The sequence below is a fragment of the Globicephala melas genome, chromosome 10 (genome assembly GCF_963455315.2).
Source record: "Globicephala melas chromosome 10, mGloMel1.2, whole genome shotgun sequence".
Classification (NCBI taxonomy): Eukaryota; Metazoa; Chordata; class Mammalia; order Artiodactyla; family Delphinidae; genus Globicephala; species Globicephala melas.
The window spans coordinates 78,395,557-78,683,914 of record NC_083323.1 but is presented as its reverse complement, the minus strand read 5'-3'; the positions used below and the strand labels follow the sequence as shown (position 1 = coordinate 78,683,914).

Here is a 288,358-nt window from a genome sequence, read left to right as displayed (position 1 = left end):
GAAAATTACCACGTATTTGTATTAAATTTTTTTAAAAAATTGATAGTCTCCCAGTGATATTTTGTTCATAATTATTTTATCAGACTGTCTCCAATTTAGTGCATTGGCAATGTCTTTAGACTTCGACAGGACTCAGGAATAACATGTCTTTTTATTAACCTCAAAACCATTGAACTACAAACAGTCTTCTGATCCATGGTCATCTCTCGTCTTTTGACAGAGTGGCTCTTCCATTTAGGGTGGATCTTTTTTGAATTAATTTTCAGTGAAGGACAGGCAACATTAACTATGAGTCTTCTTGGTTGGAGCAAATGACATACCAAAAAAAAGAGAGATATTATTAATTTTATATAGAAACACCACACTTTTATTAAGTCATCCACTCTTTTGGCAAAGAAAGAAGAATCCAATTTAACTACTGGCCATCAACAGATGGAAAAGTTGCTACAGTAAAACCAACAAACATCAGTCATAGCAAGTAACCAAGATTAGCAATTTAGCTCTCTGAGAAAGTTAATGAAATAAATTACTGGCCATCATATATTTTAGTGCCCAATGCTCAGACTTCTTGTTTCCTATCTAGAATAGTGTCCTTCATTTATTATTTTCCATGATATCTCTAAAATATAATAACAGCAACAACTCAAACACAAAATGTCAAAAGTGAGCTATTCCCCCCAAATCATATACATACCATTTGGTGATGGTACTAGAAGGGATTTAGGAAATTTTCAGTTTTTTCAGGTCAGTGATTTTTCAAGGCACAGAATTACTCCATTTGTTAATTTATGCTACAAATTTATTCTATATTTTACAAATAGAATAAAAACTAAACAAATAGATTAAAAATGAAGTGCCTATAATGTGAAAGTTGTCGTGGAGGGTACTACAAAGATAGCTAATTGTTACTCTCTGAGATAAAGTACCTTATGATTTAATAGAGCTGTTAACAAAATATCTGCCATCCTAGGTAACATATGTTTAGTGACACAGAGAGATGAACAAAGAAGGGAGTATTTGAAAATGGCACTGACCAATGAGCAAGATTTCAGTGGATAGTGAGGGCTTTCTGGGTAGGACATACTCTGAGCAATCATGTAGAAGTAAGAAAGTATAAAGCATATTTTGAGACTAGCAAGGAAGTCACCTTGGTTTCTATAGGAGAGTAATGAAAGATGAGCTAGGAACGTGTATTGGTTGGTAGCTATTCTCCTGAACAAAGAAGCAAAGAATCCAATTCAACTACTGGCTACCAGAGGAATAGAAAACGTGTAAACTGCTGTGATGGGTTACATATAAGGATTAGTCCTGGACAAAACTCCTGATGAAATTTGTCTTTGGTTCCCACACTCTACCCCCTTCAGTGTTCTAAAGCTTTCCTTTAATCCTCTTTAAAATCTACTTGTAGCCCCTCGTTTCATGGGTAATTGCAAAATTCTGGTTAACCTCTTCAACTGTTACTGCAGAGATTTTACATATGTAATTTAAGAGTTATTAAGAATGAAACAGAGGGCTTCCCTGGTGGCGCAGTGGTTGAGAGTCCGCCTCCCGATGCAGGGGACACGGGTTCGTGTCCCGGTCCGGGAAGATCCCACATGACGCGGAGCGGCTGGACCCGTGAGCCATGGCCGCTGAGCCTGCGCATCCGGAGCCTGTGCTCCACAACGGGAGAGGCCACGACAGTGAGAGGCCTGCGTACTGCAAAAAAAAAAAAAAAGAGTTATTAAGAATGAAACAGAGAATTCAAGCATAAATCAGTGGATGAAGAAGAATTAGGGAGGGTATTAATAAGCCTTCCCAAATTCCTAAATTCAGTTACCACGTGTAGGGTTAAGGTTTGCTCTATTACCTGGGACCTTAAGCTTTCAGGTAGAATTTTTCTTTCACATCTATGTAAATCTTCCTGCGAGTAAAATTATAGCTGTGTAGAAGATGAAAAACCTCATTAAGGAAGAAGTTCTCAAGTACCTGGATCAGAAGGGACTGGGAGGAAGGCACACCACAGAAAATCATAAAGATGCAATTCCTATTGCTACAGCTCCCTCCCTTAACCCCTCTCTTATGTCTGGATTAATTTAAGGCTTGGAGAGGAGTCTCAGTTTTCATCAAAATATACAGTAATCAAAGCCTCACACATTCTAAGTTATCCAGACTAGCTTAGGAATATCCACTTCAGAAGGAAGCACATTTATAATCATCATTCGTAAGTAATATTGGGAGAGGGACAAACAATTATTGAGCACCTTCTATGTACATATATTTTGCTATTAATTTTACATATATTATCTCATCATTTTCATATAACTTTGAGAAATAGCTTTTCTAACCTTCACCAGACTTTCTCACACCTCTTCTAATGAAGAATCTGAGAGTCAGTAAGTTAAGTGACTTGTCCTTACTCTTTTAGGAAGAGGCAGAAGCAAGATTCAAACTATGTGATGCTTAAGTTTTTTCACTACCATCATGTCTCCTTCATAACTTTAAGTCTTTTGTTGCTTTAATTCTTTACATGTATTTAATTACAAGGTAGTAGAAAATTTAAAACTATGTAAATCATAAGATCTTTAAAAAAGAAAATGAAGATGGAATATCATGTAAACTCAGTTTCCAAACTTCAGTTCTTCTTGTTCCAAGTTTCTTACACAAAACCAACATTCTAGTTGCTTTATTTTCCAACAGAATTGATAGTGACAATTAGTTCCTGATATTTCAGGTCACAAATGGTTCATTAATCAATTCAATAAAATTTGGGGACACGTGCCATGGAAATCTGTCTTTGAGAGTGAAATTTGTGATTCATAGAACTTATTTTAGAGCTTAATTTTGAGATGGGGAGACAGCTCCTGAGAGTTTTGCTGAATAGTTACAGGTCCCAGAGTTACTTCATGATGTGACTAGGTTATAACAAGTTTCTTGACACCTGTAGTCATACTGTTTTCATTATTCCATAATTTTGGGTCTTCTACTTGCTGGCTGTGTACTTTGGCTATTTAACTTCTTAAACTATTTTTTCCCCTTCTGTCAAAGGGGATGATAGTAATAATATCTTTTGTGGATGTATTGTAAGAGCTGTTCCTTTTCCCTCTCCAAAACAACTTGTGATTTTGATTGGGGAGTCACCCTCTCCACATAGCTTTAGTAGCAGCCCCTCTCTCAGAAGTGTATCCTTAATAGTCTAAATCAAGCTTAGGAAACCATCCCTTTGTCACTAGTTGATATGGTGTGAACATAGGATATAATTCTGACTATTGATCCTCCAGAGGACATCTGCTGAGGGAATAAATCTGCTAGTAAAATCTTATTACAACTTAAGAATATATTACCAAAAAGGTGAAGGAAGAAAATTACAGGACAATATACTTTCTTAATATAGACACAAAATTTCTTTTCCTTTTTTTTAACATCTTTATTGGAGTATAATTGTTTTACAATGGTGTGTTGGTTTCTGCTGTATAACAAAGTGAATCAGCTGTACATATACATATATCCCCATATATCCTCCCTCTTGCCTCTCCCACCCTCCCTATCCCACCCCTCTAGGTGGTCACAAAGCACCGAGCTGATCTCCCTGTGCTATGCGGCTGCTTCCCACTAGCTATCTATTTTACATTTAGACACAAAATTTCTTAACAAACTATTTCACAAGTAAATCCAGTAATATATAAAAGGAATAACACATCAGGTCCTAGCGGGGTTTATCCCACAAATGCAACATTGGTTGAATCTCTGAAAATCAATCAGTGGAGTTCACCATATTAACACAATAAAGGAGTAAAATCATCAATTCAATAGTTGCAGAAAAATTAGCTAGCGAGTTCAGCAGCTACTCATGAAAAAAGCTCTCAGCAAACAAGTGTTAAAAAGAAGCTCCTCTGGTTTCCCTGGTGGCGCAGCGGTTGAGAGTTCGCCTACTAATGCAGGGAACATGGGGTCGTGCCCCGGTCTGGGAAGATCCCACATGCCGCGGAGCGGCTGGGCCCGTGAGCCATGTCCGCTGAGCCTGCGCGTCCGGAGCCTGTGCTCCCCAATGGGAGAGGCCACAACAGTGAGGGGCCCGCGTATCACAAAAAAAAAAAAAGAAAAGAAACTCCTCAATCTAATGAAGGACAAGTACAAAAACTGTACAACTAACATTACACATAATCGTAAAGTTAATTCTTTACCCCTAAGATCAGGATGTCCACTTCCATCATCACTCACTATTTTTTGAAATGTAATTCTAAAATTGTAATAGAAGAATAAGAGATATCAGGCATGTAGACTGGAAAAGAAGAAACAAAACTGATGTTATTTTCAGACATCATTGGGCATACAGAAAATCCTAAGGAACCTACAAAATAATTTCTACAACTAGTAAATGGCTTTAGAAAGGTCATAGAATAGGGACTTCCCCCAGTGGTTAAGAATCTGCTTTCCAATGCAGGGGAGGCAGGTTCGATCCCTGGTCGGGGAACTAAGATTCCCACATGCCGCAGAGCAACTAAGCCCACACACCACAACTACTGAGCACACAAGCCACAACTAGAGAGCCCACGTGCCACAACTAGAGAGAAGCCCATGCTCCCCAACAAAGAACCCTGCACCCCGCAGTGAAAGATCCCACATACTGCAGTGAAGATCCCGCACACTGCAACTAAGACCAAGTGCAGCCATAAATAAATAAATATTAATTTTAAAAAATAGAAAGGTCATAGAACAAAGATTAAATTATAAAAATCCATTTTAGCCGCCACCATCTCCAGCATTCGCCGCCATGAAGCTGAGCGACAGCGTGCTGCGGAACTTCCATGTCACCAAGGTGTTCCGCGAGAACTCGGACAAGATTAACTGCTTTGACTTCAGCCCCAACAGCGAGACGGTCATCTCGAGCAGCGACGACGACTCCATCGTGCTCTGTGACTGCCAGGAGGGCAAACCAAAGAGAACCCTGTACAGTAAGAAATATGGCGTGGACCTCATCAGATACTCTCATGCAGCAAACACAGTTGTTTACAGCCCTAACAAAACAGACGATACTATCAGTTACCTGTCCTTGCATGACAACAAATACATCAGATACTTTCCTGGACATAGCAAAAGGGTGGTGGCCTTGTCCATGTCACCTGTGGATGACACTTTCATTTCTGGGTCTCTACATAAGACCATTCGGCTCTGGGATCTCCAGTCTCCTAACTGCCAGGGTCTCAGGCATCTACAGGGCAAGCCAGTTTGTTCTTTTGATCCAGAAGGATTAATTTTTACTGCATGTGTCAATTCTGAAATGGTCAAACTTTATGATCTTTGCTCTTCCCATAAGGGGCCATTTGTGACATTTAAGACGCAGTATGATCGGACTTGCGAGTGGACAGGAGTTAAGTTCAGCAATGATGGCAAACTCATCCTCATCTCCACCAATGGCAGCTTCATCCATTTGATCGATGCAGTCAAACGAGTGGTGATGCATACGTTTGGGGGTTATGCCAGCAGCAAAGCCGTCACACTGAAGGCCTCGATTACTCCAGACTCGCAGTTTATTATGATTGGTACAGAGGATGGTAAGATTCATGTCTGGAATGGAGACAGTGGTATAAAAGTAGCTGTGTTGGATGGCAAACACACAGGCCCCATCACCTGTTTGCAGGTCAACCCCAAGTTCATGACTTTTGCCAGTGCTTGTTCCAACATGGCCTTCTGGTTGCCCACCATCGATGACTGACCTTCACGGTGCTTGGCTGTTTTCTGTACAGTGAGGGTGGCCGATAGGAAAAAAACTCAGAGGGAACTAAGATAATAGTGAGATTGGATCATTTGACTGGGCTGGAGAGCATCCTTCCACATGGCCTTCCCAAGGATGTGCTGCACATTTGCTCAAAAGAAAAAATTACTTTGCCAAGCTTCTTCAAAAGGACTCTTGGGGCTTCCCTGGTGGCGCAGTGGTTGAGAGTCCGCCTGCCGATGCAGGGGACACAGGTTCGTGCCCCGGTCCGGGAAGATCCCACATGCCGCGGAGCAGCTGGGCCCATGAGCCATGGCCGCTGAGCCTGCGCGTCCGGAGCCTGTGCTCCGCAACGGGAGAGGCCACAGCAGTAAGAGGCCCGCATACCGCAAAAAAAAAAAAAAAAAAAAAAAAGGACTCTTGATGTGGCAGATTCAATCGGGACTCAGATTTTCCAGCTGTCACTGCACCGAGCTCCTCCAGAGGAGTGACCAGAGGAGTGACTAGGGTATAGTGGGGCCCTCAAGACACCTTCAATTTTGAATGTATTTGCTGCTGAGGAGTCGATGAAGTTAATTCTGCACATCCCTTCTCCCACCCACATAAATGCATAGGAAGCCGCAGTTCTGGTTTTGAGATGCTAGGGCAGCTCAGTGCCCCTTTCCCTCACCCTGCATGTCTTGTTACTGGGTCTCCCTGTGTCATTGTGGCATTATCCACAACCATCATGTTACTTAGGTGCCAAACATTTACAGAAATGTCTCCATATATCTTAGGATCAGAAAGGGACAGATAACAGAAGGACCTTGCTTTCCAGGAAGGCTTGCAAGTTAGTCATGTGAGGGTGGGTGATCTGGGTGTGCCTCAGGCTCTGGGTGTTGGGTTGGAAAAAGGGCCAAGAGTCTGAAAGGGAGGGAGGAAGGGTAGCAGGTGAGTTCCTAGGGCTGGGAGGTTTAACAGCAGCTTGATGTCGTGCCCTGTCATCAAAACAAACCCACAGTCCTCTGGGTGCCTGCCAAGTTTGGTTGTACACAAAAGCAAGGTGGACAACTATTTTGGTATATGACCTACATCACGCTTTCCTGTAGGCCAGTATTGTGGAGTGAGTCTATACTGGTGCCTTCCCTGTCCACCACAAGTTGTGTACATAGTCACCAGATAATATCATCCCTTCCCCAGCTCCCAACCAAGGGCTGGCTCTAGGCTTGTGTTATATGTTATATTTAGCCTTTTTATATATGACTTGGGATTTCTGTTGTTCGTATTTTAGCACAGTGTGTGTACACCTTCATTTAAATATATCATGTATGTGCATACATATATACATATGTGTGTGCATACATACATACATGTATGTATGCATGTGTGTGTGTGTATATATATATTTTTTTAAGTATCAGAGTTCAGCTGAAGGAGATAGAGTCCTCTGCCCCAGGAGAAAGACTGCATCCTTGCTAATAGTGTTTGCCACAAGTGTTAGTCTTCCTTATTACCTTTTTCCCTTTGGGAGACTGAACAAAAGCAAAGCTTTTGAGTGTTTGCTGTCCCCAAGGCAGCTAAGTGAAGGTCTTGGAATGACTCCCTTGTGTTCCTCAAGCCACACTTTGGGGTCTTCTCTGCAGTATTAGCTCCCTTTTTGCCCAATGATGCTCTGTCTGCGCCTGTATGTGTGTGACAGTCATTTTTGCATGCCTTTTGTGTCTGGCTCCCAGCATTTGGGGACAGGATGCTGGAACCAGAGCATTTTCAGCTTGTCTGAGGCTTCTTTGCCAATTATAGGTCACTCCTGTTTAGCTGGTATGTCTGCTTTCTTACTTCTTTTCCTTGCCTTCTCTTAGGAGAGGGAGGATTCCTGATTGGGGTTGAGATGAGCTGCAGGTAGCTCATTGCCTTTTCCCCTGAATGGCCTTCTAAGAGCAGGACAAATGGCATGTTTTTTCACTAAGTTCCCAAATGTCTAAGCGAGTAACACATTCCCTGCAGATCCAGAAACAGGCTCAACAAGGTTATGTTTGACTTGCCCAAGAGTACCTAGCTGCTCGTGGGGAAAGCAAGCCATTACTGCCTCTGTTCAGCAGCAGGAATAGGCTGTGAATTGCTAGCAATTACTGCTTTGTTTTGCTCTTTTAGCAATTACTTTTTGGCTTGTTCCTTAACCTTAAAAATGAGGGGCATACATCTTTCCCAGACATAGGCTAGAATCTGCAGCTTCTGAGGTGCCACACACTGTATAGCTCTACATTCTCAGAGTGGAGAGACTTTTAGAAACCAAGTGATCTGAGCTATTACTGCCCACCCCTGGCTTTCCAGGGTAGAAAATTCATGGTAGGAATAACTGTTCAGAGAAAGTATTTGGAACTGTAGGTTAACAAGAAAGCCTGCATAATTAACATCTGTACCCAGAGCAGCCACCACGCGTGACTTGTCTATCGGCAGGAAAATGATTTGTATTGAGTTCCTGTGTGTCCAAGCTGAGGCACCATGTCCTTTTAAATTATGCACTGCACCACTTCTATTTATGGGGACCTGTGGCTGCAGAGCTGGTTCCTGAGTTGGGAAGGAGAGGGAAAGATGCAGCTGGAAGTGACCGAAGATGATGTGGTAGTGGGAAAAGGCAGAATTAAGGGAGAAAATAGTCTGTGGGTCAGAGAAGCTGAGGAACACCAGGGCTGCAAGGACACCCTCAGTGGGAGCCAGAGGCGCCTAAGCTCTCCTGGGGGTGGGGGGCGCACCACGCTCTCAAGAGTCAGGGCCAAAGCCTCTGATGTATATGCGACAGTGACACTGCACTGCTCAACCACCAGCCAGTGGGGTATTTGTTTTTTTTTCTTAAGAAAAGACCCATTGCAATCATAATTAATGCTTATTAAGAAAAATATGGGAATTTTAAAAAGAATCAGTTTGCCACCCAAATGTTACCACTGCTAATCTTTTGGTGTTTAGTGCTCCTCTAGACATTTCTGTGCATAGATTTTTGGTGTGTTTACATAGTTCTTATTCTACTGTATATACAATTTTATGTCCTTTTTGTAATTAACATATAAATGTTTTTTCCATGTTATCTGTCTTAAACAGAAAGAAATAAATAAAATAAAAATCAATTTTATTTTTTATATGTCAAGATAAAATAATTGAAAATGAAAGTAGCATATCATTTTCAGTAACATCAAATGACAGAAAGCCTTTAGAAATAAATTTAACAAAAGGCGTGCAGAATGTTATCACTGAAAATAACACAATATTGCTGAAAGAATAAAAAGAAGACCAAAATAAATGGAGAGATATCATGTTCATAGATTAGAATACTCAGTATCATAAAGATATTAATTCTCTTCAAGTTAATCTATAGAGTCAACACAATCCCAGTCAGGGTTTTCGTAGACATTTAAAAGCTGGTTATAAAATATACATGGCACTGCAATGGACCTGGAATATTCAAAGAAAGCCTGAAAAAGAACAAAATTATAGGGTATACATTATCTGATTTCAAGACTTACTACAATGTGCAGTAATAAAAACGGTATGGTATTGGCCAAACTATAAAGAGATAGATCAACAAAATAAAATAGAATGCTCCAAACTAAACCCACATTTACGTAGACATTCAATTTTCCACAAAGGTGCCAAAGAAATTCGATGGAGCAAAGTGTGGATTTTTAACAAATAGTGCTGGAACTACTGATTCCATATGCAGGAAAGAAGTCTTGACTGCTTTCTCATACCACACCCAAAATTAATTAGAATTTAAAAGGAAAACAGGAGAACATATTTATTACTTTCTTTTAAGCAATGGTTTCTCAGAAAGAACACAGAAAGCAGTGACTCAATAATGTAAGATAGATAACTTAGATTTTACCAAAATGTAAAACTGATATACAACAAAAGATGCCACTACAAAAATGAGTAGGCTAGCCTAGAGAAAATATTCACAAGGTTGGCATTTAGAATATAAAGAAACCATACAACTTTATAGTAAAAGGACAAGCAGTCCAATTTTAAAAATGGGAAAAACGTTTGAACAGACACTATACTAATAATGTATGTGAATGACCAACTAGCACATATCAAAAGTGCTTGACATTATTAGTCAGGAAAGAAATGTAAATTAAAGTCACAATGAATAGAGCTACCAGAAGAGCCAAAATTAAAAAGACTGACAATATTAAGTGTTGGTGAAGACATGGAGCAACTGAAATTTTCTTACACTCTTACATTGCTGTACGATTACTTTGGAAAAAAAGAGGTCTGAAAGTTTAGTATAAAACTAAAGACACAGCTATCTGTGACCCCAAAAATTTTACTTTCAGATGTTACTAGAGATAGCAAAGACTAATCTGTAAAAAGACTTGTATAAGAATATTTATAGGGGCTTTCCTGGTGGCGCAGTGGTTGAGAGTCCACCTCCCGATGCAGGGGACACGGGTTTGTGCCCCGGTCCAGGAGGATCCCACATGCCGCAGAGCAGCTGCGCCTGTGAGCCATGGCCACTGAGCCTGCGCATACGGAGCCTGTGCTCCGCAACGGGAGAGGCCGCAGCGGTGAGAGGCCCGCGTACCGCAAAAAAAAAAAAAAAAAAAAAAACACGAATATTTATAGCAGCTCTATTCATCTTAGCCAGAAATTGGAAATAGACCAGGTGTCCATCAGTAGGAGAATAAATCAACAAAATGTGACTTATTTATACAATAGAGTGTAACTCAAAAATAAAAAAGGAATGAACTATTGATACATACAATAACAGCTGAATCTCAAAAAACATTATATTGAATAAAAGAAACCTTACATGAGAATGCATATTGTATGATTCCATTCTAATGAAATCATAGAACAGTCAAAACTACTGTTGTGGGAAAAAAATATTGTGGAAAATAATCAGAACTGTTGTAAACGGGACAGAGGTGGAAATTAACTGGTAAGAGACATGAGAGAAGCTTCTAGGGTGAGGGTAAAGTTCTACATCTTGATAGAGGTTTGGGTTACATAGATATATTTATTTGTCCAAACTTATCAAACAGTCATGTAAAATTTGCAAATTTCCTTGTTTGTAAATTATGTCATGAAAGAAAAAGTACTGTAAACAAATGCTTAACTTTAGTTAAAGTAAGCATGCTAAAGTATTTAGGGAGAAATATATGCGTGTCTGCTATTTACTTTGAAATGCATCAAAAACTAAGATTAATTGATAGATGAAGAGTAGAATAAATAGATGGATGAACATGCAGTAAAGATACTGTGATGCTGATTGTAGAATCTATGAGTGGGGGTGGCATCCCATGAGTCTAACCTGAACATAAACCAGAATCAGAAATGTTCGATCAACTTATTACCAAAATCTTTCTTTAATGGAAAATCTTTCAAGTCTGTGCAACCCAGGAAATGCCTGTCATTGCTTATCCTGTCAGAATCTCCATTTGCAGTGGTATCTGATGAGAAAGCTATGATCCCTGTCAGTGCACCAGTGAGAGCGTTTCCCCAGGACTTTTCTAATAAACAGGGCTTCTGGCTCATTACTGAATGATGGCTGAAGACAGAACCATCTGGAAAGCAGAGTACAGAATGATCTCTATTTTTCCAAGATTCAAAGGAAGGTGGAACATTTCTGAATGAAACCATGGATGTTATTCATAAAATCTGGGCCACATGAGGTTAGAGGCATATTGATTTCCAGTCGAAGGATGAATTGGCCTTTCAGGAAAATGACCACAGATTAAGATGATGAAGAACAGATGCCACTATCTGAAGCTTCAGTTAGAAAACCTTAAATGGGCTTAACTGGCAGGACAGCCATAACAACTGTGTCTTGCCGCACATTGACGGAAAGATGACAAATGTTTTAATGTGGTGAAGATGAATCCTGGGTCTAGCTGCTTCTGAATGAATGATCCAGCCAGTTTGAAAAGGTTTGAAGAAATAAAACTTGCCAATACTTAGCAAGTTCCAGAAAAGCCTGCGATTTGAGCAATTCCATGCTGGAATTAGGTATGAGAACAAAAATTATTTTTTTTAATGTTTTCTTAGAAGAGTTACTTAAAGAGAATTCCATACCTAGTAAAGCTTAGAGAAAATGTAGTCATTTGAAAACCTAGTTTTGTTTTGTTTTCCTTCTCCTTGCTAAAATCAAATACATGCTATACATTCCCTCTGAAGTTAGCAGCCTCTTTGTTTTCTTTCTTTTTTTGTTTTTTGAATTTTATTTTATTTATTTTTTAATATAGCAGGTTCTTATTAGTTATCTGTTTTATACATATTAGTGTATATATGTCAATCCTAATCTCCCAATTTATCCCACCACCACCATCCCCTGCCACTTTTCCCCCTTGGTGTCCATATGTTTGTTCTCTATATCTGTGTCTCTATTTCTGACTTGCAAACTGGTTCATCTGTACCATTCTTCTAGATTCCACATATAAATACGTTAATATATGATATTTGTTCTTCTCTTTTCTGACTTACTTCACTCTGTATGACAGTCTCTACATCCATCCATGTCTCTACAAATGACCCAATTTCTTTCCTCTTTATGGCTGAGTAATATTCCATTGTATATATGTACCACATCTTCTTTATCCATTCGTCTGTTGATGGGCATTTAGGTTGCTTCCATTACCTGACTACTGTAAATAGTGCTGCAATGAATATTGGGGTGTGTGTCTTTTTGAATTATGGTTTTCTCTGGATATATGCCCAGTAGTGGGATTGCTGCATCATATATAATTCTATTTTTAGTTTTCTAAGGAAGCTCCATACTGTTCTCCATAGTGTCTGTATCAATTTACGTTCCCACCAACAGTGCAAGAGGGCTCCATTTTCTCCACACCCTCTTCAGCATTTGTTGTTTGTAGATTTTCTGATTATGCCCATTCTAACCGGTGTGAGGTGATGCCTCATTGTAGTTTTGATTTGCATTTCTTTAATAATCAGTGATGTTGAGCAGCTTTTCATGTGCTTCTTGGCCATCTGTATGTCTTCTTTGGAGAAATGTCTAAGTCTTCTGCCCATTTTTTGATTTTTTTTTGTTTTTTTAATATTGAGTTACATAAGCTGTTTATACATTGTGGAGATTAGTCCTTTGTCTGTTGATTCATTTGTAAATATTTTTTCCCATTCTGAGAGTTGTCTTTTCGTCTTCTTTGTAGTTTCCTTTGCTGTGCAAAAGCTTTTAAGTTTCATTAGCTCCCATTTGTTTATTTTTGTTTTTATTTCCATTTCTCTAGGAGGCGGGTCAAAAAAGATCTTACTGTGATTTATTTCAAAGAATGTTCTCCTATTTTTTCTCTTAAGAGTTTTATAGTATCCAGTCTTATATTTAGGTCTTTAATCCATTTTGAGTTCATTTTTGTGTATCGTGTTAGGGAGTGTTCTAATTTCATTCTTTTACATGTAGCTGTCCAGTTTTCCCGGCACCACTTATTGAAGAGACTGTCTTTTCTCCACTGTATATCCTTGCCTCGTTTGTCATAGATTAGTTGACCATAGGTGCGTGGGTGTATCTCTGGGGTTTCTATCCTGTTCCATTGATCTATGTTTCTGTTTTTGAGGCAGTACCATATTGTCTTGATTATTGTAGCTTTGTAGTATAGTCTGAAGTCAGGGAGTCTGATTCCTCCACCTCTGTTTTTTTCCCTCAACTGCTTTGGCTATTCAGGGTTGTTTGTGTCTTCATACAGACTTTAAGACTTCTTCTTCTAGTTCTGTAAAAAATGTCACTGATAATTTGATAAGGGTTACACTGAATCTGTAGATTGCTTTGGGTACTATAGTCATTTTCACAATAATGATTCTTCCAATCCAAGAACATGGTATATCTCTCCATCTGTTTGTGTCACCTTTGATTTCTTTCATCAGGGTCTTATAGTTTTCTAAGTACAGTTCTTTTACAACCTTAGGTAGGTTTATTCCTAGGTATTTTATTCTTGTTGTTGCAATGGTGAATGGGAGTGTTTCCTTAATTTATCTTTCTGATATTTCAGATGCAAGGATTGCAAGCATTTCTGTGCATTGATTTTGTATCCTGCAACTTTACCAAATTCATTGATTAGCTCTAGTAGTTTTCTGGTGGCATCTTTAGGATTCTCTCTATATAGTATCATGTCATCTGCAAACAGTGACAGTATTACTTCTTTTCCAGTTTGTATTCCTTTTATTTCTTTTTCTTCTCTGATTGTCAGGACTTCCCAAACTATGTTAAATAACAGTGGTGAGAGTGGGCATCCTTGTCTTGTTCCTGATCTTAGAGGAAATGTTTTCAGTTTTTCACCATTGAGAATTATGTTTGCTGTGGGTTTGTCATATATGGCCTTTATTATGTTGAGGTAGGTTCCATCTATGCCTATTTTCTGGAGAGTTTTTACTATAAATTGGTGTTGAATTTTGTCAAAAGCTTTTTCTGCATCTATTGAGATGGTCATATGGTTTTTATTCTTCAGTTTGTTAATATGGTGTATCATATTGATTGATTTGCGTATATTGAAGAATCCTTGCATTCCTGGGATAAATCCCGCTTGATCATGGTATATGATCCTTTTAATGTGTTGCTGGATTCTGTTTGCTAGTATTTTGTTGAGGAATTTTGCATCTATATTCATCATTGATATTGGTCTGTAATTTTCTTTTTTTGTAGTATTTCTTTCTGGTTTTGTTTTCAGGGTGACAGTGGCCTTGTAGAATGAATTTGGGAGTGTTCCTTCCTCTGCAATTTTCTGAGAGTTTGAGAAAGATGGGTGTTAGCTCTTTTCTAAATGTTTGATAGAATTCACCTGTGAAGCCATCTGGTCCTAGACCTCTGTTTGTTGGAAAATTTTTAATCACAGTTTCAATTTCATTACTTGTGATTGGTCTGTTCATATTTTCCTTTTCATCCTGGTTCAGTCTTCGACGGTTATACCTTTCTAAGAATTTTTTCCATTTCTTTCAGGTTGTCCATTTTATTGGCATCGAGTTGCTTGTAGTAGTCTCTTATGATCCTTTGTATTTCTGCAGTGTCAGTTGTAGCTTATCCTTTTTCATTTCTAATTTTATTGAATGAGTCCTCTCCATCTTTTTCTTGATGAGTCTGGCTAATGGTTTATCAATTTTGTTTATCTTCTCAAAGAATCAACTTTTAGTTTTATTGATCTTTGCTATTGTTTTCTTTGTTTCTATTTCATTTATTTCTGCTCTGTTCTTTATAATTTCTTTCCTTCTGCTAACTTTGGGTTTTGTTTGTTCTTCTTTCTCTACTTCCTTTAGGTGTAACGTTAAATTGTTTATTTGAGATTTTTCTTGTTTCTTGAGGTAGGCTTTTATAGCTATAAACTTCCCTCTTAGAACTGCTTTTGATGAATCCCATAGGTTTTGGATCATCGTGTTTTCATTGTCATTTGTCTCTAAGTATTTTTTGATTTCCTCTTTGATTTCTTCAGTGATCTCTCGGTTATTTAGTAACGTATTGTTTAGCCTCCATGTGTTTGTGTTTTTTACGGGTTTTTTCCCTATAATTGATATCTAATCTCATAGTGTTGTGGTCAGAAAAGATGTTTGATATGATTTCAGTTTTCTTAAATTTACTGAAGTGTGATTTGTGACCCAAGATGTGATCTATCCTGCAGAATATTCCATGTGCACTTGAAAAGAAAGTGTAGTCTGCTGTTTTCAGATGGAATGTCCTATAAATATCAATTATATCTATCTGGTCTATTGTGTCATTTAAAGCTTGTGTTTCCGTACTAATTTTCTGTCTGAATGATCTGTCCATTGGTGTAAGTGAGGTGTTAAAGTCCCCCACTATTATTGTGTCACTGTCGATTTCCTCTTTTATAGCTGTTAACAGTTGCTTTATGTATTGAGGTGCTTCTAAGTTAGGTGCATATATATTTATAATTGTTATATCTTCTTCTCGGATTGATCCCTTAATATTTGTGAAGTGTCCTTCTTTCTCTTTTGTAACATTCTTTATGTTAAAGTATATTTTATCTGATATGAGTATTTCTACTCCAGCTTTCTTTTGATTTCAATTTACATGAAATATCTTTTTCCATCCCCTCACTTTCAGTCTGTATGTGTCCCTAGGTCTGAAGTGGGTCTCTTGTAGACAGCATATATATGGGTCTTGTTTTTGTATCCATTCAGCAAGCCTATATCTTTTGGTTGGAGCATTTAATCCATTCACATTTAAGGTAATTATCGATATGTTTGTTCCTATTACCATTTTCTTAATTGTTTTGGGTTTGTTTTTGTATATCTTTTACTTCTCTTGTGTTTCCCACTTAGAGAAGTTCCTTTAGCATTTATTGTAATGCTGGTTTGGTGGTGCTGAATTCTCTTAGCTTTTGTTTGTCTGTAAAGCTTTTGATTTCTCCATCGAATCTGAATGAGATCCCTGCTGGGTAGAGTAATCTTGGCTGTAGGTTCTCCCCTTTCATCACTTTAAATATATTGTGCTACTCCCTTCTGACTTGTAGAGCTGCTGAGAAATCAGCTGTTAATGTTATGGGAGTTCCCTTGTATGTTATTTTCATTTTCCCTTGTTGCTTTTAATAATTTTTCTTTGTCTTTAATTTATGTCAGTTTGATTACTATGTGTCTCCTCATGTGTTTCTCCTTGGGTTTCTCCTGCCTGGGACTCTCTGTGCTTCCTGGACTTGGGTGGCTATTTCCTTTCCCACGTTAGGGAAATTTTCAACTATAATCTCTTCAAATATTTTCTCGGGTCCTTTCTCTCTCTCTTCTCCTTCTGGAACCACTGGAATGTGAATGTTGTTGTGTTTAATGTTGTCCCAGAAGTCTCTTAGGCTGTCTTCATTTCTTTTCTTTCTTTTTTCTGTTCTGCAGCAGTGAATTCCACCATCCTGTCTTCCAGGTCACTTATCCATTCTTCTGCCTCAGTTATTCTGCTATTGATTCATTCTAGTGTATTTTTCATTTCATGTATTGTATTGTTTATCTCTCTTTGTTTTTTCTTTGATTCTTCTAGATGTACTTTAATTCTTGTAGGTATTTGTTCAACATTTCTTGCATCTTTGCCTCCATTCTTTTTCTGAGATCCTGGATTGTCTTCACTATCATTATTCTGAATTCTTTTTCTGGATGGTTGCCTATCTCCACTTTATTTATTTGTTTTTCTGGGGTTTTATTTTGTTCCTTCATCTGGTGCATAGTCCTCTGCCTTTTCATTTTGTCTATCTTTCTGTGAATGTGGTTTTCATTCCACAGTCTGCAGGATTGTAATTCTTCTTGCTTCTGCTATCTTCCCTCTGGTGGATGAGGCTATCCCCTGTTGATGATTGTTCAGCAGTTAGTTGTGATTCCAGTGCTCTCACAAGAGGGAGTGAGCACATGTCCTTCTACTTCTCCATCTTGAGCCATTCTCTTGTTTTCTTTCTTTAATAAAGAGAAAAACATTATCGATAACTGCAGTCTCAAAATAATCTCTAGAGATTATCCAATATGTTTCTATTTCCAGGCATTAGTGCATTTGTTTCATTTCAAAACCAAAATAAGTAATACTGGTGATAATTAGTCGTCTTATAAATGAGTAACAACTGTGAATAATCCAGTCTTAATAAGTAGAAAATTAACTGAACTTATTATTATAATTATTTAGATGGAGATTTTCTATTTTCATGACAAAGATTTAGAAACTTTGTCTTCTAAATTAACACAAGAATATGAGAGATCATTTTTGAGAGTGTTTGTATTATTCCTAGCTCTGAAGACTTACATAACTCATAGCATGTAGGGCCTCTATAAAGAGAAAGGTCATTCAAAACTTAAAGGACAATGCCTAGTTAGTTTCAGCATATTTATATCTTCCTGACCTGCATATGTGTACACTTAAAGCCAGGAAGGAAGCAGATTGTACAGGAAGGAAAAAGCTTGGGCTTGGCATCAGACACTCACTAGCTGTTTGATCTTTGGCAATTGACCTAATTTTACTGAGCCTCAGTTTCCTTGAATGCAAAGTAGAGATCCAAACACCTATCATGTCTATATATTGGGAAGACTGGGTGGCATAAAGTCTGTAAAAACAAAACTACAGAGAACCCACACAGGCAAGCATTCCGGGAGAAACAATTTTCTGAAGTTGATATAATCCACGCTCACATCTCTGAAATAGTAACTGACTCAAACCATCTATTTTCAGGGTTACATGTGTGCTCTAGGTCCAATGAGAAAATGGCTGACGTGTTTGCACCTCATCTCACCACTTGAAATGTGGTATTAACTCCCACTGGACTGTGAATCAAAATCACATTGCCCAGTGGCTGCATAACGTGTTTTAGATAAAAATTTAGAAGAATTATGGATATTAGAGCATTATTTGCTTCTGCAGTGCTGTGCATTACCCCACCAAATACTGTTAGCTTTATTTCTTCCTTATTCTCAATGATACAATATTTTTTTAAATCATCTCCTACATGGAAATCGAACTGTGAGTTTGTTCTTTGTTGTCGACATGTGTTCTCTCCTCATATAGATGTCTTAAAATTCTAACACAAGGTATGTGGGCTGCACTACTTGCCCTTTCCAATCTCACATATGGCAGAACCTGTTGCCTCTCCTGGGAATAAAGCTTGGTCTGAATTCAAACCAATGATATACTATTTTTAAATCTATAATTGACATTCATAAAATTTAAAATCAGAGACACTGGATTTGAAGTTTCCAAAAGCTTCCGTCTTCTTCACATGAAGACATTTTCCCCAACATATGTGATAGAAACTGAATCTCATACTTCCTCTTAACAATTTTACCAGATTATCAGAGCTCTTCATTCCCAATGCAACACATGTTGACCAATAACTGAGTCTCACCAAATGCTCGCTAAGTGGGTCTACCCCTTCCTGCACTCACATGCTATATATGTACCAAGACACAGTTGTGTTTGTTCCCAAACCTTTACTTGCGAGTTAAATTTATTATTATTATTTCACAATTTAATTAAATATTACAAAAGCCTATGAATCATGAGTAAGAAAATAAAGTTGCTGTTTCTATGAAAGTTGAGTTGAATGCTTTGGAAAGACTCAATTAATAGAAATGACAATACAAATCAAAGTAATTAGGGGGAGGCAGAAAAATATAACCAAATTAGAGGGGAAAAGTAATAAAAATCTAAAATTCAGCACTTAGAATACTTTTACCTTTTAAAGTTGTTTCTTCACAGAAAAAAAAAAAAACTTGGACATTGACACTGGTGTAAAATTGGTGTAGTTAATGGAAGAGAAGCAATAATGAACTTCAAACAGTGGACACATACTCAAAGAAAACGTTCCAAATCCACAAAAGGAAAAAAAAACTGTATATGAAGATCCATTTATATGTTTTAAGTTAACATAAACTGCATAAGTTAGGTGCGAAATTTTCCAATTTAACCCACTTTATCAATTAATTAATCAATTGCAGTTCTAATATACTTAATTTTAAAAGCTTCTGTTGAGTTGGAATATTCTTCATTGAATTTTTGTACAACAACAAATCAATCTTATTTGTTGTATTCTTTTAGCAGTAAACCCAAAACAAGAGATCTTAAATTTGAAAATAAGTTAAATAGGAATTAAGAAGTTAACAGCTAATTAACAACAAAGTTTTGTTTTTTTTTTAATTGGCTGTCTTCATTGATTTCTCACAAATGGGAAGTCCCCTGTGCTCCAGGTGCCCCTTCTCCCAATGGATGGTTGTCTCTCTCCTTTAGCCATCCAAGATGCCTTCATGACTTAGATAACCATACATCCTGGTTACAGAGGACAGTCCTGGTTTAAGCCTGTTGTCCTGACATAATTATTAAAAGCACTGCAATTCACTTCCAGTGGTATCCCCACTTGGATGATAAGTTATATGAGCTCCATATTCCTATGGTTTCTCATACCACCTTGGTCTCTGAATGTTTTACTTTTTCATCTTCTCTTCCTCCTTTTATCTCATTACACTCTGCCTTGAGGAAAAAAATATATATATGTATATATAGTTGCTCAGACATTTATTTTTGGCTTAGAGAAGTAGATCTTATTCAAAATTTGCAAAAAGTGGAACTTATTTGGAAGGAAATATAGATATATCACAAAACGCAAATATCAGATAGCATTTTCATTCCAAACTGGGACCATTAACACAAGACCCCAAGAAGGCAAGGCAGTCTGCATCTCTCTGTCTCTCTCTGTCCCTGACTACATGGTCTCTCATCTCATCTTCTCTTTGCATGGATTTTCAGTCTCCTTTTTCCCTGCTGACCAGCCTTTTCTGCTTTACTTTCACTGAACCCAAACATGGTCATCCTAGCCCAAACTTTATATCACCTGCCAGTTCAAGTACTCAACAGAGACAGTCTCAGCTGACTTGGACATAATTGAAATTATCAAGAAAAAATCAATCAGGTAAGCCCAAGCACTTAGATTAGTTCCCTGGTATCAGGCTTACAATTGTTTCAGCAAACTGTGTGGGTAGGTGTGGGAGAAGTTCCAAGGTAGCTGGGACCATGTGACACAGATTCTCTGACAAGGCGATATGGGCGGGGGAAAATAATAGACATTTTTAATGTTTCTCTTCAGACTCTGAAAGTAACTCAATGGCTAATGTCACAAATCAATCTAAATCTATGCACATGTACTAATGGCTGATCGTTATCCTAAAATAAGGTAAATATACTTTCTAAAATTTTTATTTAATTATTTTTGTCTGTGTTGGGTCTTTGTTGCTGCACACGGGCTTTCTCTAGCTGCGGCGAGTGGGGGCTACTCTTTGCTGCAGTGCACAGCCTTCTCATTGCGGTGGTTTCTCTTGTTGCAGAGCATGGACTCTAGGCTCGTGGGCTCTAGAGCTCAGGCTCAGTAGTTGTGGCACAAGGGCTTAGTCGCTCTGTGGCATGTGGGATCTTCCCAGACCAAGGCTTGAACCCATGTACCCTGCATTGGCAGGAGGATTCTTAACCACTGTGCCACCAGGGAAGCCCACGTAAATATAATTTTAAAAGAAGGTCAAAAACATAATGTATAATGAAAATCTCTGGTTATGTTGAAAGCCAGCGATAAAGATATCTACGACAGGAGAATCATTTAAGACCCTATTAATAAAAGAAAACAGCACAAATAAATGTAGATGAATGATAGCAACTGCTACACTCCTCCTTCTTAGCCTTCAATTGACCCCTAAAAAACACAGGTTGTCAAATATTTGCCTATGAGTAGAATAGCTCACTACAGATTTAGTGAGAAAATAAGTTCACAAATAAGACAATATGTTTCTCTTACTGTAACCCCAAACTAGTTTCAAACAAAGGGAAAAGGGTCTTGGCTTTTATTTAAAATAGTTTGGGGAGAGTGAGCCTATCACTTTAAATCTGAGATTCATTTTCCTAATCTGTAATTTACACAGTTGAATTATTTAATGATAACTTGCTGGAAGTTGTCAGTACTTTGCTGTCTCAGATATTATTTGTGTTTTATTCAATGTTCCCTCTAAATGCTTTAAGAAATGAGCAGATAACCACTTTACATAAGTAGCATCAGAAAGAAATAAAAGGTAGAAGACCTGGACTTTCCTTTTAAGGAGTTTACAGTTGAAATGAAAAGATATAGTTAAAAGCTTTTAGCTAAGTAAATTTTTATCTCCTCTCATCAAATGTACCCATACTCTTTCCTATTAAAATTCATCAAGCAACCATGATGGTACTAGGAAAGTAGTGAAATGCCAAGATATGGAAAAGATAAAAGTGCTTGGTAACTGCTTTTTGGGAAAAACATTGTTTCAATCTCAGTATCATCACAATAATATTTTTATTATTAATTAATAAACTTTATGAGAAATTTTAGCTTCACAGCAAAATTGAGAGGAAAGTATGGAGTTCCCATATATCCTCTTGCCTCCACAGATGCACAACCTCCCCCATTATTGACATCCTACATCACAGTGGTGCATTTGTTACAATCCATGAACCTACATTGACACAGCGTTACCACCTAAAGTCCATAGTTTACATTAGTGTCCACTCTTGGTGTTGTATATTCTTTGGGTTTTGACAAGTGTATAATGGCATGTACCCACCACTGTAGTATCATACATAGTAGTTTCACTCTCCTAAAAATCCTCTGTACTGTACCTACTCATCCCTCCCTCTGTCAATCACTGATTTTTTTTAGTCTCTATAGCTTTGTCTTTTCCAGAATGTCATGTAGTTGGAATCACACAGTATGTAGCCTTTACAGATTGGCTAGTTTTACTTAGTAATATGCACTTAAATTTCCTCCTATTCTTTTCATGGCTTGATAGCTCATTTCTTTTTAGCACCAAATAATATTCCAGTGTCTACTAGTAATATTTACTACAGTTTATCCATTAACCTACTGAAGGACATCTTAGTTGCTTCCAAATTTTGGCAATTATGAATTATGAATAAAGAATCTATAAACATTGTTGTGCAGGTTTTTATGTGGATGTAAGTTTTCAGCTCCTTTGGATAAATACCAAGGGGTGCAATTGCTGAATTGCATGGTAAGAGTAGGTTTAGTTTTGTAAGAAAATGCCTGTCTTCTAAAGTGGCTGAATCATTTTGCATTCCCACCAGCAATGAATGAGAATCCCTATTGTTCCATATCTTTGTTAGTATTTGGTGGTATCAGTATTCTGAATTTTGGTCAGTTTAATAGGTGTATAGTGGCATCTCATTGTTTTAATTTGCTTTTCCCTGATGATATATGATGTTGAACATCTTTTTATATGCTTACATGCCAACTGTATATGTTCTTAGTGAGATGGTTCAGATCTTTTGTCTATTTTTTACTTGAGTTGTTCATTTTCTTATTGCTGAATTATGAGTTCTTTATATATTTTGGATAACAGTCCTTTATCAGATGTCTTTTGCAAATATTTCCTCCCAGTCTGTGACTTGTCTTCTCATTCTCTTGACATTGTCTTTCACAGAGAAGAAGTTTTTAAATTTTAATAAAGCCCAGCTTATTAACTATTTCTTTCATGGTTTTTGCTGTCATATTTAAAAAGTCATTGCCATATGCAAGGTCATCTAGGTTTTCTCCTTTTATCTTCTAGGAGTTTTATAATTTTGCACATTACATTTAGTCCTATGGTACATTTTGAGTTAATTTTATTAAAGGATGCAAGGTCTATATCTAGATTCATTTTTTCTTTTGTAAATATTTAGGTTGTACAACATGATTTTTTAAATGTATACAACCTGATGATTTAATATGTGTATATATTGTGAAATGATTACCACAATCCAATTAGCTAATGTATGCATCACCTCACATTGTTATCTTTCTTTTTTGGTGGTGAGAACACTTAAGATCTACTCTTTTAGCAAATTTCAAATATACAATACAGTTGGCCCTTGAACTATGAGGGAGTTAGGGACGTCAACACCTACACAGTCTAAAATCCACGTGTAACTTTATAGTCAACCCTTTGTACCATGGTTTTGCATCTGCAGATTTAACCAACCTTGTATGTGTAGTACTGTAGTAGGTATTTATTGAAAATAATCCATGTATAATTGGACCTGCGCAGTTCAAACCCGTGTTTTTCAAGGGTCAACTGTATTATAAACTACAATCATCATGATGTATATTAGGTCCTCAAAACTTATTCATATTTTAATTGAAATTTGAACCCTTCAACCAACATCTCCCCAGTTCCTCAACCAACCTCTGGCAACCACCACTCTGATGCTATGATTCATTCTCTGATTCTATGAGCTCATTGTTTTAAATTCCACATGTAAGTGATATCATACAGTATTTATCTTTTTGTGTTTCGCTTATTTCACTTAGCATAATGTCCTCCAGGTTGTCACAAATGTCAGAATCTCTTTTTTTATGGTTGAATTACATATTTATATAAATATATAGATAGATAGATACAGGTATAGATTACATTTTCTTTATTCACCTATCGATAGACACTTAGGTTGTTCCATATCTTGGCTATTGTCAATAATGTTGCAATGAACATGGGAATACAGATATCTTAGAGATGCTAATTTCATTTCTTTTGGATATATACCTGGAAGTTAAATTGCTGGATCATATGGTAGTTCTACCTTTAATCTTTTGAGGAAACTCCATACTGCTTTCCATAATGGCTGTACCAATTCACATTTCCACTAACAATGTACAAGAGTTCCCTTTACACTACACCCTCACCAACACTTGTCTTTTTGATAAGAGTTGTCCTAACAGGTATGAGATGATATTTTATTTTGAGTTTCCTGATGATCAGTGATGTTGAGCATCTTTTTATGTACCTTTTGGCCATTTGTATGTCTTCTTTCAAAAAATGTCTATTCAGGTCCTTTGCCCATTATTTAATTGGGATGATCTTTTTGCTCTTGAGTTGCATGAGTTTCTTATATAAAATGGATGTTAACCTCTTATCAGATATATGGTTTGTGAATAATTTTCTCCCACTCAATAGGTTGCCCTTTCATTTTGCTTACTTTTCCTTTGTTGTGCAGAGTTTTTAGTTTGATGTAGTCCCACTTGTTGATTTTTAGTTTTGTTGCCTATGCTTTTGGTATCATATTCAAAATATCATTCCCAGATTGATGTCAAGGAGCTTGTTCTCTATTTTTTTCTAAGAGATTAATGGATTCAGGTCTTAGATATAACTCTTTAATCAATTTGAGTTAGTTTTTGAGTATGATGTAAGATTTTAAAAGTCCAATTTCATTTTTTTTGAATGTGAATATCTAGTTTTCCCAATACCATTTATTGAAGAAACTATCTTAATGCCATTGTGCATTCTTGGTGTCCTTGCAAAAGATTAGTTGCTCATATATGTGTGGGTTTATTTCTGGGCTCTCTATTCTGTTCTACTGGTCTATATGTCTGTTATTATTCCAGTACCATACTGTTTTGATTATTATAGCTTTGTAATATAGTTTAAAGTCAGATTGCTGCCCTAGCTTTGTACTTCTTTCTCAACTTTGTTTTGACTATTCGTGTCTTTTGTGGTTCCATTCAAAATTTTAGGATTTTTTTCTATTTCTATAAAGAGTGCCATTGAAATATTGATAGGGATTTTATTGAATCTGTAGATCACTTTGGGTATTATGGATATTCTAACAATATCAATTCTTCCAATCCAACAGCATGAAATGGCTTTCCATTTGTTTGTTTCTACTTCAGTTTTTTTCATCAATGTCTCATTGTTTTCAGCATACATATCTTTCACCTCCTTGGTTAAATTTATTCCTAAGTATCTTATTCTTTTTGATACTATTGTAAATGAGATTTAAAAAAATTTTTTTTGGAATAGCTTATTGCTAGTGTATAGAAATGCAAATAATTTTTTGCAGGCTTATTTTTTATCTTGAAACTACTGAATTTGTTTATTCTAAATATTGTTCTAACAATTTTTGGTGGAGTCTTCAGGGTTTTCTCTATATAAGATCATGTTATCTATAGACACAGTTTAACTTCTTCCTTTCCAATTTGGATGCCTTTTATTTCCTTTCTTGTGTAATTTCTCTAGCTAGGACTTCCAGTATTATGTTGAATAGAAGTAGTGGGAGTGGGCACTCTAGTCTTTTTCCTGATCTTAGAGTAAAACCTTTCGGCTTTTCACTGTTCAACATGTTACTAGCTGTGACTTGTCATATGTGGCATTTATTATGTTGAGGTATGTTCCTTCTATAACTAAATTTTAATTGTTTTTGATCATGAAAAAATGTTGAATTTATCAAATGTTTTTTCTTCTATTAAGAAGATGCTATTTTATCTTTTATTATGTTAATGTGGTGTATCACATTGTTTTATTTGCATATGTTGAAACATCCCTGCCTCCCAGAAATAAATCCCACTTAATTATTGTGTATGATCCTTTTAATGTACTATTGAATTAAGTTCAATAGTACTATATTGAGGATTTTCCCATCAACATTCATCTGGAATATTGACCTGTAATTTTCATTTTTTTGTAGTGTCCTTAACTGTCTTTGGTATGAGGATCATGCTGGCTGCATAAAATAAGCTTGGAAGGATTCCCTCCTCTTCAGTGTTTTGGAAGAGTTTGAGAAAGATTGGTGTTAATTCTTTAAATATTTGGTAGAATTCACCAGTGGAGCCAGGTGGTCCTGGGCTTTTCTTTGTTGGGAGGCATTAATTGTTTCTTTAATCTCCATACTCATTGTTGGTCTGTTCAGATTTTCTATTTCTTTATGATTCAGTCTTTTTAGGTTGTATGTTTTTAGGAATCTATCCATTTCTGCTAGGTTATCCAATTTGTTGGCATAAAATTGTTCATATTTTATCTTTCTGTGGTATCAGTTGTCTACTCTTTCACTTATAAGTTTATATATTTTTATCCTCCTTCCTTTTTCTTAGTTTAGGTAAATGTTTGTCAGTTTTGTTTATCTTTTCAAAAAACCAACTCTTAGTTTCATTAATCTTTTCTGTTGTATTTCTATTCTCTATTTATTTATGCTCTAATATTTATTTCCTTCTTCCTGCTAACTTTGGACCTAGTTTGTTCTTCTTTCTCCCTGATAATGTTAGGTTAAAAGAGTATAAAGATAAGTTATTTATTTGAGGCCTTTCTTTTTCTTCTTGTAGGCATTTCTAGCTATAAACTTCCCACTGCTTTTGCTGCATCCCATAAGTTTTGGTGTATTGTGTTTCTATTTACATTTTTCTCAAGATACTTTTTGATTTCCTCTTTGACCCATTGGTTGTTCACAAGTGTGTTGTTTGACTTCACATATTTGTTAAATTTTCCACTTTCCTACTGTAATTGATCTCTAGTTTTATACTATTATGCCAGGAAAAGATACTTGATACAAATTCAATATTCTTAAGTTTGTTACTACTAGTTTTGTGATTCAGCACATAAGCTACTCTGGAGAATATTCCATGTACCCTTAAGAAGAATGTGATTCTGCTGCTGTTGGATGGAATGTTTTGTGTATGTCTGTTAGATAAATTTGGTCTATAATGTTATTCAAGTCTACTGTTTCCCTATTGATTTTCTCTCCAGATGATTTATCCATTGATGAAAGTGGGATATCAAAATCCCCTACTATTATGGTATTGTTGTCTATTTCTCTCTTTTTTTTGTTAGTATTTTCTTTATTTAGGTGCCTCAATATTGGATGCATATATATTTACAACTGTTATATACTCTTGATGAATTGACCCATTTTATCTTTATGTAGTGACCTTCTTTGTCTCTGACAATGGATTCTGACTGAAAGTTTATTTGTCTGATATCAATATAATCACCTCTGTTCTCTTCTGATTATCATTTAAGTGGGATATCTTTTTCCACCCCTTCACTTGTAGCCTATATAAATCCTTAAAGCCAAAGTGAGTCTCTTGTAGGTAACGTATAGTTGGATCTTGTTTTTTATTCATTCAGCCACTCTATCCTTGAGTAGAGAATTTAATTCATATACATTTAAAGTAATATTTGATAGATAAAGATTTACAGTTGCCATCTTTTTTATGGTTTTCTGGCTATTCTATAGTTTCTTTGTTCCTGTCTTTCTCTCTTGCAGTCTTCCTTTGTAATTTGTTGTCTTTTTTGTGACAGTGTGCTTTGATTCCTTGCTCTTTATCTTTTGCATATCTACTAGAGTTTCTTCTTTGTGGTTATTATTAAGTTTTTATAAAACATCTTATAGTTGTCTACTTTAGGCAACTTAACTTTACTCTCATACCAAAACTCTACACTTTTACTTCTTCCTCACTTCCACACTTAATGCTATTGATGCATGCTTTATATCTTTTAAAATTGTATACCTATTAACAAATTATTTTACCCATGGTTGTTTTTTAATATTTTTGTCTTCTAACTTTCATACTAGAGATAAAAGTGATTTATGAACCACCATTATATTATTAAGAGTATTATGAATTTGACTAGATATTTACGTTTATCAGTGAGTTTTATACTTTCACATGTTTCGTGTTGTTACTTAGTATCCTTTTATTTCATCTTGAAGATTTCTTTTTAGCATTTCTTGTAAGGCAGGTCTAGTGGTGATGTACTCCCTCAGCGTTTGTTTGTTGAAAATAGATTTACCTTTTTTATATGTGTATGTCCAGTTGTTCCAGCACCATTTGTAGAAATGACTATCTTTGTTCCATTGTATTGCCTTTGCTGCATTGTGAAAGATTGTTGACTCTATTTATGTGAGTCTATTACTGGGCTCTCTATTCTGTTCCATTGATATATTTGTCTATCCTTTCATCAATACCACACTACCTTGATTACTGTAGCTTCATAGTCTTGAAGTTGGATAATGTCAGTCCTCCAACTTTGTTCTTCTCCAATACTGAGTTAACTATTTTGGGTCTTTTGCCTCTCTATATACTCTTTGCAATCAGTTTTTTTAAATACCCACAGTACTTCGCTATTATTTTTCTTGAAATTGCATTTTATCTGTAGATAGAGTTGGAAAGAACTGACATCTTGACAATACTGAGTCTTCCTAATTATGAACATGGAATATCTCTCCACTTAGCTCTTCTTTTGTATCTTTTATCAGAGTTGTATGGTTTTTCTCATATAGATCTTGCACATATTTTATTATGTTAATATTTAAGTGTTTTATTCTTGGTGGTAATGTAATTTTAAATTCCACTTGTTCATTGCTGATACAATAATATTTTAAAGACTTTTTTTTAATGGCACTTAATAAATTCACTGATATTTGGGCTGTAGCACCAGAAAACACAGCAGACTGCCCTTGCTTTAGGTGCAAGTATGTCCAATAAATACGGTCTTATTCTATAGATTTCTTTGCAGAATAAGTTTTCAAAGCTCTAAAGATGAATTTATGAGATATTTTGACATGAATTATGATATCTGTCAATGATCATATGATCACCATGAGTAAAGAATTGTATCAATCAATAGCTGACAAATTTGGAAATGATTAAAAAGTGTTTCCAATTACAAAGAAATTGTTTTATATGGTAAATATAATGGATCTGAGAAAGACTGAAGTAGAGTACAAAGTTTTACAGAATTTCAGGGCAAGTGGTATCTAACTTATTTCACCTATACATCATATAAATATATGATATTTATATATTTTACACTCTTTGCCATTATCCAAAACAATTTCTATTAATTATAATGCTTTAAAAAAGCTTATAAACATGAAATTTTAATTTTTCAGTGTGTATAATATTCAGTTCCTATGGGTAAGCCAGCTTATTTCTCATACCATTCTCTCCATAACAAGAGCACTAGTTAGCAGAGGGTAATAGAATCTTAAAAAACTATCCAACATTTCCGGTTTAAATGATTTTTACCAATCCAACCTCTACCTGGCCAAGCAAACCATATGTTAAGGGAAGAAAATTTTAAAACACAAAATTTTAGTACAGGTTATATTTATAATGCTACATGAACAATCGATACTCCTGACACATTACAAGTGGAGAATTTTCTCCAGTCAGTGGTAGTGAGTGGGTAAGCAAAAGGATGAATTTAGTCCCCACATTTTTCCACATTTATTCTTCCAGAATCCATTTCTAGACAATCTATATGTCACTATCATTGTGCAAACAAATTGTTTACACATGTACATAAATTGATTCATAGCATCTACTAATTTTACATGCCCATGTAAAATCCTGTAAATATGTCCAGAATGATGTACAGAGGCACAGCACTGAGAGCCAGAAGAGAACTTAGAGGTTACAAGGTCCAACAGGTTATGTGTATAGCTGAGGAAATGGAAGCCAAATAATATTTAGAGGCTTGCCCAGTATCACCTAGTCTGAGAATATGTTTATTTTCCAAATATCTTAAAATACAATTAAAATATCATTAAATGAAAAGAACAGTTAGATAAGAGATGTTGAGAAAATTAGCATTTCTGTTTATGTTCTCACATAGTACATGGTTTCACTCCTATGGACCTTTGCCCAAGCAGATCCTTCTAAAATTCCTTCCAAACCTGGTAATTTTCTTTCAAAATCATATTCAGGTTAACATCCCTCTAATGGTTTCTTGGACTCCACCCCTGAACTATTAGCCATTACTTTGTTACCTCTATTCTTGGTACTTACATTACCTTATATAACACATCAGCTAGAGCTCTTACTCCAGCCACTGTTGTTGTGACTACTTCTATAAGTCATGGACTAGCTTTGTGCAATTGCAAACTTACTTCATGCCTTTGCTGTGTACATTTTGCTTCTTGTCCTGAGGTTTCTTTGACACAGGCATGGGTCACCTCTGGGTATCCACTCAGTACTCATGCACATCAACTTATGGAAGTTAACACACATGTGACTATCCTTTGACCAACTGGAGAAGAACACCAAAGAATGCATTCTTGCCATTTTATACCCTGGAAAGCCAGTTTAAGATGCATTTCTAAAGGCTCTTCAGATGGACCTGCAGGATTGAACACCTGCAGTCATTCATAGGATAACTGACTTGATAATGCACCTCCCACTCTACATTGCCTTCATCCTTTTCCTGTTTACTCCCATTATTTCTCACTATTGCTGTCTGTGATCGCTTCCCAATTATACTACCTGCGTGCAAGCCATTTTCTCAATAGGAAATTGCAACAACCCAATAAAGACTGGACTATGATCTCAAATATTTCAGGAGTGGAGATTTGTGATACCACATCCATCCAACTAAAAATATAGCAGAGAGTAAGGGAAATGTGGACTAGATAGAGGAAGAAAAAAATTATGATGGTAATCTTTGGCCTGGTAACCAGATACAGAGTCAGGAACTGCTGCAAGTATTCATATTTTGTGCTTATTGATTATTTTTCTCCCCTTTTCCTTACACTTTGTATGAATGAGAAGTTGTGGTAATGTTGAATATTACAGTTATGACTGAATGGCATCATTCCACCACTATATTGTAGTTGGTGGAACTTTGTGTCTCTTCGGTGTTTGTGATGATAGTTTCTTCATCCAAAAAGGGCAAAAATGTATGCTACATGGCAAAACGAGGGAAGGCACCAGCCTCTGACCATTTAACCACTCATACGCAGTCTCCACCTTTGTTGCCCTTCTTGTGTCAAGGAGAATGACCCCTATGAATTACATCACTAAATCTCCCCTCATGACTGGCTTTTGGTAGGATCTTGCCAAGGGGAGAAACAGCAGATGGTTAGAAGGCAAAGAAGAGAAATTTTGTGGTATTTATTCCCTGATCTCTCCCTGCCTGGCACCATTATATCCACTGGCAAGTTGTGTCCTTCTCAATCACAGCTCCCAACAGGCTCTGGTCACACTATTTCTTCCTCACGTCTTAAGGAATAATGGCTTCTTATTGTTGCTCATCTGTATGCCGTACCATGCCTTGTTTGCCCTGTCCAGTCTGCCTGCCTATTAAAGTCTTTCATTTGAGACAACTGAATTAATTCTCGTTATTGCCAGTTCCCTGGCTGATGAACATCCACTAGCTCCCACACACATGCACACGCACATACACACAGATGCCACGACACAGAACACTCTCATTCAAGGAAAATGACTCATCTATAATGTATGGTAACCACCTGTCCTGTCCACCCATGTCCCTAGTGTGCCTTTTCCCCTATCTCTTTATATTAAGGTCCCATACCCCCAGGTTACATAATTTCTATTCATGGCAGGACACAAGAGTTAGCATGACAAAATTGAAGTATTAATTTATAAATAATTTAAAGATGCTTATTTCATGACATATTATAGAAAAAGAAAAGAGACAGTGTCTTCATGTGCCAGCTACAGTTGCCATTATTCATCTCCAAGACTAAATCTCATATGATTATGGTGTTTAACATAATGTGGTAAAGGCACAGATTCACAAGCCACCTCTTTATCTTATTTTTATTCCTGATATCAACATATTCTTCTTGAAATCTCAAGAAGAACTGTGGGGAAAATCTTTTCACCATCATTCACATGACCTCCATCTAAAGAGGGTAAAGATATTTTTTCTTGTTCCCGTTCCATGGTTGAATGACTGACTGTTTGCAAAATGAGCTCAGTGTTTTAAAATCTATGGTGGACAACTGTCATTTATTTTATGATATGTGAAATAGGCACCAAAAATTGATACTCTCACCCCAACTTTGAACTGAGAGCTACTTAGGCAATGAAAAAAATTCTACCTGAAACAGGAAGACAGCTCATGGGCCCACGGTGCAGAGGTCCTGGTGGCAGCATCCTGCATCCAGTGACGGCAGGGTTGAAACAAGCTGAAGTGTCTTGTGCACAGTGGACGTTGCTGCAGCTTCTTCTGTGACATGGTTTGGGGTATTTTTCCAGATCACATAACCACTAAGCATGGTTCTCTGTTTCTCCAAGGAATTTATAAATTATCCAATATCCTTTTATTAATTTTCTTTTTTTAAATTCTTCTGGACCTCAAGTGAAACAAAAAGTGATTCAGTTATAATCCTATGCTGTCATCATATAAAACCACTCTCCTGTTTTATTACATTGTTGTATTTTTTGATTCTTTCATTCTCCCCACTACCATCACTAAATAAACCTACTCTAATGTCCTTGGTATATGTGCAGGGAGATATATATACACATATATATTTCAAAAGTTATACCATTGTTTTGGGCATTATTTTTTTTTAACTTACATAAGTGATGCTAAGCTGAGTGTCATTCTGTTGGGATTTTTTATTAATTATCTCTGATATCTATGAAGCTCTATCTATATTTTTATATATGCCTGTAATCGTGGCCTCAGCCACACCGTAATACATAATAGTCTTTTTAAATTTTATTTATCCCTTCCCCTATGATGGAAAATTAGGTTGCCTCCAATTCCCACTACCATAAACAGTGTTTCAAAAAACAACCTGATGCATATTCCTTGGTGGACAGATGTATTTGTTTCTCTGAAATTTATGCTATAAGAGGATTAATGGATCATAGGAAACACACATAATGGCTACATCAGTCTTTGGTCCCATCAGTGCACATGGCTTCCTATTTCTCTATGTTCTTACCAGCACTTGGTACCATCCTACTTTTTTACTTTTTACAATCTGGTTGTAAAGTGCTGTTGATTTCCCTGGTTATAAATTGTTTACTTGTTATATTTGTTAGCCATTTGAGTTTCTTCTGGGAATAGTTTATTCATATCCTGTGCCCATTTTTCTTTTTGGTTCTTTACCTTATTCTTATTTATAAGAATTCCTTCTAGACATTAATTCTCTGCCAATTTTAGACATTGTAATTATCTTCTCCAAATATGACAACCGTCCTTTACCAAAATAGAATATTTTTCTGCTTAAATTACCCAGTCAAAATCTGTTTCTATTGCTTACAAATAAGAATTTCGATTAAAACTGAGTTTATAATGATATCTTTAATTTCTTTGATGATCAAAGAAAGCTATTTCCAAGAATTCTTATTCTGATTGATGAATAACATAATGTTTATGTAGACTTATGTAAAATATTCTCTACCTTTCCCTATGTTTCCCATAAGAAAAATCCATAATTGCCTGCCAAATACTCCACATCCTCTACAAAATTGTTTCAAAATAGCAGCACAGGGGAGAACTTCAAGATGGCAGAGGAGTAAGACGTGGAGATCACCTTCCTCCCCACAAATACATCTACATGTGGAACAGCTCCTACAGGACACCTACTGAACACTGGCAGAAGACCTCAGACTTCCCAAATGGCAAGAAACTCTCCACATACCTGGGTGGGGCAAAAGAAAAAAGAATAGGCAGAGACAAAAGAATAGGGGACGGGACCTGCACCAGTGGGAGGGAGCTGTGAAGGAGGAAAGGTTTCCACAAACTGGTGGAGATAGGGGGGTGGGGGCGGGGGAGCTTCAGAGCTGCGGAGGAGAGTGTAGCCACAGGGGTGCAGAGGGCAAAGCTGAGAGATTCCCGCATGGAGGATCGGTACCGACCGGCACTCACCAGCCCGAGAGGCTTGTCTGCTCACCCGCTTGGGCAGGCGGGGACTGGGAGCTGAGGCTCGGGCTTTGGAGGTCAGATCCCAGGGAGAGGACTGGGGTTGGCGGCATGAACACAGCCTGAAGGGGGCTAGTGCGCCACAGGTGGCCAGGAGGGAGTCCGGGAAAAAGTCTGGACCTGCCAAAGAGGCAAGAGACCATTGCTTCGGGTGCGCGAGGAAAGGGAATTCAGAGCACCACCTAAATGAGCTCCAGAGATGGGCGTGAGCCGCGGCTAACTGCGTGGACCCCAGAGACGGGCATGAGACGCTAAGGCTGCTGCTGCCGCCACCAAGAAGGCTGTGTGCGAGCACAGGTCACTACCCACACCTCCCTTCCGGGGAGCCTGTGCAGCCCGCCACTGCCAGGATCCCATGATCAGGATACAACTTCCCCGGGAGAACTCACGGCGCACCTCAGGCTGGTGCAACGTCACGCTGGGCTCTGCCGCCGAAGGCTCGCCCCGCATCCGTACCCCTCCCTCCCCACGGCCTGAGTGAGCCAGAGCCCTCGAATCAGCGGCTCCTTTAACCCCGTCCTGGCTGAGCGAAGAACAGACGCCCTCAGGCAACCTACATGCAGACGCAGGTCCAAATCCAAAGCTGAACCCCATGAGCTGTGAGAACAAAGAAGGGAAAGGGAAATCTCTCCCAGCAGCCTCGGGAGCAGCAGATTAAATCTCCACAATCAACTTGATGTAACCTGCCTTCGTTGTACTTGAATAGACAATGAATCATCGCAAAACTGAGGCAGTGGACTTTGGGAGTAACTGTAGACTTGGGGTTTGCTGTATGCGACTGACTGATTTCTGGTTTTATGTTTATCTTAGTTTAGTATTTAGAGTTATCATCATTGGTAGATTTGTTTATTGATTTGGTTGCTCTCTTCCATTTTTTTATATATAGATTTTTTTTCCTTTTTCTCTTTTTGTGGGTGTGTACGTGTATGCTTCTTTGTGTGATTTTGTCTGTATAGCTTTACTTTTTCCATTCGTCCTAGGGGTCACTCTGTCCATTTTTTTTAAATACAGTTTTTATTGCTTGTTATCATTGCTGGATTTGTTTTTGGTTTGGTTGCTCTCTTCTTTCTTTCTTTTTTATTACTTTTAAATTTTTTTATTTTTAGTAATTTTTGTATTTTAATAACATAATTTCTTTTTATTTATTTTCTTTCTTTCTTTCTTTTTTTCTCACTTTTCTTCTGAGCCGTGTGGCTGACAGGGTCTTGGTGCTCCGGCCAGCTGTCAGGCCTGTGCCTCTGAGGTGGGAGAGCCAAGTTCAGGACATTGGTCCACCAGAGACCTCCCAGCTCCATGTAATATCAAATAGTGAAAGTCCTCCCAGAGATCTCCACCTCAACATTAAGACCCAACTCCACTCAACAACCAGCAAGCTCCAATGCTGGACACCCCATGCCAACAACTACCAAGACATGAACACAACCCCACCCATTAACAGAGAGGCTGCCTAAAATCATAATAAGGTCACAGACACCCCAAAACACACCACCAGACGTGGTCCTGCCCACCAGAAAGACAAGAGCAAGCCTCAGCCACCAGAACACAGGCAAGAGTCCCCTCCACCTGGAAGCCTACACAACCCACTGAACCAACCATACCCACTGGGGGCAGATGCTGAAAACAACAGGAATTACAAACCTGCAGCCTGCAAAAAGGAGACCCCAAACACAGTAAGCTAAGCAAAATGAGAAGACAGAGAAACACACAACACATGAAGGAGCAAGGTAAAAAACCACCATACCAAAAAAATGAAGAGGAAATAGGCAGTCTACCTGTAAAAGAATTCAGAGTAATGATAGTAAAGATGATCCAAAATCATGGATATAGAATGCAGAAAATACAAGAAACATTTAACAAGGACCTAGAAGAACTAAAGAGCAAACAAACAATGAACAACACAATAAATGAAAATAAAAATTCTCTAGAAGGAATCAATAGCAGAATAACTGAGGCAGAAGAACAGATAAGTGACCAAGAAGAAAAAATAATGGAAATAACTGCTGCAGAGCAGAATAAAAAAAAGACAAAAAGAATTGAGGACAGTCTTAGAGACCTCTAGGACAACATTAAATGCACCAACATTCGAATTATAGGGGTCCCAGAAGAAGAAGAGAAAAAGAAAGGGACTGAGAAAATATTTGAAGAGATTATAGTTGAAAACTTCCTTAATACGGGAAAGGAAATAATCAAGTCCAGGAAGCACAGAGTCCCACACAGGATACATCCAAGGAGAAACATACCAAGACACATATTAATCAAACTATGAAAAATTAAATACAAAGAAAAAAATTAAAAGCAGCAAGGGAAAACAATAAAAAACATACAAGGAAATCCCCATAAGGTAAATGGCTGATCTTTCAGCAAAAACTCTGCAAGCCAGAAGGGAGTGGCAGGAGATATTCAAAGTGATGAAGGGGAAAAACCTAAAACCAAGATTACTCTACCCAGCAAGAATCATATTAAGATTCAATGGAGAAATTAAAACCCTAACAGACAAGCAAAAGCTAAGAGAATTCAACACCACCAAAACAGCTTTACAACAAATGCTAAAGGAACTTCGCTAGGCAGGAAACACAAGAGAAGGAAAAGACTATAAGAACAAACCCAAAACAATTAAGAAAATGGGAATAGGAACATACATATTGATAATTTCCTTAAATGTAAATGGATTAAATGCTCCCACCAAAGGACATAGACTGGTTGAATGGACACAAAAACAAGACCCGTATATATGCTGTCTACAAGGGACCTACTTCAGACCTAGGGTCACATACAGACTGAAAGTGAGGGAATGGAAAAAGATATTCCATGCAAATGGAAAACAAAAGAAAGCTGGAGGAGCAATTCTCATATCACACAAAATAGACTTTAAAATAAAGACTATTACAAGAGGCAAAGAAGGACACTACATAATGATCAAGGGATCAACCCAAGAAGAAGATATAATAATTGTAAATATTTATGCACCCAACATAGGAGCACCTCAATACATAAGGCAAATGCTAACAGCCATAAAATGGGAAATCAACAGTAACACAATCATAGTAGGGGACTTCAACACCCCACTTCCACTATTGGACCAATCATCCATAATGAAAATAAATAAGGAAACACAAGCCTTAAATGATACATTAAACAGGATGGACTTAAATGATATTTATAGGACATTCCATCCAAAAACAACAGGATACACTGTTTTCTCAAGTGCTCATGGAACATTCTCCAGGATAGATCAAATCTTGGGTCACAAATCAAGCCTTGGTAAATTTAAGAAAATTGAAATCATATCAAATCTCTATTCCGACCACAATGCTATGAGACTAGATATCAATTACAGGAAAAAAAATCTATTAAAAATACAAACACATGGAGGCTAAACAATACACTACATAATAAACAAGAGATCACTGAAGAAATCATAGCAAAATCAAAAAAATGACTAGAAACAAATGACAATGAAAAGAAGACAATCCAAAACCTATGGGAGGCAGCAAAAAAAGTTCTAAGAGGGAAGTTTATAGCAGTACAATCCTACCTGAAGAAACCAGAAACATCTCAAATGAACAACCTAAGCTTACACTTAAAGCAATTAGAGAAAGAAAAACAAAAAAAAACCCAAAGTTAGCAGAAGGAAACAAATCATAAAGATCAGATCAGAAATAAATGAAAAAGAAATTAAGGAAACAGTAGCAAAGATCAATAAAATGAAAAGCTGGTTCTTTGAGAAGATAAACAACATTGGTAAACCATTAGCCAGACTCATCAAGAAAAAAAGGGAGAAGATTCAAATCAATAGATTTAGAAATGAAAAAGGAGAAGCAACAAGTGACACTGTAGAAATACAAAGGACCATGAGAGATTACTACAAGCAACTCTATGCCAATAAAGTGGACAACCTGGAAGAAATGGACAAGTTCTTAGAAAAGCACAACCTTCTGAGACTGAACCAGGAAGAAATAGAAAATATAAACAGAAAAATCACAAGCACTGAAATTGAAAATGTGATTAAAAATCCTCCAACAAACAAAACCCCAGGACCAGATGGCTTCACAGTCGAATTCTATCAAACATTTAGAGAAGAGCTAACACGTATCCTTCTCAGCTCTTCCAAAATATAGCAGAGGGAGGAACACTCCCATACTCTTTCTATGTGGCCACTATCATCTGATACCACAACCAGACAAAGATGTCACAAAGAAAGAAAACTACAGGCCAATATCACTGATGAACATAGATGCAAAAATCCTAGCAAACAGAATCCAACAGCACATTAAAAGGATCATACACCACGATCAAGTGGAGTTTATCCCAGAAATGCAAGGATTCTTCAATATACACAAATCAATCAATGTGATGAACCATATTAACAAAATTGAAAGAGAAAAGACATATGATCATCTCAATAGATGTAGAAAAAGCTTTTGACAAAACTCAACACCCGTTTATGATAAAAACCCTCCAGAAAGCAGGCATAGAGGGAACTTACCTCAACATAATAAAGGCTATATATGACAAACCACAGCCAACATCGTCTTGAATGGTGAAAAACTGAAACCATTTCTTCTAAGATCAGGAACAAGACAAGGTTGTCCACTCTCACCATTATTATTCAACATAGTTTTGGAAGTATTAGCCACAGCAATCAGAGAAGAAAAAGAAATAAAAGGAATCTAAATTGGAAAAGAAGAAGTAAAGTTGTCACTGTTTGCAGATGACATGACACTATACATAGAGAATCCTAAAAATGGTGCCAGAACACTGCTAGAACTAATCAACGAACTTGGTAAAGTAGCAGGATACAAATTAATGCACAGAAATCTCTTTCATTCCTATACACTAATGATGAAAAATCTGAAAGAGAAATTAAGGAAACACTTCCATTTACCACTGCAAAAAAAAGAATAAAATACCTAGGAATAAACCTACCTAAGGAGACAAAAGACCTATATGCAGAAAACTATAAGACACTGATGAAAGGCATTAAAGGTGATACAAACAGATGGAGAGATATACAATGTTCTTGGATTGGAAGAATCAATATTTTGAAAATGACTATACTACCCAAAGCAATCTACAGATTCAATGTAATCCCTATCAAACTACCAATGGCATTTTTCACAGAACTAGAACAAGAAATTTCACAATTTGTATGGAAACACAAAAGAACCTGAATAGTCAAACCAATCTTGAGAAAGAAAAATGGAGCCGGAGGAATCAGGCTCCTGGACTTCTGACTATACTACAAAGCTACAGTAATCAAGACAGTATGGTACTGGCACAAAAACAGAAATATAGATCAATTAAACAGGATAGAAAGCCCAGGGATAAATCCACGCACATATGGTGACATTATTTTTGATAAAGGAAGCAAGAACATACAATGGAGAAAAGACAGCCTGTTCAATAAGTGATGCTGGGAAAACTGGATAGCTACATGTAAAAGAATGAAATTAGAACACTCCCTAACATCATACACAAAGTAAACTCAGAATGGATTAAAGAACTAAATGTAAGGTCAGACACTATAAAACTCTTAGGGGAAAACATAGGCAGCACACTCTATGACATAAATCACAGCAAGATCCTTTTTGACCCACCTCCTAGAGTAATGGAAATAAAAACAAAAATAAACAAATGGGAGCTAATGAAACTTAAAAGCTTTTGGACAGCAAAGGAAACCATTAATGAGAGGAAAAGACAACCCTCCGAATGGGAGAAAATATTTGCAAGTGAAGCAGCTGACAAAGGATTAATCTCCAAAATTTACAAGCAGCTCATGCACCTCAATATCAAAAAAACAAACCACCCAATCCAAAACTGGGCAGAAGACCTAAATAGACATTTCTCCAAAGAAGATATACAGATTGCCAACAAACACATGAAAGGATGCTCAACATCACTAATCATTAGAGAAATGCAAATCAAAACTACAATGAGGTATCGCCTCACACCAGTCAGAATGGCCATCATCAAAAAATCTACAAACAATAAATGCTGGAGAGGGTGTGGAGAAAAGGGAACCCTCTTGCACTGTTGGTGAGAATGTAAATTGATACAGTCACTGTCAAGAACAGTATGGAGTTTGCTTAAAAATCTAAAAATAGAACTACATACGACCCAGCAATCCCACTACTGGGCATATACCATGAGAAAACCATAATTGAAAAGAGTCATGTACTGCAATGTTCATTGCAGCTCTATTTTCAATAGCCTGGACATGGAAGCAACCTAAGTGTCCATCGACAGATGAATGGATAAGAAGGTGTGGCACATATATTCAATGGAATATTACTCAGCCATAAAAATAAATGAAATTGAGTTATTTGTAGTGATGTGGATGGACTTGGAGACTGTCATACAGAGTGAAGTAAGTCAGAAAGAGAAAAATAAATACCATTTGCTAACCTATATATATGGAATCTAAAAAAAAAAAAATGGTTCTGAAGAACCTAGGGGCAGGACAAGAATAAAGATGCAGACGTAGAGAATTGACTTGGGGACACGGGGAGGGGGAAGGGTAAGCTGGGTCAAAGTGAGGGAGTGGCATGGACTTATATATACTACCAAATGCAAAATAGCTAGTGGGAAGCAGCTGCATAACACAGGGAGATCAGCTCGGTGCTTTGTGACCACCTAGAGGGGTGGGATAGGGAGGTTAGGAGGGAGACGCAAGAGGGAGGAGATATGGGGATATATGTATATGTACAGCTGATTCACTTTGTTATAAAGCAGAAACTAACACACCATTATAAAGCAATTATACTCCAATAAAGATGTTAAAAAGAAATAGCAGCACATTGTATGGGACTCTTTCTATTTCTCTAGATTCTGATGGTTCCACATTTATTCTAGGTAACTGCAATTTACATAAATTATTTCCTTGACTATTATTATCGATTGAAGAAGAAAACAATCAACTAATAATATCCTTAGGGGGCATATTGGTGGACTACCACTTGAGACTGTTATTTAAATGAAAAAATATTATTTTAAAGTGTATCATTTCTCCAGAGCCAGCTCTAAGAATAGTTCGTATCTCAGAGTGCAGTAAGTCAGAAAGAGAAAAACAAATATCGTATATTAACGCATGTACGTCGAACCTAGAAAAATATTACAGAATAACCGGTTTGCAGGGCAGAAGTTGAGACACAGATATAGAGAACCAATGTTTTCCCAAGGTGGGAAAGCTGTGGGGGGGTGGGGATTGTGGTGTGATGAATTGGGCGATTGGGATTTACATGTACACACTGATGTGTATAAAATTGATGACTAATAAGAACCTGTTGTATAAAAAAATAAATAAAACAAAAAATTTTTAAAAAAAGAATAGTATCTATCACAAATTTAGGAATAGGAATTTGCAGAGATCAGTGGTAGTTCAGCCAGGGTGCTGGCAATAAAGAGGTGCATAGTCTGTAGATCAGTATAAAACAGTTATAAAATGGATTAATTTGGCCTATTGTCATATGCTAGTAATTCTAATCAAGGTCAGTGATATAATACCTTTGCTCATCAAAAAAAAAAGATCACTCACACAATCCATCTCTTTGGCCACTACTGTGACAGAGGCTTTTAGAACATCTGTAAACATGTTCTAACAGCAGCATCCTTATGTCAACACCAACATGAGCAAATGGAAAATTCTCTTCAATCACAAGCCTCCTTTTGGAGAAGGTGTGCAGGGGGAGACATTTACTTTGCTAGAGGCAAACTAAAGCTCAAAAATAAAGGCAAGGAGAACAGAATTCACAGCGTGAAGTTAAATTTTTTCATTTATTGAAACACCTACATGGGTGAATTTAAGCATGAATACACACACACACACACACACAAGAATTGTAATTTGCATCAGGTATGAATCAGTCTACAAGGTCAGGTGTTCATTCGTGTATCAAAAACTGTCGTAACACCTGCTATGCCTTGGGCACTGTTCTGTTCTGGAGGCTTGGATTATAACAGTATGCAGGAGAGAAATGTGTGAAAAGCAGACGCTCCCACTTCTTTAATTATTGAGCCTCTTAAATCCAACATAAACAGTCCTATCTGGCAGAGATATCGATTTCCAATGACAGAACTGGGTACACCTATACTGAGGAAGGCAATGTTTTCCTTTATTGCCTACAAACTACTACCTAGTAAACTTCCTGGAAACATCAAGGGTCCATTACCAAGCAGAGCAGAGTTCAGTTCTGTTCTCTTCCATCTGAGGGCCTATCAGGAAAACAGAGGAACCACATTATCTTTCAGCAGCCGCTTCCTTGGTAAACCCAAGAGGGACTTCAGTTTCAGTACTCTTGTAAGGATTCAGATCATTTTTTAAATCTTTTATGGGGAGAGAAGGAGGCAGAGAAAACAGTTGCAAGTGAAGAAAGGCAGTGGTGACTTCTTCCAGATACACATAGAGGCACACATGATTTGCACTGAGGGAAGAACAGAGGAACAGAGAATGTTGCTGGTACAATAGGCTCATGTCCTATTCATGGTAATTGAGACAACATTGCAAGGCCATTTGTCACTTAAAAGATTAATTCTTTTTTTTTTTTTTTTTTTGCGGTACGCGGGCCTCTCACTGTTGTGGCTTCTCGCGTTGCGGAGCACAGGCTCCGGACGCGCAGGCTCAGCGGCCATGGCTCACAGGCCCAGCCGCTCCGCGGCATGTGGGATCCTCCCGGACCAGGGCATGAACCCGTGTCCCCCGCATCGGCAGGCGGACTCTCAACCACTGCGCCACCAGGGAATCCCAAAAGATTAATTCTTGATACATTTATTAATAAAGTATTGATACCAACCAGTGTTCTTGGCCTTCCCCAATCAATAGAAATTGATAAGAGGCCAGTCAAGAAATTTGGGCAAATCTTTGTTGGGGTTCCTGCTCCTGCAGGAAGGAGCAAAAACAAGTAATAGGTTCCCTTGTTCGCTCCCCAGGGCAGGGGAGGGGGGGCTGGTTCCTTATATGGGGTGGGGGTAGGGATGTGTCCAGGAGTCAGGCCGGAGGGGTGGCTTAGGTGTTTTGCCCAGCCCTTTGGTGGTGTTCAGTGCAGAGGGCATGCAGAGTTTTTGCTCCCAACACCCTGTTTTTGCTCCTGGCTCTTTGGAAGTGGCAGTTGGTTTTTTTGTTTTTTTTTTTTTAATTTTAGTATCTTCTTGTCCAGAATTTGTCCCCAGCTGCACATGCACACAGTTATGTTTAGTCCCTCATAATTTCTTTGTATTTTGTTTTTTGAGGAGACGTTTGTCCAGGTACAAGCACTGCAGCATAGGGTCCCATGTCCCAGCCTGTCTCAGTATTCCCATTATGACATATAAAGAATGCAATGTACCTTAACTGAACATTTAATGTTGGCTATTGAATTTTTTCCCCCAAAGCCAGAAAGACTTTCTCATAGCTTGATTCAGTTGAGATATCAAAGGACATGGTTTTGAATTGCTCCAAAGAAAAAACAGATGCAAAATAAGAAAATCATGCGAGCTATTGATGACAAACTATGCAAAGGTGATCTCTGTTAGCAGTTCAGTGCTTCCTTTCCCAGGGATGAAAAGCTCTGCAAAAAAGGTGTCCTTGTGATTAAAAATGACACTGATTGGGACACTCAGAAAGGCTTCTCTCCAAATTCTGCCGTGTTATGATTCTTTCAAATTGTGAGATAACTTGGATAATTCTGGACCACACAGGATCCAAACATGAGTGCTATGTTATACTCGACAATATTGTTACTATTCCACTCTTTCAGATGCCTTGGGGTGATTTAAGTTATACTCACTGAAATACATGCAAATAACAGAGTAGTGTAAACCACCAATGATCACCCAAAACATGGATCAAATTCAGAACCATTAAAGAAAAATAGAGGAGAATAAGGAGTGTGTTCCCCTATTTGTCAGGGGCAGTGATTGCCATACTTATATGTAAAAATCAGTGGCAAGTCACCATTTACCAGAGGTGACATGATCCTATGCCTTTCCACCATATTAAAAAAGCCAGAGTTTCTCTACTTATTCATTAAAAAAATATTTTGTTGTAGATTTGAAGCACACCCATACTCAGTAAGAAGTAGAGGACTGACAAGAAGGGGAAATTCTGTACACATATTGGAAATACAGCTAAAGAGTTCTTCAGTAAGTATCTCTTCTGTGATCCATTTCAAACAAAATATCATGATCCTTTGTGACATCAAGATTTCAGGAAAGCTGAATAAGCCATCAGAGAATATAAATCTTTTATGAGGCCTGTGATGGTTAATTTTTTATGTCAACTTAACTGGGTCATGAGATGCCCAGATATTTGGTCAAACCTTATTCTGGATGTGTCTCTGAGAGTGTTCTGGATGAGATTAACATTTAAGTTGGTAGACTGAGTACAGTAGATTGCTCTTCCTAACATGGGTGGACCTCTTCCAATCAGCTGAAGCGTGAATGGAACAAAAAGGCTGGTCCTTCTCTGAGTAAAGAGAATTTCTCCTGCCTGACTGGCTTTGAATTGGAACATCGACTGTTTCCTGCCTTCAGACTTGAACTAAAGCATCAGCTCTTCCTGGGTCCCAAGCCTCCTGGCCTTTGGACTAGAACTGCACCATCAGCTATCCTGGTTCTCAGGCCTTTAGACTAGAATTGGAACTCACCATAGCTGCTCCTACATCTCCAGCTTGCCAATTCACCTTGAAGATCTTGAGACATTTTAGGCTCCATAAGTGTGTGAGCTGTTCCTCATAATAAATAAATGAATGCATACATACATAAGTAAACAAACACACACACACACACGTACACATAAATATATATCCTACTGGTTCTGTTTCTCTGAGAACCCGGACTAATGCAATGCCCAAGGTTATTTTTCTTCATGAAATATAGTACATGAATTAACTTTACCCTTCCTACTTTCCTTCCATTCTTTCTCCAAACAAGAATACATATATTTAGGTTGGTTGTTTGGCCTGAGGAGACCCAAGACTGGAGCTTACCCTGCTCTTTGGTGGGGCTAATGGCGGACTCTGGGAGGGCTCACGCCAAGGAGTACTTCCCAGAACTTCTGCTGCCAGTGTCCTTGTCCTCACGGTGAGCCACAGCCACCCCCAGTCTCTGCAGGAGACCCTCCAACACTAGCAGGTAACTTAGGATGTGTTCTGAGGAAGGGGAACACTCTGGCTCCCTCTGGAGGAGCAGCTCTCAACCTTCTCTTCATAACCCATGTGACAGATGACACTCACCGGCAGGACACACTCTCAAAGATGGAGCCAGATGGGAAGATGCTCCATATTCCATTCTTCTATTCCAAGACCTGGACAATTGAGGAAATAAGCAGTTCTGTGATGTCAGGACCTGTGTGTAACCTTGCAGAAGGCAACCAGGAGAGTCAGCAAGTGGTTAAGAATACGCCTGCCGGGCTTCCCTGGTGGCGCAGTGGTTGAGAGCCCGCCTGCCGATGCAGGGGACACAGGTTCGTGCCCCGGTCCGGGAAGATCCCACATGCCGTGGAGCGGCTGGGCCCGTGAGCCATGGCCGCTGAGCCTGCGCGTCCAGAGCCTGTGCTCCACAACGGCAGAGGCCACGACAGTGAGAGGCCCGCGTACCGCAAAAAAAAAAAAAAGAAAAAAGAATACGTCTGCCAATGTAGGGGACATGGGTTCGAGCCCTGGTCCAGGAAGATTCCACATGCCATGGAGCAACTAAGCCCGTGAGCCACAACTACTGAAGCCCGCGTGCCTAGAGCCCGTGCTCTGCAACAAGAGAAGCCACCGCAATGAGAAGCCTGTCCACCGCAAAGAAGAGTAGCTGCCGCTAGCCGCAACTAGAGAAAGCTCGCACGCAGCAACAAAGACCCAATGCAGCCAAAAATTAAAAATAAATAATTAAATAAAATAAATAAATTTAACAAAATATATTTTTGTTATATTTACATTTATCCCCAAAACATTTACATTTATCATTACATTTACATTTAACATTACATTTATATTTACATTTATCCCCCAAACATTCACTGATTAGTTAATTGGATTTCTAATGGCTACTTTATCTTTTATGAATTTTCTGTATGCACTTGGATATACTTCTCGGTTTTCTAATCTATTTCATTAATCTACTCATATATCCGCATCACTCTCTTTTTAAAATTTGTGGGTTTTTAAAACTGTAAGACTACTCTCTTTTAATTATTGAAATTTTATGAGTTTTAATGTAAGATGTCTCCCTTCTTCCTTTTATTGTTCCTTTTCCAACTTTTGTTGTTGTTGTTATTCTTTTCTAAATTGATGTATAATTTATATATAGTGACATGCATAGATCTTAAATGCTCAGCCTGATGAGTCTTAAAGATTTTATACAGCCATGCCCATTTCAACATACAATGTTGTGTTTTGATTTATTTACTTTATTTTGTTTTAGGAAGTGATATCCTTCTGTTGTTGAATTTTCATATCCAAGCATAAAGTATGATTTTCCATGTGACCAAATCACTTTTTGTGTCCTTACATGGAAGGTCACCCACTGAGCATCTGTGCTGTTTTGGTGGTGTAAGATAAATTTCCATTAAGTCACTAAGAATTTGGAGGTTACTTGTTACAGCAGTTAGCCTATACTAACCAATACAGTTAGACTTCATGTCAGGTGTGGTTTGTACTTTACTGTCTTATTGAGCCTGGGTTATATTTGGCTACAAGATCCTGGCACAGTGAAGACTATTAATATTCATGTGTACTCTTAGTTAGCATCAGTGAATTTCCATAAAGCACCACTAGGTGTCCTCTACTGATAATTTTCACTGAGCTGCTGCAGGACAGACTGAAACTGTTTTTCCCGGTCCATGCATTCCTTTAGCTGTGCTGGCTGAACTCATCAAAATTTGGACCAGGACTCCACCCTCCTGCCGTCATTGCTAAAACACAGACAGATTCATTGGAAAAATGAGAACTGTTTGTTCCTTATTTCGAAAAACATTGTTAAATAGATCATTCTTCTCAGGAACACAAGTGTAGCCTTTATCACATTACAAAGATTAACCCAGCACCAGAGACTGGTTGATGATTCATCTGAGAGCTGTTTAAAGACAGATTTGGAAGAGACAGTTTATTCTCTATACCTCCCTCATCTCCCATCTCTATTCTCTAGCACCATAACACAGCAGGAAAATGGTCCAAACAACATCAAGGCCAGCCTTGAAGAAGAGAAGTAATTACCAAGTGGAAACCTCTTGGAAAGGAGTGGCTAAGTCACATCTCTTGACGTTTATGTATATGCTTGGAGGGAGACATTGGAACTGGTTGAAAATCATCTCAAATGGCTATTGGTTAAGCCACACTATTTTGCCTGGCTTCAATATTCCTATTTGGATAAGAAGAGAATAAGTATTAATTAAGACAAGGAGACCAGATCAAAGGCTGTTGAGGTAGAATAGATAAGAATCGATGGTCTCTGGAACTCAGACAGTGGTCATGGGCACCGAGAAAGGGAGATGGATTCGAAAGGTATAAAAGAAATAAAACGTACAAAATTTGGCAGCCATTTCATGTTTGGGGTGAAAGAGAGGGAGATGTCTAGAAGATCCAGAGTTCCAGAGTCAAGGCAACTGGACATGATGGTGCCTCTTCCTGAGGTAGGAAAAACTGAAGAAGGAAAAGAATTGTGGTACAATGAATATGTTTTCACTTTTTAACATGTTAAGTTTGATGTATATGATGGAGGTCCAAGTGAAAATATCAAATAGACTAAAATCATTCTGAAGAAGATTTTTCGTTAAAGAAGAAAGAGTAGCAGCAGCATTTTTACTCTTCTCTACTCCCTCAGACCCCACCAAAAACAAACAAAAAAAATTAGAGGGAAAATAATCTATCTTCAATGAAACATGGAAAAGGATACAACCACAAGCCACAAACAGGGGGGCAAATCTGCCAAATACTTGATGTCTAGACTAAGATGAGAGAAGAGAGCCCAGAAAACCAAACCCTGCTTCCTAGTATCTAGACCAGGATAACTAATTTCATGTCACCAACACCCTAAAAACTCCTTTGATAGCATGTTGAGCTCTATGGGTATAAGGAATGTTAAAAAACAAAAAATAAAATTAAAAAAAGAAACAACAGGCCCAAAATGGAGTCACTTGTGCTAAACCCCATGAGAGTGAAATGAAGACTTAATACCTAACTATTTGCAGTTTCAGCCTTCCCCAGGAGTGGAATTTTAAACCAGTCTGCCAGGAATTTCCTGGTCAACATTAGTTGATGAGACCTGTGACTTGAGGAAAGGTGACCTTGCCTAAAACAATTTTTTCATTTGCTAATAACCTCCTTGTCACACCCTGTTTCTGCTTATAGAAACCTCCCATTTTGTGTAGCTCCTCAGAGCACATGTCTACCTGCTAGATGGAATGCTGCCTGAGTCATGAATCACTAAATAAAGACAAGTAGATTTCAGTTTACTCAACTGAATTTTGTTTTTTAACAGGAGTCCATAAGAAAGGAGATATATCCTTACAGAGATCCAGGAGGACATCTCAGAATGCAGGGAAGTTGCAGTAGGACAAATCATGCTGACCCACCATGTGCGTGCTGTGAGGGGTGAGGGAAGGGGAGATGTGTGTGTGTGTGGGGGGGTGTTCTGTGTGTGAAAGAACAGAAAAGAAGGGGAGGGGAGAGGATGGGAAGGGAGGGAAGGGAAAAGATTCACAATATACTGTTATAGCTAAGGGGGACCTCTGGAGGTGAAGTGGGGTGAAAGAGGAAGAGGAAACTGTTATAACCACACTGCAACAGAGCTTGTGGCTTAAAAGAATTTGATGAAATCCTCAACCACTCCTAACTGCAGTATTTATTATTTTAATAATTAAATAATTAATTATAAGTGGCTGGCTTCCATTTGAAGATGGGTGAGAAGGCAGCATGGGCTAATACACAAAAACTTTGCCAGAGAGAGAGAGAGAGAGAAGCGGGAGGCACATAAGCAAAAGACAAATAAAAAGCATACTCCACCCAAAGGAAATAGAAGAATTACCCAAGAAACTAGATAAAGAGTAGTTCTCCACATGCTATAGAAACACTGTGATCTTTGTTTAGAAAAGACAACATGAATGAGATAGTATTTGTCATAGATATTTGCTGGGTTTTCTTCCTGGCATCTACTTCCCCTTCTTTTAATAATAGTATCCACCTAGCCCTCATGCAACCAAAGTGCTTTGAAAGAAAAATGACCCCACCTTCAAATCTAGGGATAATAGTTCAGCCGTAGTGATTGGTTCAGGAATGGACCTGTGACCTAAATTGGTCAACTCACAATGAAGCTATTATTTATGTGCAACATTTAAGTTTTAAAAAAGCTTTTTACTGTTTTATTTCCATGTGAATATAAAATAAAGTTCTGAAAGCTACTGGTAGCCATCTTATTACCATAAGGGGAGCTGTTGCCTAAGGTTGGAGCCAACACGAACAAAGCTGATCTGGGGAGCTGAGAGAGAGAGGGAAAGAGGGAAAGAAAGAAATTCTGTCCTGAGCATGTAGTTTTAATCCTGGATAATCTCATTCCCTGGTCTCTTCAAGATCCAACCAATTTTTTTGTTATAATTTAAGCCATTCGAATCAGTTATTATTACCTGTTTAGAAACATTTCTAATTGAAGCACAGGAGATCAAGAAAAGATCATTAATAGTAATAGATAACATTTATTGATTGCTTGTTTTGTGCCAGGCACAATACTAAGCATTTTATGTGAAGTATCTTATATAAACATCAGAGCAGGCCTACACAATAGGTACTATTATTATCTCCACTTTATAAATGAGATAACTGAGTGACCCAGATGAGATAAATAATGTTCTCAAAGTCACAGAGTTAGTGGCAAATTGAGGAATAAGTTAAACCAAGTGAATCTAACTCCAAAGCTATACTTAAATAGCAGTTAGAGTTTCTTCTGCAAAAGATCATTTAGACAATGTAAGAACATAAATTAAGTAGATATAAAGTGGAGCACAGTAAACTATGTAAGTCTTTTTCTGTTCCATTTCTTTGTTCTGCCTCTTCTTGAAGAGTACTAATATGGAAGTTGGGTCTCCTTATCATCCTCCATATTTATCATGTTTTTTATAAAAATGTTTATATTCTTGTTCTTTTCCAATTAATTTTGTGAGGTTTCTTCTTTCAGTAGGTTTATTAAAATTTTGGTTGCTCTGTAATGTTTTCTGTTTATCTCTTCCTTTTCTTTCTTTTCATCTCTTGTTTTTATTTACAGATGACATGATCACCCATGTACAAAAATGCTAAGAAACCTATTAGAATTAATAAGTGAGTTTACTAAAGTCAAGGGGGATACAAAGTTCATATGCATAAATCGATTGTTTTTCTATATACTGGAAATCAACATTTGGAAATTGAAATTTGAAAAGCAATATCATTTGCAACATCATCAAACAATATAAAATAGAAATAAATTAAAGAAAATACCGTTGAACCTTGAACAACATGTGTTTGAACTGTGTGGATCCACTTATACACGGACTTTAAATAAATAAGTACTACAGTACTACATGATCCATGGTTGGTTGAATCCATGGAGGCAGAACTGAGGATATGGAGGGCCAACTGTTAAGTTATACATGGATTTTCTACTGTGGGGAGTGAGGGCAGGGGAAGCATCCCTAACCCCGCATTGTTCAAGGGTCAATTGTATGCATAAGACTTGTATACTGAAGACTAGAATTGCTGACAGGAATTAAAGAAACCTTTAAAAATGTAAAGATATGCTATATACATGGATTAGAAGATTCAATAATGTAAATAAATCAGTTCTTCCTAAATTAGTCTATAGATGTAACAGAATTCCAAACAAAATTTCCAAGGGCCTTTTTATTGAAATTACCCAACAAAATTGGAAGACTTACATGAATTAACTTTAATATTTACTATAAAGCTACAGTAAATAGCACAGTGATATCCTGCCATAGAGATATAAATCATGCAACACAACAGAGAGTCCATAAATAAAACCACGTGTATATAATAAATGGATTTTCAACAAAAGCATCAAGGAATTCAATGAGGAAAAGAATAATCTTTTCAACAGATTAAGAATGATTGATATACATATATAATCAAATGAACCTCAACCCTAACCTTGCACCAAAACACAAAAATCAATTTGAATTAGATCACACAACTTATGTAAGAACTAGTACTATAAAACTTCTAGAAGAAAACACAGGGGAAAAAAGTCTTTATGAACTTGGAATAAGTCAGATCACCACTCTTGAAATGGATTTCTTAAATAAACCATACACACACACACACACACACACACACACACAAATTTTTTTAAAGTTGACTAAATAGACATTTCTCCAAAGAAGATATACAGATTGCCAACAAACATATGAAAGAATGCTCAACATCACTAATTATTAGAGAAATGCAAATCAAAACTACAATGAGATATCACTTCACATCAGTCAGAATGGCCATCATCAAAAAATCTACAAATAATAAATACTGGAGAGGATGTGGAGAAAAGGGAACCTTCTTGCACTGTTGGTGGGAATGTAATTTGATACAGCCACTATGGAGAACAGTATGGAGGTTCCTTAAAAAACTAAAAATAGAACTACCATACGACCCAGCAATCCCACTACTAGGCATGTACCCTGAGAAAACCATAATTGAAAAAGAGTCATGTACCACAATGTTCATTGAAGCTCTATTTACAATAGCCAGGATATGGAAGCAACCTAAGTGACAATTGACAGATGAATGGATAAAGAAGATGTGGCACATATACACAATGGAATATTACTCAGCCATATAAAGAAACGAAATTTAGTTATTTGTAGTGAGGTGGATGGACCTAGAGTCTGTCATACAGAGTGAAGTAAGTCAGAAAGAGAAAAACAAATACCATAAGCTAACACATTTATATGGAATCTAAAAAAAATAAAAGGTTCCGAAGAACCTAGGGGCAGGACAGGAATAAAGACGCAGATGTAGAGAATGGACTTGAGGACACAGGGAGGGAGAAGGGTAAGCTGGGGTGAAGTGAAAGAGTGACATGTACTTATATATACTACCAAATGTAAAATAGACAGCTAGTGGGAAGCAGCCGCATAGCACAGGGTGATCAGCTCAAAGTTTTGTGATCACCTAGAGGGGTAGGATAGGAAGGGTGGGAGGGAGATGCAAGAGGGAGGAGATATGGGGATATATGTATATGTACAGCTGATTCACTTTGTTATAAAGCAGAAACTAACACACCATTATAAAGCAATTATACTCCAATAAAGATGTTAAAAAAATTGATAAAATGTACTTTATTTAAATTAAAATGTGTGTCCTTCAAATAATATTACAAAAATGTAGAGACAGCCCCAGGTTTGGAGAAAATACTGCAATTCATTTATATGAAAATGGACTAGTATACAGAAAATATAAAAAACCCTTATTTCTCAATAATAAGAAGACAAACAAATTAAGTTTTGATAGGCAAATATTTTAAAAGACACTTCAGCAAAGACATAGAGACATAGCAGATAAGTACCTGTGAAAAAACTCAACATCATTTTTAGGGAAATTCAAATTAAAACCACAAAGAGATATCACTATATATCCACCAAAATGTCAAAAATAAATAGATTGATAACACCAAGCGTTGGCAAGAATGATAAAGACACTTTAAAAAACCACTTGGAACCTTTCTAAAGTGTATACATGCAACTCCAATAAATCACAGAAATTTATACCTAAATATTTACCCAGAGGAAAAAAAATGGACATGTCCACAAAATGTACATGGCAACATGGAGAACAAAAATTGGAAATAACCCAATGTCAATCAACTAGTAAATGGATAAGCAAACTATGGTATATTCATAAAATAAAACTCCACAATAAAAAGAAATGTACTACTATATGCACAATAACATGGGTGAGTGAATAGCAAAAGCCTGATTCTCAATGAAAGAAGCCAGACATAAAAGACTGTTTACTGTATGATTCCACTTATATGAAGTGGTAAAAAGCAAATCTAGAGTGACAGAAAACTGATCGCTGATTGCCAGGGACCTGGAATGAGGGAGGGAGGCTTACTACAAAAGGGCATAAGAAAACTTTTGGGGGCAAAAGAAATGTTATATATATCGTGATTAGTTGTAGTTGTCATTACACAGCTGTATTTGTTAAAATTCATCAAATTTGACATTAAAAATCACAGGATTTTATTGTAATTAAATTATAAGTAATAAGGCTGATTTTTTTAATTGAAAAGACTCTCATCTGTATATCATAAACATTAAACATGTAAAATTGCTAATTATTTTAAATGACTTTTGGAATCTCCAAACAAAGGGAATCTTTTGTTAAAAAAAAAAGTCATATGAGAGTGGAGAGCAAGTTGATGGAGTAGGAGGATGCTGAGCTCAGCACCCCCATGAACACATCAAAAATACAATTACAAGTGGAGCAACTCTCACTGAAAACAACCTGGAGACCAGCAGAAAACCTCTTCTACAACCAAGGCTGTAAAGAAAGATCCACACAGAGACTGATAGGAAAGGAAGAGAAGTGATCTGGTAAGGATCTGCACCCCTAGCATGGGACACAGAAGAAGAGGGGGATTTCATGGGCTCAGCAATCTTCCCAGGGGAGTGAGGCATTTGAACCACATATGGGGCACACTGGCCCTGGGTTCTGACCTGGGAATAAGTACATACCTATCAATAATCACTTTAAATGTCAATAGACTAAATGTTCCAATCGAAAGACACAGGGTAGCTGAATGGATAAAAAATAAGACCTATTTTTCTGCTGCCTACAAGAGACTTACTTCAGAGATAGAGACACACAGAGACTAAAAGAGAAATGATGGAAAAAGGCATTCCATGCAAATGACAACAAGAAAGCAGGGGTAGCAATACTCAGAAAAATATTATAAAATAAAATCTATAACAAAAGATAAAGAAGCACATTATATAATGATAAAGAGATAAATATAGGAAGAAGATATAACATTTATAAATATATACACCCCTAAAATAAGATCACCTACATTTGTTAAGCAAATATTAACAGACAAAATGGGAGAAATTGATGATAATAAAATAATAGCAGGCAACGTTAATACCCCACTTACATGAAAGGACAAATCACCCAGAGAGAAAATCAATGAGGAAAGAGTGGTCTTAAATGGCACATTAGACCTGTTGAATTTAACAGAGACCTACAAGACATTCCATTCAAAAACAGCAGAGAAAAAAACACATTCACAAAAAGATAGACAAGATGAAAAGGGAGAGGGCTATGTACCAGATGAAGGAGCAAGATAAAACCCCAGAAAAACAACTAAACGAAATGGAGCTAAGCAATCTTTTAGAAAAAGAATTCAGAATAATGATAGTGAAGATGATCCAGGACCTCGGAAAAAGCATGGAGGCAAAGATCGAGAAGATGCAAGAAATGTTTAACAAAGATCTAGAAGAATTAAAGAGCAAAAAAACAGAGATGAACAATACAATAACTGAAAAGAAAAATACACTAGAAGGAATCAATAGCAGAATAACTGAGGCAGAAGAATGGATAAGTGACCTGGAAGACAGAATAGTGGAATTCACTGTTGCAGAACAGAAAAAAGAATGAAAAGTAATGAAGACAGCCTAAGAGACCTCTGGGACAACATTAAACGCAACAACATTTGCATTATAGGGGTCCCAAAGAAGAGAGAGAGAAAGGACCTGAGAAAATTTTTGAAGAGGTTATAGTCAAAAACTTCCATAACATGGGAAAGGAAAGAGTCACCCAAGTCCAGGAAGTGCAGAGAGTCCCAAACAAGATAAACCCAAGGAGAAACATGCCTAGATACGTAGTAACCAAATTGGCAAAAATTAAAGACAAAGAAAAATTATTGAAAGCACGAAGGGAAAAATAACAAATAACATACAAGGGAACTGCCATAAGGTTAACAGCTGATTTCTCAGCAGAAACTCTACAAGCCAGAAGGGAGTGGCAGGACATATTTAAAGTGATGAAAGGGAAGAACCTACAACTAAGATTACTCTACCCAGCAAGGATCTCATTCAGATTTGATGGATAAATCAAAAGCTTTACAGACAAGCAAAAGCTAACAGAATTCAACACCACCAAACCAGTTGTAAAACAAATGCTATAGGAACTTTTCTAAGAGGGAAACACATGAGGAAAAAAGAACCTACAAAAACAAACCCAAAACAATTAAGAAAATGGTAATAGTAACAAACATATTGAAAATAACCATAATTGTGAATGGATTAAATGTTCCAAGCAAAAGACACAGGCTTGCTGAATGGTTACAAAAACAAGACCAATTTATATGTTGTCTAGAAGAGAACCACTTCAGACCTAGGGACATATACAGACTGAAAGTGAGTAGATGGAAAAAGATATTCCATGCAAATGGAAATCAAAAGAAAGATGGAGTACAAATACTCATATCCAATAAAATAGACTTTAAAATAAAGAATGTTACAAGAGACAAGGAAGAACACTACATAATGATCAAGGGATCAATCCAAGATGAATGTATAACAATTATAAACACATATGCACCCAACATAGGAGCACCTCAATACATAAGGCAACTGCTAACAGCTCTGAAAGAGGAAATCAACAGTAACACAACAATAGTGGGGGACTTTAACACCTCACTTACACCAATGGACAGATCATCCAAACAGAAAGTTAATAAGGAAACACAAGCTATAAATGACACAATAGACCAGGTAGATTTAATTGATATTTATAAGACATTCCATCCAAAAACAGCAGATTACACTTTCTTCTCAAGTGCGCATGGAACATTCTCCAGGATAGATCACACCTTGGGTCTCAAATCAAGCCTCAGTAAATACAAGAAAATTGAAATCATATCAAGCATCTTTTCTGACCACAATGCTATGACATTAGAAATCAATTATGGGGGGAAAAAAAACATAAAAACAAAAACACATGGAGGCTAAACAATACGTTAATAAGTAACTAAGAGATAACTGAAGAAATCAAAGAGGAAATCAGAAAAGACCTGGAGAAAAATGACAATGAAAACACGATGATCCAAAACCTATGGGATGCAGCAAAAGCAGTTCTAAGAGGGAAGTTTATAGCTATACAAGCCTAACTCAAGAAACAAGAAACATCTCAAACAATCTAACCTTACACTTAAAGGAACTAGAGAAAGAAGAACAAAAAAAATCCCAAAGTTAGCAGAAGGAAAGAAATCATAAAGATCAGAGCAGAAATAAATGAAATAGAAACAAGGAAAACAATAGCAAAGGTCAATAAAACTAAAAGGTGGTTCTTGGAGAAGATAAACAAAATTGATAAACAATTAGCCAGATTCATCAAGAAAAAGAGGGAAAGGACTCAAATCAATAAAATAAGAAATGAAAACGGAGAAGTTACAACAGACACGGCAGAAACACAAAGCATCCTAAGAGACTACTACAAGCAACTCTATGCCAAGAAAATGGACAACCTGGAAGAAATGGACAAATTCTTAGAAAGGTATAACCTTCCAAGACTGAACCAGGAAGAAACGGAAAATATGAACAGACCAATCACAAGTAATAAAATTGAAACTGTGATTAAAAATCTTCCAACAAACAAAAGTCCAGGACCAGATGGCTTCACAGGTGAATTCTATCAAACATTTAGAGAAGAGCTCACAGCCATCCTTCTCAAACTCTTCCAAAAGATTGCAGAGGAAGGAAAACTCCCAAATTCATTCTATGAGGCCACCATCACCCTGATACCAAAACCAGACAAAGATACTACAAAAAAAAAAAAAAATTACAAACCAATATCACTGATGAATTGATGAATATAGATGCAAAAATCCTCAACAAAATACTAGCAAACAGAATCCAACAACACATTAAAAGGATCATACACCATGATCAAGTGGGATTTATCCCAGAGATGCAAGGATTCTTCAATATATGGTAATAAACCAATGTGATGCACCATATTAACAAATTGAAGAATAAAAACCATATGATCATCTCAATAGATGCCAAAAAAGCTTTTGACAAAATTCAACACCCATTTATAGTAAAAACTCTCCAGAAGGTAGACATAGAGGGAACCTACTTCAACATAATAAAAGCCATATATGACAAACCCACAGCAAACATCCTTCTCAATGGTGAAAAACTGAAAGCATTTCCTCTAAGATCAGGAACAAGACAAGGATGTCCACTCTCACCACTATTATTCAACATAGTTTTGGAAGTCCTAGCTATGGCAATCAGAGAAGAAAAAGAAATAAAAGGAATACAAACTGGAAAAGAAGTAAAACTGTCACTGTTTGCAGATGACATGATACTATACATAGAGAACCCTAAAGATGCCACCAGAAAACTACTAGAGCTAATCAATGAATTTGGTAAAGTTGCAGGTTACAAAATTAATGCAGGAAATCTCTTGCATTCCTATACACTAATGATGAAAAATCTGAAAGAGAAATTAAGGAAACACTCCCATTTACCAGAGCAACAAAAAGAATAAAATAACTAGGAATAAACCTACCTAGGGAGACAAAAAACCTATATGCAGAAAGCTATGAGAAACTGATGAAAGAAATTAAAGATGATACCAACAGATGGAGAGATATACCATGTTCTTGGATTGAAAGAATCAATATTTTGAAAATGACTATACTACCCAAAGCAATCTACAGATTTAATGCAATCTCCATCAGATTACCAATGGTATTTTTTACAGAACTAGAAAAAAAATAGTAAAATTTGTATGAAGACACAAAAGACCCCAAATAGCCAACGCAGTCTTGAGGGAAAACAAACGGAGCTGGAAGAATCAGACTTCCTGACTTCAGACTATACTACAAAGCTACAGTAATCAAGAAAATATGGTACTGCCTCAAAAACAGAAATATAGATAAATGGAACAGGATAGAAAGCCCAGAGATAAACCCATGCACCTATGGACAACTAATCTATGACAAAGGTGGCAAGGATATACAGTGGAGAAAAGACAGTCTCTTCAATAAGTGGTGCTGGGAAAACTGGACAGCTACATGTAAAAGAATGAAATTAGAACACTTCCTAACACCATACACAAATATAAACTCAAAATGGATTAGAGACCTAAATGTAAGACTGGGCACTATAAAACTCTTAGAGGAAAACATAGGAAGAACACTCTTTGACATAAATCACAGCAAGATCTTTTTTGATCCAACTCCTAGAGTAATAGAAATAAAAACAAAAAGAAACAAATGAGACCTAATGAAACTTAAAATCTTTTGCACAGCTAAGGAAACCATAAACAAGACCAAAAGACAACCCTCAGAATGGGAGAAAATATTTGCAGATGAATCATCGGACAAAGGATTAATCTCCAAAATGTAAAAACAGATCATGCAGCTCAATATTAAAGAAACAAACAACCCAATCCAAAAATGGGCAGAAGACCTAAATAGACATTTCTGCAAAGAAGACATACAGATGGCCATGAAGCACATGAAAAGCTGCTGAACATCACTAATTATTAGAGGAATGCAAATCAAAACTACAGTGATGTATCACCTCACACCAGTTAGAATGGGCATCATCAGACAATCTATAAACAACAAATGCTGGAGAGGGTGTGGAGAAAAGGGAACCCTCCTGCACTGTTAGTGGGAATGTAAATTGATACAGCCACTATGGAGAACAGTATGGAGGTTCTTTAAAGAACTAAAAATAGAATTACCATATGACCCAGCATTCCCACTACTAGGTATATACCCAGAGAAAAACATAACTCAAAAAGACACATGCACCCCAATGTTCATTGCAGCACTATTTGCAATAGCCAGGTCATGGAAGCAACCTAAATGCCCATCGACAGATGAATGGATAAAGAAGTCGTGGGACATATATACAATGGAATATTACCCAGCCATAAAAAGGAATGAAATTGGGTCATTTGTAGAGATGTGGATGCATCTAGGGACTGTCATACAGAGTGTAGTAAGTCAGAAAGAGAAAAACAAATATCGTATATTAACATATATATGTGGGCCTAGAAAAATGATACAGATGAACTGGTTTGCAGGGCAGAAACTGAGACACAGATGTAGAGGACAAATGTATGGACACCAAGGGGGGAAAGTAGCAGTTGGGGGTGGTGGTGGGATGAATTGGGAGATTGGGATTTACATGTATACACTGATTTGTATAAAAGGGATGACTAATAAGAAAAAATAATAAATAAATGAAAATTTAAAAAACAAAAACAAAACAGCTGAATATGCATTATTTTCAGGAACTTTCTCCAGGATAGATCATATACTAGGCCATAAAACAAGTCTCAACTTTTTTAAGAGTATAGAAATTATATCAAGCTTTATTTCTGACCACAACAATAAGAAACTAGAAATTAATTAAGGAAGAAAACTGGGAAAAACACAAACACATGGATAGTAAACAACATGCTACTAAAAACATTGTTTGATTTCAACAAAGAAATCAAACAAAATATCTTGAGACAAAAAAATTTAAAAACAACAACACACATTCCAAAATCTATGGAATGCAGCAAAAGCAGTTATAAGAGAAAAGTTTACAGAGATACAGGCCTACCTCAGCAGAAACGAAAATCCTTAAATAAACACCCTAACTCGTCATCTAAAGGAATTAGAAAAAGAAGAATAAACAAAGCCCAAAGTCATCAGAAGGAAGGAAATAATAAAGATCAGAGCAGAAATAAATAGAAACTAAAAACAATAGAAAATATCAATGAAACCAAGAGCTGTTTTTTTAAAAAAATAAATAAAATTGATAAGTTTTAACTGGGCTCATTAAGAAAAAAGAGAAAGGGTGCAAATAAATAAGAATGAAAGAGGAGAAATTACAACTGATGTCACAGAGATACAAAAATCATAAGAGAATGCAATGAACAATAATATGCCAATGAATTGGACAACCTAGAAGAAATAGATAAATTTCTAAACATACAATCTTCCAGGCTGAATCAGGAAGAAACTGATAATCTGAATTGACCAAATACTAGTATTAAAATTTAATCAGTAATCAAAAAACTTCCAACAAACAAATGTTCAGAACCAGACAGCTCCACAGGGAAATTTTACCAAACATACAAAGAAGAGTTAATACCTATCCTTTGCAAACTATTCCAAAAAATTGAAGAGGAGGGAACACGCCCAAATTCATTCTACAAAGCCACCATTACCCTAATACAAAAATCAGACAAAGAAACTACCAAAAAAAAAAAAATATATATATATATATATATATATATATAGAATTACAGGCCAGTGTCTCCAGTGAACATAAATGCAAAAATCCTCAACAAAATACTAGCAAACCAAATTCAACAATATGTAAAAAGAATCATACACCATGATCAAGTGGGATTTATTCCAGGCATGCAAGGATAGTTCAGTATCCACAAATGAATCAATGTGATACACCACATAAAAAAATGAAGGATAAATATCACATGATCATCCCAATGGATGCAGATTAAACATTTGACAAAATTCAACAACAGTTCATGATAAAAACTCCTATCAAAGTTGGCATAGAGGGAGCATATCTCAACATAATAAAGTCCATTCATGACAAACTCACACCAACATCATAGCCAATGGTGAAAATATGAAAACTTTTCCTCTAAAATTAGGAACAAGACAATGATGCCCATATTATTCAACATAGTATTGGAAGTCCTAGCTACAGCAATCAGACAAGAAAAAGAAATAAAAGACATCCAAATTGAAAAGAAAGATGTAAAACTGTCACTATTTGCAGATGATAGAAAGACCTAAAGTTTCCACCAAAAAGCTATTAGAACTAATAAATGAATTCAATACAGTTTCAAGATACAAGATTAATGTACAAAAATATTTTGCTTTTCTATACACTGATAAAGAACTATCAAAAAGAGAAAGCAAGAAAACAATCCTGTTTAAAATCACATCAAAAAGAATAAAATATCTAGGAATAAATTTAACTAAGACCCCAACTCTGAGAACTATAAAATTTTGATGAAGGAAATGAAGATGATACAGCAAAATTGATAGATGTCTCATGCTCTTGGATTGAAAAATTAATATTGTTAAAATGTTCATACCACACAAAACAGTCTACAGACTTAATGCAATTACTGTCATGATGCCCATGACATTTTTCACAGAGCTAGAACAAATAATCCTAAAATTTATGTGGAGCCACAAAAGACCCTGAAGAGCCAAAGCAATCTTGAGATAAAAGAAAAAAGCTGGAGGTATCATGCTCCTTGACTTCAGATTATGCTATAAGTCTACTGTAATCAAAACAGTATAGTACTGGCACAAAAAAAACAGATATATAGATCAATGGAACAGAATAGAGAGCCCAGAAACAAACCCATGCACATATGGTCAATTAATTTATGACAAAAGAAGCAAAAGGAGAAAAGATAGTCTCTTCAACAAGTTGTGCTAGGAAAACTGGACAGCTATACATAAAAGAATGAAATTAGTACATTTTCTCACACCATACACAGAAATAAACTTAAACTGGATTAAAGACCTAAATGTAATACTGAAAACCATAAAACATAAGCATAACACTCTTTGACATAAGTCTTAGCAATAATTTTCAGATCTGTCTACTCAGACAAGGGAAATAAAAATGAAAATAAACAATGAGACTTAATTAAATTTAAAAGCTTTAGCACAGCAAAAAAAAATCAACACAAAGAAAAGGCAACCTACTGAATGGGAGAATATATTTGCAAATGATATGTCTAATAAGGGATTTATATCCAAAATATGTAAACAGCTCATTCAACTCAATATCAAAAAGAAAAAGAAAAAAACAGACAACCTAATTTTCCAATGGGCAGAAGACCTGAAAAGAAATTTTTCCAAAGAAGATACACAAATAACCAAAGGCACAATAAAAGCGGCTCAACATCACCAATCATCAGGGAAATGCAAATCAAAATCACAATGAGATAGCACTTCATACCTGTCTGAATGGCTCATAAATAATAATGATGGACCACAAATAAAAATTTGACAAAGATGTGAAGAAAAGGGACCTCTCGTACACTGTTGGTGGGAATGTAAATTGGTGCAGATACTATGGAAAACATTATGGAGGTTCCTCAAAAAACCTAAAAATAGAACTAGTATATAATCCAGCAATTCCACTCCTGGGTATATATCTGGAGAAAATGAAAAAGCTAATTTGAAAAGATACATGCACCTCAATGTTCATAGTGGCATCATTTACAAAAGCCAAGATGTGAAGCAACCTAAGAGTCCATCAACAAATGAATGTATAAAGAAGCTGTGAGATATATAATGGAATATTACTCAAGCATAAAAATGAATGAAATTTTACCATTTGAAACAACATGGATAGACCTGTAGGGTATCATGCTTAGTGAAATGTCAGACAGAGAAAGACAAATACTGTATATTGTCACTTATATGTGGAATCTAAAATATAAAACAAACAAATGTATGTGATAACACAGAAACAGACCCACAGATACAGAGAACAAACTGGTGGTTACCAGTGGAAAGAGGGGTGGCAGAGGGGCAAGATAGAGGTGGGGAATTGAGACGCACAATCTACTATGTATAAAATGAATAAGACACTTTCAAAAAGTAAAAAGATAACAGGCATTGATGAGAATGTGGAGAAAAGGGAACTCTTGTGTGCTGTTCATGGGAATGTAAATTTATACAGCCATCGTGGAAAATAGTGTTGAAGTCACTCAAGACATAACTATGACTGCCATATGATCCAGTAATCCCACTTCTGGGAAAATCTGAAGGAAATAGAATCATTATCTCCATGATATATCTCCACCTCCATGTTTATTGCAGAATTATTCACAACAGCCAAGATATGGAAAAAACCTAAGTGTCCATCAATGGATGGATAAAGAAAATGTGATACGCACACACTTACACACACACTGGGATATTATTCAGCTTTTTAAAAGGAGGAAATCCTGCCATTTGCAACAATATAGATGGCCCTGAATGATATTATGCTAAGTGAACTATGTTAGACACAGAGCAACAAATATCACATTATCTCATTTATATGTGGAATCTTAAAAAAAATAAACAGTCAAATTTTAAGTTACACAGAGTAGAATGGTGGTTACCAGAGGCTCAGAGGTGGGAGAAAAGGGGAGATACTAAAGTCAAACTTTCAGTTATAAGACTGAATACTTTTCTGAGGCCTATTATACAACATGGTGACTATAGTTAATGATAATGTATTATTAACTTGAAATTCGCTAAGAGAATAGATCTCAAAAGTTCTCACCACAAAAAAAGGTAATTATGTGTGGTGGTAAATATGTTAATTGGCTTGATTGTGGTAATCATTCACAAGGTACACATATTTGAAAATAATACATTGTGTTCCTTAAACATACATAATTTTTATTCGTCAATCATACCTCAATAGAGCTGGAGAAAAATCAGCGAAAGGCTCATGAATCAAGTTATTTCATAACAGAACTTGTTGCCACAAGAAGGAAAACTCACGTGGTGCTTACAAATAATGTCAGCATGTAAAATTATAGTGAGTAAAATGCTTGGATAAGATACAATGTGAGGGGCTTCCCTGGTGGCACAGTGGTTGAGAGTCCACCTGCCAATGCAGGGGACTCAGATGCGATCCCTGGGCCGGGAGGATCCCACATGCCACGGAGCAATGGAGCCCATGCGCCACAGCTGCTGAGGCCCATGCGCCTCCGCAATGGGAGACCCGCGCACCGCAACTAGGACCCAACACAGCCAAGATGAATAAATAAATAAATTTATTTTGGGGCTTCCCTGGTGGCGCAGCGGTTGAGAGTCCGCCTGCCGATGCAGGGGATACGGGTTCGTGCCCCGGTCTGGGAAGATCCCACATGCCGCGGAGCGGCTAGGCCCATGAGGCATGGCCGCTGAGCCTGCGCGTCCGGAGCCTGTTGCTCCGCAACGGGAGAGGCCACAACAGTGAGAGGCCTGCGTACCGCAGGAAAAAAAAAAAAAAAAAAAAAAATTTAAAAAAAGATACAATGTGAGAAATTGAAAACGTTCATTTCTCCAATAGTATGGTGAGCCAACCTACTGATAACTTGTCACATGAATCTCAAGAGGTCTTGTGTAACAAACTGAAGAACAACAGCTTCACTATCCAATTTGATATGAACAGACAATAAAAGTCATGGTATATAGCATTTGTAAAAAATATTACATGCTGGTGAAATTCAAGAAATTATGTCTGCTGCAAAAGCTGCCCAAAACAAGCAAAGCCCAGGATATATTTAATGTTTTGTCATCAAACCTAGGAAAAAAATGTCTGTGCTGGCATTTGTAGAATTAATTATGTGCATGAAAGGTTTCACCTCTCGTAAAAAATGTGAAAATTTTGTCTTTGTCACAACATATGTCTTTCTCCACAGAGGGATTTTAGTGTCAAAAATTCTTGGAAATGAAATGAAAAACTATACAGATAATGCTAAATGGTTAGCTTTATTAAACAAAGACCACTTTGCTCAAGAAAAGACTGGTGTGAAAATCTAGACTAAGAGCACATAAATCTCCTGCTACACACAGAAATCTGGTGGATTAATTTATGAAGCATTCTTAGCAAGTTGTTTGAGTTGGAAGATAAATTCAGAAGTAATTTCTAGAAACTACTAGTATAGATTTTGCTGCATGACTGATAGATGAAGAATAGCTGAAGAAACTAGGCACACTGGAAAACATTTTTATCATGACAACCAGTTGAACAAGTCCCTGCAAAGCCCGGAGAAAATGTTTTAACTTCCCATGACACAATCCCTGGACAAAAAAAATCCCTCAATCTTTGGGAAAATCATGTTGCAAAATGAAATCTTTAAATGATTCCACTGCTGCTTGGACTTGAGAGTGAGAAAGTATATCAAGTTTCCAGTATTGTTGGAAACCAGCCAGAAGAACTGCAGATTAGAAGAGAATGAAATTTTCAATCCCTTTTCTCTGAATCTTCTGCTAAGCCTGAAAACGTGACTTTGACAGAAGAAAGAACTTTATGAGCTACACTTAAAGTGAGATTTACTAATCTGCTCCTAGATATGTTCTGAATTTCTGTGTAAGGAGAGTATCACACAAGTCATAGGAAAGCAATAAACACTCTGCTGCATTTCTTAATTTCTTAACATGTATGATCAAGACTCTTCTTGTTTAATCAAGCATTAGAACAAGAACAGAAATCTCATTTCAGTTAAAAATGAAATGCGTGTGCATGCTTAACTCAAGTGTAACCAAAAATTATTTGTGTAGCAAAAATCAAGGTTAGGTTTCACAATAAAGAGGAGAATTTCATTATTCACTTTTCATGTCAAAAATAGCATCTTTACACATTTCTATAAAAAGATCAAAGTGCTTGTATAATCATTTTGAAACACCTACATCTATGAGCCTGATCATGTAGGAAACTGTCTTTCAAAGTAAAAGCAGTATAAAATTGTGTCTTGTGTTATATTTTCACTCAGGTAGCTTCAGTTTATGGCTTTAGTAGTTTTACTGTTCAACATTGTCAATAAATTTTAATGTTGTAAATAGTATTAGTTAAAATAAATTAGTAACCACTATTTAAAAGAAATCTAACAAAACCATCTTTATAAAATTGAAACTGTATTTTGGCTTAAGGTAGTAATTTACCAGAAATTTACTATATTTGCCTTGTGAATTTTTAAATTTATAAAAATCAAAGAAAGATTAATTGTGGAAAAGTAAGCAAAGTTTAGTTTTCTAGTTCTTTTTCAAGAATGTTAGGGGGAAATGTCATCTTTTTGTTTTAGATACAAAAAAAACCCTTTTACATTTACCATCTACTACATATACCACATACCATACCTCATTAGCATATTGCAGGGTAAAAATGTGTTATAAGATCTACTTGGTAGGTAAAAAAATCAAGAAGAAAAAAAACGTGGTTTTCACCATCTATACTACTGACTTACATTAAAGATGACATTCTTTGTGGGGAGGGGAAAGTCACACAATAAAAGTAAGCTAATTCGTTGGCCAGAAGAAACAGATCATGACAAAAATACCGTTCTTTACTCATTAGAGCATTAACAATGATAACTGGTTTCTTATGTCTACAACTTACTGATCACATTAATGGACCATGAACTATAAATACAAATTTTATGCAGGAGTTCCTGAGATCTGATCACTACTGCAAGGATTCCTCAAGGGTAAAAAGATTAAGAAAGTCTCCCCTAGAATTATCCATTGAGAAGCCTCAAAGTATCCATAAATTTTCTGGAATGGAATGCAACATTTTACAATTATTATGATTCTATGATAATTTCTAGAAATTTTGTATTTTTGCTACTGTAAAAGTAATATTTCCTTTCATTGTATTCTCTAATTTGTTATTGGTATTATATAGGAAAATTATAGTTTTTTGTGTATTTTTTTAAATCCAAATTTCCCAGAAAGCTCTTAACTTTTGCTATTAGCTTCAGTTGCTTACTATGGATGTTTTAGACCTAAAATAATTTAATCTGCAAACAATGCTAATAAACAATAACAACGATAGTAAGGTAGTAAGTAGGTATCATTTAAGGTTGCCCAACATTCCAATCTTCTTAACTAAGGTATGTACATTGGTTTTGTTTTGTTTTGTTTTTTACACATAATGCTGTTGGACACAATACATTACAGTACAGTATAAATATAACTTTTAGATGCACTGGAAAACCAAAAAACTTGTGACACTCACTTTATTGCAATATTTGCTTTATTGTGGTGGTCTGGAACTGAACTCACAAAATCTCTGAGGTATGCCTGTACATTATTATTAACTAAAGCCCATAGTTTACATTAGGTTTCACTCTTAGTATTGTGCATTCATTGGATTTTGAATGGCATGTATCCACAATTACAGTATCCTAGAGTTTCACTGCCCTGAGTATCCTCTGTGCTCTACCTATTCATCCCTCCCTCCCCTTATCCTCTGGCAGCCACTGAACTTTTTACTGTCTCCAGTGTTTTGCCTTTTCCGGAATGTCATGTAGTTGGAATTATACAGTATGGAACCTTTTCAGATTGGCTTCTTTCACTTAGCAGTATGCAATTAAGTTTCCTTTACATCCTTCTGTGACCTGATAGCTCATTTCTTTTTAGCACTGAATAATATTCCATTGTATGGCTATAGCAGTTTATACATATATTCACCTATTGAAGGACAACTGGATTGTTTGAGTTTTGGCAATTGTGAAAGAAGTTGCTATAAACATCCTTAGGCAGGTTTTTGTGTGGTCGTATGTTTTCAGTTCATTTGGGTAAATACCAAGGAGCATGACTGTATGATAAGAGTGGTTCGGTTTTGTAAGAAACTGCTAAACTGTTTTCCAAGGTGGCTGTACCATTTTGCATGCCTACCAGCAGTGAGTGAGAGTTCGTTTTGCTCCACATCTTCACCAGCATTTGGTGTTGTCAGCGTTTTGGATTTTGGACATTCTAATAGGTGTGTAGTTAGTATCTCATTGCTGTTTTACTTTGCAATTCCTTAATGACATATGGTATTGATCATCTTTTCATATTCTATTTGCCATCTGTATTTCTTCTTTGGTGAGGTACTGGTTCTTGGCCCATTTTTACTTGGGTTGTCTATTTTCTTATTGTTGTATTTTAAGAGTTCTTTGAATACTTTACATAAAAGTTTATTATCAAACATAATAATTATTATTTTCAGACTTTTGTCTTTTGCAAAAGTGTTCTCCCTGTCTGTGGGCTTTCTTCTCATTCTCCAAACAGTGCCTTTTGCAAAGCGGTAGCTTTTCTTTTTAATGAAGCCCAACTTACCATTTTTTTAAATAGATTGTGCGCTTCCAGTGTTGTATCTAAAAAGTCACAGCCAAACCAAGTTCACCCTGACTTTCTTCTATGTTACCATCTATGAGCTTTATAATTTTGCTTTCAATACTTCAGTTTTTAAAGTAATATTTCCTGCTTGGTTTGTCCTAACATCTGAAAATTTCCAGCAAAAAATGTATTCTGACCTGGTTTTCTGGCTATTTTTTACTTTCTTTCATGGATTTAGATTGTCTCAGTTTATGAGTCTGTAAAAAATGAGTATTTTTCATTGCAACTATTTTCTTTGTGTTAATTGCTTGCATGTAAAATATACTGCAGAGGGCTTCCCTGGTGGCACAGTGGTTGAGAGTCCGCCTGCCGATGCAGGGGACACGGGTTTGTGCCCCAGTCTGGGAGGATCCCACATGCCACGGAGCGGCTGGGCCCGTGAGCCATGGCCGCTGAGCCTGCACGTCCAGAGCCTGTGCTCTGCAACGGGAGAGGCCACAACAGTGAGAGGCCCGCATACCGCAAAAAATAAAAAATAATAAATAAATAAATAAAAATAGACTGCAGAGGAACTGCAGAATTACAGAGAACTATGATCTTTATAATAATAATGAAGTGCTTCCTGGGAAAACTTGGCCTATAATTTTAGTCATCTTTAGCACAACTAAAGGACTGGCTCAACCAAGGAGTCTGTACTTGTCCAGGTTCCCTTTTCAAGGCTAGCACAGACTAGATTTGGGCAAGAAAATGTGAGAGCAGGGAAGGCAGAGGGGAAGCCACAGCAAGAAAAGGCTTCTGAGTCCAAGCATTTCATAGGCTGGTGCCCAAGGCAGTCATTAAAGAGTTAAGTTAGGGCTCTGTGGAAATATGGGTGATTATTTTCCTTTGATGTTATTTTAAATTCTCAATAATACTTTTTATATTTTGAAACATTTGTAAATAATTCAAGTTTAAATTCAGAAAAATAAAATTAGAAAATTTAAATACATGAAAAATAAGAAAATTAAAAAGGTAAAAAATAAATTGAATAAAATGAACTCCTCAAGGCCATACTTATCTCCATTATCATCAGACAGACAAGGAAAGATACTGTGAAATTTGATGAAACCAGACAGAAAGAACTTAGATTTTGTTAAACATCTCTGGGCAGTGAAGCCTTTCCAGTGTTGATAGACTCTGTAGTTACTGATGATATCAAATATTTCTCATCATCAGTGAATGCACTACAGAAATACTGATGCCATTCTTTGATTTTTTTTTTCTATATCTAACTTAACACAAGGCCATGCCAACTATATAACTTTGCACCCTGAAAACTGGGATGCCTGTGAATAAGGCTAGGATTTTGTCTTTTGCAGAAAACATCTAAATTCCCTTTACTCTTCTATTCTGTTGGAGTTTTTCCCTGCATCCTTGCTTTGAATAAAAATATATATTTATGGTTTTAGGTTGGCAAAAGTGGTTGGATTGTCTGGATATATCATTGATATTCTTCACCACCTTACCTCTTTTTCATTTTTCTTTTTATTAAGTGATGATTATAACTAACATTTATACAGTACTATATAATACTAGACACTGTGCTATGCAATTTGCATTGATTATCTTGTTTAATTTTCATAGTAACTGATAAGAGATCTTTATTGTTATCCCCACTTTACACATGAAGAAAATGAGACTTGGAGACAAATAACTTGCCTGGGGTCGCATAGCAGTGGGTCAGACCAGGCCACCTGACTCCAGAGCCCTGCCCTACCCTTCCTCCTTGCAATGTTTTCTTAGGAGTATAACAAAACTGAAACTCAGTGACTTTTTCTAAGATCTCCAGATGATTCCAGATCTCCAACTAGTTTCTTGCTTTCAGACTTGATCCTCTCAAATTGATCCCATACACAGCTACCACTGTGGTTTATCAAAAATGAAACCTACTCATGTTATTTCCTGCCTCAAACCCTTCAAAGCGTCCACATCCTCCTGTAAAACAAAATCTAGGTCCCTTAGCACAATATCCAGGAGCCTCTGCATGAGCAGGTCTCTGCTTCATAACTTCCGTACCGCCTTCCCACATTGACATTGCAGCAACAAGAACGGTTTGTGATTTCTCACACACACTCCATAATCTCTTATCTAGTTTCTGAAGCACACAACTGCATGGGCAGTTCTTCCTCCATGCTACACTAAAGCCTTGTTGCATCAGGGAAACACCTATCCATCTCCAAAAATCCTTCCCATACCAAACACTCCTCTGAACCCCACACACCTCACTGGGGGATGCGTCCTCCTCTGCACTAGTAGAATGTCCCCTAGAATCTTATTTATGTTGCTGCAGTAGAGTCATAATACAGGAGTCAGCCTTTCCCTTTAGACTACAGGTTCATTGAAGACAGAATAAACCTCATTCCCTTTTATTCATATATAAATATTATATAATGAAAAAATGAAACTGATGATGGAAGGTGAAAGAGTGATCCAGTGGTTAGTCCTGGCCCTTAAATAATTCTCCATTATCATTTACTGGTTCAGGTACTTTTGAATGGAGTCATTACTACTAAGAAAACTCAGGAGTGGAGAGAGGGAAGCCCATTAGCTTTGCTTCATACCTGAGCCTAGTCTGAGTCTTGCAGCTCCTGGGAGCTCACCAAGTCTCTTTTGTGTTTTCAGCTCCTGAGCAGTTTTGCTATAGATGGGACAGAGCCTAAAAGGAGTGGCATGAAGTATGTTAAAGCTGAGTGTTCTGCCTCAAAATAGGACCAGAGGTGCTGAGTCAGTGTTAGTGAAACTCCCCAGTTGCATCATGGCTTCTTTAGAAAACTTTTAACTGAAAATACCCATGTTTTATTTCACATCATGCCTTTGCACATAACTGCCAAGCCATAAACGGTAATACAGCAGGCTTCCTGTTCCGATTCAAAGCAGTCTAGTGAAGAACAAAGATGTCATGTTTTGTAAGATACAGAGTTATTTTTCTCCCCCCAATTATTTTTAGCATGAAGCGTGATCTCATGCCACTCTCTCCTTTTTTGCAAACCTAACAGTGCTCATTTGTTTCTTGATCTTACAAGTCACTTGCTTTAGGGTGTCATTTTTCTCGGAAGACTGCCCGTAATAGAACTGTCTTGGTAACTTCAAAATAAAGCCTAAGAAAATGATTTTAAAAGATAAAGCCCTGCTATTGTAAGTTCTTTGTAAGTGTTGATGCTAAATCATGCTATTGACATTAACCCAGCTGACTTTAATTTCAATTCATTCATTCAACAAGCAAGTATTGAGTCCTACATTTATAATATTACTTTAAAATACGTTGAAAGGCTTGTTGTCAAGGATCTTGCTAAATAATCTCCTAAGTTTGTGGACATGAATAACGCCTGATTTATGTTGAATGAAGAGAATTCTTAGAACTGAAGTGTTTGCTCATCTTCCTTTCCATCAATAAGGGGAAAAAAAAATCAACCCTCTAGAGAGGAAAACAAAAATCAGAGAACACAATATAATACAGCTAGAAAGGGAAATAAGGACCAAACTAACTTAGCCGTCCTCAAGATACTGAAATCTGGAACCCAGGTCTTCACAGAGCTCATGCCAAAGATCTCATAGCAAGAGAAGGCCAGGCTGTTTAGTAAGCGTTTTCATTATTTTGTCACAGTGAAATCCCAAATGTAAAATGTAGTCATAGATAACATCAGTGGAAGAAGGTATTTAAAAGCTTGATTTTTAAATAAATAGATTTTAAACTAATTACTCTGTTAGATTACCATCTCTCTCATCTCCTGTTTGTGAAATAAGAAAAGTTGTTACACCATTTTCCAAGAGAACAAGTATGTCACAGCCATGGATATAGAAATACAGTTTTGCTCGCATTTATACACACACATACACACACAGAGAGACACAATTTCAGGTTAAGATACTACTACCATTCTCCTCTGTCATCAATTTTGAAGTTTTTCCTAAATGTAATTTACTTCGATTAATTTTTCAATTGTTTCAGCTGTAAAGCGAGGATAATAATAGTGCCTACTTCCTAGGGTGGTCGTGTGAATTGAACAAACATATATATAAAAAGCACTTACAGTGATGTGGTGCATAGTAGGCGTTATTTAAGAGTTAGCTATTATTATTCATCCAAAAGCTATGTTATTTTTAGAAGTCAGACATTTCCTTGAATTTATGTCCACAATTCAGGTGGCATGAAAGCAAGAGCTATAAGAAACCAAACCGACCTTACCAGTCACAAATAGGAGTACGAGTAGTACAAAAAACTCATCTCCATAAAAAGATGATTATGCCAGAAGAGTTAGAGTTGTCTAGGTTGAATTTTAAATGTGTGTGAGGAACAGTCTTAGTTATTTTTGGAAGTGGCAAAAATCTCTTTGTGTTGCTTTGAAAATGAATGTGTGTACTATGAAGATGGTATTCTAAAGCATAAGAGACCTAGATTCAATTAAGCTAACTGGAGGCCTACAGAGGAATTGGAGGTTGGGGAATAGACCAAGAGATGACGGAGTATAGAACAAGGGAAAGGGAGAGGAACTGGACATAATTAGCTAGGCAGAGATGTGTAGAGGTGGTACCATAGGATGGAAATAGAAAATTATCAAAAAGGAGAAAAAAGAGGTAGGTGACAGAAAACTGAGGGGTGGAAGAAGGTCAGAACCTGCGGACAACAGGTAGAATGAAGACATGGAGAATGTGAGATAGTGGTCTGAACTTACACAGGCTAAGAACAGGCTGAGAGCAGGGCCTACCTTAGAAGCACAGGAGAGGGGAGAGCAAGAGAAATTGCTTATATCATAGTATCTGAGCTGCCCCAGCACCCCCAGTGGGGTCACTGAGTGCTTTTCAACATGGTGAAATTGCCTGAACTATATGAAATTTTAACATGTTAGGTTCTCTTAATAGTACCTGTTTCATACCACAATACCCACACACAAAATAACAAAATGTGATTGTGCATCAAAATCCTGGTTGCATCCTGTTTCATGGAAGCTGGCAGAAACAGAGCCTAGCAGTGTGCCCAGGACAGAAAGGGGCTGCTGTCATACAAGCGGAAGTCTCAGGCTGAACCACTGCAGGTAAGAAGGAGAAGCAAGCAGTCCTGGTGAGGGGACAAGGGCAGAGCCAGTATCCTGACAGCAGCGCCAAGCTTAGCAACAGAGAGATGGTGGAGATGGCCATGAAGCAAATGTTCACAGAATTTATCTCAGGGTGGTTGGGGTTTCCTTTGTCGAAATGTATTTGCTAAGTTTTTCAAATGAGAATATTTGACTTTGGTGATTAAAAAAAGAGTTTCTCAAGAGCAATGAAAAAAATAACCAAAATGAAAGCTGCTGGATGCTGCTCCCTGGGCAGCCCTGTATTTCGGCTCACACACTGTAGCTGCTGCCCCCATGTGCCTTCAAAGTGGCCTCCGTCATCTGACAACCTTCTTCAGGGTCTTGCCAGCTCAGGGTGAGGAGAACTGTCCCCACCGGGCAGCGACACCATCTTACTCTTAGACCATCAGCTCCATTATGGCACAAAAATTTTCTGGGGTAAAATTTTGAGGACACAGACCTTGAGATGTGTCTGCAAGCCCCCATCATCTGTAGAACCTTTAAGCTGTTGCCCCTCTGAACAGATACACTGAGCAAAATTGTTTAATGGGAAATACATGAGATCCGGAGGTGGGCAGTTTGGAAGCTGGCTCCATCAATTATTAGCTGCATATTAGTTAATCACTGTGTGTTTCATTTCCCAAATTACTGAATGAGAGTAAGAATCCTACCCTATGCATTGTAAGGATTAGGGTGAAATTTCAAAGTGCTTAGTACAGTGTACGATACATATAAGGTGTTCAACATTAAAAAATAGTTGTTATTATTGTTAAATTGGGGAGGTAATCCAACATAGACAAGTGTTTATGCACTTAAGGAACATATCAATTAGCTGGGAGGCAGACAAGTAAGCTAACAATTACACGTAGTGTAGAAAATGCTCTAACAGAGGTATGTTCTAGGAGCACATCAGATTGCGGGGGGACAGGTTTCCTAAATGAAGTGTTGCTTGAGCTGAATCTTGATGGGAAACAGTGTCTACAACAGGGCCAGGCCTAGGGTGATACAGCGAGGCACTTGCCTCAGGCACAAAATTTAAAGGGGGCCAAAATACTCAATAACTAATAGAAATTATATATATATATATATATTTTTTTTTTTTTTTTTTTTTTTTGCGGTACACAGACCTCTCACTGCTGTGGCCTCTCCCATTGCGGAGCACAGGCTCTGGATGTGCAGGCTCAGCGGCCATGGCTCACGGGCTTAGCCACTCCATGGCATGTGGGATCCTCCCGGACCGGGGCACGAACCCATGTCCCCTGCATCAGCAGGCTGACTGTCCACCACTGCGCCACCAGGGAAGCCCAGAGATAATATTTTAATGCAATGCTTTAAAAAGTTGAATTGGCAAACTGCAGCCTGCAGCTTGCCTGCTTATTTGTATAAAGTATTATTGGAACAGGGGCTGCCATTTGGGTGAGGTGAGTAAGGCAGGGTCGTGGAAATGCAGGATCAATTCCTGTCTTTATTTCAAGTTTGAATATTTTGTTTATTGTGGATTTCTTTAGCTATTGCATTAATGTATTATTGATCTTGATCACTGCATTTATTGTCACCTCCTTAGATTTTGTGCCTGAGATGAGTGCCTTACCCTCTGATGAGAAGATATCAAGATGAAGGAGACCCAGCAGTTAAAGGACACATTCCAGGAAGAGAAAAAGCATTTGTGAAGGCCCTAAGGGCAGGCATGGAAGGCTATCCTCACAGCAAATGGCTCCACGGGGCTGGCACAAAGAGGACAGGAGGAAGAACAGTAGGAGAAGTGTCCAGAAAAGCCATGTAAGGCCAGACCTTGAAGAACTGTTATGTACAAGCCTAAAATAATTAAAATTCTAGAGATGCATCAACCATTTTCATTAGCAATGTTTTCCTCAAACATTTTTGTTTGAGGAAAAGTAACTCTTGGAAGAGCCAAGACAGAGGTATTTAAGAGGCTACTGTAATCACAGGCTAGAAAGTATGGTGACATGAACTATGAAGAAGACAGTGGGAGTAGAGCAGGAGGGCCTGGATTGGCAGACATTTAGAAGATGGAGGGAATGCTGAATAAACATTGAAAATAATTAACCTAAAGGTTTCTCTCCCTGCTCTGCTAGAAACATGGTGATGCTATTCGCCTAGATCGGTCATACAGGAGGAAGAGTAGGTCTGGGGGAAGATGATGAGGTTAGTGTGGACCCAGGAAATTTGGAGTTTGGGTAGAGGTATACATGGAAGTATCATCACAGGATTGTTACAATCAGGAGGAGAGAGTCCAAAAATCCATTGGAACGATAGAGACTATGTGACCAGGCACCAAACTCAGTCCTTTGTTTTGGAGGAGCCAGCTGGGCAACGCAATCAACATGAGGCTGTGGAGATCTGCATCGTACAGGAGTGTGTGAACCTCTGAGCATCCTCCATGCCCAGCGCTCCCCTCAGAGAAAAACTCATCGGTGAGTCATTGTAAAGTTGCAAAGCCTGTCACTCTAGTCATGACTGAAGGAACCAGGAATTGGTGCCCAGGTCAAAAGCAGCTATGGATTCTAGTGAAGGAGGTCAACTAGCAGAGAAGTGATTTGGTCCCAAAGTCCACTCTTTGTGTGGGAAGGTGATAAAATGCCCTTAGTCCGGGCTTCCCTGGTGGTGCAGTGGTTGAGAGTCTGCCTGCCGTTGCAGAGGACACGGGTTCGTGCCCCGGTCTGGGAAGATCCCACATTCCGCAGAGCGGCTGGGCCCGTTAGCCTTGGCCGCTGAGCCTGGGTGTCTGGAGCCTGTGCTCCGCAACGGGAGAGGCCACAACAGTGAGAGGCCCGCATATCGCAAAAAAAAAAAAAAAAAAAAAAAAAAATGCCCTTAGTCCAAAAGCAGCAGGGATTCATGGATGCCTGTTCTGAGGTAACAATAAGGTGACTGAATCACTTGGGGAGCTGTTGTATCTTGTTTAACAATGAGCTGTTGACAGTTCTCCCTCATACCTGCTGTCAGTTCCGTCTGGCCTCGGAATCCCTGGGATTCAGCCCAAACCTGCAGCAGCTAAGATGGGTTTTTTTGCTTTCTCACTATTTGGTAATCCCTACAAGGCCCTGCCATTTCATATAACGTGAGCAGGTCTTTTCCATACAACCTAAAAGGCTATAGGTGAGGTAAGGCCCGTTTCACTAGGGGAGCCAGAAGACCAAAGCCTGAGGGCAAGGTGTCAGAAACCAGAAGCACAGAGCCAAGGAGGTTAGAACATAGACACATCCCAGGAACAAAACTGAATCATGAGCCAGCACAGGAATCAGAGCCTGCAGACTGACAATGGGGAGCCTAACAATGAGCCCCAACAAAATTCATTCAACAGTGACCTGGACAAATCACTTCTCTGTGCCTCATTTTCCTAATCTGCAAAATGGGGGTAACCTTGGTACCTTTGGCATGAGGTTGTGATGAGGACTAAATGAATTAAATGTGTGATGTCCTTACAACCAGGAAGATAGTAAACATTATGTAGATGGCTGTTAAAAATAAACTATTTACTTTTTAAAAAATTGACTGGTATCAGCCCATTTCTCCCTTCTTAGACGTTTTGTAGCTTATGATACATATCACAACTAAAGTTAACCAATTGCCAGATATACACAAGACCAGCAAATTGCCCGATTAAGCTTGGGGTTAAGTTTTCTCAGTTTGGTTTATTTAACAATTTTACTCAGGACTGCTAGGACATACATTCCCCACTGAATCTGTGGGAATGAGCAGTTGTGTCTACACTGGATATTTAGGGTTTTTTTAGTTTTTTTTGATTTTTTTTTTTTGTGGTACGCCGGCCTCTCACTGTTGTGGCCTCTCCCGTTGCGGAGCACAGGCTGCGGACGCGAAGGCTCAGCGGACATGGCTCACGGGCCCAGCCGCTCCACGGCATGTGGGATCATCCCGGAACGGGGCATGAACCCGTGTTCCCTGCATCGGCAGGTGGACTCTCAACCACTGCGCCACCAGGGAAGCCCGATATTTAGTTTTTAAGGTTACTTGTAGGGAGAAAAATATCATCCTGCTCTGGTGTAGTCCCTAATAAGATCACCAATCAACAGTAAAAGAACATCTTTCAAAGTGAAGAAACAACTATTAACAAAATCAGTTGCTGTGTATGTCCTTTATTTACATAGGCTAATTTTCTATTTGATAATAAGCATCAGCTTTGATTTTTTTTCTATAAGATATGCAATTTCTGATCCTAAAGGAATTCTTCTAATTGATATATATGCAATTTATTTTATACAATTTTCAATTGACCAGAAAGAAAAGAAAGAGAAATTTTCATTGAGAAGCTACTGTGGTTTATGTACTATGCTCTTCACTTTTATATACATTTTTCTCATTAAATTCTCATTGCAAGCTTATAAGTTTAGCAATATCATCCCCACTTAACATGTAAATAGAGAGAATGAGAGCAAGGGGGAAGACAAAAGCAAGCAAGTAAGAGAGAAGGAGAAAGAGAGAAACTAGAAATGTTTACTTCTCTTATAATATTGAATCCAGAAGATCATATTACATTGTAAATACTTTTTTGCCCACATTTTCATAAATGATGAATTCTACATTAACAATGAAATAATTGAGATAATGCAGTGCTTTGTTTTGAATTTTAAATTTCTTTTGATTTCAAGCCCTTGTCTGTTTTTTTTGGTTTGTTTATTTTTTTCTTTTGGCTACACCACATGGTTTGTGGGATTTTTTTGTTCTCCAACCAGGAATTGAACAGGGACCCTCAGCAGTGAGAGCTCAGAGTGCTAACCCCATTGGACTGCCAGGGAATTCCCAAGGCCCTTGTCTTCTAAGAACCTCCCAGAGAATATTCACTCTGCTTACCCCTGGTAAATGCCTGATTTGTGATGTCTTTCCTTCCCACTAGACTCCCCAACAATGAGAGTACAGGACTGCCAAAGAGCAAAGATTTAGTGCTGCGTTTTAACATGACTTAACTCTAACAATTTGGAGCCTGTTGATTTAAGGTTTGATGGAGAGTCTTTCTGGGACATGTGTCTTCTTGTTTAAAAACACTCAGAACTTTTGACAATGCCACTGTTCTGTTACAACCAGAAATCTCACTGAAGCAACAAAAAGAGGAAAAGGAAAAGTTATCTAATTTCTAACATTTTTCTTTAACTTCCCAGATTTAGTTGAGCGTTATCCTTGCTTTTTAAGGATCTAAGTTTATCAATTGAGAGGAGTGTCTCTTTTACCCAGTAAGCTCCGTGAAAAAAGCTTCAAAACTTCTTTGTTCAATGAAGCAAACATGGTGATCAGAAATATCATTAAAATTATTATCCTGTCAACTCATCTTTCTTCTATATTTATTCTTTAGTGTAGCCTTCTAAAAGCACTAACAAAATACAAGAATAGCCACTGCAGAAAATTATCAACTGATAAATTACATTAGTTAAGGGATTTTTTGTTTGTTTTGTTTTTGAAATAAAAGTAAATGAAGTCTACTTAACTTGAGCAAAATAATAATTATAAATAACTTTATGGGAATACTGAAATATTTATCAGAATCCAGAAAAGAGTAAAAAGGTCTTGGAAAGTACAGGAATTTAGGAAGCTCTGGGTACCCAGTAGCAGAAATTCATGGATTTTCTAGAATGCAGTCTAGAGTTACTGAGCTTCGAGAAACTTTCAGAGCCTGTGTCTTTTCAGTCAACAATTCCAAATTCCTGGAAGGGAAAATCTGATTGATCTAGCTAAGGTCAGGTGATCACCCTTGGATCTGCTCTCTAGAGGGTTCCACATATCACACACATGCACACACACACACACAAATGTGTGCAAGGATGTTTCTGTCATGGGGGACCCAACACTCATTAGTGGTAACCAAACAACCACTCTCATGATTAATACCAATCATGTCCCAGGAAACGCTGTCTCTCTTGCCATTTATCTTAAAAACACAACATGACTGCATCTGAATGCCATGAATGTTTGGGGTTGTGCCATTGCTAATGTCAGAGATGGAGGCTGCTTTGGAGCATGAGGAGGACTGGAGTGGCAGAAGCACATAGGTAACAGAAAGGGTAAAATAATTAACCTGAAATCCTGCTTCTCAGATACTATGAATTCAATGAACTCTTGTATGATAAAGTGCTTTTTCCTAGTAGTGCTGAAAGTCAAGTGTCTTGTTTCTCTTTGCGTTCCAATCTGATTCCAAATTAGTGCAGTATTTGAAACAGTTGCTTTTCAGGGCTCAGGACCGTTTTGCCACAGTAAACAATTCATATTACTCTTTAACTTGTATATATGTAGATCTCAATGTAATACTATGAAACATGTTACCAGCTTGATTTTTTTTTTCTTACATTGGCAACTAGAGGAAGCCCGAACACTAGAATTGAAAACAATTTTATTTGTATAAAAATTCTTGATATGATGTTTTAGATTTTTTCAAAACAAGTTAATTTTTATTTAAAACTTTGATATTCAATAATTTAATTTGTAGTTTGACGTTTGGTGTTAATAGATCACTTAAATGTTTTAGTAAACAACATTAAAAATACTTTTATTATTTTCAAACTTTGCATTTAATTTAATCCCCATTTTTTAAAAATGCAAACTTTATCCCTTTTAAATATAATTTCACTTGATTCTTTAATCAATTTTCATCTAAAATCATAATACAAATTGTGCTATTGTCTTGGTATTAATATTATAATTTGCGATTTCTTTAAATGCAGACAAAAAATCATTTCTGAGAATAAATAAGAAATAATTTGTGAATTATGTACATTTTTATTACTCACCCTAGCACTGTCAGCCCATCAAATGTACATTCACGTATATGCAATAATTATATTGAGTCATCTTGATACTTTGGCAACTTTTAGTCATAAAAGTCCTGGCTTTACACACATGTCATTTGAAGCTATATTTGTCAAGATAGAAGGTTAGAAGATATATAACAATGTGTTAGTTTGATTTGTGATTTAAATATCTAGACTGTAGAAGTTAGTCAATATTCAGTCAAACTCCATTTGACTCTTGCAACAGGTCTCTTAATATTAGAGGCAGAGTAGCATTTATGATTTCCTCTTTATAACCTCTCTCTTCTCATTACTTGTTTTCCTCTGTTACTCTCTGATTCTCTAATTACAGAACTGGCTATAAGCCTTGCTAGCAGATTCAGACAAACCATAAGAACAAGATAAAACCCCACAGAATCATGATTCAATATTGGGAGAGACCTGCCCTACTGGTCTCCATGTGTGGTCATGGAGTTGATTTAAAGTTGCACAAAGTACCATGTACATAATTATTTGTTCTTTGAGGTACAGTAATTTTCACACTCTTTTGTCCCATGACATGAAGGCAAATTCCTTCAGTGACCCCATAACCATCTGATTTTAGCTACTATTACAAAGTTTTTCTCCTAGAATCTAAAGCAATTCCTTTATCTGAGGAGGATAAAATAAAAGATGAGCCACCAATCTTCTCACTTCAAGATTCTGCAGTTACACTTTTTTTTGTTCATCCCCAGAGCGCATGACTTTCCACACCTATCTTTGATTTCACTTTACACTTGACAACTAAACATACTCATCTTCTTCATACCTGCTGCCAGTCCCCCAGCATTCTCTTTTTCAATCAAGAAACAATTACTTTTCAAGCAGTTTTACATTCACAGAAAAATTAAGTGGGAAGTACAGAGATTTCCCATCTACCCCCGGCCCTCACGGATGCACAACCTACCCCACTATCAACATCCTGCATCAGAGTGGTACATTTGTTACAATCAATGGACCTACAATGACGCATCATTATCACCCAAAGTCTATAGTTCACATTAGGGTCCACTCTTGGTGTTTTATATTCTATGGGTTTGGCCAAGTGTATAATGACATGTGTCTACCACTGTAATATCACACATAGTAGCTTCACTCTCCTAAAAATCTTCTGCGCTCATCCCTTTCTCCTACACAATGCTTAGGAACCACTGAACTTTTTACTATCTTCACAGATTTACCTTTTCCAGAATGTCATATAGTTGGAATCATATAGTGTATGTAACCTTTTCAAATTGGCTTCTTTCATGAAGTAATATTTATTTGGGTTTCTTCTGTGTCTTTCCCTGGCTTGGTATCTCATTTGTTTTTATCACAAAATAGTATTCATTGGCTGATGGGGTGTACAAGTTTATCTATTCACCTATTGAAGAACATCTTGGTTGCCTCCAGGTTTTAGCAATTATGAATAAAGCTGCTATAAACATTCATGTTCAGTTTTTGTATGGATATAAGTTTTCAGCTCCTTTGGGTAAATACCAAGGAGCATGATTCCTGGATTGCATGGTAAGAGGGTATTTAGTTTTGTAAGAAACTACCAAACTGTCTTCCAAACTGGCTGTGCCATCTCTTCAGCAATTAATTAGTGTTTCTATTGATCCATATCTTCACCAGCATTCGGTATTGTTAGTATTTTGGATTTTGGCCATTCTAATTGGTGTACAATGGTATTACATTGTTTTATTTGGGAATTCCCTAAAGACGTATGATGTTGAGTATATTTTTATATGCTTACTTGCTATTTGCATATGTGCTTTGGTGAGGTGGCTGTTTAGGTCTTTGGCTCTTTTTTTCTTAATATAAATTTATTTATTTATTTTTATTTTTGGCTGCATTGGGTCTTCGTTGCTGTGTGCAGGCTTCTCAACGCGGTGGCTTCTCTTGTTGCGGAGCACGGGCTCTAGGCGCACGGGCTTCAGTAGTTGTGGCTCGCGGGCTCTAGAGCGCAGGCTCAGTAGTTGTGGCACACGGGCTTAGTTGCTCCATGGCATGTGGGATTTTCCCGGACCAGGGCTCGAACCTATGTCCCCTGAATTGGCAGGCGGATTCTTAACCACTGAGCCACCAGGGGAACCCCTTTGGCTCATTTTTTAACTGGGTTGTTCATTATGTTACTGTTGAGTTTTAAGTGTTCTTTGTATATTTTGGAGAACAGTCCTTTACCAGATGTGTCTTTTACAAATATTTCTCCCAGTCTATGGCTTGACTCCTCATTCTCTTGACATTATCTTTTGCAAAGCAGAAGTTTAATTTTAATGAAGTCCAGCTTATCAATTATTTCTTTAATGGATTGTGCCTTTGGTGTTGTACCTAAAAAGTCATTGCCAAACCTAAGGTCATCTAGGTTTTTCTCCTATTTATCTTCTAGGAGTTTTATAGTTCTGAATTTTACATTAAGGTCTACAATCCATTTTGAGTTAATTTGTTTGAAGTGAATAATATTTTTGTCTAGATTCTTTTTTTTAATGTCCAGTTGTTCCAGCAACATTTGTTAAAAAGATTACCTTTGCTCCATTTCCTCTGCTCCTTTGTCAAAGATCAGTTGATTACACTCTGTGTTTATGTGGGTCTATTTCTGGGCTCTCCATTCTGCTCCATTGATCTATCTGTTCATTATTTCACCAATATCACACTGTCTTGATTACTGTGGCATCACAGTCTGTTTTGAAGTTGGATAGTGTCAATCCTCCAACTTTGTTCTTCTCAGTATTGAGTTGGCTTTGGAATTAGTTTGTCAATATCCACAAAAATACTTTGCTGAAATTTTGGTTGAGATTTTGTTGAATATACAGTCAAGTTGGAAAACACTGACTTGTTGACAATATTGAGTTATCATAATCATGAACATAGAATCTCTCTCCATTTATTTAGTTCTTCTTTAACATCTTTCATCAGTTTTGTAGATCATATAGATCTCATACAGATCTTATACATATTTTATTGAATTTATACCTAACTAAGTATTTAATTGGGGAAGGGGGATGCTAATATAAATGGGAAAGTGTTTTTAATTTCAAATTCCACTTGTTCATTGATGCTATGTAAAAAAGGGTTTCACTTTTGCATATTAACCTTGTATCCTGCAACCCTGATCATTTATTTGTTCCAGGAATTTTTTGTTGATTCTTTTGGATTTTCTACCTAGACAATTATGTGTTCTACAAAGACAGTTTTATTTCTTCCTTTTCAATGTGTATACCTTTTATTTCCTTTTCTTGTCTTGTTTCATTAGCTAGGACTTCCAGTACAATGTTAACAGTGGTGAGAGAGGACATCCTTGCCTCTGTTTCTGATCTGGGAGGGAAAGCTTTGAGTTTTTCACCATTAAGTATAATGTTAACTGTAGGTTGTTTGTAGATGTTCTTTTATCAAGTTGAGGAGGTGTCCCTATATACAGTTTGCTGAGTTTTTTTTTAATCATGAATAGATGTTGAATTTTGTCAAATGATTTTTCTGTATCTATTGATATGACCATATGATTTTTCTTCTTTAGCCTGTTGGTGTGATAGAGTACATTAATTGATTTCTGCATGTTGAACCAGCCTTTCACACCTGGGATAAATCATACTTGGTTGTATATTGTTGGATTCAACTTGTTAATATTTTATTGAGGATTTTTGCATCTACATTCATGAGGGATATTGGTCTGTGGGGTTGTCTCTTTTTCTTCTTCTTATTCTACTTCTTCTTCTTCATGTCTTTGCCTTGGTTTTTGGTTGTAGGGTAATGCTGGCCTCAGAAAATGATTAAGGAAGTATGCTCTCTACTTTTATCTCCTGGAAGACATTCTAGAGAATTGGTATAATTTCTCCCTTAAATATTTGGTACAATTCACCTGTGAACACATCTAAGCCTGGTGATTTCTGTTTTGGAAGGTCATTAATTATTGATTCCATATCTAATATGCCTTTAGATATAGGCATATTCAGATTGCCTATTTTTCTTTGTGAGTTTTGGCTGATTGTGTCTTTCAAGGAACTGGTCCATTTTATCTAGGTTATCAAATTTGTGAGCATAGAGATGTTCATAATATCTTTTTATTATCCTTTTTATGTCCATGAGACCTGCTGTGATGTCCATTTTTTATTTCCAATATTAGTAATTTTTGCCTTCTCTCTTTATTCTTAGTTAACCTGGCTAAAATTTTATCAATTTTATTAATCTTTTCAAAGATTCTTAAAATTTTTCCTATTGATTTTCTGTTTGCAATTTCATTGATTTATGCTTATTTCCTATTATTACTTTTCTCTACTTAATCTGAATTAAATTTACCCTCTTTTTCTAGTTTCCTAAGGGAGAAGCTTAATTCATTTTAGAGCTTTCTTATATTCTAAAAATAGTATTCAATGTTATAAAACCTTCCCTAAGCACTACTTTTGCTGCATCCCACAAATTTTGATAAGTTTTCATTTTCATTTAGTAAAAAAAAAAATTAGTATCTCTTGAAATTTCTTCTTTGACTTACGTGCTATTTAGAAGTGGGTTGTTTAATCTCCAAGTATTTTGAGATTTCTCAGATATCTTTCTATTATTGATTTCTACTTTAATTCCACTGCTGTATGAGAGCAGAAATTGTATGGTTTCTATTCTTTTACATTTGTTAATTATGTTTTATGTCCAAAAATGTGGTCCATCTTGGTGAATGCTACATGTGAGCTTAAGAAGAATATGTATTCTGCTGTTGTTGAATGAAGTAGCATGTAGATGTCAATTACTGATTTTCTGCCTACTGTATCTGTCCATATCTGATACAGGGATCTTACAGTCTCCAACTGTAACAGAGTATTGATCTATTTCTCCATGTAGTACTACCAGGATTCACCTCAAGTGTTTTGACACTCTGTTGTTAGATTACTATGTCTTCTTAGAAGATTGACCCTAAGAGTTAAAGATTATTATGCCTTCTTCAGATATCGTTCTCTTTACCTTTAACTAATGCCCCTCTTTACCCCTAATAACTTCCCTTGCTCTGAGGTCTGATTAGTCTGAAATTAATATAGATAATTCTATTTTCTTTTGTTTAGTGTTAGCATGGTATATCTTTCTCCATCCCTTTACTTTTCATCTCTATGTGTCTCTATATTCAAAGTGTCTAAATCCAGTACACAACATGTAGTTGGATCTTGTTTTTTTGATCCACTCTGACAATATTTTAATTAGGTATTTATACCATTGACATTTAAGGGGACTCTTGATATGGCTGGTTTAATATCTCCTATGTTTGTGACTGTTTTTTATTTGTTACCCTTCTTTTTTGTTCCTATTTTTAGCTTTGGCAATTTCTCTGACTTTCATGGGGTTTTTTTGCTTTTTTTAAAACATCTTTATTGGGGTATAATTGCTTTACAATGGTGTGTTAGTTTCTGCGGTATAACAAATTGAATCAGCTATACATATACATATATCCCCATATCTCCCCCCTGTTGTGTCTCCCTCTCACCCTCCCTATCCCACCCCTCTAGGTGGTCACAAAGCACCAAGCTGATATCCCTGTGCTATGCGGCTGCTTCCCACTAGCTATCTATTTTATATTTGGTAGTGTATATATGTCCATGCCACTCTTTCATTATGTCCCACCTTACCCTTCCTCCCCACAGTGTCCTCAAGTCCATTCTCCACATCTATATCTTAATTCCTGTCCTGCTCCTAGAGTCCTCAAAAACTTTCTTTTTTTTTTTTTTAGATTCCATATATATGTGTTAGCATACAGTATTTGTTTTTCTCTTTCTGACTTACTTCACTCGTCTGACAGACTCTAGGTACATCCACCTCACTACAAATAACTCAATTTCGTTTCTTTTTATGGCTATGTAACATTCCATTGTATATATGTGCCACATCATCTTTATCCATTCATCTGTCGATAGACACTTATGTTGTTTCCATGTCCTGGCTATTGTAAATAGAGCTGCAATGAACACTGTGCTACATAACTCTATTTCAATTATGGTTTTCACAGGATATATGCCCAGTAATGGGATTGCTGGGTCGTATGGTAGCTATATTTTTAGTTTCTTAAGGAACCTCCATACTGTTCTCCATAGCGGCTGTATTAGTTTAGTTTCCCACCAACAGTGCAAGAGGGTTCCCTTTTCTCCACTTCCTCTCCAGCATTTATTGTTTCTAGATTTTTTTTTTTTTTTTTTTGCAGTACGCGGGCCTCTCACTGTTGTGGCCTCTTCCGTTGTGGAGCACAGGCTAAGGATGCACAGGCTCAGCAGCCATGGCTCACGGGCCCAGTCACTCCGCGGCATATGGGATCTTCCCGGACCAGGGCACGAACCCGTATCCCCTGCATCGGCAGGCAGACTCTCAACCACTGTGCCACCAGGGAAGCCCCATCATTGTAGTTTTGATTTGCATTTCTCTAATGATGAGTGATGTTGAACATTCTTTCATGTGTCTGTTGGCTATCTCTATGTCTTTTGTGGAGAAATGTCTATTTAGGTCTTCTGCCCATTTTTGCTTTGGGTTTTTTGGTCTTTCAATATTGAGCTGCATAAGCTGCTTCTACATTTTGGAGATCAGTCCTTTGTCGGTTGCTTCATTTGCAAATATTTTCTCCCATTCAGAGGGTTGTCTTTTCATCTTGTTTATGGTTTCATTTGCTGTTCAAAAGCTTTTAAGTTTCATTAGGTCTCATTTGTTTATTTTTGTTTTTATTTCCATTACTCTAGGAGGTCGGTCAAAAAGGATCTTGCTGTGATGTGATTTATGTCATAGAGTGTTCTGCCTATGTTTTCCTCTAAGAGTTTTATAGTGTCTGGCCTTACATTTAAGTCTTTAATCCATTTTGAGTTTATTTTTGTGTATGGTCTTACAGAGTGTTCTAATTTCATTCTTTTACATGTAGCTGTCCAGTTTTCCCAGCACCACTTATTGAACAGGCTGTCTTTTCTCCATTGTATATTCTTGCCTATTTTATCAAAAATAAGGTGACCGTATGTGTGTGGGTTTACCTCTGGGCTTTCTATCCTGTTCCATTGATCTATATTTCTGTTTTTGTGCCAGTACCATACTGTCTTGATTACTGAGGCTTTGTAGTATAGTCTGAGGTCTGGGAGCCTGATTCCTCCAGCTCCATTTTTTTTTCTCAAGATTGCTGTGGCTATTTGGGGTCTTTTGTGTCTCCATACAAATTTTAAGATTTTTTTTGTTCTAGTTCTGTAAAAAATGCCATTGGTAATTTGAAAGGGATTTCATTGAAACTGTTGATTGCTTTGGATAGTATAGTCATTTTCACAATATTGATTCTTCCAATTCAAGAACATGGTATGTCTCTCCATCTATTAGTATCTTTAATTTCTTTCATCAGTGTCTTATAGTTTTCTGCATACAGGTCTTTTGTCTCCTTAGGTAGGTTTATTCCTAGGTATTTTATTCTTTTTGTTGCAATGGTAAATGGGAGTGTTTCCTTAATTTCTCTTTCAGATTTTCATCATGAGTGTATAGGAATGCAAAAGATTGCTGTGCATTAATTTTGTATCCTGTTACTTTACCAAATTCATTGATTAGCTCTAGTAGTTTTCTGGTAGCATCTTTAGGATTCTCTATATATAGTATCATGTCATCTGCAAACAGTAACAGCTTTACTTCTTCTTTTCTGATTTGGATTCCTTTCATTTCTTTTTCTTCTCTGATTCCTGTGTCTAAAACTTCCAAACGATATTGAACAATAGTGGTGAGAGTGGGCAACCTTGTCTTGTTCCTGATCTTAGAGGAGATGTTTTCAGTTTTTCACCATTGAGAACCATGTTGGCTATGGGGTTGTCATATATGGCCTTTATTATGTTGAGGTAAGTTCCCTCTATGCCTACTTTCTGGAAGGTTTTTTTACACATATTGATGATGAATTTTGTCAAAAGCTTTTTCTGCATCTATTGAGATATCATGTGTTTTCTCTCCTTCAAGGTGTTAATATGGTGTATCACATTGGTTGATTTGCGTATATGGAAGAATGCTTGCATTCCTGGGATAAATCCCACTTGATCATGTTGTATGATTCTGTTAATGTGCTGTTGGATTCTGTTTGCTAGTATTTTGTTTAGGATTTTTGCATCTGTATTCATCAGTGACATTGGCCTGTAGTTTTCTTTCTTTGTGACATTGTGTCTGGTTGTGGTATCAGGTTGATAGTGGCCTCGTAGAATGAGTTTGGGAGTGTTCCTCCCTCTGCTATATTTTGGAAGAGCTGAGAAGGATACGTGTTAGCTCTTCTCTACATGTTTGATAGAATTTGCTTGTGAAGCCATCAGGTCCTGGGCTTTTGTTTGTTGGAAGATTGTTTATCAGAGTCTCAATTTCAGTGCTTGTGATTTTTCTGTTTATATTTTCCATTTCTTCCTGGCTCAGTCTCAGAAGGTTGTGCTTTTCTAAGAATTTGTCCATTTCTTCCAGGTTGTCCATTTTATTGGCATATAGTTGCTTGCAGTAATCTCTTATGGTCCTTCGTATTTTTGCAGTGTCACTTGTTACTTCTCCTTTTTCATTTCTAATTCTATTGATTTGAATCTTCTCCCGTTTTTTTCTTGATGAGTCCGGCTAATGGTTTATCAATTTTGTTTGTCTTCTCAAAGAACCAGCTTTTAGTTTTATTGATCTTTGCCATTGTTTTCTTCATTTCTTTTTCATTTATTTCTGATCTGATCTTTATGATTTCTTTCCTTCTGCTAACTTTGGGGTTGTTTCATTCTTCTTTCTCTAATTGATTTAGGTGTAAAGTTAGGTTGTTTATTTGAGATGTTTCTTGTTTATTGAGGTAAAATTTTATTGCCATAAACTTCCCTCTTAGAACTGCTTTTGCTGCATCCCATAGGTTTTGGGTCACCGTGTTTTCATTGTCATTTGTTTCTAGTCATTTTTTTGATTTTGCTATGATTTCTTCAGTGATCTCTTGTTTATTAAGTAGTGTATTTTTTAGCCTTCATGTGTTTGTATTTTTTACAGATTTTTTCCTTTAATTGGTATCTAGTCTCATAGCATTGTGGTCAGAAAAGATACTTGATACGTTTTCAATTTTCCTAAATTTACCAAGTCTTGATTTGTGACCCAAGATATGACCTATCCTGAAGAACGTTCCATGAGCACTTGAGAAGTAAGTGTATTCTGTTGTTTTTGGATGGAATATCCTATAAATATCAATTAAGTCCATCTTGTTTAATGTAACATTTAAAGCTTGTGTCTTATTTATTTTCATTTTGGATGATCTGTCCATTGTGGAAAGCGGGGTGTTAAAGTCCCCTACTATGATTGTGTTACTGTCAATTTCCTCTTTTATGACTGTTACCATTTACCTTATGTATTGAGGTGCTCCTATGTTGGGTGCATAAATATTTACAATTATTATATCTTCTTCTTGGTTTGATCCCTTGATCATTAGGTAGTGTCCTTCTTTGTCTCTTGCAATAGTCTTTATTTTAAAGTCTATTTTGTGTGATATGAGAATTGCTACTCCAGCTTTCTTTTGATTTGCATTTGCATGGAGTATCTTTTTCCATCCCCACACTTTCAATCTGTCTGTGTCCCTCGGTCTGAAGTGGGTCTCTTGTAGATGGCATATATACGCGTCTTGTTGTTGTATCCATTCAGCCAGGCTATGTCTTTTGGTTGGAACATTTAATCCATTTACATTTAAGGAAATTATCAATATGTATGTTCCTATTACCATTTTCTTACTTGTTTTGCATTTGTTCTTGTAGGTCTTTTCTTTTTCTTGTCTTTCCTGCCTAGAGAAGTTCCTTTAGCATTTGTTGTAAAGCTGGTTTGGTGGTGCTGAATTCTCTTAGCTTTTGCTTATCTGTAAAGGTTTTAATTTCTCCATCGAATCTGAATGAGATCCTTTCTGGGTAGAGTAAGCTTCGTTTTAGTTTTTTCCCTTTCATCACTTTAAATATGTCCTGCCGCTCCCTTCTGGCTTGCAGAGTTTCTTCTGAAAGATCAGCTGTTAACTTTATGGGGATTCCCTTGTATGCTGTTTGTTGCTTTTCGCTTGCTGCTTTTAATATTTTTTTCTTTGTATTTAATTTTTGATAGTTGGATGAATATGTTTCTTGGCATGTTTCTCCTTGGATTTATCCTGTATGGGACTCTCTGCACTTCCTGGACTTGACTGACGATTTCCTTTCCCATATTACGGAAGTTTTCAACCATAATCTCTTCCGATATTTTCTCTGTCCCTTTCTTTTTGTCTTCATCTTCTGGGACCCCTATAATTCGAATGTTGGTGGGTTTAATGTTGTCCCAGAGGTCTCTGAGACCTCAATTCTTTTCATTATTTTTTCTTTATTCTGCTCTGCATTAGTTATTTCCACTATTTTATCTTTCAGGTCACTTATCTGTTCTTCTGCTTCAGTTATTGTGCTATTGATTCTGTCTAGAAAATTTTAAATTTCTTTTATTGTATTGTTCATCATTGTTTGTTTGCTCTTTAATTCTTCTAGGTCCTTGTTAAATGTTTCTTGTATTTTCTCCATTCTATTTCTAAGATTTTGAATCATCTTTCTATCATTACTCTGAATTCTTTTTTCAGGTAGACTGCCTATTTTATCTTCATTTGTTTAGTCTGGTGGGTTTTTACCTTGCTTCTTCATCCGCTGTGTGTTTCTCTGTCTTCTCATTTTAATTAACTTACTGTGTTTGGGTTCCTTTTCACAGGCTGCAGGTTCATATTTCCCGTTGTTTTTGGTGTCTACCCCTAGTGGGTAAGGTTGGTTCAGTGGGTTGTGTAGGCTTCCTGGTGGAGGGGACTCGTGCCTGTGTTCTGGTGGATGAGGCTTGCTCTTGTCTTTCTGGTGGGCAGAACCACGTCCGGTGGTGTGTTATGGGGTGTCTGTGACCTTATTATGATTTTAGGCAGCCTCTTTGCTAATGGGTGGGTTTGTGTTCCTGTCTCACTAGTTGTTTGGCATAGGGTGTCCCACACTGGAGATTGCTGGTCGTTGAGTGGAGCTGGGTCTTAGCCCTGAGATGGAAATCTGTGGGAGTGCTTTTGCTATTTGATATTAAGTGGGGCCCAGAGGTCTCTGGTGGACCAACGTCCTGAACTTGGCTCTCCCACCTCAGAGGCTTAGGCTCAGCACCCAGCTGGAACACCAAGACCCTGTGAGCCACATGGCTCAGAAGAAAAGGGAGAAAAAAAAAAGAAAGAAAAAATTAAAAAGAAATAATAAAGTTGTTAAAATAAAGAATAAAACAATTATTAAAAATAAATTTAAAAAAGAAAGAAAGAAAGAAGAGAGTAACCAAACCAATAAACAAATCCACCAATGATAACAACTGCTAAAAACTATACAAAAAAAAAAAAAAAGGACAGAATATACCCTAGGACAAATGGCAAAAGCAAAGCTATACAGACAAAATCATACAAAGAAGCATACACATACACACTCACAAAACGAGAATAAGAAAAAATATATATACATAAAAAAGGAAGAGAGCAATCAAATCAATAAACAAATCTACCAGTGATGATAAGCTCTAAATGCTAAATTAAGATAAACATAAAACCAGAAACAAATTAGATGCAGAAAGCAAACTCCAAGGCTACAGTTGCTACCAAACTCTACCGCCTCAATTTTGGGATGATTCGTTGTCTATTCAGGTGTTCCAGAGATGCAGGTTTACATCAAGCTGATTGTGAAGATTTAAGCCACTGCTTCTGAGGCTGCTGGGAGAAATTTCCCTTTCTCTCCTTTGTTCGCACAGCTCCTGGGACTCAGCTTTGGATTTGGCCCTGCCTCTGGAGGCAGGTCGCCTGAGGGTGTCTGTTCCCCCCAAATACAGGGTTAACGGAGCAGCTGATTATGGGACTCCGGCTCACTCAGGTCGGGGGGGAAGGAGGGGTACGGAATAAGGGACAAACCTGCAGTAGCAGAGGCCTGCGTGATGTTGCAATAGCCTGAGGCGTACTGTCTGTTCTCCCAGGGAAGTTGTACCCTGATCATGGGACCCTGGCAGTGGGGGGCCACACAGGCTCCCAGGAGGGGAGGTGTGGAGAGTGACCTGTGCTTACACACAGGCTTCTTGGTGGCTGCAGCAGCAGCTTTAGCATTTCATGCCCCACTCTGGTGTCCTCGCTGATAGCTGTGGCTCACGCCCGTCTCCGGAACTCGTTTAGGCGGTGCTCTGAATCCCCTCTCCTCGCACACCCTGAAACAATGGTCTCGTCTCTTAGGCAGGTCCAGTCTCCTTCCCGGACTCCCTCCCAGCTAGCTGTGGCGCACTAGTTCCCTTCAGGCTGTGTTCACGCAGCCAACCCCAGTCCTCTCCCTGCATCCGACCGAAGCCCAAGCCTCAGCTCCCAGGCCCCACCCGCCCCTTTGGCTGAGCAGACAAGCCTCTCGGGCTGCTGAGCGCTGGTCGGCACTGATTCTGTGCGGGAATCTCTCCGCTTTGCCCTCTGCGCACCTGTTGCTGAGTTCTCCACCGTGGCTCCGAAGCTTCCCCCCCGCCACTCCCCCATCGCCACCAGTGAAAGGGCTTCCTAGTGTGTGGAAACCTTTCCTCCTTCACAGCTCCCTCCAACTGGTGCAGGTCCTGTCCCTATTCTTTTGTCTCTGTTTTTTCTTTTTTCTTTTGCCCTACCCAGGTACATGGGGACTTTCTTGCCTTTGGGGAGGTCTGAGGTCCTCTGCCAGCGTTCAGTAGGTGTTATATAGGGGTTGTCCCACATGTAGATGTATTTCTGATGTATTTATTTGTGGGGAAGAAGTTGATCTCCACGTCTTACTCCTCTGCCATCTTGAAGGTCCCCTTCGGTCTTTCATGGTTTTTTTTTTTCTTCTTCTTTTTTTTTAACATCTTTATTGGAGTATGATTGCTTTACAATGGTGTGTTAGTTTCTGCTTTATAACAAAGTGAATCAGTTATACATATACATATGTTCCCATATCTCCTCCCTCTTGCATCTCCCTCCCTCCCATACTCCCTATCCCACCCATCCAGGTGGTCAAAAAGCACCGAGATGATCTCCCTGTGCTATGCAGCTGCTTCCCACTAGCTATTTTTTTTTTTTTTTACATCTTTACTGGAGTATAATTACTTTACAATGGTGTGTTAGTTTCTGCTTTATAACAAAGTGAATCAGTTATACATATACATATGTTCCCATATCTCTTCCCTCTTGCATCTCCCTCCTTCCCACCCTCCCTATCCCACCCCTCTACGTGGTCAAAAGGCACTGAGCTGTTCTCCCTGTGCTATGTGGCTTCTTCCCACTAGCTATCTATTTTAATTTTGGCTGTGTGTATATGTCCATGCCACTCTCTCACTTTGTCACAGCTTACTGTTCCCCCTCCCTATATCCTCAAGTCCATTCTCTAGTAGTTCTGTGTCTTTATTCCTGTCTTACACCTAGGTTCTTCATGACATTTTTTTTCTTAAATTCCATATATATGTGTTAGCATACGGTATTGGTCTTTCTCTTTCTGACTTACTTCACTCTGTATGACAGACTCTAGTTCAATCCACCTCATTACAAATAGCTCAATTTCGTTTCTTTTTATGGCTGAGTAATATTCCATTGTATATATGTGCCACATCTTCTTTATCTATTCATCCCATGATGGACACTTAGGTTGTTTCCATCTCCTGGCCATTGTAAACAGAGCTGCTATGAAATTTTGCTACATGGCTCTTTTTGAATTATGGTTTTCTCAAGGTATATGCCCATTAGTGGGATTGCTGGGTCATATGGTAGTTCTATTTGTAGTTTTTTAAGGAACCTCCATACTGTTCTCCATAGTGGCTGTACCAATTCACATTCCCACCAGCAGTGCAAGAGGGTTCCATTTTCTCCACACCCTCTCCAGCATTTATTGTTTCTAGATTTTTTGATGATGGCCATTCTGACTGGTGTGAGATGATATCTCATTATAGTTTTGATTTGCATTTCTCTAATGATTAATGATGTTGAGCATTCTTTCATGTGTTTGTTGGCAGTCAGTATATCTTCTTTGGAGAAATGTCTATTTAGGTCTTCTGCCCATTTTTGGATTGGCTTATTTGTTTTTTTGTTATTGAGCTGCATGAGCTGCTTGTAAATTTTGGAGATTAATCCTTTGTCAGTTGCTTCATTTGCAAATATTTTCTCCCATTCTGAGGGTTGTCTTTTGGTCTTGTTTATGGTTTCCTTTGCTGTGCAAAAGCTTTGAAGTTTCATGAGGTCCCATTTGTTTGTTTTTGTTTTTATTTCCATTTCTCTAGGAGGTGGGTCAAAAAGGATCTTGCTGTGATTTATGTCATAGAGTGTTCTGCCTATGATTTCTTCTAAGAGTTTGGTAGTTTCTGGCCTTATATTTAGGTCTTTAATCCATTTTGAGCTTATTTTAGGGTATGGTGTGACGGAGTGATCTAATCTCATATTTTTACATGTACCTGTCCAGTTTTCCCAGCACCACTTATTGAAGAGACTGTCCTTTCTCCACTGTATATTCTTGCCTCCTTTAACAAAGATAAGGTGATGATATGTGCGTGGGTTTATCTCTGGGCTTTCTATCCTGTTCCATTGATCTATATTTCTGTTTTTGTGCCAGTACCATACTGTCTTGATTACTGAGGCTTTGTAGTATAGTCTGAAGTCAGGGAGCCTGATTCCTCCAGCTCTGTTTTTCGTTCTCAAGATTGCTTTGGCTATTCGGAGTCTTTTGTGTTTCCATACATATTGTGCAATTTTTTGTTCTAGTTCTGTGAAAAATGCCAATGGTAGTTTGATAGGGATTGCATTGAATCTGTAGATTGCTTTGTGTAGTAGAGTCATTTTCATAATGTTGATTCTTCCAATCCAAGAACATGGTATATCTCTCCATCTATTTGTGTCATTTTTAATTTCTTTCATCAGTCTCTTATAATTTTCTGCATACAGGTCTTTTGTCTCCTTAGGTAGTTTTATTCCTAGATATTTTATTCTTTTTTTGCAGTGGTAAATGGGAGAGTTTTCTTGATTCCACTTTCAGATTTTTCATCATTAGTGTATAGGAATGCCAGAGATTTCTGTGCATTAATTTTGTATCCTGCTACTTTACCAAATTCATTGATTAGCTCTAGTAGTTTTCTGGTAGCATCTTTAGGATTCTCTATATATAGTATCATGTCATCTGCAAACAGTGACAGCTTTACTTCTTCTTTTCTGATTTGGATTCCTTTTATTTCCTTTTCTTCTCTGATTGCTGTGGCTAAAACTTTCAAAACTATGTTGAATAACAGTGGTGAGAGTGGGCAACCTTGACTTGTTCCTGACCTTAGTGGAAATGGTTTCAGTTTTTCACCATTGAGGATGATGTTGGCTGTGGGTTTGATACATATGGCCTTTAATATGTTGCAGAAAGTTCCCTCTATGCCTACTTTCTGCAGGGTTTTTATCATAAATACGTGTTGAATTTTGTTGAAAACTTTCTCTGCATCTATTGAGATGATCATATGATTTTTCTCCTTCAATTTGTTAATATGGTGTATCACGTTGATTGATTTGTGTATATGGAAGAATCCTTGCATTCTTGGAATAAACCCCACTTGATCATGGTGTATGATCCTTTTAATGTGCTGTTGGATTCTGTTTGCTAGTATTTTGTTGAAGATTTTTGCATCTATGTTCATCAGTGATATTGGCCTGTAGTTTTCTTTCTTTGTGACATCCTTGTCTGGTTTTGGTATCCGGGTGATGGTGGCCTCGTAGAATGAGTTTGGGAGTGTTCCTCCCTCTGTTATATTTTGGAAGAGTTTGAGAAGGATAGGTGTTAGCTCTTCTCTAAATGTTTGATAGAATTTGCTTGTGAAGCCATCAGGTCCTGGGCTTTTGTTTGTTGGAAGATTGTTTATCAGAGTCTCAATTTCAGTGTTTGTGATTTTTCTGTTTATATTTTCCATTTCTTCCTGGCTCAGTCTCAGAAGGTTGTGCTTTTCTAAGAATTTGTCCATTTCTTCCAGGTTGTCCATTTTATTGGCATATAGTTGCTTGCAGTAATCTCTTATGGTCCTTTGTATTTTTGCAGTGTCACTTGTTACTTCTCCTTTTTCATTTCTAATTCTATTGATTTGTGTCTTCTCCCTTTTTTTCTTGATGAGTCTAGCTAATGTTTTATCAATTTTGTTTATCTTCTCAAAGAACCAGCTCTTAGTTTTATTGATCTTTGCTATCGTTTCCTTCATTTCTTTTCATTTATTTCTGATCTGATCTTTATGATTTCTTTCCTTCTGGTAACTTTGGGGTTTTTTCGTTCTTCTTTCTCTAATTGCTTTAGGTGCAAAGTTAGGCTGTTTATTCGAGATGTTTCCTGTTTCTTAAGGTAGGATTGTATTGCTCTAAACTTCCCTCTTAGAACAGCTTTTGCTGCATCCCATAGGTTTTGGGTTGTTGTGTGTCCATTGTCATTTATTTCTAGGTATTTTTTGATTTCCTCTTTGATTTCTTCAGTGATCACTTCATTATTAAGTAGTGTATTGTTCAGCCTCCATGTGTTTGTATGTTTTACAGACCTTTTCCGGTAATTGATATCTAGTCTCATAGCGTTGTAGTGGGAAAAGATACTTGATACAATTTCAATTTTCTTAAATTTACCAAGGCTTGATTTGTGGTCCAAGGTATGATCTATCCTGGAGAATGTTCCATGTCTGTTAGTATTTGCCTTATGTATTGAGGTGCTCCTATGTTGGGTGCATACATATTTACAATTGTTATATCTTCTTCTTGGATCAATCCCTTGATCATTAGGTAGTGTCCTTCTTTGTCTCTTCTAATAGTCTTTATTTTAAAGTCTATTTGGTCTGATATGAGAATTGCTACTCCAGCTTTCTTTTGGTTTCCTTTTGCATGGATATCTTATTCCATCCCCTCAATTTCAGTCTGTATGTGTCTCTAGGTCTGAAGTGGGTCTCTTTTAGACAGCATATATATGGGGCTTGTTTTTGTATCCATTCAGCCAATCTGTGTCTTTTGGTGGGAGCATTTAATCCATTTACATTTAAGGTAATTATCAATAGGTATGTTCCTATTACCATTTTCTTAATTGTTTTGGGTGTGTTATTATAGGTCTTTTCTTTCTCTTGTGTTTGTTGCCTAGAGAAGATCCTTTAGCATTTGTCATAAAGCTGGTTTGGTGGTGCTGAATTCTCTCAGCTCTTGCTTGTCTGTACAGGTTTTAATTTCTTCATCAAATCTGAATGAGATCCTTGCTGGATAGAGTAATCTTGTTTGTCAGTTTTTCTCCTTCATCACTTTAAATATGTCCTCCCAGTCCCTTCTGGCTTGTAGAGTTTCTGCTGAAAGATCAGCTGTTAACCTTATAGGAATTCCCTTGTGTGTTATTTATTGTTTTTCCCTTGCTGCTTTTAATATGTTTTCTTTGTATTTAATTTTTGACAGTTTGATTAATACGTGTCTTGGCATGTTTCTCCTTGGATTTTTCCTGTATGAGAGTCTCTGTGCTTCCTGGACTTGATTAACTATTTCCTTTCCCATATTAGGGAAGTTTTCAACTATAATCTCTTCAAATATTTTCTCAGTCCCTTTCTTTTTCTCTTGTTCGTCTGGAACTTCTATAATTCGAATGTTGGTGTGTTTAATGTTGTCCCAGATGTCTCTGAGACTGTCCTCAGTTCTTTTCATTGTTTTTTCTTTATTCTGCTCTGCAGTAGTTATTTCCACTATTTTATCTTCCATGTCACTTATCCATTCTTCTGCCTCTGTTATTCTGCTATTGATCCCTTCTAGAGTATTTTTAATTTCATTTATTGTGTTGTTCATCATTGCTTGTTTCACCTTTAGTTCTTCTAGGTCCTTGTTAAATGTTTCTTCAATTTCTCTATTCCATTTCCAAGATTTTGGATCATCTTTACTATCATTATTCTGAATTCTTTTTCAGGTAGACTGCCTATTTCCTCTTCGTTTGTTAGGTCTGGTGGGTTTTTATCTTGCTCCTTCATCTGCTGTGTGTTTTTCTGTCTTCTCATTTTGCTTATCTTACTGTGTTTGGGGTCGCCTTTTGGCAGGCTGCAGGTTCATAGTTCACGTGTTTTTGCTGTCTGTCCCCAGTGGCTAAAGTTGGTTTATTGGGTTGTGTAGGCTTCCTGGTGGAGGGGACTAGTGCCTGTGTTCTGGTGGATGAGGCTGGACCTTGTCTTTCTGGTGGGCAGGTCCATGTCTGGTGGGGTGTTTTGGGGTGTCTGTGGACTTATTATGATTTTAGGCAGCCTCTCTGCTAATGGGTGGGCTTGTATTCCTGTCTTGCTAGTTGTTTGGCATAGGATGTCCAGCACTGTAGTTTACTGGTCATTGAGTGAAGCTGGGTGATGGTGTTGAGATGGAGATCTCTGGGAGATTTTCACCTTTTGATATTATGTGGAGCTGGGAGGTCTGTTGTGGACCAGTGTCCTGAAGTTGGCTCTCCCACCTTAGAGGCACAGGCACTGACTCCTGGCTGTAGCACCAAGAGCATTTCATCCACACGCCTCAGAATAAAAGGGCAAAAAAGTAGAAGAAAGATAGAAAGAAAGAAAGAAAGAAAGAAAGGAAGGAAGGAAGGAAGGAAGGAAGAAAGGAAGGAAGGAAGAAAGAAGGAAAGGGGATAAAATAAAATAAAGTAAGATAAAATAAAATAATATTATTAAAATAAAAAATAATTACTAAGGGCTTCCCTAGTGGCTCAGTGGGTGAGAGTCTGCCTGACGATGCAGGGGACACATGTTTGTGCCCTGTTCCAGGAAGATCCCACATGCCGGGGAGCGGCTGGGCCCGTGAGCCATGGCCACTGAGCCTTCACGTCCGGAGCTTGTGCTCTGCAACAGGAGAGGCCACAACAGTGAGAGGCCCGTGTACCAGAAAAAAAAAAATATTATTATTATTATTAAGAAAAAAAAATTTGTTTAAAGAGAAACAAAACAAAACAAACAAACAAAAAAAGATGGATAGAACCCTAGGACCAATGGTGAAAGCAAAGCTATACAGACAAAATCTCACACAGAAGCATCTACATACACACTCACAAAAAGAGGAAAAGGGGAAAAAATCATAAATCTTGCTCTCAAAGTCCACCTCCTCAATTTGGGAGGATTCGTTGTCTATTCATGTATTCCACAGATGCAGGGTACATCAAGTTGATTGTGGAGCTTTAATCCACTGCTTCTGAGGCTGCTGGGAGAGATTTCCCTTTCTCTTCTTTGTTCACACAGCTCCCGGGGCTCAGCTTCGGATTTGGCCCCGCCTCTGCATGTAGGTCGCCTGAGGGCGTCTTTTCTTCGCTCAGATAGGACGGGGTTAAAGGAGCAGCTGCTTGGGGGGCTCTGGCTCACTCAGGCCGGGGGGAGGGAGGGGTGCTGGTGCGGTGTGAGCCAGCGGTGGCAGAGGCTGGCGTGATGTTGCACCAGCCTGAGGCGCACCATGCATTCTCCCGGGGAAGTTGCGCTTGGATCCCGGGACCCTGGCAGTGGCGGGCTGCACAGGCTCCCAGGAGGGAGGTGTGGATAGTGACCTCTGCTCGCACACAGGCTTCTTGGTGGTGGCAGCAGCAGCCTTAGCGTCTCATGCCCGTCTCTGTGGTCCGCGCTTTTAGCCGCCGATCGCGCCCGTCTCTGGAGCTCCCTTAAGCAGCGCTCTTAATCCCCTCTCATGGTGCACCAGGAAACAAAGAGGGAAGAAAAATTCTCTTGCCTCTTCTCTTGCCTCTTTTCCCTGGACTCCCTCCCGGCTACCCGTGGTGCACTACGCCCTTCAGGCTGTGTTCACGCTGCCAACCCCATTCCTCTCCCTGTGCTCCAGCTGAAGCCCGAGCCTCAGCTCCCAGCACCCCCCCCCCCGCCCCGGCGGGTGAGCAGAAAAGCCTTTCGGGCTGGTGAGTGCCGGTCGGCACTGATCCTCTGTGCGGGGATCTCTCCGCTTTGCCCTCCGCACCCCTGTTGCTGTGTTCTCCTCCGCAGCTCCGAAGCTCCCTGCCTCCGACACCCGCAGTCTCCGCCCGCGAAGGGGCTTCCTAGTGTGTGGAAACCTTTCCTCCTTCATATCTCCCTCCCACTGGTGCAGGTTCCGTCCCTATTCTTTTGTCTCTGTTTTTTCTTTTTTCTTTTGCCCTACCCAGGTACGTGGGGAGTTTCTTGCCTTTTGGGAGGTCTGAGGTCTTCTGCCAGCGTTCAGTAGATGTTCTGTAGGAGTTGTTCCACGTGTAGATGTATTTCTGGTGTATCTGTGGGGAGGAAGGTGATCTCCGCGTCTTACTTTTCCGCCCTCGTGTTTTTAATTAAGCATTTTATATTATTCCGTTTTTCTCTCATTTCCTATCATAGAAATCATACTTTCCTTTTTTACTTTTTTAAGGATTGCCCTAGAGTTTGGAAGATACATTTACAACTGATCCAAGTTCACTTTCAAATAACACTATACCACTTCACAGGTAACATAAGTACCTTGTAATAACAAAATATTCCCTTTTAATAACAAAATATTCTGAAAATATAACAAAATTTCCCTCCCTTCCAAATCTTGTATCATTTCTTTCATTCATCTACATGTATACATAGATATACATAGTTAATGCAAGCACATATAATCAAGTATATTGTTACTATTATTTTGAATAATCTTTTAGATCAATTAAGAATATGAAAAATAAAAGATTTTATTTTACTTTCAATTATTCATTCACTGGTACTCTTCCTTTCCCTACAAAGATCCAAATTTCTGACCTGTGTTATTTTCTTTCTCTCTGTAGAACTTCTTTCAACATTTTTGCAAGGCAGTTCTAATGGCAACAAATTCCCTCAAATTTAATTTGTCTGAGAAAGTCTTTATTTCTCCTTCACTTTTGAAGGGTAATTTTACATGGTACAGAATTCTAGGTTGTTGGTCTTTTTTTTCTCTCAACACTAAATATTTCACTTCATGCTTCTCTTGTTTGCACATTTTCTGAGGAGAAGTTCAGTGTAATTCTGATTTTTGTTTCTCTATGGGTAAGGTGTTTTTTTTACTCTGACTTCTTTCATGATTTTTTTCTTTATCTTTGATTTTCTGAAGTTTGAATATGAAATGCCTAGGTGTATATTTGTAGATTGGTGTGGGTTTTGGGGTTGGGTTTTGTAGTTTTTGTTTTTTATTTTTGTGTTTTTCATTTATCCCCCTTGTTTTTCTGAGATTTCTGGATCTGTGGTTTGGTGTCTAAAATGAATTTGGTAAAGTCTCAATGATTATTGCTTCAAATATTGCTCTGTTTCTTTCTCTCTTTCTTTTTCTTCTGGTATTCTTATTATGCATATATCTTTTGTAGTTGTCCCACAAGCTTTTGATATTCTGTTCATTTTTTTCTGTCTTTTTTCTCTTTGTTTTTCAACTTTGGAAGTTTCTATTGTCATACCCTCAAGTTCAGAGATTCTTTCCTCAGTGATGCCCAGTCTATGAATGAGCCCAAAAGGCATTCTTCATTTCTGCTACAATGTTTTTGATCTCTAGCATTTACTCTTTATTCATTCTTAGAATTTACATCTCTCTGCTTATATTATCCATCTGTTCTTGCATATTGTCCACTTTTTCCACTAAAATCCATAGCATCTTAATTACAGTTTTTAAGAAATTCTTGGTCTGATAATTTCAACATTCCTGCCATGTCTGACTCCGATTTTGATACTTGTTCAGTGTCTTCAAAATGTGATTTTTGCCTTTAGTATACATTGTAATTTTGTTGTTGTTGAAAGCTGACATGAGTGCTGGGTAAAAGTAACTACAATAAATAGGCATTTAGTAACGTAATGGTTAGGTGTGAAGAAGGGAAGCATTGTATAGTCCTAGGATTATGTCTCAGTCTTTTGGTGAGCCTATGCCCCTGGGCTGTGAACTTCAAATGTTCTTCTTGGTTTTCCCCCCTTAGATGGAATGAGATGGCAGAGAGGGCTGGAGTCAGGTGTTTCCCTTTCTGCAGTTATGCTGGGCTCTGATAAAACTCCAACAGGTTAGGATCTAGTAAAATAGTTTTTTTTGACGGCAAGCCTTGTTAAGAAGAACAGAATGTTCTGGCTTATTTCAAATGGCTCCTTTTCTCCTTCTCCTGATGGAAGTACCTGGGGATTTTTCACTGTGAGGACCTTGTAGAAGACCTGGAAGTAAAACTCAAAAAAGTGTGCCCCACTCCAGCCCCATTACTCTGTCCCCCTGGAGTTTGTAACTCTCAAATTTGTCCACACTGAGGCTCCAGTGATTCATCTATTACAGTTCAGGGTTTTTTTTTTCCTGTGACACTGATAACTTGAAGGTTTCTGCTATGGGTTTCTGCTCCTGTCGTGATTTTCTGCATCCACTTGTCTGTTTCTCCAGTTTTGGTGGCAGCAGTTTGTCCTGTGACTTCATTTCTCTGACAAATCTAAAAAGAATTATTTACTTTTCACTTTGTTTAGCTTTTTACTTGTTGGGATGGCATGATGACTCAGCATTTTTTAAATTAAAACTGTTTTAATATAATTTAAATAAATACATAGATGTGAACATATGATACCTTAATTTTTATTTTAGTCTTTCTTTTTCTTTTTCTATCTTTGCCTGGTACTCCTCCCTCTCACTTCCCTCACCTACATTAGTGCCTCTCCTTCACCAACCAAGGTAACATGTTAATAACCTAGTATGTATCCTTCCATATTTTTCTCCAAGCTTTTGTAGACCTATACATCTATGTATACACATACATATTCAGGTATTTCACATTGATTAATATGAACAAGATCATATTATACATGTTTTTCACCATGTCACTTTCTTCATAAACTAAACCTCTTGGAAAGTAGTGCAATTCAACTGGCATAGCTTTAAGTTATTCTTTTTAATGTCTGCGTAATAGTCAATAGAGAGGATATTCTTTTAGTTCATTCAGCTGTAACCGTATTGCATTCTCACAATAGAGTTCTCAAAAGAATTCTCAAAAGACTCTGGATGTTATGACCCAGGGTTTGAGAAAGCACTTGAATACACTACATTTGGAATCAGAATATATGAGTTTAGTCTTCACCTGTTACACTTTCACAATTGGCAATAAAGAAGCCATATAACTTTAAAGACCTGTATATCTCCATAAGGAAAAAGAAGACAAGAAAAAATTCTGTAAAAATCCATATCTAGCTGCCTCATAAAACAGCCAGATAATAAGAAGCAATTTTTCTTATACAAAAGAAGCTCAGTAGGGTAGGAAACAACACTCTGCTGCTGCTGTTCCTACAGTCTAAGTTACTAAGATGGGCAGAATTCTAAGACGGCCCCAAGACCACGCGCTTGAGTTTAGATGCTCTGGATAATCCATTTCCCCTGAGGGGGCGGAACTGTGCCTATGGTGGTTACCACTCCTGTGATTATGTTATATGAAGAAAGTGAAGGTACCAAATCAGTTGATTTTGAGTTAATCCTAGGTGGCCCTCATATAATTCGGTTGCAGCCCTTAAAAAGGGTCAGAGATTTGAAGAGAGAAAGAAGTATTTTCTTCTGCTGACTTTAAAAAAGCAAACAACCATGCTGTGGGAGTACACATGGTTAGAACCCACCGGAGGATGGCCTGTAGGAGCTAGAAGCAAACTCTGGCCAACAGTCAATAAGAGTATGAAGCCCTGAGTCCTATAGCTGCAAGGAACTAAATCCTGCTAACAAACAAGAAAGAGCTCAGAAGAGGACCCCAAGCCACAGGTGAGATCAGAGCCTGGGCTGACTTTATGATTTTAGCCTTGTGAAACCCTGAGGAAAGGACCCATTATGCCATATCTGATGACTGACCTATAGAACTTGATAATAATAACTAGGTATTGTTTTAAAACACTAAGGTTATAGTAATTGGTTGTGCAACAACAGAAAACTAATTCAGTGACCTTAGACAAGACATAAAGTCTAGTCTTCATCACTATCAAGTAAGATAGTGGGCCCAAAGGACGAGCTTTTGAGTTCTAGAACATTATATTTTTATGATTCTCCTCTCAGTCAACAGAAACAGGGTTTGTTTCAGCAGCACTGGGCAATGACAACACTCCTTGGGAACACTGAGTGTATTCACAATCTCCAAATTTAAGGTGTCATTAGAATGATCTGACATTTTATTTTAGATATGGCATATTTAAAAGTATTTTGCATATTAACTGAAAAACTTCTAGGCAGATTGACAGAGAAACATTTATTTTACAGGGTTGAATAAAAGGGTAAGTCACTGAGCAATAGTGAGGGAGAGAAGACTTTCAAAGTAGAGGTCAGTAATTATAATAATCTATTTCTCAATATTGACCATGAGCAACCATGGTTTTAAGATACAACCCAACCCTGGAGACTATTCTCTAATCAAATTGGCATGGAGCTGAATTTGTCTCGACAAGAGTCACATGTACACCATGTGTGAGGATGAAGAACCACCTTACCCGTTTGACAGGATCAGAGCGCTTTGCAGTTTTATCAGCATTTGTGCCTATTGGAGAGTTTATTTTGCAAAACGATAAAATCTTCAGCATGTCTTCTGCCCATCCCTTCAAAAGTGGATGAGAATTTTAAGATTTCTAGTAAAATACTCACTTGAAATTGTTTTGAATCATTTATCACTCTTTCAAGAAAAAACCAAAAAGTAAATACATAGAATGCCAACCCAAACTGCCTGATTTGGTTTCCTAAGGCTGTGATAATAAATTACTGGGTGGCTTAAGCAACAGGATTTTATACACTCACAGCTCTGGAGGTTAGAAGTCTGATCTCAAGGTTAAAGCCATGCTCCTCAACCTTTGGAGGCTCTAGACGAGAATCCTTCCTTCTCTACCAGCTTCTGGCAGCTCGTCTGCACCTCTTGGCTTTCCTGGGGGGTTTTTTGTCTGTTTTTCTTTTTCTTTTTTTGCTACTTTGCTCCAATTTCTGCCTTGTCTTCAAATCACTTTAACCAATATGTACATGTCTCAAATTGCCCTTTGCCTTTCTCTTACCAAAGGCAATTGCCATTAGATTTAAGGCCCACCTGGATAATCCAGGAAGATCTCCTCTGAAGATCTTTAACTTCATTGCATATAAAGAGACTCTTTCATCCAAATCAAGTAACATTCATAGGTTCCAGGGATTTGCACCAGGATGTATCTTTTGGGAGCCACCATTCAACCCACTATGTAATAGGGAAGAAACTTTGTATTCTATTACAAGTTAATCACTAAAGGGATGTTGTCTATAAGCATAAATTATACATAACGGTCCATCTCTGGGAACCCTGCCTCCAGATAATGAGCATTAAGCTAAAATAACTTTGTCTGGCTCACAGAAAATATCCTGACCAGGCCCACCTTTGAATGACTGCAGGAAGAATGAAATTAACAACATCTCCTCTGGAGGCTGACTGGAACCAGGAAATGACTGACTTTACTCCCTCCCCTTTTAGTATAAGAGAGGCCTGCATTCTAACTCAGGCAAGATGGTTATTTGGGACACAAGTCCACCATCTTCTTGGTCTGCCAGCTTTCCAAATAAAGTCACTGTTCCTTTCCCCACCAACTCCTCTCTCGATTTATTGGCCTGTCTCGGGGTGAGCAGTATGAGCTTGGACTCGGTAACAACTACACTGCCTCTTTTTGCTATTATACGTTTATGGGTTGATTTGTGCCTTTCTCCACATCCCCCCTCCCCAAATTCATATGCTGAAGTCCTAACCCTCAGTACCTCAGAATGTGACCTTATATGGAAATAGGACTATTGCAAATGTCATAAATTCAGATGAGGCCACTAGGGTGAGCCCTAATCTGATATGACTAATGATTAGGGTTATACTTCTTGAAGATAAGAAAAGCCAAAAAAAAAAAAAAAAAATGCCAGCAAACCACTAGAAGCTAGGTAGGAGGCATGAAACTGATTCTCCCTCACAGCCTTCAGAGGAAGAATCCTGCCAACACTTTGGTCTTGGACTTCTGGCCTCCAGAGCTGTGAGATAATAAATTTCTGTTTAAGCCACCCAGTCTGTGTACTTTGATAAGGCAGTCCCAGCAAATGAATACACTATCCATACATAAATATTACTTTAAATGGTGAAAATAAAATTATGGTTTTGTAGCCTATAATAATGTTGCATTTTATTTATCAACACTCCACTGAAAATATGTTTTCTATTTTATAAATAGTGTAATAAACATGAACTTTGTCCATATTACATTTCTCTTTTGTGGATTACTTTCTTTGGATATATTCTAAGAAATGAGAATCCTATATCAAAATATTCAGAACGGGCTTCCCTGGTGGCGCAGTTGTTGAGAGTCCGCCTGCCGATGCGGGGGGCGCGGGTTCGTGCCCCGGTCCGGGAGGATCCCACGTGCCGTGGAGCGGCTGGGCCCATGAGCCATGGCCACTGGGCCTGCGCATCCGGAGCCTGTGCTCCGCAATGGAAGGGGCCACAGTGGTGAGAGGCCCGCGTACCACAAAAAAAACCCCAAAAGATTCAGAACAATAAAAAATTTTTGAGTGATTCAACATTTTAAGCCTTGGAAACTTGTTGCAACAAGAGTTGTAACAATTTACCTTTTCCACTATGTGATGAGTGATTTCAACACTCATCACATAGCAGTGATTTCAATCTCACCACCATTTGACAGTATCATTTCAGTACACGTTGTTTGGGGAACACATTCAGACTTATTTTTGAGTGGGAGGAGCGATAACGAAGAGTATATTTATGTGGTCCTAACTTTTTCTGTCTCTCTTGCTTTCAGGGAAAATCACCAGAGGAAATTAGCCACCGTAACTTTAGGCTACACTTTGCTTAATACATTCAATTGAAGGGAGTCCAATAGAAGAGAATTCAAGATGGGTGTGAATTTTTTCTAATGCAAAAACTGGCTCGTATTAACTCCAACTTGCATGAATTAAATTTTATTTCTTTGTATGTCGATTGTTGTAATGAGGAGAATGAAGACAACTTATAGGGCAATGTTCCTTTTTTAGCTTTTCTTAACATAGCATGTTTATTTGGGAATTTACCTTCCACCTTGTCCAAGAAATGAGGTTGGGCGTTGGCCGTTTTCAGCACGTCCTGGCTGAGGACTGTGACAGCTCCACTCACGTGCCTCTCTGTCCCTCTACAAGTCTTCCCTGACGACGGTCCAGTTTTACCGTTTAAAATGTAACAGTGACCAAAGCAAATCCCCCCAAAGCTAAGCTACCAGGCTTATAAACAAAACGTTTTTGTTGTTGTTTGTTTGCCTGCTTTTTGTTTGTTTTTTAATCTGATGAGAAGCTCTGATGAGCAAAGCTGGCCGGCTGCACTCTTGCAGCCGCATCTCTGATCCTTTCTAGTTTCCTATCCACCTACCCACTCCCACCTGACGCAGACAGAGCCTGATTTCTGCCCTCCACACCCTGGACATGAGTTAACCGCGCCTCCGGCCCCTCCTGGATTTTTAAAAGGACACTGCCCTGGTCGGTCATTGCCAGGCGCCTCCGCAGTCTGGAGCAGACACCAGAGCATCCCTCCCACTGGGCGTACAGTACGGACGAGCTGAGTAAACTCGGATTTTTGGCTGCCTTTTCTGCTAGGGTGGGTGGGGAAAGATGTGTCCTCCAAGCGTTCACGGTAGAACCTCTGACCCTCTGTCTCCCCCTGCCCCCCAACTCTCTCTCTCTCTCTCTCTCTTTCTCTCTCTTTCTCTCAAGGTGTAGGAGCTCTCCTTTTCCAGACCAGAGAGGGGCGCCTTTCCTGTTCCCTTACCCCTCACCCACCGATTTTTTTTTTAATGGGGGAAAAAATCCTAGCCGCGAGTAATAGCGAGTGGATCTGCTCCGAGCTGAATGAATGGAAGCTGCGGGGCAGGCCTGCGCGGACGGCCACCCTGCCCACGATGCGGTCCCCTCGCGGCCTGTAGGGCCCTCGCCAGCCCCTCGCCCTCCTCCCGCCCCGGGCAGAGGCCGCCGCCAGCTCCGCACCCGACGCCGAGGCCGCGGCGGCCGAGGGGAAGGTCGGAGGGAGGGTGGTTTCCTCCCGCCCCACACCCAGTCTCCGAGCCGGATATATAGAGTGTCACGTTTGGGAGCCGAAAGACAAGAGCAGCTTCCTCGTGGCCGGAGCACTTCCCGGAGCCCCGGGGAAGGACCGGGATTTAGAGGACCACTAGTTGAGCCCGCCCCGCGCCGGAGGAGCAGGTACTCAGGGTCGCAGCCGGGCCGCGCGAGCGCCCACGCCTCCGCCGGCGAGGAGCCGGCCGGGGTGGCCGGGAGGCAGGGCTCGGCGGGGTCTGCAGAGAGGACGAGGCAGCAGCGGGGCCCCGCGGCAGGGTGGGCTCGGGCCCCGGCGGGGTCTGCAGAGAGGGCGAGGCAGCCGCGGGGCGCCGCTGCAGGGTGGGCTCGGGCCCCGGCGGGGAGACGCGCGGTTTCCGCGGCTCTGCCCCGGAGCTGCCCCCGGCCGCCCTCAGCCATCCGGCCGCGGCTTAGGCGCGCTGGGCGCCGGCATCGTCCGCCAAGGTGGGTCACGCGGGGGCGGGAAGGGCGCGCGTGACGGGAACGGGCAGACTGGGCTAACTTGGGAGCCGCGCCGCGGCCGCGGGCCCGGGGAAACAGAGGCGCCGGCCGGGTCTGGCGGAGGCCTCCTCGGCCCCCGGGGCTGTTCCAGGAGAGAGCAGGGCCACGTGGGGCGCGGTGGCCGCCCTCCCTGCGCCCTGGACTGTCGGGGCGCGCTTTCCGGCCCCTAGTCCCATCCCGGGCTGTGCACGACCGGACCCTCCCACCCGGGCCTCGCCGGGTACCGAGCCCCAGGCTGAAAAGGGCCGGAGCGGTCCCGGGGCGGCCGGGGCGGGGTCTGTCCCCGTCCGAAGTTTTCCACCTCTTCCTGAGGGGCCTGGGCGTCTTGGAGGTAGCAGGGGAGCAGGTACCAGATTCCAACGGGTGTAGATGGCTTGAGGGAAGGCTGCTGGCACCCCTGGCGATTACTCACGGGGCAATTCCATTCAGTTAAAAGAATTAATGACCGACTTCATCCTAGAAACCTCCTACTTTTCACCTGGTGGGATGAGTAGAATTATGAACACTTATTCTTCGAAGGATGAGTTACCAGGTGTGAGCAACCAAGGTTCTCTCTGGACCTGCCAGAGCTTCGGCGGCTGGTTGAATCATGTAGATTGTCCCATTGTGCCATGAACAGGGACAAGAGTGGGAACAGCAGACTGACCAGGAACTCAAGTGAATCGTGCTTTTCTGCTTGTTAGAGGCTGCATCAAGAGAAGTTTGACACTCTGTGCAAGTGGATATTTGAGAATTTCCCTGCTGTTTCAGTTACCCATCTCTCTGTATCCCCATTCATATGAGTTGGAGATTTGGCTGGGGAGCATATCTAGTCTAAAAGGGCAAAGAGACTAAATAAAATTTTAAGGCAGCCACTCAGACTGAAGGAGCAGGGCTTTCAGCAAAATCCGCTATTAGGGATATTTGTGTGTGAGACTTATAGGAGATGGCCATGGGGTTTTACCAGCCGGACTCAAGAGTTGCAGCATTTCTTCCGTAGTATTTCTCGGGATGCAGGTCTTCAGAGCACTCTTTCCCTGTTTCTGAGGGCATCTTCTGAACCTGCTTTAACAAATGCCTACTTTACTCCTATTTCTAACGTTGGGTTATAATTATCTATAACATCGATATAAATCAGCACGAGTTGGTAAATCTTACATTTCTCCTTAACTTAAAAGAGGGAGCGTGACATCTAATTACAGAAGAAGAAGGAGAAGCTTCCTTTAAGGGAGTAAAAATAAATAAAATAGCTCCTACTTGGGTATATCACTTTGGGGTTTGTGAAGAACGTCATCATCTTGATGTCTCACCATTCCCTTTCCTATCTTCTGAAGGTACATTCAGATGTTATTTCTTTCTGACAACATCTGGGCAGCCTTAAGAATTCTTTGTCTTTGCATTAATACTTGTGCACCCATGAAAACTCACGCATGTACAAATAGTCTCTGAAGGAACATGCACCTGCTGTCCCTGCCAGTCTCTTGTGACTCTGTGTTTGGTCTCTTTGAGAACATTTATTACTCTTGAAGAAGCATTCTTAATGCTTTATTTTGTTAACAGACCACTTAAGGATCTGATGAAAGCTATGGAATATGAAAAAGAAGCATATACATATTAACAGAATTCTGCCTACAATTTCAGGCGCTCACAGCCTCCCTGATACTTAATCACCCAGATGTTAGAGGTTCAGAGGCCTCAGGCAGGGCCAGCTCACAGGGCCCAATACTTGGAAAAGGGCCCTGCACTTGGTTTAATGTTCTGCTGTCGCTTTCAGCTGTCTTAGTAATTTTCAAACAAGGAACTCCAAATTTTCATTTTACACTAGACCCTGCAAATTCTGTAGCCAGTCCTGAGGCCAGGTTCACAAGCCTGTTCTGTCATTTCCTGAATAACAACCCTGTCTCAGCCATCCTACACTGCAGGTAAATTCTCTGACACAAACGGAAAGTTAGCTGCTGCATGCTTCTGTCATTAAGTCCTTCTACGCCCAATTTCCTCATTGACAAAATAAAGATAACAGACAATATCTACTACTCTATTCATCTTAAAGAGTCACTGTGAAAACAGATAGGTAAAAAGAGCTAATAATTGTAAAACTGTCGACTTACCTTGAAGAGTACTATACTAACAAAGACAGTATTGTTACAGGCTTAACTTTTCTAATCCATGTTTCAGAAGTAGCTTGAGGAAGGCTGGTTAAGTACATTAACAGGGTTGCAGAACCTTTATAACCCTTATATTTTGGTGGGAGAAAAAATAAAACAAAAAGTAGCTACGGTTTGTGGTATTTTAAATATTCCTTAAAAGTCTTTATTTGGTCAAGACTGGAACTGGCAACTAAAAGTACAGAATACCTTCCTGGATCCCAAAGATACTTCCTGAATTAAATTGATGTTTCAGTGGAATTCATCCAAAATTGAACAATGAAAAACTGAGTCATTGATTGAAATTTTTGAGAAGGTATCCTTTTTGCCTCATTTAACTTTTAAATATTCATACTTTCAAAACCTTGAGCAAGGCACTCTTTTAAATATTCTGGGAGATACTTGGCAATATAAAGTACACCTAGTCCCCTACCAAGTTGTCTTCACCTTCTGTACCATTGGGGGAGGAACTTAGAAACCCTGGGCCTGTCCTCTTTCCCCACACTCCTCCCTTTATTGCTTCTCTCTGACCTCAGAACTTATCCTTTCCACAGCTTTCATTCCCAGTATGATGGCAACACACCCATAAGGGTTGAGGAAGAAAATAGAGTAAAAGGAAATGGGTCAAACTTCCGTATCAAAGTCTTAAAATAGGGGCACCAGAGAAGGTGGATGGAGACTCCTTTCATGCAGCACTCTGTGCAGAGGCGTGCTGTGAACTTTAGGGTATGAAGTACCAAGTCCTGTACTCGATAGATTTATGACATCATTGGCAAGACGAAATATGTAAATATAAGGTGTTAATTAACATAACAGATACATTGTTAAGAGGCAATATAAGATTAGGCACCAAATGAATGGTACAGAAAATAAGTGCCATGAGTTCCCAAGAAGAGAATAAAATAAACTGAAATGGTTAGAGAAGCGTAAGAGGAGAGTTACATGAGATGGCCTTAAAATTCCACTCCTAATAGAAATGAATGATTGAACCTTCTGGGTGATAATTGTGCAAAAGATGAAAATCTGGATGGAACTAAAGTTTCATGTAAGGAAAAGGCAGGAGATAAAACGAAGAGAAATTTCCACTGGTTAGCTTCAGTCGTGTAATACATAATTATTAAGCCCATTCTGTGACCAGACACAATGCCAATTTTTCTGCATTTAGTGTGGAATAAAGCAGATGTGTCCCCTATCCTTTTGGATCTCACAGGCATTTAAAAAATAAACATATAATAAGAAAATTTTGGAAGTAGCATGGAGAATAACAGGTGCAATGAAAAAACCAGGGGTTGACTCAGATTTGGTGGTTTGTGAAGGTCTCTGACAAAGAAAGATTTAAATTGATATTTGAAGGAAGCATAGGGATTAACTTGGCAAAAAGAAAAAAAAAGAATGGAGGGAAAAGCAATCTGGGCAGAGGAAATAGCAAGTAGGAAGACTGTAAGGAAAGGAAAAACCTGGAAGTGTTCAAGGAACAGAAAGAAGGCACGTGTTTTGGGTGAGGGAGTTGCTGAGAGGCCGGACGTGTGTGTGTGTGTGTGTGTGTGTTGGGGGGTGGCTAGGCAGGAACCTGGTCATGTAGATCCTCACAGATCTTGATAAAGATTCTGAATTTTATTTTAATGAGAAGCTTTTGAAGACTTTGAAGCCAGAGACTAATTTAAATTTTAAGACCTTTGTGGCTGCAATTAGGAGAATGGACGAGCGGGATCAGGGGTTGGAAGTAGGACAGAGCTGGTGATGGTGCGGACAGGCAAGATGGAGAGAAGTGGGCAGACTTGAAGTGCATTTCAGAAGTAGAATTGATAGACCTTGGTGATAGATCGGCGATGAGAAGTGGCTAAGCAAAGAAGTGTGATAATAAATTCCTCCAGTAGATACTGCTCTATGTTTATAATCCAAAACCATAGTCTCCTGATGCATAAGATTTAGAGTTGCCACAGAAGAGCTGAAAAGTGACATGGAAACTGATAACGCTGCCTGGTATCTCTGGAAAGTGTGCCAGGCTGTTGGGATAGAGGTGAGCGAGCAGAAGATAATATGCGTTTCATATTATCATTTCTACTGTTGAGATTATCAATGAACTGTGCACGAACTTTATAATTATTAAGAGGTTACCACCAAAACAAATATGACTTCTGTCTTTCTGACTTGAGCACACTGATGGCACATGGGGTAATCTCCTAAAATGACGAAAACCCGGAGAGAAAAGTCTGATCCCCACCAAAGTGATTGATCTACAACATAAGTTACTCCCCTGCTTAGAAGCTTTCCATTCTTCCACCTTGTCTGTATCAGTGTCCCAAAATGCAGTCTGTGGACCATTAGTTTCTCGGGATATTAATAACAGTCAAGTGAAGAAAAAAAAACTTCCCTCATCACATAAGCTTGAGAAACACTTAATTTAACCTAGTTAAGCAGTCTTATTGTGGGAATCCTCAAAGCCTTTAACATACTGATAATGCACTTTAAGAATCATCAAGAAAGAAGAGATATTTTATGCTGCATTTCCTAAACTTACTTGACCTTGAAATGCTTTTTTTGGCAGAACATCTAACAGAGTCAGCATTCAGCATAACACACTTTGGGAAATGCTGCCCTATATTAATAGATTAAACCTTTTAACATCCACAGCTATCTATTAACCATCAGCTTCTCTCATGTCTTTCATGCTACTGCTTAGTTGGAAGGAAGCAGAAGACCGGAATTGAACTGACTCTGTTAATAAGTTCTGAGTTGATGATGAAAACAATTCTAACATATGGATAATAGATGAAGAGATATTCACAAGCAAGGTCTGCAGTCTGACTAAAAACAATTTTTAAAAAATTTTAACTTCTACTTCCCTGGCAAGGCTATGCAGGACCTCTCGGAGGTCTAGATGTACACGTGAGAAAGCTGAAGTCTAGATGTACACGTGAGAAAGCTGAAGCATAGACAATGGGGAAGATTTCACAGGACGTTTTGTGTCCCACGGGAGGTCTGAGCCTTATTTGATGTTCATAGTATATCCCCGGCAGCGCAACACAGTGTGAATACATAGGACGTCTGTAGGAGCAATGATTTTGCACTGAATCTTATACATCTTCTTTACTGGTCCCCAGCACATCTGCATGGTGGTGGGATCGAGCCAGAAGTGTGATTTATGACCAAAGAATAACCAGCAGAGCAGAGCAGAAGAGACAAGTTCAAACAGCTATGGACTCTGGCCACGGCTTCATCCACCTGGTGCTCTAGCTTAGGGGTTAGCAAACTATGGCCTGAGGGCCAAATCTGAATCCTGCCTATTTTTGTATATCTCTTGGGCTAAGAATAGTGCTTATATTTTTAAGTGGTTGAAAAAAATCAAAAGAAGAATAATGTTCTCTGGCAAATGAAAATTATATGAAATTCAAATTTCAGTATCCATGAGTGAAGTTTTATTGGAAATCAGACAGTGCCGTGCACCTATTCGTCCTATTGTCTATGGCTGCTTTGGGACTCCACGTAATGAGTAGCTGTGATTTGCAAAGCCTAATATATTTACCATCTGGTCCGTTAACATAAAATGTTTGCTGGCCCCTGCTCTAGGCTACTAAACTCACTGGCCATAGATAATTTTAATAGATTTGTTTTATTTATTAGGGGTAGTCTTAGTTCAAGCTGCTATAACAAAGTACCATAGACTGGGTGGCTTATAAACAACAAAAATTTATTTCTTACTGTTCTAGAGGCTGCGGGTCCAAGATGAAGGCACCAGCAGATGTGCTGTCTGGTGAGAACAACTTCCTGGTTCATAGATGTCCTTCTCTCCATTGTAACTTCACATGGTGGAAGGAGCAAGGGGGTTCTCAGGAGTCTCTTTTATAAGGGCACTAATCCCATTCACAAGGGATCTGCCCTTATGACCTAATCACCTCCCAGAGGCCCCACCTCCATACACCATCACATTGGAGACTAGATTTCAACATACACATTTTGGGAGGACTGAAACATTCAGTCCATGTCAAGGTAGAAATACAAATAGGTAAACTGACGGTCTAGAAGCTCCTCAAATGTTATTACCATCAGAGTCATGACAATGCCATTTATTGTGGATTAGTGTAGCTAGTGTTAGCTGCCAATGTGAGGTGCAGAAGACAGTCTTGCAGGTGATAGCTTTTGAAAGTTATTCAAACATTTGAATTCATATGTAAAGGATGGGGCCTCAGATAAACATACCCAGCATCTAAGAGGTAGAGGGGGTAATTAACACCAATATTACTTAGCTGTTGAAGTCTGCTACCTCTAAGCATGGATCTTCTGTGAGTAGCCACCTCTGAATTTTATTTCAATAAAGCAAATCTGTCTTTTATTAATGCATCCTTTTTGTGAAGAGTGATGGTTTAAGGGTGACACTCTTAAGTTTGGGGTGACAAATATATTTTTTGTCATCCCCACCCCATGCCTATTTTATTTATTTACTAATTATTTTTTATACATCTTTATTGGGGTATCATTGCTTCAAAATGCTGTGTTAGTTTCTGTTGTACAACAAAGTGAATCAGCCATATGCATACATATATACCCATATCCCCTCCTTCTTGAGCCTCCCTCCCACCCTCCCTATCCCACCCATCTAGGTCATCTCAAAGCACCGAGCTGATCCCCCTGTGCTATGCAGCTGCTTCCCACTAGCAATCTGTTTTATATTTGGTAGTGTGTATATGTCGATGCTTCTCTCACTTCGCCCCAGCTTCCCACTCCCCTCCCCGTGTCCTCAAGTCCATTCTCTAGTGTCTGCATCTTTATTCCTGCCCTGCTCCTAGGTTCATCAGTACCATTTTTTTAAGATTCCATATATATGCATTAGCATACAGTATTTGTTTTTTCTCTTTCTGACTTACTTTACTCTGTATGACAGACTCTAGGTCCATCCAGCTCACTACAAATAACTCAGTTTCGTTTCTTTTTATGGCTGAGTAATATTCCATTGTATATATGTGCCACATCTTCTTTATCCATTCATCTGTCAATGGACACTTAGGTTGCTTCCATGTCCTGGCTATTGTTAATATTGCTGCAGTGAACATTGTGGTACATGTCTCTTTTTGAGTCATAGTTTTCTCAGGGTATATGCCCAGTAGTGGGATTGCTGGGTCATATGGTAGTTCTATTTTTAGTTTTTTAATGAACCTCCATACTGTTCTCCATAGTGGCTGTATCAATTTACATTCCCACCAACAGTGCAGGAGGGTTCCCTTTTCACCACACCCTCAATGAGTCTGTATTTTTGGTACAAGACTCCCCAGGTGCTTCATACATAACCAGCACAGCACAGGTACAAATGTGGGGACAGCTGGTGTAGGTGCTTCCATGGGACTTAGAACCAGAAGATGGGAGATGGAGGCCTGTGCTTAGGTCTATCGCTGTGATCACAAAATCTTTCCAGGACACAGTGTTCTGTGGGAATCAAACAGATTGCCAGCCACATTCATCAGGGGACTTTCCATGACTAATTCAGAGACCTGCCTTTAATAAAAAAAAAAAAAAAAAGAATTGGTTTCAGGTGAGATCTTTATTCACTAGCCATTTTTCCACTTTAGTCAACACTATATCAAAGCAAAAAATATTATATATTTCTTTTTGTAGAGAACATGATTGAGTAGACAGTGAAAAAAATTCATCTTACTTTAATTGGCAGACACTAAAAATAGCATGTGTCTATTGCTTTAGTCGTGGTTTATTTTTAAAGTCCTAGATAATTTTGTAAACCTTACCTCTGCAGTCCAGCAAAAGCCCTTTCCAGCTGCAGTTGACAATGCGTCCCCTTTGGCTTTTGGACATGCTCTTACCTTGGGGTTTTGTTTTGTTTTGGTTTGGTTTTTTGCGGTACGCGGGCCTCTCACCGCTGCGGCCTCTCCCGTTGCGGAGCACAGGCTCCGGATGCGCAGGCTCGGCGGCCATGGCTCACGGGCCCAGCCGCTCCACGGCATGTGGGATCTTCCCGGACCGGGGCACGAACCCGTGTCCCCTGCATCGGCAGGCGGACTCTCAACCACTGCGCCACCAGGGAAGCCCCTATTACCTTGTTTTTAATGCATTTTAACTTCCTAGGCTCCTCCAGAGATGGCTCCAAAGTGTTGAAACACACACTTGAGGGGAAGAGGAGAAGGGAAAGCTCTTCCTTGTGAATCTGTGTAAAAAAAGGCAAAAATCCGGCCTCTTCTATCCACTTACCCAACCATCCACCTCAGCTGGGAGGTGCTGGGTCAGTAAAATTCGCTGGTGAATAACAGGATGACCATAGGAGGCAAGAATAATATTTCCTGAGCCAAGAAATGAGAAAAAGTCATTGTGAAAATGCTCCACATTTTAGATCATTTTAGAAAAATGGTGCACTATTTATCATAGGTCAGCGAGAGGACACATTCCACAAAAGTCAGCACAAACTCCAGTATTCTTGAGGGCAGGATAGTTGGAAATTAGGAAGATCATTAAATTATGTGTCTGGTCCCAACATATTTGAAACCACTGAAGCGCTTCAAGCAGAATTAGATCCACCAATGCACGATATTGTCAAGAAACTGGAAGAATCTGCCCAGAAGAATTTGATAACCTGAACAAAAGAAGCTCTGTGTAACAATTCACTATGTGTGCATGTATTAAAGACTTTTTTTTATTATTTTCAAGAAAGGACATTTAATACTAAAAAGTGTGTGGATAGTAGCAGCATAGTTTTATGCAGTAATAAAAGCATCTTAAAGATAGATAGGGCTTCCCTGGTGGAGCCGTGGTTGAGAGTCCGCCTGCCGATGCAGGGGACACAGGTTCGTGCCCCGGTCCGGGAAGATCCCACATGCCGCGGAGCGGCTGGGTCCGTGAGCCATGGCCGCTGAGCCTGCGCATCCGGAGCCTGTGCTCCGCAACGGGAGAGGCCACAGCAGTGAAAGGCCCGCGTACCGCCAAAAAAAAAAAAAAAAAAAGATAATATTCATTTAATAAAAATAGAATTATTTGTCTAAAACTTAAGAGAAACTGTCCACTTAATTCCACATGAAACATAAGTGTAAATAAGATACTCTGATAAATATTAATGAAATCAATTTTATGTCAGCCTGTGTATTTTTATTTCTATTATGCTGTAACTGTTGTCTCATTCTGAATTGACTCGTTTCCATTGTGTTTGTTTACATGAGACCTTTAGGACCTATTTGTTCTGAAGATAAGTGTATGATCTAAAGGATGGACACGTGTTCTCGTACCAAGAAGCTTTGAGAGCATTAAGATCCACTTACAAAACTATTCTCCAAGCTGCAGGAGAGTTTGAAAGAGTTAATAGTTCCATCCAAATAAGCAGTTTCCTTCTTTCTTTTGGTAACCTGTAGTTGCCAAACGTCTCTCCTTAGTAGAACTGTGACTTTGCTTCTTCCTTCTTCTCTTCTTACTATTTTGGTCCAGTCCTGCCTGAAGCAATGGTTATGCAAGTGCTGCTGAGTGCACTGCTGATCACAGGATTGCACTTTAGGTAAATTTAGGTCTCAGTTTCTTTTAGGACAGAGTGAAACTTTCTCAAATTAGCCTTCCCTAAACTCTTAGACATACTATATACATACATACATATTGCACCATCTTATCTACTCCACATAGTGGTGACTACAAATAGCTTTGCCTTAACTAACTCTGTTCACATTCTAAATTGTAGAATGTTCAAGTACCTTATCTATATTTGCTCTAATTCCCTTATTTTATAGAAAAGAAAAAGTCAGTCCCAAAAACACAAGGGGACTTGTCACTTATCTATTTAAGTGTAGAATAATATCCAAATGTTATGACTGCAAATCCCATGAGCATTTTATTCCATTCATTCATTCATTCATTCATTCAATTCACTACCATGTGCCAGGCCAGGTGTTTAGCTCTGCAAATATAGTGGTCAACAAGTTATAGTACCTCCCCTTAAGCTTTAGTGCCCCCTATTCATTGGGCAATTTCTGACCAGTTAAAACTTTGGAGTTTGTGAAATCTTTCAGCGAAGATCCTCAGTGTGAAAATAAAAAATATGCATATATTTTTATTTCCCATTCTTCCCCCTCCTAACCAGCCCCAGTCAGTGATTTAGCTTCCCATAGCCCTGAGCAGTTAACACCAAGAAGGGGGTGATGGGAAATGGAATTAAAATGAATTAAAGTCCACAGGGAAGATAATGAAAATTCTCCCCAAGGAAACAATGTTCTCCTTTATTCACCATAAATCCTGAGGATTAAATTAGCCTGTGCCGCCCTCCTCTCAGTTACTGACTCTTTCCCCAAACCTGGCTGTGGACTGGGTTCAATCTTCATGCTTCCCCCTTTCCTTTCTGCCCTTAAAGATAGACGTACAATCTCTTTGTGATTTAAGTAACTGCTCTTCATTGTGGATAAATAAATAGGGGAAGAGCAAAAACAACCAACGTGGGAAAGTTACAGAGTTTCCAGAACGGTACCTTTGAGTCTTGGCATAGGGCTAGTAGTTAGTTGCTGGCTTCCTGTGTGATGACAGCTGGAAACCCCATTATCTTCAGTCATCCATCTTTATTTCTACAAGTGAGATCAAAAACCAATACTCTGTTTTAAAAATCCTCACCTGTACTCTTAAATCTGGATGAGTATGGGTATCTGTCTGATGGGAGGATTTATAACTTTCAACAGAGTTTCAAAGAGGTTGTGACCAAAACAACATGGGAAACCACTGCTTTAGGAATAATCAAGTGGTTATTTTACTTCCTTGAAGACCTCCAGACCCAGGAAAGATCCATTCTGAGGATTCTTCCCAAGGATCATAGAACTGTTTGAGATGCTTAGGTTTTCCTGATCCATCTTCAGTGTGTCACATGATTCAGAACATTCCATTGTTCCAAAACAGAAAAGAGATCATGTGATTCCCCTGCCTAACACCTTCCACTGCTCCCCATCCTTTAGAGCAGCCTTGCCAAGTGTGTGAGATGCTAGTTGAGGCAGGTGTGTGGGGGGGTGGGTTTCCCTAATGCAGAAGAGCTTTTAGCATCACCCTCCCCTCCTGCATCTCAGGAATCTGGAGTCTAGAAAAATCAAGATGTTGGCAGGGTTGGTTCCTTCTCAGGACTGTTAGAGAAACATCTGTTCTAGGCCTATTCTTAGCTTGTAGATGGCCATCTTCTCCCTGTGTCTTTAACTCCCCTGCCCTCTGTGCATATCTATGTGTCCAAATTTCCTCTTTTTTTTTTTTTTTGCGGTTACACGGGCCTCTCACTGTTGTGGCCTCTCCCGTTGCACAGCACAGGCTCAGGACGCGCAGGCTCAGCAGGCATGGCTCACGGGCCCAGCCGCTCCACGGCAGGTGGGATCTTCCCGGACCAGGCACGAACCCGTGTCCCCTGCACCGGCAGGTGGACTCTCAACCACTGAGCCACCAGGGAAGCCCCAAATTTCCTCTTTTTTAAGGACACCAGTCATAATGGATTAGGGGTCCACCCTACACTAGTATGGTTTCATCTTAACTTAATTAGTTACCTCTATGATAATCTTATTTCCAAATTAGGTCACATTCTGAGATACTGCAGTTGAGGACTTTAACATATGAATTTTAGGAGGACAGAATTCAATCCATAACACCCAGGAAACTAATACTTGATTCCTCCTTACCACCATGGAATATGGTGATGAAACTACAAGGCGCTTTCAGTGTTACTCTAACAAAACAAAACAAAACAAAACAACCACAAAAAGCAAAGAAAAAACAAAACCAAAACCTATGCATTTTAGGTATGGTTTAATAATGAACATAAGTAATAACTATTTTCACCAAGAGTTTCTTCTCCATATGATTTTTATTATTTTTTATGAGGTATGACTTAAATGTGGAAAAGTGAATATATCATAAATACAATAATAAGTAGCTCTCAGATTTCAACTTCCAGACTTAAAAAAATATAAAACATTACCAGCATCCCATAAGCTGCCATCTAGTCATTACCTATTCACCCCCAAAGTAACCATTATCCTGACCGCTAAGTCATAGATTAGCAAGATTCAAACATAGATTAGCTTTGCCAGTTTTTGGAGTTTTATATGTAAGTAAAATAATACAGTGTGCATTATTTTCTATCCACCTTCTTCACTCAACATTATGTTCATAAGATTCATTCAAATGATTCTGTATTCATTCTTCTCAAGGGCTCATGGAACATTCTCCAGGATAGATCATATCTTGGGTCACAAATCAAGCCTTGGTAAATTTAAGAAAATTGAAATTGTATCAAGTATCTTTTCCAACCGCAACACTATGAGACTAGATATCAGTTACAGGAAAAAATCTGTAAAAAATACAAACACATGGAGGCTAAACAATACACTACTTAATAAGCAAGAGCTCACTGAAGAAATCAAAGAGGAAATTAAAAAATACCTAGAAACAAATGACAATGAAAACACGACGACGCAAAACCTATGGGATGCAGCAAAAGCAGTTCTAAGAGGGCAGTTTATAGCAACACAATCCTTCCTTAAGAAACAAGAAACATCTCAAATAAACAACCTAACCTTGCACCTAAAGCAATTAGAGAAAGAAGAACAAAAAAAACCCAAAGTTAGCGGAAGGAAAGAAATAATAAAGATCAGGTCAGAAATAAATGAAAAAGAAATGAAGGAAATGATAGCAAAGATCAATAAAACTAAAAGCTGGTTCTTTGATAAGATAAACAAAATTGATAAACCATTAGCCAGACTCATCAAGAAAAAAAGGAAGAACTCAAATCAATAGAATTAGAAATGAAAAAGGAGAAGTAACAACTGACACAGCAGAAATACAAAGGATCATGAGAGATTACTACAAGCAACTATATGCCAATAAAATGGACAACCTGTAAGAAATGGACAAATTCTTAGAAATGCGCAACCTTCCGAGACTGAACCAGGAAGAAATAGAAAATATGAACAGACCAAACACAAGCACTGAAATTGAAACAGTGATTAAAAATCTTCCAACATAACTGATTCACTTTGTCATAAAGCAGAAACTAACAAACACACCATTGTAAAGCAATTATAGTCCAATAAAGATGTTAAAAAAAAAAAATTTTCCAACAAACAAAAGCTCAGGACCAGATGGCTTCACAGGCAAATTCTACCAAACATTTAGAGAAGAGCTAACACCTATCCTTCTCAAACTCTTCCAAAATATAGCAGAGGGAGGAACATTCCCAAACTCATTCTACAAGGCCACCATCACCCTGATACCAAAACCAGACAAAGATGTCACAAAGAAAGAAAACTACAGGCCAATATCACTGATGAACATAGATGCAAAAATCCTCAACAAAATACTGGTAAACAGAATCCAACAGCCCATTAAAAGGATCATACACCATGATCAAGTGGGGTTTACCCCAGGAATGCAAGGATTCTTCAATATATGTAAATCAATCAATGTGATACACCATATTAACAAATTGAAGGAGAAAAACCATATGATCATCTCAATAGATGCAGAGAAAGCTTTTGACAAAATTCAACACCCATTTATGATAAAAACTCTGCAGAGAGTAGGTATAGAGAGAACTTTCCTCAACATAATAAAGGCTATATATGATAAACCACAGCCAACGTCATCCTCAATGGTGAAAAACTGAAACCATTTCCACTAAGATCAGGAACAAGACAAGGTTGTCCACTCTCACCACTATTATTCAACATAGTTTTGGAAATTTTAGCCACAGCAATCAGAGCAGAAAAAGAAATAAAAGGAATCCAAATTGGAAAAGAAGAAGTAAAGCTGTCACTATTTGCAGATGACATGATACTATACATAGAGAATCCTAAAGATGCTACCAGAAAACTACTAGAGCTAATCAATGAATTTGGTAAATTAGCAGGGTACAAAATTAATGCACAGAAATCTCTAGCATTCCTATACACTAATGATGAAAAATCTGAAAGTGAAATTAAGAAAACACTCCCATTTACCACTGCAACAAATAGAATAAAATATCTAGGAATAAACCTACCTAAGGAGATAAAAGACCTGTATGCAGAAAACTATAAGACACTGATGAAAGAAATTAAAGATGATACAAATAGATGGAGAGATATACCATGTTCTTGGATTGGAAGAATCAACATTGTGAAAATTACTCTACTACCCAAAGCAATCTACAGATTCAATGCAATCCCTATCAAACTACCACTGGCATTTTTCACAGAACTAGAACAAAAAATTTCACAATTTGTGTGGAAACGCAAAAGACACCAAACAGCCAAAGCAATCTTGAGAAAGAAAGACAGAGCTGGAGGAATCAGGCTTCCTGACTTCAGACTATACTACAAAGCCTCAATAATCAAGACAGTCTGGTACTTGTACAAAAACAGAAATATAGATCAATGGCACAGGATAGAAAGCCCAGAGATAAGCCCACACACATATGGTCACCTTATCTTTGATAAAGGAGGCAAGAATATACAGTGGAGAAAAGACAGCCTCTTTAATAAGTGGTGCTGGGAAAACTGGACAGCTACATGTAAAAGTATGAAATTAGAACACTCCCTAACACCATACACAAAAATAAACTCAAAATGGATTAAAGACCTAAATGTAAGGCCAGACACTATAAAACTGTTGGAGGAAAATATACGCAGAACACTCTATGACACAAATCACAGCAAGATCCTTTTTGACCCACCTCCTAGAGAAATGGAAATAAAAACAAAAATAAGCAAATGGGACCTAATGAAACTTAAAAGCTTTTGCACAGCAAAGGAAACCATAAGCAAGACCAAAAGACAACCCTCAGAATGGGAGAAAATATTTGCAAATGAAGCAACTGACAAAGGATTAATCTCCAAACTATACAAGCAGCTCATGCAGCTCAATATCAGAAAAACAAACAACCCAATCCCAAAATGGGCAGAAGACCTAAATAGACATTTCTCAAAAGAAGATATACAGATTGCCAACAAACACATGAAAGAATGCTCAACATCATTAATCATTAGAGAAATTCAAATCAAAACTACAATGAGGTATCATCTCACACCGGTCAGAATGGCCATCATCAGAAAATCTAGAAACAATAAATGTTGGAGAGGGTGTGGAGAAAAGGGAACCCTCTTGCACTGTTGGTGGGAATGTAAATTGATACAGCCACAGTGGAGAACAGTATGGAGGTTCATTAAAAAACTAAAAATAGAACTACCATACAACCCAGCAATCCCACTACTGGGCATATACCCTGAGAAAACCATAATTCAAAAAGAGTCATGTACCAAAATGTTCACTGCAGCTCTATTTACAGTAGCGAGGACATGGAAGCAACCTAAGTGTCCATCGACAGATGAATGGATAAAGATGATGTGGCACATATATACAATGGAATATTACTCAACCATAAAAAGAAACGAAATTGAGTTATTTGTAGTGAGGTGGATGGACCTAGAGTCTGTCATACAGAGTGAAGTAAGTCAGAAAGAGGAAAACAAATACCATATGGTAACAGATATATATGGAATCTAAGGGAAAAAAGGGTCATGAAGAACCTAGGTGCAAGACGGGAATAAAGACACAGACCTACTAGAGAATAGACTTGAGGATATGGGGAGGGGGAAGCGTAAGCTCTGACAAAGTGAAAGAGTGGCATGGACATATATACACTACCAAACGTAAAATAGGTAGCTAGTGGGAAGCAGCCGCATAGGACAGGGAGATCAGCTCGGTGCTTTGTGACCACCTAGAGGGGTGGGATAGAGAGGGTGGGAGGGAGGGAGACGCAAGAGGGAAGAGATATGGGAACATATATATATGTATAACTGATTCACTTTGTTATAAATCAGAAACTAACACACCATTGTAAAGCAATTATAGTCCAATAAAGATGTTAAGAAAAAATTTTGTGTATTCATTCTCCTTGCCGTCTAGTACTCCATACTGTGAATATACCACATTTAATTTATCTGTTCTACTGTTGATGAACAGTTAGGTAGTTTCCACTACCAAGTGCCACTAAGAATTTGGGAATAGTAGTACTAAGAACTTTCTTATGAATGTCTTTTGTTGAACATATGTGCATACTACAGTTGGGTATACCTCCATGTGAAACTGATTTATGTAGAGAGCTTTAATAAAATCTGCCAAGGAGTTTCCCAAAGTGGTTGTACAGCATATACTCCCAGAAGCAGTAGTCAAGAAGTTATACTTATTCCACTTGTTAACACTCCTCATTGTCTGTTCTTTTCATTTTAGTCATTTCAGTGGAAGAGTAGTTGTGTGGCATAGTAGTTTTGCTTATATTTCTCTGGTAACTGAGAGTGGAGCACCTTTTTGTATATGGGATATTTGGATATCTTTTCTTGAGACGTGCCCAAGTCTTTGCCCATTTGTTTATTGGGTTTCTATTTTTTTTCACAATGATTTGTGCATATACTTTATCCTGGATGCAATACTTTTATTAGATATAGGTATTGTGAATGCCTTCTCCCAATTTGTGGCTTGCCTTTTTATGCTCTTAATTTTTTCTTTTGATGAACACAAATTCTTAATTTTAATAGAGCCCAATTTATTAGTATTAGTCTTTTATTGTTAATGTTTTTTGCCCACTTACAGATCGGGGAGTTGTTCTCTTTTAAAGACTAGATTGTTTTGCCTTTCATACTAAAATCTGCAATCCATCTGCAATTAACTTTCTATTTGATGTGGGAAATAAAAATTGCATTTCCATCTGGATATCCAATTGATCATTTATGAGAATTACGTATATGATTTCAAATCAGGGGACACAGTAGTAGCCTGGACACCTCAGTTAGAACTAACTCATTTAAACATGAAGTCATTTGAAACATATCTCACTGTAATGACTTCTGAAGCCCATTGTGACTATGAATGAATGTTCTAGGCCCCTCCGTGTTAAGATCAAAATACTTATTTTACCTGCTTGTAGGATCCTAATTTCTGGTCTAATGGATTAAGTGAAATAAATTATTTTATTTCACACTCAGAAGTCAAAGTATAAAATTGAAAACAAATTTGGGCCCCAGATATAGTGACTGTGGATGAAGAAAATTCCTGTCTTAGTAGTGTGATGAGTTCATGATCAAACATTTGGGGAACAACAATCAAAAGACTTATCTTTGGGGCTTCCCTGGTGGCGCAGTGGTTGAGAGTCCGCCTGCCAATGCAGGGGACACGGTTTCGTGCCCCGGTCCGGGAAGATCCCACATGCCGCGGAGCGGCTGGGCCCGTGAGCCATGGCCGCTGAGCCTGCGCGTCGGGAGCCTGTGCTCCACAACGGGAGAGGCCACAACTGTGAGAAGCCCGCGTACCGCAAAAAAAAAAAAAAAAAAAAAAAAAAAAAAAGGCTTATCTTTGGTTATTAAGGAAGATAAGTAAAGGGTTTACCAGCCTGCATGGAACTTACATACTAATGTCTCACTAGTTTCCCCAACTCACTTCAGGTTGGAAGATAGGTAGAATAAGGAGAAATTGAAGACAGAAAGATTTAGGTGACCCTTCATTCTTTCATGCATTCAGTCAACAAATATTTATTTACTGTTTTTTTAACATCTTTATTGGCGTATAATTGCTTTACAATGGTGTGTTAGTTTCTGCTGTATAACAAAGTGAATCAGCTATACATATACATATATCCCCATATCTCCTCCCTATTGCTCTCCCTCCAACCCTCCCTATCCCACCCCTCTAGGTGGTCACAAAGCACGGAGCTGATCTCCCTGTGCTATGCAGCTGCTTCCCACTAGCTATCTATTTTACATTTGGTAGTATATATATGTCCATGCCACTCTTTCACTTCGTCCCAGCTTCCTCTTCCCCCTCAAGTCCATACTCTACGTCTAGGTCTTGTCAGGTGTTGTGTCAAATCCTGTGAATATTAGGAAGAGTAAAACACAGTCACTATGTTTAAGGTGTTTGCAGGCCATCAGACAAAACAGACTAATAAGTAGCCAATTCCATATAAGGTGATGTTGCATGGGGACTCAGAGAGTTTGGCAGATACGATTTTCAACAGATTGAGGGGAGAATTGAGAACTGCTTCCCAAAAGAAGTGAGTGTAAGCTTTGCTCAGTGAAGGGCAGGGCAGGACAAAGTGCATATGGTTGCGTGATGGGGGCATGGCCTCTGGTGCTGGTCTGCAAGCTGTGTGACCTGGGGTAAATCACTTTAATTTTTCTGTACCTTGGTTTCCTATTTGTAAAATGGGGTTTATAATAGTAAATGTCATGGAGTTGTTGTGCTGATTCATGAGTTAATACATGTAAGACATTTAGAAGAGTGATTGGCACAGTGAGTTGAGCTATTGTCATGGGCGAGGGTTAGAGAGTTATGATGGGTCCTGAAACTGCAGAGAAGCAAAGAGGCATTATCTGTAGCATGTGAGTCCATTGTGAGAACAGAGGTGGAGAGAGAAGAGCAGACACAGGCTCAGGAGTCCAGACTCTTGTCCCAATTCTGCTCCCTGCTTGCTCAGTGACTATATCTGTATTAGAAAAATGACTGGATTATCTCTGAAATCCCTTCTAGCTCTCATGCCCAATGATTCTGTGGCTCCTGCTGAGGTGGACTTAATAAATATCATTTGGATTCTTGTGGTAAAGAAATAAAAAAAGAAAGAAAATTCTATTCTGAGATTTCCAGCTAGTGACTGGGTGAGCGCTGATTCATTTCAAAAGAAATAGGCAAAGCATGAAGAGATTGGTGTATGGAGACTGAAAACGATATAGCACAGATTCATGCATAGAAATTTTAGGTTGGAAGAAACCATTTCTGTCATTTTAATTCAGTGTGGTAGAGAGGCAGTATATTTCAGTGGTTCACAATGACTATAGAAACAGAAGCTCGATTATTAGGGCCCAGGCTTGACACTTTCTGGAAAGTTACTTAAGTGCTCTGCATCTAGATTTCTTCATCTGTAAAATGCAGAAAAAATGCAGGCTGAACCAGCCACGGTGGCCATTTGTAGGTCAAAATGGTTGAACATTGGCAATTTCACATGCTTCAACCTAGTAACAGACACTTTCTAAGGGGTTGGACTGAGAAATAAATGAGTTCATATGCATCACAGTATAAAGGCAGCAGTCGATACGTGATAAGGTGCCATAGAAATATTTCCCTTATTATTAAACCTTCTTTTGCTTGTTCAAAATTTATTGCACCAAGTTTAACTTGGCAAGAACAATAGGCATTGCATAAAGAGGCATAAGCCTCTTTCCCATCCTTACGTTCAGGCAGGCCTGAGGCCTTGGTTAGGCAATTAGTCTCCCAAGGTACAGCTGTATTCACTTTCAGGATGGCTCCTGCTGCCATTTTGCTTGTTTCCAGTGCTTTCATCTAGACAGGCATTAGTTTCTACTCCAAAGGGAAATTTATCATCAAAGTTCCTGGGTTGCAACTGGCTTCCTCTTCCTCTTCTCAAACTACATGCTCCCTCCCCAGCCCGGCCCTTGGCATCCATGGGCACAGTTTCCATCTCCCTCAGGGTGTAATACCGTCTACCATCTGAGACCCCTTGACATTACAGACACCAGGCTGGCCCTGCAGGGAGGGTAAAAGGAGCATGGGACATCTAAGGGTGGCCCTGAGTGGAGGCCCAAAAGACGGGGTAACTGAGGGATGCTAGAGAAGTAATGAAAAAAAAGAGAACATTTTCTTCTTGAAAAGAAAGAGAAAAGCATGTCTTTCCTGAGTAAAAGCAGTACTAGCTGCAGTTCCTTAAAAAACTGTTTATGATCATTGCCTATTGTCACCGTACATTAACCATGGTTCACGGTGTTGGATTGATATAAGTCCCCATTTGTGACTTGTCTTCTTAGTTTCTTTCTGGTGTGTTTTGAAGAACAGAAGTTCTAACTATTAATGTTGATGAATTTACCAAACATTTTCTCTTTTTACCGAGATTTTCGTGTTTTGTTTAAAGAGATCCTTCCCTGTCTGTTTTGCTTTTTAACTAATTAGTTTGTAAACCTCTTCCTTAGTGAGACTGGTTTCAGATTTAAGGTTGCAATTGTTCTATTTCCTCTTGCTGGTGTCAATGCAATGATACAATTCACACAAAGGAAGGAAATACTCTGGTAACAATGAAATGCAGGATAATAAATCATGGCTGATTGAAATCACCCTTATTTTTATTGAATGTTTAAGTCAAGGTACTGTGCTAAGCACTTTACAAAACCCATATTCCATCAAACTTGGAGGTTACACATTTTGCAGATGAGGAAACTGAGACCCACAAAGTTTAAAATACAGTCATTAGGCAAGCATTAACATAAAAATATAGTTATTGTTGAAGCATAACTTCAGTTAAGAGAGACAATTCCAACTCAAAAATCTATTTTGAGAGTGAGTCAAAAGAAGCCTTTGGTACTGAAACACCCATGGTTTGGATATACTAGATATATTTGCTTTGAGAGTAGTGTCCTATTTTCCTGAAAATCAATGAAAAATGATTCTATATTCATTTTTGACAGACAGTGTCTAAGGAACAGAATTGTGGGTTTGTCTTTACTATCAAGAGACAGTATGGAAAATAATTGTACCAACAGGTAATATGTGAAGCCTCAGACAGGAAACTGGCTGTTGAGGAGAGAATCACCTTGCAAATTCAATACCTTTGAGCCCCTAAAGTTTTAATATTCTGATATGCAGTGGCTAAGAAAAAAAATACAGAACAGAGTTATCACGTGTATGTGTGTTCCAGATGTTATTATGTGGGGAAAGCAGGAAGCAAATGAACACCTGGTGAAAAGCTTTTTTTCTCATTACCTATGGGAGTTAGAAGACTTCACTTTCTTTAATCCAAAAAAAAAAAAAAGTTGGCCTTAGCCAAATAACTCACTGTCTCTGTTCTTCAGTTTTCACATCTATGGATAATAGTATCTACTCTTTACCTCCCAGGATTGTGGTGAGAAAATACTAAAATGTGCACATGAAATGCTTTCAGAACTGTTCAAATAAGGTGTAAGATATTACAAGAGTTGCTAAAATGTTAATGATAGCATATGACTGATAACTGTGTGTGTGGGGGGTGTATAAGTTCCAATATCCGTGTCTATATATAATTTTGTACACAAATAGTAATAATAATACCTTCAACTTAAATTATATTTTACACCCCATGGAGGACTTTTCTATCCATGACTTCATATGAGCCTGCCCTGTGAGTTGGGCCAAGTGTCATCCTACCTTTCCATGTTGCTCATGCAGGTCTCTGTTTTCTCACCAAAAGCAAGCCTCTCCTCCTTCACAATTTCTGCAGCTTCTGCCCGTCCTTGTTGCTATTACTTTTCACCTCCAGATCATTCTCTGATATCTGTCAAACACATAACTCACACACGTCCTTTCCAACGACTGAGCGTGTCCTAAGGTTCAGCACCCGTGTGGAGGCGCACATGGCGGTACAGTGCCCTGATCCCACATCTCCTTCAGCTTTCATTTCAAGCCCCCTAAAGCACCCTATTTTTAGAAGACTACTTCCAAGGCAATCCTTGGGCTTGGATGTTACTCCAGACTGCTGCATCTAAAATCTCTAACTAACAGTTCACACTGGGACAGTGACATTCTTTACTTCTAGCTCTCTTGTTTTCTTTCTCCCACCAGAGCTACGGTTCCAATTTGGCAGGACCTCCAGTCATTTGCCTTCTCTGCCCATCATACACACACACTTTCTCCTATTGCATGAGCTCCCTCTCATGAGAGGTACCTCCCTCTCTAAGCACCTAGGTCCACTACTTTACTCCTTTGCCAGCTTTCTCTACTCCTGACCCTTTCCATTTGTTTCCCCTAAATCCATTGTTTATACCCCCAAGTCTGCAGCTTGCCAACGATCTATTCTTCCTGCTCCAACCACGGGCACTCAAGTGTTACTGGAGAAAAGCAGGTAAATATTTGTATGAAGTGGGGTAGTACAAATCCATCTTCAATCTCAGCTGCACACTCTGCTACTTCAGCTTCTTCACTGGTTTCTGATCTGTTTTCTTTCCTATGTAGAGCTGTGGTTATGAATATTTATCCCTTTCCAGGAGCACCTTCCTTTAGCTCTTTAATAAGCAAAATATGATCTTGCCTTATACTCCTTAGAGAAAAAAAGAAATAACCAAAGATCTATCTCAGGTTCTGCTCTAACCTACATTTATCTACCTCCCCCACCCCCGACCTCTTTTCCTCCTTTTCAGAGGATGAAATGACCTTCCTGTATTCAGTGCTGATAACTCTATCTTTTCTATTAATTTTATGCCCTCTGAGCTCCTCTAGAACCTCAGTTACATTTATTTTCATTCTCTCTTTTCTGTCTAATTCCTCTCAGATTCTGCACATTCTCAAACATCCCATTTCACCAACAAATGAAATTTCCCCACCCATCCTTATTTTTATGTTCTTCTATTCTTCTATTGCTACCCAGTCACCTACATCACTTTTCCTTCTATGGTTGAACTTCTGCCAGAGGTAACGTACACTAGCTGTTCTAATTCAATAATCTAATTCAATAATCTGTCCAGAGTTGGACAGATCAAAGACAGTTTATGAATTATTCTGACACTTAATTTGGTGCTTTATTTAGTCACTTTCTTCTTGTGTATTGACCTTTCACCTTACTCAATAAGGATGTTTGCTTTGGATGAGTATGTGAATGTAACTTGTTGCTTTAACCAATGAATGGAAATGGTATCAGAGCACCAACTGTGGGACCTCATGGAGGAAATGAGAACTTTAAGGATAGGAATGGGTATTGTGGGGAAATAAAGACCCCTCATTATCAGTTACTGAGATGAAATTCTTAGAGAAATGGTGCCTCAAAAAAAAGTGTAGTCAAAATAAATGTGCATATCCTCATAGACGAATTACAAATAGTTTTTGCACTCATGATTCCAGAAAGTACCAGAGGGTGAGTTCTTGATAATGTGTCACTCAGAAGTAAACACAGATGTCAGGGGAAACCTTTTCTGTATGGTTTATCCTACCTTGAAACCAGAGACCAGTTGAGAGTTGCTGAACTTTAGTTCTTGCTCCATAAAAAGAGAGAGTGTGCAATTAGATGAGCCCTCCTCTGTTGACAGAAATTACTGAGATTTATGATGCTGTGAGGGGACATGGGGTACCTTTTACTGTTAGCAAGTGTCTGGTTACCCTGATGATAATCCTGGTCATCTCATTTCTGGGGGTATACAATGGTATGATTGCTGTTGGATGAGGACCCTTAGGGATACTAATTTAGTGCATGTCTAGATGCTGCAAAATCTCATTTCTAAAGACGAAGCTCAGAAAGAAATGAATAGAAAGTATTTCAAACTATAAATAATAATAACATAATATTCATCTTATAAAAATTCAGAGTAAAAATTGAGAAATAAAGCAAAATACCAAAATTTAACATGGTGAGTAAAAACTAGGTGACTTCAGTTTATGAAACTTTAAAGGATAGTACATTTAAATACTGCACTCTTTTAGTTTTGTAAAAATATGTTACATGTTACTTAAGTTTTCAAAAGCACTAAGTATAGATCATTTTTTATGATTTTTATTATCAAATTTAATTTTAAGCTCCCCGGCTTGCTTTTTCCTCATATGAAAATTTCAGGAAAATGCTCAACAACTTTGTTAAAGTGAAGATTTAATTACTGATAGATAAAAGCTATTTGTTTTTCAATAACTGCAATAGGTAATCATTGCTATTAAAGTGAAGTGTGCATTTGTTTTCTTAGTCAGTTTACTGACTGATGTACATCACCTTATCAGGGCTACTGGCCTGCCACTAAGCACTCTGATATACAAGTTATTGGAATTCCAGCTGAGTTTGGATGAGAACAGCAAAAACAGACAGGTAATTTGCCAATGGCAGAGACAGCATTTTGAACATTTTCATTTAGTTTGCATTACTTTCTTTAACCTAGAAAAGAAAAAGTAATTTCAGAAAAACTCTTAATTTAAAGAAAATGAAGTTTAGATAAAGCAATTCAAAGATCCTCTAGAGAAAAATGAAATAAGAAATACAGCTAAAACGGTCACCTTTATATTAACAATTGTGATAATTGAACAGAAAGCCAGAAATAGATAATCGCTACAACAAAGCTAAAGAAATGATGCTACAAATATTATGTATATAAAATATAGGTGTGTTGCCCTTGCCCCAGATCATAATTCAGTGTGTAATCATTTAGGCTGTTTTGATTCTGCCTTAGACACTCTATGTTCACTTGGGCTTTTACCTATGTCAGTGCCATAGAAAATGGCAAAAGGGAAATTGTACATAACAGAATGCTTTTTCAGAGAAAAAGTAATAGGTTTTGTTGTGGAGGGTTAGAAACTATAGGTTAAGTTATTCTTTAACAAATGACCAGTGAACTGTATTTAGCCATGCTGGGCTCCTATCCTTCGTCAACTTGCTTAAGCAAGACAGACCTACACATAGGACTTACCTCACAAAATGAAGCAGTGGTCAACCTTATCGAGAGCCAAAGAGCTTTCTGAAGGGCAGTCACTTTAAAATAACCCAGGCTAAAAGCCTGAGGATGTTTATAGTTCACGAAACAATGAACGGAACCAAAGCATTTAAGATAATGTTTGAGTGCCTTCCTTGGGCACCCAGGCCTTCAGACACTTGATGCAAATCTCATCTGTCTTATTTCAGTCTTTTTGGCTGTATTGGATCCAGGGTAACAATACAGGTTGAGAGTGTTGCATAAATTCCACGAAATCTGCAGAGCAAATAACAGAGCTAGCTGTGGCTGTGGTCTTGATTAGAGATTGCCTCTCCCGTTGCGGAGCACAGGCTCCGGACGCGCAGGCTCGGCGGCCATGGCTCACGGGCCCAGCCGCTCTGCGGCATGTGGGATCTTCCCGGACCGGGGCACGAACCCGTGCCCCCTGCATCGGCAGGCGGACTCTCAACCACTGCGCCACCAGGGAAGCCCTTGATTAGAGATTTTTAAGGGAGGTTTTTTCCTGCTTCTATTTATGCTTTTACTAGAACATCTTATTGTATAAATGCTTGTGTGGAAAAATGTGGATGGGAGAATGATGCCACTGAGAACTAGGCCAGAGAAACTGTTAACCTCCCGATGGCATCTTTCCAGACAAAAACTGGGATATAACCAATTTTTCTGTGGCTAATATAGGGAGGGCTATCCTAGGGTTTTCTCTAACAGTTGGATAAGTAAGCAGATACTTGCAAATGATAAAAATAGGGAATGGGTTGAAAAAAGCATTGAAACGGCATTACACAGAAGCTGAGCTGTAATCAAATTCACACATTCGTGTACCTCAGTGCTGGACAAAACCTCAAGTGGGCACTTGCTCTGGGCTCTAGAAGGTATTATTATCCTCATTTTGTAGCTATGTCCCAAAATTTCCCCAAGATTATGTGTAATCATTAACTTTATCATTAAATAGCAATTGTAATGTAAGCCAGAAAAATTCAGCAACCATATTTCTGTTCAGAAAACCAATTGCCTTTATGAATAAGAACCATGCAAAAAGAAGTAAGGAAAATTGAGTTTACCTATACTGCTGATGTGAAGGAGCTATATGGCAATACAAAAACAGTGGGTAATCTACACCTAGCCTCCAAAACTTCAAATGCAGTCAATGACATCTATGAGACACATTGCTCATGGTCTGCTACATGGAGGCTAAACTAATGATTTTCATCTGGTGGTCAGTGTAAAATTAATGACCCTCAGAAATAGTGGTCTAAATGGATGCCAATCTGTCATAATTACAACAATAAAAATAGCTATAAAAGAGAATTCTCAATAACATTGATTTCCAATACTGCCATTCTTTTTTATGTTCTTAAAATTTACATTGTTATAAATGTTTCTAAAATATGCCTGTAAAATAAATGTTTTTCTTAGGATAAAATGGGAGGAAAAACAGCTTTGTTTTTCTAGCACGGTGTGAGGCCCAGGTTTTTTGATATTGCTTTTTGGACTATAAGATATAACAACTAGAGAAACTTTATTCTAGAAACTTATTGAAAAGCTAGCTTTCTTTGCTGACAAGTATGGCTTGATTTACTTGCTTATTGGATTTGCAGATGTTATTTCACTGATGAATTGGCTAGGGCTGTCAAAATAAGGCACCACAGGCTGGGTGGCTTAAACAAGGGAAATGTATTTTCTCACACAGTTCTGGAGACTAGATGCCTGAGATCAAGGTGTTGGCAGGATTGGCTTTTTCTGAGGGCTTTGAGGAAACGATCTGCTCCAGGTCTCTCTCTTTGGCTTGTGGATGGCCGTCTTCCTTCTGTGTTTTCACATTGTCTGCATCCAAATTTCCTATTTTCATAAGACTATCAGTCATATTAGATTAGGGTCCACTCTAGTAACCCGATTTTAGCTTAACTGCTTCTGTAAAGACACTGTCTCCAAATATAGTAACGTTCCAAAGTCCTGAGGATTAAGAATTCAGGGTTTGATTTGGAGGGACACAGTTCAGCCTGTAACACCAGGAATTTTCCTCCCCTCCTTCCTTCCTTTCTTTCTACTTTTTAAAAAATTTGGGGGGATCTGTACATATCATCAGATGCACATATTTAGAAATATATTCACCTCTGTGTTAGTTTGCTAGGGCTGCCATAACAAAACAGTGAAACTGGGTGGTTTAAACAACAGACATTTAATTTCTCACAGTTCTGGAGGCTGGAAGTCCATGATCAAGGTGTCAGCAGGTTTGGTTTCTTCTGAGACCACTCTCCTTGGCTGGCAGATGACTGCCTTCTTGCTGTGTCCCCACGTGATCTTTGCTGTGTGCGCATACACACACACGTGCGCACGCACATGCACTCACACGCACAGTGCTGGTATCTAACTGTCCTTTTCTTATAAGGACATGAGTTAGATTAATTAGTACATACCCTAAAGATCTCATTTTAATTTAATCACCTAGTTAAAGACATCTCCAAGTACAGTTACATTCTGAGGTGCTGGAGGTTAGAGTTTCAACATATGAATTTGGGGAGGGGGCAGACACAATTCAGTCCATGACAATATCTTAATGGCATTGCATCTGAATCCTGATGCCAAAATCCAGGCCGTTGCTGTGATATATAATAAGAAAGGGAAAGAGGAAAGAAACCAACATTTATTATGCTTCTCCTGTGTGTGGAGCACTAAGCTAGGTAGTTCAGAGACTTTAAATGCCTCTGTAGCCACCTGCTGCGTACTTACCCTATGCCAGGATCTTTATATACATTCTTTTTAATCCTCACAACAAAGCTTCAAGCCAGACATGATTCCCACTTAAAAGAAGACAGAATTGAAGTGATAGGTGCTTTTTGGAGCGGAGATTTACACAGAGTATAAGACTCAAAATCCCTTGCTCATTCTTCATGACACTAGAGTGACACCTGTATACTCAGATCCTTGATAGGCAACCCGTGGTCATTCCATCTTGTATGCTCTAATTTCAGGAACTTTTTCCTGTTTCAAATGGAAAAACTGAGGCCCAAAGGGAACCAAACCTATCCTGTCTGTCTCCTCTACTTCAGGGATTTGGCATCCGAAGCAATTAGTCTGTTGTCAACTACAGTTGCTTCAGTCAGATATGGAGGTTTGCAGCAGGGAGCATTGTTGATGGGAATGAAATGGACCATTTTCCACATAAAATTTAAACCTTTGCTATGAGTACTGCCAAGAGAAAAGTGGGTGATGGAAAAACTCATGCCTTTCAAAGTAGGTGGGCTAAGGAATGTTAATATTAAAGATGTTGTTGTTTATCTCATATTTGCAATGGAAAATTTTCTCTTTAAGAGGAATTTGGGGACAGTTAAGTAGTTTACAGGATCAGTCAAGAAAAATTGAAATCAGCCAGCTTCAGAAGAGCCAAACAACAAAATCTTCCTTCGAAGGCTCATCATTACTGGCGAAGTATGATAGGTGCAACTAACCCAAAAGCAGATGCACTGTTGGTGACATAAAAGGATGCTTATGTAAAGCTGCAGATATCGCTTTTCTTGATTTAAAAAAAAAAAAGATATCACTTCCCAATACAGGAAATGTTGTTTATTGTACCCTAAATGTTTTGCAGAGAAATAATGAATACTGACTGTATTAAGAAGGCTTCTCTGTGAGAGCCCAGTACCACCAGTTATAGACCAGATCATAAGGACAGTCAAGCCTGTTCAGAATGCCTCTGAGTTCTTTACTTCTTTCAGGATGTGTTTCCGATGCCCTCATGATGCTCTGGGTCAGGTCCCCAAAACTACCCTCTCCCAATGAAGTCCTTAACCTCACATCCTTAGTCTTGAGGAAATTCCTCCATCCTGATTTATCCAGTCACTACTGGTCCTACTAAATTAGTTTCTTAAACTAATTGGAGAGATGCTATAACTATCTGATATGTGACCACTTTCAGAGCACATATATACAGTTTAACCCAAAATTATATTGTCTTCTGAGAGTGTTTTCAGGCCCCAGGGAGGACTTCTAGGGAGAGATACTTGGCCTGGGGAATCTTTCCTCTCTTCAAACAACATGTATTTTCCTAAGGTTACATGTATTATTCAATGAATCTATCTAGCTACTAGCTATCTATCATCTATCTATCATTATCTATCTTTAAAAGCCACTCACAAAGTAAAATACAAAGGACCAGAAATCTCTGGATTTCCTGAGAGAACATCTGGTTCTCTCATGTCTTAATCCTCTGTGTGCAGAAAGAACACCAGCTTGTCACATACCTTCTCTCTACCTTGTTGGAGTGAGAGTGGGAAGACAATTCCTTCTGCTCTTTTCTAAGCATATATATTTTTACATCATCAAAGCCTGTTGTATCTAGTTTTATTACTCTTAAATGTTCATTCATTCCTATCTACTTATTTATAAAATACTGTATGTTTTTACTTGTCTCAATGACCCGTGTTTATCTTGCCATTATGCTTAACATTTTTCAACTATATCATGTAACAGTTGGCCAACATAGAGGGATAGACTTTTATATTAGTGTTTCTGAAGTTCATACACAAAATTACCCACTAAAGGTTGAACTTTCTACAGCTAACAATAATCAAATTTTATTTGAAATGTGCCTTTTGGGGTGTAGTACCTTTTCATAGTTCTCCTGAAGCTAATTAGCAGGACACTCTCTAATCAGCATTTTATCTTATTGGTTAATAGCACTCTAACATTTTATTATCATTCATTTATGAAGCACAAACATGTATCATTCATGTATTAAGTGACTGTTTTAATTCCAAATGAAAGTTTACCAAAACCTCTCAGATTTCTAGATTCTGTACCACATTGTTATTTCATTAGGAAACCTCAAAAAGAAATACACTGAAGACTGTCTTAACTGCAAATATCAACACAAATTTGGAACTTTATCAAGGTGATGGTTTTGTACCAGTGTGAATATATCATATGCCACTGAATTGAACGCATTAAAAATGGTTTATTTTATGTTATGTGAATTTCATCTCTAAAAAAGTCAACACAAAGATAGAAAAATCTCCAAGAGGCTCATCTCCCTCCTTTATAGAAGAACCTTACATAACTCCACCAGAATAAGTGTCTATCCAGGCCACAGAAATAAATTTGAACCTGCAGTTCTGAGAGAGATTAGGTCAGGCTTTAAATAAAGAAGTTGTAGACAAGTTAATTTGTCACTGAATTCTTAAATACCACTCAAGTGTCCAAGAACTGTACTTCCAAATTATTTGTTCTCAGAGCTATATTTCCAAATTATTTGTTCTCACTGTGATAAATTGTGTGGCCTGGTTCCCAAGATCCATTGTAAAGTGTGATCGATCATCCTTGTTCTTACAGGTCCCTGGAGAGGAAATTTTTTTAACCTTTGGTGGCATTTTCTAATATTTTACTCTGACCCTCAAGGTTTGTGAGGCTCAGTTAAATCTCTCCTTCATCTTTCAATATCCATTTCTTCTCTTGTAAATCCCCAATAGGAATAGATAACTGATCTGAATCCACCAGATACCACTTCAGAAACTTCAGTATTGTTGCTGATCTTCATTTTCCAAATTTCACAGGCTTTTCCTCAAAGACTTCTAAACAAATGTTAAACCATCTCTATTTTTCACTTCTTGCCTCTTTTCAATATTTCCATTTTATATATCATTTCATAATGTTCCAAACTAGATATAATTTTTACCCAGATGTGTAATGGAAAATTAATTTCTTCTTCCAGCATATCCTCTTGTCCTCTAGATACATAATAATATCATCTAACACCACTGGTGCAATGAATTAAAATGTGCGTTCACATCTGTACCTCACTTGTTCTGTATCAGCCCTGTGCTCTTTACTTAAAGTAATGACACGGATAATGTGTTATTGCGCTATATTCTGCATTGAAATTCAGTTGGAATTCAAAATCTTTAGCTATAACTGATGGCTGTTGTCTCTCTGAAATGTTTTTAATCCTATGTGTGTTCGCTATTAAAATTCACTTTGTGTACTTCATTCCAGCGCTTCTAACTCTTTTTGAATTCTAATGCTATTTCCAAAATACCCATCTACCTGAGTAGTAGCTGGGAAGGCTGATTCTCCAATGTCTTATTCAGATGGAAATGGGTGTGTTGTCTATGCACGGTTGTGAGCAATACTGGAAAATAGCAGAACAGGGATGGCAGTGGGGAGGCAAAAACAGGACGTAGGTGAGGACAGTCCAGGTGGTTCACAGGTCAGAGTCCCTAGCCAGGGGCTTTGAGTTGACAAGGAGACCATATGAGACCCATGAGTACAGAGTGTGAAACTTAAGAACATTTATTCCAGCTCCCTTACTACTTGGGAGGAAAATTTCTGAGCCATCATGTATTCTTTTGCAATTGCTGCCATAACAAAATACCACAGACCGGGTGGCTTAATTGATAGACATTTATTTTCTCACAGTTCGGGAGGGTAAAAGTCCAAGGTCAAGCTGTTGGCAAGTATGGTTTCTTCTGAGGCCTCTCTCCTTGGCTTGCAGGTGGCCGCCTTTTCATTGCGTCCTCACATGGTCTTTCCTCTGTGTGCACATCCCTGATGTCTCTTTGTGTGTCCAGATTTCTTCTTCTTATAAGGACATGACAGATTGGATTAGGGCCCACTCTAACATGCTCATTTTAGCTTAATCACCTCTATAAAGGCCTAATCTCCAAATGCTCCAAATATCTCCATTCCCAGTATTTACCTGAGCTATTAAGGTCCATTTGCATATAGTGACTTAATATCACTCCTTACTGGATGCTTTTCTCATCCCTACTCCTCAGGTTTTCCCTGCACCTCCCCAAATCTCCACTCAAATCCTTTTCTCAGGGTCAACTTCTATAGAAAAAAAAAAACTAGGACAGATACAAAGGAAGGAATATTACAGTGTTGTAGAGTGACACAAAGACCATCAGTCCAGCATCAGATGACCTGAATTCAAGTTCTATCTTCAAATCCTGGCACTCCTGTCATCAGGTTTTCAACTTCCTTAAACCAAGGTTTCCTCTTCGGTAAAATGGAGATGGTAACAATGTCTGCTTTTTAGGGTTCTTTCAATTCCTAAATTAGAAAATGAATATATCACAGTTATTTTAAAATATTATTATTACCACAGTAACACATAATTCTCTGTCCTCAAAGAATTCTATTTAATTTGGACAGTCAAATTTTTATACTGCCTAAGGCAGCATATGGTTAAGTTTCAAATGAATGACCATCATAGTCACTGCTGAAAATATTAAATAACACCAGATTCTAACTCAATCCAGAAAGCTATCCTGACCTCTGGATACATTTACTTCACTGGTATCTATTATTCATTTGTTATGGGAGAGAAAGGTTATATAAGAAACTTCCTGCCATCAGAGCTTATGATCTTGCTTGGAGCCCAAGACATGTACACAAATGAATGAAATAAAAAGCAGCAGGTGCTAAGTACTACAATGCTAGATGAATACACTTCATACAAACTTAGAAAATTGTACAGGGTAAACACTAAGAATGGTCGTGTGTTCAGCCCTCAAGTGGGCTGTCATTAGACAGTAGGTTCATATATCAATAAAAAGTAATTTTCATAAAACCAAAACAAAAAAAGGAGTTTTATAAAATCACACTGTAGAATCATAAAAATTCAGCACTGAAAAGGACCCTATGAGCAGTCTCCTAGCCCACTGGTTTTCAACATAGGCTATCACCCTAGGGGCATTTGGAACCATGAGAAGGATGGTTTGGGCTGTCATGACTAGAGATGGGGAAGCATGAGTGGGTGGGGCCTAGAAATGCTAGCCACACAGCAATAGAGGGGACACACTGTCCAACAGCCCGACAAAGAACTCTCCTGCCCCCATCCTACCCTCCAACCTCTCAACCTTCCCACCCTCTGTTACATAGGAAAAAATGATGCTCACAAAGGACAAAAGATTCTCCACAATCTACTGGGTTTAGCATCCATATTCCAGACAGTGCTCTCCAGTAGAAATATTGTTAAGCCCAAATGCAAACTATGTGTAATTTTAAATTTGCCAATAGTCACATTGAAATATGTTAAAACTGGTGAAATTAATTTAATCATATATTTTATTCAACCCAGAATATATAAAACATTATCATTTCAATATATAACCAATATATAATCATCGATATGAGTTTTTTGTACTAAGTTTTCAAAATCTGTTATATATTTACACTTAACAGCATATCTGAATTCAGACTAGCCACATTTCAAGTGTATAGTAGCCACCTGGAGCTAGTGGTTTCCATATTGCAGCCCTAGGAGAGTCTGTGTTTTTCTAAACCATCTTTGTGTTTCTTACAAGAGGCACGTCATAAGCAATTAAGTGAAAGACCTCAGTTGACTCTATCTACTGTTCCGGTCACTGTATCATAGGAAGAAATGAGATCGGTGTGACCAAATGTGTTTTTCAGAAAGCCAGAGCCATGGTGGTTATTATTTTGTACCTTCTGATCTTCTAAGCAGTTGAAAATTGATTTCTGTATGAGTCGCTTGAGTATTTTTTTTTTAGGTTTGAAGCTAAATCGACCATTTTATAATTCCAGGCTTAACTTTTTTCTGAAAAATATGCAATCTTTTTGCCATTTTCCATAATTGCTTTCATTATTCATGATATTATATGAACACGAATTTCCAGTCTTCTTGTCAGAATTTTATATAGCTGGGTTTTTCTTATGGCTCTGCCTTTTTTTTTTTAATTGTAGTTTGCCTAAATTTCCCTTGCTGAAACTTCCATAAATATTCCCATGTTTCCTCCAGCTAATAAAACTATCTATTTCTTACCCTTTCTTTTTTTTTTTTTTTTTTTTGCGGTATGCGGGCCTCTCTCATTGTTGTGGCCTCTCCCGTTGCGGAGCACAGGCTCCGGACGCACAGGCTTAGCGGCCACGGCTCACGGGCCCAGCCGCTCCGCTGCATGTGGGATCTTTCCAGACCGGGCGGGGCATGAACCCACGTCCCCTGCATCGGCGGGAGGACTCTCAACCACTGCGCTACCAGGGAGGCCCCCCCATTATTTTACAAGACCAATTTTACATGTCACTAAGTTCCTTCTGGCATTCTTTCATTCTGTATTGAGTATAACTATTTTGTCCATTCTTCCTCATTTCTCTAAAACTTGGTTATTAAATGATAAATATTTTGCTTGGGGTATTCTATTTCTACTTGACTTTCAATAAAAATACCCCTGAAGTAAAAAAAACATAAATATACTTTCTAATATTTGGATTTCAAGTACAGGACATTTGAACTTTAAAGCTTTAAATCCAGCAAGACAGATTTTTAACTGTATCGTGTCTGTACATCGATGGTTAGATTATGAAAAAGAGGCAATTGTATCAACTTTTCTGAAACTCTAAGGGATGATTTATCCACATTTTAGTTGGAATTTGGTAACTTTATGGCCTGAAAGTGGACACAATAAATATTCATTTCTGGTCTATGCATTTTTTTGTTAACTTCTCCTCAACCAAATACAGAAAGTTGTATATTTCAGGCAATGGATCTTTTTTTTTTCAAATTTATTTTATTGAAGTATAACTGATTTACAATGTTGTGTTAATTTCTGCTGTACAGCAACGTGATTCAGTTATACATATACATACATTCTTTTTCATATTCTTTTCCATTATGGTTTATCACAGGGAACCTGTGCTATACAGTAGGAACCTTTATCCAGGCAGTGGGTCCTTATGGATGCTTTTATTTAAGCTTCTTGGGTGAATTTTCTGTAGAGGTCCAGATTGTAAATATTTTAAGCTTTGCCAACCCAGTAGTCTCTATCACAACCATTCCATCTGCCTGTCATTATAGCATGAAAGCAGCCACAGACAGTATATAAAGGTATAGGTTTGACTATATTGCAATAAAACTTTATTTATAAAAAGACCTCAGGCTATATTTGGTCTATGGGCTATAGTTTGTTGGCCCTTGTTCTAGATATTCTAGAATCACTCACTTTACTTTGACTATATAAACTAGCCATTTGATCTCACATCATGATTCTGGCAGAATGTTGAGTTGTTACCCTGAGCTTTGAATACAAAGAAGACAGGTTCAGAGATCACTAATTCTCATCTGACTATGAAACTATATTTGTTGTCTTTATTTTCCTGCTATGTGTATAATAAAAAATCATTTACACCTCTGCTTTTAAAACAAAATTTATCCAAAGTTTACATTGTTGTTGCTTTATTTTAGTGTTTCCATAAAACTACTTCACCCTCAGCTTTGGGTGAAGCTTCCTGGCTTTTGGCCCTTAATTTTTACATATTTCGCACTTTGAATTCGTTTGCTGCATGGTGAACACTTAAATTTTTTGACTTACACTATAGCATAAAAACAGCCTTCCAAGGAGGTTTTATCATAAATGTTTCTCCATAAAAGTGTAAGGATGGAGCTTCCCTGGTGGCACAGTGGTTAAGAATCCGCCTGCCAATGCAGGGGACACGGATTCGAGCCCTGGACCGGGACGATTCCACATGACACGGAGCTGCAAAGCCCGTGTGCCACAACTACTGAGCCTGTGCTCTGGAGCCCGCGAGCCACAACTACTGAAGCCCTCACTCTTACAGCCCACACACCGCAACGAAGAGTAGCCCCCGCTTGCCACAACTAGAGAAAACCTGCATGCAGCAACGAAGACCCAATGCAGACAAAAAAAAAAAAAAAAAAGAAGTGTAAGGACGAATTTATAATACCACTGGCTGAAGTGGACAATTTTAGAATTAGTGTGAAACATACCAATTTGAAGAGCTTTCAGTAGTAGGCCCTACATGCGATGCGTTTGAAATCCTGATGTGAATAAACACACCAAAACAAAATGCAACATAATAGCCAAAACTTTTCAATGACAGAAAGGCCTAGAGCTGTTGCAGAAATGCTTTCTCTGGTTGTGGTTACTCTGGGTTTTTGTTACAGTTGAAGTGTTAAGTGGCTAAGTTCCAATTGCTATGGGAACTATAACTGAAATTTGACCTTTGATATATTTACACATTCAACCCTAACATTATATTAACAGGTTTTGCATTTACCTTGTGTCTGTAAGTGGCTTTGTTTTAGGCTTTCAGGGATATTAACTTGAAAAGATCCTCTGGGAGGGAAGAAGCAGAAAGCTTGATTTCTTTCAGAGTCTCATCCACTCCTAGCATCAGAGTTTACTTCTGTAGAATCAGTGTGTAACCATGCTTTTTGAGGATAGGCAATGATTTCCCATTTAGAGACTGCTCCTTTAAAGTAAATAGTGGACTCATTTTTCAGAAAGTCGGTTGCTTGGCTATTTGTGTTCGTTGATTAAAACTTTGTCCGCACAGCAGGTAGATTTCCTGTGCTTGTCAGAAAGCAGGAGAAGAAAATCAATAGTTGTGAGTAGCCATAAGTGAGAAATAACCATCATTAATTCTTTCACCTTCTTTATCACATCAAGTTCAAATATGGGTGCGTCAACACACCACAGTAATTCCTGCAATTGTTATTGTACCTCCACAAGTTAAATCAATTAAACTATCCTCTATGATTATGCAAGTTTGAATATTGTGAGTAAATATGAACCATCAGGCTCATGAAGCCCCTGCAAGGTTTCACAGTACCAAAGCCCAAAAGGACTTGCGTGGACTAACTTGGAAATGAAAGGGGTTAACATTTATGGAGGACTTCCTGTGCTGGGCAATATGATGGATGCTTTATGTAGGCAATCTCATTTAATCCTCACAACATTACCCAGGACTGTTGAGGCTAATGAACTTTCCCCAGTCACACAGTTAGTAACTGGTGAAGCCATTATTTGAACCTAGTTCTGGATAATTCCAAAATCCCAGAATTCTATAAAAAACATCTATGTTTTTGCAGATTTCTAGTTCAGTGAATAATATTTGTTATGTTTTTATCAAATAGCTCAAAGTTTCCATAAAATATTCCATAAAATATTGACTCTGGTATTTCCAAAAAGTGTTTGAAAATACCAAAGTCAACATCGGGATTTATTTCAGGAGTAATGTCCATTTATTGAGCATCAGATTTTGTAACAATTAATGAAGCATAAGGGTCTGGTCAAAATAAAATAAAAGTGAAAGTGGAAATGCAAAGCAGGAGAGAGTTGAAACAAAGGGCTTGATTCCTTCAGTGGCACTCTTCACCTGTTTATATACATTCCTGTAAGTTAGTGTCTACATTGCAGATACCAAGAGGTTTTTGTTTAATAACAAAGAGGTTAAAATGCTGCTATTTCTATTTATGCAACTTTTCAACATTAGCAGTTACAGCAGGGGGTCAAAATCTGGCTTCACAATGCCTTTTAAAGCACAGTAAAGGGTTTTAATGGGCAATGTAATAGAGCCAGATTATTCTGGGTTGTAATGCAAAGCGTAGCATGTCTATTTTCTCTTGCCTGCTCCATTTAAGTTACCTACTGCCCCCTGCAGGCATCTAAGTTTCCCTTCCATAAAATAGAACTGTTCCTTCAAATGAAGTGTGTGTGCATTATTTCTTAGAGGAATAAAATTGTGTTTCCATATGATAAATAAAAGCAAAAAGAGAAAGTGTGCTGTAGTGATCTCTTGGAAAGGTTACCAAATTCCAAAGACTAATCTTCAGCTTCTCAGTTTCTGAAATTGAATCTTGACATCATGTTAACATTGATTAGATTCAATGGAATGGATTCCCAGTATATGAACTCACAAAAAATTGATGTATGAACTAGAGCAGTGGTCCCCAACCGTTTCAGCACCAGGGACCAGTTTCGTTGAAGACAATTTTTCCACGGGTGGGGGGGTGGGTGGAATGGGTCAGGTGGTAATGCGAGTGATGGAGAGCAACGGGGAGCAGCAGAGGAAGCTTCGCTCACTGGCCTGCCGCTCACCTCAGGCTGCGTGGCCCAGTTCCTAACAGGCCACAGACCGATACCGGTCCACAGCCAGGGGATTGCGGACACCTGAACTAGAGTCTCAGTTTATTAAGTTACTCTTAGATGCAGATTTCTTCCTAGGTACTAAAATTATTATGTCTTCATTGCAAGGGACCCTCCTTCCAGTATCTTGGTGACTGGTTGCTATGGCCAGTCCACAGAGTTGAGATAGATCCCCACCCAAAATTTGGTTTGGATTTCGAAACTAATCATCACACACACACACACACACACACACACACACACACACACACACACACCAAGAATGTATGAAAAGGTTTTTTATTCCCATAATGAAGCTTTCTGGGGAGAGCAGGACGGGCCTCTCAAGCTGATCTGAAATGGCTTGAAAGAACTGTGAAAGGACAAAAGGAGATTGCCTTTGAGTTTTTATGGTGGTTAGGGGCTGAGGCTGGAGTGAGGGTTTTAGTGCATGATTTGAGCTTGCTGTTGGTGACAAAGCACCTAGGTTTTTATCAGCTTGCCCAGATGTGAGACAGAAGGGGAAGAGGGAGGCGTAAGGCATAAAAGATGTCTGTAGTCAAGCACAAAATGATGGAGTCAGACTGTTATGTTGGTATCTACCAAAAAAGATAGTTTAGTGAACATGGAATCAGTGCAACATGCAGTGAATACTCTCGAAATGGCTTATACAAAATATGGCAGTGAAATCTAAGCAGAATCCTGTCCCACCACAGCACAAGCCCCTCGGGTTTCCAGAATGTCAGGTTTTTATGTCTCTATCTTTTGATCACTATTGGGGAAAAATATCTACAAATTCTTGTTCTTTACTTCTATTCATGAGATTTTCCCTGAAAACATTCTTTGGTATTAGATAATTCAGTAAGGTTTCTGACCAACCCAAGTCCTTCTTGATTTTTTAGCCTGAGAATCAACATATCTTTTTTGGTGATTTCTTCAGATCAGTAAATCTGTTGTGGGTAGAGTTAAACTATTTTAACTCATAGTGTTTTAAGGAAATTATACTGTCCACCATCTACAACCACTTTCAATTTTTTTCTAAACTGGATGATAGTGAATCTTCCTTCTATTGTTTATGAAGTCTCATCTTTCATGTAGAACACTGATCTTATTCTCCCATATCATCATCTAAAAGGGAAATATATGGATAATGTGGAATGTTGGTAACAGCAGAGAAAATTCCTGTAAAATGACTATTTAATGCAAGAAGAGTAAAATAGTAAATTGAGATCAAATCTGAATGACTGTGGCCAACAGTTCTGTGTCTCTGCTGAGGAGAGATCAAAAGAATACACTCAAAGAGAAACAGAGAAGATTCAGAATAACACCTGAAAAACATCTGCAAAAATGGGGAAGAGTCAGAAAAAACCCTCTTTTAGAAGTTTATTTTTAGAACTTCCCTGGCAGTCCAGTTGTTAAGACTCCACGCTTCCAATGCAGGGGGCGCGGGTTCGGTCCTTGGTCAGGGAACTAAGATCCTGCATGCCGCACCACACTGCCAAATGTGCTTATAAGAAGAACAAAGTACCTTCCGTGCCTGCAATTGTCTAGGTCAGTGGTTCTCGATCTGCTTGGAGTCATAGGCCTATGGAGAATTGATGAAAATCCTTGGTGGAGAGAAAACTCACGTGAAGCAACATTTGCATTTGACCTATAATGTGCATTAAGTTATTCAATACTAACTTTATGCTGTGTGGCGGATAAAACAATCATTCCAAAGGGTAAAAGTTTGTTTCATAAGCTACTTAGTCTGCAGTGTCTCATTATTGGCTGGCTATGTACATTTAGAGTTTCCAATTTGTCTCTGAACCTGGCTTTGTGTTTTGTTACTCAACTATTACCCTACTTATAGAGCTGAAATATAAGATGACAGTGTTGAGGATAAAACAGCCCCTCAACCAGGCTTACAAGGATCAGACATGCACATAATAATAGCAACCTTTGATTGAATGGTTACTATGTACCAGGCACGGTACAAAGCACTATCTCGTTTAATCCTCCAATGACTTTATGATATGGGTATTAATCACATCTCTTTGATGAGTAAAAATGAGGCTTAGAAGGTTTAATAATTTGTCTAAGTATTTATTGAGCACCTTTTGAATGTCTAATACTATAAAGGAAGATACAAATGAAACAGAACATAGACTCAGTAAACTTTTAAAACTAAAAAAAATTTTTTAACTAACTGCATTTTAAAATGTCAGTGCTTGAAATTATGACATGTTGTTGCCAGCATTATGGTTTAATTATAGCTCAAACTAATGGTGTGGAGAGTTGACTTCTTCTAAAACTCTGTGGGTGTTCATTTAGGAAATGATATATTCCATCATAAGGCTCTGTTGATGATGGTGTTCAAACAGATATACCCCAGATATTTGAACTTGAAACAAAATAAAATCCCAGATTTAATGCAAGATAATTTTTATAAGCCAAAAACTCATATCTGTTGTTTGTTACATATACAAAGTAATGTAATACAGCTTAATGGTGACATTAAATGTACTTCAAATAGATGTGACACTACTGCCTCTTTATAGCTGTGAACACCTGTGTACTTTCAAAATAACAAACTTTTTTAAAAGAAAGAAGAATAGAAGAAAAAATATGCTTGGAGAGTTTCCTTTTATGCTCGCTGTTTTGAAATAGCTTTGTGTAAAGGCAATTTCTATTCTCTCCCATTATTCTTCTACATTTAAATATCATAGCAACTTTCCTTTAAGTTTTATCACCAATATCCATAGCTTTGACAAAGACTTTATAGGGTATTACTGCTTTGAAGTAATTTTGCCCCTTTTAAAGATTTTTTTAAAAAACTGAAGCATAAAAATGTTAGGTGTCTCTGTGAAATAATGCTGCATTCAATGCTACACTTCTACCTACGCGGTTAGAAAAAGCTGAGTGATTTTGAAATCTGGAGATATGGACTGCGTCATAGCCACTATTTTCTTTCCTACCTTACCTCCTCAACTTTCCTGATCTTTCAGAAGAATTTGAAGTTCATAATTTCCTCCCGTTCCTTTCTCTTTGACTTATGCATTCACCCATCGACTTGTCAATCATTCTGAGTAGCAAGTACTAGAGATACAAAGATAAAATCATTTCCCTGTTCTCAAGGTACTTGAAGTCTCTCGGGAAAGACAGATTTGGAAACTATTGCAATGTGCTCTGCTAAATACCACTGGAGTTCTAGGAAGGACCACTGACCCAGCCTCAGAGGTTGAGCTGGGCCTGTTAAGGAAGACAAAGGTAATGTGTATGTCTAAAGTGTCGTATATGTCAGGACAAGTGGTGGAAGTTGAAAATGGAGAAGCATGCCGGGACCAGCTCACCTGTAGTGACTTGTTATATCCCACAACTGGGAATTCAAATTCCATCACGAATTGGATTAGCAAGATATAACAATTGAAGAAGCTTCAGTGAGAGAGTGACATGGTAATATGTGCCAAGATCCCACTGGAAACTATGTGGATGCAGAATGCACCAGATTAACAGAAAAGATGACAGGTGATTGGAGAGGGCCATTGAGAGGCCCCAAACAACTGCACTAAGAATGTAGCAGGGACAGATGTGACAGAAGTTAAGTGAGGCAGAATCTCCAGGATTTACAGATTGATGTTTTGTGGGGAGTGAGTGAGATAGAGACAATTCTCACATTCTGGCTTGAGTTACGAGATGGATGATGGTGGTGTTAAACAGGATTGGGGATCAATTCATCTTTTTAATGTGTTGTATTTTTGGTGCCACTGAAATATCTGAGTAGAACTGTGTAAAAACTCCATTAGAAGGTGAGTCTGGGGCTCTGGAGAGAAGTCTGGTTGTGGATAATATAACAGTTTAGGAGCCATATAGGTGGTGGATGAAGCTGTATGTATGAATGAGGTCATCAGTATCTACATTAAAAATGAAAACAGCAAAGGGCCTAGGGTCTCCCGCAAGGGGAAGTACTGCCTTGCTAGAGGCCAAACTGAGGAGCTTCTAGGCCATATGGTGCCCTTATTTGAATTAGAGGACACCTTTACTGCCATCAGCCCAAACGTCATCATAATGAATTTACAGATGTGTGCAGTCTACAATGTGAATGGCACCCCTGGAGCTGAGCAGTGCACAGCCTCCCCTAATCATACCTAGTGGAGATTAAAAAAATCAGCTGGGAAGGAGACTGAGAAGCAGCCTCTAGGAAGATAAGAAGAAATCAATTATTTTGTGGAACAAACAACAAGGACAGAGTTTCAAGGTAGAAGAGCGGGCAGCACCACCCCTACCAACCGTGACTCAGAAGTCAGGTAAATGTGGTCTGAAAATTTTCAGCAGGAGCCAGTTGATCTTAGTGACGATGGGTTCAGAGGAGCGCTCAGCTCTGGATTAGTCTCCTTCTGAATTTGGATGTTCTTTTTCTCCTGTGTCTTGCAGATGCTTTGACCCAGACACTGTCCTGCTTCCACCCTCTCTACCATCTGCCTACCCCACACGTTATCTTCCTGTCTCATGCTTTCACTTTTGCTTTGAGAGCTTTCTCTTCTCCTGTTTTGGATCTTGATACATTTTAATTTTGTTCTTATTCCTTTTACCTTTCACAACCACTTTCACCTCCACCTTACCCAGCACACTCAGTTTCCCTTTAAAAAAACATATCTAGAAAAATGGTACAGATGAACTCATTTGCAAGGCAGAAATAGAGACACAGACATAGAGAACTAATGTATAGACACCAAGGGGTGAAACGGGGGGTGGGATGACTTGGGAGATGGGGATTGACATATATACACTAATATGTATAAAATAGATAACTAATGAGAACCTGCTATATAGCACAGGGAACTCCACTTCGCTGTACAGTAGAAACTAACACAACATTGTAAAACAGCTACATCCCAATTTAAAATATATATATATCAGTTTTGGCCACAATTCTCATAGACATCTACTGCCCTTTAGATGTATTTGTGAGCACAAATTTATATTTGAATACAGATGTCTTCTGAACAAGAGATAAAACAGAGGGTGAGGTCTTATATTTACTATCATCTTTTTGCATGAGGAAACATATCAGCCTGATTTGAGGTAGGCATACCAAACCTGCTGGCCTCTTAAAGTCAAATGGGAATTCTGCCTTTTCATGTATATGTAAGCTGGAGTTAGGGGCAGAAACAGAGGTCAAGAAATAGACTCATCAAGAAAAGAACTCCACTTTCTAATGTCTATCACAGTGAGACTTAAGATGAACTGGTTAGTCATAAATTACATGTAGAATAGTATCATTCATTTTTTTAATTGTGAATGCTGACTTTGATATGTCTACGTCAATTTGGCAAAATTTGAGCTCATTATTCCACTAGAACTGTATTGTCCAATACAGTAGCCACTAGCCACATCAGATATTTAAAATTAAATTATTTATTAAAATTTAATTATTTATTAATTTAGTTCATTATGCGGTACACCTTAAACTTATACAGTGCTGTATGTCAATTATATCTCAATAAAACTGGAAGAAAAAATCAATTTTAAAAGATTAATTAAATTAAAATTTAATTAATTAAAATTTAATAAAAATAAAAATTCAGTTCCTCAGTTATATTAACCACATTGTAAGTGCACAGTCACCACATATTGCTAGTGACTACCATATTAGACAGCACAGGTATAGAACATTTTTTCATCATAAAAAGTTCTATTAGACAACACTGCTGCAGAATAGTGTTTGATTGTTCCTGTTAGTTTACCATTTTTGATGGTGACTTTGAAAAAATGAGTCTCTCAGCAATAATAAACAATTTATATTGTATTACATAGAGGATTTTTGTTTGATATAATTTAAGAAAGGGAACTTACTTCCAATCATCATCTTTAGTGTTCCAAGTATTTTATATTCACTACCTTAATAAATCTCCACTAATCCTATGTTATCATTGTCATTTTACAAATGAGGAAAATAAGGTTAAGAGAAGGCAAATGCTAGAATCAAAATGCAAACTCAGGCTTCTCTGGTCCAAATTCTACTATTTGATGCCTTCTGAAAATCACCACATGGTTACATTTTTTATCCAAGTAAAATAAGGATGGTCATTTTGGTGTACTCAGAAGATAATGACAGAACCTTCGAGACCCTTCAAGAAACTATTTGTATTCTCAAATGAACATTTATTTGTTTAGCTGATGAATATTTTGGTGGTCACATACTATTTTAAGAACTTGAGAGTTGCATTTATTTCCTTACCATCAAAAAACAAGTTCTGGCAGGAGCTATCAGTAACTTTCTAGTGGAACAGTGATCCCAAATCCATTCTAGATATATCTTCATGGAAAAGCTGAGAGGCATAAAAGAAATAAATCTCAGTAATATTTTTCCAGAAGATGGATGCTCTTTTGGTTAAATTATACATTAGACAATGAGAATTCATGGAGACAAGATAGTATAAATGATTTTGCAATTCATTTTAAAGATGACTTTTGAAGAAAGAACTGATATGTGATATTTAGTATTCTACAGAGAAGAGAAACATATAACAAAATTTAATTTTGTTCAAGGTTTGGTATAAAGCTGTGGTCTTTGGTTTGTGTGACATTCTAACAAGCCAGGAATCTCCTCTTTAAACCACACAAACAAAAAATGAAAACATAGTAACTCTTGCACCAGAGGGCAATTGTTTTGCCTTTATCATTTTTTTAAACATCTTAATTGGAGTATAATTACTTTACAATGGTGTGTTAGTTTCTGCTTTATAACAAAGTGAATCAGCTATACATATACATACATCCCCATATCTCCTCCCCACTGCGTGTCCCTCCCACCTCCGTATCCCACCCCTCTACGTATCCCACCCCTCACAAAGCACCGAGCTGATCTCCTTGTGCTATGCAGCTGCTTCCCAATAGCTATCTATTTTACATTTGGTAGTGTGCATATGTCCATGCCACTCTCTCAGTTCGTCCAGCTTACCCCTCCCACTACCTGTGTCCTCAAGTCCATTCTCTACATCTGCGTCTTTATTCCTGTCCCGCCCCTGGTTCTTCAGAACCATGTTTTGGGGTTTTTGGTTTTTTTTAGATTCCATATATATGTGTTAGCCTTACTTCACTCTGTATGACAGGCTCTAGGTCCATCGACCTCACTACAAATAACTCAATTTCATTTTCTTTTATGGCCGAGTAATATTCCATTGTATATAAGTGCCACATCTTCTTCATCCATTCATCTGTTGATGGACACTTAAGTTGCTTCCATGTCCTGGCTATTGTAAATAGAACTGCAATGAACATTGTGGTATATGACTATTTTTGAATCATGGTTTTCTCAGGGCATATACCCAGTAGTGGGATTGCTGGATCACATGGCAGTTCTATTTTTAGTGTTTTTTTTAGTTTTTTTTTTTTTTTTGCAGTACGCGGGCCTCTCACTGTTGTGGCCTCTCCCATTGCGGACCACAGGCTCCGGACGCGCAGGCTCAGCGGCTATGGCTCATAGACCCAACTGCTCCACGGCCTGTGGGATCTTCCTGGACCGGGGCACGAACCCATGTCCCCTGAATCGGCAGGCGGACTCTCAACCAATGCGCCACCAGGGAAGCCCTATTTTTAGTTTTTTAAGGAACCTCCATACTGTTCTCCATAGTGGCTGTATCAATTTACATTCCCACCAACAGTGCAAGAGGGTTCCCCTTTCTCCACACCCTCTCCAGCATTTATGTGTGTAGATTTTTTGATGATGGCCATTCTGACTGGTGTAAGGTGATACCTCATTGTAGTTTTGATTTGCATTTCTCTAATGATTAGTGATGTTGAGCATCCTTTCATGTGTTCGTTGGCAATCTGTATATCTTCTTTGGAAAAATGTCTATTTAGGTCTTTGGCCCATTTTTGGATTGGGTGGTTTGTTTTTTTGATATTGAGCTGCATGAGCTGCTTGTAAATTTTGGAGATTAATAATTTGTCAGTTGCTTCATTTGCAAATATTTTCTCCCATTCTGAGGGTTGACTTTTCTTCTTGTTTATGTTTTCCTATGCTGTGCAAAAGCTTTTAAATTTCATTAGCTCCCATTTGTTTATTTTTGTTTTTATTTCCATTTCTCTAGGAGGTGGGTCAAAAAAGATCGGGCTGTGATGTGATTTATGTCATAGAATGTTCTGCCTATGTTTTCCTCTAAGAGTTTTATAGTGTCTGGCCTTACATTTAAGTCTTTAATCCATTTTGAGTTTATTTTTGTGTATGGTGTTACAGAGTGTTCTAATTTCATTATTTTACATGTAGCTGTCCAGTTTTCCCAGCACCACTTATTGAACAGGCTGTCTTTTCTCCATTGTATATTCCTGCCTCATTTATCAAAACTTAGGTGATGATATGTGCCTGGGTTTATCTCTGGGCTTTCTATCCTGTTCCATTGATCTATATTTCTGTTTTTGTGCCAGTACCATACTGTCTCGATTACTGTAGCTTTGTAGTATAGTCTGAAGTCAGGGAGCCTGATTTCTCCAGCTCTGTTTTTCGTTCTCAAGATTGCTTTGGCTATTTGGGGTCTTTTGCATTTCCAAACAAATTGTGAAAATTTTTTTTCTAGTTCTGTGAAAAATGCCAGTGGTAGTTTGAAAGGGATTTCATTGAATCTGTAGATTGCTTTTAGTATAGTCATTTTCACAATGTTGATTCTTCCACTCCAGGAACATGGTATAACTCTCCTTCTGTTTGTATCATGTTTAATTTCTTTCATCAGTTCCTTATAGTTTTCTACATACGAGTCTTTTGTCTCCTTAGGTAGGTTTATTCCTAGGTATTTTATTCTTTTTGTTGCATTGGTAAATGGGAGTGTTTCCTTAATTTCTCTTTCAGATTTTTCATCATGAGTGTATAGGAATGCAAGGGATTTCTGTGCATTAATTTTGTATCCTGCTACTTTACCAAATTCATTGATTAGCTCTAGTACTTTTCTGGTAGCATCTTTAGGATTCTCTATGTATAGTATCATGTCATCTTCAGTGACAGCTTTACTTCTTCTATTCCAATTTGGATTCATTTTCTTTCCTTTTCTTCTCTGATTTCTGTGGCTAAAACTTCCAAAACTATGTTGAATAATAGTGGCAAGAGTGGACAACCTTATCTTTTTCCTGATGTTAGAGGAAATGGTTTCAGTTTTTCACCACTGAGAACGATGTTGGCTGTGGGATTGTCATATATGTCCTTTATTATGTTGAGGAAAGTTCCCTCTATGCCTACTTTCTGGAGGGTCTTTATCATAAATGGATGTTGAATTTTCTCAAAAGTTTTTTTCTGCATCTATTGAGATGATCATATCGTTTTTCGCCTTCAATTTGTTAACATGGTGTATCACTTTGATTTGTGTATATTGAAGAATCCTTGCATTCCTGGGATAAACCCCACTTGATCATGGTGTATGACCCTTTTAATGTGCTGTTGGATTCTGTTTGCTAGCATTTTGTTATGGATTTTTGCATCTATGTTCATCAGTGAGATTGGCCTGTAGTTTTCTTTCTTTGTGACATCCTTGTCTGGTTTTGGTATCAGGGTGATGGTGGCCTCATAGATTGAGTTTGGGAGTGTTCCTGCCTCTGCTATATTTTGGAAGAGTTTGAGAAGGATAGGTGTTAGCTCTTCTCTAAATGTTTGGTAGAATTTGCTTGTGAAGCCATCTGGTCCTGGGGTTTTGTTTGTTGGAAGATATTTCATCACAGTCTCAATTTAAACGCTTATGATTGGTCTGTTTATATTTTCTATTTCTTCCTAGTTCAGTCTTGGAAGGTTGTGCTTTTCTAAGAATTTGTCCATTTCTTCAAGGTTGTCCTTTTCATTGGCATATAGTTGCTTGTAGTAATCTCTCATGATCCTCTGTATTTCTGTAGTGTCAGTTGTTACCTCTCCTTTGTCTTTCTAATTCTATTGATTTGAGTCTTCTCCATGTTTTTCTTGATGAGTCTGGCTAATCGTTTATCAATTTTGTTTATCTTCTCAAAGAACCAGCTTTTAGTTTTATTGATCTTTGCTGCTGTTTCCTTCATTTCTTTTTCATTTATTTCTGATCTGATCTTTATGATTTCTTTCCTTCTGCTAATTTTGGGGTTTTTTTGTTCTTCTTTCTCTAATTGCTTTAGGTGTAAGGTTAGGTTGTTTATTTGAGATGTTTCATGTTTCTTGAGGTAGGATTGTATTGCTATAAACTTCCCTCTTAGAACTGTTTTTGCTGCACCCCATAGGTTTGGGGTTGTCTTCTTTTCATTTTTTTCTAGGTGATTTTTGACTCCTCTTTGATTTCTTCAGTGATCTCTTGGTTATTTAGTAGTGCATTGTTTAGCCTCCATGTGTTTGTATATTTTACAGACTTTTTCCTGTAATTGATATCTAGTCTCATAGTGTTGTGGTTGCAAAAGATACTTGATACGATTTCAATTTTCTTAAATTTACCAAGGCTTGATTTGTGACCCAAGATATGATCTATCCTGGAGAATGTTCCATGAGCGCTTGTAAAGAAAGTGTAATCTGCTGTTTTTGGATGGAATGTCCTATAAATATCAATTAAGTCCATCTTGTTTAATGTATCATTTAAAGCTTGTGTTTCCTTATTTATTTTCATTTTGGATGATCTGTCCATTGGTGTATGTGGGGTGTTAAAATCCCCTACTATGTCTTTATCATTTTTTCAGGAAATTTATTGTGTATATTTATGCTCTACGTCTACCCTCCTTTGCAAAGAATTATTACCTAGGTGAGAAGTTACCTTAGTTTTTAGGTTCCCATGGGAGAGTCACTGAAGTGTTAAGCTCTTAGTGTTAATCTTTGTTAGTGGGAAGGGTCTCCATACTTATGCTTGGGCCCCAGGAAAGTCTCTAAGTCATTGCAATTGTATTAGGTTTATATGACCATCCACCTCTGAAGTTATTAAAGCCATTTCAATTCCCATAGTACTGTTTTACCTTCATGAAAACTGTTTGTGTCAGTGCAGGAATGAAGGTTATAAATGGGTGGGGCCTTGATCACCACCAGCACTTTACAAATTTCAGAAGACTTACAGTTAGATAGAAAATATGTCAGAGGTAAATGTAATCTTTCAGTAGGATCTAAAGTGGTAAAGCCCATCCTCATTTTGTAATCAATGACTTGACAAACAGCACAGTCATCTCACAGCAGTTTGTTTTATGGGCATAGCAGCAAATGAGAAACATAAACGTTTGTAAAAGAAGAAATGAATTTGTTCTTCATATAAGAGCAGGTCATTCACTTTTTCCCCTAGTTTTTTTCCTAAGTATCTCCTCTAAGCCAGGGCTAGGCTGGCACTGGAGAGACAATGAAGAAATGGTCCCTGCTCACCGTGGACCTGATATTCTAATGGGATGCATGACAAAAGTATATACAAAATGATACAATTAAAAATTGTCATAAGTTTTATGAAGGAAATTTACATGAATCCGAGAGAAGAAAAAATAAAGACTCATTTACTATATGTGGGGTGTTCAAGAGGGCTTTTCTGGGCACGTGGCATCTAATCTGACACCTGAAGGGTAAAGCAGGAACCAGCTTTGTGAACTGTGTTCTCCACAGAGGGAGCAACCTGTGCAAAGGCCATGAGGTGAGCTTATGTAGCTACACAGCTGCCACAGGCTTTCACAAGACCTTTTTTCCTGTTTTCATTTTTTAAAAAATATTTATTTATTTATTTATTTGGCTGCACCAGGTCTTAGTTGCAGCACTTGGGAGTTTCGTTGCTGCATGCAGGATCTTCGTTGCTGCATGTGGGATCTAGTTCCCCGACCAGGGATCGAACCCAGGCCCCCTGCATTGGGAGCGTGGAGTCTTAACCACTGGACTACCAGGGAAGTCCCAAGATCTTTTTTTATTTACAGAATCCTACTGATGACTCCTTTATGATATTGTAATAATCATAAATGTTTGTTATATTGTTGCTTTCATGGAGAAATTTGAGGCTCTCCATTGAATTATGGTTATACAGTGAAACCTACTGTTTGGAAGTATTCATTCTTTCAGGCTTTGACAATCATCCCATGTACCTGTGATTGGGCGTGGTAGTAAAAGTTTATGTAATTTACTACGTTCAGGAAATGTTGCTCGTTGGTCCCCTACTAGACCTGAATCATTACACATATTTTCAGGGGTAGTGGAGAGAGATCTGTAAAATAGGAATGAATTTTTATTTTCTCTGATCTCAGCAAAGAACAGGCCTGGTCATTTTCAGTGTACTGATGTGTTATTCAAACCTTTGCCCAACCTATTCTGTTTATCTGAAGGCACAAAGTTTCTACTTCATAGTGTTTACTGAATGACTAGATGAGAAAAAAAAAAAGATGAATGAAATATGGACACTAAAATCTATGCCATATTTTAAACTCTTACTATTTTGGTAGGTATGTAGAGAAAGAATAGCCAAGTGATGCCGAAAGCTACAGAGCAGGCTCTGAAAAAAAGGAGGCCAAGGAAATGGAGAAAAAGCCCCATATGATTCTTTAAATCTGAATGAAATAATGATACTGGCCAAATGCAAAGGGTCTCACATAGAGGGGAGAACACAAGGCATCGTTAGGCCTAAAAGGGTCTCAGAGACCCGTGAAATTCTTATAAACTTCAGTCTCTAGGAAATAACAGCTATGCCACATAGCTGAACATTCAAGGAGGCTGTAAGTAGAGAGTTAGAGTTCTAGAACTTACTGATTCTTATTTTGATTTGTCTTTTAAAAAACTGTCTTTTATTTTTCTGACTTGTGGCTACTAAATGTCCATTATGAAAAGCTTATTTGAAAAAAACTCAGTTCTCTTTGCTTTGATTAGAGCCCAGGGATGGTATCTTAATGATAGCATCTTCTGGAAGTAGAAGCTTAATAAAGATGCAGTTTCTTGTACGGTGCTTCCTTTAAATTTCCACTTTGATACTTGGCATCACTGGGAAGCATGATTTATGAAAGCACATTCTTACCCAATGAGAACAGTCCCACACCACCTGTTTGCCTGACTTGTTTCCCAGGAACTAGGGGAGAATCACCAAAGGATCCAGCAGTCCTCACCCTTGTGCAGAATTGGACCAAGGGCTTTTCTTTCATCACGGTTGAGTCTTGGATCCCAGGAACTTTTACAGCTTACTTGAACTCTTGCAGATTGCCGCAGCGTTCCTATAAGGAATGAGACTCAGAGCATTAAGACACTATATTCAAAAAGTGACACCTAAGTTTACCTAACACAGATTCTTGCCTCATCAGAACTAAGACTGATTGAGAAACTGTGCTGAATGTCATAAACATTGGTTTGTATTCAACTTGGCATGAGGGCTCAGACCCTGAGAGCTGCACCAACCGCATGGCACTGCGGGGCACACAGCTCTCCTGCAAAACTCGTCTTTGGCTGCACGGATTAAATAATGGTTTGGCCTTGCTTTGGTGTCTTTGACCCCTTTCAAGCAGTCAACATATTTCTTGACCCCTAACTAAATGGAAAATACAGTGGGATTCAACTCTCTTTGTTTCCACCTCTAATTGAGGGATTAAGACACACAGACCTTTAAGGAAGGGAGAGAACTGTAAAAATGCTAAATAAGAATAAAAGAAGATCGTAACATGAAATGACATAAGGGAATTAATTATTATGTGCAAAGGACTGACATAAACTGTAGCTGAGGGGATCGGTAGAGGGAGGAGATGTGCCTGGATCCCAGAGTAGCCTGAGCAGGTTCATAGATGAAGTCAGATTTGATTTGGGCCTTGAACAGGCCAGTAGTTCTCAACCTTTCCTGGTCAGGAAGGCCGTCTGGGGAGGCTCCCAACCTTTCCTGGATGTGAGGGCCATTTGGAGAGGTTTTTAAAGAAGGCCAAGTGAGAGATCCAGGACAGGTGTGAAAGAGGAGTGAGGGTGCTATGAGAAGGAAAAGAAGTTTGAAGAAACAAGGCTTGTTTGGTTGCAATAAAAAAAGTCGTGTAAGAGGAGAAAAAAGAGAGAAGGCAGAAAAGTCAGGTTTCATCTGATTTTTAAATAACCTTGTGTGCCAGGCCAAGGAACTTTGGAAACATATTTGGCCTAGGATAACGGGGTATATTTAGCTTCAACACCTGACTTTCACAGCTGGAGAAGGATGTTAGAATTCCTCTGTATCACATAACTCCTCGCTTCCCACTTCCACTCCCTGCTTGGAAGCTTAAGTTTGAGAGAAATTAAGTGTATATACGTGCTAACACTTCACCACTTTCTCATTCTCTCAGATACAGGATTCCGGCTGTCGCTATTGGGATGTGGTGATTCATACAGAAGTACTGCTGTGTGGGATTCCCCTGAGTAGCAGCCAGCAGGAGGCACCCCTGAGGCAGCAAAGCTAGCGTCCCCAACAGAGTAACCACACTGTGCCCTCATCCTGTTTACCTAGGATAAGGGGACTCTGCACTGGTACTTCCTGAATAACACAGATGCGGATGATAGCTAGCTAGCTCGCTAGCTAGAGATTTTTTTTTAAGAAAGCCACCTAATGTGAAGGAAATGGTTAGTTTCCAGCTAGCATTTAATAAGATTCTTTGCAAATAAAATTCTATTGGCTCTTAAGAGAAGATAAATTTTATACCACTGAATGAATTATTCAGAAACTTGAACACAGCACATTAACCATAAATCTCTGCTTATACATATAACTTAAAAGACAATTTTAAGTAAGTTTGTGTTTTAGCATTAAATGTATTGCCTCAAAACTGGCTAGAAGCTTAGCATTTTTGGGATAAACAAGAGCTTTGGACAGGTTTATGATGTACATAGGGGAAAACATACACATACACACACACACATATCCTGGAAGCAACTGAAATCCTCCTCCTATGCTTCTTCCTCTGAATTGAAGTTTAAAGACTATGGGCACATGTGGTGACCTGTGCCGGATGCTTCGGTTTCTGCCGAAGCACTGAATAGCTGCAGGCTAGACAGGGCAGTCTTTTGCCCAAACCTCAGTGATGTGGGGACTTGAGCCCTGCTGCTTGATCCATTGAAATAGGAGAACTAAGACTTATCAGAAACCCAGGTTCTGACTGTGACCTCTACTCTTTGTTTCTATTTTACATTTCTAGCTGCTTTTTCTCTGACCCATTTTTTGTCTTTTATACGTAGATTTACTCAGGTGCTTTCTTGTCTTATGTCTTCTTTACTGTCACTTGCAAAGTTATCTGTTTATTCTATTCCACATGCAGCTGACCCCCAAATTTGTGTCCAGCCCTCATCTATTTTCAGATCCCCAAGAAGGATTAATAAAAAATAACGACATCTAGGGCTTCCCTGGTGGCGCAGTGGTTGAGAGTCCGCCTGCCGATGCAGGGGACACGGGTTCGTGCCCCGGTCCAGGAAGATCCCACATGCCGCGGAGCGGCTGGGCCCGTGAGCCATGGCCGCTGAGCCTGCGCGTCCGGAGCCTGTGCTCCGCAACGGGAGAGGCCACAACAGTGAGAGAGACCCGCATACCGACAAAAAAAAAAGACATCTAGAAAATTTCTGTAAAACAAAGGTAAAGAGAAAAATGTTAAAAAGCAGCCAGAAGGGGGAAAAGTTACATTCAGGAAAACCACAGTAAGAATAACAACTGACTCCTCAGAAACAATGAATTTATATCCAAGATGGGTACTATTTCCTACCTTATAGGGCTTATATGAGAATTAAATGAGTTAATATTATAAATCACTTAGAATAGTATCTGGCACAGAGTAAATTCTAAATAAGAGTTTGTTATGTAAAGTAAAAACTACATGGCAGTTGGGACTGTAAATCGTTACAACCTCTCTTGGAAAAAAATTGCCTGAAGCAAATGGGACAACACCAAACATTGTAACTTATGTGGCATTTACTTTCTTCTTCATATTTTTCTATAATCATGCACTACTAATATTACTAAAACAAGACAATTTTGATGGAAAGTATGCTCCACAAAAACAGGGAATTTGTGTAGTTCACTGCGTACCTCAGCACCTAGAAGAGTACCTCCATAACCTGTAAATTAGCTCACACCATGGATATGAGAAAATCTTTTCTTGAAAATAATTTGTAATGTATATGTTGCCGCTATGTAGACAAGAAAGAAAAGAGGACAAATAATAAAAGTTTAGACCCATTTAAATCCTTAAAATTTGAAATTGGGTTATTTACAGAGATATAAATAATTCTGCAAATGCTTGTATCTGTAGTGCAGATATCAGCCCTTTAATTTTCAAAAGACCCCAGGGAGGAATATAATAGCATCATTTGGTTCCCTTTTTCCTAAAAGCTTTAGTGTTTCTTATCATTCAGATACAGAAAACTTCTTTTTCCTTTTGGGGGGTTAAACATTCAAGCCAGATTTAGAAACCTAGAAGTCTGAAATGTTTAGGATCAAATCATTTATTATTATGGTACTTACTACTCATTACAAATCAAGAGAGTTTTAGAGCTAGATGGGCACTTAGAGATCATCATGCCTGCACATTACAAATGAGCAAACTGTGCTCAGTGAGGTTACAGTGCTAACTGGAAACAGAGCTGGGGCTAGAACCCAGGGCTCTTCTTTAACATTCAAGGTTAGTTTTTAATGGACTCTGGCCTTGGCAATTTTTCTTTAAAGGTCTCCCTTACTTTCTCCCTTTCTCTATTAGATTATCCTTGGTAATGGATGTCAGGGATAGGGTTAGATCAAGAGCAGTATTCTGTTGGGGAATACAGTGGAAAGCTTAGACTAGTTTCTTCCCATAAATTGAAAGCAATAGGAATCCTATGGGTAAATTTCTTTGCGCATACAGGGAAGATTTTTAATTTGCAGTAATCCTAAAGGGAGATAGAGTTTGTTCTCATAAATGACTTGCTATATTTCTCTATTCATCTAATGGATAACTTTGACATTAATATGGAGAACTCTACAACTTGAACTTAAAATCAAGGACTTTTTACTATTTATTAGTACTTCCTTCAGGAAAATGGTGATTTACCTATTAAAAAAGTAAAAAATCATTTATGACTAGTTAAGTGCACATTTTTTTCTCCATGCATCAGTATTTCCTTTCTTTAACCTCTGTCCCTATCTCCTAATTAGGATTTCTGGAGACTGACTGATATATTTTGAACACTAAGTGACTGTTTTCAATTAGAAAAATGCAAATATCCTAACTACTTATTAATTCCATCTCTTCAAAATATATTCAAGCTGAGCCGAAATTTAACTGCCCTAAATACCCCTTCTACTTTATTTACTTATTTTGACTTTCCACTCTATGAAATTATTTTAGACACTTTTGTTTCTGCTGCATGGTCTACCTCCAGCCAGTTTTCTCCCCTGTCTACCTCTAAGGTCAGGCTAGAAAGTATGTAAAAAGAATGATATGTCTGTATATGTCTGTCTTTATTTGGTATAAAGAATGATACGTCATTACTGTTACCACCAATATTAGAAAATGAGTTTGTTTTAGGATCAACGTGAGTAGTAACCTTTTATTTTAAATGGGGGGAAAAAAAACTAGAGATGACACCCAGGGAAGTATTTTAGGTTTTCTATGTTTGCTTTTATTACCTGACCCTCTTCACCTTCATCACCCAACTGTCATAAGAAAACCTGTCTCTGATCATCATAAACTCTTTTAATCTATTTGAACTTTTCCCCATTGTCCTGGGTAGAGACTGAATCATAATTCAACCATAGTGATATTTCATTGTTTCCATTGTTAAAGAGAAGTTATCCCGACACTTGTTAAAAATGGCGAGGAAGACTTTATTCCAGAGTCTTGCAGTAGGGGAGAGAGGTTGAACTCAACTCCAAGTACAAACTGGGATGAGTAGGACTTCATAGCTGGCGACAGGATGAGGGAGAGGATGACAAATTACTAAGAGGAGCTTGTTAAGATATTAAGGTGGGGATGAGGAAGGGAACTTAGGTAGATACCAAGGTGGAGGAAAAGGAGCTTGATTGGATCTCAAGAGTGGGGAGGGGCTTCCCTGGTGGCACAGTGGTTGGGAGTCCGCCTGCTGATGCAGAGGGCGCGGGTTCGTGCCCGGGTCCGGGAGGATCCCACATGCCGCGGAGTGGCTGGGCCCGTGAACCATGGCCGCTGAGCCTGCACGTCTGGAGCCTGTGCTCCGCAACGGGAGAGGCCACGGCAGTGAGAGGCCCGCGTACCGCAAAAAAAAAAAAAAAAAAAAAAAAGAGTGGGGAGGATTCTCAATAAACTGGCTAAGCAGAATTCTTTTCTAAAACTGGGTTCAGCAGGTCAAGGTCGAGACCTGGTCAAGAAGAGGGCTCAGAGGAGCCTGACTTTAGTCAGGCTTTGTCAAGGAGGGAGTCTATGTGACAATAACCTTTCTACATTTGGATTTACCCACTAATAAGGCCCAATTTAGAATGCTACAGATACTGTGCTAGTCCTTTTATATCTCTGGAAAATAAGCTCCATTATCATTCATAATGCTATTATAGATGAGTGGAACCAGTGTCTTCATTAGCACAAAATCTTTTAGCACAGCTGCCCACACACTGACAATTTGTTCCAAATGAAATATAGGAAATCTGATCAACCTCAGAGGATGATGAGAATATTTGTAATATTTACATTGTGCTATTTGCCGGGCACTACCCTGGAATATTTAAGTAAATTAATCAGGTAAACCCTCACTGCAATCTTCTGAGGTAAGTACTATTATTATCCTCATCCCAGGACTGCAGGCAGAGAAACTGAAGCAGTTACAAAACATGTCCAAAGTTACTTAATTAAAATATGTCAGGGTTGCGATTGGAACCTAAGCAACATAACATTTGAGATGGTGCTCTTAACCTCTGTGCGTTCCTGCTCCTGTGAAATCTCTTGCCCTCTCTTTCCTCAAGCAAACACAGAGAGCTGGGAGTTGGGTGAAGGGGCAGTGGAAGGGTATATATTTGTGGAAGTCCATGTATTTTGGTGCATTCTTCACATTCAGAACACTTTCTGTCTACCACCTAGTGCAGTGCTTAAGATAGCAGGTCACTGGTAATTTTTATTGTTGGATGAACGATGACTGAATAAATATCTAGATGATATTCAGTTCCTGATTATCAGTGAGATAATCAAATTTATGCTTCTCAAACTCTGGCACACCGAGGGCTGCAATGGCCACATTTTAGGACAAGAAGGCATTTTCTGCATTTCAAAATACACAGGTGATTGCAGCTGTCCATGGGAGCCCAGCCCACAGAGTCTTCCAGTGTCTGCTTGGGGTGAGCTGGACCTCAGGCACATGGATATAACAGTGCAAGGAACCTTTCTCTCCTGAGGTTTTAGATCTCCCCTGAAATCTACCATTGCTCTTTAGACCTGATTTAAATTCTTCTGCCACATTTCCTGCTCAACCCTTACTCATACCTTCTTGTCCTAGAGAAACCTGAAGCCAGAGAAATAAGACAAAAAGGTAAGAGGAAAACAAGAAATGAACGAAGTCCCAAATGTTGCTAAAGTTATTGGTAGGAGTGACAAGCTAAATGAGTCTTGTGGTGACAGACTGGTTCTTTTATTTCATTTTCACTTTTCTGTGGTCTCCATTCTAGCTCATCAGAACTCATTTATCCTGAGAAATCAATGGCTAATTTCCTGTGAGGTAGAATCAATAAGTCTGCAATGTTCTACATTGCTTAAACTTGAGTGCTTGGTTCACCTGGAGCTGTGAAATACGAGTCAAATAATTGTTGCAAGTCATTTAAGCGTTTGAATGAAGAAAAATTGCTTTTCACTATGACTGCATGGCGTGAAATGCTGAACTTTTTGTGGAGGCTGGGAATGGGTGGATGGGGGTGGGGATGGCTTTCCCAGTCTCTGAAATTCAATTCTGGCCTGAGTGTGTGCATTACCAAGTGTCACTTTGGCGCATCTGGTGCAGGTTTATAGTCTAAGAGCTTTCATATGGGCTTCGAACATAAATTACAGTAGCAGGGAACTTGAGAGCTCCAGGAAGGAATATGATATTTCAGGTGCATTTGATCACTTTATTGAATTTGCCTGGAAAAAATCATTTTAAAAAATTTAATTTGCAGACTCAGAGCCGAGGTTATTCATTCCAGCTCATGCCTGACAATAGATGTGTGTGTGTGTGTGTGTGTGTGTGTGTGTGTGTGTGTTTTCATTAAATAAGCAACTCCAAAGTACTCAAAAGGCTGCTTGTTCTACTCTGCTGAGTATGGGGGAATTGGACTGGGGCCTTCATTCTATAAACATTTCACCAACATTTTTGCTTCAACTGGCTTCTCTGTGGGACACGTTCAAATTGTATACATACCAAAGTAATGATTTATTAGATTCAAGTGGCGTTTTAAAAGGATATTAATAGTATACTTAAATTGTAAAGTGGAGTTAGCACGATAGTATGAGAGACGTATGATTGTAATGACTAACTGAAGGGTCACCAACTGAGTGCTTAGTTGCCTCATGTTCTTTTTTGAAGGAAAGGGATATAAAAATAATGTTAATTAAGAAGTAATCAGTTAACTTTGTAAATAAAAAACTTTGGGGTGAGTTTCTTACCCTCTTTGAGCCTCAGTTTTCTCATCTGTAATAATCATGCCTGCCTGAAAGGCTTGTTGTAGGATGAAATGGGATAACACCTGTGGAGCCCTTACCAGAAGGCTTGGCACAGAAAGTCTTAGCTATTGTTATGATTGTTATTGCTATTGTTAGTCAAAGTTCAGGCTGTTAGGACAGCTCCAGTTATGTTATACTCTAAACAATTAGCATACATTTTTTCCAGTGGGATAATTGGATAGAGGGGTTCTTGGAATGCTCTATAATAATAATGTCAGTAGGAACTCACATAGGACTCTGGCCTTTCTGGCCACCCAGTAGGAATGTAGGACAAATGCTGAGGTGGAAATTGTAAGATAAGCAGCAAGAGTTAATGAAGGCAATCATACTCTCCCTGGAGTGGGGCCATTACAGCTTTGCTCAGCAACCGTCACATTCGTGCACTTTCAGGCACCTGAAGACCTCACCTTATGTCAACTCCAAAAATAATTGCAGCTTCCCTTATTTCCAAACTGAATAATGTGAGAAGGTGAAGATGCACGTGCTTTACCCTAGAGAATACGTAGTCAAGGGCCCCTTACTAGTTTCATGCAGAAGGAAACAAGCTCTGGAGACAGAGTTCCTGGGCTCAAATCCCTGTTCTTGTCCTATTATCAGACTTGCACAGGTTACTTAAGCTCCCTGAGATGAGAGTCCTTATTTGTCACCTCATGTAGTTATTGTAAGGATTATATGAAAAAATAATTGCATGGCACGTGGGACATTTTCTGCAACAGTAAGTCTCAGTGTTAGTGATTCACTTATTTCTTAGCTTGGATGATATTTACACTGAGCAGTGTTAAAAAAAACTGAGGTATATTAGACTTTTAAGAGTTTATTTGAGCAAAAATCAAGTAGAATGAGGCAGCACCAAAGCATAAGTGATTAGAAGCCCTCCTTTAACTGGCGGGTAGGGGAAAGACTTTGATAGACAAGAGGTGGAAGCAGAGCAAGGAAACTGATGCTATAGCTTAAGCCATTGCATTATTTGAGAAAGCCTAGTTGGCTGTTTGTCACTGGTTGTCCTTAGGTTTTGCTTTTTTAACTTTGAGGCAATAAGGGCTGAAGTTTTGCTTTGCTTTTGTAAGCTACTAAGCCTTTAAAGCCACCTCAGTCTAATGGCCTCCTTATTTAGCTAATTTAACAGATGTTCGAGATCATTCTGGTTTTATTATATGGTTTCCTCTATGAGTTAAGTTGCCTCAGAGTAAGGGAATTGGGAGAAAGGGGAATTAGAAGTCTTATTCTCAAAACCCATAGACAAGACTCTGGACTTGCTTCATTTATTAATTTAATAGCATAGGATTTGAGAATTGTCTTCAGGATTTAAATGTTGCTCTTTTCACTTCTAATGGTGAAGGTTCAAAAAGTACTGGGATAAGCTCTTCGTTACTAAAGTAGCTGTAAGGTGTCAATTGGCAAAAGTTCATAGGCAAATTTTGCTCTGGAAAAAGATTTACAATTTTCCAAATTATTGTGGGAACACAAACATGTTTATGATGGTGAGTTTCTTCTAAAATGAAATTCTAATCCATCCAAAATCATTTAAATTTAGTATTGTGGAATAGAGATATATTTTCTTTCCATCTTTTCAGAGAGTGTGGATATCTGTCTAATTTTCACATTTTTTTTCATTCCACCTTGAAATCATTTTAGTCCTAGTCCCATTCTGGCTTGGAGCCAGTGGGTGGAGCCTCTAAATTCCTCTAAGCAGGTATTTTGAATAGTGATACAGAACACTACTAAATTATTTTAGAGAAAAATGGCACCATCTGGGAAGACGACAGAGGTAACCAAGCGGAGCTCCATACAAAAAGCATGATGAGGCGGCTTATTTGAAAGAACATAGAACATACTGAATTATTTTTGAAAACTAATTTTACTTAGATCTTTACAAAATAAGATTAGAAAATAAAATTTAAAGCAAACACTACTTTCCCCCTTTATAAAGAGATTATTTTTTCTATCTTGGTGAGGAATGCAAGATCCTTAAAGTGTGGCAGTGCCCAGATTCCTTCAGGGCACCCTATGTGCTGTAATTGTTATAAATTCTGATTTCTGTTGTTTGTCAACAGATTTGGCCTCTTAGTTGCTAAGAGTTGAAGACATTTTGATTGGCAATATTAAAAAGGAGTTAATAGAAAATTTTAAGAAGATAATTTAAATTAAAGAAAATAGAAACATTTTAATGAGGATCTTTGAAACAAAACATTGTCAATATAAATGGATAATGGTTTATCTATTATCTCCGATACAGTGATTTCTTGTTATCTCTTTAACTCCTGATAATTAACATGCATTCGCCTTTTCATCTTTCTCAGGGCTGATGAACAATGAATGGATAATTTTAAAGTATGAGTAAGAAGTAGTAGAAATTCTTTCGTAATTGATTCTCTATTGAGCAGATACTCTATGTATTTATAGAATTTGCCCCAAGACTTTCTGCATCATCCTTTTTGTTTTTTTACCTTTTACACAGGGATATTACAACTGATTGTCTCTAGGCAGTTTTATCTGGGCAGATTGCTTTATTAAGCAAACAATTTTTCAAAAACACTATGAAATAAGAACTTCTAGTGTCAGCCAAGGAAACATCTGAAAAAGCGGCATTTTCTTGACTGCAGGAAAAAATGTCTTTTCCTAAGAATATTTATGGTGCATTTAGTTTTCCAGGGAAATTAACATCTGCCCTGTTCTACACTTAACACTAGGACAGAATAATAGCCACAAACTGTGTATATTTCATTGTTATACTTTGCTAAGATCAATAAAATTGGTTTCTATTTTGTTTTCTTTTAGAGTGGGTTTTTCAAACCTCATTACCTTTACTAACCTAATTTATATTCTCCTCAGAAAATATTATAAAAGTTCTACATTTCCAACTTTGATATTGGTTGTTTTGTTTCCAAATGAAACAAAATAGTCAGGATTTTTAGTTTTAAAATATTGGGGTGATATCTGTTTTTTTTTTTTAATTCGGAAAAGTGGCACCCTTTCTCAGGATTACATTTACTTTAAAGGTTTAAATTTTAAACAAGTTATTATTTTTTAAGTATTATGATATCAAAAAACTTTGAGAAACTTGCTATAAAATTTGGTTATTTTTGTAGTGATTCATTCCAATTTCTCTCCATCATATTCTGGCAGAAAATCTTAATCTTTCCTGAAGTGTGGATATCGCTGGTTGGCATCTGCAGCATCTTAGAGTGAAACTCATAAAAGAATGTCTTTATCTGGAGCGGAAGAAAAACACAGAGACTATTAATGTTTTCTTTCTTCATTTGCAGAAACTCAGCAATGTTCTTTCTGTAGTTACTTAGTTTTGACATTCTTTGCAGTTAGGTCAACAATGGTTGTTTTTAAAAACGTTTCCACCCATGATTGAATATAATCTAAAGCCCATCTTCCCCACTGCGTACGGCATGCTGAGCTTTCCTCTGTGGTTTACCTGAGTATGCTAATTTATATATTTTGTAATTGTAATCTGTTTTTAATTCTTCTAATGACGAGAAACAAAATAAAGTGTGAGGTTCCTGAGAGGTATCTGGCATATTTTTCCAGATTCAAATGAAGAACTCAGGTCCAAGTCCTGCAAGTGGTCCAGATGGGCAACACTACTCTAGCAATCCTACTATAAATTCATGTTGTACCTGCTGACAGCTACATCTCTCAACTTAAAGAAAATACAATGAAAAATAAAGTAGTCCTGAGCAACAAAAATAAATTGTTTAATGAAGTAAAGATGTCAAAACTTTTAAAAAATTTTTGTGAGCCTTTTATTTTATTTATTTACTTTTTACTTGAAGTATAGTTGATTTACAATGTTGTGTTAGTTTCAGGTGTACAGCACAGTAATTCTTTCATATTCACACACACACGTATATATATGTATATATATATTTTTTCAGATTCTTTTTCCCTTATACGTTATTACAAAATATTGAGTATAGTTCCCTGTGCTAATCCCAAACTTCTAATTTATCCCTCCTCCCCTTCCCCCTTTGGTAACCATAAGTTTGTTTTCTATGGCTGTGTGTCTATTTCTGTTTTGTAAATAAGTTCATTTGTATCATCTTTTTTAAATCCGACATATTAGCAATATCACATGATATTTGTCTTTCTCTGTCTGGCTTACTTCACTTAGTATGATAATCTCTAGGTCCATCCATGTTGCTACAGATAGCATTATTTCATTCTTTTTTATGGCTGAGTAGTATTCCATTATATGTATATGTGTGTGTGTGTGTATCACATCTTCTTTATCCATTCATCTGTTGATGGATATTTAGGTTGCTTCCATGTCTTTGCTATTGTAAATAGTGCTGCAGTGAACATTGGGGTGCATGTATCTTTTTCAAATTAGAGTTTTCTCAGGTATATGCCCTGAGGAGTGGGATTGCTGGATCATACGGCAACTCTATTTTTAGTTTTTTGAGGAATTTCCATACTGTTTTCCATAGTGGCTGCACCAATTTACATTCCCACCAACAGTGTAAGAGGGTTCCTTTTTCTCCACACCCTCTCCAGAAACTTTTCAAAGAGACCATATTCATTTGTTCATTCATTCATTCAAGAAATCTTTATTGAGTGCCTACCAAGTGCTGAGCTCTGTACTAAATTCTAAGGATACAGTGTTGAGCAGAAGCAGGTAGCATTTCTGCCCTCAGGGAGCTTAAAGCCTAGTTAGGGGGCAATTTTAATCAATATATCTTAAAGATAAGTGTACAATTACAGCTGTGATAAGTGCTAACAGAGGAAGGTACACGGAAAGAGTTAAATTACAGATTAGATTGAATATGGAAGGTCAGGGAAGACTTTTCAGTGGGGGTGGCAATTGAACTGACATCTGAAGGATGACTGAGGGTCGATAAGACAAAGATGGGCTGGAGAACATGCCAATAAAGTGAACAGCATTCATCATGTGGTCATTCTATGTGTCAGGGCTATTCTTGGTGCTGAGCATACAGCAGTGGACAAAATAAATTCCCTGCCCACGTGGGGCTGACTGGGGACAGAAACAGACTATAAACAGATGACAAAATAAATATAAATGTTGTCAGGAGGTTATAAGTGCTGTGAAGAAAAATAAAAAGTAAGCTGAATACAGAGTGCAGGTGTGGAGGTGAGGTGGATATTTTATAGGGGAGGGTCTGGGGGAAGGTCTCCCTATTAAGCTACCTTGAGCTGAAATGGGAAGGTGAGGCAGCAAGTCATGCAGTTATGGGTGAAGGAGGCCTCTCTGGGCACAGGGAAGAATGAGAGCCAAGGCCTGGGGTAGAGCACCCTTGGGCATGTTCTAGGAGCTGAAGGGACTGTGTCTAAATGTGTGGGGTGGGAAGGTGGGTGCAGTGCATTAGATGCCATCAGAGGGGTAATGGGGCCAGGTCATTCAGCACCTTTTATGCGAATGAGAAAGGCAGCCTTTAGAGAGTCTAAGCCTAGGTGTGATAGACCTGACATGACTTTGAGAAGGATCGCTCAAGCTAATCTATAGAGAATAGACTGTTAGTGGAGTGGATTAAGGGTAAGGGAAGCAAGAACAACTTAGAGGCTATTATGATAATGGTTTGAACCAATTTCATACAAACAAAGGTGGTGAGAAGTGGTCAGAACCCGAATATACTTTATAGACAGAGCTGATGGGATTTGCTAAGGATTGGATGTAGAGTGTGGGAAAAAGACAGTCAAGGATGGCCTCAATGTCTTTGCACTGAGTAACACGAAGAATCAAGTTTTTATTTACTGAGATGGAGAAGATTAGGAGAGAAGCAGGTTGGGAGAGGTGGATCAGGGGCTTGTTTTGAGGCATGTTAAGTTAGGGATGCTCTTAGACTTGTGCCAAGTCCTGTGGTGGGTGGAGTTTTACATGTTTGATTAACTGAAAGAAGACAGTGAGTCTGAGCAAAGCTGGTACAAGAGACATATCGTGTGATGTGCTGGTAGGGCAGGCTGTGGTCAAACCACATCAGACCTGGAAGGTCACCTTGGAGATTTCAGCCTGAATGCTAAAAGCAATGGGAAGACATGAGTTATTTAGGGATATTTAAGCGTATCAGATGTTCATTTCCAAATCGAAACTGACTGCAGTGTGGCAAAGTTATTGGAGTTGGGGATTGATGTGGGTAAGATTGAATGCAGGAAAACTTACTAGTAAACACAACCGTCCCGAAAAGATGTTGTGGTAGCTTAGGTCATGTGGTGATGGTGGACATGGAAAGGCAGGCGATTAGACAAATTCAGAAGACAACTGTCAGGGCTGGGTGACGAGTGCCCATGGAGGTGAGAGAGAAGGAAGTGTCAAAGCCTTCAGGCTTATACAATAGGATGGACAGTGATTTAATTCAAGAATACAGGACAAACCGGAATAAGAGCCAGTCTTTAAGGGAAAGATCATAAGAATAAGGTGCCTTTGTGATATTGAAGTGGAAATGTCAAGTAAGCTGTTGTGGACCGTGTTTGAATCTCAAGGATGGGGTCTAGGCAGGAAAGATTAATTTGTGAGAGATATTCCAAAGCTGAAAGGAAGGATAGTTTTGAGTGTGGCAGATTGATATGCAAGAGAGGGAAGGGATAATCAATCATATAGCTCTCAGAGAAGACTGGAGGAGAGGAAACCCAAATGCAAATAGAGAGATGAGCCCCATATAGGAAGAGAGGCGGCTTTTCCCTCTATTGACAAGGATGGGCACAGATACAAGAAGATTTATTTGGGTGCTTCATTCACTCGACAAATATACGTTGTGCACCTGTCATGTGCCATGCACAGCTCAAATGGCTGGCGATACAGAAATAAAAAAGAAACAACATTCCCCATCAAGGATCTCTCAGTCAAATAGGAGAGATTACACAGTATAGCAACAGAAGAGAGTTTATGAGAGCCATGGGAGTACTGCCATGGTTGGATATACACCCTGGCACTTTGGGGACACAGATTTTTTCACAAGTCAGAGAAGAGATGGGTATGATATTATGACCTATGATGCTGTAAAAAGGCATATCTTGAGGGGGTTTAGAACCTGAATCCAAGAATTCAGATTTTGCAATTTATCCCTGGGAAGAGACAAATGCTGTTTCCAATACAAGGCATGGGTCCCAGGATTGAACTAATTGTTTGCAATTCTAGGCTAAGATTTCTTCAAAGACATTATCTCATCGAATTTCTCATTGAAAACTAGAGGAAAGGACTCAGACTGTTCATGTCATCAAGCTTCCAACAATTTCAGGGGTCTACACTGACCTCGAACCAGCTTCAACCTGGTCCCATCCTTTTCACCCTTGGCTAACATCCAAATTGCAAACCTTTCCAGTCATCTGTCCTTTCCCAAACTCTCATCAGGTTCCCTTGTGCTTTCTTCCCTTCCTCATAGTCTTTTCTCTCCCCTGCATCACTCCACCCTAATCTTTCCAATAATGTTTGTGGAGGCCCTCTACATCTTTACTGAACTTTGAATATGCAATTAGGAGCTATCTCAAATACTTTGTTCATTCTTTCCCATCATCAGAAGGATGTTCAGCATTCTTTTAAGTCCTAAACGTTATACCTCCAGACATCTTTTAAGGCTTCATTTCCATCCCTAATCAGACTAGACTACATAATTTTTAACCATTGTCCTAAACCGTTTTCTTAAACCATACACTCCATTCTCTTGCTATCTTCCATACTTTACCTCCAAAATCCAAGTCCTGGAAGAACTCTAATGTCCACCTTCTTTGCACCTGTTCATGCACCACCAGGCACAGCTGTGGAAAATTGTACATGTGTGCAGATTGATGCCAGTAATTATCTCCTAATTTTGGCTAGACCCTCATTCTTACTTAGCTGTACTCTGCCTGCCCTGATCATCTCTTCAAAATTCTTATAACAGCTCCTTCACTTCTTTACCATCCTCCTCAAACCCTCTAACCCACAATTTTCCATGCCATTTTCAGCTCATGACTTCCCTTCCTATTTCAAAAGGAAATGGAAGCCTTAAAATAGGAATTTCGTCAATTTATCCTTTCAGGAGGATACCTGCATGCATTTATCTATATTTACACCAAATTAGTATATGTCTCACCTCCTGCCAAAAGTTAACTCTTGAACTTGACTCTGGATTGCGTTTGCAATTCTTTCATCTCACTGGGATTTCTCTATCAAAGTTCTACAGTATTTTAGGCAGTAGGAAAGACGTTTATAGAGAAGCTGGGTAAGATTAGTAGACTAGAATGAAAATAAAGATCCTGAGTCAGGATGACAGGTGTTGGAATTTTTAAAGTGCAAATTAGAATAGCTCATCATATTTTCCCTGTAGTACATGATGGGGATGCAATTTTAGCAGCTTTGCGTGTTGTGGAAATGCACCTTTATGCACCTCTCAGTATTTTTCCATAAGACTCATCCACTTGAAAACTGACTATTACTGAGTCACTTCCTCCAGTAAGTCCTGAAGTGTGTGGTCAAACAAGAGTGTATACACTGAGGAGTCCAGCAATGGTAAGAAAATAAATCTATAGTCAATATGCTTTTACTAATGGTTGGGCTTTTTCTCTTGGAATAAATCTGGAAGCCATGCCAGAACCTTTCACCACTTGTTACCTTTTCTGAGTGTGCCCTGGCTCAGGTACCAGTCGGTTCCCCCAGCATCACTGGTTACCTGCAATGGGCCAAGCATTGTGCTATCCCGATGGCTGTGTCTAGCTCTGGGGGAAAAAATGTGGTGGGTGATGGGAGCAAATAAGACAAGGGTTATATTTTTGTCAGGAAATAAACTGCTGCTAGCCACATACCATGTTGCTTCTCCAATAATTTCAGTGAATTCTAGGTTGAGTTAAAAAAAAAAAAAAAAGAAGTCTTCTCTTGTGGAATCAGTCAGCTGACAGAGAGACAACTAGTAGAGCAGATGTGCTTTTGTTACCAAAGCTCTAATGTTCAAAAAGAATTGCCCTTAACCTCTTGAAATACCAAATTACACCCTGAACTAAAAAAAAAAATAACCAGCGCGTAGCTAGGAAGAAGAGGGATATTGCCTCCTTTCGTAAATTTGAGTCTTAGTTTCTGGTTTGGGAAGCAACAAATCAAAGATGCCCAAACTTTTGAAACAAGAAAACCAGAGCAACAGAGTATCAATCATGTTAAACTGGTGATATATTATCATCTTTAGCTTTAACTAAGCTGGTTAGATTGGTCATGATAGAATGAATATATTTCTAACACTTGCTAATTACTAGCTCAATCTAAAATATAAAGAAACTCTTTTTCCTACCTTGTTTTAATGCATTTGTGTAATAAGTTAAAGATAAGGACTTCTGTGCTCATGAACAGAACCAGCAATTCTTTGCAACTTGAAAATACCTAAAAAGTTCTAAACCCAAACTGGGAAGTATTATTAAATCCACTTTGAGCTAAGTGCAGAAATGGTTGGTATAGTGCCCTCAAATAATAGTTTAGACCAGTTGTTCTCAGAATATGGTCTGCAGACCTCTGAGGTCTCGAAGATACTTTCAGGGATCCACAGGGTCAAAAAATTTAAGATGTTATTTGCCTTTTTTATTGTGCTAACACTTGCACTAATGAAAATACAAATGCAATGTATTAAACTTAGCACGAATCAAGGCAATACCCCAGACTGTACTAATAGTCATTGTATTCAAAGCTTAAAAAGAAAATAATGTTTCATTTAAGAATGTCCTTGAAGAAGCAGTTAAAAATAATTATATTTCAATCCTTGCTTACATGTCTTTAATATTTTGTGTGATGAAATGTAAAGTATATAAAGAACTGCCCCCTACCAGAGTTGTTTCCAAGACAAGCACTTGTGTGATTGAGTTGTGAGCTGAACTAGCTGATTTTTTCATGGAATGTTGTTTTATCTGAAAGAATAACTCATAGACAAGCTATGGTTATTCAGATTTGAGTATTTGGCAGACATTCCCTCAAAATAAGCTAAGTGAATTTGTTGCTTAGGAAAACAACTGATAGTGTTTTTGCCAATGAAGAACTTGAAGCTTTCAGATGAAAAATAGAGTTTTGTAAGACTTCTATCAGCTTGACAGCTTCCCAGTACTTAAAGACTTTCCTGATAAGATTGACTAGATATTAACAAATATGATTTTTTAATATTATATAATGAAACGTGTTAACATTTGTAAGATCTGTGTAACTCGGTGAATTGTCATTTTCCAGGTGACCAATGCATGATGTTATAAAATTATGCATGAGTAGAAGATCCATCTAGATAGTGAGATAGGCCAATGGATCTTAGTGTAACAGAATCTGAAAAGTTCGTTGATATGGTTTTAGACTCCACATTGTACTAAACTTTAAGAAACTATAATTTGCCAAGCTTTTGGTATAATATCAAAACAAAAATCCACAATTATCTAGAAAGGCTTTTAAAATACCCCTCCCTTTCCAACTACATATCTGTGTGAGGCCAGATTTTCTCCATATGTTCAACCAAAATAATACAACAGATTGAATAAAGAAACAGATATGAAAGTCTAGTTGCTTCTACTAAGGCAGATACTAAAGAGGTTTGCAAAAATGTAAAACAGTGCCAATCTTCATAATATAGATTTTTTAATTTTGGAAAATATTAGTCACTATTCAAAGTCGTCACTTTTCAAAAAACATGTTATTTCTGTTAACATTTAATGTGCTTATCATGGTTTTAAATGATAAATATTTTTAAATCTCAGTTTTATTTTCAAATATGTGAAGTATTGGTGGGCATATCCACATAAAGGCTCTTTGGTATATTCAATAATTTTAAGAGTATAAAGAGATCCTGTTTGAGAACAAGTGGTTTAGCTGATCCTAGTGAGAGAAGGGCTCTTTTACCTATGCTAAACTATAGCTACAGAGAAACCAATATGTTTTGTGACATTTAATCCCAAGAGAAATGTAACTGGTTTTGTTGTTTATTGATTAAAATATGCTTCACAGATTGCAGCCAAGGCATTTTTAAGGAGATCCAGCATTTCATTAGTCAGAGTTCTTTGGTTGAAGGCAACGGAAATCAACTAAGGCAATTGAATTAGTCTTCTATTGTTGTGTAACAAATTACTCAAAATTTAGCAGCTTAAAACAACATGTAATTATCATCTCACAGTTTCCATGCAGTTTTAGAACCCATAGAACTTGTCACTTATTTTTTAAATTTAATTTTATTTATTTTACATTCAGCAGGTTCTTATTAGTTATCTATTTTATACATAATAGTGTATATATGTCAATTCCAATCTCCCAATTCATCCCACCACCACCCCTGCCACTTTCCTCCCTTGGTGTCCGTACATTTGTTCTCTACATCTGTGTCTGTATTTCTGCCTTGCAGACCGGTTCATCTGTACCATTTTTCTACATTCCACATATATGCGTTACTATACAATATTTGCCTTTCTCTTTCTGACTTACTTCACTCTGTATGTATGACAGTCTCTATATCCATCCACGTCTCTACAAATGACCCAATTTTGTTCCTTTTTATGGCTGAGTAGTATTCCATTCTATATATGTACCACATCTTCTTTATCCATTTGTCTGTTGGTGGGCATTTAGGTTGCTACCATGACCTGGCTATTGTAAATAGTGCTGCAATGAAGAGTGGGGTGCATGTGTCTTTTTGAAATATGATTTTCTCTGGGTATATGCCCAGTAGTGGGATTGCTGGGTCATATGGTAATTTTATTTTTAGTTTTTTAAGGAACCTCCATACTGTTCTCCATAATGGCTATATCAATTTATATTCCCACCAGCAATGCAAGAGGGTTCCCTTTCTTCCACAACCTCTCCAGCATTTGTTGTTTGTAGATTTTCTGATGATGCCCATTCTAACTGGTGTGAGGTGATACCTCATTGTAGTTTTGATTTGAATTGTTCTAATCATTAGTGATGTTGAGCAGCTTTTCATGTGCTTCTTGGCCATCTGTATGTCTAGGAAGAAAGTCACTCTTACAAAGGGATCACTGAGTAGATTAGGCCCACTTCGGATAATCTCCCATTTCACTTAATTAAGGACGTTCATTACACCTTTGTTATATAAGGTAACATAATCATGGGAGTGTAAGCCATTACCGTTGCCATATTTTATTGGTTAGAAGGAAATTACAAGACCTGCCCATTTTCAAGGGGAGGGGACTATAAAGGGTGTGGGTCACTGGGGGTCATTTTGGGATTCTGCCTTCCATAGCAATGTAAACAAATAGAGAATTTATTGAAAGTAAATGAGGTAGCCACACAATCAAAGGAGTGGCTGAAAAGCCAGCCTTGGAAAGGGCAAGAAGCCCTTTTCCATCTCCTAAAAGCTATCAAAAACTTGCTTTTTGTATCAAGAGGACAAATATTAATTGACTAGATTATCTAGTCAACATGACATTACTAGGTGAATCAACTCCATATTTTCTTAACGCTGTGTTCCTTTACTCAAAGTTTAAAATCCTTTCCCTTGGCTAAGTGGGGCAGAGAGTCTTGAAGGACAGTCCCACAAAGACTATCCACAGTAGAGAAAGAGGTACTGCCCCAAAAGGAGGTTTTGAAAAGTAGGAGAAAAAGGTGCTGGAAGGCCAAGATAAAAACGTCCACGAAAGTCATCAGAACCAAAGATAGCATAACTTTTCAAAGAGCAAAGGCAGAGAAATATTCTCCTTTAACAATATATACTCATGATGTAAAATTTGACAAATCTTTTATACTTATAAGCTCAGGTTTTGAAAAAAACGTCTGAATAGATCATTATTATATATCCCCATTGACTTGTTTTTTAATGACACAAAATAGTTTCACATTATAGTTTGACTATTTCATTTATTATTGCTATGAAAGAGGGACAGATAGCTTTTTGTAGCTTTAAACAAAAAGATTATTTAGGAATTATTGCCTCACTATATTAGTTCTTGTCAAACAATGACTAACTAGTTGTCTTGATCTTACTTCCAATATTCCTTTTATCCTATATTTGAGATATCTCCTGCCTCAATTTTCTAGCCATCATCTATTCCATCATTCCAAGAACATCCAAAATTGCCCTTCCTCTATCAAGAAGACAAATGTTCATGTTCTTGACTCAAGCTTCCAGCCAGGACACCTCCTAAAACTCACTCTACCACTGCTTATACAAAGTAAAATTTCATATTTTTATCCCAAGTGTCTGGCTGGAATCAACTTTTCCTTAATACGCAAATAACGTAAGTTAGCCTCCCATCCCATGCATTTTGAGAAATTTCCACGTATGCCTGGCAGGCCTATATATATTCTCCTGATTACCTTTGATTCTGAATTGCTGCTCCCACTGGATTCTTCATTCCTCTGCTCATTTGCTCATCACCTGTTGTGACTGCTCTTTCCATACCACTTCTGATGGCAGACATGGATCCCTTTACCAAGAGTACCACTAACATAAATATATAGCAGACACTTCCTTAAGGCATGGGATAACACAGAGAGATTACAGCACAAAATGGGAATTTTAAAAAAATTTTACTTCATTATACTTATTTCACTGCCTCACTATCCACAGCACAGATTTTTTTTTCTTTTCTTTTTTCTTTTTTTTTTCTTTTGCGGTACACGGACCTCTCACTGTTGTGGCCTCTCCCATTGCAGAACACAGGCTCCGGATGCACAGGCTCAGCGGCCATGGCTCACGGGGCCAGCCACTCCGCAGCATGTGGGATCTTCCCGGACCGGGGCACGAACCCGTGTCCCCTGCATCGGCAGGTGGACTCTCAACCACTGCGCCACCAGGGAAGCCCCAATTTTTAGTTTTTTAAGGAACCTCCATACTGTTCTCCACAATGGCTGTATCAATTTACATTCCCACCAACAGTGCAAGAGGGTTCCCCTTTCTCCACACCCTCTCCAGCATTTATTGTTTGTAGATTTTTTGATGATGGCCATTCTGACTGGTGTGAGGTGATACCTCATTGTAGTTTTGATTTGCATTTCTCTAATGATTAGTGATGTTGAGCATCCTTTCATGTGTTTGTTGGCAATCTATATATCTTCTTTGGAGAAACTTCTATTTAGGTCTTCTGCCCATTTTTGGATTGCGTTGTTTTTTTGATATTGAGCTGCATGAGCTGCTTATAAATTTTGAAAATTAATCCTTTGTCAGTTGCTTTATTTGCAAATATTTTCTCCCATTCTGAGGGTTGTCATTTCATCTTGTTTATGTTTTCATTTGCTGTGTAAAAACTTTTGAGTTGCATTAGGTCCCATTTGTTTATTTTTATTTCCATTTCTCTAGCAGGCAGGTCAAAAAGTATCTTGCTGTGATTTATGTTATAGAGTGTTCTGCCTATGTTTTCCTCTAAGAGTTTTATAGGTCTTTAATCCATTTTGAGTTTATTTTTGTGTATGGTGTTAGGGAGTGTTCTAATTTCATTTTTTATATGTAGGTGTCCAGTTTTCCCAGCACCACTTATTGAAGAGGCTGTCTTTTCTCCATTGCATATTCTTGGCTCCTTTATCAAAGATAACATGACCATATGTGTGTGGTTTATCTCTGGGCTTTCTATCCTGTTCCATTGATCTATATTTCTGTTTTTGTGCCAGTACCATACTGTCTTGATTACTGTAGCTTTGTAGTGGAGTCTGAAGTCTGGGAGCCAGATTCCTCCAGCTCCGTTTTTCTTTATTAAGATTGCTTTGGCTACTTGGGGTCTTCTATGTTTCCATACAAATTGTGAATTTTTTTGTTCTAGTTCTGTGATAAATGCCATTGATAGTTTGATAGGGATTGCAATGAATCTGTGGATTGCTTTGGGTAGTGTAGTCATTTTCACTTTGTTGATTCTTCCAATCCAAGATCATGGTATATCTCTCCATCTGTTTGTATCATCTTTAATTTCTTTCATCACTGTCTTATAGTTTTCTGCATACAGGTCTTGTGTCTCCTTAGGTAGGTTTATTCCTAGGTATTTTATACTTTTTGTTGCAGTGGTAAATGGGAGTGTTTCCTTAATTTTTCTTTCAGATTTTCCATCATGAGTGTGTAGGAATGCAAGAGATTTCTGTGCATTAATTTTGTATCCTGCCACTTTACCAAATTCATTGATTCTCTCTAGTAGTTTTCTGGTAGCATCTTTAGGATTCTCTATGTATAGTATCATGTCATCTGCGAACAGTGACAAGTTTACTTCTTCTTTTCTGATTTGGATTACATTTTTTTTCTTTTTCTTCTCTGATTGCTGTGGCTAAAACTTCCAAAACTATGTTGAGTAGTAGTGGTGAGAGTGGACAACTTTGTCTTTTTCCTGATCTTAGAGGAAATGGTTTCAGTTTTTCACCATTGAGAATGATGTTGGCTGTGTGTTTGTCATATATGGGCTTTATTATGTTGAGGTACGCCTACTTTCCTTACCTTCTCTTAAAGACAAATGCCTAAGGTCTTTGTTGATAAAATTCATTGTACATTATCAGAGAAAAATAAGAGTGCTGTTTGTGGCTTATTGTTCTTCTGACATGGAATAACTTCCTATGGAGAGAACTGTGACAGGTACAGTGTTAGCTTTACTTCAGAACTTAGTCCTTCATAAAGGCCTAGCTGCATATTTCCAAGTGCATAGGATATTTACATTTATTCAGATTTTCCTGTCAATTTATTGACACAGGTTATGATCAGGAACTTCCATTAGGAAATAAGGATTTCCGATTTGCCATTTTATATCAATTTATGTATAATTAACTAACCTTCATATTGACCTTTTTAAAAAATATAATTTCCCGCATGGTTCCATTGGTGTATGGCAGTGACTAAGCTCCTGGAATCTCACTACATGAAGTGACTAACTTGATGACTTTTCTTTGGACAGGTATAGTTAATGAATACTGTGTCTAATAATTGACAGTAACAAATTCTGATAACTCTTGTATCTGCAAATGAACTATGTATTTTTTATATATATATATATATATATATATATATAAATCATCATATCTTTTGGTGTAAACAGTAATCTGTGCTCAGATTTTGTACCAAGTTTTCAGTGTTAGTCTACGAATCAGTTGCCTTTTTGGTGGACTGAGTTCATGATGTTAAATCAATCTCCTTGTAATCAGGCTTTCTTGTTAAAGATCTTCACACTTTCCAACTATTTTGTTTCCACACAGTTTCCTTGGTTGGATAAAAGGTTGAGATATAGTTGAGAGGACTGGAAAATAGAAATCTCCAACCTTATTTCTAAACTCTGCTTGCATTAATCTGAATATAGGTATTTTAACCCATGTGAATAGCAGAGGAAATGACTATATCTTGTCAGAAGAAATTAGGACACTTTGATCTATAACCCTTTCATGCCAAGCTGATATAATATGTTTATTAATCACTGGTATGCTCTTCTACTCTCTGTGCATAGATTTCCACTATATTTTTTAAAATGCTTTAAATAGTCATTTATTTCAGCTTCTAGTATTGGGAAGCAGGAACACAGAGAAAAAATACTTTGTAAAAGTTTTAGTTATTGATTTGAAAAGATGTGTTTCTATTCTACTTCTTCCAGTACCTGTGTTTTATGAGTGACCCTGTGAGCTCTGATGCTTGTAATAAATGCAGAGAGAGTCTCTCCATCACAGTTACCTTAGTGCATGCTTGAAGCCTTTGAAGCTCAGACTTCAGCCCTGGCTGGACTGAAGCCATGGTCTGCTGCATCCTACCTGTGTTATCTGCATTCCACTATTATTAGAAATGAGAATTCTCAAGTAAGCAGGTTATTTTTTGTCTTGTTTTAAGGAGAAAAACCATCATAGGGACAACATAGACTTACATTAAAGACGTAAGCTGTGGAAGAAAATATGATCTGGGATCAGAGCACCTCCATCAAATTCTACATCAGCATTTCTCTTACCACCTCTATCTGAATCAGTTGGGGTGTTCATTAAAATGCATCTACCTGGGCCCTACCTCAGACTTTCTAAATCAAAATCTCAGAAAAGGAGTTCTAGTAAAGAACAATTTTAGCAAGCTTTCCAATGATTCAAATGCCCACTAGGGTTTGTGAATTAGCCCCTGACTTTTTATTCATTGATTAAGAAGTCAATCAGTCCTTTCAGTGCTGACTCACTTATTTGTTGATTCAACAATATTTATTGAGACACTTTTCATTACAAAGTACTGTGCTAGTTGACTTTTGAGGAATAATACAGTATAAAATACAGCATCTGCATCAAGTGTTTTACTACATAAGCTGGATGACAAGATATGCTTTCAATAGTTGTTAACAAATAAGCACAAGATATTTGGATTCAGGGTCAAAGTAGTATTCATAGTATAGCAACCAGAACAAGAACAACTCTGGTCAGATAACGCTTAGAGTTCTCTTTTACTTATTACTCTATTTGATTATTAAAACTGTTCTGTGAAGTAGGTAGAATATTATTTAACAGAAGAGGAAATTGAGTCTCAGAGCTGACAAGATTGGAGATTCAGAGTTACATTAACAATTAGCCACAGAACAGACTCCATTTCTAGATTTTCTAGCTCTAGTTCAGTGTTCTCACTGTGCCTACATTGTAACTCACATACTTTTTGTTACTTAAGCTGAGACAGTTTAGAAATAGAAGAGTTTATCAGTAATGAATACTTAGGTTGAAAATCAGGCAAAAGAAATCATTCAAAATCAAGTAAATAAAACTGCCCGTCAATGTTAATGTTATGTTCAGCTACCAAGCCATCAAGCAAGGATTTTGTTCTTTAAAAATGTGACAGAGTCCGGTGGGTGGTGAATGTGTTAGGAGAAAATATAATAATTGTGATGTGCCAACTTGGCTGGGTCACAGAAATAAATTTGCGAAGGGAGCCCCAGCATCCTTGAAGAGCTCAGTAATCATTTTTCTCTGTAGGCCAGAACTTACAGTGGGAAATGGTGTAATAAATTGGGAAACCTAAATACAATGAGGATCCCAGGGTGACTGGGGACAGATAGTGACCCTTAATTGCCAAAGTCAAGGTATCATGGTTAAAAGCACATAAATGACAGCAGAGTCAAAGTAGCAATCAGAAAAGTCTGACTTATAGAGACCTATGGCATTGACTGTTTCATCATGGTATATGGGAAAGTTACTAAATTCTTTCTTCATCTGTATAAGCAAAAACGTTCTAAGTCAACTGAACAAAAGTCTAACTTGAATCAAAAAAAAAAAAAAAGTCATGGCCCCCACTGAATTCACAGACTTGAGTCAGTTTACAGACCCAGAACCCCTTGAATGAAGGGAAGGGCAAGTCCCCTTGAGAAAGGATTCCTCTATACTGCTAAAAATTTATACTGTTAATCTTTTCCCAACCATCCCCAAAGGGACCTATGGTCTTTCCCAGGGTAACTGCACATTGGGGAGAAGGAAATAATGAGAGCTTTCAGGGACTACTGAACACTGGCTCTGAACTGACACTAATTCCAGGAAAACCAGAATGTCAGTCTGGTGACAAAATAGGAGCTTGTGGAGGTCAGGTGATCAATGGAGTTTTAGGTTAGGACCATCTCACAGTGGGCTCTGTAAGTCCCCAAACCCATTCTTTGATTATTTCTCCAGTTCAGGAATACATAATTGTAATGACATACTCAGCAGCTGTTAGAATCTCCAAATTGGTTCCCTGTCCTGTGGAGTGAGGGCTGTTATGGTGGGAAAGGTCAAGTGGAAACCACTACAACTGCCTCTACCCTGAAAAATAGTAAACCAAAAGAAATACGTCATTCCTGGAGGGACGGCAGAGATTAATGTCACCATCAAGGGCTTGAAAGATGCAGGGATAGTGATTTCTACCACTGCTCATTCAACTTGCCTATTACAAAAAACAAATGGATTTTGAAGAATGACAGTGGATTATTGTAAGCTTAAAACAGTAGTGACTACAGTTGCAACCGCTTTACCGGATGTGTTTTCATTGCTTGAGAAAGTTTACACATCCTTTGGTGCCCGGTATGCAGCTGTTAAGCTAGCAAATGCTTTTTCCTCCATCCCTATTAATAAGACCACCAAAAGCAGTTTGCTTCTACCTGGCAAGGCCAGCAATACACCTTCACTATCCTACCTCAGGGGTATATCAACTTGCCAGCCCTACGTCATAATTTAGTTTGGAGGGATCTTGATCACCTTTCCCTACCACAGGATATCATAGTTGTCCATTACATTGATGACATTATGGTGATTGGACCCAGTGAGCAAGAAGTAGCAACAACTCTAGACTTACTGGTAAGACATTTGCATATCAGAGGGTGAGAAATAAATCCAACAAAAATTCAGGGACTTTCTATCTCAGTGAAATTTTAGGGCTCCAGCAGTGTGGGGCATGTTGAAAGATCCTTTCTAAGATGAAGAATAAGTTGTTGCATTTGGCCTCTCCTACAACCAAACAAGGAACACAACACCTAGTTGGCCTCTTCAGATTTTGGAGGCAACATATTCCTGATTTGAGTGTGTTACTCTGGTCCATCTAGTGAGTAATCCTAAAAGCTGCTCATTTTGAGTGGGGCCTACAACAAGAAAAGGCTTTGCTGCAGGTCCAGGCTGCCATGCGAGTCTCTCTGCCTCTTGAGTCATATGATCCAGTAAATCTAATGGTGCTGGAAGTATCAGTGGCAGACACTTGTCGGTGGCTCTTTGGAGCTTTCAGCAGGCCTCTACTGGTGAGTCCCAGCACAGGCTCTTAGGATTTTAGAGCAAAGCCCTGCCATGCTCTGTTGGGTAACTGCTCTCCTTTAGAGAAACAGCATTAGGCCATCATGAGCTGGGTGTTATCTGCTCCATCAAACCATAAAGTTGAGCACGCACAGCAGCACTCCATCATCGAGTGGAGGTTGTATATAACCGACGAGGCCCAATCAGGCCCTGAACACACAAGTAAGTTACATGAAGAAGTGGCCCAAATGCCCATGGTCCCCACTTTTGCTACACTACCTTTTCTTTCCCAACCTGCCCCTATGGCCTCATGGGGAATTCCCTACAATCAGTTTACAGAAGAAGAGAACACTCTGGCCTGGCTTACAGATGATTCTCATGATGTACAGGCATCTTCCAAAGTGGACAGCTGCAGCACTAGAGCTCCTTTCTGGGACATCCCTGAAGGACCGTGGTGAAGGGAAATCCTCCTGGTGAGCAGAACTTCAGGCTGTGCACCTGGTTGTTCTCCTTGCTTAGAAGGAGAAGTTGTCAGATATGCAGTTATCTAGGGATTCATGGCCTATGGCCAATGGTATGTCTGGATGGTCAGGGACTTGGAAGGAACATGGCTGGAAAATTCATGACAAGGAAGTCTGGGGAAGAAGTATATGGAATGGGCAAAAGCCCAAAGATACTTCTGTCCCATATAAATGCTCACTGAAGAGTAACCTCAGCAGGGGAAGATTTTAATATTCAAGTGGATAGGATGACCTATGCTGTGAATATCAGTCAGCCTCCCTCCCCAGCCATCCCATCATCACCCAGTGGGCTCGTGAAGCCATGGTGGCAGAGATAAAGGTTTATGTATTGGCTCAGCAACATGGACTTCTGCGCCCACAGCCAACTTGGCTGCTGCCACTGCTGAGTGCCCTATTTGCCGGCCCAGAGACCAACACTGAATCCTTGAGATGGCACCATTTCAAAGGGTGGTCAGCCAGGTACCTTGTGGCAAGCTGATTACAAGCATACTCAGAGATATTGCAGGTTCAGTTCCAGACCACCACAATAAAACAAATATTGCAATAAAATGAGTCACATGAATATTTTGGTTTCCCAGTGCATCTAAAAGTTATGCTTACACTATACTGTAGGCTATTAAGTGTACAATAGCATTATATCTTTAAAAAAATGTACAAACATTACTTAAAAAATACTTTCCTGCTAAAAAATGCTAACCATCATCTGGGCCTTCAGCAAGTCAATATTTTTACTGGTGGAGGGTCTTGCCTCAGTGTTGATGGCTGCTGACGGATCAGGGTGGTGGGTGGTGAAGGCTGGGGTGGCTGGGGCGGTTTCTTAAAATCAGACAACAATGAAGTCTGCCACATCAATGGACTATTCCTATCACAAATGATTTTTCTTTACTATGTAATACTGTTTGATAGCATTTTACACACAGAGCTTCTTTTTCTTTTTTTTAACATCTTTATTGGACTATAATTGCTTTACAATGGTGTTAGTTTCTGCTTTATAACAAAGTGAATCAGCTATACATATATATATATAACCCCATATCTCCTCCCTCTTGTGTCTCCCACCCTCCCTATCCCACCCCTCTAGGTGGTCACAAAGCACCGAGCTGATCTCCCTGTGCCATGTGGCTAAATCCCACTAGCTATCTATTTTACATTTGGTAGTATATATATGTTCATGCCACTCTCTCACTTCGTCCCAGCTTACCATTCCCCCTCCCCATGTCCTCAAGTCCATTCTCTAGTAGGTCTGCGTCTTTATTCCTGTCCTGCCCCTAGGTTGTTCTTTTTTTTTTTTTTCTTTAGATTCCATATATATGTGGTAGCATACGGTATTTGTTTTTCTCTTTCTGTACATTGAACTGCTTCGATCATGGAAGAGGCAGTATCTTGTTCTTACTAGAATAGACACTTTGGATATGGATTTGTTTTCCTTACATGAAATACTTCTGTCAAAACTATCATGAGTATACTTATAGAATGCCTTGTATACCGTCACGGTATTCCACACTGTATTGCTTCTGCTTAAGGAACTCATTTCCCAATAAATGAAGTGTGGCAATAGGCCCATGTTCATAGAGTTCAGTGGTCTCGCCATGTTCTGCTCCATCCTGAAGCACCTGTATTGATAGAATGGTAGAATGTCCTTTTGAAGACTCATTTACAGTGCCAGCAATGTGGAAAAACCTCACGGGGCTGGGGTAAGGTTTCCCAGAGGGATGTATATGCTCTAAATCAGCATCCAACATGTGGTGCTGTTTCTCCCATAGCCAGGATTCACAGGTCCAGGAATCAAGGGGTTGAAACCAGAGTGTCACCACTCACCATTACCCTTAGTGGCCCATGAGCAAAATTTTTACTTCCTGTCCTCATGACCTTTTGCTCTACTGACCTTTTGCTCTACATGACCTTTTGCTTACTGGTCCTCATGTCCTTTTGCTCTATGATATCCACACCTAACAGGGTGTAGCACACAGTAGGCAGTCAATACACCTACTTAATCAATTACGATGAAGTGATGGATTTAGGTCATATCTTTCTCCATTTTCATTTCTGTTAAATTTGGAGTTTTTTATGAAGACTTACTAAGGAGCTAAGCAGAAGCAAACTAGGAGGAATGTGATGAGGTGATTGCTAAATTTTGTTTTCTTAAGCCAGCCTGGACTATCCCTCCCCAGCTGGGATGATTTCCAAATTGGTTTCTCTTGACCATGGAGCGTTGCTAATTCAATTAGTGAGGCCTATGCCCCAACATCCCTGGACGTTATTATTCCTCCATCAAGAACTTAAAATTTCTCCCAGGAAAACTTTATATAAAAAGCCCACAGTGAAAGGTATCTAAATTCATTGCTGAACTGCATAATTTGGCATATACTCAGGAAACCAAAGTAAAACGTAGAGCTCTCTGATGAAAACTTTTTTTTCACTAAGTACTTGACAAACAGATATGTGATTTATATATATGAAAGTTGGGATTAATAGTCTAATCTACAACACAGAGACTAAAAGAAATTTTGTTAAATAAAAATTGGGGAATCTTTATCTGGAGAAATCTTCCTGCATCTTCACTTTGAATTCTATCAAGATTCACCACATCTGTAATTTGCTTGGGTAAACGTAGTTAATTATGAATGATTCAATATGGGTAAAATAAGATATGACAGTGGATTATATTTCTACTTAGCCTCACAAACATATTTAAGCTTTGAATCTTGACTTTTTAATAGGATGGACAGAATATTATAAACTGAGAATTTTAAAAAGTCCTAAACACTGATTCTCTGAAAAGCGAGGCAAGTTTTCCCCAAAAGCACATTGAGCGAAGTCTAGAAGCATTTGGGTTGTCACACCCTGCTGGGGAAAGGATGTCATTACCATCGAGTGAATAGAGGCCAGGGTGCTGGTAAACACCAACGTACATTACCCTGGACAGCCCCTGCTACAAAGCTTTACCCATCCCAAAATGTTAATAGTGCCAAGACCAAGAAACCTTGACAAAGTGCGATTCCTGAGAGGCAAAGCACCTTTTTTCTTTTCTAAAAATGTTTTTCTCTCAAGGGCTACCAAGAAGTATGGATTGTCTACTTAAATGCTTGAATCTTAATTTTTTATTTTCCAGAGGAGCCACCCAAAGAAGAATTAAAGTTCCCTCATGCTTTACACCTGCAAGAAATGTATGCCTTGGCACAACTGTTGTGATTAAATTTTAACACCTGTTCTCTAGAAATTAGAACGGCCTCATTTCTAGAGAACAACAGGAGAGTGAACACTATCGAATTCTACTCATGACCATGGAAAACTGGCAATCTTAAGGAGAAAAGATGCTGCAGAATAGAAAGGAAGAATCTAAGCTGCATAAGGCCTGTTCTCTACTAGTCCCAGTGCCTGGGTAGTGCCCGGCACACATAGACATTCATTAAAAATACATTGGCTGACCCTCACGGCTCCCATCTTTTTTTCCTTCAAGCCTCAGAGACCCTGCATTATACAGGATGGTTCAGAGATTGTCAAAGTAGTTTAGGCTTCTCACAGACCATATTAGGAGCATGAGGAGTAGGAAACTGGACTTTGCTCTCTGCATAAGTAATCTGAGACTTTATGAAAGGTAAGCCGTGATCCAGCCAGCTGTTCTAAACCTATTCTTCCTCCTAGAGTTGTATATCCTCCACTACTGAGTGTAAAATTATTTTAATTTTTGAAACAATTTAATTGTTTTAATGAATTATATTAAGGGTTAACCATTCCTGGACCTTGCAAATCTATAACGTATAAAATGGGTTTTCCGGGGCCAAATTTCGTATGGGAGTTTCCGGGTCCAGGAACCAAGCCATGTCTTGAGAGTAGAAGCAAGAGTTTGACGAAACATCTCTGATGATGTTTTGATCTGAGGATGAGGACTTCTCTTTGACGTTTTTCAGAATCACTTGCCTTAATTAGAGTCCTGGCCACAACTCCCCTGCCACCTGCTCTTGACAATGGGTAGTGAATGCCAGGAGATACTGGCATATGTTTTGCTTTCCTCTCAGAGCACTCATTGTACTGTGCTGGTTTCTGTTGTGTTTGAGAAATACTTGGACTCCGGACAGAGCAGGCACATTCCATTCTTTGGGGACACTTTAAGCCTTCCTTTGTTCCACAAGAAACTGGCTCATTAGAGATACGTAACCTGCTCTCTAAAATTTTTCATCACACATTGCAAAATTGTCTGGGACCAAAAAATCTGAAGAGTACCTTTGCAGTTCTAGAAAATATAACTCTAGGAAAGCATATGTTATTACAAAACAAGCATCTGACATCTTCAGAACCAATGAGGTTGGGAAGTCACCCTAACCAAACTCAGTTTCCCATCTGTATTTTCCTGCTAACCATGCTCATTTATGCCTAATATTCTATTAAAGGAGTACGGTGCCTAAACTTTTTTTTTTTTTTTTTTTTTTTTGCAGTATGCAGGTCTCTCACTGTTGTGGCCTCTCCCGTTGCGGAGCGCAGGTTCCGGACGCGCAGGCTCAGCGGCCATGGCTCACGGGCCCAGCCGCTCCGCAGCATGTGGGATCTTCCCGGACCAGGGCACGAACCCGTGTCCCTGCATCGGCAGGTGGACTCTCAACCACGGCGCCACCAGGGAAGCCCCATTTATATATGTAAAGACGTTGGAAAGATTTACCATCGAGTAGAGTTGCATTTGGGGAAAACACTATTTGACTTGATGACAGTTATAAATCATCTCCTCATATTTCCAAAAGAGGGTATATAAAATACATAAGACAGGACATTTAAAATAAAGCCTGCGTGCAGCAACAAAGACCCAACACAGCCAAAAATAAATAAATAAATAAACAAATTTATTTTAAAAAATAATAATAACTGTCAAAAGAAAAAGCCAGGGCTTCCCTGGTGGCGCAGTGGTTGAGAGTTCGCCTGCCGATGCAGGGGACACGGGTTCGTGCCCCGGTCCAGGAGGATCCCACATGCCGCGGAGCGGCTGGGCCCGTGAGCCATGGCCGCTGAGCCTGCGCGTCCGGAGCCTGTGCTCCGCAACGGGAGAGGCCACAACAGTGAGAGGCCCGAGTACCGCAAAAAAAAAAAAAAAAAAGAAAAAGCCAGAAACCATTAAGATGAAAAATGTGGAACCAGTGACCATATGAATAGCCAATACTATAGGTAAGTTATATTTTTAAGGGTTTTACATGTATTCACTCACATAATCCTTACCACAGCACTATTAAGTGGATACTTTAGTTATCCCCAGTTTACTGATGAACAAACTGCAGCATTGAAAGATTAATAATTTGCCTGAGATTATAGACCTAGTAAGTGGTAGAACTAGTATTTGATTTCAGTCTTGCTTAGAATCTGAGTGCTAAACTAGGATACTGTACTGCCTTCCAAATTTGGTGACACCACTTTTCTGAGCTTCAAGACAGGCAAAGCAAAAATAATAAATACTTTTCCCAAGTGCTAAATTTTGAGAAAATCATTAGATAGATTGTAATGTGAGTAACATTATATAACATGACAAAACATATCTTTCATTGCTCTTTTGCACAAGGTCCAAATGTGTTCTTCAAAATAATATTTCTCACATCAATCCTTAATAAAAGGGATTTAGACAACCAATGAAAATAGCTAACAGTTGAAACCCATAGTACTTCCTAGTGTATAGCACTGATAATTGTGATTTGTGTCGTTGATCTCTGTTTTATTTACATTAGTAACAGTTGTAATTAACTTGTTTATGTATTTACTTATGTGTGTATCACTGGCCTCCTCTTCTAGAGCGACAGCAAGGATCTGTTTGTCTTATTCAACCGTTTACCTTCAGAACTTAGCATAGAGTCTGGCATGGCAAGTGCACAGAATTATTTGTTGAGTAAATCCATGAATGAATGAATCCTCCAAAGGCAAAGAGTTCTGCCCAAGAACGTAGGCTCAAGATACTCAAAGTATAAATTATGACTATAATTTTAAACTATAAATTATAATTAATTTATACATCAGGACTTTGAAAAATCATTTTTTGTTAAGCAGTCACTGGAGTTGACTTGACTGGAGTGAAAAGGGCAGGGTGTTGGCTTTTTCACTTGTTTTTTTGTTGTTGTTGTTCTTCTTTCAAGCTCTGATGTCAGGGCTGGTCCCTGGAGTTGTGTTCTGCAAGATCCACCCAAATCCCATCCACAAAGACAGCCGAAGACTTGCTGCAGGCAGCAAAGTCAGTGACAGAAAGGAAAGTCTGCTCCCACACTATGGCCTTGCCTCCTCCAAAGCTCCGCGGCTTCCAATCAACAATCTTGAGGCCAGGCTTAAAGACAAAACACTTCACGTTGCATGGAGTGTTTTTTCTTGGAAGTCACAGCATCCAAGTGCTGCATCTGGCTTCCCACCACCAGATCTGCTCTTGGAAATGATTTTCTCTGAATAAAACTGCAACTGAAATACTAATTATGTCATAATTTTTAAAATTTGATCCTGTTCTAATCTTTGGTTTCACGGGTTTGGGGCTATTCCCAACCTTATCATTTACATTCTCATAACACTGAATTCTTTGTATTATTCCCCTATACAGCATCCCACACCACACATTGGGCCTTTGCTTTTGATCTTTCTTTGGCCTGGAATGCCCTTACCCCAGCCCTTATCTCTTTTCAAGTTTGACCACAGGTGTCACCACCTATAGGGGCCTTCCTGAAATTTCCAGATCCTGCTATGCACCCTTCCTCTGTGCTTTCTTTGGTTTTAGCATTACCATATTATATTTCACGGTCTCTAGGTATCTATCTCCTCCATCAGACTACAAACAATTCCTTGAGAGCAGGAACCATGTCTTACTCATTTCTTGTCCACAGTTCCTGGCATAACATCTAGCAGGGAGAGAAATCTCAGTAAATATTGATTGAAATGAATTGTGTTGCCAATAAGCCATGATGCTATCACTCTGTCTGACCTTTTCCTGCATTCAAAACTCCTGGAAATGCCAGCAACATTTTAAATGACTGCATTTTAGCACTACTGAGAATGTAATCTTTTGTTATTTTTCTTTCTTTTCAGGAACCTCTTTCCGAAGCTATAAAAGACAAAGGGAAGAGCCATGTCCATGATTGCAGATTTCTATGGTGGCAAGTCCATTCTCATTACTGGGGCCACAGGCTTCCTGGGCAAAGTGTTGATGGAGAAGCTATTTCGCACCAGCCCAGACCTGAGAGTCATTTACATCCTTGTGAGGCCCAAGGCTGGCCAGACCCTGCAGCAGAGGGTTTTCCAGATCCTAAATAGTAAGGTATGCCTTATGGGAAGAGCCTTAGGGCATGGTGACTCACTACAATGTTCCCTTATAGCCCCAAACTGCAGGTGGGGACCAGGATATCTGGGCAGGTAGAGGAAAGGAGACAAAACAAGATAACAAGGAACAGCTCATGGAAATCTGTGGTGTTTTCCCATAAGAGAGGAAAGAGTGCTTAGACCCTGTCCAGAAGAGGTGAGCGGGTAATCTATATTCTGCAAATTACTGGGTAAGAGTCAAAACACTAAAGCTCGCAGAGTGGACTCGCCAGGCTTGAAATCTATCATGAGGTCATCCAAATTCTTCCCTAATTTTCATTTAAATTTAAGGTAGCTTTCCTCCAAATTTTTAGATAGTATATTGCATATTATATCATATCATATTATAAACAGATGTGATTACTAAGTAGCCATGCAGTAATACTTTCAGTTGTCTAAAAGCCACAAGTTGTATACTTTATCTATGATAACTTGATATTTCTATTATCCCATTATATTTCTATTATCCTGTAAGTTCTTCTAAGGGAAAATGAAACATATGTGTGAATGAGCATTTGGGTATCAAACTTTCTCACTCCCCTCCCCCCAAAATATGAATGTCATCTCATGTCTTAATTTATAAATTTGAAGGCTTTCATCTCAAACATATTATCAATTTTTTGTCACTTTATACCTCTTACCCTCCAGCTTGCAATGTTTAGAATAATAACAACAATGACCTTCTAGGATTGCCATGGGAATTAATTTAAATGTACGTGTCTTGTTCATAGACTCCTTTGGAAAGTACAAGGTTACTTAGGGTTGGCAAAAAGAAGATTTAAATAAGAAATTGTTTTTACAAAGTCTCCTTTCCAGTGTTTAGGCATGCTAACATCTAATGGAGTGGTGTATCTGATAGCACAGCACATTATAGACACCCCGTAAGCTTGATGATTACATTTTATCTTCTGGCACAGGCATGAGATTTTGGTATAAACCATCATCAGGAGAATCACAAAAGCCTCTCCTGTATCTCATAGCTTAACTCAGCAGTGGGACAAATAATAATAGCTGACACTTACTGGGTACTTAGTACATGGCAGACACTATTCAAATGAGCCTTACCTCGTTGATTTTTCAACAACCCTGTGAAGTAAGAATTAATATCCAAATTTTACAGATGGATAAATGAGACCAGAAGTATTAACTTTCCAAAGGTCACCCAGTTAGTAAATGAGAGAGTCAGACTTCAGACACCCACCCCCCAAGTCTGGCTCTAAGGCAAGCACACTTGCCTATACCCTACACTGCCTGCATTGTAAGTAATGGCTCTTAAGAATAAGAAAAAAAAGGATGATGTGGCATAAAACCAAAATTGAGAAGAAACTCTCAGATCCTTCTTCATACAGCTTGCTCAGTTATACATCCCTAATGGACTGTTTTCATCATGTAGGAGACATGCCTCTTTAGCTTTGTAGCCAGCTTATGAATTTCTAGGTAAGTATTTTGGCAGAGAGTCTTGTGGTCAGCATAATTTTCGCCTATAGTTATATTCAATGCATTGTATTTGATAACACAGCAATAATTCTTTTGGTATGGAAATCTTGATTATACTATAAATAACTTATTTGTGAAACTGGCTTGCAAATCTCTACCTGTTTCCACTATTGGGCTGTTTACAACTGTCAGCTGTTGACTTTTATAAACAGTGGTCCTTAAACTGTGGTCTCCCAACCAGCAGCATCAATATCACCTGGGAACTATCTGTTGCTATCAGATGGTGCTTAAGAGCATGGGCTTCAGAGGTAGATTGACCTGGGTTTGAATCTCAGCACTGCTAATTATTAGCCGTGGGACAGTGGGCAAGATACATACTCTACTGAACCTCAGTTTCCTTATCTGTAAAATGGGATAATAATATCTTGCTCACATACATTTATGGCAATCTTTGGATGAGGAGAGCTGGCTCTCCCTGAAGCTCTCTTCCAAGATCGATGAAACTTCTTTCCTGGAAACCCTCAGCAAAATTTTCCTTACATCTCATCAGCCTGGGTTAAGTTATATATCAACTTCTGAACCAACCTCTGTGGCCTGAGGTACACCATGTACTGATTTGTTCAGAAACTTCAGATCTAAGCCAATCACTGGCCACCTGGAAATTCTCAATAATCTTACAGAGAATCTTAAATTAAGGATATAATCAATCATAATTTCATTAAGTTTATAGGGAGACCCAAGCTGACATATGGGTTAAAAAGGCAAAATAAAATTTCTCTGAGTTTTATTAATGTAAAATATAAAATAATCAGCTTTGTTTTTTAACTAATCCAAAACATACCCATAAATTTGTCATCTCCAATTCAGAGATCACTAAACTGGAGCTTGGTGGTATCTTAAAACCAAGGAAACTGCAGTCAGCAGCCATTTGCTAAATTCCTGGATGCTCAGGGCTTTACATTTCTAGGCAGCAGCTGTCCTCCAGTTGTAGTTTTAAAAATTCTTCTCCTGCTGGGAAAACTGGACAGCTACATGTAAAATAATGAAATTAGAACACTCGAACATCATACACAAAAAGAAACTCAAAATGGATTAAAGACCTAAATGTAAGGCCAGACACTATAAAACTCTTAGGGGAAAACATAGGCAGCACACTCTATGACATAAATCACAGCAAGATCCTTTTTGACTCACCTCCTAGAGAAATGGAAATAAAAATAAAAATAAACAAATGGGACCTAATGGAACTTAAAAGCTTTTGCACAGCGAAGGAAACCATAAACAAGACAAAAAAACAACGCTCAGAATGGGGGAAAATATCTGCAAATAAAGCAACTGACAAAGGATTAATCTCCAAAATTTACCAGCAGCTCAATATCAAAACAACAAACAATGCAATCCAAAAATGGTCAGAAGACCTAAATAGACATTTCTCCAAAGAAGATATACAAATGGCCAACAAATACATGAAAGGATGCTCAACATCACTAATCATTAGAGAAATGCAAATCAAGACTACAATGAGGTATCACCTCACACCAGTCAGAATGGCCATCATCAAAAAATCTACAAACAATAAATACTGGAGAGGGTGTGGAGAAAAAGGAACCCTCTTGCACTGTTGGTGGGAATGTAAATTGATACAGCCACTATGGAGAACAGTATGGAGGTTCCTTAAAAAACTAAAAATAGAACTACCATACGACCCAGCAATCCCACTACTGACCATATACCCTGAGAAAACCATAATTCAAAAAGAGTCATGTACCACAATGTTCATTGCAGCTGTTTACAATAGCCAGGACATGGAAGCAACATAAGTGTCCATTGAGAGATGAATGGATAAAGAAGATGTAGCACATATATACAATGGAATATTACTCAGCCATAAAAGAAATGAAACTGAGTTGTTTGTAGTGAGGTGGATGGACCTAGAGTCTATCATACAGAATGAAGGCAGAAGGAGAAAAACAAATACCGTATGCTAACACATATATATGGAATCTAAAAATAAATAAATAAAAATGGTTCTGAAGAACCTAGGGGCAGGACAGGAATAAAGATGCGGATGTAGAGAATGGACTTGAGGACATGGGGAGGGGGAAGGGTAAGCTGGGACGAAGTGAGAGAGTGGCATGGACATATATACACTACCAAATGTAAAACCGATAGCTAGTGGGAAGCAGCTGCATAGCACAGGGAGATCAGCTCGGTGATTTGTGACCACCTAGAAGGGTGGGATAGGGAGGGTGGGAGGTAGGCACAAGAGGGAGGGGATATGGGGATATATCTATATATATAGCTGATTCACTTTGTTATAAAGCAGAAACTAACATACCATTGTAAAGCAATTATACTCCATTAAAAATGTTTAAAAAAAAAAAAAAGATAGCCCTAATAGAATCAAATCCAGCATACAAAGTTAGCTTCGTATGAGCAGTCAGTCTCACCTATCTTCCCCTTTGCTAAGCCTTCCTTCACATGGGCTCCTAAATTCAACCTCAGAATAAACAGTATTTTCTTTTGTCATTAAAAATCTTTCCTTTTCCTCAAAGAGACTTTGCTATTACAGTAACACTATTGAAGATATGTCTAAATGAGTATTTTAAAAGGGAACAATTGCTATAGCACCGAAATGCTCAAGACATTGAAATATGGACATTTCTTCTTCAGTCTCTATTTCTGGTTTTTGCAGCAAAGGCATTAATTATACTTCCATAAATTTTGACTTATGTGGTCAGATAGAAAGACAGGGCCCGGGCTTCTTCATAAAAAGAGAATGATATAGTTTAATATTTTTGCAATGTTTTCTTTAAAAGTGAAACTATTCCATATGAAGTCTAGTTTTCCTCGATTTGGTTAGAATTTAGAAGGAAATGGTGCAAGTCTGTTATTCCAAACATGTGGGTCCCCACAACCAACTTTCCAACACAGGGTTATACTTAAAGGAATATACCCAGACATCTTTGGTTTCATAATAATTCTGTCTGCTTTTATGCTTTCCTAATTTCAGATTCAGTGAGAAGAGTCTCAGGTTTGTCAAATAATACACCATTTTCTCAGAAGTATTTGATTTGCTGAAATCAATAACACATGTATTATCCCAATTTTTTCCCTTTAATTTTTTAAACTAAGGCCTTTTCGTTATTTCCTTCATGTGTTCCCACTGTGTCTTCCACATCTGACACAGTGCTTGACACTCTGTAGGTAATCAACCAAATATGTTCAATGAACAAGTTTAATGTACTCCAGTTCTTTAAGCCAGTCTTTACTTCTGTTGTATGACCACTCTCACCCTAGGTTCTTACTCAGAAGAGCTTTCCTGTCTGGGTTAAAGTTTCTTCTGGAAGGCCTCTGATTCTACAAATATTTATTAAATATCTTATATGAATCAAGATCCAGTCTAGATTCTGCCATTGAACTTTATTTTGACATGACAGAGTGATTTAAATGCCTCCAAGCCTTATTCCTAAGAAGGGTCTTGTATTACTTTTACTTGGTACTTGCCTCCTGTCACACAAAACAATGCATGAATTCTAATCCACCTTAAGTAATACAGTGGGTTTGAAGGTAGATTAATGGTATCAGGTATAGGAGGCTTGGAAACTTTCTTTAAAACATAATGAATAAAACTGATACCAGTTTGCCTTTGATTCCCACTGTGTCCCCAGGAAATATGGTCAAGAGAACATCTGTTCTATTGATATCTATCTATCAAAATTCGTTCATCAGCTTCATTCCTTTCCTTTCACGGCATGGACAGCAACTACCTCTCACTTCCTATTTCCATGCCTTCAGAGAGAGACAATTAAGTAGGAAATGCTTTGGAAAGAAGGTTATTTTTAATCCTTTGGCCACATAGAATTGGGACTCAAGAATCAGAACAGAGGATCAGTTTCCTCACATATGCTAAGATCCTTAAGTATTTTCAGACCACTTAAAGGAACATATCAATTGAGGGAAAGGTATCTGAATTAATGGCAGATCCTTGAGGACTTTCTCACAAAGATAATTAAGGTGGCACTCTAAGAAAACAACCAGAGACACACATAAATAATGTGCAAATATATTTATTGAACATGTTTACTTTTACCGTTAAGTAAAAAAACCACTGTCTTTTGTAGTGAAAAACCAGAACAATAATCTTTTTCCAAAAGAATTTTCTAAATGCAATTACAATGAAGTTGTTTTATTTTTATAGTGGGAGAAAAAGCCCACTTTTTTTTTTTTTTTTTGGTACGCTGGCCTTTCACTGTTGCGGAGCACAGGCTCCGGACGCGCAGGCTCAGCGGCCATGGCTCACGGGCCCAGCTGCTCCACGGCATGTGGGATCTTCCCGGACCGGGGCACGAACCCACGTGCCCTGCATCGGCAGGCGGACTCTCAACCACTGGGCCACCAGGGAAGCCCAAGCCCACTTTTTAAGATAGTAAATAAATAAGGCAGCAAAGCAATCACGAATTTCCAAAATTATGTCATCAGATATAAGTTGTTTACTTTTAGTTTAGAAACTTTATCAGAATTAAATAGTTTGACCGAAGTGAGAGAGTAGCATTGACATATATACACTACTAAATGTAAAATAGATAGCTAGTGGGAAGCAGCTGCATAGCACAGGGAGATCAGCTAGGTGCTTTGTGACCACCTAGAGGGGTGGGATAGGGAGGGTGGGAGGGAGACGCAAGAGGAAGGAGATATGGGGTATATGTATACATATAGCCGATTCACTGCGTTATACAGCAGAAACTAACGCAACATTGTAAAGCAATTATACTCCAATAAAGATGTTTAAAAAATAAAATAAAAAATAAAAGTAAGACTCAAAAAAAAAAAAAAGAAAGAAATACGATTCTAAGTTTATACAATGGTTTTTAAGAAAACTCTCCTAATTTCTTTCACAAAATCTGAGAAGTTTCTACGGAGAATAAGCCAAATTTCCCATGTTGACATGTGAACATGCTAACCGCAGACCCACTTGTGGGTCCCCAGGCATCCCAAGCTGACTGCTTGGTCTCTTGTTATGAAAAATGTGCTCATTTAAGTATGAACCAACAAGCTTTCCAGGTAGCAGAAACAATTTTCAGTGGCAAAATTGATATTTATTTTGCTATCTAGAATGCGGCTTTGCTTAAAGACATGATTCTTCCCCATGACAAGAGATAGTTGCAAATAAATCATTCAGTTATGAAGCTCAAAGTGTTGACAGCATTTTGAGGTTCTTCAAAGAAGAACCTTTAAAGATGTGTTCCTTTTTACAACAGTCATGTCCCATTTATATCCATTTAGGTTCTTAAGTTGGTCATAATCTACTCTGAATAACTCTTTAAGAAAACATCAAGAAGACAATATCCGTACCTGAAAAATAAAACCACAAGTAGTTGAATTTATTTTGAGTGAGGTAGTTAATTAAGAGTGAGATCAGAATCTAAAAAAAAAAAAAAAATTCATTGAGAGAATACCAGAAATGGTTAGGCATTTCCTCTTAAACTAGAGTAATCAGGTAAGGAAAGGGTTACAATGAGATTGTGCTGGGTTTAGAATGCAGCATCTGAGAAGACCAGGCAAAATTCAAGACTCCCAGGGAGGGACCATCCTGTATGATGTCACCAGGAAGCAGATTTATAAACAAAGGCAGAGCTTGGCAGGTTGCACTGGATATTTTAAGTCAACTTCTCTGGAAAAATGTGAATTACTCAATAAGCTCTCAGCTGCTCCTGAGATAAATCAACTTTGAAATACCCTGGAGAGTTTTGGGTAATGAATCATGCAGGGTCACACACGGGGCCCTCAGTTCATAGAACTGATTAGATTTAAGACAATAGAAGATAGCAACATTTTATGAAATAGTTTATTGAATCATTTTGCAAGATTATCACTGTTTGGTAGTTTTTAGAAGACATTAGATCCCTAAGAGGAAAAATAATGCGTTTAAACAAATTAACTTCCAACTAAATAACACAGGCAAAGAAAAGGCCAACACTTTGACATCACTGGAGTATTAAGAAGCACCCAACAGAAAAGTTATTCATTTTATGTAAAAGTTTATTGTTAATTTTCATAGACTTTTTTTTTCTTTTTTTGCGGTACGCGGGCCTCTCACCGTTGTGGCCCCTCCCGTCGCAGAGCACAGGCTCCGGACGCGCAGGCTACAGATGCGCAGGCTCAGCGGCCATGGCTCACGGGCCCAGCCGCTCCGCGCCATGTGGGATCCTCCCAGACCGGGGCACGAACCTGTGTCCCCTGCATTGACAGGCGGACTCTCAACCACTGCGCCACCAGGGAAGCCCTTCATAGACTCTTTTATAAGGAAGAAAAGCATTTTCATGTTTGGTTCAGGCTACCCTGTGTAAAAGCTGCTTGTCCACAACTTCCAAAAAAAGATGAATTTCTGATTGATATTAATAATTCTGTTAAATCTCCATATAAGGCAAAGGCGATTAGAACCAGAAGTTTGTATTTTAAATTCCCAAAGTCAGTTTTGTTCCATTACCACTTTTTACTTTTCCTAAGAAACTAATGATCCCACAAAAAAGCAAGAGGCTTTTATAAACTTGAGACAACTTGAGGGACTATTGCCAGGAATTAAAATTTCCCATGATTAACAAACACACTTTTGAAAGAGTATAACTGATTCTCAGTTTGACAGACACTCAACTCAGATTAGTTGAAGCATGTTAAGCCTCTCCCCTAAGGGCCATTTCCTTCCTTTAAAGAAAAAAAAAAAAACTTTTTAAATTGATTTTGTCCTGGGGATATTCTTTAAGGTCCCAGAAACAGAAACAATTTATTTCTCAATCTCTTGTTTTCTTTTACAGTACCATTCACTAGTTAATTCAATCCCTGGCATGATTTCACATGTCCAACTTCTTTCCTTCTTTTTAAATTTCTTCCAATCACATCAAGTCTTTTTCTCAAAAGCTTCCCATTGCCTGTACTGATTTCATTCAAAAAAGTCACCAAACCACAGGATTCAACATGACTCTTGTCAACTAATTGGCATTCGCCACTGGCACTTGCCAGCTCCCTCTACAAGGATTAAATCATGTGCTGCTGCAGCTGCTGATTTTCAACACCTGCCTGAAAGGTGTTCAGGGTGGAGAGCTGTAATGAGGCTCTCTGTGCTCTGGGAAAAACTGGCAGAACAGGTCTTCAGATAGTTAGATATTTTCAGGAGTCGATTTTATGAGCCCAATTCTTGTATCTCCTCATATCTAGAAAAACACTAAAATCCTTCATGGTGACATCTGTTCCTCATGACCAGCAGTAACCTTCACGAGACCAGCAGAAACCTTCTACAAAAAATATGTGCTTGAAGGGGAGCTTCAAGATGGCAGAAGAGTAAGACACAGAAGAGTGAGATGCAGATATCACCTTCCTCCCCACAAATACATCAGAAATACATCTACATGTGGAACAACTCCTACAGAACACCTACTGAATGCTGGCAGAAGACCTCAGACCTCCCAAAAGGCAAGAAACTCCCCAAGTACCTGGGTAGGGCAAAAGAAAAGAACAAACAGAGACAAAAGAATAGGGATGGGACCTGCACCTCTGGGAGGGAGCTGTGAAGGAGGAAAGGTTTCCACACACTAGAAGCCCCTTCGCGGGCAGAGACCATGGGTGGCAGACGGGGTAAGCTTCGGAGCCACGAAGGATAATGCAGCAACAGGGGTGTGGAGAGCAAAGCGGAGAGATTCCTGCACAGAGGATCGGTGCCGACCAGCACTCACCAGCCCGAGAGGCTTGTCTACTCACCCGCCGGGGCGGGCGGGGTTGGGAGCTGAGGCTCAGGCTTCGGAGGTCAGATCCCAGGGAGAGGACTGGGATTGGCTGTGTGAACACAGCCTGACGCGGGCTAGTGCACCACAGCTAGCCGCGAGGGAATCCGGGAAAAAGTCTGGACCTGCCGAAGAGGCAAGAGACTTTTTCTTGCCTCTGTTTCCTGGTGCGCGAGGAGAGGCGATTAAGAGTGCCGCTTAAAGGAGCTCCAAAGACAGACGTGAGCCACGGCTATCAGCGTGACCCCAGAGGTGGGCAGGAGATGCTAAGCCTGCTGCTGCTGCCACCAAGAAGCCTGTGTGCGAGCACAGATCACTGTCCACACCTCCCCTCCCGGGAGCCTGTGCGGCCCACCACTGCCAGGGTCCCGTGATCCAGGGACAACTTCCCCGGGAGAACGCGTGGTGCGCCTCAGGCTGGTGCAACATCCCGCCGGCCTCTGCCACCACAGGCTCACCCCACACACCGTACCCCCCGCCCCGCCCCTGGCCTGAATAAGCCAGAGCCCCCGAATCAGCAGCTCCTTTAACCCTCTCCTGTATGAGTGAAGCATAGATGCCCTCAGGTGAACTACATGCAGAGGTGGGGCTAAATCCAAAGCTGAACCCCGGGAGCTATGTGAACAAAGAAGAGAAAGGGAAATCTCTCCCAGCAGCCTCAGGAGCAGTGGATTAAATCTCCACAATCAACCTGATATACCCTTTATCTCTGGAATGCCTGAATAGACAACGAATCATCCCAAATTCAGGAGGTGGACGTTGGGAGCAACGATATATATATATATTTTTTTCCCTTTTTCTCTTTTTGTGAGTGTGTATGTGTATGCTTCTGTGTGTGATTTTGTCTGTATAGCTTTGCTTTTACCATTTGTTCTAGGGTTCTCTCTGTCCTTTTTTTTTTCTTTGTTTGTTTTTTTAATATAGTTTTTAGTGCTTGTTATCATTGGTGAATTTGTTTTTTGGTTTGGTTGCTCTCTTCTTTCATTCTTTTTTTTTTAATTACTTAAAAAAACTTTTTAATAATTATTTTTCATATTAATAACTTTATTTTATTTTATCTTCTTCTTTCTTTCTTTCTTTTTCTCCCTTTTATTGTGTGCCGTGTGGATGACAGGCTGTTGGTGCTCCAGTCAGGCGTCAGGGCTGTGACTCTGAAGTGGGAGAGCCAAGTTCAGGACATTGGTCCACATGACCAGTGTCATGTCCACAAGACCAATATTATGTGGTCCAACTCCACATAATATCAAATGGTGAAAATCTCCCAGTGATCTCCATCTCAATGCCAAGACCCAGCTCCACTCAATGACCAGCAAGCTCCAGTGCTGGACACCCTATGCCAAACAACTAGCAAGACAGGAGCACATTCCCACCCATTAGCAGAGAGGCTGCCTAAAATCATAATAAGGCCACAGATACCCCAAAACACACCACCACACGTGGACCTGCCCACCAGAAAGACAAGATCCAGCCTCATCCACCAAAACACAGGCACTAGTCCCCTCCACCAGGAAGCCTACAAAACCCACTGAACCAACCATAGCCACTGGGGGCAGACACCAAAAAACAATGGGAATTATGAACCTGCACCCTGTGAAAAGGAGACCCCAAACAGTAAGTTAAGCAAAATGAGAAGACAGAGAAACACACAGCAGGTGAAGGAGCAAGGTAAAAACCCACCAGACCAAACAACTGAAGACGAAATAGGCAGTCTACCTGAAAAAGAATTCAGAATAATGACAGTAAAGATGATCCAAAATCTTGGAAATAGAATGGAGAAAATACAAGAAACATTTAACAAGGACCTAGAAGAACTAAAGACCAAAGAAACAGTGATAAACAACACAATAAATGAAATTACAAATCCTCTAGAAGGGATCAATAGCAGAATAAGCGAGGCAGAAGAACGGATAAGTAATCTGGAAGATAAAATAGTGGAAATAGCTACTGCACAGCAGAATAAAGAAAAAAGAATGGAAAGAATTGAGGACAGTCTCAGAGACCTCTGGGACAAGATTAAATGCACCAACATTTGAATTATAGGGGTTCCAGAGAAGAAGAAAAAAAACAAAGGGACTGAGAAAATATTTGAAGAGATTAGTTTAAAACTTCCCTAATATGGGAAAGGAAATAGTTAATCAAGTCCAGGAAGCACAGAGAGTCCCATACAGGATAAATCCAAGGAGAAACATGCCAAGACACATATTAATCAAACTATCAAAAACTAAATACAAAGAAAAAAATTTAAAAGCAACAAGGGAAAAACAACAAATAGCACACAAGGGAATCCCAATAAGGTTACGAGCCAATCTTTCAGCAGAATCTCTCCAAGCTCGAAGGGAGTGGCAGGACATATTTAAAGTGATGAATGGGAAAAACCTACAACCAAGATTACTCTACCCAGCAAGGATCTCATTCAGATTTGATGGAGAAATTTAAACCTTTACAAACAAGCAAAACCTAAGAGAATTCAGCACCATGAAACCAGCTTTACAACAAATGCTAAAGGAACTTCAATAAGCAGGAACACAAGGGAAGGAAAAGGCCTACAATAACAAACCCAAAACGATTAAGAAAATGGTAATAGGAACATACATATCGATAATTACCTTAAATGTAAATGGATTAAATGCTCCAACCAAAAGACATAGACTGGCTGAATGGATACAAAAACAAGACCTGTATATATGCTATCTACAAGAGACCCACTTCAGACCTAGGGACACATACGGAATGAAAGTGAGGGGATGAAAAAAGATATTCCTTACAAATGGAAAACAAAAGAAAGCTGGAGTAGCAATTCTCATATCAGACAAAATAGACTTTAAAACAGACTGTTACAAGAGACAAAGAAGGACATTACATAATGATCAAGGGATCGATCCAAGAAGAAGATATAACAATTGTAAATATTTATGCACCCAACATAGGAGCACCTCAAAACATAAGGCAAATACTGACAGCCATAAAATGGGAAATCGACAGTAACACATTCATAGTAGGGGGCTTTAACACCCCACTTTCACCAATGGACAGATCATCCAAAATGAAAATAAATAAGGACACACAAGCTTTAAATGATACATTAAACAAGATGGACTTAATTGATAATGTATAGGACATTCCATCCAAAAACATCAGAATACACAGTCTTTTCAAGTGCTCATGGAACATTCTCCAGTATAGATCATATCTTGGGTCAGAAATCAAGCATTGGTAAATTTAAGAAAATTGAAATCATATCAAGTGTCTTTTCCGACCACAATGCTGTAAGACTAGGTATCAATTACAGTAAAAAATCTGTTAAAAATACAAACTCATGGAGGACAAACAATACACTACTTAATAACAAAGAGATCACTGAAGAAATAAAAGAGGAAATCAAAAAATACCTAGAAGCAAATAACAATGAAAACACGACAACCCAAAACCAGTGGGATGCAGCAAAAGCACTTCTAAAAGGGAAGTTTATAGCAATACAATCCTGCCTTAAGAAACAAGAAACATCTCAAATAAACAACTTAACCTTACACCTAAAGCCACTAGAGAAAGAAGAACAAAAAAACCCCCGAAGTTAGCAGAAGGAAAGAAATAATAAATATCACATCAGAAATGAAGGAAATGATAGCAAAGATTAATAAAACTAAAGGCTGGTTCTTTGAGAAGATAAACAAAATTGATAAACCATTAGCCAGAGTCATCAAGAAAAAGAAGAGAAGACTCAAGTCAATAGAATTAGAAATGAAAAAGGAGAAGTAACAACTGACACTGCAGAAATAAAAAGGATCATGAGAGATTACTACAAGTAACTCTATGCCAATAAAGTGTACAGCCTGAAAGAAATGCACAAATTTTTAGAAATGCACAACCTTCCGAGACTGAACGAGGAAGAAATAGAAAATATGAATAGACCAATCACAAGCACTGAAATTGAAACTGTGATTTAAAATCTTCCAACAAACAAAAACCCAGGACCAGATGGCTTCACAGGCGAATTCTACCAAACATTTAGAGAAGAGCTAACACCTATCCTTCTCAAATTCTTCCAAAATATAGCAGAGGGAGGAACACTCCCAAACTCATTCTACGAGGCCACCATCACCCTGATACCAAAACCAGACAAAGATGTCACAAAGAAAGAAAACTACAGGCCAATATCACTGATGAACATAGATGCAAAAATCCTCAACAAAATACTGGTAAACAGAATCCAACAGCCCATTAAAAGGATCATACACCATGATCAAGTGGGGCTTATTTCAGGAATGCAAGGATTCTTCAATATAAGCAAATCAATCAATGTGATACACCATATTAAAAAACTGAAGGAGAAAAACCATATGATCATCTCAATAGATGCAGAGAAAGCTTTCGACAAAATTCAACACCCATTTATGATAAAAACCCTGCAGAAAGTAGGCATAGAGGGAACTCACCTCCACATAATAAAGGCCATATATGACAAACCCACAGCCAACATTGTCCTCAGCGGTGAAAAACTGAAACCATTTCCACTAAGATCAGGAACAAGACAAGGTTGTCCACTCTCACCACTATTATTCAACATAGTTTTGGAAGTTTTAGCCACAGCAATCAAAGAAGAAAAAGAAATAAAAGGAATCCAAATCGGAAAAGAAGTAAAGCTGTCAGTGTTTGCAGATGACATGATACTATACATAGAGAATCCTAAAGATGCTACCAGAAAACTACTAGAGCTAATCAATGAATTTGGTAAAGTAGCAAGATACAAAATTAATGCACAGAAATCTCTGACATTCCTATACACTAATGATGAAACATCTGAAAGTGAAATTAAGAAAACACTCTCATTTACCATTGCAACAGAAAGAATAATATATCTAGGAATAAACCTACCTAAGGACACAAAAGACCTGTATGCAGAAAATTATAAGACACTGATGAAAGAAATTAAAGATGATACAGATAGATGGAGAGATATACCATGTTCTTGGATTGGAAGAATCAACATTGTGAAAATAACTCTACTACACAAAGCAATCTACAGAGTCAATGCAATCCCTATCAAACTAACACTGGCATTTTTCACAAAACTAGAACAAAAAATCTCACAATTTGTATGGAAACATAAAAGACCCTGAATAGCCAAAGCAATCTTGAGAAAGAAAAATGGAGCTGGAACAATCAGGCTCCCTGACTTCAGACTATACTACAAAGCTACAGTAATCAAGACAGTATGGTACTGGCACAAAAACAGAAATATAGATCAATGGAACAGGATAGAAAGCCCAGAGATAAACCCACGCACATATGGTCACCTTATCTTTGATAAAGGAGGCAAGAATATACAGTAGAGAAAAGACAGCCTCTTCAGTACATGGTGCAGGGAAAACTGGACAGCTACATGTAAAAGTATGAAATTAGAACACTCCCTAACACCATACACAAAAATAAACTCAAAATGGATTAAAGACCTAAATGTAAGGCCAGACACTATTAAACTCTTAGAGAAAAACATAGGCAAAACACTCCATGGCATAAATCACAGCAAGATCTTTTTTCACCCACCTCCTAGAGAAATGGAAATAAAAAGAAAAATAAACAAATGGGACCTAATGAAACTTAAAAGCTTTTGCACAGCAAAGGAAACCATAAACAATATGAAAAGACAGCTCTCAGAATGGGAGAAAATATTTGCAAATGAAACAACTGACAAGGGATTAATCTCCAAAATTTACCAGCAGCTCATGCAGCTCAATATCAGGAGAACAAAGGCTCAATCCAAAAATGGGCAGAAGACCTGGTGGACAGTTCTCCAAAGAAGATAAACCAATTGCCAACAAACACATGAAAGGATGCTCAACATCATTGATCATTAGAGAATTGCAAATCAAAACTACAATGAGATATCATCTCACACTGGTCAGAATGGCCATCATCAAAAAATCTACAAACAGTAAATGCTGGAGAGGGTATGGAGAAAGGGGATCCCTCTTGCACTGTTGGTGACAATGTAAATTGATGCAGCCATTGGGGAAAACCTTATGGAGGTTCCTTGAAAATGTACAAATGGAACTACCATGCAACCCAGCAATCCCACTCCTGGGCATATACCCTGACAAAACCATAATTCAAAAAGAGTCATGTACCACAGTGTTCATTTCAGCTCTATTTACAATAGCCAGGACATGGAAGCTATTGTGTCTATCGACAGATGAATAGATAAAGAAAGTGTGGCACATATATACAATGCAATATTACTCAGCCATAAAAAGAAACGAAATTGATTTTTTTGTGGTGAGGTGGATGGACCTGGAGTCTGTCATACAGAGTGAAGTAAGTCAGAGAGAGAAAGATAAATACCGTATGCTGACACATATATATGGAATCTAAAAAACAAATAAAAAATGGTCATGAGGAAGCTAGGGGCAAGACAGGAATAAAGACGCAGACCTACTAGAGGTGGACTTGAGGATACAGGGAGGGGGAAGGGTAAGCTGGGACAGAGTGAGAGAGTGGCATGGACATATATACACTACCAAACGTAAAATAGCTAGTGGGAAGGAGCCGCATAGCACAGGGAGATCAGCTTAGTGCTTTGTGACCACCTAGAGAGGTGGGATAGGGAGGGTGGGAGGGAGGGAGACGCAAGAGGAAAGAGATACGGGAATATATGTATATGTATAACTGATTCACTTTGTTTTAAAGCAGAAACTAACACACCATTGTAAAGCAATTATACTCCAATAAAGATGTTAAAAAAAAAATATATGTGCTTGATTGCATGTACTCCCCCTTCACCGAAATCACATATATACTGAACTTCCCCGCTACCTATTTGCAGCAGTTTGTCAGAACTATCTGTGGTGCTGTCTACTGGGCTGGAGTCCTCATTTTGCCCGAAATAAAACTTAACTCGCAGCTCTCACTGTGTATTTTTTTGTTAAGTCGACACTCCGGAATATATTCGGTTTTCAGAGGTATCAGGATCACATGGTATAATCAGAAACCTTGGGATGACGCACAAATACACACATAGCTGTCTGATTAGCAGCTTTTGAAAATGGAGTATTTCTGTGGAAGCAGAAAGGAAGTTTTCCTATTATTAGAAACATACTAAGTGGTAGCCACTATGCTAGGCATCTGACTTTTATTACCCTATTTAATCCTCACAAAACTCTGTGGTATGCCTTATTGCTACCTCACAGATGAGAAATTACTCCAAGAAAGTTGTCACCTATCCAAGGAAGTACCAAGGTAGTGAAAAAACAGACTGTAAATGCAGTTCTCTTATCTCCAATGCCCATGTCTTCCCCACTGAATTGCATTGCTACCCCTAGGAAATCGCTTCCTCTAACCAGGTACTTATTCTCAAAGAACTCTGTGAAGCAGGCCTTTGGCATGGGAACAGAGCGTTAACAAGATGATGAACTGTGTCACCTCTAGCATTTATTATAGATTCTTATGTAAAGTGAACTATAATTTTGTTAAATGCAAAATTGTTTTCAAGAATAGCAGAATAGGTATGATATACAGGAAAGTTGTTAATAGAGTAATTCCTAAGGGTTCTCATCACAAGGAGAACATTTTTTCCTTTTTTTCATTCTTTTCTTTTTATTGTATCTATATGAGAAGATGGATGTTAGCTGAACCTATTGTGGTAATCATTTCACAATATATGTAAATCAAGCCATCATGCTGTACCTCTTAAGCTTATACAGTAATGTATTCCAATTATTTCTTAGTAAAACTGTGGGAAAAAAAGAAAAGTAGAAAAAAAAAAGAATAGCAGAATACATGCTGAATTATTAGTTCTCTGAGATCACAGAATGAGACCGTCCTTTGATTGACATTTTAGATAAATATGCAGGTGAAGACATGGAGGCCCCATGAGGTGAGTAACTCACCCCAGTCACACAGTTAGTAAATGGCAGAACTAGGCTTCAAACCCTGGCCTTCCTGACTCCAAAGAGCCTGGGATCTTTCTAATACACCAATGGTTCACACCTTCAGTGTGTATCAGATTCATTATAGAGCTTGTACAAACTCCAGGCGCCCAAGCTTCAACTCAGAACTCAGTCAGAATCTCTAGGGTCAGTACATCTGGGTTTTCTGGGTTTTTTGTCTTTTTAAACAACTTCTCAAGCAACCCTACTGTATGCAAAAATTTGACAAACTAGTACTACACCAGACTGCCTTATGGTCCTATAGAGTGGTCCTCACTAAAGCAGTAAAAACTTCTAGGTTAATTCTTCATATCTTATGGAAGTTAGTAGTGAACTAGCAAAATCCTAACGTTTTGTGAATCTTTACATTAGGTATGATGGGTTTTTGCCTTAATTTACATGCATTTATTTGTATTTAATTGTTCTCAACTTAGATTATATATAGCCTTTCTTAATGTCTTTCTTGTTCAAGAGCTAACTTGCAAAATTCGTTGATTTGCTTTTACTCAGCACTCTAATATTTCTCTGATAAATGTTACAGGCTCTCTTTTTCATTGGGATGCCAGATATTCCATAGAGATTGCACTTTAGTTTAAGGGACCTAACTTTTTTTTTCACAAAATAAAAATACTAAGCAAATTTTTGTTGGTTATTGTGACTAAATAATATAATTATATTTGAAGAGAGGGAATCAGTAAACTGAATAAAGATCAAAGACTCTCATGATTAGAAAGGAATGATTACATTTAATAGCCTTCAGGAGGTAGTGACTCCTACATGCCTCCCAAGTTAGGTCATGTGGATAACAAATTGACTGTAGAAGTCCAAGTGCAGGGCCTGTACATTGTTTCAAAAGCATTATATAAATGTCATGCCCTCCACTCCTTGCCCAATTCCTGCTTCTAATAAAAATGCAGTCTTAGTCTCTGGCCACAGAAGTCATACCTAAGGAGTTTATTGAATCCAAACAGTTCTCTGTCAATTTTCTTACTTAGCATTTTCAAAGTTTCTCTCTTGCCTCTGAGCTATAAGTAATTATTGCCATAATAGTCTCTCATGTTTAAAAAATAAATTGAAAGAGAGAGAAATACTTGCCTGTATAATGTCAAATCAATGGAACACTCCTAAACTTTCCAAGAAAAATGTATTGCTTTGTTATCAGTTTGAAATGCTTAGATCACCTCACAGCTGTTATCTTTCAGTGACCACAGAAATGTGTCTTCCTCCTGTCAAGAACATGGTTTCCTAAAATGGAAAAGCAGCAGTCCTGAGTGTTCAAAAATAGCAAGTAGTTATTCAACGCTTTACCATCTCAGTCCTATGCCATTAAATAATATATGAGAAGGAAGATGATAAACTCTTAGAATCTAAAATAATTATATTAAGTTCTTTATTGGTGGGCTTTCACTGAAATTTTTGAAATTTTATTTTTTCTTAACTCATTTTTATTCCAAGTATTTTTTCTTGCCTTTAATAAATGTCTTAGCCAAAAAAAAAAAAAAAAAAAAAACTTTCAGAAGGGCTGGTATCTATTGAGGATCCATTTGCATCATTTCATCTGTCATTTAGTCTTGTCATTATTACAAAAGAAAAGGGTCTGCTCTGAGCCTTTCCATGCGCCCCCCACCTTGGCAGTTAATACAGAGGACCCAAGGGAACACTTTGTGTCTTCTTTTAGCAGTAGTTACCTGCTGTCTTTTATTCCACCAATACAAAAGAGCTGGTAACCAATTTCAGGAATCAAGCTCCCATTTATGGTTCTATTACTATTCTTACAGTAATTAATTTCAATTTAACAAGCAAAATTTGAGTCATTTCAATGAACTGGGTGCTGTCAAGGATAAAGAGATATAAGAGAATCAAGGAGTTTACAAGCCAGAGGGTGAAATTTAAGCCCAGAATTTTAAAATGGACATGAATTTTTGGAGTCACTGTTTCTCTAAGTATGTACCTGGACCATCAGACCTATCTGTGGAGATGGTTAAGAAATACAACTCTTGGGTTACATATCAAACCTACTGAGTCAAGATCTCTGAGGGTGTAGTAAGGACATCATCTTTAATTGGTCCCTAGATTTTTCTTATGCCAACACAGTTTGAAAACCACTGATGTCTTGTAATTGCCCTGGGCAGTTAAAAAGGGAAATGAGTCATACACAATTGTTCATCAGTTATTTAACAGTCCAACTAGAGAAGTTCTCATCTTGGGTTCAGTTAAAATCAACTGTGAAACTATGTGAAATGCAAACTCCTGGGCATGCCCCAGTGATTTCTTACTTGGTGATTATGGAATGGGGTCCAGGAATATACATTTTTAAGATGCATACTAGTGATTTCTCTTTTATTTATTTATTTGTTTGTTTGTTTATGGCTGCGTTGGGTCTTCTTGCATACTAGTGATTTCAATGCAGTTCACTTGGGGGATAACACTTTGAAAGGCACTGACCTGTTACATGGCAGTTGGCTGTAATCTCTAGCACTCTATTTAGGATGTACCAACATTTAAGGAGAATTATTTTGTTAGAAGCTACAGCTGTATGCTGAGATGCCAGACAAAGCAAGTCATATTATTAGGCCTGGCTAATATAGTAAAATGAGACCCTAATTTAGCACTGTGGTTTGAGTTGATGCAGCCAATTCATTGATTTATTTCAGCTGATTGTAATCAATACCAACTAGATCAGAAAACTTAAACTTCTTTTTTTTTGCGGTACGTGGGCCTCTCACTGTTGTGGCCTCTCCCGTTGCGGAGCACAGGCTCCGGACGCGCAGGCTCAGCGGCCATGGCTCACGGGCCCAGCCGCTCCGCGGCATGTGGGATCCTCCCGGACCGGGGCACGAACCCGTGTCCCCTGCATCGGCAGGCGGACTCTCAACCACTGTGCCACCAGGGAAGCCCTTAAACTTTTTTTTTAAATTACACTATGTTCACTCAGATATCCCCTCTCATTTGAAAACATAAATCCACAAATAGGATGTAGATTGGGACATTATTTCCCAAAATAGTAATTATCTCCTAAAATAGTAATGCTGTAAATGTATTTTGGTGCTGTTCAACATTGCACAGGTGGTCTGAAAGTATAATACAGTATAACAATAGCCTCTGCCTTTTAAAGTCATAAAAACCAAAGGCAACAGAAAATCTAAGTATGGCATCTTACATCATCTGTGAGCAGCCCCATTGCCAGAAGGATGGACACAGGTCATTTTCCACGTCTTGCTCTCAAGCAGCCATAAGTCAACACAGGCCAAAGTCAGACTCCACAGAACCTTAAATAGAGTTCTTATGAATAAAATCTATCATGACTCAAAAAAGAGCCTTCTACAAATGCAGTTATTAAAAAGGGGGGTAATTGTACAAATGTTACATAAATTTATCCAAAAACATCCTGTGTTTGTTGTACAATTAACACAAACTACAAAGGAAAACATTTGACTGGGAAAGCAAATACTAGCATGCTCATGATCCATTATGCCTGGAGAGCTATTAAATGTCTTTCTGAAAGAACCAGAATGACCTTTTTTGAGAATGTCCCTCAGATACTTTTCAATCCCAGATGTCAAAAAAGCATTGAGGATTGACCTAACTTCTGAATTATTTTCAGAATTACAGTCACACTTACTAAAAAGGCCGACCTTATAGTGCAGGAAAATCATAGCTGCAAGACAGAAGTATGTTATCTTGCCAGGTCAGTACATGGATTTTATTCCCTTCCCTAGTTGGCTTCATTTAAATTTCCATGTTCCTCTGAACATGGTCTTGCCTGATACAAATGAGACATGATTTCTCTGAATACCTGAGATCAACTTCTTATTACCCAACAGAAAAGCGTTGGGTAGCTCTCTAATGGGGAGGAGAAGCCTTCTGTTAAGGATCAAGCAACAGATGAAAACATTCTTTGGGGGTTAAAAGGGAGAAAAGGATTGTTCGTCTCCATTACTATATTATTATTAAAAACATAGACTAATTTTCTCTGCTCTTAACCTTTCTAAACATTTAACCTTACTTTTCTCGTCCTCACAGTTAACATACCATACCAATACTACAATAAAATTTTATTTTATCAAAGTAGGCTGGAGCCAAGATCATTTCATTAAAATTGTTATTTTCTGAGAAAATGGAAAATACAAATTTAATCTGAGAACTTCTGTGTGGAGGGGAAAGTAGAGACTCTGTTTCATCTGAATAATTGTAATAAAAGCTAAAACTGCCAGTGCTCTTTCCTTTTCCCTGTATAAATAAATTAGAACATTAAAAAATCAATTAAAATCTTATAAAAAGTACATGAGCTCATGTAATCCTCTTACTAGACAATAACTACCATTTATATTAGAATGAGATTATATAAAATTTTTTTTGTTTTACCCATTACAAGTTTTCTCAATTTGTTTTTTTTCTAATTATCTTTGTGCTTCTAAGACATCTTGTTAATCTGGTACAATTAACCAAGTTGTTTTGAACCTGTGCTCATGAGACCTTAAAGGCTGGTGATTTTGCTGGTAATTTGTCAAGGCTGTGTAAAGGCTGGTAATTTTGCACTGAAAACAATATTTCCCAGGCAGAAATGGAAACAATCATCATGTATAAACCTGAAGCTGCCTTGGAAGGGAAGAAAGGATGGCACAGGATAAGGATGACTTACTACCCCTCCTTTACCCTGCAGGAAAAGTTCAAAATACACTCCTTACTGGTTATTGGAACTGACTTTTTCAAATTCTACCAAATTAAGAGGAGCAGGAATTATACTAAGCTGACCTTGAACTGCATGCAGTACAGCAAATGGTTGAGTCATATTATTACAACTAAAACCAGTTTTTGAGAATTATAATGAAACAAGTCAGTGAAAACAAGAACAGTGTGATGGTGATGATGATCTTTGATGATTTATATTTATGTTTTAGCTGTTTGAAAAAGTCAAAGAAGTTTGTCCAAATGTGCATGAGAAGATCCGAGCTATTTCTGCAGATCTCAATCAGAATGACTTTGCCATCAGCATGCAGGACATGCAGGAGCTTCTTTCCTACACAGACATCATCTTCCACTGTGCGGCTACTGTGCGCTTTGATGACCACCTGAGGTACATCCCCATTCCCCTCTCATGACTTGTATTATACATGTGTGTGCACGCGTGTGGGTGTAAGTTTCTCTATGATTTCCATTTTATTATTTTTTTAATATTTATTTATTTTATTCTTGGCTGTGTCAGGTCTTAGTTGTAGCTCACGGGCTCTTTTTTGCGGCGCGAGGGCTTCTCTCTAGTTGTGGTGTATGGGATTTCTCTTCTCTAGTTGTGGCATGCAGGTTTTCTCTCTAGTTGTGGCATGCGGGCTCCAGAGTGCATGGGCTCAGAAGCTGTGGCACACGGGCTTAGTTGCCCGGCAACATGTGGGATCTTAGTTCCCAGACCAGGGATCGAACCTATGTCCCCTGAATTGGAAGGCAGATTCTTTACCACTGGACCACCAGGGAAGTCCCTATGATTTCTTTTTTTTAAAAAAAGAGATATTCTCAATGAAAAAAAAAAAAAAAAACAAAGGAGTAAAACTTCTCCAAAATCTTACTATCCAGAGTTAACCATTTAATATTGTAAAGACCATCCATTTCAGCTTCTTTTTAAAAAAAAAAAAAATTTATTTATTTATTTTTGGCTGTGTTGGGTCTTTGTTGCTGCACACAGGCTTTCTCTAGTTGCAGCGAGCAGGGGCTACTCTTTGTTGCAACGAGCGGGCTTCTCATTGTGGTGGCTTCTCTTGTTGCGGAGCACAGGCTCTAGGTGCGCAGGCTTCAGTAGTTGTGGCTTGCAGGCTTTAGAGCGCAGGCTCAGTAGTTGTGGCTCACGGGCTTAGTTGCTCCATGGCATGTGGGATCTTCCCGGACCGGGGATCAAACCCTTGTCCCCTGCATGGCAGGCAGATGCTTAACCACTGCGCCACCGGGGAAGTCCCTCAGCTTTTCTTTATGCATCCATAATAGAATATATTTATGTTCAATTTTACCAAAAAAATGGCATCACATTGAGAATGATGTTTTTTGCAACCTGTTCAATTTTATTTCTAGATATCTTTCATTGTCAATTGATATTCTGTTATAACTTGTAATGACTACATGACATTCCATTGTACATGTATATAATATACTCAACCAGTTCTGTATTGGTGGATGTTTTTTAGAATGTTCTAGCTTTTCGCTATTACAAACAGCTCTGCAGTGAACATCTGTGTCAAATACATTTTTTTCCCTTTGGGTAAATTCCCAGAAGTAGAATTGTTAGACACATACTAGATGTGTCCAGGTTATGAAGAGTTTATATTTTGACATATAATGCTAAGTTGCTTTCCAAAAAGGAGGTATTAATTTACACTGTTCTTGTGCATATGAATGCTCATTTCTAACACCCACAACAGTACCATATTATAATTCTTTAATTCTTTTTATCATCGTCAATATTATAATGCAAATAGCATTGCATATTTTGATTTCTGTTTATTTGATAATCAGAAAGGTTGAAGATGTTTGCATGCCGATTGGCGTTTTATTCTTTTGTGAAATGCCTGTTTATGTTCTTCACCTATTTTTCTCTTGAAACATTGTTTTCTTATCAGTTTTAGGACTTCTTGGAAGATTTAGCATATTAACTCTTTGTCTTTTATAAGGCTCAAAATATTTTAACAGCTTATCATTTGTCCTCAGCTCTATTTTATTATTTACACAGTTTTTCATAATTTCTTCCAGTATTTTTATTGTTTTATTTTTATACTTAAATCTTTGACCCATTTAAAATTTATTTAGCTATAAAGAATAATAGTCAGGAAAATTCCATAAAAAGAAGAGCGATGTAGGTGTGAATGTACAATATTTTTTTATTACCAAAAGATGGTTATTTTTTAAACCGCATTTATTAAATGATTTCTTTTGACTTTTTGTTTGAAAGGAAACTCTCATGGTATATTAAATTTCTATTTCTGAACTCTTATTCCATTAATTAGGCTTTCTCTTCCAGTACCACAGTATTTTAATGACTACGATTCTTATTTTATTAAGCAACTATACACACATTTTTCTCTTTTTATAGAATTTTCCTGACTATTCTCACCTCTTGATTAAACTTAGAATAAATTTGCCAAGTTTTTTCAAGAGTTGGGAGTTTTATTGAGATTACCTTGAATATGCAGATTGATTTAGAAAAACAACATATTTAAAACATTGACTCTTCCTATCCAAGAACAATATATGTCTGTTTATTCAGTTTTTCTGTTATGACCCTTAATGAAGTTTTATCATTTTCTTCATATAAAGCCTATTCATTTTTTATTAATTTGATATATGTTTTAAATGTTCTTTTTTGAATATGTGCCTTTCTTCCATTATAGTCTCTAATTTTTGTTTCTATATAGGAAAACTAGTGATTTTTTTATATAACTTTTATAAGTGGACACCTTACTGAATTATGTTATTGTTCATTCCAATTTTTTCAGCTGCTTGTTTGTTTCCCAGACATAATCTGATAGTCATTTAGGGATTGCCTTTGCAGTGTTTGTACTTATTAATTTTATTTTCCTCTCTAATTATAAGGCTGGAACTTCAGAGCAGTGTTAAGCAGTAGTGATTGTTGGCATTCTTCTTGGCCCAACTTTAAAATCAGTGCTCCTTACTTTTCACCATTAAGCGTGACACAGGCTAGCAAATTAAAATATACATTTTTAAATCATTTTCTTCCTCTTTTAGTGAATTTATAAAAATTGAATTGGAAATGGATATTGAATGTCATTTATAAACTTTTCAAAATATATATATATATATACATGATCATGTATTTTTTTCTCTTTTTGAGTTAGATTAATAGGTTTCCTAATTTTGTATGAAACATGTATTTCTAGAAAGAACTATTTCATTGTCATCACATGTTTATATAGCTTTGTATTCTATTAGGTAAAATTTAGGATTTTGACATCAATTTTTTTTATTGAAGTAAAGTTGATTTACAATGTTGTGCTAATTTCTGCTGTACAGCAAAGTGATTCACTTATACATATATATACATTCTTTTTTATATTATTTTCCATTATGGTTTATCACAAGATATTGAATATAGTTCCCTGTGCTCTACAGTAGGACCTTGTTGTTTAACCATCCTGTATGTAATAGTTTGCATCTGCTAATCGCAGACTCCCAATCTGTCACTCCCCCACCCCCCTCCCCCTTGGCAACCACATCTGTTCTCTATTAACATCATTATTTATGTCTGACCTGTACCTTTGCAATAGAAACATATTTCTCATTCTATATTCACTGTTGCTCTCCTCCAATTTATTTGAATTTTCTAATTTAAGTTAGATGCCTAATTTATGTTTTTCATTCTCTTAATGGCTGCTTAAGAAGCCCCTTTATAAATTCAGAGGATTGCGATTTTTTTCCTTCCGGTTGATTTAGAACCACGTGACCTCTAAATGCAACATGCATCATAGGATTTATGTGCACAGAAAACATCATCAACATATTATACATTCCAAGTATCACGTAACTTTGCGGCCGTGACCTGTCCTTTGATGCAGCCACAAAAATCAGATGGATATGCCAGTTATTGGAGTGGGCGCAGTTCCAGCAAAACGGGATGTGAGTTGCCTCACTGCATTTCCTTCTGTCTAATCTTCTCCAGACATGCTGTGCAGCTTAACGTCACTGCCACCCAGCAGCTCTTGCTCATGGCCAGTCAGATGCCAAACCTGAAAGCCTTCATACACATCTCTACTGCCTTTTCAAATTGTAACCTGAAGCACATTGATGAAGTCATCTATCCATGCCCTGTGGAGCCAAAAAAAATCATCGACTCCATGGAGTAAGTTGGGGTGAAGGGTGGGCAGACTGTTGTTCTCTTTAGCTCTTTGTAGTCGTTCATTTATAAGGTAACAAAGTGAGACACTCTTGGAGCAAAATGCTTCCAAAAGGTGCCAACTTTAACTCCCTGTCCTTGCTATTCCCTCCATCCCCGGTGGAGAATACAGTGCTTGGTGATGGAGCGGGGATAGGGGTAGAAAAGTCCTACAGAAAAGTTGTCTTGAGTAGTTTAGGATTACATGAAGTACTTGAGGGTACTTTACATGGAAGTCGTTTCTCAATTCTCAGTGAACTCAGCATTGTTACTAGATAAGGGAAGTATCAGACATAGTATAAACGTTCAGAAGAAAGGTTTTGGCATCAGACTGGCAAAGGTACTGCAACTTACTAGCTGTGTGACCTTGAGCAAGTTCTTTGGCCTCTCTGAGCCTTAGTTTCTTCATTTGTAAAATGGGGCTAATAATAGCCCCTGTCCTTATAGTTGTGATGATAAAGTGAGTTATATAAAGCAATTATTGCAGTGCTAGGGAGTGTTTAATAGCAGTTAATCAAAAGGTTAATAAAGAAGAACTAATAGAGAAGAGAAATTTCTTCCAAATCTGGCAGAAAGTGTTGGTCTCTTGCTCTATTCAGCTGAGAGGCACTTTTCTTACTGTACTGTTATGCATGAGAGACAGAGGTCTAGCATTTTTCTCTTTTTGCCAACTAACAGGAACACTTTCTTTTTAGAACATGGCCCTGGTTTCAGAATAAGTATGCTTTTCGTTCTGCCTCTTCATTCTTCTGTTCCATTTACCAAGTTTACCTTGTTTTGTTTGTTTTTTAAAAAGACTCTGCATAAAAAGTATTATAGCAGAGAAAATAGACCATTTCCTGGTGAATTTGTCATATTTTAATTTCTTATAATACTGTATCTTCTATTTAAGACATACTCTTTAAAATGAAGCTTTAGCTAAATCAAGAGTTTATTCCCTTCAGGGCAAACATTTTTTTTTTTTTTTTTTTTTTTGCGGTATGCGGGCCTCTCACTGTTGTGGCCTCTCCCGTTGCGGAGCACAGGCTCCGGACGCGCAGGCTCAGTGGCCATGGCTCACGGGCCCAGCCGCTCCGCGGCACGTGGGATCTTCCCAGACCGGGGCACGAACCCGTGTCCCCTGCATCGGCAGGCGGACTCTCAACCACTGTGCCACCAGGGAAGCCCCAGGGCAAACATTTTTATCTCATACAGCTCTGATAATATATATTTTTACCTGTCATTTAAAAATATCCAGGACAAAGAAGAATGAAAGTCATCCAAAGGAGCCGGAGGTTGCTTAAGTTGCTAATAAATGATGATGTGCTTAATTGGTGCAAAGGAAACTTTCAGAGTCCAAAGTTTGTCAGGATAGTTGGAGAAAAGACACTGATGCCAAAGTCAGTGCAGGAAAGTCGATGTCTAAAGCCTTGGCATGTTTTCAGGATAGAATTGATTTGTTTGTCATTTACCCACCCCCTTACAGCATTGTCTCCGGGTAAATGTGGTGTTTATGGATGTGCTAAGCCCAGGAAAGGAGCACAGGCCCATTTGATTCCTGACCCTGAGATTCCAGAGGCTCACTCCACTGTTAACCCCCTAACCCCTAACAGACCTTAGCACGATTTGAGGAGGGATCTCTGAGAGGTCACCAGAGAAAAGAGCTAGGAAATGGAGATTCAGTTCACCCATTCCATACCACTTCCTCCCTCCCAAACTGTGTCCAGATGCTCAAAAACCCCAGATTTCAAAGAATAAGCTCACCACCCAGAGGAGGATTTGATTTATAGTCAGGCATTTGGCACTTCCCATACTCCCCACTATATGTCAACTGGTAAAGGCAGGTAATGAATACATGATTGATGATCAAACAGTAATTGACATGGGTACAAAATTTATGTCTGTCTGTCTTGTACTGCTCTCAGAGGAGAAGAATTATTTTTAAACATATATATATATATATATATCCAAATAGAACTAGGAATAAAATTATATTTTATCTCAACAGAATTCATTTTGAATGCAATTAAGGAAATAAAGGTTTTTTTTTTTAAACAGGGGGAACATCATTACTACAATTTATTTGTTCAGAATTTTATACTAAGGACCATCTGTCCAGCCCCCCTCTCAGCCCTCCCCTTGCATTTGTGCTGCAGTCACACGGAAGTACTCACCCCTCTCTCTCTTACCTCTCTGCCTTTGCTTAGGCGGTTCTGTTTCTAGAGACTACTTCCACCTCTGCTTCCCCTGGTGAGTTCCTATCCAGACATCAAAGCTCTCCCCTCGGAGCCCACGGGCTCAGGTGGCCGTTCCTGGTGCTCCCAGAGTGCTCATCTTCAACACTGTGCTTAGCACAGGTCATTCTAAATGTCTGGTTATTCGTCTGTATTCCCCAGTGGACAATGAACTTCTCAAAGGAGGAGAGTATCTCTTGTTCCTTCTTGCTCTCCAGGGCCAGCACATAGTAGGAACTCAAATATTTGCTGAATGAATTAACACTTTTTTTTTTTTTTTTTTTTTGCGGTACACGGGCCTCTCACTGTTGTGGCCTCTCCCATTGCGGAGCACAGGCTCCGGACACGCAGGCTCAGCGGCCATGGTTCACGGGCCCAGCCGCTCCACGGCATGTGGGATCTTCCCGGACCGGGGCACGAACCCGTGTCCCCTGCATCGGCAGGCGGACTCTCAACCACTGTGCCACCAGGGAAGCCCAAATGATCACTTTTTGATGGAACTGGATGATTGTTGTTCATACCACTCCAGCTGGTATTTTTGTTCTTGTTTCTTTGTTTGTTTAGACAAAGCAAGAATAGATGACAGAATTCCATAGCAAGCTGATATTTGGGGATGTGAAGTCTTGTGTATAAAATACCTATATGCCCACATCTTATCCCTGTTTCGGATTGCACTTTTTTTCTTCTTAAACTTTGAATAAAACCTATGTGTTAAGTTTGGAATAATGCTTTGAATAAATCCCAGCAGCCCATCACCAACTAGACCATTGTTCACGACTGTTTCAACAATTCCTACATCAGATGGAATTTTCTGAATAATAAATAGCATTAAATTTTAGAATGACAAATAGCATTAAAGTTATTCCTAATAAACATTAGTGCACCTAAATCGAGGTTTGATTGCTGTGTTTTAAGAAAATATTGTTCTCTGATTTCATCTCTATTCTGTAATTGTAGTAACTGTAGTTAAAATTAGTTTCCAAGAATTTTAGGTTCTATCTCCCTTAGAAATTTTCATTAACAGTAACCCCATGGGGATCTGTCATTGTTCTTAGTAGTGCAGGGGTCCTCATTTTTTTAAAGGAACCAGGAGTTAGACAACAGGAAAATGATCAATTTCCCACTGCCCTCACTTTGTGTTGTCTTTCAATTCCTAGATGCTTTAATCCAGTCAAAGCTCCTGATAGATTTGTATCTATTAAAAATCATACTTTAAGCTACTTGGCCACCAGAAATCACAGCCGATCTGCCAGGTGAAACAGAAAAGTTGTTTCTTGATCAAACACTAATTGCAGTCAACCATGGCAGATGTGCTGCAGGTAGAGTGTGAGAAGCAGGGAGACTGAGGTCACAGCAGCCTCGGTAATGGCCCTTTGGGAAATGCAAAAAGAGGTCAAATGTTGGAAAGTAGTTTTGCCTTCATGCTGAAGAGCACATTGTTAACACTAAGAATGCTTATCTATTCTAGGGGAAAGGAAGAAGCTGGTTTTAGCATTTGTGCTTTTATTGTCAGGATTGTACAGCGTTAGGACGGCATCTAAGCAGCTGACAAAAAAACTGTCATTTTTGTGTACCACGCTTTAATGCGAATCAGAGCAGGGTTAAATTGTTTCTTAAACAAACTGAATAATTTTCATATTGTCAGGTCATTGGAGCCAGAATAGATGCTCAGTGAAAGTCTATAGGGTAATACAGAGGACAGGTCACCAAAAGCATTAGGCTCAGATATACCCTTTTCCCCAATAAAAAGTTCATATTTACTTTGAAGCCTGTTAAATTTATTCTGAAGCCAACTCTGCCAAACTGAAGTTGGTCAACCTTTAACCTTTCAGCTTCCCAGCACTTTTCACCACTGCCGCCGGACATTAACTTCCAATTTTTCTTCATTCTCTGCAAAGACATCCCCTCTCTTACTTGCCCACAGTCTCCCTACAGCCCCACCTCCTTCTGAGTTCACCCATTCTGTCCTATCATTATCCGTCTCAGCTTCCCAAACCTTTGCCAGCACACAAATTGGCCAATCAAGACTGTCTTGTGGGAGGACACACATGTACTGAATAAGGTAGCTCATTCCTGGCGGCAGAAAGGTGATTGGACACAGAGATAAAAAACATAAAAAACATAATCCCTCCTGGACTCATTGTAAAGTGGGGAAACAGACACATGGGCGAGAACATACGGCATGATAATCAAGGGAAGAGCAATCCAGATGACAGAAAAGAGAGCAAAGGCTACCATGAAGCAGTGTGTCCAGTATTTACTCCCAGACACCTTCTCCGATATCCCTCTAGGTATATCTAGCTTGCCCTGCTTATTGCATAAGAAAATTAGGAGGCAAAATACATATTACTCTTGCTATTTCATTCAGTAAATATGTAAATTATGAAATTAATGATATTAGGAGGTTGAATAAATAAGTTTCAAACCAAAAAAGTAATATTTAGAGGAAATTGTGTGTGCATGTGTGTGTGTGTGTGACACACACAGCCTTCTGAAGTCTTCAATAACTTTTTGCTTCTTTTGAAGCTATTTAAGTACAAGTTTAGTATTTGGAACCCATGGGTTCAGACATCTTGAGTACACTGAAGGGCATTGGCTTTAATTTCAGAAATTTTCTTTGGTTTATACGCTGTCTTTTTTCCATGCTACGTTATTCGCTATTTTAAAAACTGATCGAGAACAAACAACAGCAGCAACTCAAACTTTGGTAAAGAAGAGCATGAACTGATTTTAGGTCCTGAAAAGGACATCACTTAACCAATGGCTGTGCATGTTTGTTACATTAATCTCCTCTTCAAACCTGGGAAATGGCTGGCTGAGATATGGTCTGTTTGGCTGTATTAGAAAAGATATTGTTAAACCAACTATTACCTTGGTAGATATATCCTTCTTGGTTGTTTTACTAAAAATAGAATGTCTTAGATTTGTTGACTCATTTTGTTTTATCAAATAGCTCTAGGTGTAGTTGTAAATATTCCTCATATAACCTGAAAATTTAGAACAGGTATAATTATTGCCATTTTTTCATAAGTGAAAATGGAGGAAACGAGAAGATGATACAGTAGAATATGGGGGAGCTACAAATAGTAGAGGCAGACCATCTACAGAACACTACAACTCCTTTTGCTTTGTGTTCTTAGAAACCTATGAAACCAAGATTTTCTAAGATGAGCTAACTCACCAAACTTGGGGAAGCCTCCAGCTGTTACCCTTTCCATGCACACCAACAGCAATAAGAGCACATGGTACCAGCCATGTGACATACAATCCTAGCATTGCTGGCTTCTGATGTTTTCTTAAAATTGTTTTTTTTTACAGCCTTAATAAAATTAGGCTGTATTTCTTCTGACCCAGTTTTTGTAACCTGTATGTTTTTGCAGGTGAAAAAAAAAAATGGTCTTAGGTCAGTTAATCCACTGCTGACCCACAAATAAGATGAGATAAAGCTAACATTATTAGAAAGATAGAGAAGTGTCTGCATTACCCCTCACTCTCTCCCAACACTCAGGTGACTATATAATTGAAATATCTTCTGCTTTTCTAAGTATTTGGAGTTGTTTTTAATTCTAGGAACTTCTCAACCTTTCCGTTTTCAATGTAAATCAGAAGGAATTTGATACTAGAAGACATTTGATACTAGGCTAGAAAATACCCAGCACTAGTAGCCGCAAAGCAAGGAAAACCAAACCATCACAGGCAGTGCTCATGTTTCTCTCCAATATCGGAGAGTTACTGAAATTGAGAGTTGTGTTTCTGAATGAGTCTTGGCATTAAGCACATCTTAAATACTCAACAATTTGTCAGGGGAGGAAGACGATAACCTCTAATAAGATTTTTCTGCAATCAAAATTGTATGATTGCGCTGGGTCCGATAAAATAGGAATGAATGTACCAAACACATGGATTATAAAAATCACACTGACATACAGCCTAATTTTTAAAAACTATATTATATCAAAAGTTTAACCAAATCGATCTACCAGCTAAGAGAAACATTCAATATTTAATCAACAATAATTTGATTGCTTTCTTAGAGAAGATCAGATAGACTTTGGGATTATCAAAATGGTTCTAACGTCTTTTAAAAAAAAGATTAGGCTAATGCCATGGTAACACAGTTATTCGTGATACAGGTCTTCCTGTAAGTGAAGGTATTCAATAATCACTCTATTAAAGCTGCTTCACAGTGCTATTCTCACTCCACTTGACACACTATTAACAGTTATAAGAGCACTTCAGAGCTCATTGGAAATCTCTGGAAATGATTACCAAGTTATTAGCATAGACTCTACACAGACTTTCAAAATACAGTGCATAGATTTGCTAAAATGTTGTAAGTCTGCTAAGTGTAGTTGCTTTTCTTTTTTGAGGCACTGAGTAGAATTTTTAAAAAATCAAAGCTGAAGGTTTCAAGATGGGTGCCGTAGGTTCTAACTGGACAACAGTGAATTAGTGGGGCTGCCACTGATGAGCCTCGGAGGACAGACTCTGAAGCCCATGACCAGGGCAGCCAGCCCGCTGCCAGGTGCCCGACTGGCCCTCGCAATGCGTTCACTGAATGTGCCTTCATAGGTACATTCCTGCTGAGAGAAAATAATTGAAGACAGAGACTGAGTCTATATGATCAAGTAGCAGACTGCATAGCTATTGGATAAATCTATCGAGGCAGGAGGCCGTAGGATTCGACTAGTAATATTGGGCTGAGCAGTGGAGAGCAAAGAACTCATCCGTCATGCATCATTTGGACAGGTATACACTCAAGCCTTGGTGTCCTCTGACAGTTCCTAATTCCAGAACTCAAGCTAGAAGGGGGAAGTTTTGTTTGATTGTCGATGTCTCACAGTTTCTTTTTCGGTCTATTGTCTAACATATGTTGCTAGAATTCTTTTTTACTCTGACTACCTTCAGGTGGTTAGACGATGCTATTATTGATGAGATCACACCCAAGCTGATCGGGGATCGGCCCAATACGTACACCTACACCAAGGCCTTGGGAGAGATGGTGGTGCAGCAGGAGAGCGGCAAGCTCAATCTTGCCATCATACGGCCCTCCATCGTGGGAGCAACCTGGCAGGAGCCTTTCCCAGTAAGCCCACTCGCCTGGATTCCACACTTTGCTTCCAAATCAGCATCCTTCTAGCCCAATTACTCTTTGATGTCTTTTTTTTTCTTTTTAGTATGTATAGCTAAGTACAGCAAATCAAATGTGAGCCCATTATTATTAGGACAGAAGTCCACATTCGGTTCAGGATTTATTCAGCATGGGACTCCTCTGAGTGTGACACTGACTGTCCTAGAGTTGGGTGGCATCTTAAATTAGCTTCTCATTAACTCTCGTCTCAAAATTGCCATGGGAAATAGTTTTATTTCTTGGCTTCCCCACTATAGTTTAAATATAGCAGAATGTTCTTGATGGCCAAATTGGTAGTATTACAATTGCCAGGGTAAATAGGAATCACGAAGCTCAGAGAAAAGTCCTCAGTTTAGGAATAATAATTTTTATCTCTGTATACTGCTATATCTTTTAGAAAATACTTTAAATTATACCATCTTTTTTGAAGCAATTCTATAAAGCTTTTGCACCAGATAAATCCAAGCTCCATTACTTACTGACATGCAGGCTTTTGAGCTGTCTCATCTGTAAAACTGGGCTAATCCCACCCACTGTGGAGGGTTGATCAAATGAGTCGATGTATGAGGTGTGCTTCGTGCAATGCCTGGTCCCTAGTAAAAGGCTCAACTAATATTAATCCCTTCAACTTCTCCTGTCTTCTCTCCCACTTTACACACACATTTTTGACTTTCACAGATAAAGAAACAGACATAATGAGGTCAACTGACTTGCTTAGGGCTTAGGAGACAAACTCAAAGAGACATTTGTCTCTGACTGTTCCTAAATATAATCTTTCCTCTAACATCTGTAGGCAAGCTAATACAGATAGACAGATAGATAGCTGGATAGACAGATACATACATACATAGAACGAAAGATGCTATGACTCTTAAAATTGTCAAGAAATGGACATTTCCTACAAACTGTGCTTGAAATGTTCCCCTGAGGAGTTAAAATCAGGCCCAGGTGGGGAAAATGAATTGGTTAGCAGATTATGATATTTAAGAGGTGATCCAGTTTAGTTCATAAGATGTCATAAACAACTTGCAACCATCCATGATTCCTGCTATGAAATAAATGCTGGCAGAATTTTAATTCTTGCACAAACCAAGTGCAGAAAATATCCAGTGCTTTCTCATTGGTCTCTGTTTGAAATCTTAGAAATACTGGATTAGACAGTTCTATCGGCTGGGGTCTCAGTGCTCTTGTTTGAAGTTTATTAAGATTAGACTGCAGATGTTCCAAAGATATTAGGATTTTCTGACATGTGGAACCAATTAGAAATCTTTTTTTTTCTTTTTTTTTTTAGGGTTGGGTTGATAACGTAAATGGACCTACCGGGCTCATTGTTGCGGTATGTATAATGGTGTGGAAATAATTACTTGAAAAGTAGTGGAGGGATAGTAACCAAATGCTAGTGTTGGCTTAGCTTCACTGACGCAAAACCACAAGCGTTACTTTACTAACCACAATTGATGCAACTTATTTCAATTTTGCTGATTGGAAAATAGAGGCAGAATGAAATTACTTTAATTATCTGTGGATATCATTATCAGGAAAACAGAAATACTGTGATATCATCAATTACTACTTAGGAGTTTTATTTTTGGAAACTTTTGAACATCTAGTACCATGCCTGTATTTCCCCTTAGTTAACACAAGATGGGGGTGTTGCCCCTTTTCGCTCTATAATGGTAGCTTGAATTAGGGATGCAATAGAACTCATATCCTCAAAGATTTTTAAATTTATATGCGTGTGGATAGAAATTATATAAATTCATAAAATATATCAATTTCTTAATAGATACGAGAAAGAAAACTACCAATTGGAGCAAATTTTTCAAATATAAAAACTGATGACTATAGGAAACACTTTTCAACAATAATACTCTCACAGATCAGGAGAAACATCAATCATTCCTCTGGGTCAGCAGCACTTTGTGCATGTCTCCCTGCAGTGGAGACTGATCCAGTGAGCTGTGGTGCTTCCCAGCTCACACTGAAGCATTTTAGGGCCAGAACCACAACTCTACTCTTTAGAACAATGAACAGGACTTCAACTCTTTAAATGAGTTTAAATCTTATTGGGGATCTCATGTTTCAGACTATGACTTTGTTATTCTCAGAACTAGATCCAACATGAACTACAATACAAATATAAGACAGTGAATTATAACTACTTGTCAAACACAATGACAATGAACTTCTTTCTGATTTCTTTCTTTTTCTGTTTCCTACCTGCCTTCAACTCTTGAGGCTTAGTTGGGGTGAACATTTGGTAACTTAGAACGTAACTATTTTAACATGATCCAAGAGTGAATTTTATTACATTGTTTACAAAGCTGCATATTAATTCAAATTTTCTAAAATTTTCCAGACCGATTTCCTATGTCCAAAGGAAGGGAAATCAGTTACAAGAAAACAGAAATTAGGAACACAAGAAAGTGCTAACCACTGCACATTGATGTTAGAAATATACAGGTGTAAATAATCACTTTATAAAGTCACTAAATGTGACTTTTAATTTATTAACTGACTTCTTTATTTATCGACACATTTATTAACATGAACAATTCCCAATTCTTACATCTGTGTAACATCAGTGATCTGTGAGGTAAACAAAGATACCAAACAAAAAGTAAATAATGGTGGGTTTTTCCCCAAGTGATAAAAAAAGTTTTGTCAAGTAGTAGAATTTTATTAATTTTTAAAAAATGTTTCTTAAACATTTAGTGTCTATTATTGCTTGTAAATTAGTAGACACTAGCAGAAAACAACATCATTTAAGAAATGGTAAGCTAAATTAATGGGGAATTTGGGAACCCTAATTCTTGTTTATTAATTAACCAAATATATTAAACCTCTCACAAGTTTGAGGAATTTCACTCTGAAAGGAACCTGAGGACCCCTAGCGGTTCTTGGCAATGGTGGCACTTAGGATGAACTCGGCTGGGAGATTGGACAGGCTGAGAGCAGTCAGCCTTGGCGCAGGAACCTAGTAAGCAGTGATCAGTGCTGGCCGTTATCACTAACAGCATTCGTATTACCTGTCTGATGTATACTTTAATCCCGGCTATTACTTAAGACCTGGTTCAATATTTTATGTCCTTGGGACTTCCCTGGTGGTCCAGTGGTTAAGAATCCACCTTTCAATGCAGGGGATGAGGGTTCGAGCCCTGGTCGGGAAACTAAGATACTACATGATGTGGGGCAACTAAGCCCGCACTCTAAAGCCCGCGTGCCACGACTAAGACCTGATGCAGCCAAATAAATAAAATTTAAAAATATATTTTATGTCCTTTTTCCTGTGCAGGCTGGGAAGGGGTTTCTTCGGTCCATAAGAGCTACTCCGATGGCTGTGGCAGATTTAATTCCAGCAGATATAGTCGTCAATCTCACCTTGGCTGTAGGATGGTACACGGCAGTTCACAGGTGTGGATGCATAAGCTGGCTTTTAAAGAATTGATGAGAAGGAGGGTGACTGTGTTAGGCACCTTTTCAAAATACATGCATTTTGGGACTTCCCTGGTGGTGCAGTGGTTAAGAATCCACCTGCCAATGCAGGGGACACGGGTTCGAGCCCTGATGCGGGAAGATCCCACATGCCACGGAGCAACGAAGCCCATGTGCCACAACTGCTGAGCCTGAGCTCTAGACCTCACGAGCCACAACTACTGAGCCCGCGAGCCACAATTACTGAAGCCTGCGCGCCTAGAGCCCGTGCTCCGCAGCAAGAGAAGCCACCGCAATTAGAAGCCCGCGCACTGCAATGAAGAGTAGCTCCCGCTTGCTGCAACTAGAGAAAGCCCGCGCGCAGCAACGAAGACCCAACGCAGCCAATAAATAAATAAATAAATTTATTTAAATATATATATATATGCATTTTATTGTGGAAGACCCCAGATGTGAGAGGGTGTCCATTTCAATCTTTCACAGTTCCAATTATGCCATCATATATGCATTAAGTTGTTTTATAAATACTGGTTAGTACTTGGTTGATCATAAAGTAATAAATTTTTCAAATCATTTAACCATCTAATTCTTGATAACTGAAAAGCTTTTCTTTCTATTCAGCAATCTAAAATACAGCTTCCTTTCTTTTTTTTTTTTTTTTTTTTTTTTTTTTTTGCGGTACGCGGGCCTCTCACTGCTGTGGCCTCTCCCGACGCGGAGCACAGGCTCCGGACGCGCAGGCTCAGCGGCCATGGCTCACGGGCCCAGCCGCTCCGCGGCATGTGGGATCTTCGCAGACCGGGGCACGAATCCGTGTCCCCTGCATCGGCAGGTGGACTCCCAACCACTGCGCCACCAGGGAAGCCCTACAGCTTCCTTTCTTAAGGCAAAGGAGATAAAAGTGGATGAAATGAGAGCATATTTTTTTAAACTCCTCAGTTCCTAATAAATGCCAAAAGTTCAGATCACCGTGTGTGTAGCGGGGGAGGGGTGGGGGGTGGGAGGGATTTTCTAGTACAAGGAAAAAATAATAGGTTGTTTGTATATTTAGCTTTGTTATAAAAGGTAAACAAAGTTAACTTTTGTTAATTATTGGAAGTTAGATATTTAGATGTTTCCAATCCAACAGAGCTTCACTGGATTTAGGAAAAAACATGGCCCATATTTTTGCCCGATGAAGATGTCAAGAAGCTAGAAACATGATCTGCTTTCTCATCGTCATGCTACCTCCATTTGCTCCATAAATATGTCAACCTATTGGGATTTTTTCCTTGTACATATGTACACACACACACACACACACACACACACACACTCTTGCACTTTTCCTAGTCTTCTTCTATTTTGCTTATTAACCCAAAGAAGGAACAAAAGATGGAAGTGTTGCGTAGGGTGCCTTAGTCATGGGAATTATTGAAAAAACCTTGTTTAAATGTTATTTTCCCTTACCTTTCTTTCATTAGTTCTCCATTTTGTTGTATTTATCTAAATTTTGTTTTCCAGACCTAAGTCAACATTGATCTACCACTGTACGTCTGGCAACCTCAATCCCTGTAATTGGGGCAAAATGGGTAAGTGCCTATAATGATGTACCTATATAACTATGAGAGTCTGCTCACTCATGATTAGGGTCTGTCACGGGGAAAAAAAAGACAAAGTGTGTCATGGAGCTTAGAGTCTAATGGGGGAAAAGACAAAACATAGGTAAAGAGATAAAAATAATTGCAAATTGTAAATGTGTAAGAGTTAATTAGGATGTACTGTGGTATACCAAAAACAGGGGCCAGTGGGATAGCTGCAAGGTTGTAAGCAATAAGGGGTCCATTGGCTATAGACATTTAAAAAATAAATAAAGCCAAGTAAAAGTCAGCAATTATAAGCAATGCCAGTGATAAAATACTCCTCTTGCTGAGCCACTGCTCTCATGAACACAGTCCTCATACCCTGGCCACATCGCTGAGAATGTGACATAATCAATGGCCAAGTAGATTTAGAAAAGTCCAATAATGTTAACGCGTGTTATTGAGTCAGTGATACTCTTTATTAATTTATGCTGTCAGCCATAGTGTAACCTTGAATGTATCCTGTTGAATTTAATTAATTCTTCAACCTAACCAATCTTGTACTCTCCTTTGTCAGTTTCAAAGTTGATTTTCTTGCAAATATTTGAAACTTTTACATCATCTAATTGTTTAGCTACTAGATGTTGAAAAAAATCAAATGTGCTTAACTTGTTAGAATCTGATTTCCAATTCCGAGCACTCTGCTCTGCTATTCTAGTTGCAAAGTTATTACTTCAGTAAAAGTAAAACGAAATTATCTACTACCATCAAAGTTCTTTAGGTAATATATCCAGGTATTTATCTAAATAATTCTGACAATATTTGGAAATAAAAATAAATCTCCTCTACCTCAGTAACAGAATTAAGATATCACTATAAAAAGAGGCATTAATAGAAGCAGCCAAGATACTTAAACTTTTCTTTTTTAAAAAAACAGCTCTTTTTTTTTAATTTATTTATTTTGGCTGCGTTGGGTCTTCGTTGCTGTGCGCGGGCTTTCTCTAGTTGCGGCGAGCATGGGCTATTCTTCATTGCAGTGTGCAGGCTTCTCATTGGGTGGCTTCTTTTGTTGCAGAGCACAGGCTCTAGGCGCACAGGCTTCAGTAGTTGTGGCACGCAGTCTCAGTAGTTGTGGCGCACGGGCTTAGTTGCTCCGCGGCATGTGGGATCTTCCCGGACCAGGGCTTGAACTCATGTCCCCTGCATTGGCAGGCGGATTCTTAGCCACTGCGCCACCAGGGAAGTCCCCAAGACACTTAAACTCTTAAATAAAAAGATGCTACATGTAAAATCCATTCCTGAGCTTCAAAATAGTCTTCTTCAGTGCTGAAAATGTTTACTATCTATTTCGTGGAATAATAATATTTGAAAGTGATTTTAAAAATAATCTAGGGCTTCCCTGGTGGCGCAGTGATTGGGAGTCCGCCTGCCGATGAAGGGGACGCGGGTTCGTGCACAGGTCCGGGAGGATCCCACGTGCCACGGAGCGGCTGGGCCTGTGAGCCATGGCCGCTGAGCCTGCGCGTCCGGAGCCTGGGCTCCACAACGGGAGAGGCAACAACAGTGAGGCCCGCGTACCGCAAAAATAATAATAATAATAATAATCTAGTGTGCTCACTTTATTTGACACACAAGGCCCAGAGAGAGTTAATGATTTATTCAGTTCATATGGGGAGCTGGAGCCTGATGTAGAAGTATTGATAGAAGACAGGTCTCCTGAACGTGTAATGACCACCCACTAGGGATTCCTAAAAGTTAATATGAATCCCTCTGGGGGGAAAAGACCCAGGAATCAGATAATATTTTCTGTATAGGGTATATATTTTTCATACAGATTTCTAGGTAGTATCTTTTATGGGACAGTAATCATATTACCATAATAACTGATAGCTTCAACATAACTGAGTAATGAACTTAGGCATATTCTTTGAAAATTCTACATAAAATCAAAATTGAATTCAAATGAATGAATACCTTTTGAAAAGACATATTGGATTTACAAATATACACTAAAAGCTTTAAACTAGGTTTTATATAAGTAATACTTTTTTTAAAAGATTATTATTTTAAAAAACTCTGGAGACAAGAGTAAAACAATTGAGTCTGACATATTCCAGAGCAGTAGGAATACCAAAGAAGTAAAAGACTGGTATTTAAAGTGAACCAACACAAAGGAGTCCTGCTTTTCTATTCTCTCTTTTACTTACATCTTTATAAAAGTTTAAGTAAAATGTCTAGAAACTTTCCTGATTTTCCTGCAAGTAAATGATCCAACCAAGGAAATAACACCCCTAGGCTCTGTCTTGGGCTTTAGAATAGATTAGATAACCTTGAAATTGAATGATGGATTTAAGTTTTTCTGAACAATACTTCACTGTATTGACTAAAACTATCTTCCCAAGAAATTGTTTTAGGGTAAAGATTTCAAGAGAAGGACCAAATTCTTAACCTATTCAAATGGTTTGATTTTGCAGGTGACCACTTGCCCGGCATAAAAATCTTAATATTATTCTCAGAAATTGATTCATGACTCTACACAACAAATCCTTATTATTTATTGTTTTGACCCATTGCAAATGCCATCCACCACAGTGGGTTTATATGCTCCTAGACTTAGCACTTATTCTGGGTTTTTTTTTTTCCCCCCCCCAGGGATCCAAGTCTTGGCAACCTTTGAAAAAATCCCACTTGAGAGAGCTTTCAGGAGGCCAAAGGCTGACTTCACAACCAACAACGTCACAACCCAGTACTGGAATGCAGTCAGCCACCGGGCCCCTGCCATTATCTATGACTTCTACCTGCGGCTCACAGGAAGGAAGCCCAGGTGAGAAGCTGAGACAATAGCTTTAGGAGTGTCTCTGCATGGAAGTTGAGGGCCCCAAGTCCTTAGCCCTCCCGTTACCTAGGGATGAAAGGTGACAACTGAATCATATATACTTATGATTTTGTATATATAAGGGGACAACCAAAGCAGTAGTAGTGAAAAGCCTACCTTAGAGATCCTTTATCATAATAAATGAAGTTGTATGTTAAGGAACTTGCTTGATGAATTCAGCAGGTAATCATTCACCTACAAAGAAAAACAACTGAGATTCTGTGTCTGGGAGTTTCTAAATCGTTAGATGATCTTAAAATGTACAATGGTAACAGCCTCACATACACACAAGGGATGGTGCATGATGATCTCATTTTCATTCTCACAACATCCCAAGGAGGATATTCGCATCATCCCAATTTTACAAATGAGGAAATGGAAGCTAAAGGAAGAATTTTAAGTAGTCTCAAAGGAAGTGACAGAGAAAAGATCTGGAGAAACCAGAACTGGATCTACTGCCACCTGGAGATGAGTGAAGAGAGTGGAGGGGACAAGGTCGAATGAAAGTATGTTGATGCTGAGGCAGCTCTGTCACCTTCCAGCTGTGTGACCTAGGACATGTCCGTTCATACCCCTGTCTCACTTGAATAATACTATACGTGCCATCATTATCATAACTACCAAAGGCAAATCCCTGCCATCAAGCCTCAGAAGCATGATGTTAGCTCCTTTTAAAGGAAGAAGTCTCTCTCAGTGTGTTTTATTTCCATCCTTATTAACAGAGCAAATGACTGAAACTTAGGCAATGTAGAGTTTATCCAAATTTTCAGAGACCTTACTTAGTGTTCATAACTCAATTGTCAGTTTCTTCCTGAGCAAGGTGAAAAAGGGGATACTGTGTCTGTGGGAAAATATTTGTATGAGGGGTTTATTAAATAAAGATGGGAGAAGAAGGAAAACCAAACATTCCTGGCAGAAACGCTAAAGCCTTTCAAATATATCAGAGTTAGAAGAAGACCTGGTTGAAGAGCAAAGTTCGGTAAGTACAAAAGGAAAACACAGGAGGAAAGAGCCCAATAAAAATATTTATGTATTCTGTTTGTAAGGCATTAAATTGTAATATTCATGGAAAATGGTTAGGTTTGTTATGTGATAGGAATCTTAAGAATAATCTTTATGGCAGAAAATGCTAGAATCTTTCTGGAACCTTTTCTTCCCCATGTGTGTTTGTGTGTAATCGTCTATGTATTTACAGCCATATATGGACATATATACAGTGTTGCTTTGAGGTAAGTGTATGTATAAATCTCTGTGTATGTATAAAGCAATCCTACATACTTTTAACTTTTTCACTTGAGTTCCATGAAAATCTAAGTCATTCTGCTAGTGCTTTTTCCCCTGCTATTACAAACAATGGGGCAACAAACATGCTTTTTTCTAGAATGTACCTCTAGATCTGGGGTGGAGGCTGAGGGGTGGGATTGCTAGATTGGAGAGTATATGGATTTTATGACTACCACCAGGTTGCCTTAAAGGAAGCCTCTGTCAATTTACACCCCCACAATAGCAAGTGAGAGTACAAGTCTGTTTCTTTCCCACTGTCATTAATACTTTGCAAAAATCAATATTTTGAATTGTCGAACTAATGACAAGGAATAGCATCTCTTGGTCACTTTGAGTTGCATCTTCCGGGATTGCTGGCGGGGCTGGGCCTTCATTTGTGTATTGGACTTTCGTGTTTTCTCTGGTATGAGTTGCTTGCTTCTATTTCTCGCCTATTTTTTTAATTTTTCTTTTTTTAATTGAAGTATAGTTGATCTACAGTGTTCCAGGTATACAGCAAAGTGATTCAAATATACAGATATACATATATACACATGTACATATATATATTCTTTTTCAGGTCCTTGTTGTTTATCTATTTTATATATAGTAGTGTATATCTGTTAATCCCAAATTTTAAATTTATTCCTCCCCACTTTTCCCCTTTGGTAACCATAAGTTTGTTTTTTTATGTCTGTGAGTTTATTTCTGTTCTGTATAAGTTCATTTGTATCATTTTTCTTTAGATTCCACATATAAGTTATATGACATTTGTCTTTGTCTGACTTCACTTAATACGATAATCTCTAGGTCCAACCATGTTGCTACAAATGGCACTATTTCATTCCTTTTTATGGCTGAGTAATACTCCTATTTTTCTATTGGGTTGTACTTATTAATTTATGGAAGCTCTGTGTGTGTGTGTGTAAATATATATTTCATGTATTTACTAAGTCAGTTTCTTATATTGTAGTTCTAATTATGAAGCTTTTTTAATACAAGGGAAGCTATATATAATGCAGGTCTTAAGAGCATGGAGTTTGGAGTCAGACTTACATATTTAAATCCTGGCTTCACCAATTTATCCATATGAGCCCTAAATTACTTAACTTCTCTAACTCCTAACTTGTAAAAAGGGGATTGTAATCATACCTATTTCATAGGGTTTGACATAAGAGTGCATAGAATATAGTAATCACTATTATTACCAAAGAAGTTTAAACATTTTATGAGATAAAATGAATCACTTTCCCTTTATAGCTTTTGCATTGTATGCATTGAGAAGATCTTTACTACATGAGAGTAATAAATATATCCTTTCTTTCTAAAAAAATACTATTATGCTGATATAGTCCTGTATATACAATGTAACACCATTGTATATATAACATACAATATTATATATACAATGTATATATCTTATATATACTATATAATCATTGTGCAATGATTCTTTTTAAAAATTAAATCTATTGAAATCATATCAATTACATCAGGGTTGTAGAATGGATAAAGATTGCCTTAGTCTGTTTGGGCTGCTATAACAGAATATCATAGACTAGGTGGCTTATAAACAGTAGAAATTTGGGAGTTCCCTGTTGGCCTAGTAGCTAGGATTCCAGGCTTTCAGTGCAATGGCCCAGGTTCAATCCCTGGTCAGGGAACTTAGATTCTGCAAAAAATAGAAATTTATTTCCTCACAGTACTGGAGACTAAGAAATCTAAAATCAAGATGCTGGTAGATCTGGCATCTGCTGAGGGCCCACTTCCTGGTTCCTAGACAGCCATGTTCTCTGTGTCCTCACATGCTGGCAGGGCCAAGGAGCTTTCTGGGGCCCCTTTTATAAGGGCATTACCCATCTGCCAAAGACTCCTTCTCCAAATGCTATCACTATTAGGAGGAATAGGTTTCAACAGATGAATTGTGGGAGGATATAAATATTCAGTCTACAGCCAAGATATTAGATAACAATAGTAAATGGAACCCTATTATGATGCTTGTATTGATTCTACCTCCTTGCCTAAGAATTTCCCATGATACCATGAGAGAAGTACCTCATGAGTCATCAGGGATATGGGCAGTAGGATTTGACCAGAAATAAGACCAAATTCCCCAAATAGCATCATAAGTCTTTATGAGGTCAACTATAGTAATAACTATTACCAAGATTAGCCTAACTGATTAAGATAAAAATCGAATGTTCTATAGGCCAAAGGTGATCTGTAACCAGAAAATCTAGACTTGAGCATTAGACATGTGACCTTGAACCTATTAATCCATCTGTAAAATGAAGATAAACAGTATAGACCCTGACTAACTCACAGAAGCATACTGTGAGGATCAAATAAGAAAGAATACAAAAGTTTTTTTACAAATTGTTATAAAGTTGGGAAGTTCAAACAGCAGGTCCTGACCATGGGGTTAGAAGATGTGATCCATCTCAAGCAATGGGATACAGGGGGTGAGTTTACAGAGGCTTTTTGAAGTCCGTCAAAACTGAGTTGGAATTTTGGCTTTGACACATTATATTATCAAAGCCACTTAATCTTTCATAAGTTTACTTTACATAAAAATGCAGATAAATACCAACCTAACAGAGATGTTATGGGAATTAGTGGAAATAATATTTTTTTAAAATATCAGCACTACGCCTGAGTAAATTATTAACAAATAAACTATTTTCCCCTTAAATCTCCATTACAGTTAATAACTGTTTTTGGTTCATCGGACGCTAATGCAGTCACCACTTCTGCCTAGAAGTTATATAATAAGACCTCGAATCAATTAGTTTTTTAAAAAAAATCCAAGAACATACAATAAAAAAGAGAAATAAGTTTTCTTATTGTCTACCTCAGAATTCAAAGAATGAACAGTATGTCATCAGGGATGGATACCTGGCTAGGCTTTTAAAATATTTGCAACTCTTGAGAAAGAGATGGTAGAAAAGAGGGAAAGAAGTTTAGTGGTATTAAAATGCCTGATAGAACAAGCACCTTTAGATTCATCCCCTTCCCTTCATTCGACAGAGTGTTAACATGGAAGGGGGAAAAAATAAGAGTTTTAATGTGGAATTTGAAAACGTGGGAAGAAATAATTTTTTCAAACATGATTTGTCATATATCCCTATAGAGTAGCAGGGAAGCAGCCATCTGTGGTGCACTGATACTCGCTCCTATGTGATCTTTACCTCAGGATGACAAAACTCATGAATCGGCTTTTAAGAACCCTTTCCATGCTGGAGTATTTCATCAACCGGAGTTGGGAATGGAGCACATACAATACAGAAATGCTGATGTCCAAGCTGAGTCCTGAAGACCAAAGAGTGAGTACAGCACTGACAACCAACAGGAAAACCTTACCCATTCAGAATTTAGAATTATTTGACCTGGAGAGCTGATGAATAAAGGACGTTTTTGTTATACACACAGAATTTTTTTCTTTTTTGGCTAAGAAAATCAGTGAATGCTATCAACACAGCTGCAGGAAGCAAGTTTAATGTAGGTAAGAGATCTAGGTTCTTAGCCTTTGGCTGGCTTCTCACTGCTGTTCTGCAGTCAGGTCTCATACACTTTGTTTCAATCTTTGTTCGACTTCCATAGCTGTTAACTTTTCAACAAATCCTCAGTACCTCTATCTTTCCCCCCTAACCTCCAAAACATATGACTTCAATGAAAAATAATAATTTTACTGGCCAGGAGCTCTCTCATCCACTGTTCTTGTCAAATCAAAATGGTTCTGCATCTCCAAAGCTACAGTTCCTTCCTTCTTATCTTTTTAGATAAGCTAACCCTTCCACCTCTGCATTCTAGCCCAGCTAAGACCACCCGCCATCAGCATTGCCCTCTCTCTAGCATTGTCAGTCTTCCTCCCTATAATGATTTCTCTTTGACAATTCAGACGTTTATTTCTCAAGATAGACCTTCACTTTAATTGCTTAGGATCAGTGCCATTTATTTCTATATATTAGCTTCTTAGCAGTCACAAATGTCCTGAAATTCACAAATATAGAAATCTTCTGTACTTTGTACATGTCCCTAGCTTCATTTTCTCAGTCATTTATTCCTTGAGCATATCCTTAGTTTTTAATTAAGCTTTAAAGATTTCACTCTCTTGACATTTTCCGCTAAAATTTTTTTAAAAGAAAGAAAAGATAAATTTCTTGATTTATCTTGTGCTTGCCAGCATGTAGAAGAAACCAAGTCATGCATATAGAAGAAACCAAGTCATGCTGAGAAGTAAATGTTAGATGGCTAGCTAGCCTCACCTGCTAGCTCGTACATACCAGCCTCATAGAGCATGATTCAAATCCAAGTCCTAAAATTACTTCCCACCATGGAAACTAAGGGTTACTTGCAGTCAGAAACGATGTTAAATACACCAGTTGAGATTTAGATGGATATTTTAACTGAAATCATTGCTGTGAACCTCTAAAATGGACATGAAATAGAGCTTTTTTTTTTTTCAGAAATGTTTACATGCCTGTATAGACAAAATTCTTCTAAGCACCTGTGTTTAAAATGCATGGATCAAACCAGCTTATTTTTTAAATCCCCTCAGGCTATTAGAAATTATTTTTAAAATTAGCATCAAATGTTATATAGGCTTATCTTTATTACATTTTCTCCATGGAATTTACCCATCTAAATAATTCAAAAGGTAATAAGCTTAGAGTTTCATTTTACAAATATTTTTACCTAAAATAACTAAAAATTTTGTGAAAAACAGAATCAAAACTGCAGTGGATTTAACATATGCTTTCCAATATCTTAGCAAAGGTAATAGTCCTGAATACTTGGATATAATTGCCAAACTCTGGTGTGGCTCAGAATTCAGTTTCATTTGCCACATGGAATGAGGATTCCAAACTAGGGTTTCACTGAAATCTAACAACTTAGAAATATGAAATAGCATAAAAATAAAAGCCTCTGTTTATATAGATGAATAAGTACCGTTTAGTGACACTGTGGAAAATAAACAAATCCAAACAAAGTGATACAGAATTACTTTTGGAAAGCAATTCAGCTTTTGGACAAGTCTGTGAAACTCTCTGGAACTCGTTAATTTCATCTGCCTTCTTTGTTAATACTCCAATTTATTTCACAAAGATTTGGGATAACTTGCAATAAATACATGTAATAAAAGAACAAAACAGAAATAAAACATCAAACCAGGAAAAATATGTACTAAAATATGAAATCAAGAGTAAGAATGGAAAAACAGAACATTCATATGTAGTCTACAAGATCCTACTAAGTCAATGCAATTAAGCAGGAAATTTGTCTTAAGATTTCTGGTGGCAAAGTGAAAAGAAAATATAGTTTCATGGCATTCTTTGTCTAAGAAAAGAAAATACACTAGTGTTCTAGGAGAAGCAAAGCTTTTCTTACCACTCTGAATGTTTCTGAAGGGCTTCGTTTTATGGCACACTAAGAGACATAATGGATAACATCTCAAAATCAAAGATAGAATATAAATTCTGCTAAGTTAGTCCTTAAAGCTTTGATTTAAGCCTTTGGTTTAAACTTAAGTCCAAAGTTTTCCTTAATCAGCATAATGAAGTAGTGATATTTCAGGAAAGGGTGCTAGGGCAAGGGAACAACACCAAAATTTAAGAATAATGAAAAGAAAAAGACATATATAATTTGTTTTGGTCCCTATTTATTCTCTTTAAAAAAATTTAATCCTTATTTACTTGAAATGAAATTAACCTTCACCAGACTAATACCAGTTCCTTTAAATTTCCAAGACTTCCTAAAGGTCAAATATTTGTGCTTAATCCATGTTTAAATATTCATATATAAATGGTAATCCATATTGTTACTGCCTTTAAAATAACAGCTCAAATCACCTCGTTTGGAGGGGTACAACCTAAATCTTCCAAACTGAATGTCCCTCATTTAGGTAAAAGAAACTTCATCAAATGAACAAAGTGATCGTCCAGCAGTGCAATTCTGACAATCCATAATCTCTTCTTGCCTTTCAGGTATTCAACTTCGATGTGCGCCAGTTGAATTGGTTGGAATACATTGAAAATTATGTTTTAGGAGTTAAGAAGTACTTATTGAAAGAGGATATGGCTGGGATCCCAGAAGCAAAGCAACACTTAAAAAGGTAAATATAATCGGTCAGTTAATATTTACTGAACACTTACCATGTGTACCTGATTTTATACCAGACATGAAATATGAGCGGGGGAGGAGAGGAATTAATTTTTTTTGAGCCTTTGTACTATATACCCTGTAATATACTGTTTCATTTAGACTTTACCACATCCCTGAGGCAGGTATTATTTCTGTTATCCCATTTTTATCAAAGAGCTATTTACGCTCAAAGAAGGTAAGTGGGCAAGTCGCACATGGTAAGTGCAGGAACCAGATATGAACCCAAGTTTGTTTCCTCTACCAACATCCTGTCATAATGTGGTATAGAGAAAGAATACCCAACAGGCAGGAAACCTGATTGTGCTATTTAACATGGGCAAATCAGTTAACCACTCTTCAAGACCTTTGACTGCCTGAAATTTCTTTCAATAATTAATCCCTAAGGGACAAAGAATTATAGTAATCTGACATAATTCTGGTAGAAGCGAAGGGTTTTTAATGCAGAGATGATAAGTATGGGAAAAGTAATTGCAAACTGAGAGGAACGTTGCATAGCAAGAACTTTAGAACTTACCCTCTAGTGAACAAGAACCAGGGAAGGTTTTTGATATATAGTAATATGATCAAAGTATTTTTAAGAAAGATTATGTTAGCCATGATTATAAGACAGGTTAAAGCAGGTATGAGAAAGGGAAACTAGTCAGGGGAATACTATAGAAATGATTACTCAGAAGGCATGTGGTGGAAATGAGAGATATCAAAATCAAAAGGCCATCAGGTAGTGCCACATACCTGAGCACTTAGTTATTTGCTGGTCATAGCCAGGAAAAGATACATTTATGCTTCAAATAACATAGTTGGGTATTTGGTACTGTTTTGACTTTGGTTATATATGTCTGTTTCCAGGCTCCGAAATATTCACTACCTCTTTAATACCGCCCTCTTCCTCATCGCCTGGCGCCTTCTCATTGCAAGATCTCAGGTGGCTCGGAATGTGTGGTTCTTCATCGTGAGCTTTTGTTACAAATTCCTCTCCTACTTTAGGGCGTCCAGCACACTCAAGGTCTGAGAACATTTGGCGATCTCCTTTTGTTTGGAACCTCTCAGATACCTCTAAAACAGCAACTGTGGTTCTCAAGATTAGGTAGTAACAAATATGTCCAAGTCATTACCTGTCAAATGTGCTGTCATGTATTCATCCTTATTTCTTAACTATACATTTTTATTTCAGTGAGAGAAGGAAAGTCATATCCTAGCCTATAATCATACATATGTTAGGAAAACATTGTTTCCTAACACTCTATTCTATGCTCTTGAATATAAAACACCAAAGTACACCCATCTTCCCAGTTAGTTTTTTCCTCCTTGAGAGGACTAATTTCAACTCAATAAACACGGAAGAATACATGGTAGAAGCTGAGCTATGCTAAAGAAAGGCAGTTCTAACCTTTGAACCATTCTAGTGTACTTAGTATAAAGGTTTAAAATCAAGGCAAGTAGAGGAAGGAAGGTCTCAACATCTTCACAAATGCTGTTAGAGAAATAATTCTCCACCGAGGTTTCTGCTTTCTTTTGTATTATACCATGGAGTCCTGGTTGAGGGCTGGGGGGAATTAGAAAAGTGGGTTCACATTTAACATTTTCCTTAACTATGCCCACTTCTGAAACCTAAAAAAAACCAAGAGGTGTAAATAATTATGTATAAAGTGAAAGCTCAAGCGTATTTTCATTGGGACTGTTTATTATGCTTTTAAGTAAAAATTAGTTCCCGTAATTTGAATTTGACCTCTATTATTTCTAAATCTTTTGAATCACCAGTTTTCCTGATAACCTCCTAAGGGTTTCCCTCTTCTTCACTGAAGTCTCCAAATCCTTTATATTTAAGTTTATGTTGCTCAGGCCTCGATTAGAGATTAGAGTGACTAATGTTAGAGGAAGGTCCTAGGCTAGAATCATGTAAAAACCCATTCCCCTGATCTTTGCCATTGAGGAAAGCAAAATTTCAAATAAAATTTTAAATGCTAGTTTTAGCTTTTTCTGTAAGTGGGGAAGTTTACTCTTTCACCAGGATTTGCTAGTATCTTCATCACTCCAGTTGCAGAGTGTTACCTGTAGAATGTGCAGCAGAAGAGGACAGACTTCATTAAGTGACTCTAAGTTTAGAGAACAGGTGTTGTTTTGTTTAGAAATATTTTATGTATAATGCAAATGAGTAAAAAACGAATCTCAAGATCCTATATTAATATAACTGTTATTCCAACTTTCGTCATATTTGAGAGATGAGTGCACGTTGGATTGCAGCATCTCGTGTTAAAAACATGGATTATGATTCAAATACAGTACCTGGGGCCTAAGCAACTAAAAAGAATCGCAACTACTTGAAAATTACATGAGCATAAGATGTTAACGACAGTTATATTTATGCTCACTTTCTGAGATAACTGGCTAATACTCAGAAAGGCACACTAGGTGGCCGAAGTATACTAGGGCCATGAGGATGACTTCTAGCCCAATATTACTTGAGATTTTTCTGAACCTCATAAAGGGCATTTGGTGGGGATGCTTCTGGGCAGTGTCTTTCCCAATCTCATCTAAGTTCTGGGAACTACTTCCCAGGGCAGACAACCCAGTTCTGAAACAAAGTACCTGGATATCTTCAGTTTGAGATGTCTGTATGACATGTTTGAGTTACATTGATTAAGATACAAACTGTAGATAATGATAAAAATGAAATCAAGATACAATTCAATGAAATTGGACAAAACATAATAGTTCTAAGAATTTACTATCTTTTGATTATTTTATGTTTCACCAATTCAATAAATTCCACTGATCAAGTATTCACATTTTGACTTGATTAAATGAAAATTTGAATTAAAAAATGGTTTCCTCTCTTCTAGTGTTTGACTACTGCAGTTGATCTCCCACCTCCTCCCTAGAAAAATGATATAATCTAAATAAACTACCAGTTGAATATAAATTAATACATACCCATAACGCTTCATTTTTTTCAGACACCATTAATAGGGTTACATTTACATGTTGAAGCATGTTCTACCCGTGACATTAGAGAAATGACATGAATAAAGTTCTCTTGTGATGATTAAGCAGCTTGTGATGATTAAGCAGTAAAAGTAGGTATCTGCATGAAAGAAAATCTCTAGTTATTTTACATCAAGACCAAGTGAAACTAATTTGAGCGCCTAATATATACACTCCAATGAGAAAGAACCTTCTACTTTTGGGAAGAAGGGGACAGTGAGGACAAAGAAAAGCTTATGTTTAAAAAGAAGTTTTGGTAATCCCTATATTCTGCACCCATAAGATATATGCTACAGTAACAAACATAACAGAGTTGAAGACAGTCACCACCTGAGGCAATTAATACTAGAAAAAGTTGAGGCAGATGAGCACACAAATCAGAAAAACATTTCTCACATTTTATACTAACCTAACGTCATCTCCAGTTAACAGCTCACTTTAATAAACTGATTTAGAATCTCAAGGTAAATAGACTGATCTGAGAAGGGACTAATACCCAAATAGTGTGTTATCTCACAGTGAACATAACAAAGTACGTCAGCCTAAAGCTTCCAAAAACATCAATAATTTTTAAAGTTCATGTGAATCACATGCAAATTTCCACAGCTATTTTTCTCTGTAACTGCAAATCTAATAATTATATTCTAGGAACATAAGCAATTGCCTAGAGTAAAAAGTAATGACTGTCCCATGTGCCCACAAAGAGATATGGAAAAATGCTCACTGCCTAAATTACTTTTAAAAAATATTTTTAAAAATTACAAAATAGGGCTTCCTTGGTGGCGCAGTGGTTAAGAATCCACCTGCCAATGCAGGGGACATGCGTTCAAGCCCTGGTCCGGGAAGATCCCACATGCCACGAAGCAACTAAGCCCGTGTGCCACAACTACTGAGCCTGCACTCCAGAGCCCGCGAGCCACAACTACTGAAGCCCAGGCGCCTAGAACCCGTGCTCTGCAACGAGAAGCCACCGCAATGAGAAGCCCTCACACCGCAACGAAGAGTAGCCCCTGCTCACTGCAACTAGAGAAAGCCCGCGTGCAGCAACGAAGACCCAAGGCAGCCAAAAATAAATAAACTAAAACATATTTTTTAATTACAAAATAAAAATAGAAATTGCTGGTTTTAGGGATGTAACTGGCTTGAAAGACAGGAATGCCCTGTGAGGTGTAGATACAATTATGACAAAGGATATGTAACTGAAATTGAGTTTTAATAGCTAGAAACAGCTCTCTTAACACACAGGTGAACATTTTATGTGTGTCCCTACTTTATTTGAAATAGCAGTTCCAAGCTGGAACTGTGAATCGGTTGGGGAGATGTGGGGTTGGGGAACTTTCATCAATCCTAGAAAAATATCTTAAAGAAATTAAAGGTAAGTATAATACAAGAAATCACCAAATTGACTTGCATAGTTGCTTGGAAACAGAATTTACAAAATATTCATTACATAATTATATGCCGTGTTGCTGAAGGTCTGCTTTAGTATGTAGCTTTCATCAATGTACACCTTCCCCCCACACCTTCTCATTCTGAGTTTTACCTTAAAATCATTACACAAATAGCATAAATGAGTTACGATGTTTGGAAGAATTGTTCATCTAATTTCTTTTGATAAATATCCAGTACAACTTGGAGTTGCTGAAACAAAACTATTAAATGTTTTGCTGATTATAATCTGCTTACAGCTTTATAAACTTGAGTCAACTGCTCAATTTTCATCACTCGTCCATTCATAACACGAAAAATACAGAATGAATCCAATCTCATACAACAATTTAGCTCCATCTGAAGCAAAGGAAATGTAACTGAGTGATAAAGATTGCTGTAGTTTTCCTAGAAGGAAAAAGAAAAATACGAGGAACTGAGCCTTATTTGGGGGTACATGATCGTAAAGGGACAAAGAAGTTGTACAATTTATTTTATTTAGAGTCCAAATGTTCAGGATTGAGACACTAAATGAGTCTTTTATGGTTTTTTTCTCTTAAAACAACACAATAAAAAAACTACAAGAAAACCAAAAAATCCAAGGCAGTTTGTTTCCTACTCTTAAAATAATGATAAGTGATACTGTCACTAAAATATTTCAAAAGGGCTGGGGGGGAACTACAATAAAGAAATTACTTGGATATTACTCCAGACATCATACCATAAGGTAGTGAACAAATAGTGATCTATTTGGATAGTGCTGACAAAAGGTGACTCACTTTGAAGGTTTGCTACAGCTCCAAATAGAAAGGGAGGAACTTAAGTACTAGGTTAAAGGGCATGATGAGATTTTAAAGATCCTAAGAGTCATGTTTAAGTAATTTTTGAACATTCAAAATTATGCATCTCGAACTGAAGTTTAAGATTCAAAATTTTAAATTTTGAAGCAAGGGGGTTGCATATAAATTTATTTTGTTACTTGAATTACTAACCTAAGACATAAAAAGACAATGCATAACATATGTCTACTTATACCATTAAAAAATTAGGAGATCTTAGTCATTCCTTTATGAATTCCAAAATTAGTTAGTATTAAAGATTGTAAACTTTGTCTGCATTAGTAAATTATTTATTATAAAAATTCAGTGCTTTATATCATAAAATGTATACGAGAAAAGTGTAGTATTAATCACCTAAGTTGAGAATTAGAAATAATTTTGTACTTCTCATATTGAGTTAAGCTTTTACCAGGAGGTAGTCTGAGGTGTACAAATACTGTAGCAGAGAATTATTCACCTAAACGTTTCATCTCCTTTTATAGGCCAATATATGCAAACACAGTTTTAAAAAAAACACATTTCACATAATTTGAGATCTCAACTCTTAAAAATATTTAGGATGGAATATATATATAGATATTATGAATGCCCTAATAAAGAGGATTGAGTAATAAAGTTGGGTATCCTACTGGAGGCACCCCAGGCACACACCAAGGCTACATAATAGGCCAGTACAGTGTTCTCTGCAATGGAAAAGAAACACTTGGTGAGGTCAAAAACTCCTAATAAATCCTAACATGCAAGTATACTTCATCATTCATCATACAAAGGGCTGGTCAGAATCTTAATACTTTGATTGCCCCAAATCTGACCCTATTTGAGGAGTTTCAGGTGGAAACCTTTCTTAACTTTTAAAATGGAAATCAATGGCAAAGTAGGATTTTGCTTCAAAGAAATTCCTTTTATAGTCAGTTTTAATGGGACAGATTAATTCCATTAAAATTTTAATATGGTATTTGGAAAACACAGAAACAATTAAAAATCATATGTAAGTACGAGAATAATTTTTAAAATCCTTCTTAAAGATACTTAACTGTCATAATCCTAACTGAAAGAAAATAATTCTAAATCAATATTTTTCCTATTAAAAAAAAAAACCCTGAAACTTAATTGAACTTTCTGACAAGCAGATTCACAGAACTGACATTCAGTCTAAAACAGCTAAAATTTTAATTCTAATTAAAATTCCTTTTCCTAGTCTACCTTCATTGGAAATAATATCTGAAGAAAAGAAATGAGAAATACGGAGACGACCATTCATTATTTGGAATCTTCTGAATTCAAAAACCTTTCAAAGCATGTTTGTTACCTATATTAATCAGTTAATTTAATGGCTCAGTGATAAACTGTATATCTTAAACAATGACACTTGTTATTATCTGCAAAATACCATTCCACATAAGCTTGAATGAAAAGTAGTTTTATCAGTATTTCTCCTTCTCTCCATTACATTATCTGCCCCAACTGTTTGACTTTTCTTTTACCTTTGAAAAGAATGCAATTTGAAAAACTCTAACTTGTGATGGCCTGTTCTCTAAAAACCACCATTTTAAATCTTGTCTTTTAGTCTTGGCCTTGTTACTTACCTGGAATTTTGTCTCCCCATTTCCCTAAATGACTTAAACCATGAAGACTGGTTGATGATTCCTCTACTATCATTAAGTATTACAAAAGGAAAAATGATATTGGCACACATATTCCAAATTTAGTTTTTAACAGCACCTGAGTGATATACCCCTCTCATTATTTTCAATCTTTTATAGTGTATAAATTTAAAATCAATCCTTAAATAGTAAGAAAGCTAGACCAACACAATCTAATACAAAATCAATCACATTCAGGACATTCTGAATGCAGATACTTCTTTCATAATACAGTTTTACAGTTTAACGGACATTGTTTAATATTATAATCTCTCAGATCTGACATTATCTTGTCTTACTTAAATATTTGCCTCATGCTTCTATTTTATTTAAAGTTACCCTGTTGCCCACTCACCACAACACACACAAAATATGCTACTTATCCTCTTAATCTTTTACAGACTGGTAATTTTCATCATTAGTAGTTGATCTTTTTATTACTCACCCCCTGTTCCCAAAGTATACCAATAATAAGGATCAGATTAGGAAACTTAGCATTTTTTTTAAACATGTGCTTTCTTCTCCCTGTATAAGTGCCCACTATATAATTTGTGAATGATACCTCTGTTACATATTATAGCATCTATGTACCTGCCCCTGTAAGAATTCACCTTAGTCTTTCACGACCCTGCCCTGATCAGAAAAGTCAATCGCCAGAGTTTAAAGAAAAGCAGTAACCGTCCTAAGACTGAATTATTGGATAAATGGTCTTGTCGTTATGGCTTAACAGTAATATGGCTATAACACAGGGGCCCCGCCCCCTCTTCCTTTATTAACAATGTGACCTGACCACACTTTTTAAAGTCTAGACTAGTTTTCCACATGTTTTACATATTTTATTCTGACATCATATCTTTTAAAAACAAACAGATGCAAACATTTGCACTTATCAATGCCATTTTCTTTAGATGTGGTTTGACTTCTTCCTTCAGGCTCTTTGTCATCAAGAAGCAAGGTTTGATTTCGATACTGCCGTTGCTATGAAAATATCAGAAGGGGTCATCTTCAACGCAATATTCCAGTTGGGCTTATTCACTGATTAGATTAGCTGTATAATTTCTTCTAGGACATTTGTAACAGACACAACACACATAGGATTTCAGTTTGGGTTTTTTTCTTTTTTTTTTTTCCCCCTAGGGTGATTCCTGCTTCTCATTCATATTTTCTTTTCTTTGAATATATTGCACAATATTTTATTATTAAAAACATTTTACATCTCAGACAAAAAGTTTTTCTCCTTTACTTGGGAGGTGCTAATGTGTATTATTTTCTAAAAGAGGTAAGTGGTTGTCTGTGTGGCCATCTTCAAAGGGAACCTAGGGAGGAATAAAAAGACCGAAGCATTAGTTTTATTCCTTACACTATTTCCTCTAAACACAACACTTTATTTTGGGCAATTTCTTTCTGGGCGCCAAGAGCTACTATTTAGATTTAACAATGATACTATGACTTAGAGATCAGCACCATTTATACTACACCACTTACAGAACTGACGGGTTTGTAGGCTCCAAGTCTGAAACGACAGTAAATTATTTCGACTATAAACTTTCCAATTCCATGTAACATGCCTGTAATAAAAAATAAGTTTATGTTTTTAATTAAATTATGCTTTTAATGAAATTTCTTCCTAAGTTATTCATTTCCTAATTTTGTAAGTAAGAATAAAAAACTATTATAAAGGAATAGATAAGGAAGGAAACAGTTTGCTTTATTCACTTCCACAGTCAAAAATATCAAGACAATTGAATTTTAAAATAAATGAATTTCTTTTCAAAATCACAAAGCCACATAATTCATGACCTTGACAAAGCAATCTTTTCAAAGGTGCTTAATATGTCTCACACCTACACAATTTTGAAAAATAAATACTACTAGCACCATAAATTTAAATGAATCTAAATAAAGCAGTGATAAAAACTTTCATAAGAAAAGCTATTCATCCATTTTAAAAATATAATTCAAACTATATAAACCCCATGTAATATTAAATAGAGGTTAGGATAAAAAAGGAACTGTTTCCTTATCTATTATACTCAACTATCAAATTTTCAGAATTACAATTCTGCAAGTTATCTTTGAGAGAATCCCATAATCTTACGGCGAAAAGACCAAAAGTCATAAAAACATTACTGACTAAAAATTTGGTTTCACATATTTCATAGTTCAACATACCATAAAATACAATTTTACGTTGTGTACAGTTAAAAATACCTTAACTGAAAAAGAAAATTTACATTCAAAGTATCTACTATTTCTAGGCATTTTCTCATCTAATCCTATAACACACTTGCAAGTTAGATATTATTATTCTCATTTTTATATAGAGAAAACAATTTCAGAAAATTTAGGTGACCTACACAAAGCTATCACCATGTAAATGACAGAACTTGGGTCCAATCCTAGGCTCTCTCTAGCACACTAAGTAATCTCCCATAAATCACTGAATGCAGTGAACTTAGTTATGTGTAACGCTTAATCAATACAATTTTTGAGGTCTGAAATTAAATCTTAAAGAAAAAGTTCTTTAAGTATCAAAACATGAGAATGTGTATATTTCTTTCCCCTTTTAAGTAAAAGCATCTTGATTTTTAATGTTAGCAGAACTTTTAGAAATTAGACAAAAAAAGGAATGAATCTTAACCTGTTGTTGAAAAGATTCCTCCAACAATACCACAAAGCCTTACAAAAAACTGCCAGAATGGCATATGCTCCTCAGTAACTGTCACCATAAGAGAGCTGAGATCGTATTTCATAAAAATCCCAGAGACTCCATGGCTGCCTGCAGCATGGTTAATGACACGTTCCTAAAGGAAGGCAAAAGGAAGGGGAGAGAGAGGAGGAAGAGACAAACAGGATTCACATCATTAGGTTACTTGTATACAGTCAATATGAAGCCCTCCAGCCCTCCTGAACAAGAGGGACATCCAAATCTCTTTATGAATTGTCCTACTAGACCAAGCTCTCCAGAAATAAGCAAATTATTCTGTATTCTTTGTATGGTTAGCTTTTGAAGCAATCAAAAGAACAGAATCATTTTTTACTGTTTTCTCAAAAAGGTCACTTTACATCTACAAGGTTTCTACTAAACTCAAGAGTTTATATGGCACATTCCTCATTGACCAAATCAATGAAAACTACATTCCTATTTTGACATACTTTTTGTATTATTTCTTTGCTAAGAATTTACAAAATAATTCTATCTACTTCCTGTCATTTGAATGATAAGATTTAAAACCAATTTCAATTGCTGTTGTTCATTTTAAACTATATGAGATGGAGTACAGGAAGAAAACATAATACATTAATTTGAAAGATATCAATATCTGAGCTACTGGTTCAGTTTTTAAAGGAAATTTTTCTTGAAAGGAGCGTAACTAAAATTATAAACCTACCACAGTGTGCACACTGAGTGAGAATATATTGTTTCATTCCATTCTGTTTACACTTCAAAACTCAAGTTTGCAAATTTCTATTATAGCATGAAACAACTATGCTACCACAGTGCTTTGCTATGATTTTTGTGTCAGGCCCTACTTGTTTTTACTAAGCTGTAACTAAACTGCAAGCTTTAGGAAGACAAGTAACGTGGGAAATTAAAACAATTTCATGTGGGCATTACAAAACCTCTTTGCCTATTAGCACAACAGAGCCTTATAAGACATTGATCAAGTTTCCAATATAAAGGGACTTCATCTTTAAGTTCTGATAAGTTCAATATTTTGCCAAAATTATAAATATATTGTCATCACCTATGTGAGTGGATATTGTTTTAGGGATCACGGTGTCTACATAACAAAAGACTCATAATGATTCGCTTTTGGTCTAGGACCAATGAAGGTCAGCCCTGTCCTTCTCATCCTCCACTCTACCAACTCCAGTTACTCCTTTTTTTTTTAAGTGAAATACAACCACTGTAGTTGTCCTATCAGTACTAACACATCCCACAAAGGTCAAATGCTCTGTGATTCTTTTTTTTTTCTTGTTAATTTATTTTTGTTATTTAAAATACATCCTGGAGATAATTTCGTATCAGTATATAGATATCTTTCTGTCTCTTTTTTTTAAAGTTGCATGTTCCTCCATTGTGTCGATGTATCACTTGGGTTGCTTCCAGTCTTCTGTCATTACAAGTAACAAAACGAATAATCTCATATACAACATCACTTTTTTTCCACCGTATCTTTGGATTTAATTTCTAGAAGTGGGATTGCTGGGTCAAAAGGTAAATGCATATGTCATTTTGCAGATATTGCCAAACTCCCTTCCAAGAGACTATGCCATTTTCCTTAGCAATGTATGCATGCCGGTTTTCCCCAAAGTCGTGCTGCTGTGTAGACTGCCTGACCTTCAGGTGTTGCCAACCTTAGTGAGAAATGGTTATCTCCCCACCCATAAAGAAATGCTAAAAAGCACAATATATACTTGTAGACACTTTACCTAGTTTCTCTTTCTCTCTGCATGTGAGCATGCGCGCACACACACACACACACGGAGTTACACATACTTGATTTTTCCTCCTGAACCATTTGAAAAGTTATAAACACATGACACTTCACCCCTAAAAACTTTAGTATTTAGTTTCCCAAGAATAAGGAAAACTCTACAATTACTGAGGACATAGTCAACACAAGTTATAAGACTATCAAAGGAAAATTTCATATGGAGGAAAGCAAATTTTATTTTATTTTTCTTTTTTTTGCTGTACACGGGCCTCTCACTGCTGTGGCCTCTCCCGTTGTGGAGCACAGGCTCCGGACGCGCAGGCTCAGCGGCTCTGGCTCACAGGCCCAGCCGCTCCACGGCACGTGGGATCCTCCTGGACCGGGGCACAAACCTGTGTCCCCTGCATCGGCAGGCGGACTCTCAACCACTGCGTCACCAGGGAAGCCCGAAAGCAAATTTTTAAAAGCACTTAAATTCTGGAATTCTTCTGGATACTAGTATTTGAATATTCACCATTCTTGAACACAATAAGAAAACATAGCTTATAAAAATAAAGAATTAACAACAAAAAGAATGAAAGAAAGAAAGAAAACATGGTCCCAGAGTAAGTGAGAAATCTGTTAAACTGCCCAATTCCAAAATTCTGCTTCTCATTATCAATATTTACTTATAAGGCCACTCCACCCTAAGGTTGCAGAACGTCTGTCCTCTCAATCAGATGAATATGAAGCCCTAAATTAGGAAGGCAAACCCTCTAAATCTGCTATCTGAGTCACAATAACCATGCGTGTCCCAGGGTAGATACATTAAGTAAAAAATAAATAACAGAGAAATCAGAAAATCTGCTGGCAGATTAAAAAAAACTGCTTATACCAGTACATGGGAAAACAAGTATTAAGATATTAAGAGTAAAATAATTAATATCATAGTTTAATAATTTTTTACTAATTGAATGGAAAACATTCCAGATTTTTTAAATCTACTTCTTTTCTTACTCTAAAACATACTTAATACCCATTTCTGATATTTTATTGACTTAAAATAAAATGTCAATGCATTTCAAATTTTAAATGGGGGAGGGCATTACCTGAAACTCCAAACTAATTTTGTAGCGGGACTATAAAATGCTTTAAAAAAATAATTTTACCAGTTGGATTCAACTTACCCTTTCTGTCACAGAAAACTGATGGGTGTCTGCTGAAATTTTATATGTATGGAGTTTTGTTGGCACGATTGTAATAAAATATTGGAACATCTGGTTGTCTAGAATAAAAACAAAATGTAGGTTTTTTTCATCCATCCAGTAGCAATGAAACTACTGCCAAATACATCAGCCTTCTATTAAATACATCTAATCTGAAATTTAATGCTACTTATAACTTAATGTCTAACAAAAAAATATTATAAAAGAATCAATGAAAGCAATATATTCACATTTGGTAAAACAAGTTCTCAGTAAGCATAAAATAGTCACACAGACACACACACACATCTATTAGAAGATGTCAAAAAAGATGAGCTAGTTATCTAGTTAGATATCTTTTATAATCGTTATCATCCTTGTATAAAATATGGAAAATAAAAGCATTTCTTTATAGTACAGAAACTAATAAAAATAAAGTTATAATAGCATAACCACCACAAGACACATTTTCAGTTTCTACTAATATCTGAACAGAAATAAATAAACCAAAACTGAATTAGCTATTGGATATATAAACCAAAATGTAGCCTTTGGATAAATACAAAGAATCAATACTACAGTAGGAAAATAAGCAAAGAAACTACTGAATGATGGCCTGGGGTTACTACGTAATCAAAATGATCATATTTATATAGTCATTAGGCATTTATAGGTTTAATACAAGTCATAAACACCAGTATATTACTAATTATTAATTAATTTTAAGCAATTAACAGTTCACATAATACAAAACATGTTAATTCTCTAGGTCTACATTCTAGAAAATTTAGAACTAGATACATCTATCTATAGTTTCAGCTAGGTTAAGTGAATAGGGCCTCATTACGTTTGCGATGTACTTCACGTCACATGGTGATAACTGTCTATGACAACTGAGTACATGAATAAAATATATAAATTTTAAATGTATGGTTTGATAAATTTTGACAAATGTTTTTATCCATACAATAACCACCACTATCAAAATATAAAACATTTTAATCACCCCAAAGAGTTCCTTTGAACCCCTTTTTAGTCAATCCCTTCTACCTCTGGTCCTAGGCCAACCACTAATCTACCTTCTATTGTTACAGACTCGTTTTGCCTATTCTAGAATTCATATAAATGGAGGTATACAGTATGTACTTTCATGTGTCTAGCATGAATTAATTTTTATTTTTATTTCCATCAGTTCAATTTCTCTGTCTCTTATCTCACTGTAATTCAGAATAGGAGAGGGAAAGTTAAAATTGTAGATAGAAGGGAGAGGTAAGACTAATGGTCTCTTCAACACTAACATTAAACAAGTTTCTAACAAAATAAAGCAAAGCCTGTTTCAACTTCACCATTTCTTATTTCACCTACCACTATAACTACCACTTGTACCACTATAACTTTCAAAAACATAAAACAGTTTTTGGCCAGTTCTATTATTAATTTCAACTTAAATCCTAAATATTACCACAGATAATGTTAGAGCAAGTGTGTCAACTTTGTCCACCACCAATAAATGGCTTATCAATTGTGGACGATCTTTCATCCTTTGAGTTGTTCTCTGATGTAAAGTGAACTGCTCAATCTGTGCTTATTTTTGAGGTGTTTTACAAATATCTCTATTACGTCATAAACAAAAATAAGCTAAAAATGAGCGGAGAAGGTGTTCAAGTACGAAGTATTTATGAAAAAGAAGATGAAATTGAGAGTGGTGAGGTTATAACCAATGCTGTACACATGGGTGGGATAATTAGACTTGAGGGAAAAAAATGAGAGACAAAGGAAATCTCACCACGTGCGGAATGAAGTCCAATGCAATGAACAGTAGCCAAAGCGGGTCAAAGAAACTTGACAGGGAAAATTGGAAACCTTTTAAGCTATGGAGAGAGAACTGCTGAAGACCTATTTGTCTAATATATAAGTCTGTTAGATAACTTAATGGCCAGGCAGGGGGAAAATGCTCTTGCATTAGATTTTGTTGCAAGCCACAAACTGTTCCAAAGGCTATAGGTCTGTCCAAATCTGCACAGCATTAAACATGTCACTGCTAAGTAATCCCCTCAAAATTCCTACATGAAGGAGAGGGTAGTTACCTGAATCCAACAGATCTGTAATGCTGAATTTTTTCTTTATCGAAAAAGAGGCCCAATAGAACATATATTAGGAAGGAGAAGAGTATACCTGCTTTAAAGCTTTGAATAACCTACTGACATTCATCTCATGCCATTTTATAAATAATTCTAAACACCTCTTAGTCTTCCTGAACATGTAAATTTAAAGAGCCTTTTGAAAACTAATCTGTTCATATTTAGATCTGCTTCTTTACAAAAATGTATAGTTCATTTCAGCATCTTGAAACAAAGTATTAACCAACATGTTTTCAATTGCGCATCTCTTGTAATATTTAATGTATTTTGGTGTAGAATGAACACATACTTAAAGATGAGATTACACAGAACAAAGCTTGTAATTCTCAGAATGTTTCTACTCACACATTTCCAAATTTAGTACTCTCAAGCTTCCTTGAGTGAAACATTCCCACACAAACATAAAATACTCATGAATTCTAAATAAAACATGTTTAATGTATGATTACGACACTATGCTAAAAGAGTAAAATACTGAAAAGAACATGAATAAATCTATTTGAATTAATAAAAAATGAAATCCTTAATTACAGTTTTGCAAAGGCTAGAATTCCTAGTGGCACAGGAAGCTTTAGATGTCCTTAAGGCATATAATATGACTATTTAAGAAGAAAGGCAACCAAAAATCTTCAAAAAACAAACATCAGAAACCAAAAAACCTTTTAATTCCTTAATAATCCATCCATATTTGCATAAACTGAAATTTTAAATGGAATAGATGGTTAAAACAAACAGTAATAAAAGGTATCTGTACTACTTCTGACTGTGTTAATACCAAACCATTCTAGAAGAACTCTAGGTTTCTGATGTCTGTAAAATTCTCTAGAGAGGTTTCTGATATGGTAAATATTGTATAGATTTTAGAACTCTGAACCTACACAAAGAAGAAAATTTTTCTTATAATGTTCAAACTTTCTTTTGTTCTTATTCTTTCTTTGTTGAACATGAAAAAGCAGTTATGCCCTCTTAATACATTAACCTTTCATATACTTAGAGAGCCTTTAAATTCTACTCCTTCTCCTGACTACTTCTGACTAATTTCTTATTCTGTTCCATGGCTCATTTTTTACCATTTAAAATTCATCCACTACTAGAACAAATTCTCTTACACACATCTCCACTTAAAGATGATCAGCCATTTAAACCACTTCAAGATTTATCCGTTTATCTGTTACAAGGGGGTTAAGGAAGAGGTTTATTTAAAATGTATTAATATCAAAGTTATAAGAACTATTTGCTTACATGCAAATTCCAACAGTAATTATTAAATACTTACGATCGAATGCAATTTTTTCAGTTCCATCTAAAGGATTAATAATTCCTGGAACAAGCTCTCCAAAAGACAAATGATCTATTCTATGAGAAAAATTGTAAGCTAAGAGGCAAAAAAAAAAAAAAAATTAAGTAGAGAAATTAAATTATTCAAAACTACATGTTACAGATTAGTTCACATTCTTACCTATTCTCAAATGAAAATATCTAAAATCTGCTGGTATAATAATATAGTATTTAAAAACATATTATTTTAAGAAAAATGCATGCAAATATGTGGGAATTATATGTATAGAGGTAAACACATTCTGATAAAATGCTATATCGCAAATTTCATAATTATATACAAATTAATATCTAAGAAATAATATGACATCTAATTCTGATAAACAAAAAAATAAGTCTTTTCTAGTCCAAATCATCATATAGAAACAGGATTGTGTTAGAAGAACTGAGATGATGTCCATGAAACTGATCAGGTATATTTTTAATACACACTATTGCTTTAGCACATTTATGTAACTAAACTTGTTTTTTATGGAATTTATTACTTGTTTTTGTTGTCTAAAGGAGACTTTAAAAACTAAGTTTTATGATAATCATTACACAAAACTAACTTGAATACTTTATATATGTGTGTAAATGTCCAGATTTAAATTTACATATTTAAACAAGTTTCAAATATATTCTCTTCACTATGTGTAAAAACTATCAGAAAAAAAAAAAATTAGCAGAAATGTGTACTAAGTGATATAAAGCACACCAAGGGTGCTTCTCCCTACCTCAGCAACTTCTGAGCTATGGCTAAAAAGAAATATAGGTAGCTTAAAGACAAGAGAAAATGGATTAGTCAATAAGTTAGATCATTTATTTTCTCCTTTAGATATCTTCTTTCGGCATACCCCGCTTCCAAAGCCCTACCTCGCACCTGCACTAAAAATTAAAAAACACACTTTTTTTGCAAGGACATCTTCACAGAAAGAAATTTCAGAAACTGCTTACAGTCGTGGTTGACAAGTGCTGCCAAGTGTGCATGACCTCGGGGATGTGGAATTGCCCTGAAAGGAGGAAGAAAAGATTAAAGTAATAACATTTAAATACATAACTAATTAAAATCATAAAGGGGATCTTTCCTAAGTTATATAATTTTCTTAGTATAAAATAATATAACAACATACTTGGCCCATGATTTAAGTAGGTAAATCTCATCTCAGTAATGCAATAAACTGGGGGTTGGCAAACGTTTTCTGTAAAGAGTCAGACAGTAAATATTTTAGGTTTTGTGGGCCAAGATGCAAAACTGAAGATATTATGTAGTTACATAACAAGAGAGAAAACAAATTTTTACAAACTTATTAATGAAATTCAAATTATAATAGTAGTAATTGAGTACTTTTTTGGAATCCAGGTATTTTTGCTGGGAGATAACATTTTGCTTAACTGGGGTTTAGAGTTGACATTCCCGATTTTCAAAATCCCAGATAAGATAAGGATAGGATACAAACCAAATGCTTTTCCATTTGGCCTCTCTTATTGATAAGATGAGTTATCACATGGAGAGGTAAGTGAAATTGAGAACAAAGGCCAAAATATAGAAGTTCTTCCAATATTTGTCAACGTTTCCCTCTTTCAGTTAGTTTTGGAGTAGGATATTGTTTTTATTCAGAAGTGCAATAAAACCTTCTAAATTTCTTTGAGCCAACTATCATTTGTTGACTATATGATACCAAGAAATTCTAAGGTTCCCATCTACAGGCTGGGGATGGAGAGAAAAGGCCCTGGCAACAGTAACAAAACAACAAAACATGAATGTTAAGAGGAGTGGGATAACAAAGACAAAGCAGGGAATTCCCTGGCAGCCCAGTGGTTAGGACTCAGCACTTTCACTGCCGAGGGCCCGGGTTTAACCCCTAGTTGAGGAAGTAAGATCTCACAACCCATGTGGCACGGCCAAAAAAACAAAACAAAGACAAAGCAAATGCCTGATTTGATCTGATCACTGTAAACACTGAAATAATTTTGCATAGAAGTCTAATGCTGTCTCTATATATTTAAAAAATCTCCAGCCACGCTCTGTCCTGCTCTATGGCCTTTCCCTCAGTCTAGTTGCCATTCTCTCCTTTTATATATAAAATTCCTAACCATCCATTAGTGTTCAAAGGTTTCCCTCAATAAAGCCTCCACTGACTTGCAGAGTAGGTCAGGTACCTTGTTATATAGTTTCTTATCAGCCATAGTTTTCCTTTATAACTTCAATACAACTATAATTAAATAATTATTAGTGTAATTCACTGTTTAAAATTCAGATTCTCTCACAGAATGTCAGCATCATAAGGGCAAAAACCCTTTCTCTGTTTTTCACTGCTTCATCTTTAGTATCTACCATGGTACTTTGCACATAGCAAGTACTCAAAAAATACTCTTCTTTTGCAATGAAGAATTGTTCAGCTTTGCAAGTCTAGATGGAAGGAAGGAAGGCAGGGAGAAAAGCAGAGAAAGAGAGAGGAGATAATCAGAGAATCTATTTATTCATTCAGGAATTTACCAAGTGTTTATTATCTGACAGTTTCTGTGTTGGGTTCTGCTCATGAAGGCAGGTGGTCTGATATTTTTCCTTAACATTTACCCAATTTAACTTTATCCCAGACATATTTCTAACTACATCAAAATACTTGTCTCGTACTGGTCAGGGATTATATTTTGATGAGGATCACCAAAAGGAAAAACAAAACAAAAACCTAATATCCAACAAAATGAACAAATTAATGAAATGTCTAGGTAAGAGCTTTCTGGCTACTAAAACTTGGCAAGCTGAAGGTTTTAATTCATATTTACCTACAACTTATATACTTTAATATATGAAATATGACATGACTATTTTTCTTTTGTTTTGAAGCAGTAGTTTTTAAAGTTAGTAGTCTTCTCTATCCTGAGGTTGAAGGCTGAAGACATAAAAAATATACATTTTAAGAGTTCTCTAGTGGTTAGTTATATATTATTTGATTAACAAAGAATTTACTTTTAACCAAACTGCCAACTTGTTTAAAGTATTTTCAGTAAGTGAAAAGAACATACTTGCCCACAGTTATGTGAAAATTCCCCGCTACTTTATTGACATATAGATGACCACGAATTCTGCAAGCATCTGGAGGCTGTGATGAATCATCTTCCCTGTTACAACAAGATACATTTGAATTACTTACAGCGTATTCAATATAGTCACCATATTTCTGGTGAGAAAATTTTATAGATGGGAAAAAAAAATCCCTAAAGATCAATTTTTAGATAATGTTCTAAATGTCAAAAGTAGAATAGCAGTTTTTTGAAGTCTACACTTTTATTAAAAAACATCTACAAAATGAAAAAAATTATAATTATTATATATATGTATTATTTACACAAATATAAAATTTCAAGGTCATTCAAATTTAACCAGAGGACTAAGTCTAATGAGAGAAGAAAAATTAAAAGTAAAGAATTACTAGTCCAACAAAGACATGCTTTTATCATGTTTCTGGTACTTTAGGGGACAGGAAGCGTTGGGAAAAAGAATGAGTAAGGGAAGGGTATGCCACTTAACTTCAAATAGACAATAACATTTTCTTCCTAAGCAAATGTAAAACCTCTGTATATTTTTAAATTTAAATGATCATTTTCATGATTATAGCATTTCCAAATATCAGCTCTTCTAATCTATAAAAGAGACAAAAAGTGAAATAAAAACATGAAATTCCTAACAAAACTTTATACACTTCATAATGGTAAATGAAATTAATTTGTTCTTAAAACCTAGTACAATTTTATATGAAGGTATACCATACACACATAAAAATGAAAATAATATTTGGGATAATCCTGATCAGTATCATAGGCCATAAATTTAAGAGTAAAAAAGACATCTTGAGACTTCCCTGGCGGTCCAGTGGTTAAGATTCCGCGCTTCCACTGCAGGGGGTGCGGGTTCAATCCCTGGTTGGGGAACTAAGATCCCATATGCCGCACGGTGCGGCCAAAAAAAAAAAAAGACATCTCATCATACAGAATGATTACATTTTCTCTAAGAAATATAAGATTCAGAGGAGTAAACCAATACTAAAATTATGTCACAATAAATTCTTTTTTTTTTCTTTTTTTTTTTTTTTTGTGGTACGCGGGCCTCTCACTGTTGTGGCCTCTCCCGTTGCGGAACACAGGCTCCGGACGCGCAGGCTCAGTGGCCATGGCTCACGGGCCCAACCGCTCTGCGGCATGTGGGATCTTCCCGGACCAGGGCACGAACCCATGTCCCCTGCATCGGCAGGCGGACTCTCAAGCACTGCGCCACCAGGGAAGCCCCAATAAATTCTTAATAAATAGTCTCACAAAATCTCCCACCTTGGTGGAAGTGCTGTTGATGCACTTTTAAAAGCACTTTTAAAGATCACATCTTGAAGTGAATGTTCTTCTTGCAGTCTACTCTGAATCAGCTGTAGCATCCTAAATACAAAAACAAGCAATAGTTAACAAATACAGTAAGACACACAGAGAAAGCCAACACTATTTTAAAAATAACACAGGTAGTTGACTTAGCTAAGCCATACATTTATTATTACATAACTTTATTCTAAAATAAAGTCCCAAGTATTCTTTGGTCATTTCCTTGAAAGCAGGAAAAGTGAGGGAGTATGGCTAGAGGTGTAACAGCTGGGGTCCTTAAGTCTGTCTAATTCCATCAGTAATGAATGTGTGGACACTAATTACATGTCCATTATTGGTGGAATCAGGGTCACCAAGAAAGAACTTCTGTTCACCTGAATATCTAAATTCATCTTTCATGCATGCACGCAGCAATAACAAAATTCTTAGTTTTTGTCGGGCACTGAATAAAGTGTTACAGATACAAAGAATGAGACAAATAAGGGGCCACATAATAGATGTGATGGACTTAAAGGGGCATGTTACTGGGGGTTAAATCCACACAGGAGCATCCAATTCTCATTACAAACCAGGCCACAGTGACATTTAATATCACCTAGTGTCTGCCTTTTCCAAAGAAACCTGAACTTTATCCTATGACAAGACCATTCTAAACGAACTATTATATTCTACCTATAATTTTTAAAAAGAACATCAGCATATAAGGTATAGGATTATAGAGAACAAAGTATTCATTTGAGAACTCATGCTTAGATTTTCTTTTTAAATATACTTTGCCACTAAAAAGAAATTAGTTGCTTGAAGATTTTTTTTTTTTACAAAATTGTTGCATTTACATAACTCATGAAATTACTTATTCTGAAGAACAAAACCAAGAATAAAAGTATTTCTTCTCTCTAATATTTCTAACATTTTCAACAATAACTTTGTATCTTTAGATATAATCCTATTTTATATCCTTTAATCTATATCTTTATATAACTAACATCCAAAGTCACCTGTATCACAGTTCAAACTCAGCAAGTACAAAATTTACACCCAGAGGGAAAGGAGGGATGAATAGACAAAACTGGGAATTTTCAGGGCAGTAAAACTACAGGTACTGTAATGGTGAGTACATGTCATTATGTATTTGTTAAAACTCAAAGAGTGTACATCTCCAAGAGTGAACTCTAACGTAAACTATGGACTCTGGGCAATAATGATGTGTTCATGTAGGTGCATAGACTGTAAGAAATGTACTACTCTGGTGTGGGATATTGATAACAATGGAGGCTGTACACGGGTGGGGGCAGGGGATATTTGGGTACTCTGTACTTTTCACTCAGTTTTGCTGTAAACCTAAAAATACTCTTAAAAAGTCTTTAAAATATATATACACATACATACACACACATAAATAACTTGGAAAAATTATTAACAAACATAGGAACTTAAAGAAGAAGCAAATGTAAATGAGAATATATTTCACATCCCATCATAATGATATAATAAACATTTTTTAGAAGTGCAAGCGAGAGATAAAGATAAAATACGTATGTACCACCCACTAAGAACACTGGTAACAGGCCTATTTAAAATAAAAAGTCATTTTTATACTGTAAATTTAGTATAAATAAAAAACAGTAATCAGGAAGGCTATGTCTAGGCTTTGAGATTTCCTTTTACTAAAGGAAAGAGATTAATTGGGATCCTAAATATTTTAAGAAAGCAGAACAATTGAAAGACAACTTAAATATCTTTTAGCAAATTCTACAGGTAAAGAACGTTTTGGTATGCACATTATTCAGGTTGTTAGGTCTTAGGCATCTCTAATCCATTCAAGAATATTTGTTTAGAAGCAGAACATGATAATCTAGGAAGCTTCAAGAGGCCAGATCCCATCTTCAGATTTACATGTACAAAGACTTAAAATCTTTAGATCTAATGCTAACAGAAATTGAAAGCTTCATATTTTTGCATGTCTTGTATTTCCAGAGTTCAACTTTTATTGCTTGGTCAGTGGGAAAAGAGGTTGATGACACCAAACTGTATGCTGTATGTGTGTCTTCTGTTTCCAGAGTTTAACTTTTAGTGCTGGGCAGTGGGAAAAGAGGTTGATGACACCAAACTCTGTGTGTGTGTGTGTGTGTGTGTGTGTATACGTGTATAACTTCTGCCTCAAATATACCAATAAATACCCAAGTTTATATTCCATATATAAAAGGATGTAGAAAATTCTACTACGATGGAAAATGTCTATCATTTTAACAGTAAAAACACAATCTCTTCTCTCACTTACTACTAGTCTTGAACACTAAATAAAATTCTAGATGAAAGGAGACTTCTCACTTTAACATTTCTGGAATAAAGTAATGTATTTCATCTCTGGATGGCTCTCTACTAAAAGCGCTAGAAGCCCAGAGACACCTAATATTCAGTTATTTTGTTCAATACATTCGTTTCAACTTTAATTTTAAAAGCTCTCCAAATGGTGAAAGTAGAAATTAAAAGAGAAAGGCCTTTGAAATGTACTTAGGGACTAGAAAGAAACAAAAAAAAAAATGGGTAAAAAAATTTTTTTGTAATAATCTTAAATTAGGTAATGCCTTTTTAAGCATAAGACATAGTCTAGAAAACAAAAAGAAAGAAAAGAGTGGGGATGGGGTAACTATTTAAAACAAAGAACTAATTTCTTTAATATACAAAAAATTGGGCTTCCCTGGTGGCGCAGTGGTTAAGAATCCACCTGCCAATGCAGGGGACATGGGTTTGAGCCCTGGTCCAAGAAGATCTCATATGCCGCGGAGCAACTAAGCCTGTGTGCCACAACTACTGAGCCTGCGCTCCACTCTAGAGCCCACGAGCCATGGCTACTGAAGCCCGTGTGCCTAGAGCCCGTGCTCCGCAACAAGAGAAGCCACTGCAATGAGAAGCCCAGCACCGCAATGAAGAGCAGCGCCACCCCCACCCCCACCCCCCCACCCCGCTCGCCACAACTAGAGAAAGCCCTTGCGTAGCAACAAAGACCCAATGCAGCCAAAAAACAAACAAAACAAAAAAAAAAATTATTTAAAGTTATTAAGAAAACAATCAAGCAAAATGGGCATACGGCATGAGCAATTAGTTTCACACACACAAAAATACAAATGGGAAAAAAATAATCCACAGATATTAAACTGATTTACAAAGAAATGCTAACTAAAACAAGTACAATACCAGTTTTCACGAATCAAATTGGCAAAAATAAAAAAAGTCTGGTTATACCCACTGTTGGTGAGGTTGTATAGAAACAAGTACTCTCACATATTGATAGCTTTGGAATATAAATGAAACTATTTGGGGAAGATGTTCGGCATTATCTATCAAAATTTTTTTCCAGTTTTACTAATATATAACGTTGTATAAGACTAAGGTATAAACATATGATTTGACAGATGTATATATGTGAAATGATTACCACCGTAAGTTTAGTTAACAACCACCACCTACCTCACCATTACAAATTTTCTTCCTTGTCATGAGAACTTATCAAAACATTAAATATACTCTAAAAGATAAATTTCTTTTCTAGAAACTTTATATATATATATACATATATTCACTCAAGTACATGAGGAATATGTATATATATATATATATACATTCACACAAGGAATTAGATTCAAGAATTTTCACTGAGCATTGATATTAGAATCTTTGCAAGCAATCTAAATGCCCATCGATAAGTATCCAATTAAATAAATTATAGCTTATCCATAAAGGGTACCACTATATGTACTTAAGTGGGAAGATGTGCAAAATATAAGGTTAGGTTGGAAAAAGAAAGTTATAAAACAAATGTATAGAATGACCCCATTTGTATTAGGAAAAAAATAACATAAGCAAATATGGAAACATGTAGAAAATTATACACAAACAGAATATTTGTAGCAGGCTACACAAGAAATTTAACTCTGGTTATTACCACCAGTTAGTGGCACTAGGTTTAGAGAATGATGAGGAGGCTTTTACTTTCACTTTATATCCTTTATATTCAAATTTGATCATATATTGCTTTTAAAATTTTTTAAATAGTTAATACAATTTTAAATGAAAACTAAAATGTATTTATGATTCAAAGTGCATTAAAAATTATATGACTTTCCTAAGATCTGATAAAATCTTTGAAAGTGTAAAGATTATATTATATACTATATTCTGCTAATATTTCATCCAAAGAAATGCCTAGATAAATATATTAATCTATGAATAATATACAGTAGACAAAATAGACAAAGCATGATCTAATTTCTATGGACCACAATACTTTGTTTACTTGTTACCTCTGCCACTCTTTTTGCTGTGGTGAAAGATCAAATATTGCCTGAAATAAAGGAAAACATAATCACTAGCACTGTCAAATTCTCTTGGCTCTTATATCATAATTTTTTAAAATTTTCTTTGACCAAGGAACAAATTTATAATAACATTAAAAACAAGTATTCATAATTTACATTTAATCTTCCATAAGTCAAACTAAAAAATTTTTAATTTTACTCAAAAGTAGTATAAAGAAATTTCACTAATTGCGAATATTTTTCTATTACAGTTATCTACATTTATAGGAATGGATACAATGCAATCTATCACATGTACAAAATGGTATTTTAAGACTTAAAATCATTTAAATGATGCCAGCATGAAACTTAAGTATTTAAAAGAGAAGAAGAAATGAAAAAGACATACAGCTTAAGTATAATATTCAAGCATCCAAAGCCCATATTCTTGCCAGGAAAATACCATGATAAAATCAAAAAGTTTTGAAATGACCTAACAATGTCACTATAATTCCCACATGTATTAATCAAGAAAGAATAATTCAAGAAATTTTATCTAGGCACTATGTTCACCAATTCAAAGACAAACTTAGCTACTTTGTAGAATCAGAGGAAAAGAGGCAAACTTCTCACAGTTTGTGGCAATACCCACAATTTAATTTTCCAACAAAAAGTCCACTTTTGATTTTTAAAAGGCGATTTATAACAAGGCATATTAATTCTACTTTCTAACTTATCAATATCATTAATGATCCCTCCATAATCATGCCCTAACCTACTACTCTCTCACTATAAATCCTTTCTCTTTAACCCCTCATTCCATCAGACAGTTCTACCTCTGTGCCTTTGGTTATTTAATTATATCAATCTGGAACCTTCCTCTCCTGTAACTGTGACCCTAATGTCAGTCTAAATTCTATATGCCACTTGCTCTAGGTTAATGATTACAGTGAAATTACTTTGATTACTCCTCCTGCTGAACTTGTCTATACCTTGCTTCCCAACCTTTTTCACAGCACAGCACACAAAGAAAGTGCTATAAAACACACCATGGCAAACAGATGAGGCTACATGCAACTGCTCCCCAGTTACCTTGTGAATAAAACTACTGACAGCAGGGACTATGTGATTCACCCTTTGACTTCCCCAAACTGCTCGGTATAGTGCTTAACACAGTGGGTAAAGAACTACTGAGTGGCCTACTTTGTGCTCGGCACTATGCTACTTAAATCATTATCTCACTTAACCTTCATAACAACCTTGTGAGTTTGTTATTATTCTCTCCTTTTTATATATAAAAAAGAACTCAAAAGATTAAAAAATTTTTTGAAAAATCACAGATAATGAAGGTCAGTATATAAACCCAACTATGTCAGATTCCTCACTTTCTCACATCCCTAAAAGTAGTTCTTTTCTTTAAATAAATAGTAGCTATCATAGCATATTGTGTGATCATGGTTTAGAAACCAGTAAAATTATTAGAATTAAGTTTTTAATATTCAGACTGCATATTAAAAGAATGAGTGAAAATTTAAAAACAAGTAAAAATTATCTCAAATAATTTTACATTAATAATAATTCTTAAATATTTTAATATAAATTAGGACAAGGGAATGAATACTTACCAGAAACACTGTTAAACGTTTTAAAAATTACTGATAAAAATATACAATTACATATTTTTAAGTTTCTAACTTTCTGGCTAAGACATGACTTTTAGTTCATGACAGTTAAATTAAAATAAAACTTTCCTCTTCTACAAATGATTGAAAGAAATGGCAGAAGCTGTTACAATGGAATAATCAAAAATGGAATAATCAAAGATCCTGCCACAATTACATAATTCTAACATATTCATCAGTGCCTAATACCTGCAATGCATTATGCTTTACATTTTGTGAGCTATAAAGAAGAAAAAATAAAGTAATTGCTTTTCAGGAGCTTAGAATCTAGCTGAAGAGACAAGCTGTCCAGAAAAAATATTTATTAAAAAAATCAGAGACTTAATAAACGTGAAGAGAGTGGGAGTGACAGACAGTATGGAGCGAATGCTAGAAAAACAGCATAAATAAATTTTAGTGGATAAGTTCAAGATGATTATCTCCTCAAATTCTCACAATGTCCAAAGAAACAGAAAAATGAGGACACAAACTGTATCATTATTTTAAATTATTTTAAATAGTATCCATATGTTGGAAATTATCAAAAACTTATGCAAGACAGCATACAAGGGACACTAAATTGAGAAAAGAGCCCAACACATAATTTATTTCACGGGACAGGAAAATCCATGTAAGCAGTAAATCCCCAATTCAGAGTAACAGAGGAAAACAGGTGATAAAAGATAACAAGACACTTGAGGAAGAGACAGTCACCATCCTAAGAAGACTTCTAGCAGTTCAATCGAGTACCAGAGACCACATCACAAAGGGCATTCCACAGCATTATTATTCCCAGCTTACATGTAACCTGGACTGTATTCTAAATTAAGCAAAACTACTGCTACAGCTGGCTGCTAATGAGGACAGTCACACCAGTTAAAGAAAAAAGGAATTACCCTAGCTAAATTTAACCTGTCAAAACAAATACGGAAAAGGAAATGTGGGGTGCCCTGGTGAACTACTCTGCCATCCTGAACCCAATGTGACTTCCTCCTTTCTTTTCAAAAGCATCTGAAGCTCTAATTTTGCTTAGAAGAAACACAGTATATCTAAACTATATATCCTTCTCTTTTCATTTACGTCTGGAAAAAAAAAAAGTGGGGCTGGGGAGGGAAAGGGAACCGACATAACTCAAGTCTATCTCAACTCTCAGTCAGTTAACTGGCCATTTATTTTCCCATCCTAAAGATGAACAAGAAAATAGATAGCTAGATAGACAAAAAGATTCATCAATTTGAAAGAAGTGGTAAATCTGAGGTCCGAGGGCTAATTTTCCTTTGTGATACCATTTCTAAAAAGAAGAAGAAAAGTGAAGTTTTTCTAATTATTTCTCAATGAGATTTATCATCATGAAGACAGAAAAAAACGGAGTGATCTGCAATATATCAAAGGTGGAAAATATAATCACTGAATTTTAAAACATAATGAAGGCATTGAAAAAAAAAAGATTGATCCTGCTGGATCAAGGTCATCTCCCAGAACTCACAGATAAAGTTCAAAATATGCATCTTATGCAAGAATTGATAAAAATATTGAGAACCACTCCATGAAATTCAACATCACTTGATAAGAATTTTAAAAAACAGAGGTAAAACCGTTACTCTGAACATCATTAAAGCAAACAAACAAGCAAAATAACACTTAAAACTTCAGATCATTAATACCATCAAAAGCCAAAAATAACTGAAGGGGATCCACACTTGGATATACAGGATAAATATTTGAATTTCAAAAGTAAAAGAAAAAAGCATATAAGTAGATAAATATGTTACCTACAAAGAAAAAAAAAATTGTGCCAGAAGGCAATAAAGGAATGTCTATAAAGTTCTGAGTGTAAAACACCATAAAGCAAGAATTCTATCCTCAGCCAACCTTACATGTATTGAGAACAGAATGACATAGGCGGTCTGTCATAAAACATAACCCACATATTCTTGCTGATAAAGAAGTCACAAAAAGTCCCTCACAAAACGATAAACAAAAATAAAGAAACTAAGAAGGGTAGAAAGTAAAAGCAATAAAACATAAAGTTGAATAATTATTCCTAAAATAGTATGAAACAGAATACAAATGTTAGTGTCTGATAATAATCATCTAGATCTAAATTTCCAGATAATAGTTTAACATGCAATAACATGGTACCTGAATTTGTAAGGTTCCTAACCTCATTTAAAATTACTGATATCAATTTTTTGAGTGGCAATACAGGAGGTAGGAAGTAGGGTGGTTCAGAGTGGCAGTAACAAAAGTTACTTTTTCTTTAGAAAATTTTATTTTAAAAGTGTGTATCAAAAGGCATAAATATATTTTGTTCATGTAAACTAAAAATAATTTGGTAATCAAAACTGAACTAAGAGCTTCCCTTTTTTCTCCTCCACCTATTCAGTTACTTCTAATCCTCCTCCATCACCTTTAGTCTTCACTTTGCAATTTTGTTTAAAGAGGGTTCACAACTGTCAATGGTAAACAAAACAACTCAAGAACGCATGGGTAAACATAAGTACCACAATGCCAACAGAGCAGTCAGCAAGGCAGAGTAGCTGGGAGTTCCATGCTTTGTTTTCTAAAGCTTCTTTAGGGCTAGTTCTGATCATGACGTGTTATCACCCACCCCTGTAATGTGATACCTGCCCCTGTAATGTGATGGTGTTTTCTAACAAATTAATTCTATTACACACAACTTGTACTATGAAAACAATAAGAGAATGTCAGTATTTCATTAAGTCTGGGAAATGGAGGTGTGAAGGAGAGAGGAAGAACTAAATGCATATGAAATTTCTCCTCTTAGATAATGCTTCATTCTTGATTACAAGAGAAATATAGCTCAAACGTTTTTAACAACTTAAATTTGGTAAAAGAAGAATACAAATAAGACATAGAATTTCCAAATCATTAGAAGAAAAGAAGAAAATTTCATCACTATAGCAACTGTATAAAAGAGAAAAGGAAACTGTTAGGAAGCATTAACAAAAAATATAAAATAAGTATAAGATTATAGAGGCTTATCCAGAATGCTAACAAGGCTTTGGTTTAGATATAATTTGGTAATTATATTTACATAATTTGGTAATTAGATATAATTTTTTCTTCCCCCTAAATGTTTACAAAGAATATGGAATATTTCTGTTTGTTTTGTTTTTGTTTTATTTTTTACTGAAGTATAGCTGATTTACAATGTTGTATACTACTTTTGAATTAAGAAAATATATTTTTAAAAAACTAGCTCAGACAAAATTAAAAGCAAATATCAAAACTGTCTTCAAGGGAACAATTCCTCAAAGCATACTATTTAAAAGAACATGTAAATCAAACTTACTGGTTCATAAACTAGACCATCTGCAGATGCAACCATTGTTTCTGCTAAATCCAATACATCTGCTCCAATATCTGCATAGAAAAGAATTAGAAGTTTTATATTCTATGCTGAGAGTCAAACTATATCCACTAACCACTAACATAAGAAAAAATAAATGGAAAAGGAAAAGAGATTTAAGGTTGTTCTTAGATGAAATCTTTTAGAAATTAATTTCCTTAATTGGATAAAATGATTTCACACTTTAAAAAATTTTGTCTGAACTACTGAATTCTTGGTCTCTACTTTTCAAGCAGTAATTTAAGACACAATTTAAGATGAAAAAGCATCCTCATTTTTGAGAACTATACTGATTCAAACATTATCTATCTAGCATATTAACATTTTTCCACTTCTACCAGTATAATTAAGTGAAGCCAGCGAAGAAAACAGAAAAGGGTAACATCACCATTAACTCAAAAGATTTGGATCTGTATTTTAATATGCAGAAGTAAAAGTAAAGGGTAGTAAATTGAAACTGTGAAAGAGGATATGTTTCTGGAATGTGGATGTAAAAATCAGTATGCCAAACAAGAAAGAAATAAAGGATATACCTAAACTAGAACTTCGATTTATAAAAATTTCCTCCAATTTTCTTTCATTTTAATTATACTAATGTGAAAGTTAAATCTCTTTATGGAGAAGAAATTTAAAGAATACAAGCTGGGGAGAAAAACACTTTGTATTCTTAAATTAAGATATCATAAAGGAAAAATAAAGTTAAAACAACCAGTGGCTTTTACTTTTTACTAGCAACTGTTTAAACCATAATCTATATATGCAATCATCAGGTTAAACACGTACTTACACTGACACTTCATGGCAACAGTAATATCTATATTGATTCTCAATTTGCTAAAAGACAAAAAGGAAACATTAGAACCTACCAATTGATCAACAAAACATGATCAATATAAATCAACTGATCTATGAAAAACTTGGACTTCATACAGAATAAAATATGTCAATTAGAACTTGGATAGCATTCATATGGGCAAAACAAAGGCACTTTAAAAGTAAAAATCCTATTTTGTAATAATTCCAAAAGTCTTTCTGATTTCACAAGTTTTTAACACAGTATCCTTCATTTTAATGGCAATTCTACAATTAGTAAGTCCAAGCAACTCAGAAAAAAGTATTAACCTCTGTTTACATAAACCTTACGTAGACTATGCCATTAAACAATACAAAACTTTCAAAATCAAAAGTTAGGAATTGAAAGCCTTTCTCTCCTTATTTACCAAATAAATACCAGACATCAGGCATTGTACCTGATGTCCTACAAATACTATCCTCTTTATTCCTTACCATGGACCTATAAAGTAGATAGCTTCAGTTCTACAAATAAGCCAATGGTGTTTACGGCAGTTTAAATAAATGCCTGGCTTAAGACCACATAACTACTGAAGTGGCATATTGGAAACTAGGTCTGTGTGACTCAAGATGAATGTACCCAAATTACCAGAAAAAAAAACCCCACAAAACCTGATTCTTAAAGTTTTGCATGGCCTTTTAAAAAGGCTCAACCAATGCCTTATTTTCAAATATTTAGTTCAAATCAAATTAATTTTCAAGTATCAGAATCAGTGCCATGAATAACAATGAGTACAATCAGGATCAGTCCTGTCCTGCGCTTCCTATCAAAACTTTTTTTCACTCTAATAATTTTCATCCGGTTTCAATAGGGAGTACAGATTTTTAGAACTTCACAGAATCTTAAAGTAGTCTAGAGTTCAAACTGTGTTCCAAATAACCCTGGGGTTTAGGCTCAGATTTATAGGAAGAGGGTGAGGTCAAGCAGACAGGCTTCTAGGCATCCCCACTACACTTATGTGGTGAACTACATGACTTCATTTAGAAAGAATAAAAATTATTTCATTGGTGCTAAAAAAAACCAAAATAAGAAAAACAACAAATTCCTTAAAAACTAATGGCATTAAGAATAACACTGATGTTATAGATCAAGAAACTGAGGCCCGAAAGAAGTCAGTTGTATGACTTGCCCAAGGTTACACAGCAACTATTACAAATGTTGACTGACTGAATTCTCACTGACCTGAAGAGGAAAGTACTATAATTAGTATCCCCATTTTACAGAAAAGGAAACTGAAGCACACGCAGAAATAGATTTAGTAAGTTCCCTAAAGTCACATACTTAGTAAATGGCAGAGCTGGGATTGAAATTGAGAAGTAAATGTTTCCTGCTATCTAGTGCAATCTAAGTATTATAAACCTGTTATCTTCAATCAATTAAAAAATACAAATAATACAAATAAAGTATATTTTGTCTCCTAATTAAGGTACTAATATTTTCAAAGGTTTAAAAGTGATGCTGTTTACCTTAAAATATAGTTTATATACAATTTACAACAATCAAGCTATAAGCATAAACAATGTAACCTTAGACAATTTATTTTCCAGTTCACACAGATCAGTAAGATACTTCAAAATCTAAAGAGTAAACAATTTCAAAACATCAAACAATTTCCGTCATTTCAACATCTAAGGAAAAACATATTCTCCTAACCTTTTTAAACAAATGCATATTCAATCAAAGAACCTTTCTCTTAGAATTTAACCAGTATTCAAATTATTCTAAAATGTTTTACCTAATGCATACAATTAATGAGGATTTTTCAGTACTATTTCTTCAGAATTAAAATAAACCAAGTATAAAAGGTTAGACTTTTTTTTTTAACATGTTACCTTCAGAGCAATTTAAATCTAAAGGTATTTCAAAAAAAAAGTTACCTAGAAAAATCCTTGTCTACTTCATATTCATACTTCATCCATGTATCTTGATATACTGAAAATTCCATTATAGTTAACAAAGCCATAGTGGTAAATGCTATTAGAGAAACTGAGAAACCAACAAAAAAGGAAAGAATTAAAACAATTTTTAAAAGGTAAACAGCAGGAAACCATTTTAAGTAAGATTAAAATTAGCAAAGAATACCCTAATATGATTGCCACATGAATGAATACAATAAAAGGTTTTTCTTAAAATAGTCATTATAAATTTTTTTCTAAAACAGCTCAAAAATGAAGATTTAATGAACACAAACATTTGCACTATTGAGAAAGCATTTTATTTCTTCAATACGAAGGACATTTCTCACTAAATAGATTTGTCAAAATTCTACAAATACATAAAACTTTTACCTTGTTATATATAGCAGTGTCACAGATAAGATAAATGATGAAAGTAAGCATAAGTTTCACAACACAAATTTGAAAGTAGTCCCCTCATAATTAAAAATGCATCCATGCCTATAGTCCAATTAAAAAAAAAAAAACTAGCTTAATTTCTTAGATCCTAAGAATCCACAACAATCTGTGTCAGAATCTCAAATAACATCTCCAAATCTCTAATAAAACTTTCTACTTTGAAAGCTCCTTAGTATTTCACTTCATTTATAAAACTAAAAGATCTAACAAAAAGAAAAAGCACTATCATATACTATGACAAACTGCACTTAAAATGGATTGTGCATCAAGAACTTGTACTATTTTCATTAACAAAAGTTAATCACAAGAGATTAGAAATAGCAAGCAATTTATTATACATTTTACTAAATGAAATGTCAATCTTATGGGAAGTATATTGTCTTATCAGCTCTTCATGGGGAAAGAAATAATAGTTAATACTGTTATAGTTGCATATTTTTCTGATATATTTCATTATTTATTTATTTAACAAATACTACTATCTGTACCAGGCACTGCTCTGAGCATTTTATAAATATTAATTTATTTAATTGCTACTGCAACTCTACCTGGCAAATACTGATAGCATCCCCATTTCATGGAAGAAGAAACTAAAGCATAGACAGATTAACTTCCTCAAGATCAAGTATTTAGGAAGGGGCAGAGGTGGAATTTAAATATAGACAGTCTGACTCCAAAGTCTAAGCTCTTAACTATTACCCTATGCTGCCTCTTTTCAGTAATGTGAAATTTAAGAATTTTTATTATCATGTCTAAATTGACTTATTCTTAACCAAAACAGACTGAGGCAGTTTCAACATCATTAAACAACTTCAATTCTATTTACATATAATAATCTTGTTAATATACGTATACATAACTCAAGAGCACCAAAGCAGTAAAACTGGATTAATTTGTTCAGTAATATTTTAATAAACACTGCTAAATGCATAGACTGCATTGGGTTGGATGCAAAAAAGAATATATATAAGAATAAAATTAAGGCAAATAGTGTGGCATGAGGACAGACCAACTATAAAGTTACTGCACAGTTCATTGATGAGTTCTTTCTCATGGCTACATTTCTGTATGCTCTTGATTGATAACTTAGAAGTTGCACTTACTGAAGGAGTTTTAATTTGAACTGATACTCACCTGTACCCCCACTGGCTGAAGTCTCTACATAGCTGTCAGGAACTTTCGGAAAGGCATCCAACTCTTTCACCAAACTTAAGGTTTTCTTCCGATTCAGTCGCCTCATCTTCAGGAAAACCTTCTTCTTCTTTCATATAGTCATGCTAAGGAATAAAAAATGAATAAATGAATCCTCCAAAAAAGATTAAAAGGTTTCTTTTATTTTTAGATAACTGAAAAATGTCCTTGGAACAACATAACATTCTTATTCCTCCTTGAGAAAAAAAGCTTAACACTTATCCACACCTCTTTTTTCTCCACTTCCACCCTGACAAAAAAGTACTAATGACAGGCAATTTACACACACAAACACATTAAATAGCCAAAAAAAGTGAAAATCAATTCAATTACATTTGTAATATTTGAATATACAAATTAAAATAAAGTTTTTCTCCTATGAAATTAACAAAACACATACAAATAATACATTCCCATTAATGGATGACAATGAAGTAAAGTAGATATGCTCATACACTGCTAACAAGAACATAAATATTCACCGCTCTTATTCTAAGTAAATTCCTTTTTTAGGAATGTATCCGAAGGAAAATATCTGTGTTGTGCACAAAAATTTGATGAGGATATTTCTTGTATGGCTATTTTTAAATATTGAAGATAGAAACGAACTCCTCGTATCCAATATACAAATTACAGTGAATTAAAAGTTCTAAATCTATGTAAACACTGAAAATCTTATAAAAGAAAACATTTAATGATGTAAGAAAATACTCATAATACATTAAGCAAAGACCAGAAGGCCATATGCCAGTTTTATGGGAGACAGGGAAAAAGATATATGGGAAACAAACTGAAAGCCTGTACACAAAATGTTATAAGTAGATCATGGGAGGATTTTGTCTTCTTTACAAAATTTTGGATTTTCCAAATTATCTGCTTTTATAATAAAAATATTATTTAAAAATTGCTTGCTATTCTCTTTTTGATCAATATGCCAACTACATCTAAAATATGCTAGCCATAAAAATAACTGAAATCTCAAATATTTACATAATTTTTTTTTTTTTGCGGTACGCGGGCCGCTCACTGTTGTGGCCTCTCCCATTGCGGAGCACAGGCTCCGGACGCGCAGGCTCAGCAGCTATGGCTCACGGGCCCAGCCACTCTGCAGCATGTGGGATCTTCCTGGACCGGGGCAAGAACCCGTGTCCCAGCATCGGCAGGCGAACTCTCAACCACTGCGCCACCAGGGAAGCCCTTTATATACTTTTTTTATCTGACTGATTTATATAAATAATATTATAGGTGACACTACAAGCATTACCAGAAATCAAAGTTGTATTGATAAAATCAACACATAACAGAATAAGTTAAATGGTTGAAAAAGTCACTAAAAGAATGTCTCTAGAAGAAAGCAGAAAGACTTGTCTGAAATCTAAGTAGGATTAATACAGAAAGAACAGACCATAGAAAGAGTATTCATGGAGAAAAAAAGGAGACTCAGGGAAGTAAAAACTGGCAGTAATCATGAACACTGTCCAAAAGAGAGCAGGACCTAACCAGAGGCACTACTAATCAGTCCATGAAGGAGCCACTGCCCTAAAGTGAAGCTAAATGCATTAATGGGTTGATTTCATTTGCCATTATAAATACCCAACTAACTCCCCTTGCTGATTCCATGCTCAAAAGTGGCCTTCAGAATATAATTTTGCATTTCATGTATATGGTTTTCCTAAGGAAAAAAAAGAACATGTAGACAAGAGATGACAGTGTTTGATCCCCATGACAGTTATAAAACTGCTCTTCTCGGGCTTCCCTGGTGGCACAGTAGTTGGGAGTCCGCCTGCTGATGCGGGGGATGCGGGTTCGTGCCCCAGTCCGGGAGGATCCCGCGTGCCGCGAAGCGGCTGGGCCCGTGGGCCATGGCCGCTGGGCCTGCGCGTCCGGAGCCTGTGCTCCGCGGCGGGAGAGGCCACAACAGTGAGAGGCCCGCATACTGCAAAAAAAACCAAACAAACAAAAAACTGCTCTTCTCATCTGTAAATTAAGCTTCTGAGTGTTTATTAAGCATAAGCCATGTTCCTCAAGTTTGTTCAACTCAGTAATCAAATTTATTTTCTGTACCTGCTTAGCAGTAACGGCACCAAGACTGATCCTTCTTCCATCTTTCAATTTATACTCATTCTTTCCTACAGGGGCTAAATAATAAATATGTTCAAGCCGCTTATCTTTAAGACAAAACTCTCCACGTAAGCTCAAGTCCAACTCCAACTACTGTATAGATCTCCAGCTGCATATCTACAGCAAAACTTAAAGGTATGAGTTGTCCGTATTCATATACTGAGACTACTTCCTTGCCTCTCAACTAAATTTGCTCTCAGCAAGGTTATTAACAACTTGCTTAGTACCAAACCCAACGGACAATTTTTAGCCCTTAATCAATTTTGCTTCTGAGAAAATATATTTTCTCACTTATTCATCACTTCTTTTTCTCCTTGAAAGTCTCTTACCCTGGCTTAGGTAATACTATACTCCTGATTTTTGTTTTACCTCTAAGATATTCTTTGGCTTATTTTGCAGATTCTTCTTCCTCTCAGAGGGCACTAGGCCCTCCTCCCAACCTCCACACTTCCCCCAAGTGATCTCCCATCCCTTCCATTTCTATCTACATGTTGATTCCTCTCAAATCTTTATTCCCAGTCCAAATATTTCTGCAGACATGTATATCTTTTTGTCTTCTATTACATTTTCATTAGGGCATTCCAGAGACAATTCAGACAAAACAAGTCTAAAAATAAATACTTCACCCTACCAAACCTGTTTCTCCTCCTGTGTCCCTATATTCGTTAATGATGACACATGCACCCAAATGCACAAGCTAGAAACATAAGTTGCATCCTTAGACTTAAACTCTTCCTAAATTTCTCTCAAATCTGTCATTTCTTTTCCAGGCCCATTGAGAAGTTCCTTACTAGGAGCCTAGTCTCAGTTGCCATAATCCATCTCTGCATTGCTTCAATCTTCAATCTTTCAATTCACTCTCCACACAACAATCAATAATATTTTTAATACATAAAACTGATCATATAAATTTTATTTTAAAATATTTTTATAGGTCCCCATTACATTTAAAGAGTTTGGACCCTATCCTAACATGGTTTACAAAGCACTCAAAACACAGGCCCTGCTTACCTCGCTTCAAAACCCAATCCCTCAAAGTCTTAGTTCCAACCATACTAAATCACTTTCTATTCCTTAAACATGCTATTCTCTCTACTATAAATATCCTTCCCCCACTCCCCCACCTCTACATTTGGCTAACTCCTATTTACTCTTCAAGTCTGTCTAAATCTCTCTCTCAGGGGAAAAAAAAAACTTCTATGACCTCAAACATATGAGTTATAGCATGGCCTCCTAGAACACTGTGCCTTTATCACACTATTTATACTTGCTTGTTTAATTTTGTTTTCTCCATTGTAATTTTAGGGCAGGAACCATGTCTAACTTAATCTTTGTATCTCCAATGCACAGCAGGTTACTTGATAAATATTTATGGAAGGAAGGAAAGAAGGAAGGTGGGAAATTTCCCCAGAAAAACTCACGGTAGCACAGCTTTCCAATCAAAACAGTCATACTTAGATAAGTAAATATGTAAAAATATAAGATCTACAAGAAGAATTTTTGTTTTGCTCACTACAGTATATCCCTAGCACCTACAACAGTGGTTGGCACATAGTAGGTATAGCATTGTTGAGCAAATGAATAAAACTGTGAATTTTACTTTCTAAATTTTCTATATTGTAATGAGCTCTATAAATGCTTTCTTGTAAATTACATGTACGTATAAAGATATGGAAAGCAGCTAGTTTTACCAACCCTCTAACACTTCATATAACCTATCCGGCACTCCTCCCTTAATCATCTAACTAGTGTACTCACTTGGCTCTCTCCCAGCCTCTGGCTCTTCCATTCCTAGTTTTCACGATTCCACGGCCTGACCCTGAGGGCATGCATAGGGCACTCTCACTGCCTCTCCCCCATCCCGGGATAGAAAGGTGGACAACAGCAGGCTGTGTCTCACCTTCTGCTAAGACAGCTCTATTCTACAATGGAGCACCTTGCCACTCTGCTGCTGCTCCAGTCCCATTCCTGTTAGCTCAGCATTAACCTACAACCAAAAATTCGTTCCACCTCGAATACCTGCCAATCTACTCTATAGAGCCACTGTTCTGATATGAACAAGTCATCCAATAACTTCCAGTTTTTCTAAAAGCAATCCTTCTACCTGCTCTTTATGAAACATAACGTTCTCCTGGTGGTAATTATCTTTGAATCATACTTCATTTCTGAGACTCACAGGTAAAGAAGTAGCATGTTTTAACATGATATCTCAACCATCTCTTCCCTTTTCAAGTCTATCTTCTAATAATAATAATAAACACACATACTACATTAGAATTATAGCTAACTTTCATATTATGTGCTAGGTATTATTTGAAGCACTTCATATATTAAATTCATTTAATCCTCTAAAGGACTCTACAAAGTAAATACTATTTTTATTCACTTATAGATAAGGAAACTGAGGCACAGACAGTTAAGTATTTTCTTTTTTTTTTTTAATATTTATTTATTTGGTTGCACCGGGTCTTAGTTGTGGCAGGCGGGCTCCTTAGTTGCGGCTCACCAGCTCCTTAGTTGCGGCTTCTGTACTCCTTAGTTGCAGCACACGGGCTCTTTGGCATGCAAACTCTTAGTTGCTGCATGCATGTGGGATCTAGTTCCCTGACCAGGGATTGAACCCGGGCCCCCTGCATTGGGAGTGCGGAGTCTTATCCACTGCGCCACCAGGGAAGTCCCCAGTCAAGTATTTTCAAGGCCCACACAGCAGGTGGTAGAAACTGGATTCACTGCCAAGCAGCTTGGCTCCAGAGTCCATACTCCAACCCACAGTGTACACTAACTCACTTCAGCACTTGATTCATCTTCCATTAACACCTGGATATACTTAGAACTTCCTTAATGACTTCAGCATCTGGATCATTCACTGCACTTCTTCCCCATTCCATCACCACCCTATGACACTCAGTCTCGGGCACTCATTCAAAATGATAATCCTTTTACCATGTAAGCCTAACAGATATTCTCCAGTGACTTCCATCTTAATTCTATACAAAGCCACACACGAACAAGGCCATGCTTTGGCTCCTCTTAACTTTTAAAACTGTTCCACCTCTAATATCCAAATCACCAATTTTCCTCTCTGAGCAGAAACAATTATCTTGCCAGCTCTTTAATTTCCTCACTAGGGAAGAATCTACTCTTCATTTTCCCTGTGTTCTCAATCCCTTGGATTCCTCCCAGTCATTCAGTTCCACTGCTCCCATTCCCACTCTATTTGCCTCTCCATCCAGCTCAGTCAGACATTTTCAAAAATGCATTTAGAAAGACCCTAGATCAGTGGTTTCCAGAACCACAGAACTGCCATTCTGTTACAAAAGTTTCTAGTCTGTACCTAAGTGAAAAAAAACAAGGACAATATAGGATTCTTTTTTTAAGTTAAATTTATTCAGTTTAAAAATCTGTCTTTTATTCTGAGATTATTTCCTTCCTTTTTTTTAATGTGTCAAATGTCCTTTCTTTTATGAAATGATAAAATTAGATAAAGTTTTTTGTTTGTTTGTTTTTGGATATCTTTCTTTAATAAAATTAAAAACTGCAATTCTAGGGCTTCCCTGGTGGCGCAGTGGTTGAGAGTCCGCCTGCCGATGCAGGGGACACGGGTTCGTGCCCCAGTCCGGAAAGATCCCACATGCCGCAGAGCGGCTAGGCCGGTAAGCCATGGCCGCTGAGCCTGTGCGTTCGCAGCCTGTGCTCACCAACAGGAGAGGCCACAACAGTGAGAGGCCCATGTACCGCAAAAAAAAAAAAAAAACTGCAATTCTATATCAGTCCTTAAGTCCAGCCCCTTTCCCTGATTTTTTCTATACATTTTTTTGTACTGGTTAACAAAATTTAGGCGCCATTATGCTAGATTCCTTTGCCCATTAGTTGGTGATGCTCTTCATACTTTGACAATCTCCAGTCCAGTATCATATCTTCAATTTCTCTCCTGAACTGTTGTGTATACTAAAAAATAAAACAAGCAAATTCCAGGAAGTCACTGATAACAACTGAGACTAAGACAATGCTTTGAAAAACTGCATAAGAAATAAGAAACCACCTTTCATGCTGGAACACAGAGACACATTATCAACACTCAATCTAAGAAATGTCAAACAGCTAGCATTTCATCATCTGTGTCCACGTGAATATAATGAAACTATCAGATGCTTTGCCAAAATTAAAATATAGAATTCATGACACTTTTATGGTCTGCTGAATTAAGTTTAATTACTTCTTCAAACAAAAATAGAGGCATAATTTATCTTCTGCTACCCACACTTTATGAGCTAACTTCTATTTTTAATGTATATTTAACAATATGAGAAATATTTAATTGGTTAATACACATGGCCATTGTTGTGAGTTGAACTATGTCTCCCAAAAGGATACTTTTAGGTCCTCACCCCTGGTATCTGTGAATGGGTCTTATTTGGAAATATTTGGGTTTTTAAAGATGTTAAGAGACCATACTGCATTAAGGTGGCCCAAAATCCAATGACTGGTGCCCTTTTAACAAGGCCATGTGAGAATACACAGACACACAGGGGAGAATGCCATGTGAAGACAGGCAGAGATTAGAGTGATGTATCTACAAGCCAAGGAGCCAAGGATTGCCCAGATGCTAGAAGAGACAAGGAAGGTTTCTTTCCTAGAGCTGTCAGAGGGAGTATGGCCCTGCTGACACCTTGATTTCAGTCTGGTAGTCTCCCAAACTGTAAGAGAACAAATTTCTAGTTTTTAAAGCCATCCAGTTGGTAATTTGTTATGGCAGTCCTATGAAACTAACACAAGCCATTAATAACAATGAGAAAGGAGATGGAACAAGTATTATCCAGGCTATCACTGAACTTCAGAAACGAAAAGCAAAACTATGACTTATATGTAATTTTAAACTACTTGACAATATTGCATTAGAATACAATAAATTTTATGAAAGATAACTTAGTTTCACTTTACAAACACTAGACATCAAAAAAGTACTCATTCTTTTTACTTTAAAACTTTTTACAACAGAGTTACATTTTGTTTTTAAAATTATTTACACTAACATAATTCAAACAAATCTAATAAACTTCCAAGTGATTTAAAAAAAAAGGTTTACTTGGAAGCCAAGTAAGATGGTATAAATGTGAGTTTTTTGTGATCAAAAACACTTGGGGGACTTCTAGGCACTTACAAGCTATGTGATGAATTTGAAAAGATCCTCAACTTCTCAGAATTCTTTTATAATTTTGTTTTAAAAGGAGGGAGGGAGACATAATGGTTACCTCACAGTTTTTAATCAAGATAAAAATGAGTCATTTGATAAATATCTATTTCTAATTCTCAAAAGAAATGCAAAGACTTGTAGGATATTTGAGGTTTATGTTAAAGTCTTTAGGAAGGTGGGAAAGTGAAGTTAGGCGATAATAACATGAATAGACTGAGGATTATACAAATTGATAGAATGAAAGTTAAAAGAAGAGACTATAGAGTGATGGCAACACAACAATTTGTAAGTACCTAGTAGCAAGATGAAGCAAAGACAAACATCCTCCTCCTCAAAGAATGGTTTGACTACAGTAACTACTCAATAAAAGCATACAAAAGTGAATTAAATTAATTGAATTAAGCAAGTAAGGAAAGTGTGAGGAAAAGGTCAGAGACACATGAAATTATATATATATATTTTTTTTTTTTTTTTTTTTTTTTTTTTTTTTGCGGAGCAAAGGCTCCAGTCGCAGAGGCTCAGCGGCCATGGCTCACGGGCCCAGCTGCTCCGGGGCATGTGGGATCTTCCTGGACCGGGGCACGAACCCATGTCCCCTGCATCGGCAGGTGGACTCTCAACCACTGGGCCACCAGGGAAGCCCACATGAAATATATTGACAACAGAATGAAGGTCTCCAAAAGCAAGGAGAATGGGTTAACAAGGCACGTAGGGCAGAAATGACCTAGAACTGACCTAGACTTAAGTAAGACTGCATGGAGTAGTAGAAAGAGGAATCTGTACCTTAGTAATTAAGAGAGGATAACGGCTTAAGAAAGCAAGCAATTGGAAGATGGAGTTTAAGGACATTTTAACCATATAGACTGAAGAGTTTAATCAATTTTGGAATCCAAGAAATTACTTATAAAAGCATCTTCTTCAGTCTATATTTTGACTAAGAACAAAGGCAACATTTTGTGAGTAGGTATAGAAGTTAGAAAACAAAAATTTAAAAATAACAAGAGCTAACATTTAATGAAAGTTAACTGTATGTCAGGCATTGTTCTAGGTGCTTTGTATGTTTTAGCTCACTTGATCATCACCACTCACTTTCTGAGTTGTATTATTATTATTCCCATTTTGCAGATAAGGAAACTACGACAGAAAGAGGTTAATTTACCCATGATGACATTAAGAGGCAGAATCAGAATAAATATAGAAAAACTGTTGAATAGGATTTGGAGCATGCACAGACTGCCTAAAGAGTAACTTCTATTAAAAATGTTTCACTATTTCTTCCAATTAAATGACTAATCCTCAAAGAAATTTATTATTTTTTCTAATTCTTTTTTGATGCTGTTGTTCCAAACTAGTACTGATTTCCTCTGAGACTTTCAAGCTTGATATATTTTTATGATTTGTACCCTCAACCAATTACAGCAGTCAGTTGTGATTGAAGTTCATCATCAAAAAGAAAGAAATTCCGCCCCACGTTCTCCCCCCGAAGAAAACCATGAAATTGTTTTTTCATGTTTCTCCTCTAAGAGAACTGGAATAATTGCATCAATTTGGAAATATCAATAAACAAATTAAGTAAACAAACATAAGTCCTGAATTCTTCAGTGAACAAGCCTAATTCATTTCTTTATAATGGCTGTACACTAGAGTTCAATGAAATACCTAAGTACAACTGCAAACAAATAAATAAATCCCGTTTTTAACTGTATCTTTATCTGCTTCTGTATCTTCATCTTTAACTGATTCTGAAAGCCAGTCTTGCATCATTTTAACCGGTATTTTGTAACTTTGTGTTGTCTCGAGGGCACTAAATCCTAAATATAAAAGTTACTGGAACGTGTTTTCTCAAACAATGAACTATTAATTCTATATACTACCAATACCCAAAGCTATTCTCTACCACGAGCTGACATGTTATCTAACAAGGGCTTCTTAACTCTTCAAGGGTTTCAGAAAAGTAGTGACACTCGGACCTGTCTCTCCTACAGCATCTCACCCTGCCCTGCCCCTTTCTCAATTTCCTAAGCGGCGTGCGAACCTCCCGAGGCGAGGCCAAGACCTCGTTCTTTCTTAGAGAGCACAACTTGCTGCGAAGAATTTGGTATCTGAAATGGGGATGGGAGCCAGACACCCGGGACGATCGGGACACTATCAGGCTGGTCTTCACAACGCGGGACCCTCCGCCCCTGCGGACGGGAGGAGCCACCGGGGCACGGGGCACTGTGAGAAGCAATGGGCCAGGGTCAGCAGCTATGGGGACGCAGCTAAACTCCTTCAAGTTGGAAGACAGCGGAGAGACATTGGACCAGGAAAAGGGGAGCTTCCAGGCGCAGCGCTGCCCAGGGTCCTGCCAGTAACGACCCCGGGGAAGGTAAGTAGACCGGCTCCCCGGTCCGGCCCGCTCTCCGGAAGAGAGGAACTAAGACAGGGAGCTAACGCTATGACGGGCTCTCACCCCTTTAACCACATTCATGCCCTGAACAGCCCTGGAACAAACGAGAAAACAGCACCCGGCGACGTTTCAGTATTTTACCTCGTCCTACGGTCCCAGCCGACCGCCATGTTTCACAGAAGCCCGGTCGCCCGGGCTCCCGTTTACCCGGAAATATCGCGAGAACAAAAGCGACTACCACCGTGGAAAACGTCAGCCGGGGGGGGGCGGGGAAACGGTGTAGAGTTCTCGCGATATTCCTTTCGCTGACGAAGTGCTTTGTGAATCAAGAGGTGTGAGCCGAGTTAAGGGGGCTCGGCTAAGAAGAATGGAGGTTTAAACTTATTTCACTTGTGACCACGTGGCTAGCAAGGAATTAACTTCTCCAAGGAGAGCTTTGTTACCTACCAACGGATACTTAGAGACCACAGAAAGAATCTCAACTCCTCTAATAGTACTTCGTTAGGAATGAGATACTTGGGCGCAGGAATTAACATTTGCAGCCCTATCCGTATTACTCTTACAAACTCTGCACCACGTTTTGTGCCCCTTTATTTTCTTCTGTCAAGAACGTTTAAACTTTCCTTTCCAGGCACAGGTAACGCTTTTAAATTATTTGTTAAATGTTTTTCTTGTCTTCTAGATGGTAAGCTCTGTAAGAAATCACATGTGTCTTCCTCATTCTTATATCACCAATACTTTTCTATGCACTCGAATATTTGTTGAGAAAGAAAATTAATACTTCATTCACCTTTTTTCCCTAACACTTCATATTATAAGAGGTAACAGAGGGGACTTTGGGAAAAAAGGGCTCAAGAGCAAGCCCATGTGTTACCAGATTTTCCAAACATTGAGATTTTTAATTTTATGATTTATTGACCAAAAATTCTAACAAAAGCGTAATAATGACTAATTCTTAAATGGTAAGCACTGATTTTTCTTCCCCAGTAAGCAATATTTATATGCTTTACTTTCCTCATCTCGTTTAATCTTTTACAACTGTGTACGGTAATAACATTATTTACCCATTTAATAGATAAGGAAATTGAGTCAAGTGGCAGTTAAGTGATTTACCCAATGTCAGATAGCTGGGAGAGGCAGGGAAATCTTGACCACAAGACTAAACTGCCTTTCGAAGGAGCAGTCATCATTTTGTTTATTGAATTAACGTTTATTGAAATATGAAATTTTACTAAATTTAAACTGTCCTAGAAAATAAGGGATAAAGAGTTTCCACTGATGCAATTTCATTTCCAGACTTTCATTTCAGGATTAGTCCAAAAACTTTAAACCAACTCTAAACTGATATAAAGTTTCTGCCTCCTTCACATATTTATGAAGAAGCATAATGTGATGTCTAAGATCATAGACACTGTAGCTAGGATTTCCTGGGTTAAAATTCCAGTTCAATAACTTACTAGCATGTGACCTTGGGCACATTATTTCATTATTTTGTCCTCTTTTCTTCATCTGTAAAATTGTACTATAATGTCTCAAAGATTTTTATAAGGACTAAATGAGTTAATACATATCTAAGGTGCTTCTTTATCTTAGCCACAAATGCACCATCAGCCCTTCCTTTGTAGGTCTGATTGTTTGAGGTCTTGTGTGGCTGGAAGCTGGTTGTTGTTCACTTAGTTACACTGGATGCCTGGTCTCTAGAGTAGTCTACTTTCAGGGTAACAACTATCCCATAAGAGTTGGATGGCCCAGTGAAACAAAACTGACTAATTTGATCCTGCTTATTTAAAAAACAGCTCACCATCTCCTATAATACTAAGTCAAGACTAAATTTCCTCCTGAAGATTGAAACCTTGCTTAACTAGAAAGAGGGGCGAGTACTTAATCCTATGTTATTGGTGTAGTTATATCTAGAAAACAATTTGCTTCCAAGGAAAGAAAATATGTCCATTATGTATTATGAAACTGTGGGTAATGATTAGTCAAATCCGTTTCACCTGCCTTCACTAATCAAGGTCATTTTAAGACTTGCTTGTCCTCCAAGCAGCACATAGCCTAAACAATAAGATGTTTGCCCGAGTTATTTTCAAGGAACTTGGGGTCATCTGTGTCTAGCTCAAGCTGAGCTGGTTAAGGCTGGATGGGATCACCAACCCTACAACTGGGCATGTGGAGTGTCCACTTGGTGACCTTTTGAAGGTGCAGTGGCCCATAGCTTAGTTAGGCCTGCACAGAATGACCATTACCTCACCTTTTCCCATCACCCTTCTCCATGCTCCCCCACTGAGACCGCCCTGCTTCTTTATTCCATAAATACCCAGAGAGCCCCTTGCCTTCAGGAAGGCAAATTTGAGATTTGCCCTCCAGCCCCCTCGCTTGGCTGCCGTGTGGAAAAACCCTGCCTTTGCTGCAAACCTCAGCATCTCAGCACTTGGGCTTGCTGTGCGCTAGGTAAAACGAACCTGGTTTGGTAACATTGCCCACAAAAGAGAACTGGGAGATAGATGTTAGATTGGGAATTAACAACTGGTGCTAAACAACCTGTATTTTGTGCAAATGATCAAAAGGTGTTTTCATACTGGTTTTTGTTTGTTTTTTTCTTTTTTTAGTTCTCTGTAGTTTGCGTAAAAGTTTTAGCAAGTAAGCAACAAAATTAAGGTAAGTTAATACTTTTTGCTATATGAATGCCCCAGAAACACCTCAAATTCAATATATCCCAAGTGGATTTTATAATTTACCCCAAATCTATTTCTTCTGCACTGTATCTACAAAAGTCAATGGCACCACTAACCTCAGATTCAGTCACTA

The 288,358-nt window shown here is 37.6% G+C and overlaps 2 protein-coding genes and 2 pseudogenes across 5 annotated transcripts; 3 read left to right on the top strand and 1 right to left on the bottom strand.

The window, feature by feature from the left end:
- The first annotated feature begins 4,753 nt into the window (after positions 1-4,753).
- LOC115839083 (WD repeat-containing protein 82 pseudogene) lies at positions 4,754-5,695 on the top strand (annotated as a pseudogene).
- A 101,018-nt stretch (positions 5,696-106,713) lies between these two features.
- Positions 106,714-244,608, top strand: FAR2 (fatty acyl-CoA reductase 2). 4 transcript variants are annotated; one of them, XM_060305740.1, is made up of 12 exons: positions 106,714-106,795; positions 192,853-193,081; positions 215,161-215,336; positions 218,916-219,095; positions 226,250-226,427; positions 227,764-227,808; positions 229,768-229,886; positions 231,411-231,478; positions 234,122-234,293; positions 238,801-238,930; positions 241,592-241,719; positions 242,616-244,608. In XM_060305740.1, exons 2-12 carry the CDS (start codon positions 192,893-192,895, stop codon positions 242,776-242,778), a joined length of 1,548 nt encoding a protein of 515 aa, XP_060161723.1. In that variant the 5' UTR covers positions 106,714-106,795; positions 192,853-192,892; the 3' UTR covers positions 242,779-244,608. The 4 variants fall into 4 exon arrangements, with proteins under 4 accessions (XP_060161723.1, XP_060161724.1, XP_030686325.1 ...); XM_060305741.1 differs by having other exon boundaries at positions 106,739-106,760; XM_030830465.3 differs by lacking the exon at positions 106,714-106,795 and adding an exon at positions 106,867-107,397.
- LOC115839135 (uncharacterized) lies at positions 183,979-187,777 on the top strand (annotated as a pseudogene).
- Positions 244,609-249,764: 5,156 nt separating the features above from the next.
- ERGIC2 (ERGIC and golgi 2) lies at positions 249,765-285,801 on the bottom strand. The gene is made up of 14 exons (XM_030830463.2): positions 285,692-285,801; positions 275,790-275,932; positions 274,179-274,287; positions 272,236-272,282; positions 271,392-271,462; positions 266,421-266,461; positions 262,075-262,176; positions 260,776-260,871; positions 258,703-258,758; positions 257,705-257,803; positions 254,270-254,367; positions 251,303-251,465; positions 250,147-250,229; positions 249,765-249,977 (listed from the first exon to the last, which is right to left on the bottom strand). Exons 2-14 carry the CDS (start codon positions 275,893-275,895, stop codon positions 249,915-249,917), a joined length of 1,134 nt encoding a protein of 377 aa, XP_030686323.1. The 5' UTR covers positions 275,896-275,932; positions 285,692-285,801; the 3' UTR covers positions 249,765-249,914.
- Positions 285,802-288,358: the final 2,557 nt, after the last annotated feature.

What these genes read in the sequence shown, in the direction of transcription:
- FAR2 (XM_060305740.1), top strand. Translation starts at nt 192,893, where the DNA reads ATGTCCATGATTGCAGATTTCTATGGTGGCAAGTCCATTCTCATTACT. An exon ending in TGAGTCCTGAAGACCAAAGA is followed by an intron (nt 238,931 to 241,591) that starts GTGAGTACAGCA and finishes CTTGCCTTTCAG; the next exon opens with GTATTCAACTTCGATGTGCG. An exon ending in GCAAAGCAACACTTAAAAAG is followed by an intron (nt 241,720 to 242,615) that starts GTAAATATAATC and finishes GTCTGTTTCCAG; the next exon opens with GCTCCGAAATATTCACTACC.
- ERGIC2 (XM_030830463.2), bottom strand. Translation starts at nt 275,895, where the DNA reads ATGAGGCGACTGAATCGGAAGAAAACCTTAAGTTTGGTGAAAGAGTTG. An exon ending in TCAACAGCACTTCCACCAAG is followed by an intron (nt 260,872 to 262,074) that starts GTGGGAGATTTT and finishes TTGTTGTAACAG; the next exon opens with GGAAGATGATTCATCACAGC. An exon ending in AGTTTTCTGTGACAGAAAGG is followed by an intron (nt 251,466 to 254,269) that starts GTAAGTTGAATC and finishes GCCTTCCTTTAG; the next exon opens with GAACGTGTCATTAACCATGC.